Source organism: Grus americana, chromosome 4 (assembly GCF_028858705.1).
Source record: "Grus americana isolate bGruAme1 chromosome 4, bGruAme1.mat, whole genome shotgun sequence".
Taxonomy (NCBI): Eukaryota; Metazoa; Chordata; class Aves; order Gruiformes; family Gruidae; genus Grus; species Grus americana.
Window position 1 is genome coordinate 10,400,242 of NC_072855.1, and position 246,592 is coordinate 10,646,833.

At 38.7% G+C, this 246,592-nt stretch overlaps 5 protein-coding genes across 14 annotated transcripts in view; 3 read left to right on the top strand and 2 right to left on the bottom strand.

The window, feature by feature from the left end:
* MFSD10 (major facilitator superfamily domain containing 10) overlaps positions 1-12,972 on the bottom strand; it is a 24,671-nt gene extending 11,699 nt beyond the window's left edge. The window contains exons 1-7 of one of the 3 annotated variants that reach the window (XM_054825571.1): positions 12,719-12,950; positions 12,327-12,357; positions 9,926-10,115; positions 8,629-8,740; positions 4,407-4,510; positions 3,267-3,425; positions 1,274-1,462 (exon numbers count right to left, since the gene is read on the bottom strand). In XM_054825571.1, the coding sequence (XP_054681546.1) occupies positions 1,274-1,462; positions 3,267-3,425; positions 4,407-4,510; positions 8,629-8,740; positions 9,926-10,096 (735 nt within the window). In that variant the 5' untranslated portion in view covers positions 10,097-10,115; positions 12,327-12,357; positions 12,719-12,950. Of the gene's footprint in view, positions 1-1,273; positions 1,463-3,266; positions 3,426-4,406; positions 4,511-8,628; positions 8,741-9,925; positions 10,116-12,326; positions 12,358-12,718 lie in introns of all 3 variants that reach the window. The other 2 variants (XM_054825573.1, XM_054825572.1) reach the window with 2 other exon arrangements.
* A 5,248-nt stretch (positions 12,973-18,220) lies between these two features.
* Positions 18,221-42,467, bottom strand: NOP14 (NOP14 nucleolar protein). Its single transcript, XM_054824226.1, has 18 exons — positions 41,951-42,467; positions 39,741-39,875; positions 38,758-38,899; positions 38,057-38,202; positions 37,501-37,638; positions 35,858-35,980; positions 34,553-34,684; positions 33,008-33,305; positions 31,600-31,730; positions 31,279-31,364; positions 29,500-29,635; positions 27,547-27,648; positions 26,636-26,789; positions 22,281-22,440; positions 21,327-21,474; positions 20,245-20,363; positions 18,871-19,026; positions 18,221-18,526 (listed from the first exon to the last, which is right to left on the bottom strand). The coding sequence occupies exons 1-18, from the start codon at positions 42,146-42,148 to the stop codon at positions 18,427-18,429; spliced, it is 2,604 nt and encodes an 867-aa protein (XP_054680201.1). The 5' UTR covers positions 42,149-42,467; the 3' UTR covers positions 18,221-18,426.
* A 252-nt stretch (positions 42,468-42,719) lies between these two features.
* Positions 42,720-87,629, top strand: GRK4 (G protein-coupled receptor kinase 4). 2 transcript variants are annotated; one of them, XM_054825470.1, is made up of 16 exons: positions 42,720-43,004; positions 53,631-53,717; positions 54,262-54,374; positions 58,851-58,928; positions 60,148-60,248; positions 62,271-62,363; positions 63,746-63,809; positions 64,576-64,716; positions 67,423-67,613; positions 73,056-73,093; positions 75,276-75,365; positions 75,904-76,112; positions 76,935-77,072; positions 77,687-77,824; positions 80,012-80,134; positions 81,648-87,629. In XM_054825470.1, exons 1-16 carry the CDS (start codon positions 42,953-42,955, stop codon positions 81,699-81,701), a joined length of 1,710 nt encoding a protein of 569 aa, XP_054681445.1. In that variant the 5' UTR covers positions 42,720-42,952; the 3' UTR covers positions 81,702-87,629. The 2 variants fall into 2 exon arrangements, 1 of the variants encoding a protein (XP_054681445.1); XR_008577108.1 differs by lacking the exon at positions 81,648-87,629 and having other exon boundaries at positions 42,726-43,004; positions 76,935-77,080.
* Positions 87,630-89,117: 1,488 nt separating this feature from the next.
* HTT (huntingtin) lies at positions 89,118-176,450 on the top strand. Of its 6 annotated transcripts, none has more exons than XM_054825465.1 (67): positions 89,118-89,490; positions 97,671-97,754; positions 98,189-98,309; positions 101,911-101,970; positions 103,973-104,052; positions 104,499-104,637; positions 104,887-105,028; positions 106,507-106,685; positions 107,190-107,394; positions 108,259-108,306; positions 111,441-111,521; positions 112,021-112,385; positions 114,209-114,332; positions 114,611-114,729; positions 115,668-115,779; positions 117,159-117,299; positions 117,990-118,148; positions 118,239-118,336; positions 119,917-120,056; positions 120,903-120,966; positions 121,362-121,462; positions 122,470-122,616; positions 122,912-123,032; positions 123,250-123,326; positions 125,531-125,682; positions 126,095-126,297; positions 127,086-127,212; positions 127,897-128,024; positions 128,735-128,845; positions 129,424-129,501; positions 130,151-130,374; positions 130,956-131,034; positions 131,169-131,330; positions 132,250-132,305; positions 133,085-133,233; positions 133,884-134,020; positions 136,600-136,716; positions 138,535-138,657; positions 139,267-139,505; positions 140,805-140,947; positions 144,632-144,839; positions 146,237-146,378; positions 147,640-147,819; positions 149,277-149,453; positions 149,709-149,785; positions 151,013-151,151; positions 152,835-152,999; positions 153,774-153,987; positions 154,186-154,331; positions 154,802-154,979; positions 155,262-155,357; positions 156,031-156,218; positions 157,448-157,574; positions 158,773-158,873; positions 161,180-161,334; positions 161,686-161,825; positions 161,985-162,067; positions 163,670-163,800; positions 163,978-164,107; positions 164,887-165,042; positions 166,642-166,832; positions 167,409-167,523; positions 167,744-167,957; positions 168,098-168,203; positions 169,533-169,695; positions 170,365-170,525; positions 171,460-176,450. In XM_054825465.1, exons 1-67 carry the CDS (start codon positions 89,390-89,392, stop codon positions 171,671-171,673), a joined length of 9,333 nt encoding a protein of 3,110 aa, XP_054681440.1. In that variant the 5' UTR covers positions 89,118-89,389; the 3' UTR covers positions 171,674-176,450. The 6 variants fall into 6 exon arrangements, 5 of the variants coding, with proteins under 5 accessions (XP_054681440.1, XP_054681441.1, XP_054681442.1 ...); XM_054825466.1 differs by having other exon boundaries at positions 152,835-152,957; XR_008577107.1 differs by lacking the exon at positions 169,533-169,695 and having other exon boundaries at positions 171,460-171,599.
* Positions 176,451-189,953: 13,503 nt separating this feature from the next.
* Positions 189,954-235,089, top strand: MSANTD1 (Myb/SANT DNA binding domain containing 1). 2 transcript variants are annotated; one of them, XM_054824477.1, is made up of 5 exons: positions 189,954-189,992; positions 199,458-199,550; positions 213,273-213,537; positions 223,651-223,935; positions 234,054-235,089. In XM_054824477.1, exons 1-5 carry the CDS (start codon positions 189,977-189,979, stop codon positions 234,292-234,294), a joined length of 900 nt encoding a protein of 299 aa, XP_054680452.1. In that variant the 5' UTR covers positions 189,954-189,976; the 3' UTR covers positions 234,295-235,089. The 2 variants fall into 2 exon arrangements, with proteins under 2 accessions (XP_054680452.1, XP_054680454.1); XM_054824479.1 differs by lacking the exons at positions 189,954-189,992; positions 199,458-199,550 and adding an exon at positions 212,774-212,853.
* The last annotated feature ends 11,503 nt before the right edge of the window (positions 235,090-246,592 follow it).

Here is a 246,592-nt window from a genome sequence, read left to right on the forward strand (position 1 = left end):
TAAAAAGCAGGGACAGAACACTCATTTTCTTATCAAAATTCAGCCATGTTGGCTAACACAGACTAGCTTATCAGAAGAACTCTCAAGAGGGTACTAAAAGGGGGAGGTATTTAGTTATCATGCAGTCCTAAAAGGCACTGAAGCCATTTATCCCTCTGCAGCAAAGTGGAATTGTTTATAGAATATAGATTCGCTCTACAGCACTTCCCTACATGAACGTGTTGCCACCACTCCAGAGTGCGCAGCTCTAACCAAGAACAGGATTTTATCCAGAATGTTTAGATACAGCCAAATAGGAAAGGGGAACAAATGACACATGGAAGAGCTGTTAATAATATAAAATAAAATAGCTGTAGTGCTTGGAAAGATAACACGAGCAACCAATTTCACATGAGACACAACCTGCTGGGAAACACTCAGGGAAAGTCTAAAGTTTTGCCCTGGCAGGAGCATTGCAAACAAAAGTTTCCTGAACAATTCTCAGTGTCAAATGGGTCTGGCTATCCAGAGACCAAGCACGCTTCAACAGCTGAGTCCTGATTAGAAAAAAAGGGATGATAGGAAAGATCCAATCCGGCTGAAAGCCTCAAATCAACTGCTTCACCCAGATACCTAGGGCTGAATTCAGTCTCTCCCACAATACCAAAGGAGACTGCTCCAAGAGACTTTTAATCAGATATATCTTGGACTGATCACATGATATTAGATCAGAATGTTAATAAATGTTTGGCCCCACAAACCGAGTCACTGAATTTTAGCACATGTAGATATTTTGTATTTGTGGAAGGCAGCACAGCTCAGAGATAACAGTCATTTGCTACCTGAGTGTTCAAAATAATCAAGTAAAGACAAGATAATAGTTAAGAAAATTTCTAACATATACTGGCTAAATGAAAGAAAATCCAGTCTCTGATGCATTTACTTTTACAATTAGCTGAAATTCATCCCAGGGAGTCATTGTGATCATAGTTTAAAATTCACCCTCTTCCTCCTAGACTCCCATTAGTTTTTGAGAAATTTAAAGCTAACACACCAAAACCAGCAATTAAGCGGACATGTTAACTATAAAGAATTTCTCATATTACGCTTGGCTAGGAGGTGGGACCATCATGCAACCACTTTGACACCAGCCTGAATAATAATATTAAATCCCAGTCCCAGGAATGAGCTAAATTCTCATGATACTAGCTCAGCCCCTTCTTCATTGTTTCCAGTATTTCAGCAACACTGCTTTTGCAAGAAACATAGATCTTCAGACTGATAGTCCATTTACCCGTTTTTCCTTGGGAAGTGTCTCTGGAAGTAGGAAGAAGATGAAAATTAAATCAGCCACAGCAAACATGAGCGCTAATAACGCTGAACGAAGATAGAAAACTTCTCCTTTCTCTGGCTCCATGGCTAGGTAAGCTCCGATCATGGGACCCAGGGTAAAACCAAGGGAGAAAGCAACGCCGATCATTGCCTGCAGTGAAACAATGAACACAGACGTGTAGTTTCAGACACCAGTTTGTTCAGGTAGCTCAGTTCTAAAACAATTTGGATTTTCTGGCATTTACCTTAAAGAAATGCAACCAGAAACAGAATGAGGATGTGGGGAGTACACAGCAACAACCGTTGAGTGTGAAAAAACTGTTGTTTCCAAATAACTGATTTTATTTTCTGTCTAGTGAGGAAAGTAGCAGGAACAAACTGTAACATGGTTATGAGTAAAAGGAAGTTGGGAAGGGAAATAATGATTCTCACCTCAGGGACTGCTCAGCCAGCAGATCCTTCAGCCATAGAATAAACTTCTGCAGAGTAAAACTAGAGAAGGGAGGACAGCACCATGGTAGGAATTCATAACAATGTCTATAGCTTCTAAAACACTTTGGCATTTTCTGTATTTAGGAATTTATGTCTCATAGAGCAAAGAGGCTGAGATGCTTCCCAGAACAACCTGAATTTAGTACAAGTACTAAAGAGGATTGATGAACTCACTATGAAACCAGCACAGAGGTAGAATCTGTACACACTGATGGGATGAGAGCTTAAAAGAGGACTGATTTGAGTCATCAGCTTCAGGGAGATTGCTTAAGAATACATCAGTGCAGATCTGGCTCATTTTCTTTAAGACACATTCAGAGATGTCTACTGGCATATGTAGGACACAAACGTGTCATCCAGGACACAGTCCTCATGCTTTCCTGAGTCTATTTAACTATACCTAGAGTACTAAACGAAACAAGGCCAGAGTACACTCAGGTATCACGTCACAGTTTCCACTGCTGTTTGAGAGATTGCACTCTCCCAGGCAATGCCCCATCACAGTTTGGAAATAGCATCAGTCAAATGCTATTCTCTTCCCTGAAAGCAGAATGAACATGCCTACTCTGCTCTGAAAAACAAGAGCATAGCCATATAGATTTGAGCCATGCTGTACTAAGTGACTTGCTCTCAGGTGCTAAAAATAGGCCCTGACCTGTTTTATTTACTAGTGCTGTATGGCTATCCTGCTCCATAAATAAAAATATACTTTGGCTCACCAGGACTATAATAAATTGATTGGAAATTCATTAGCTATCACTGTGAAATACAAAGCTCTCCCCTCCCAAGAAGCAGCTGTCCCGCATAGCGGCTTATAACAATCTGTTAAGAGAAGTTTGGGCCCCTAAGGTTTTTATAAGATAAAAGATCTAACTGGTAATTCACAGGCAAAGTACAGCCTGCAGGGTGTTTCTGCATGTGGTCCACTGCCTTCTGGAAGAGGACAAGGCAGCTGTTCATATTACTTGCTGCTCAGTCAGCCAAATGCCACATCTTTTACCCACAGAGCTCAGATCCTGAAGCCAGCACAGCATCCAAGGAAGTCAGGAGGCACGCTGTGCTATGCAGTGCTGCTGTGCTTCCACAGTTTGGGAAGGTAAGAAGCATGGGTTGTCCTATAACTGGCTCCCAGCTACCAAACTTGGCCCATAAGACCTTTTGATTTCTCAGCGACTATAATGAGGATCACAGTTATCAGCAGCAGTAACAGTTATAACACTTACACAAGTAGTTTTCCCACCTCTAGGGCATCTGCCTTTCACTTGTAGGTGAAAGTCATTGACAAGTCAAGTCTGAGAGCTCACCAGCAAAATGATCTGACATCTTTTCAGGAGTAAGGTAGTATATAAGTCATGTTTTCACTTGATCACTGAATGCACACCTGAGGAAGAAATTCTGAGCACCTGAAATCAATTAAAAGTTATCCAGAAAACCCAAACATACACCCCACATGTGTAACTCACCATGCCTTTGCTCCGTGCTTTTGGAGAGTGTAAGTCAGCAATTATAGCTGTGGAGAGGCTGACATTCCCTTTGCTTATTCCACCTACGATCCTGGAGAGAAGAAAAACGCCGAAAGTCCTAGAGGCAGCCCATAGCGCGTATGATGTTATCAAACCCATCTGCAGAAGCAAGAAAGGGTTCTTTATAAAGCAGAGCAAAGTGGATATCATTTCTGCATATTTCCCAGCTAAACACGTGTTTTATTTATTTGTTTGTTTTCAACAGCTGCTCCAAAACCCAGGTAACAGAAATGTCTGAATATACTGATACTGCACTATTTCCTGGACAGTGATATAAAAGAAGTAGAAACAAATCCATACAAACTTCATATGGATGCGAGATTACTAATAAAATTAAAAGAGCAAAGAAAGTTCAAAGGAAGCTAAATCAGTCCTGGGCACAAAAGCACTTTTGTATATCCCTCTTCACTTGTTTCCAACTTCAAGAGAATTCTGATTTCAAAATAAGAAGAATTCAGAGTTCTAGCCCTTAAATTTCATAATCAATCATCAGCATGCATGTTTATGTAATTCATTCCTCACAAGCCTACAGGATAGGGGGATTTGTATATCATTTGCTGCCAAGTTCCTCCATATATGTACGCATTTGCTCTGCACTGCTGCTGTAATTAGAACCTCATACCAGCAACAGAGAAAACATTTTGGAGAATGTTCATGTTCATCAGAAATACATCTTACATCTACATAGCACTGCCTAACCAATAATCCCCAGGCTCTGTGAAATAGGTCATGAAGTGATCAGTCCTCATTAGTCACTTGGGTAACTAAAATATACAGGGATTAAATCTAACATTTGTAAACCAAGCATCTGAATGTACATCTTGTACACAAGGGAAAGGGATTCTGGAAAATCCCAGAAACAGATAGGTATTTTGGTACCTTCTACATATAATTCTGGATCTGGAAAACTCAGCTTAAAACTCAGATTTGGAAGTGGGGTCAAGTGGCTTGGCAAGAAGCAGTCAACAACCAACAGACCTAGAATGTTCAATTTCCCAATCCTTTGTGCTAACCACAACACCATAGTGCCTTCAACTGTGTATTGAGATGGCATGACTAACATCAGTATGAGACACATACCACCGTCATCAAGATGACAGGCCTTCTGCCCAAGCAGTCTGAGACAGCACCGGTGAGGGGAGAGGAGAAAAACTGTAGGATGGAAAAGATTGAGCCAATCAGACCTAAAAAAAACCCAAACACCAAAACATATATCATTAGACTTGTTGCCTTCATCTTAAATATAAAGACAGCCAACCTATTCCAGACCTGTCACTCCAGCATGTCCTCTAAAAGTGCGCAATTAAAACAACAGCTATAAAAACCAGCCTTATCTCTGAAACTAAGCCACCCTCAAAATACTGATCTTGCATTGTTATTTTACTAAGGTGGCAAATACAGACAGACCAGATACACAGACAGACCAGAGTAACAGGCATAAACTGGATGATTCACTGGCTATTTCACTGGCAAGAAGAGGTTTGAAACTCACTGGTTATAATGGAATGCTGATTCTCCGATGCTTCCCCAGTTGACTACATACATTTTCTGTTCTTAAAGCAGAGATGGTGCAGTCTTCAGTAGTCACAGTTCTTTTAAGACTTTTTTGATTGTTTGAATCTGATTCTGTCACACTTAATTAGCTTTTCTTTCCTTCTTATCATGGAAGGAAGGATATAAGCACTGCTGTTAGTGAGGCACCCTAAGAGGTAGGAGTAATTCCAACAGACTCCAGAGTCTTTTGAAATCTGCTTCTGTGATCTTTAATTCTTCTTTTCTCTTGCCATTTCTAGCTTCACACAGTAATTTGCACCATACTCTGAACAAGCAGGCAAAAAATGCCTTGCTGTCAGTTTTTCTCTTAAGGAAAAACTGGGTTATATGTCTCAGATCATTCAGCTATCAAAGCTTTAAATGCCAGAGGAGAGACGAGAAGTTCTGCTCCCATCAACTTTGAGGGAGGCAGAATATTGATACTGAACACCTTGTGGAGAACAGCTGCTTGTGATAGCTCAAAAGCTCAAAAAACTGTGTAAAAAAATCTTACATAGATTGGTACACTGGCAGTTTATGTTAATAACAGACAAGTTTTGTCCCTTGTATATCTAGCACTATAGAAGCACCCAGATGTGCCAAACACTTCACAGCCAGGGAGCAGCAAGAGCAGGGCTGTTCCACTCGGGGAACGAGCCAGGAGCTGAGTGTGACCACAGCACTGGCAGTGCCCTCACCAACCACGGCGCAGTCCGGATGGGTTGGGCAGAGCAGGGTGTTGTAGCAGGGTCCATGGCAGTCCCAGACAAGGCCAGGGTTATACATCAGGTCCATCCAGAGAGTCCAGTCAAGACCAGCAGGAGACAGGGTCAGAAAAAGGAGTGGAAACAAGACTATGATGTAGGTCCATTCAGGAGATAAGACACCTGCAACGTAAGTGCAAGGTCCATCCAAGAGACAGGGCCAGAGACAGCCCCAGAGACAAGACTATACTTGGGCAAGGCCCAGGCTGAAATACAGCTCCTGAATCACTGGGCAGAAAGTGTGTGGGTGAAGGCTGGTCACTGAAACTAACTATTGGTGCCCTCAGGGCCTTGACAAGGGCAGGGAAGGTTTCTGCCCTGAAGAGGTCACAGTCTAAGCAAAGATGAAAGAGAGCAGAATATATCCTGCACTGGGAGAAGCAAAAAGATGATCTTGCAAGTATCTTTCCAATCCTATGCTCCTTGTTGCAGATGAAGGCAATGAAGGCTGCAGGAAGACTGCAGTGGCCTCTGCGTAACATCATAAGTATAAGGAACCTTTCCACTATAACCATTTAAGGTGCAATCAGACAAGATGGACTGAGACAGGAGCTGACTACACCCAAGATAGCTTGTCTATCTTCTCCTACTTCTGCAGCCTTGGTCAACTCTCCAGTGAGCTAATTCAACTCAATCTGGCAGAAAACTAATGTGGGGAAAAAAGGGAAGAAAAAAAAAAAGAAAAAGAAAAGTTTTCTGCTGGTTTAGCAAATTAGATCACTCATTTAGAAAAGCTGTCATCGAAGCCAGCAGAAGAGATGGAGTCAAATATGACAGATACCAGGTTAACTCAGCTACCTTGTCAGCACCCTCACTGCCTGTGGCTGCCAGGTAATTAGTGAACATTCCCATCACTACTCAACACTGCTTCTAAATACTTTTCTCTCAATACTCCTCTCCTAGAGAGAAAACAGCAAGGGATGCCAGCTTCCTTTCTGAGACAAACAGTGTCTATTTTATTTGTGTGTTCCCAGTTAGATGCTATATTTTCTTCAAACGAGAAAAGAGTCAGTTGGACTCCTCTGGAAGGAGCAGGGAGATTTATCCTTCCCCTTGAAAGCAAATGAGCCAAGTCAAGGGAGACAGCACTCCCAAGAGTACGGGACACAGCAGGTAAAAGGAAAGGCAATGACTGTGAGCTCCCAGCCACTTGTTTAAACAGAGTCTGAGATTGAGAGAAGGAACAAGAGGCGGCATGCTGTCAGGCCTTAGAAGAGACAAAAAGCCGTTTCTGAGTGATTAAAGAAAAGCGTTTCCTACCATTCAAAGCCAGCAATCTGACTGAAAATGAGCACAGAAACAACAACATGCCTGCAAGGACACTGTGGGAAAGAGGAAAATTGTTTATAAACTTTCTAATTGCTGTTAACCCCCCAAAAAACTACTTTAAATAGTAACAATACATTCATACTTACATTCTAATAAAGTTTTGCCTTTTCTTTTTTTTTTTTTTTCATTTAAAAACCTTTTGCTTATTTTGGGGGAGGCCTCAGCTCACTAAAAGGAAAGGGTCTAGACATTTCCAAGTAAAATTAACCCAGACACCCTGACATCTTCATGCTCTGAAATCCCAGTTTCCTCACAACTCTGTAGATCACAAGGAGCCAAAAGGGCCTCTGATGTGTAACGTGACACATATGCTTTTGGATTTCCTGCACTACTCCTGGTGGAGCTCACTCGCACTAGTGTCCTAGTGACAGCAAATGCTTCTGGACCCTGCAAGTCAGCAGCTCTCCTGCTTTTAATAGCACTAATGAGATTTAGAAGCAGTGCTGCACTATAGCTGCTCAGCAGGGAGGTGAGATCTGAAGTCACAAGCTTCTAATTCCAGTGTTTCCTACTGATTGATCTCCGATCGTGTGCAGATCAATGGTTAAGGGAGAGTAATTTCTGTGATTGTGCAGGGTCTAGCCCAGCGGGCTCCTGACCTTTAGCTGGCAGTCTGACAATAAGGAACAGCAGGCCTGTATTTCTGTAGCAATCTGTAGAACAAATTGGGCAAGATCATAGGATAATTCAGGTTAAAAAGGACCCCTGGAGGTCACCTACTCCAACCACCTGCTCATAGGGTCAGCTATGAGGTCAGACCAGATTGTTCAGGGTTTCATCCAGTTAGGGTTTGACAGCCTCTGTGGATGGAGACTACCAAACTTCTCTGGGCAACCTGTTCCACTGGCCATCCTCACTGTGAAAAAGTTCCTCCTTATTTCCAGTCTGAGCCTCCCTTGCTTCTACTTATGCCTGTTGCCTCTCCTTCTCCCACCACGCACCACAGAAGTGCCTCACTCTCTTCTCGACAACCTTCCCATAGGTATTGGAAGGGTGCTAATAGCTCCAGGCTGAACAAGCCCAGGCTCCCCAGACCCTCTGTCTTCCTGGCCCTCTGCTGAACTCTCTGCAGTTTATTGATGTCTTTCTTGTACTGGGGTGCCAAAACTGGATACAATGTTCTAGACATGGTCTAACAAGTGCTGAGTAGAGGGGGACAATCGCTTCCTTCAATCTACTGGCTCTGCTTCTGTTCATACAGCCCAGGTGCTATTGGTGCTCTTGCTGCTAGGGCTGGCTCATGCTCAGCTTGCTGCTCACCAGGACCCCCAGGGCCTTTACAGAGGAGCAGAGCTGCTCCCCACTAGTCAGTATCATTGCAAGGGATGACTCCTTCCCAGGGGCAGGACTTCGCATGAGACAAAGCAGGGGCTTTGTCCTTACTGAATTTCATAAGGTTCCTGTTGGCCCATTCTTCCTGCCTTCCTAAGTGTCTCCAAACGACAGAATGGGGCTGTCCAACCCTTCATTGCTATCAGTGTGATGAAAACAAAATCATTTATAGCCTACTGTAAGAGAACATTTTCTGTGTTATTTAAATCTAAATCTAATAACCAGCAAGTATGTTTTTTGTATTTCTTGTAATTTTTCTCATTATTCCTCTTATCAACACTGCAAATAACTTGAAAACACTTTTTTTTTTTTTGTCTGTTAGCTTGGTCATTTAATTTCCATACCTCCAAACAACACACTGTTGTATTTCCGCCCTGGAGGCATCCCAACCATCACTGCAAACCAGTCCACACCATGTTGCAATGACAAATAGAATCCATCCTGCAAAACAGATAGCTGGGAAATAGAAGCAGGAAGACAGTTTCTCTGTTTCATTTTCAAAGACAGTATCAGAGCTTAGTGATCTAGATACAATGATGTCAGATGATTCCTTCCCTCCTCCTCCCCCCCAGGGAAAATTTCCTCGCTGATCAGTTGTCACAAGCTAAAAATAGCTTAAATTGTGAATGCTAACAGGCAGCAGATAATTGGGTGTATGGGTTTGGGTGGTGGAATGTCTGAATTTGAACTTTTTTAAACCATCAGGCCTGCTACTTGCTAAAACTTGAACAAAAGTGGCATGGATTTACCTTCAATTAATAAAGCAACATGAGACACATTCTATCCCTCTGCACATACACTATTTAGACTGGGAGAACCAGGGGCTTGTAGGTCCAGAAAGAAGTGGTGCAAAAAAGAATGGTTCCTGAAAAGAGGAGGAGGACCTGAAAAGAAGAAGGGGGCCCTGAAAAGAAGATGAAGATATTGGCTATAGGAAATACACTGGAAGTGGGGGAAGAGCCTGGAGATCAGAGCCCATGGTTAGGGTTAGAGATAGAGTTGTAAGAAAGACAAAGCCTACAGCCCAGTTGGAGTGGAGAAGGAAAAGGGCTATGATAGAGGTGTAGGCTGCAAAAATAATTCTCCCTGACAACATCTTCATCTTGTCCAGTAACACCTGAGAATGGAACTGTGAGCAGCTGCACAGCAGGGAACCAACACAACTTTCTGCCCTATATTCCCAGACCAGCAACCAGCTCCCTGCTAAGAATGGAAGTTGAGACCTAGTGAACGTGATGCTGGGGGTGGGAGCAAGTGAGTCTGTGAAATAGTCAAGTAGGGTAGAAGCCCGTATTTCTTTGATTCTTAGATAAAACCCAGTATGCAGATCCACTATGGATTGTTGCTTACTCTATCTCACCAGTGACAACAGTCTAAGTCACAAATGCACTGGTAATTACAAGGACTAGCCTCTAAGAAATACCCAAATTTTCCCCAAAACAAATCTCTCATTTTAATGAAAAAGCAACAGAGAAGTCTCATGCAGGTTCACAAACAAATTCAGTCCATTTAAATGTGCTGGGTATTATTGTTCTGCCTACAGCTATTTGGTTTGCTCCAAGGCAAGGGATTTTTCTTCCATCCTTCCCTAAAGATCTCATACCTAAAACTTTCAGCAGGCTGACTTTCTCTGTTACTTACCTCAGTCTGGCTGTAATAATCAAGGATGGAAGGAAACAGTGGCAAGATGAGAGCGAATCCCAACAAGTCGATGAAGAGTGCCAGGAAGACAATTGTAATAACACGACTAGAGTTCTGTTCTTGCTTGTCATTGATGGAGCTGCTGCTGATTTCTCTCTCTCGCAGGGCCATGTTCCCAGGTGCTCTGCTTCTAAAAAATTACATTTATAGCCAGTCAACAGGAAGCATTTTGCAGGCCTTTCATAAGAGTATCTTGCTGATTCATTCTCACTTTCTACAGACTTCACAAAAATAAATATAAGCTATGGCTATATTAAGCTACCTGGTTTTCAAGGGAACAGGAACCTCAACTCTCTAGTCCTGGTTGTTAGCTCAGCATCAAGTTTGCTCACATTACAAGGGTAATAAGATAACTCTATTGCAAGAGCATCCCAAACAAAACACAGAACTAAGGAGCATTTAAAGTTTGTTAACATGTAAGCAATGCTAATACAACTTTCCCAAATGTTTTCAACTCAGCATTACAGTAAAATAGACATGAAAGGGCACACTTGTTTTGAATATCCACATTCAAGTAACTAATAGATTTTTTTATACCTTCAAGATTATTTATGCCTTCAGTGTATACTAGAAATTACTAAAGCAATAACAACTTTAAAAAAGGGCAGACTTCCTAACTATTGCAGGAATGCTGTCTTCAAGAGAAATCCTGGAAAACAACAGCAACTTAAGAAACAACACAAGATTTTGAGACTTGATTTTTTTTTTTTTTCCTTCTCTGGATGACATCCACTGATAGGCTATATGAGTTGGGGCATCAAATGATTAAGGCACCATTTTATTTTGTCAGAAATATCAGAACTATCAATGTTCTTTGATAATACTCCAAAACTATCTTAAAAACCTAAACAAGGATGCAGGCCATATCCCATTTAGTATTTAACAAATAAAGAAGTCAGTCCATATCCCAAAAAAACCTCAATTCCAACATATATCAAAATCAAGGAGTAATACACAAACCATGAAACTGAAAACTTCATATTTGTAAAAAATTACAGTGCATCTGTCATAAAACAATCAAATTTGCAGTCCCTTCTACTGCAAAAATCCCTGAACGTTTGTTGCACAAAAAGAGTAAAAAAGGAGACAGAATTTCCTCCAACAAACTCAACCAATACCAAAATATCCATTGACTTTGATGAGTCAGGTTTGAAAACACCGAGCAATTCTTGATATAAATTCTATTCCAGACAAGACATACTGTATTACATACACAAGGCGCTGATGCATATCACATCATATTACACTAATTGAAGATTGTAACACTTTATTATGCTCAGCAATAATATTATTGTGACATTTCTTTAACTGTGGATTCAGTTTACTAGCACTGAAGCATTATTAAAGTTCAAATGCCATGAGGTGAACATGGAAGGGGGCCAACTGCAATCCATTTATTAAACTCTTGGCATAATGCTCATAAATCTGCTAGTGAATAGAGCAGTTTGGTTATGTTCAGGATCCTTCTATTTAAAATAGTCATCACCACTACAAATATTTAGCATTATTTGTTTACCCAAACGATATAAGAGCATCTGGAGCCAAAACAACCATTCCTTTACACAAATCCTCCCTGGCCCTAGGTCCATCTAGCCAACAGATGAGGGATGGGTTCATTGTGGCAGATTCTGTCTTGCTTTTCCTCACAATCTGTTTATTCATCCACTGAATTGTATGACCAAGCTGAACTTTATTCCAGGGTTATTTACACAGGATAACATCCTTTACACCTTACCCTCATGGCCATTTCAGCTAGCGTGCGGCTTGAACCCGTTGATGCTAGCACTGACCTTTCATTCAGCTCCAGTTTCGGCTACAAAGTGGTTGCAACTTCCCTTACGCAATATCCCAAGGTACAACACGTTTCTGCCTTTGTGCTCCATCAATTTTGTTGTTTGAACCTCTCCTTACTTTTTGCCAGGCAGGAAACCACTAAACATTTTACAGGCCCTGGCATTCCGTCAGCAAAAACAAAACACTTCACCTCTACCATGACGATTGATTTCTGTGAGACACATTCAAAGAGGGGGGGAAAGATTTTCAGTTGAGGAAAGTTGTTTCTCTGGACACTTGTGTCCCGGACGCTCACTCGGCTCTGTCTCGGCTCTCCCCAGCCATCCCCTCAGGACTCCCCATCTGTGTTTCATCGCTTCTGCCTTCGACCTCCGGCAGGGCCAGGGTTTGATGCTGTGCCTCTCAGAAGGGATCAGCTGCAAAGCCGGCCCTGCCCTAATGCACGGAGATTAGTCATCTACCAGCAGGAATAATTTCATCCTTCTGGTATTTTGGTGTTTTCTTACGACCCTTTCCTCCCTCTGAAATTTCCTAGGCCCAGCTTTACCTGCTATGCCTTGGGAAGGTTCCTCCGATTCCTTAACAAAGTCGTGATTCAGGTCAGGAGCAGGAGTTTCAATCGGGGGAAAGGAGAGAGAGAAACAAAAAAAAGAAAAAAAGAAAGAAAGGCAATTTCCCAAAGCAGCCAAAGAGCCCAGAAGATAGAGGGCCTGCCGAGCGGGAAAGGGACAGCCCTGGAGAGATGTGGTGTCAGCGGCGACGATGCGCTGTCCCCCCCCCGCACGGCAGCCCCGGCACGGCACCCTCCGCCGCCGCCCGGGCTGATCCCCAGGGACCCGCAGCCGCGCTGAGGCGAGCCGTAGGCAGCCCAGACCAGCTCCTCCGGCCGCCTTCCCTCGCATGCCGCCGGCAGAGCCTACCCCGCTCCGGGGCACCTACCGCTCCTCAAGGGGGCCGGACCCCCTCCGCCTGTCAAGAGCCCTCCCTTGGGGATGCTACGGGCAGGCGGCGGCGGCTCCTCCCTGACCCTCCGCAGCGCCCCGGCGGCCTTCCTCTTCCGGCCGAGGATGGAGCCGCTCCCGCGGCCCCGCACCGGGCGCCGCCGGGGAGAGAGCCCGCCCGCCGTGTGAGGGGGATGGCGGCGGCCCGGCGGGCTCCCCTCAGCGCGGCGGGAAACCGGCGCTGCTCGGGGCCGAGAGCCCGCAAGGCAGGGCCCGAGGGGAACTTAAGACCCAGACTGAGGGAAGTGCCTTGTCACGATAGCCTCAGTCCTCGTAAATTAACAGTTTAACGATTGAACTGAGTATCGTACCTCAAACCGCAGCTGTTCCTTCTTGCGCTAAAGCGTTGGGTTTTTTTAGTGAAAACACACTTGTTCCAAGAAGAGAGGGATTTTTTTTCGTTAGTTGCTACATAGCCATATTACAGCAGCAGATAGGTGTAATTTTGATAAATGAAAATTTCCTGGTATCTGACAAACAGAAAAAGGTAGTTGCAGAAGTCGTAACTCTATTCCTAAACAAACTGCTCCCTTAAAGCAGGTTTTTTAACACAGAGAACACAAATAGATTTGATATAGATAGCACTATCTAGCATTATTCTCTCCTCCAGCTGTGCCTGGTGTCCAAGCTGCCTAATTAACATGTGGGTATATGATTAAAAGTGGACAAAGCATAGTCTTAAATACATAAGCATCAGCCAACAAAGTGTTTAAAGCAAATTAATACAGGTGTGGAAACGACTTCTGGTTCCCATCAAGGTAATGTAGTCCCATTGGGGCATTATTAACACCCAGATGAGGAGCTTTCACACAACAGTGACATCTCTGTCACGGATTCCCCAACCAATTAGATTTGGAGCAGCTTATCTAAGCATAACATCAGGATTAACCTGCCATTTAGGTCAAACAGCAAGCTCCTACTCTCTTGTTTACCTGAGCATTTTATGTACTCAGTTTGGTGTGAGAAAAGGGATGTGGTAGATATGGTACATACTCCGAAAACCAAATGATTACGCAAGGATCACTGCTGACTTGGAGGCAAGCTTCTGCTTTGAGATGCTCCAGAGTAAGCATGAATAATCATTTAACGTCTGGAAAATGTAGATGTATTATTTTGGCTCAGAAACATTGCATATAACTGACCAGGCACCATCTGAACTCAGATGCGTTTAAAAAAAAGTAAAATCCAGCTCTTCCTGTTGTCAAATCTATCAGCCTAAAGCTTTCACAGATCACTGAGCCCAGTTGTGTTATTGCAGTCAACCATGTCATACCATCCTGCACGTGAACATATTGTGCTGTTTCTTGAACTAGATAGGTCATTGCCCACCCCTGTCCCAGTGGAAAGCCAGTCCAAAGCCTTGCAGGTCTGATAGATAACAACTTAAATTTGGGGTTTAACTACATTTATTAACGTCAATTTTCTTCTTATGTCAGTCTTGTAGTGTATCTTCCACTCTGGCTTTTACTTCCCTGTTCTATTGCTAAACAGCAATAGTATTAACCCAAACATTAATATGTTAAAGGATTTAATGCCATGCAAGGTCTTCATCTCAGTATTTTATACTCAGCCAGTGTTCAGACTGCATGGAAAATTTTAGTTATCTACTCCAGATGTAATTTATTGGGGAAAAACCCCAAACAAAACCAAAAACCAGCCAAACAAAAACCCCACCTTACAAATAACTAGCCATTTTATCTACGCAAGATAGCACAGCCAACACATTTAGGACTGAAAAACTTTGTTAGCTTTTTGTCTTAGAGCAACGGACAAAATGAGGAAGATCAGTAGACACACGATGATCATGTCAGTGAACACGCTGCAGTCTCGGGGGGCTGCTGAACGCCTTCACACTTTGCAATAAACAGAGAATGTACCTGTTTAGGTGACAAACTCACGTCAGAGACCAAAAGGAGCACATCTTGCTGGAAGGTTTTGGCCCCCTGAAGAAATAGCACCTCACAGTATCAGATTATGAATAATACCATTATGATAAAGCTGCTGAATGTTTTATGTCAGAGCTTTTGTCTATCTGTTCCAAACACCCAGAAGGCACATGAAGAGGAAAGCAGCCCCACCAGTTCCTATGGCTGAACAGCTGCACTACTGCCCAACAGAGCCATAGGAGCTCCATTTTTCTTTTGCAGTAATTCTACCTGCTGAGCTCAGGAGCAGCCTCAGTACCTCCATACAGCTAAAGCTGATGGCAAAAAGCTATGGCTTAAACAGAGTATGGTTACACCACAGTAGATGGTAACTTCTGCAATGCACAACTGAGAATATCCAACTGCATACCAGCTTTCAGCTGACAACCAAAAGACTAAATTGATGAGGAAGCTTTTCATGCTCTCATAAATAAGGTAATATATGCAATTTCTAGCTGAACAGTTTTGTTCTCACCCTATTCTTTACAGTGTTCATATTCAAGGTAGCTAGGACAGCTGATGTTGACTGATAAATTACCTGAACTAAAGGCAAAATGATAATTTTCCTTTTCTGTGTCTCATGACTTGATTGTAATTACAGAAGTTTCTTTTTTTGGCTAATTAACAACAGATTTTTAATTAATAACAGATGTGTCAGAAGGCCTGTTATAACAATTCCTGGTTTAACAGCAACACAGAGATGAGAGAATAATTGGTGAATATCATTGTGTTCAATACTGAGAAAGGGGTTGCTGACTCTCAAGCTTGTCCAAGCCCTTTGTAGTCCACATGCCCAGACCCTCCTACGACATCAGAGCACCACCACTGCATAGCTACCGTGGTAGCTAGACAATGGCAAAACTATTAGACCATATTGATTAGTAAGCTGAGGCAAGACTAGTTAGTCCTGCTTTCCTTGTCATGTAAAATACTGTGTTAAGCATGACCATTAATCCCAGGTTTGTAATATTAAATCTAATTCTAAATATTGACAATACAATTCGTAAAAATGCACACAGTGATTTTCATTCAGCATGATTTCAAACACAACTACTTTCAATCTGCCATTCCAAAACAGGCAGGCAAGTTTATCAACTTAGGTGTCCCTACCCTTTTTTCATCAGCATTGCAAAATATCCCTTCTCATTCTCTCATCCCAAAAAATACCATTTCCCACACTATCATCCCATCTTAGTTCTGTCTTTCCCTTATTTTTTCTTACCTCCCTTACTGAAGAGTAACAAGCTGCAAGTGGATCAAAAACCACTGCTCCAGAACCAAAGTGCAGCTGTCAACCTCTCTGTGATTCTAATACCCTGCTGGGTAAATCCTGAAGCTACTTGCTGTTGGAAAAATACAGTCAGATAAATAAACAGTAATATTTTTTTGACAGTTTATTTGTGCAAAGGAGAAAAAACCTGGAACTAAAACCCCAAACTGAAAGTGCTGATTTATAGCATGAAATAGGAAGTTATCTCCTTCCTCGTTGCTTCAGTCATAAGTTCTTGGCTTGAACTATACAAAAAGTTTTCATCTACTTTCCCCGCACCCAACCCCCCCCCAGGAAGGGAAAAAAAAATCCATATTGTGCCAAAAGGAAATAGAACAGGAGGTATACTAATCTTGTGAAATCCCTTTGAAGTTGCAGAAGATGGCTTTACTGATTTTGGAAAAGTTGACTGGGTTAAACTGGATTTGGACCCCTCACTACAAGACACTGAGGTGCTGGAGCGTGTCCAAAGAACAGGAACAAAGCTGGTGAAGGGTCTAGAGAACAGGTCTTATGAGGAGCAGCTGAGGGAACTGGAGTTGTTTAGCCTGGAGAAAAGGAGGCTGAGGGGAGACCTTCTCACTCTCTACAACTACCTGAAAGGAGGTTATAGCCAGGTGGGTGTTGGTCTCTTCTCCCAAGTAAACAAGCAATAGGACAAGAGGAAATGGCCTCAAGTTGCTCCAGGGGAGGTTTAGATTGGATACGAGGGAAAAAATTCTTCACCGAAAGGTTTGTCAAGCACTGGAACAGGCCACCCACGGAAGTGGTTGAGTCACCATCCATGGAGGTATTTAGGTGCTTAGGGACATGGTTTAGTGGTAGACTTGGCAGTGCTAGGTTAATGGTTGGACTTGATGATCTTCAAGGTCTAAGACCTAAACAATTTTATGATTCTAACTGAAAATATATTTGTTTTCAGAAGCAGGAATGGATTTCAAACAGAAATCTTACTAATTTTTATGTGACATGAATATCTCTCCTACGCTTACTTAGTATCCACCCTATTTTAACACTTAATACAACTGGTTTGGCAAGCCAAAAAAGTTGATGATAATCACACATTACTTGCATTGCTACAGTCACACCGAGATTCAATAAAAGTTCTTTTCTTCAAATAAAGTGCTTTTCTAAGAAACATACACAGAAAAACCTTTAACAAGACTTATCTTAAAGATAGTTTTGTCATTAGAGTTTAACGTAAAGCCTAAGTGTTTCAGCTCATCCTGTCCTAGTTTTAGCCCTGCTCCCATTACAAATCTCGCTTGAAACAAACAAAAAACCAGAACAAATACAACCTTCTAAGCCAGTCTGAAACAACTAGGCCTAACTATTAAATCAGATTGACTGCCAGCATTTAAATCTGTCTCATGTCTGAGTTACCTATTAGCCAAAACAAGATCAGATCTAAGCAGTGTTTGAAAATGGAAGAGGTTTTGGGGTTCTGTTTGTTTTTGTAAAGAACCACAACCATTAGTTCATTCTCTGTAGTTTGTTCTTTAGACTGAACTTGGAAGGTTGTTGTGAAAGGGCACTTAGATTTTCCTAACAGTTTTCCAAGAAAATATTACAATTTTCTTCAATGCAAAACAACTGTCACTGAACCTATCAAACAGGTAATTACAGTGAATACCTGAAGAGTGAACCTAGTTAAGACTAGCACCTGTAAAATAGCTGTGATGTTCTGTGTCTCACTGCAACCTTTCTTCACAGATATACTATAAAAAAAAAGTGTTAGAAGTATTTATTTGCTCTATTTGAAGACCAGGTGTTTTCCAAAGTCATGCTGGGCAGTTATCAGTAATTAGACATACAATAAAATAAGTGGAAGAGAGTTAAGGATTTCACTGTCCACTTAAATCACCATTATGAAAACACTGAGGAATTCTAGTTAGCCAGCCTTGATCATTAAAAATTTCAGAGTTGTGCTCAATTCAAAACTGACTGAAGAGATGAATGGAGGTACAGCTTAAACAATGGACTTCTACTTGTAAGTCGATTCCACTACTCCGCTCAATACATGAATTAGAATGTCCCAATGCTAGAGACTAATTAAAATGTTACTGCTTAAATTGCAAATATACCACTATGAGAGCTGCCTGCAATTATTCAATATTGAAAAAGATAAAAGTTTTCTGCTGCACAATTTTTGTGTGTGTAGTTCAACTAAAACCTGGTCACACACACCTAAGAATTCTCATTATTCATCCAAATATTCTCCATTATTAAAATAAACAGAAGTATATAGCATACAAAAGTGTTATTTTTATTTTCCTTATGAAAACCTGTGGATTTTTCCAATAACCAGGCTCACTTTTTCAGACAGATCTGATGATGTTGTTTCCTCTACAGGAATGCATCCAAAGAATGCAACTAAAATCTGTTCAAAAGCCATAGGATTGGGGTGTTTTATATGGCAGTAAACCCAAAGTTTCCTGTGTAGAGTCCCAATTAATTCTTCCCTTTTTTCCTTTTCATTGCTTTCCATTCACCTTCCTGTGTAGCAAGGCTACCAAGAAGCTCCTTCACTTTTCTTTTTCTGGCTGTATCTCTGTAAAACAAACAATCAACATATAAAATATTTCAGAAAGATTGTATTAGGCAAAATAAGTAAGTATATTCAGACAATAATTATTAATTTATAAAAAGCCTCCTAGCTCTTAAATTTCACCAACACACACTTTAAATAAAAACATTCTGCATATTCTTAAAATAGAGAAACTGCAAACACTAAAATTACCTCTATTGAAAATGTTTGTTTTTCCCAAAATTGTCCAAATTTATTTATTTAAGTTTAGTATGGTTGATCACTATTGTCAGTCTTGGCACGCAGCAAAGAAACAAACACACAGCAGAACCATCCCCAAACTGGTGCTGAAACAAAGGCTCTATTACCTCTCCATGATTTCAGAAAGTTGCAGTCTAGCCAGAAACTGGTTATCTTTCCGAATCTCACGAATGGCTCCTTTAAGTTCACGTTTATGCTTCTGAATCAACTGCTTTCTTTCTTGCTCCTTCTTGCTACCTCCTTGCTTTCTTCCAAACTCCAAACTGAAATGAGAATGCATGTGTGAGCACAGAACACCTTAACAAACTCAACTTTTTCATGCTTATAAGGAGTGAGTTTTTGTATGAATATTAACTCCGTATTTTAATTCCCGCATATCATGATTAACTTGTGAAATAAGAAGCCTCCCAATGAACATACTGGAAAAACACTCACCAGACCTTCTAACTGCATGTCATCATCATGCAAATGACAAGCATTTGCACTTCAATCCCCCGTACGTAGCCTGCATTTTGAACAGACTGAAAAAGCTAGAGTAGAAGAATGAAAGATGTCTGGAGAAAGATGGGATGTCCCAATATATTTTAAGTTTTTGCAGACCTTCTCTACAGAAGAATTCTACAAAAAAGTCTGATCAGTTACTTGGGGATAAATATGTACAGCAGAAGAAAGCTGTCCTCTTCAACTACAGGAATAAATAAGGCAGACAATTTATGCTGCTGTAGATAACCAACATGGCTAAATAAGTCAGCAGCAAATATGAGGCAGACTTCCTGAGTCAGAATAATGTTCTATTATCTACAAAACTGAAATAGTGTTATTAAAATTTAATTCCAAAACAGAATACAAAAATGCACATGGTCATTGCAAGCTCTGTAAAAAAAGGGGGGAGGAAACCCATGTTTTTTGTCATTGCTACTATTAGAAGGTAGAAAACTGCTTGGTTGGGGGAAAGAGTGGAATGGGGCAAGTAAGTATGCTTAAAGGAATGCTTAATCCGACTGATTATTTGTTATGATCTGTGATGCAGAGTGCAGGAGTAGTCTGCCTTTTTTTTGCACTGGTGAAGCACCCTCAGTACTTTCACCATCCATCCTTACCTTCACATAGTTCACATACATACAAACTACTCAGTGTTGTTGATCAGACTTGAGTGCTTGACAAGAGCATTCTGTAAGGTACCTGACTAGATAATAACAACAACCTCCTTTCATCTTGAAATTTATTAATTTACAATTGATTATATGGGCAGGAGTTGATTTCCAGTGCTACTTTTTCCACAAGATGATCTTTGCACTATTTCTTAAAATTCTTTTTTCTTTTCCTCCCTACCACCCAAGTAGCTTGTCCCTTGTGATTTGTGCACAAAATCTAGCACAAGAAGTTATCTGTTCTACGTCCTGTTTTCCAAATCCTTCTAGCTTGCTGAAAATCAACGTTTAAATGCACTTTTCCTTTGCATCAAGTGTTGCTTTACTTACACTTTCACAATTTTAGGTGTATACTGTTTCAATGGCACTGGCTTCTTTTTCTCACATATCAGTGGGGCATAGTGTTTTACTTTGTTCTCTAGCTCTTTCAGAGCACTATGATACCATTCCTGAAAATGCAAATCAAATCACAATTTTAAAAGCATATCAAAGACACCATAATTCACAAACTAGTGTAACTTGAATCAACAGTAATGTTCTCCCCATATGTTGTTTTTCTGAGTAAAATCACTGCTATTCATTAGGAGATTGTTAATACTGAATTGCTGTAAGCCTTCCAGGCTGGATAATTTTTAGACACTTTTGGAAGTCTATTAAGATGGTATTGTGGACCATAAGAAAGGTCTGCAGGTAGTTTCACCTAAACAGAGGAAGAAAACTGGCTTTAGTCTTGCTAACTCAGACTCTGCCTTCCAGGGTCATTTTAAGAATGATTGTTCATGTTGTTTATTTTGATGGTAAAAAATATAGACCATTTTGCATCATTTACATTACAAAATCTTGTTCTCTAAGGATATTTCACAATGCCTCTTTGAGAAAATGATAATTCTGTTACATTCAGAAGAAAGAGATTAAAAATTTGAACCTCGTTGCTAGAAAAATAAACAACTGCCCTGTTTTAGGTAAGGTAGCTAACCAGGCATATTTATGTTACTTTTACTTAGGCAGTTATAAATACTACCTCATCAATTTGGTACACATATTTAGTTGTACCAAGTTCTTACAGATTCATTACAGACGTACAAGAGCAACTGGATGACTGGACTACTATTCTTACAGATTAAGTCAATCATGGAATGTTACGTTATTACAAGCTAAGTGCTATTTTATTCATTAGAGAGACAAGGTAAGATACACAGTAAAAAAAAAAATTCTTTTCTAAACATTCTCCATTCTGATTTTTCCACAGAAACATCACTGTGAGTTTTGAAGATCTCAAAAGGCAAACACCTGACTCTTGAAAAAAAAATCTCACTGATGCTTATACTTGTTTTTTGTTTAAACACAGATGAAGATCACAGAATTTATTAATAAAACAATGATCAATTATTTCATTCTTGAGGAACACATACCTGCATTTGTTCAGGATGTTCATTCACTGGCATGTGTTGTGTAAGAAGTATTCTGACAGGATGCATTATTTCATGGAATGATGGTAAAGACTCGTACAGAGCTGCACATTTTTTAATAAGGTCAAAACACAGGGCTAGACATGATAACCTGTTAATGCACAAAAGCATTTAACAATTTTACTGGCAAAAACTGTAGTGGATTTTCAAACAAAATGAATCAAATTAATTACATTTGGGAGCATCAGCAGTGTCTACTATTAAGACTGCCTGACAGAACCAGTTACAACGCTGTTTCTAGTTGTTAATTCAGACGAAAAATTTTACTCTCCTACTATAAACACATACCCAAGAAATCCATTAGCAGCAAATATTTATGTCAGTGCACAGACCACAAGCAGTATTGTGGTTTTGCCACTTCTGTAGGGCAGGTAGTTTTTATACTGGTTCTGAAGTTCTAAAACTTTTTTTAAACAGTATTAGTTATTTTGGGTTTCTTTTTGAACAAAATGCTTACTCATTCCTGAAATAAGTTATACCATAACACATGCACAAGGTGAAAAATGAGGCTGAACATAGTGAATGAACATGTTTAATTGTGGTTTTTCCTAACTTCAGTGTTTTATTACTTAAGTGACACTTTCTAACGTAGTGTTTGTATGTAAATACAGTTATTTGCTTCTGAAGAGCTTGACAGTTCATAGTCAGCACCTCCTGTCTGTACATCCTCCTCTTCAGTTCACAGCTGTTCTGAAAGAATGGAAGGGCTGAGCACTCCAACAAGTGCTCTGCATAACATTCTGGCAAAAGATTAGCAATTTCATATGCTACAGAGTAGTACCATAAAAATAAAGCAGAACAACTCACTACTCAGTTTTACTCCTAAAGAGCACTGTCACTAAGATTACCCAAAATATGGTCTGTTTGAGATTTCTTCTGTTCATATTCCCTACGTACCTGATATGATTCATTTCAGTTCTGCTGGCTTCCTTTAATCTAGTCACAATACTCAATGGCAGATGTTGCTTCTGCCAACTTTCCAGATCCTTCTTATCACACACCAAAAGCAGTTCCAAATTTTTTCCCACTGGCGCAAATGGATGCACTACAGTATACCCTAAAACCCAAGAACAATAATCATTACACAAGATCAATTCTAAGCATTCTTTCTGAAAGCATAAAAACTAAGAACTCTTTATATTTTTAATCATGCTGCCTTAAAAATACTTTATCAGCATTACATTTTTCTAAAATAATGGAAAACACTGGAGCATGGGTACAATCACAGGTAAGTGCTCTAGCCACGCCACCCAATTTACAGAATCCAAAGGCGGGGACTGGGAGAATGAAGTACTGCCCACTGTAGGAGAAGATCAGGTTCAAGACCATCTATGGAACCTGATGAGATGCATCTGCAGGTCCTGAGGGAACTGGCAGATGAAGTTGCTAAGCCACTCCATTACATCTGAAAACTTGTGGCAGACTGGTAAAGTTCCTAGTGACTAGCAAAGGAGAAAAATAACTCCATTTTTAAAAAGGGAAAAAGGACGACCTGGGGAACTACAGGCTGGTCAGTCTCACCCCTTAGCCCAGCAAGATCATGGAGAAGATCCTCCTAGAAACTATGCTCAGGCACATGGAAAATAAGGAGGTGATTGGTGACAGCCAACATGGTTTGTGTGGTGCAGTCGACAGGCTGGAGGGAAGGGATGCCATCCAGAGGGACCTTGACAGGCTTGAGAGGTGGGCCTGTGCAAACTGCATGAAATTCAACAAGGCCAAGTGCAAGGTCCTGCACAGGGGTCAAGGCAATCCCAAACATGGATACAGGCTGGGCAATGAGTGGCTTGAGAGCAGCCCTGAGAAGGACTTGAGGGTACTGGTGGATGAAAAACTGAGTATGACCCAGCAATGTGCACTCACAGCCCAAAAAGCCAATCACCTGACTTAAGAGAGATGTGACCAGCAGGTCGAGGGAGGTGATTCTGCCCCTCTACTCCACTCTTGTGAGACCCCACCTGGAGGACTGTGTTCAGCTCTGGGGTCCCCAGTACAAGACAGACACGGGCCTCCTCAAGCAGGTACAAAGGAGGGCCACAAAGATTATCAGGGGGCTGGAACACCTTCCATAAAAAGACAGGTTGAGAAAGTTGGGGCTGTTTAGCATAGAGAAGGCTCCCAGGACAACTTATAGCAGCCTTCCAGTACCTAAAGGGGCCTACAAGAAAGATGGGGAGGGACTGGTTACAAGGGCATGGAGTGACAGGACAAGGGGTAATGGCCTTAAGATGAAAGAGGAGAGATTTAGGCATTAGGAGGAAATTCTTCCCTGTGAGGGTGGTGAGGCACTGTGACAGGATGCCCAGAGAAGCTGTGGATGCCCCACCCCTGGAAGTGTTCAAGGCCAGGTTGGATGGGGCTTTGGCCAACCTGGTCTAGTGCAGGGTGTCCCTGCCCATGGCAGAGGGGCTAGAACTAGATGATCTTTGAGGTCCTTTCCAACCTAAGCCATTCTAGGATTCTATGTATGGGGAGAGAGAAGACATGTAGGTACATGTCTGCCCTGTGGGGAACAGGATGCACAGTTAAACTACCAGTGAGGATGGAGTACTGGATACGCTTAAGAGGAAAAGGCAGGAATGGGGCTTTCCCCATGGAGTTACAAGTAAAACGCTTTGACCAGAGTGGTCAAGCAGCGAGGTGAGCTGGAGCAGGGAGAGCCCACTGTTGCAGTAAATCACCAAGCCTCTCCCATGACCTCTCAGCAGGGGCCCTCAGATACATGCTGTAAAGTCCTCTCCTACTCCAGCTAATTAGTTTCAAAACAAGAATAGCATGGAATACAGAATACATACTGGGACAGGGCATAAAGAAAATGCTTAAGAATCACTGTGCTTCTGATCATAATCTGATCTGTGAAATGGTACTAATAGAGCAACATGAGAGAAACATCTGAGGAATGTCATGGTAAGGGAGAAAATCTGCAACTTCTGTGCTAGACTTTTTTCTTTTTTGTTTTCCTTACATCCTGCAAGCTTGCAATGGAACTTATTTCAAAACTTTTTCAAACTGTAAGTTAAGATTATTTACTTGCTCTAGAATCTGTACATGGCACTCTACAGATAGGCCAGAAGACAGTATGTTTAAATAATAATTCATAAGTTTTGAAACCCAAAGTTGTCAGAGATTGACACACACAGACATATGCAAGATTAGGAACTAAGATATGCAAGTTTTATTATCTACTTTACTTGTGAAAAGATAACAGATCTCATTAACAATTCCACTAGCTAAGGCTATCAACAATGACAATTCCTTCCTACTCCTTCCACCTCCAGCTTTTTTTCTTTAAGGTAATAATTGTTTTTAAGTCTTAAGCAGGCTGTATTTCAGTCTTTTGTGAAGTTGTATTCCATATAATTTCATGTGAGAAATTCATGGATCAAGCTCATAAAATTACAACAATAAGAGTTCTAGTTGCCAATTCTACTTACTGTCAAAATTGAACCCCAAGAAGTATTTTGGTGTGACAGTATATCAACATTCCAGAGAACTGGATGTGTGCTCATTTTGAAATATTCTGTGTTGACAGCCTAACCATCACATTTATCAGCAATACTTCCACCACAAATATTTAAAAATATGAGTGGATACTTTAATAACTTCAAAACATCAATATTGACTGAAAAATTCTCAAAGAGAACACTGTGCCTCTAACATATCTTTTATTGAGCTTTTCCTCACTGCTAACAAAAACCAACACCATGCAAATTTAACTAGTGCAAAATCATTAACAGAAATACAAAGGAAATTAAAAAAAAGAGGTTGACACTTGATCATCAATTACCACTAAATGTTTTAAAATAATTTCTTATCTGATTTTGCAGAATCCTATCTTTTAACTGTACCAAAAACCTTTGTAGATCAAACATTCCTAAGCGATTACACAAAGGAGAAAATACAAAGGAGAAAACACTAAGTCCTACATAACCCACCCACTCTGTAACCTCTTCCCACCTCCTTCTAAGAGTTGAGCTGTGTTCTGAGAATCCAGGGCTTAGCTCTGATACAGCCCAGCTGTGTAACCTTGGCTCACACTTCAGAGGAAACTGTTAAGCTGTGAGAAGCAGCTGGGAGAAAGTCTGTAGGGTACAGCCATACAAGATAATAAAGGTGAAACTGTAGTGCTAAGCTTGTTGAGAGAGGGATCATTAGTAACTCAAGAATTCAAAAGAAAAAAATGCCAGCATGGAACAGCGTAAAAATCCTAAGGGGGGCAGGGAAGGGAGGCGGGGGGAGCTGCAAGTACTTTGGTACTACTGAAGATGTACTGGAATACTGCAGCAACAGAAGCTGAACCTTCCTCACCAGACAGATGACTATGCAGAGAACAGGGACTCTTCAGTTGTCTTACCAAGAGTGACAAGAATATTAATATGTAGCCTGTAATTCATTAAATCCCAGATGTCTTGTGAGTTTTCCAACAAACAATTCATTTTTTCACTTGATAATGTCCTGCCTGCAGTCTCTTCACACATGCTAAGTGACACTCAGTGGGCCAGAGAGAGATACTAACACATGAATTAGTTATCAGTGAATCTTAAGTCACTAAACTTGTCAACAAAAAAGCTCCATGTGTAGAATAACTTTAAAGCTAGTAATTAATCCAAAAGAAGTTGAAGAAAGAGGAAGACTGGCAAATACCAACTGTTTGCTAGTATATCAATCAAATTGAAAAGACAGTTTTCTTCTCCCCGTTGTCTATGTAAGTTGCTAAGTTTACACAGTTACATTACGGCACAGACTGATCCTGCTTGTGGGGATAGTTGCCGTCTGTTACGCTACAACAAATCCACGTGAAATAAATAAAAGGCAAAAATACCAACTTTGTAATATACTTATCTCACTTATCTCAGTGATACGGCTATTAGCTGAAGAGAAGAGTATCTGCAGCATTAGCTGCTACCTCACTGTGAAGATATAGGGTACTCATCAGGAATCTGCATTAGGGACTGAATTTCAGAGCACAGTCCAATCACACTGTCTATTTAGAACAACAATATTGCCAAAATACTGCACTGTGGGCAACATAACTTCATTTCCTTTAATAAGTTCAGTTTTTTCCTTCCTGCCAACAAAACTAGAGGACCTAGTTCGTAACAAGATTCCTAAGAATCACGGTTGTATATGGTTAACTTATCAGATGATTTTGGTCTTGTTCAAAACAAATTCAGTGTGAAATATTTTATTGAAATTTAAAAGATAAACCCTAATACTAGAATTTATTACTTATTTACTCTAAATTAACTCACCCTGGGCCTGTTTTTTGGGTAGAGATATGTGAAGTACTCCAAGAAGAAAATTGATGAGTTCAGGTACAAATCTTCTGGAGAGAGATACATATTCCAGGAACAAACAGCATATAAATAACCCTTTAATAACATCTTGCAATGTTGTGATGCGACACTAAAAGAAAAAAGCACAAAATATTCATGATTAAAAATCTATACATACCAAATACAGGATCTCCCAAAAAAGCAAAAATATTAAGTTGTACACATCTAAAATCTGTAAAATTACACCCTTTGGACTTACATGAAAAACATATTGGCCTTCCTTTGCCCTCACTGACGAGTATATGCAGAATTGAGTAAGAAATCTGTCAGAACTGGTTTAGCCACTAGAAGGTGCTAAACCACAAACAATAAGAAAATAAAAGGCTCAGAGCAACTTGGCTATCTGACAGCAAAAGAACTAGCTCAATACTTTCGAGACATATATCAGAATATCTGGATAGAAAAATAAGGACATATTTTAACTGCACTACAATGCATTGCATTAGGTATATTTTCCAGGAAAACAAATACTGCCAATTTTTAAGTACCTTTCTTAAGTAGGAACAAATGCAACATATGGAAGAGAAATCACTAATGAATGATTTCAGATGGTATTTGGTCTGTTGTATATAATTTGCCATATAAGGAATTCTTGTGTGACAGCTTGAAAAAGTAATTAGATATGGGTTTGTGAGTTGGACTGTACTCTGCAAGGGTTTTTTCCTCTTCACTTTTTCTTCCAATTGCTATCTGTGACTATACCAAACACAAAGCTGCCTTTTCAGTACATTTCTGATATATACATTAATGCTAACACATATATTTGGAGTCCTAGGAAGAAACAAGGAAATGAAGTTATATACTGAGATATAACATCATAAACATACCTTAGTAAGTAGCTGACTCATGTACATGAAAGCAGGTGTTACAACTGGATGCCAGAAGTCAGAAGTTGGAAACAGGAGAGATGTAATTTTCAAATAAATAAGCTGATAGCACATAAAACAAGAGTAAGGCAAAATATAGTAAGACATTATTCCCAGGATCTTGACTTTACACATATGTAACTAGTGAATAACTGCCATGTAATAGTCTAAAAATACTACAATATACATAATTTTGAGAATCTGATATGATACATCACTTATTTATTGAGATGATTAAGTTACATGAGAAAAATGGAATATCCATTATAAGTCTAACATTGCATTAATTCAAGGAAGCAGGTGAAAGAACAGCCAAGAAGGACCTATGTCCCCATCCCCTCTACTCTTTATAAAAAATCTGACCCCCTTCAGCCTACCACAATCACATACTCTTACAGCCCAAACAAGTGAGCAATAATTAAGTGACCAGGATCCTGAGGCACTAGCACACATCAACAAATAACGGTTGCAGCCAGAACTAAACAGTGATTAGGTACACTTTTACTAAAGGGGACTTGTTAAGAGAGCTACAAGTGACCTCCTGTCAAGGCCATAAGGATGTTAAACATTAGTTGCGAGGTAATTCTGAAAGTTATCTAGTATTTACAGAGTAAGCCAGATGCAAATAAAGTTTTATTGTTTCAACTCTGTTTCTCTCTATGAAGTTTCTGTTGTAAACAAATACTCTCCTGAACTGTTCTGGTTACTAAATACCACAATCCAAATTTCAGGTTAGATTAACTATAGGCACATATAAGGTCTACTAACACAACTGGTCTACGGAATGTTCATTCATACAAGTGGTTTGAGAATAGGAGAGTGATATAATTTCACCCTAAAAGATAATGATAGCTTGAAACCTGGAAAAGTTCACTGAAGGCAATGAAAGTCAGAAGTGCGATTGGTGTTATAAGGGTGACAGTGGCAAAATAAAAATAGAAGTTAAAAGCTCTCTGCAATACATCTCCTGCAAAATAAAGACTCCTCCTGAATAAAGACTCCTCAAAAGAACTCAAATATTTTCCAAGCTGTAAGAATCAAGTCTTCTAAGCAAATTCTTCAGTCTATTTTCTTTCAATAGTCTAATTACTCCATTAGGCAGCGCTGCTTCATCAAGCTGGGAGACAGAAAACAAGTAGCTCCCTTTGGATTACTGACTTATGGTTTGTCTTTGGAACTTTTTATTACAATAAACAAATACTCATTTTCCATACGCTCCATTCTTGAATTCCCTAACAGCCGTTTACCTAGACAATGAAAAAGGAGTCTGTTCACATTTAGCATGGCCACTGAAATTTTGAAACATTACTAATATAAGAAGGGAAGGTCAATTCTTTGAGTCATTAATTTAGCAATTATCATATATAAAGCCCTAAGAAAAGCTGTATTTTTATACCCATAATATTTCATTGTTTTTTTTGTTAACCTAGGAGATACTGCACTTCTATGGAGCACTTTTTTTTTTAAACGTTCACACTTAATACAATTAAAGAAATAAGGACATAACTTACAGTATCACTACTTCCTAGAACTACCCATCTAAGTTTCATCAGGAAAACAAAGAATGTTCTGCTATGAAAGCTGGAGTGGTAATTTAAAGATATTTTCCCCTTCATATTAGAGTCACACTTCTATTCTGAAGGGGGTGTGTGTGTCTGTGTGTGTGTGGGGGGGTGTTGTTTCTCTGAGGTTGTTTTTTGTTTCTCAGGATTGCTTTGTTGTTGTGGCTGTTTTTGTTACAACTTATCTCCAGAGAGGCAATTTAAAATATTAGGAACCTAATAAGTCATAGATGCTAATAATTCATTAGATACTTTGAAATATAAAATTAAATGTAATGTAATCTCACATTTACTGGCACTTCTGTACTAATGGAAAGAACAAGAGATTTTCCTAGCAGTATGCATTCATTACCGTGTCTAAACCTGGAAATGTTGCACGGCCTTTGACTTCAATTACTTCTTCCATATCATGTGCAGCGTCTCGAAGGATAAACTTAATACTGTCACTGGCTGCCTCAGGAAACATCTGGCAAAGATTATACAATGGCCTATTAACAAGAAATGTAAGTCATTATCAAGTTACACCATTGATGTTAATATAAAACCTGAATTTTAAGCACCTGTAGGAAGATGTCTTGTGTTCCACCTACATTATAACAATAAAAATTCCTTGAAACAAATTATTCTCTCTTAGAAATAGCCACTTAGTATATAGATTATTGTAATACTTTTAGTTTACAGAGACATGTATTTCATATCGAGCCTTGTGAGGTAATCCTTGATCTGGTAGCCTCTGAATCTTAAATAAAAAAAATAATTAAAAACTTTAAAATACACTCACAAATCATCTGCTATGATTAAAACATATCCTTCTGAATCTCCTAACTCTACATTTTACTGCACTGAGGCACGCTGACCTATACTAGGCAGCCCACTACTCTAAATACTCATGCAGTGTTGAACAACATGTGAGGCAGCAACGTCGTTAGCAAAATTATTACTTAAAACAAGAAAAAACTCCCACAAAGTTAGGTCAGCTCCCAGCCTATGGCTAGTGCCTACAGGGAGATGCAGTCAGGAGTCTGCATTTGTTTCATCAGAGTTTTTCCAGTATTTTCAGTTAAAAGCATCTGCAGCAATATTAATAAATCCTAGTTCTAGATGGGATCAAAATGTGTTTACACTTTTTTTTTTTACAGAGCCCCAGCATGCACGATAGCATCAAAGGGTCAGTACTCTTGCTGACGAATGCAACAGAGCAATGAATGCTAAAGCTACATGTAACAGATTTTTTAAAACTTATTTACTTTAGCATGAAATAAAAAACATATGCTGAAAACTACACACAAATAACCCACTGAAAGCAAGCTGTCTAGCCTGCAAAGTCAAGATAGGAATCACAGACTAATTTTGGTTGGAAGGGATCTTTGGAGATCATGTGATGCAACACCCTGCTCAAAGCATGGCGAACTTCAAAGCTGGATCCGGCTGCTTCCAGGTTTTTTTTTATATCTTCAAGGGTGGAGATTCCACAGCCTCCCTGGGAAACTTGTTTTAATGTTCAGCACCTTTGCTGTGAAGATTTTTTCTCCTAACATCTAATTGGAGTTTCCCTTGTTGCAGCCTGTGTCCATTGACTCTTGTCCTTTGCTGTGTCCCTCTGAGACAAATTTGGCATTCTTGTCACTATAAATGCCTGTTAGGTATTTGAAGACAACAATGCCAAATCGGCAACTTCCTGCAAAGTTATTATTTGGAACATTTGTATAAGCTTACTAAAATTTAATTCCATTTTCATCTAGTTCCCGAGTGGATTCACAGAATGGAAACCCATGGAAAAAACAAAGATTGCAAAGGGAACTACACACTGTCATTGCAAAGCTTAAAATCAGCAGTCTAAACTTCAGATACAGAAGTTTGTGTGTATATACAACATTATTTATCAACTACCCAGGAAAAGCATTTTGCAGATCAAAAATTACATTCTGAGGTTTTGAGAATGTCTTGGCATAACTAATAGCTCAAGCAATATATGACACAAAAGTTAAAACACTATAGAGCTGGAGAATTACCAGTTGCCTACGATCCCTACAGAAGTATTTGAAACAAACAACATGCTAAATGCTTTACCCTATGTAGCTTTTCTCTTTAAATCATAAAGGAGCAGAAGTCCATAGTATTTATTACTTACGGGACCAGTTTGTCAATTGTTTTGAGCTCTGGTAAATCCAGAGTTGCCAACTCCCCAATATATTCCAAAAGGAAGCCAAACAGTTTCTGCAAGAAACAAAATATGTTACAATTATTAGGTTTTTTCTTTATTTTACATATTCTTAAACAGCACAAAAGAACAGTGATACAGAAGTTAGAAAATGAAGAGTGGTATGTTGATTCTACTGCTATTTACAACATAGAAGCATGTATGTTTTATACTGCTTCCTGAATACCTACTAAAACTTACTCTGGAATTCAAAGTTAATTTTAAACTTAAAACAAAACAAAACCTCCATACTTCCAACTTTGCTTTGTTTCCCACTGCAAGGCTTGGATGATTGCATTTCTGAATTCTCTCCAGTATAATAAGCTGTTGTTCTATTGTTCTTCCAGCCAATAAAGACTTAAATATCTCATAGGACTCAGGAGCTAGAAAGTAAAAACAAAAATTGAACAGGAAAAAATCTCAAACTTAACATATTTAATTCAAGTGAACAGCTAACAAATTTCCAATGTGAAAATATTATTCAGAAAAAAGATACCATACAGCTTTTAAATAAGCACCTTTTAAACACTAATAACCTATCGGCATATATGTAACTTTACATATATGAGAACATAAGTCAGAAAAGAATGTAAATGTTTTTCAACAATTAACATTCAATTCATCCTATATTTGCTGCCTAAGCTAGGCACAACTATGTTGACACACACAAAGCAGAACTAAACTTAAGTACACAGTCAACCATAAATTACCATAATACAATTAGCTCTATGTTTAATTCACACCTAACTAGCTTTTGTATGAAGGATATTAAGAATATTAAGAATCTTGCCACTAAGAGAAAATAATTATTAAAAAAACCTGGCATATATTTAGTCTTCTGCATAAGTCCACAAGTCAGAAGACATCCTAACTGGTTAAGTTTTTTGAGTTATTTTGATGTCACTACTTTCTGGTTAAAGCAAAACCTGAATGCAATTTAAAAGGCTTTGTGTAGTAAGTTATCTCCTTTTGACAGAGAAATGCAAGCACTTAAGGAAGTTGTTTGAAAGGTTGTTTAATATTGTGACAGATACTTTTGCTAGAGAAATCTACACTAGCACAATAGTTAGATGCATTATGTAATTAATATTAATGAATGTTTTGGGTACTACTTGAAATGTGCCTCCTCCTTCCTCCAAGGCACAGACCCAAAAGGAGTCAAACTGAGTGTCTTAACACCACTGTGATGTTACATCACATTAAGCCTCAGAATCCTGCCTCTCTAAGCATCTTGTCTGATAAAAATAGTTCAAACACTAGAGAAAGTAGCCTTTTCTCATTTAAGTATAGATAATAGAATACTATTCTGGCTTCCCTTATGCAAAAAACATTAGTACTTTGGATTGGATGTGTTGGTGGCCTTCGGAAAGGAGTACAGATCTTTTCATTTTCCTCCCCAGTATTTATCTTTCAATTCTAGGGCTGCTCAGAGGAAAAGAAACAGCCCTGGGATGAAACAGATCTGGTTCTCACTGCTCATAGCATGACTAGGGCTGACCACGAAGAACAGCAGTTACTGGCTACTCTTGGAATAGAGGACAACAACTATGAGGCAAAACTTCATGGATGAACAGGAATACGTAAGATCCTACAAGGGAGAGACAGAGACCAGTTATAAAGCCCCTGACAACAGGGATCTCTGGATCAGTCCTTTACTTACCAGCAAATGTATAGGGAAGCTCTGATTTGGCAGCTTCCATTTTTGGATCTAGTTCCTCCACATTCTGTAATTCATTTTCATTTGTCTTGTATTTCTTCTGTTCTTTACTCCCTACAGCTTCTTCTTCACTTTCAACGTCAGATTCAAGATCAGAGTGGCTATCTGCAGCAACATCCTCCTCATCTTCATTAGCAGATTCTTCCTCGCTTTCTTCTTCATTCTCATTATCTTCCTTCCCACCTTCTTCTTCCTCCTCATCTTTTTCCTCCTCTTCATTTTCAATATTAATTTTTCCATCCTGTCAGCAGAGACAATTTCCCAGTTAAAACACTGATAAAGTGACAGCACCTCACCAGAATCACCATGCAAAGCTATCATTAAATACACATAAACAGGATCTGAGCCTTGCTACCCTGCCCAAGCAGTGAATGGCAGCAGTGCCAGCCAAGAAGGGATTTTAAGGAGCAAACATGCATACAGATATAAGAATAATAGGGTATTTCCAAGGGGCTGTAAGAAACTGGAAGAATAGAGGCAATAAGAGAGGAATAAAAGAATCAACACAAACACAGAATGTACTAGCAGACGATATGAAAAAAATATTCAACATCACCTACAGAAGTATTCTTGGTTGAAAAAGAAATTCCTTCTATGTATTAAAATAGCATATCAGATAAATATTTGTTCCCATCCTGATTTTATTAATCATCAATTTAAATTCACATTTGCAATTTGTACCCTCCCCTTCAAGGACAAGAGCAGTTCCCTTGCTACTTACATGTAAGAGGATGAGAGGATCAGTATGAGTATGTACACACATGCACCACAGTTAGGGTGACTCGCTACATCAGCTTTCAGATCACATTGCTCTGCCACCTTACTCAAAGCTACTTCATAGGGGAAGGGTTCTTTCAGAAATCTGCTCACCCTCAGGCTGAAATTTGGTGGAAGCTATATCAAATACAGCAGAAATTAAGACCATGACCAGAAGGGCTAAAGCCCTCTCTTCAGCCCACTAGACTAACAGCATAGAAGGCTACTATAATAGCAGGAGTATAGTCAGTAGATTGAGAGAAACAACTACTCCCCTCTACTCGACACTTGTAAGACCACATAGAATACACCTGCCCTATGAGGATGGGCAGATCTGGGCTTGTTCAGCTTCGACCTAAAAACCACCTTTCCCATACCTACACGGGAGACCATTGAGAAGGCAGAGCAACACTCTGCTCATGACAGTCCACAGCAGGAAAATGAGAAGCAACAGGTCTAAGTTGAAACAAGGTATGTTCAGACTGGATATGAAGAGAAACTGTTTCAAGGTATGGACACTCCGGGGGACAAGCTGCCCAGAGAGACATGCAGTCTCCATTCTTGGAGACTTTCCAAGAACAGACTGGATAAAGCCCTGAGCAAACTGCTGATTTCATAGTTGACCCTGCTTTGAGCACAGGCTAGATCAGAGGTCTCCACAGAGATCACTTCCAAACTGATTTTCCTACCCTTTTCTTAGAACTCTGAAAATTCTGAAATTCTAAGCCTTACCTTGTAAGACAATAAACATCTGTCATCTTTATCCAGGATAAAGCCATCAGCTAGATCATCAGCTGACATGTGGCTGGGTTTCTTTTTAGTCACCTGTTCATCCATTCCACGCATTCGACGTAGTCGATCTGCCTGTGTTTTAGAAGAAATACCACACACAGATGTGAGCCATCTAGATCAATCAGGTAACTACAACAGAATGGAAAATCCCTCAAATACTACAACTAAGAAAATCGAAGGAAAAAAGTTAACCGGGATTACTCAAGTTGATAAGAAAAAACAGCAACTTGAGAAATCAGGGGCAAAAGCTGATGACACCTTACATTTTGAGGTGAGTGCAATCTGGTAACAGCTCAGACAACAGGATTAGCTTACTTGGAAGGCTTTAAAACTGGTTTACCAGAAGCATTATGTTCTCTCATTTTGAAATTCATCTGTTTTGCTTATGAGACAATGCATCATTACTAGAAAAGGTAAGCTTCTAAAGAGTTTTATGATTCTGCAGTTTCCCATATGTGTAACAAGTCTGTAGTACACACAATCATATCCTATGACTTAAGATATAATAAATTTGTAAATAGACTCAATGGGCAATATCTGAACCAATCATTTACAGAAGGATTTCTACCTGGGCAACCAGACATAATGTCATCTTCTCTGATGCACAAGAACAGAACAGAAAAATATCCTTCTTTCTTTTCTGCTATTTGCTACTGAGCTGTTCTGAAGGTACTGAATCCCTGCGGTTCTAAATGCGTCCCTCATATACTAGAACAAAAAGCGGGGCGAGGGGGGAGAGAAACATTTACCAAATTATTCAATCTTTCCGTAAGACTTGGAGCTCCATGTAATAGGAACAGCATGCAACATTTCCCAAGAGAATCCTATTCCTCTGCAAAGCTATATACATGCTACCGCTGAAAGACTCTTACACTACTAGAACAATAAATGACTTGCCAGTGTATTAATTCAACTGCTGTGCAACAAGACACTCCCCGTTACCAACTTAGAAATACCTCTCAATTCTGAAGAATTTAAAACATTTAAAGGCAATTCAAAGTGATACTACATTTTTATTGTAGAAAGATCAACTCATTTCATAAACCTCACTAGTCACGTACTAAGCCTGTTTTTCTGTTGTAGTATCGGATTGCAAGCAAAACACAAACAGAAGATTTCCTGAATTCGCCCTCTGACGAATTGCAGTTCAGTACAGCCACTTTCAATCTAAGGTCAAGCAATGAATGTAAGTGGTCACTCCCAAAAGAGAGGCCACAAAACAATCTAAAACCATAAATGGTATACCTCCAGCTTCTGGAGTCGCGCCTGCTCCTCTTTGGCCAATTCTTCTTCTGTCTTCATCCTTTCTGAAGGTTTTGCTTTCATCTCGAATCCAAGTTCTCGAACAATCATATCATATTCATCAGGCTACAGAAATATTTATATAATTGTTTATTATCTTAAGTTTTATTATTCTGCTTTTTGGCCACTCCTCTGCCAGACTAACAGCTAAGAAATAAGACTGTTAAGATATAAGGAGGAGACTGTTTCCAAAGAAAGCTGCAAGAACATTCAACTCAGTATTAAGACAAGGAATGGAGTGAAGTGAACACTTGAATAGAAATTCTCCTGGAATTCCCCACCCTCCCCATTTAAGTTACTATTTGTTTTTCCAGTTTTAACTAGTTTATTTATTAATTGAAAAAAATTAAAATCTTGTTTATTAATAAAATACTATTTTCTCAAAAAGCAGCTAAAATTCATAAATTTATAGTTTACATTTCACTTTATACTGTCAGAAATGAGCTTTTATCTTAGTTACATAGATGCCTGTCTTTAAGAAAACAAAAAGTGATGCTGATATTCAGTGAATTTAAGCAGCATACTTGGGAAAACAGTCACTAGCAGAGATTACACTGGATTTGCAAATAGAGTTTTCTTGATACCTGTTGCAGTCACTAAACCATACAGCTTCTCTACAATTCAGTTCTAGGAATTTTTCTTACACATGGTTAGATAATTTTCTCCAATTCAACAATAATTTTATAGTGTTACTAATTAACACTTCGCATCCTTGATAATTCTTGAACTGGATCCACACACATGAAGCAAGGGAAACTAATCTTTCTTTTCAGCAAATTATGATGGCAAAATTTTTGACGTAAGATACCACATCACCAACATACTATTCAGCATATTACAAAACATCTTAAAAACAAAAATCAATACATCAAAAGATGAACTTTTGATCCAGTATCCTCTGTTCGTTATTTGAGATCAGTTTTACCATAAAATCAGTTCATTAGTTTGATCTTTCAAAAACTTTACTCCTTGGCAGTAGAATACATGGAAATTCATGGAAGTTCACAAACGTTCTGCAATATAATACAAAATTTCTACAAGAAAAAAAATTAGTGCAATGCATCACAATACCTAATCTTAAATCTAAGTGTTTATTTCCCTTAGTATAAAACACAAATGATAGAAAAAGCTTTGAGACCATAAGACATTTATTCAAAAGTTAAATATTTTCATTCCCTTTTTGTAGGGACAGTATCCAATTTACAACAAGGAAACATCTGTTGTCACATAAAAGTTGTTTTATCCAAGGAACACTGCAAAGGCATTCAATGGTCTCAATTTTAGTTCTTCAAGAAAATTTGTTTGTCATACAAATAAGCTGTAGCCAACAGTGTTGTTCAACAGGCTTATCATTAGTTATCAAATCTGAGAGAGGTTGCAATAGGTAATTACAATCAGATAAATCATATAAACCCCTATATTCCTTGAACTAACAAAACCATCCTAAAACTGTAGCATTCCTTCAGTGTGAATAGCAGGCAACATTTTATTTTACAAAGTGATGCACTTTGCCTTACACTTCAGTCACTACGAGTCAATACCACAAGTTATTAGAACAAAAGAGAGCAGTCTAGCCAAGAACTTACCTTGGGTTTTTCTACTTCTTTGTCCTTTCTCTCTGACTTTGGGGTTTTGCGGGCAATAAGGGTTTGGATTTCCTTCCAGTCCTTGTCAAGCTTTTCTGTGAGTTCTAGTGCACTTTCCCTACAACTCTGCCTCTCTTGCTAGAGAAAAAAAAAAAAAAAACCCAAACCAAAACCAGCAGTTATGTTCAGATGAACATGACACAGCATTTACAGCTTAAAATGAAAATGCTGTCTTTAGTAAATGAACAATTTAAAATATTTAACATTTTCAAGGCGTAAACACTGTTTGTGGAGCAAGCAATATAGAGTTATGCTGAATAGCATAAGGGTTGCATAGAGAAAACAAGTTAGGAGTCGACAGAAGGGGAGATTTGGGGATACAAAAGAATGGCAGATATTCAACGCATATCATAAAATGCCTACAAAGTCAGACAAACTTTATTCAAGGAGCTTTGACTCTTCTCCTAGACAGCTATCTCCTTTGTTTTCTATGCTACTACTATTTTATTCTGCAAAGACAGAAATGCTCATTTATACTTCAGGGCTAAAAACCCACCTTTTCTTGTTTAGATTTAGCTATCATCTCTTCTATGAGTTCCTTCCTAGATTTAGGTTTTTCCTCCTCTTCGTCTTGCTGCCCACTTGATGTTTTTTTACGAAGGAGGCCTCCACCCCCTCCAAAGTGAGCAGCAGTTAATTCAGCTAGGAAAAGAAAAGTAGATTGTGAATCTTTTTCAAATCCATACATGAGTGCTGGAGTTCTGCTGCTGTGACAGTATCTCCCTATTCTTTGAGAACAGGAGCAATTAAAACTATTGAATCAATCATGTGTTATTACCATCACATGGGAATGGCCATACCGAAAGAGATTGATGGTAGACACAAATTTACGCTGACAAACATTTTGTATAAGGTAGGAACATGCTTTTTATATTTTAGCTAGTATTTAGGTGCAGATGTGCAGGAAAGCAACCAGAAAACTCACACTTCATACTCTGCCCAGAGGGCTTGAAATACAGGTACCTATGCATGCTGAAAAGCCCACAGATTAAAGAAGCTTGCCAGGTAGGTAGTGCCAATTTAACATCTGCTAAAATCCAGAGCGCTGTTCTGTGTGTGGTTAAGAAGTAATAAAATCTGGCTTAAACATCCCAGCCAATTACAAAATACTCTTTGTCATTGAAAGAGAGTAATGAACAAATGATGTACATGTACCAACAATAAAACCAGCAGTGGGATCTACCTGACATGACTTACCTGACAGCGTTCCTCTTTCTTCTGTGTCACTGTCACTATCAATAATATCATTTAGTTTTTCAATTTCTGCCAAAGATTGGCCATAATGAGTCAATTCCTCATCTTCATTAAGATTATAGATATTCTTCTTTCCGTAATTTTGCTAAGAGTAGTAAAAGAAACCAATTAAATAACAAGATTTTTAGTTCCCAAGTAACAAATTAATAAAGCCTGTATTTTTAATGCTAGTTGAGGAGATTCTTATTCCAGTGTTCTGCTGGAACAGAACACTGGAATAAGAGCACTACGGGACCAATACTTTTGTTCCAATACATTAAATCTTAAGTGAGGGAATATAATGTCTCTCTTATACTAATGTACAAATTGAGTAACTCAGAAAAGCTAAGAAAGCTTAAGTTTTATCTATATATCAGTAATATAAATTCTTAATTTATATTTCAGGCCTAATGAAAAAGACTATAACCCATACAAATTATTAGTAGAATATGGTATTATACTACTAGACTGAGTATGATGAGGCAGAAAGAACAGTACTGCACACACAATTCACATTACAGAATGACAGCAAGTTACAGAGTTCTAATCAGCAAATGAAAAAGCTGCTGTTCAACAGCTGTACAGGAATCTCAAAGTGTACTTGATGGTGGTTGCCTTTTCCTAATTCAATTCCCAAATCATAGTAGTCAAAGCAGTCAAAGAAAACCAATCGATTAATGAATCTGCTTAAAACTGGCTGTCTTGCATATCAGTGATCAAAGAAAATTCTGCTTCAAGAAGTTGTCTTGCAAAACCAGAAAGTTTTCATGAAAAATTTTGGATTCCCACAAAAAATTGCATTTTCATAAAAGTTCCAAGCATATAAAATCAAAAAAGAAAGCATTACCCTGCAAACCCCTCTGATAAGGCGGACACTCCCAACCTAAAATGTTAAGTGTTTATTGTTTTTTGTTTGGCTTTTTTTTTTTAAAATTCCTATACTTTACCTGTCTTTCCAAAGTGAATCGTCTGATCATCTTTTCCTCTGGACTTATTTTGGTATTATATTCACCAAAACGTTTATCTTTAAACACATTTGTTTTTTCCCTTTCTTTATATTCTTTCAGTAATGTATGGGTACGCTAGAAGGGGAAAAAAAAAAAAAAGAGATAAAATTAAAAACTAAAGAGAATAACTACTGCCAAAGCCAAGGCAAAAAAGGCTCTATGTTATCCTGGCAACATAATCTAATTTATCAGAATGCAATGAAAGAGAAGAGAGATGGGAAGATCATACAATATATTCACAGTCTTTAAGTTCTCTTATAAGCTGCCCATACGAAGATAAAACATGGTACACTGTATCTCACCTTTATTTTATCACATATAAAACCTCTGCATTGCCACTGAAGAATTCTGATTTGTCTGAAGCTTAGCATGCAAGAATTAAAGAAAGCAAAAAAGCCCCAGTATCAGATGAACCTTTTTTGGTCTTGTCATCTAAGACATAAAAAACCTCAAGTGGGTACATACATTTATCTCTCTGTGTTAATGTTGAGCACAGGGAGGTTATGGATCAAAGCATTAAAAGGAAGTTTAGCAGATCTATATGAGGTCATATGTGCTGTATTTATGATAAAGGTAAGGAGACAGGTTTACTCTTCAAAGGCAGTGATCTAATTCATGACAAGCATCTGATTTACCTTACTATTAAATAAAGCCCAAAGACCTTAAAATGTGATACTAAACATTCATGAAGTTTTCTAAAATCTGGACAAATAGTAATGAAGACTAAAAGCTAATTTATAATTTCATATTGAAGATATTATATAGTTGTTAAAGGAAGAAAATGCTGGTCAAGTTTAAGCTGAAAAAAAATCCATGTTTATTTAAAATACATTAACTAAATCTTACAAAAGGTACTGTTGCTATTCATATTACCATGAACTCACAAACTGTTGCACTGAAGGAAAAGGCTGAGTTTCCTACAACAGGCTTCTGCAGCCTCACTGAGCACTCACAACTTTCAGACACCGCTGTAACTGGCATCAGAACTCAGGTTTCATCTACTACTGTGCCAGTTGCACCTTGTATTTACTTCTTGCACAGAATACATAAATTATCATGCAGCTTAAACACTGTGCATAAACTTTAATATCTCTTAGTGCCTTGAATACAGAAAAGCAATTTTGTCAATTATTTGATGTCCCCTCTGATCAAAATTTATTTAATGCATCAGCTCTCACGATGCATACAAAATGATAAACTATCCATTTCCTTTTGCCTATTTTTAAAAAGTTATTCTCTTTTCTATAAGTGCTTTAAATCCTGTTCAACAGTAGATTGCATGCAACATGTCAGACAGAATCTCAGGAGCATACTTCCAAATTATGCTTTTTTCCCCAGCTCTAACAGAAGCTACAGAGGTTTTAACTTCCTGGTTTGTTTGAAGGGACAGATCATAAAAAATTCCAGTGCTTCACTCAAGGATAGAGTAGGTTGCTGGAATCCCAGATCCATAGCATGACACAACCTTCTTTATGCGTTACAGATTTTGGTCAGGTAGCTAGTAATGTCAGTAGAGAAAGAAAAAGAGACAATTCTAAAACAGCGTAAGGGTGAAAGATAAAAGATTTACTCTTCTTAAGTTGTGTGGTCATTCTATGAGCACAGATCATTCTTTTGCATCCCAACACACTTCTACAACTCAAGTCTTTAACCAATGCACAAGTGAGCTGCATGTTTTCCAAATCAATGGTAGTTTCTTTGTATCTACACGTTTCTCGCTGTATTCAGACTTTAGTGCCCTTTCAAGCTTTCACTATTACAGCAATGTTGCACCATTATCAAGAAGCTTAACATCCTGCATTGGCCAAAACTTACTAAAAATGAACCCTGACAACCACCTGCACTCTGGTCCAGTATTTGCTTGCCAACATTGGCCCTGTATTCTGGACTTGGGTAACTTTAAAAGAATAATTCCCACACATGCAATAAAGGAGATTTGCGCTACCAAACCCTGTGGATTGCACTGGAGGGAGACATTTTCAGCAGGCTCTCCATCACCACCTGAGCACTGTGAGGTGACTAGCCACTCCCCCTGTGCACAACAGAGGCAGTCTCTTATCTCACCTGGGATAGCTCCAGGCTTATAACCTCTCCACCACAGCTACATCTACAGATGCCATCTTTCCTCCAAACTTTTGATGTCCTCTTACCTTCTTGATGGCCTTGGACCGTGACACACCAGGCAGCCCCACATCATTCTTGGTCTTCCTCCCCAAGATGTTAAACTTCTGCCTGTTGACCTTCACCTCAAAGGGGTTGCTCTTGACCATGGCCATAGCTGACTTCACAGAGCCCTTGGCTGTGGAGGACACTGAGGCCTTTCGTTTCCGCTTAGCTGCCTTCCCCATTTTTGGTTTGACTGCCTGCGCAGATGCGTGTGGAGAGCTCAGTACTCACTCAGCCTGAGGGGAGACCAGGACTGGAGGTGCAAACAGGCTGAACAAAATGGCGCCCGGGGGGCGGGGGTGGGCAAAACCTCCCGAACTACCCTCACCACTGCCCTCCGACGCGGTGCCGACTCGCATGAATTCCCCTCCCAAACCCCGTGAGAGCCGGCGGGGGGCGCGGAGCGCAGCAGAGGAGGGAACACAGCCCGTAACAACGTTCCCCTTAAACCAGCATGCCCCAGCGGTACCACATGCGCATCGGCAGCCTCACCCCTCTCGCGAGAACTTCGCCTAAATATCGCGAGATTTGCCTCTCCCCCTCCCGCTTTGGGACGAGCCGGGGGGGGAGGCCGGGAAAGGTTTAACGCACTGCATATCCCAGCAGGCAGAGCGCGGCCGGCGCCGGGGAAATGCGAGCGCTGTGGCGTGAGGCCTGTTGGGAGTTGTAGTCCCGGGAATAGCGAGGGGGAGGTGGCACAGGAGCGCAGAGGTGGAGCTGGCTGAGGCGGGTGGAGGAGGGCGGTAGAGTCATGGTCGGGGCGGGTGGTTGCTGCCTGCTCCTTGCCTCCGCCCTCGGGGAGGGGGAGGCCGGTGCCGGGGCGAGCAGCGGGTGATGGGGAAGAGGCGAGCGCAGCGCTGAGGTCCTGCGGGGCCGGATGAGCGGAGGCTTGGCGTCGCGGCGGTGGCGGGGCTGGAGGAGGGGGCGAAGGAGGCAGTAGGGGCGGCCTCCACTCCGGCTGCCCTGACGGGAAGGAGCCCCCGACCATGGAAATCGAGAACATCGTGGCCAACACGGTGCTGCTGAAAGCCCGGGAGGGTGAGAGCCGCGGGGCGAGGCGGCGGGGGAGGCGTGGGGGGAGGAGAAGCGAGAGGGCGAGGCGGGGCGGGCTGGGGACGTACCGAGGGGGAGGAAGAGGGTCTGAGGTGAGGGGAAAAGGGGCCAGCCAGAAGGGGGGAGAGGAAGTGATGGAGGAGGAGAGAGTGGGGAGGGAGGAGAGGCTGCCGGGCAGGGGGGTCCGGCCGGGGCGGTCGACCCCCTGAGGGGTGGTGGTAGGAGCTCTCCCCGCCGCACCGGGGCGGGCGGCGAGTCCCGGGCAGTGCCCTGAGGCACCTGCCCAGCTGCTACCGCGGGATGAACTTGGAGTTACTGCCTTGTGGCTTGCTTCTGAAAAAAACCCCTTTCCTCCTTCCCCCTTCGGACTCTTGATTCAAGTGGTGTTTTTACCGGATGTTTTGAGAAGATCGTTAATCTGTAGTTCTCAGTTTATTTACAAATTTATATACGTATGGATATAAAGGACGAAGTGACATAAATCTTCTCTGGAAGAACCTTGCACTCTGTCTTGCTGTGAAAAACACAGCTGATGAATGCTACCTGTATTTTGCAGTCGAATAGTTTGTATCAATCTAATATTAAAGTGTGCTGTTTTCCATTAGATTAATATTTACAGTTTGATTCCCCAGAACATCTTGACTGGAAGATTCCTCCCCCAACTAACAAACATTTTGGATAGGTAATGAAATTTAGTCGAGTACATGGTCACTGTTTAAAAAAAGTCCTGAAATAAGATTGTCCTACTGCTTTTTTTCCATGTATATAACTGTCCATTAAATGGCCACTTGAAAGACTCCCCAGATTACCACTGTACTCAGTGCAGAGTATGTTTTTCAACTATGAAGTGTGCATGTTCTTTTTGGATTGGATCCTGCTTTTCTTAATTGTGTTGAGAAGTCCCATTAGTTTAGCTGGAGCTGTTTAAAGTGAGTAAGAACAACAGAATCTGCCCCTGTATGTTTTGCAAGTTCCTCCAACTCTAAATGGGTTTGGCACTTACGCCATATGTGTATCCAGTTAAATTTGCCTTAAGCAGCAAGCGAGGAAAATCAGCTTTTTGACTTTGAAGTGGGGTTTAAAAAACAGAACAGTGATCACAATTTTGGGCCATTTCCCAACCTTAGTTGAAAAGACCACCTCAAACTAGAAGACATGTTTTGGCTGGTTTCACTGACAGTAACATGTCTCTGGTGGTGCTGCCTGAATTTGGAGTTTGCATTGAAGTGATCTGAGAAACTAAGGGAAAGTGGAATCATAGAATCATGGAATGGTTTGGGTTGGAAGGGACCTTAAAGATCATCTAGTTCCAAACCTCCTGCCATGGGCAGGGACACAATCTGGCTCAAAACTTTACTGTGTCCAAACCCTCACCACAAAGAGTGGAGTGGTAATCTGGAAAGGCTTTTAAGTGGCTGCTTAATGTCAGGTTGCCTCTTTAGTTAAGGTTTCACTATGTTTAAAATAAATTATAGTGGTAGAACTGACCAAACAAGATATTTTAATGAAGTAAATGGAAGTCTGACAGCAGCTGATGTGAAGAAGATCAGTTCTACCTAATGTGAAACTTATAAAAGTAGTGGTAATAAGCTGTTACTCTTTCGTACCTTCAATTGACCTGGTCTCTTTTGCGTAAGCATGCACAAAAATGTGATTTCTGGCTTTGAAACTCTGAAACTCCATTGATCAATTGGTAGAAGGTCTTTTACCTTTTCAGGTCTGAGTTTCTGTGCATGGGGTACTTTTTATATCACATTTTTTCAAAATGCTCCTTGAAATGAAAGTATTTTCTGTTTGATATATGCTCTGGATGGTCTGGAAATGTCTGATTTACTACATCTGTCAGAACCATTCCATAAAATCCCTGTCCCAGCTCTATTCTTATGTGCCAGGTAGACTCCAAGGGAATGGAGTTTGTAAAATTAGTATGTGAGGTAGATATTTTAATGAAATATTTTTTTTGCTAGAAGGGCCTCACAATTGGGACAGAAGAGCAGACTTTCACTTGACCTTTTCCTTCCCACATTTGTATTATCTTACTGTATAGTGTATGGACAGGTGGGATAGCATGGAAAAGTGCAGAATTACTCTTTTTCATGGAAGAAGGTGAAATCCTAAGCTAGTATAAAATAGCAGCTCTCTTTATTTTCATGTATAGGCTTGAGCCACATCAGTAATCCTTTTTCCAATTCCTCTGCATGTTAAAGATTAGATAAGAGAAGGTGTTGGCCTGGCTAAATATTTCAGTTGTAAAAGCAAAAGAAATAAGATGTAAACTACTGTGCTCTTATTTCATAGTTTTCAGTGGCATATTGAAAGAAATCAATGTAGGCTTAATTATGGCTTGCATGGGTCAGTCTCAGTCTGACTTGAGATTCCTTCATGATAAAGATGAGAGTAGGAAAAGATTGTATTCTTGAAAGCATCTCACAAAATCTTTTAACCCTAGAGATATGTCATCTTCATTTTGCAAATACAGAAACTGAATTAAAGATGTTGTGTGCTTGTCCTCATCTGGTGAAAAGGTATTGCAGAGGCTTAATGAGAATTCAGAAATGCCTGGTAAATAATACCAAGTCTAAACAAATCATACTTCAGCACATAAACCAGACCTATCAGTCAAAATTATGATCCCAGATTTGTACTCATAATTTTCCTCTATTTTTAGGTACTCTAATACTTCTGGATGTGAATACTGTTAGGATGTGAACATCATTTGGGTTTTACATTTGTAGGTGTGCAGAATTAGCACACCTTGAACAGCTAGGTTCATGTCTACTGTTTAAATCTGATTTGATATGTAGAAAGTAAATTTGATCTATGTAATTAGAGACCCAGGAACTAACTAGTGTGCTTAGACAAAATGCATCTTTTACTGCTACTTCCTTCTGCAGAATAAAACCAAAGTGGTATTGCTGTCTATTTCTAGACTAACTACCTTCTACCTTTTCACTAATAGTCTTACTGTTAATTTATTTCATTAAAGGTGTGAATCTTTTAATTCAATCTGCATGATGATAACATCAGTTTTATAAGAGTTTACTAGTCCCATTTTTCAGGCCAGATCAAACCCCAGCTTTCTCCCAGCCTCAAAACTTTAAATTTTGTCTTATGATCTATCCTCTAAGAGGATTTTCATAAAACAGATTATTTTAATAGAAGCCTGTCTCTTTCCAATAAAGACTTGTAATATCTCTGTAGCAACTACAACACTTCTTTATGTGTAGATGGAAAGCTATGAGGATTCCTTATCTTCTTTTAATGTAACTTTGTAAATAATAAAATGCCAGTTCTTCGCACATGTGGGTGTTAGTAATGGCTCATAATATATGAGCCTTGTATGTGCCTACTACTAGATAATAATGCATCCTGTGATACTTTATGGATGAAAGATTAAGTAATCAGGAGCTACCTACATTGGGCATTTTTTCTTTCCTCATCCACTTTTCCAGTTGACCTGCTCATGCTGAGGGCTAACCTGTCCAAAGAGGGATTTGCCTCTAGGTGAAAACTGTAGTGCAAAGTCTTCTGGGATTCCCATCCCAGTTTCCTGGGATAAGTGGCCTTCTATGCCAATCCAGCTCTTTCCTCTCATTCATGCATTACTTTTGAGGGAAATCTGTATGTGAGAAAGAAAAACAGAAAACTTCCTCTTAAGGTGAATGCAATGGTGGAACAAGCACAAGTGACTCAGTAGAAAAACAAGAGATTATAAAGCAAACTCAAAGTTGATCTTATGAGCACAGTAGTGAAGCAACCGAGATAGGAAAAACAGGTGAGTGTTAAGTGATACTGATGTATGAACTCTGAGATAGACAGTATGAAAGCTTGCAATTTCATGATCTCCTCGGATTTTCACATATAGGCATTTTTATGTGTAAAAGAATAATGTACAGCACCATGACTTCTAGTTTTATATAAGAGCAGAGAAATTAACACATTCATTTTTTCCTAGCAGAAATATCTTTAAAATTGGTATCTCTTGAAAGACATTGAAGAATTTATCCCATAAATGGGGACAAATAATGAATATAAACTAGGTTATTCTGAAAAAAATCTGAAAGTTGACAAAAATGTATTTTTATTTTTTATTCACTTTTTATTTATATTTGTGTCTTCTGGTTTTTGTAGTTATTTCAATCACTCTTCATAAATCCTTTGAGTATATGTAAGCCCCAAATTCATTTCAGCATCCCACACATAGTCTGTGATGTTTTGAAGGAAAGACACTAATCACTGTATGTTTTAAACTGCTTAGGAGCTTTCTTTTTTTAATTGCCTAAAGTAATAGTCTCCAAAAATACTTCCAAAGGGTAGATCTGTCGTTCCTTTGAAGTCAACAGCAGTTTACTCTGAGGCTTTATGCCAAGAGTGCATTTTAAACATACCTGGTCCGTTTGCATCCGCTTTAAAATTCATTTGTCCTGCTGTGGCAGGAGCAGTTTGTGAATGAGAATTTGGTCTGCTGTTAAGCATATAATATGCTCTATGTTGTGATTGATTTAGGCTAAATTAAGATCATGTCTCAAGCAAATTTTCCCCCAAGCTCTTGGTTGTATTGGTTCTAGCCTGTGGTTGCAGAATGGGTAAGATAGTTCTCAATTGTATCTATGAACCTATCTAGGGTGTGTGGGTTGTCATAGTGGTTTTTTTAATGTTGTTGGGTGTTTTGGGTTTGGGTTTTTTCCCCAAAATTACTTTTCAGATGGATCAGCAAGCTTCTGCAGATTTGATAACTGTTAGTTGCAGTCCAAGGATGGAGTTAGAAGGAACCTTTCAGTAACAGAATGTGATCACAGTTTGGATTAAGCAAATCCTGAGATACTTCTTTCAGAATTGAAATTGTATTAGTGTAACACTCTTCACAAAAAATAAGCAGTCCACTCAAATTGTGTATTTTATCTGCCTAGGTTTAAAAACAACTGGAATAATTCTGCAAGTGAAATATATCTGACCTTTGCTTGCAGTATAAGGTAATAATTCAGTATGATATTGGTGATGATACATAGGCAGATATCCTATAATGTGTGTATTTGTAACTAGGAAGAAAATTCTAAGGAGATTGCTCAGATCACTGCAGTTTAGCTATTGAACTGAACTAAAATCTTTAATTATTTAAAGAGTATAGAGAAGTGCGAAACCAAGGCGCACTCATACCTGGAAAGTCCATTCACCAGCAGCAAACACAAATTTTAACGTGAAAGCGCCGTGAGTTTTTGCAGTTGCTGCTATTTTTGCCTGTTCTTCCCTTATTTGCCTCCTATGTTCTATTGCACTCCCTTATTGCATTGTGCTTTAAATTGCTGTAAACTCATTGTGGCAGGAAACATGTCTTCCTGTGTTTGTACAGAATTATGCACAATGTCTGCCTTTTTGTCCTTTATTTAATGAACTGTAAGAAGAATGCATGTGGGCATGTTGGAATCTAAATAATTACATTTACTAAATAAACACAACATGAGAGGTCTAGTTATTGATACACACTGCTACTTTGGTTATTTTGAATGTGGCCATTATAACTAGACCTTTCACAATCTACTTAAAGGAATTTTACTTTTCTATCTGTTGCAGTCTTGATGTACCATCATGATAAAAAAATCCTTGTTTGTCAAGGAGTCATCTGTAAAATTGGAGTTTTCTTACTGTTTGTTTTCTAGTAAACCCTGTTCATTGAGTTGTTACAGACATATAAAAATGAAATGTATACACAGATGTTACATTGTTTGCAAGATTATGTTAATAAACTCTGGTTCAGATTAGTTACATTTACTTGAGTTGATATAAGAATTTCATACCTAATTTCTGAAGAAGGGCAGAAGCTGTTCAGCATGTATGCACTACCATTCTTAAATGTGCACGATTACTGAAATTGTACATAGAGCTGATGTGAAGAACCAGTTGTTCAAGTGGTTATAGCTGTGGGAACAATAAATGATTGTGCATATAAACAAGCTGCACAAATGTTCACATAGGTACCTGGGGCTTTTAACTGCTTACAGTGTTACTGCTCTAACAGTCAGATGAGCAAGAGGACTCAAGCATTACCTTGCTGAGGTCCAACTCTAGGCTCTTGAATCCAGGAGTGTGAGGAGTATTATCTTAAAAATGCCATACCAATCTGTAATCTATAGGTATCTTTTATGTGCTTATTTATTGAACTGCTTGCATTTTGCTTCTGTTTGTATTCAGAAGTGCCTTGGCCTTTATAATGCTGAAGAGTTAGGTGCCTACCTTGCGCTGAAACCTGAACTTTCAGCTAGGTGATTCTGGTAAGCTTGCTGAGAGCCAGCCAGATTATATGTATCATACTTCTGGAAAAAAAAATATTTCTCCGTATAAAAGAGATGCCACTCTGTTAAACCTAGTTGTTAAGCTGTGATGAGGCTTGTTTTTCAAGGAACTGAGATGTCGAAAAATACTTCTGACCTGCACAATGGAGAAGGTTGCAGAGACCCCACAAAGCAGTACTGGATGAGCTGTCTCTAGAACTGGCAGCATGACAGTCTTCCTCAAGTGATGGTATGTGTGAACTTGTCTCCTGGCCTGTAGTTAGTGGCACTTCAGTGTTGCTGTTCTGATCTGAGGACCTGAGGTATTAATTCTACAGTGTTTTGTGTCTTGAAGGTGGATCTTGCACGGTAAGGACATACCATCAAAATGCTAAGCACAGTTACTTAGTGGCCAGTGTTTACAAATGTCTTCGTAGCATAAGGCCATAGTTAAACAGGAATGTTTTGATTTTTCAGTGAAAGGTTTTAATCCTTATTGTGAGTGGTTTGAAGGAAAATGTGTCTCTAAGTAGGAGAAGATTTGAATTCATGTGAGTTTAAAATCTGTTAGGAAACTTGCTTGCAACTTCCTCTGCTGTAGGAAAGATGTGTTGTAAGACAGTGTAGGTACCTGGATTAGTCTCATGCATCTCAGTGTCGATGATGTAGAGTTTCTGCATCAATTCTTTCACATTTTTCATTGAACTAATTGATTGATTTATACAGTTAAAGGCATGCTGTAGGTTGTCATCTTGTTGCAGTTTTATGCTTTCAGAGCTTATCTGGGTGTGGTCTAGTATGAATTTCTCAGCTGGTATCTGACAATCTGGTTTGTGGAATCAGTTTTGCAAGAATGATGTTGTAGCAATCATGCACCCTTAGTGCTACATAGCCCTGTGCTTTTCAACCACAGAGATACGTTGCTTGCCCTTTACAGGCAGGAGAGCTGAAGCACAGAGGTCCCTGAACAGCTGGCAGAATCTCAGTGTCAGTGTAGCAGCCACCGAATCTTACCACATATAGTCTGTGGACATTTATTACCCAAAGATAGTATGATGCTTCTCACTTTTCATTCTGTCGGACAGAATCCAAGTTTTCTATCTCAAGGAAGACTGATTAATAATGTTCAGTCAACATGGTGCTCAGTGAAATGAGAGTCTTGCTACAAATCCTTGTCTGTAAGGAAGATCACTGTGGCAGTGGGAAGTCTGTCTGATGACTTGAAAAATATTCTTCTTTGTCTAAATCTATTTCTACACCAGATTGCTTTGTTTTACCACAGCAGTTCTTCTTTTGCAACTAGTTGTGTTTTTACTGATGAATAAGCCAACCACCTTGCCTTACATAAGTTTTTTCAAGTGTTTCTCTGAAGTTAAAATAATGCTGAAAACGGAAAACATCTAGAAACTTTCCTATACCATATTCTAATACAATGACCTAAGTGAATTTAGTACACATCTTTTTAATAAGCAAAAACATGTAAAGAGGTAAATGCTGAAATTCTAACTCTACAAATTAATTTGGGGAGGAGAAGAAGGTAAGGTTCTTATGTACCTGAAAATGTAATTGCAGTATTTCCTTACTGTAATGGTGTATTGCTGAATCCACCCTTCTCTTTGTAAAAGATGAGTCGCTTCAAGTTGGACATTGTTCTAGCCAGCAATTACATCTGAAAGAGGCAAAAGTGGTAATTCATCTGAACCACATAGGTCAACCATAAAGCAGATTAACTTAATGGCTTTGTTGCTGCTGTGTTGGAAAGTAAGCTGTTGGTCTTTCTGGATGAATTTTATCTGAAGTATTTTAGAAAGAGATCCAGAATAGAAGCTCTGAAATCAATATTTAAGACACTTACAAACCACAACTATTATAATTTGATTTGATACATCTTTTAAACTGCCTCAGAAACGGAAAAGGATTTCACAATTAGGGAATAATATCACAAACAAATTGGCCTCCTCCCATAACTTTTACCAGAAATGGCTAATTTATCTGTAAATTATGTAGGTCATGCATTCTCTTTACATTATTGGGACATACAGACTTTTTCTGTGCATTTGCTGTAAATGTAAGAACAGTCAGTTCAGAGAAAAGAGAGAGCATGTTGATTTAGTTGATACTCCTAAGCATTTGATTCTTGTACATCATTAATAAATTATATGTAGTTTTTATTGACTTTTATAGGATGGTAAATTTGATACATTATAGCATGTGGTCTCTTTTTGTAAAATTAAGTTCATAATGGTCACATCATAAGTAACTGGTGAAATATTTGGGGCAAAATACAGTAGACTTTCTTGTGTTGGACTTGAAGTATAATGCACCAGAGATCCTCTTTTTTTTGCTTTGGGGTTTTTGTTGGGGTTTTTTTTTTTTCCTTTGATTGTGCTTCAGAAGATGATATACTTGGTGTATATCACAGTTCAGTTTTACTTTTTCCAGACAGCATTGTTGTATGAATTTCTTTATCAGTTTATCATTCTTGGTCAATACTGATTGTACTGTGCCATGCACAAATGAGTCTTTCTGAGCAGTTTCTAACAGAAGAAATTTAACTTTGGTGGACCTTGCAGCTTACTGTATTTTTTCAGTTGCATGGTTAAAAATTAAGTTGATGCTTTTGTCCGGTTTTTTTCATGATCACATAATAATCTATACCCAGTCCTTTTCTATTCAATGTTATATGTTCAGACGATCTATGTTAGTATTCCTTGATTTTGCTTGTGTTCAGTTCTCTTAGAAATGCATCTCTTTGCTCTGTATGGTTTGATTTTCTTCAGCTTCTTTTTAACATCAAAAATACTTTGTTAAAACAGTTGGAGTTTCTTTTAATGATTCTGGTAATTACAGTTTCATGATTAGTTCTAGTACTGCATGAAGTATGAGGGGGGAAGTAGATTTGATATATTTGTGTTCTAAAATATTTTGGAAGGTGGATGACTTACAGACCAACATTAGGAAATAAAAAGAGAGTAGGTATCAGTTCAAAGAATCTCTGCAAGCCAACATTTTAAAGTTTTGTATTCTTTATTTGTTTACTTTTCTAGTGATACTAGAGTTGAGAATGTTTTGTTGCAGCAGCACAGTGAAACGGCAATGTTGCTGTTAGCAAAGATCATGTAAATTTGACATGAGCTAAGGTACGCTAAGCTGGAACTGCTCTGACTGCAACACTAGAACTGTTCAAGAAGCTGCATGTTTGAGCGAAGAGGGCTTTTTTTTAATATATATTTTATTGTTCTGAAGATGTTAGTTCCTTTCTCACTAACAATTTAATTCTGCAAGAGTTGAGCACTGTTTGCTGCTTGGTTTCTATTCAGGTTACATAGGGTAACTCCCTTCCTTTCTCTCCCATTGTGGTTAATGGTATGTACTGCTTTGGTACAGTCAGAAAGTTTCTGTGCAGTTTTGCTACTGTTCTGTCATGTGGAAACGCATCTGGCCATATCACTTAGTAAAATCTTCTTTTAAAATATTTTGCAGCACAAAAATTACTCTTCCGCTGAAATGTTTTGCAATTAAATATACATATTTTTTCCTGTATCTATCTGTCTGCTTTTTTGATAAGTATGCATATCTTCTGTAAATGGAATTGGCTTCTTCAGGTCAAAGTAATGTGCTAAAATCCCAATTAAACATAGAAAAATGGAGCACAGATATAGTTTTTGAGAAACATTGGAAAAAATACTGTAGTAGTTTTTTAAAATCAGTTTAATACTAGCGCTGTGAAATCTGAAGCATTGAAAAGTCTGAATTCTACAACAGCTAAGGTCTTCCTGATATCCTGTATCCCCCTTTAGTCTAGAATAAATGGTGTGTATTTGAGCAATGCCCACTCATTTATTAGTGGGGTCTACTCTTATTACTATTACTGCCTTTAAAAAAAGAGAATATTTATGTACAGTTTGATTATCCAAAAATGTGTTTTTATTCTATGTATTTTGCTACTCAACTTTAATGTCTTCCATTCTTCACCATGGTTTAGAGATAATTCCCATTTCTTTTTTTTAGTTTGTCTTTGATGTTTCAGTTCTGTGTGTAATTTTCAGAATACCTAGATATTTGCCTTGTCCCTGCAGAGATATTCTGTCTGCACAGCCAAAATGCAAAATAATTGTGTTGCAAAAGACTTTCTGAGGTTTTTTAGTGTTTCATATTAAAGTTCTTCTATATGAAGTTTGTTATTGGTTTGGATACCTTTGTAGATGGATTTCTTTCTAGGCATGAAAAGTGGTCTGACAGATCTGTGTGGAAGTGACCTAATTTTATGCTGTTAAATGTTATGTTTAATTTTATTCTGACATAGTATTGTGTTTTACACTACTCATATTTTTTCTTCTAGGCAAACGGAGTGGGCGTAGTAAAAAATGGAAAGAGATGCTGAAGTTGCCACCTGTTAGTCATTGTGAAGGTATTAGATGCTCAATCGGTAGGTGTCCTGTAGAATGGTCTGCTGATTATTTTGAGAAGGAGGGGCAAGAGTTTGGTGGTGTTAACTGAAAGGATTCTTTCTTGCTTCTGAATGCTAATTATCAAAAAAAGCTATTAGACTTTTAATGTGATGGAGAATTTATGAGAAAATAAATTTATGAGAAGATAAAAGCTGTATCACAGCTCCTTGTTTGTTAAAGGAAACTGCTCCTAAAGGATAATTTACAAAGCCATGAATTAGTAAAAGGAATCATATTGTAGTATTGTTGCTTTCCACCCCCCAACCCAAATGAAGCTTAACCATATCATTCAATGTGTTTTTAATAAATGTGATAGTTTATAAAAGACAAATATGGCTGGAAGTGAGTGTTTCACTATTCTTTGGGATCACTGTGTGGTTTTGATGCCTTTGCTAAATATGTTAATGTAAAATCTTCATGGTTTAGTGATGTTTTTCTGACCTATTCTCAAATGGGAGCAAGGATCGTGCTATGACAAAGATAAAAATAAATAAAGATATTTACTTACTATTTCTCTGTCAGAAAGAGACTATAACCAGCTTTGTGACAAACAGCCAATAGGAAGACTTCTCTTCAGACAGTTCTGTGATTCCAGACCAGATTTGAAAAGATGCATTGAATTTCTGGATGCAGTGGTAAGCAGTGAGAAATTGGACATCAGTAGCCTATAGATTATATTTTTGTGTTTATAAAAATTTTGATTTTTGTGCTGGTTTTGGCCAGAATAGAGTTAATTTTCTTCATTGTAGCTCACGCTGAGCTATGTTTTGGATTTTTGACCAAAACAGTGTTGATAACAAGGATGTTTTAGTTATTGCTGAACAGCGATTACACAGCGTCAAGGCCTTCTATGTTTCTCACGCTGCCCCATCAGCGAGTAGGCTGGGGATGCATAAGGAGTTGGGAGGGGACACAGCCGGGACAGCTGACCCCAACTGACTAAAGGAATATTCCATACCATATGATGTCATGCTCAGCAATAAAATTAAGGGGAAAGGAGGAGGAAGGGGGGAAGTTAGTTACGGTGTTTGTTTTGCCAAGTAGCCATTACACATGATGATGAAGCCCTGCTTTCCTGGAAATGGCTAACCATCTGCTGGTCTATGGGAAGAAGCAAATGAATTCCTTATTTTACTTTGCTTGTGCATGCAGCTTTCTTTATCTATTAAACTGTCTTTATCTTGACACACAAGTTTTCTCACTTCTACCCTTCTGACTATCACTGGGGGGAGTGGGTAAGCAAGTGTGTGGGGCTCAGTTGTGTACTAGGGTTAACACAACAATTTTATAAAATACTAATTTTCTCTAAAGGCATCTGGGTGCTAATGCTGCATATGTGGTGAGATTTACTCTTTGCCAATTGTAAAGCTGTAACTTTTCATGAATGTAAAAAAACTCTGGCTCTGTTAAAGGAAGATGTTTAATATTTGCTATAAAATCTCTGCCATCTTGATATGGTCAGAGCTACAAAAATAGGCATGATGGGAACAAAAGAAATTATTTTAGAAAGACATGTTGCTTTACTTCTTGAACCTAAAAAGGATGTGCATACAAGGAATATTACTTATGATACTCAGACTTGAAAGTGGTGTAAACATAGACTTGAAAATGTTGCAACTTGCATGGAAGCCCTAGGCTAGAGAGAAGGTGCTAATTAAAAAAAACACAATGGAGATGGAAATTTAGGGAACCATCTATGGAAGGAGAGAAACCAGATTTTAGAGACCAAGGGAAAAGGAGGTGTTTTGTCTTGATATATTTGCATCTTGGTATCTAACGCTAAAGAATGAGGGGAGGATGGAAATGTGCCTGCAGTCATGTTTTGTAAAAAATCCTCAGAGAAAACCCTCATGGGGAGGGGGAAAATAATGAGAAGAGTAGGCAGGCACACAACAGTCCTTAAGAGGAGAGAATAATAACTCAGAGCTTTTTATTCTTTGTCCCTCATAGTTAATCCAAGTGTGGTAAGATACAGTCTTAAACTGAGATTGCAGCCAAAAGAAGAGTTTTCCTCATCCCACCCATTTTTGTTCTTATATGCAGGGAACAAATGACCAAAAAACAAAAAGTAGGGTAGTGCTGCTGCTTACATGCATCCCAAAATAGTCTCAGAATGCAAGATGGCTCTGAGAGGTGCAGGGTGTAAGGAGCTACATGGGATTATTGCTGGGCTCCCCACTTCACTGTATCTTCCTTCCCTCTACAGGAATATAAACTGAGGCAGTTGATGAGCTGAAAAGGAACTTCAGTGTCAAATAAGTAGAATTGCCTTATATTTGTCAATGAATCTTTGTGCAGTTAGGTTTACTCTCCAGGTGCATTTCACCATACTTTTGTGACTCTTAGGAGCTGTTCTAGCACCAAATTCCAGAGACCACTTTGACAGTTGAGACATAGAATGGATTGAATGGAAATCCAGAACAGTGTAGCTAAATATCCTGAAGTGAATGTAGACTAGAGCTTTTAATGAGCATCCACAATGGATGTACAACTGTGGATGTACCCATAATGGTTACAACTTCTGTAGACATTTTAAATCCTTAAAAGCTTAGATAAGGAGTAGCAGAATTTTTGGCAGCACAAAGGAGAAAAAAATCTTAGGCATGACTGTAAGGCAGGCGTGTCTTTGCTCTACAGATGTAATTTTTGAGGTGAAATTGTCTCTAAGAAGTACCTGTTTTACACTAACTGAAAATTTTGAATTGTTTTGAAATATGCAATCTATAATGTCATGTGGATTGCAACACTTCTGTGAATTAACAAAGACTGTCAGAGTTGAGATAATCTGATGTAAGGGATGATTTTGCAATTCTTTTTTTATTTTTTAACTTCCATTTGAAAAATTATGGTGAAGTGATGCTTGGGCATCACTGAAACAGAAATCTCTTAAGAGCTGAGATAATTTCTAATGGATGACTGTCAGGATCTGAAAGCTAAGCATGCTTTCCTGATCAAGGAAGTGAGATAAAATACCTACTATCTCTTACAGATGGTTCCTGAGTTAGCCCGATTCCCTTTTCTGGACTGGATTTCAGCAAGCTTGTTCAATCTTGTTTTGGGGTAGGGGCATGGGATTGAGGGGGTTTTTTGTTGGTTTTGTTTGTAAGGCAGTAATGTGAAGGCAAAGGCTAAGGTTGTGGGGTTTTTGCCTCGGGCTTTGCCAATTTTTGATTTTTTTTATTTTAAATAAATTTTAATCTTTCTGAAAATAAACTTTATGGCATGAAATGCCATAGTCTCAAGAGCCTTGCATCTTAATTAAGAGAGTTTTATGACTCTCTTACATGGAGCAATGTGATTTCAGCAGCATGATTATTTCAGGAGGCCAAAATGGCAAAATCAAGGTAGTACAATGCTATGTTGTCTACCTGTACTGAGTACTAACACTGGTAAGCTTTAACTCTTGAGAAAGTGTGACCTTAAAGTCTGGAGTCAGCTTGGCTTTACAGAAAGAAGAATTGTGAAATAATTCAATAAAAGTGGCAGAAATTAAAGTGAGGAATTATAGTTATCCAATCATCTACTGACTCATTTCACTAGCTGAGGACAAGGTTACTCAAGTATGAAAAAGAATGGGTGACAGCTCAAACTTCCCTCTTAAGCTCTGTGAGTAACAGAAATTAGTTGACAAGGCTGTCTCTTAAACTTCCTTTTCAATTACAGTATCTGCTTAAAACAGTATGCCTAACCGTTTGTATTAAATTGGCGACTACTTTGGCATAATTGAAAATGTTAAAGGTTGTAAGTGCACTGCTGTGGTTGATTAACTTTTCTGACCTGCTCAGGTTGTTTGGCAGTTGCAGAAGAGTTCCTTACCATTAGACTGATTGTTGTGGAATTAAAGTAGCAAAAACAATGGCTCACAATTGTTTACGGGTTTGAGTACTGTGCTGGAGTGGAAGAAAAAGATGTTGATGACTTAGTAATGAGCCAGTGTGGGTTAGTTGCAATTGATTGCAGAACTGGAGTTCAGGGATTCTGTTACTTCAAGTATTGTGTGTGTGTGTGTTTGGTTCTTGAACTGTCATTTTTCAGTGTTCTAGTTTTCTTTATAGAGCTACATAACTTCTCTTCTGATTAGATCAATCACTTGGAACTTCCTATGAGGTTCTTAATGATTGTTGTCCCAATAGGCCAAACTGTTGTTTTGTATGATACGGTCCTCCATTCTGGAGGTCTGCTGTATACTCTTTCTTCCTAGATGCATGCATTTACATTGTGAAATATGAAATAAGCTTTGACTTGGCCCAGCTTACGAAGCTAATACAGGTGGCTGTTTGAGATTGCTCTTTTCTAATTCATCTTTCCCCAGGTTCTGTGTTGTCTTTAAATGTTGTAACTTCTGATGTCTGCTTCTAGATTATTCCTTAAAATTATTAATAGTGAGTAGTCCTTGGAGTTTTTCAACACTAGTATCTGTTTGATGGTTTGTTTGATTTTTCCATAAGTAGCTACCTGTGGAACTTTATTAAGCTGCCAGTTGTTTATCTGCAAAATGCACTGTATTGCATCATGGTCTTTTTCTACATCACAGTACCATATATTATTAAGTCAAAAACTTCACAAAATTTTGTATCTACTCAGTTTTATTTTCTCAAAGAATGAAGTAGGGTTTGTTTTGGATCTCACTTCCTGTTAACACAACCTTGTAGAAAGTAGTAGTTTTATCCTGGTTTTACCCAAGACTGTAGTAAAGAAAAATACATGAAGGAAAAAAAACTACAAGGAAGAAAAAACTGATTATTGTACTCTTATTTAATTATTTCCCATCTGGATCATTCTGTCCTCCAACACTACATAAATACTACTTAATTGTAATTGATCTAATTTAACCTCTAGGTTGCAGTTTCTGTAATTACATTTAGACTAATTGTTAGGTTTTTTATGTTTTCCAAAAGTTAAATCCCATGTGCTTTTTTTCTTAAGACTGTTCTTTGTATATGTTTGACTATGTAGCCTAAAAATCTTTAAATAGATTTTAAACAATGAGAGCCTTCAGTTCCTTTATTAAGAACATTGTGTTATTCATAAAATTTACCTAGCATCATGTAAAAAGATTGTAGTGCCAAATAGGTCTGAACATAATTTAATTTTCAATTCCATTCCCCTAGGCAGAATATGAGGTATCTTCAGATGAAAAGCGTATAGACTGTGGCCTGAAAGTTTTAGAGACGTACTTCACTAATGGGGTAAATATATTATTTTGCAAAATACTGTTTCAAGTGTTTTGTAAATATCAGATAAATAGAGATCTAAGTGGCTGTATTGTTTTTAGTAAATTGACTTTCAAACTTCATTAGTTCCATTTTTGTCTTTCTGAAAGGTATACTGCCTTCTAAAACTTTGAAACTTATCAACTTGAGCAGAAACCTTGACTGATCTCTGCTTTTAAGACTACTGCCATTATGATTTATTCTTCTATGTTTTCTAATTAAAATACCTGTCTCAAGTAAAGATATATTTTTAAACAAACTCATTTAGCATCTAAAGAGAACTTATTAATAAATGAACTCAGAGTTTTGTATTCTGAAGACATGAGAATGAGGAATTCTTGAAATGCTCAGGCTTCTTTCAGACTCCTGTGTGGTCTTGCTTGTTTTGCTGTAAATTTTCAGAATTGCTGCAGGTTTTCACAAAGTAAAATGCTGTTTTGTTTTGTTCTAGAGCATTCTGTTTCTCTATATCTTGCATGGAGATCATTAATAGCTGATCTTTTGCATATATTAGATCTCACTGCTTGATTTTTAAGAGTCTGTCTTTGGTATCTGATAGAAACTTTTCTGTGGATATATAATTAGACAATTGCTTTCTATGAATAGATGCTCCTTCTGCTCCTCTTACTTTGGTCATCTTGAGAAGGCTTTACTCCAAATGAAGGTCTTGCAAATGCAAAAGGAAATAGACTTCAAGTTTGCCACATCTCTGATGATAATTTCTTTGGGACTATTATAACTCACATGCAGGTTTTGAAAAAACAAACAAACAAACCAACCCAACAACAAAAAAAAACCCAACAGATTTTTTTTGGCTGGTTTGAAATAGTTTCCCAATTTTGTGTGTGTGTGTTTCCCCTACCTTCCGTCCTGCCAAACCAAATAGATAACTTGCTTTTGTGGTGGTAGACTTATGGAATGAAAATGAAATTTGACCTATTGCCAAGTTTATTTTCACAGATACCGAAATAGTAAATAACTGTAATAGCTGTCAATGCATTTTTCTATAATAGGGAACAAATAAAAATTTTGCCTGAATATGACTTCCTTGGTTTTCTCTTCAGCCAAACCATTCCTTTCCTTTTCCTCTTTCCAGGTTTCATTTCACTTTGAATACAGAACTTTTACTTGTTCTGTTGATTTACAGAATTGCTTTCATTGTTGCCTTTTTTTTTTTTTTTTAAATTATGTAAAGTCTGCAGCACACTTGCCAGAAATACCTCAGGAAACAGTAAATGAATGTAAAGCAAGACTGGAAAAGAACCCTTCTAAGGATCTTTTTATGGACTGTACTAGGTAAGTTAAAAATGCATAGTGCTAAGTTTGAGTATCACAAGAGAAATTCGTGTCTTTCTGAGAGAAATGAAAGCTGAAGTTACTATACCCAGGAGTATTTAGTCTCTGAAATGAGTGTAGGTAAGAAATTTGGAACAGATTTATTAAAAGACTAGGTTTCCTTCAGATGTGATGTAGATGTTTGCCTTTTGTGGAGCTTTTCACACTATTATCTGCTACCAAGTATTCTTTAAGTTTGAATAGTATTTCTCTTTTTTATATTCTTACCTTTTCAGTGACTTTTCTTCCATGATGAAGGTACTTGGAAAAGTAGGAAGTTATAAACTGGAGCTTGAAAGCTATCTGAATAATGTTACACAAGTTAACGGTTCTTGAAAATGGGTTGAACTGAGGCCAACAGTTACATGCCATTAAGATGGAATTGAGGGCCACAAAGATGATGAGAGGGCTGGAGCACCTCTCCTGTGAAGACAGGCTGAGAGAGTTGGGGTTGTTCAGCCTGGAGAAGAGAAGGCTTCAGGGAGACCTTATAGCAGCCTTCCAGTGCCTAAAGGGGCCTACAGGAAAGCTGGAGAGGGACTGGTTACAAGGGCGTGGAGTGACAGGACAAGGGGGAATGGCTTTAAACTAAAAGAGGGTAGGTTTAGCTAAGATATAAGGAAAAAATTCTTCACTGTGAGGGTGGCAAGCCACTAGAACAGGCTGCTCATAGAAGTTGTGGATGCCCCCTCCCTGTGTCTTGGTTTCAGCTAGGATAGAGTTAATTTTCACAAGGACCCAGGATAGGTGAGCCAAGCTGGCCAGGGGGCTATTCCATACCATGTGATGTCATGCTCACCATAAAAGGGAGCTAGTCGGGTAGGGGTGGCTCGGTGATGCTCCAGGACAGTCGGAGCGTGGGCTGAGCGTCAAACTGTCCTTATCCCAACCCACAGGGTTTGCCTTTGTCTTCCCATTCTCCTCCCCATCCCGCCAGGGAGGAGAGGGGTGAGTGAGCGGCTGCGTGGTGCACAGCTCGGGCTGGGGCTGAACCACCACACCCTGGAAGTGTTCAACGCCAGGTTGGATGGGGCTTTGGGCAACCTGGTGTAGTACAGGGTTGGAACCAGATGATCTTTAAGGTCCTTTCCAACCCAAACCATTCTAGGATTCTATGATAAGATGGCTGGTTAGAGGATCGATTGTGATAGTTAACACAAACAAATACGACTTGGTTTTGTTCTGAACTCACAAAGTGATATTTCACACAGCAGCAGCAGGGAGGGCTTTTCCTGGAGGGACAGTACATGTTTACCAGTGTTGCATGTCTTTCTAAAGCCTTTATGTTTCTAATATTACTGGTTCTTCAAGGCATGCTTGATCATGTCTGAAGGATTACAACATGTTTTGTCACTGCTTGGGTCATCTCCCTGGCAACAAAAATAAGCATACTTTATAACAACCTGAGATTATAAGATCGAAAGGGATGAGTAAAACAAGTCTCAAATGGAGGATCTGTAATGTAGGTCATCTCCTTTCCTCTGTCCCATAAATATCTGAATATAGTCTGAATGACTTGTTTCCTCCCCTCCCAAGTGTATTTAATTTAAGGGGAATGATAAGGCACCTGTTGTTCAGGTTTGGATATGGCCTAAATTTCAAATCTTAGAATAAAATTTTACTTACCAGTCTCTAAAGAATGTATGAAAGCTTATAGATACTTTCCTGTAAATATCTTTAAGAGGTCATATTTGTGGAGTCATACATGCATTGCATAGCTTCTGAGAGGCTGATGTTTAGGTGGACTTGCAGACACTTAATGAGAATGCAGAGGTCAAACTTTCTAGTTACTCTAAGTAACAGTAGTTTGGCATTCACTAGTGTTTTGACAGGAACAGTTTTCTCTAACAGGCAGTCACTTTGTGACACATCTAAGTCTACAACTCCATTGTTATGGTTAAGTATATTTTAATAGATTTATAGCACCTCCTGCTTCATCTTTTTTTTTTCAGTATAAGATTGATTTTATTTTCCTGTTGCTAGAATTGTCCATGAATACTTAAGCAGAAGACCTTTTGAAGCTTACCAAGAAAGTGTGTATTTTTCCCGTTTTTTACAGTGGAAATGGCTGGAAAAGTAAGTTTATTTATAATGTTTGCATTATAATTTTGCTTTGCTTTGTGGCCAGTTCTGCTTGTTATGCTAGAAATGCTATAGAGCCCTAATGAATGACACTGCCTGTGTAAGAAATTGTTATCTGAAAGACAATATATAAAGGCTGATGTTGATGAGACAGCAAGAGAGCCAATACTCCAACAGAAGTATCTGTCCAGGAGTCTTTAAGCGATAAATTTGTAAATGCAAATTTATTATCATATGGATATATGTTTGGCTGTCAAGTGTGCAGTGAGAAACCAATCTTTCTTGGGAATGCTATCAGCCTTTAGTTTCAAACTTGGTCTAATTAGTGGTTAATAAGCAGATTAATTTGGTTTTATAACCCACTGGGTGATAGGGTAACTAATCTGTTTTTCAGGGTGATACAGACACAGATCTAGTAATGACAAGACAGCAAGATTTGTATATATCAGAATCTAGTTTGGGCCTTTAAATCAATACTAAATGGGTGTCCAGACTTTTTCAGAAGGCTTAAATTGGTACAAACTGATTCTAATTCAGCACTGCTGGGTATCATGATGACATACATCAAACATTAAGGTGCCCGAGCAATAATTTTATGGTAAATTCCAATTATCTAATGTCTTTGAATTAGAGGCAAAACCCAGGAAGAGAACTAGGGAAGTTACTCAAACAATTAAACCAAATTCTCTACCAAATGAACCTCTTCTTGTTTTCCTCAGAACAAAGCTGCATTAACAGTAAATGCTCTTTTAAAACAAAACAAAATACCCCAGCTCACCACCATGAAATAGCTCTGCTCTGATACATGTTTGGGAGTATTTTGGCACAGAATGGCTGAGACCTTTACTGCCTCCAGTTCTCTCTTCCTCTTCCACTACAGCGATACCTTAACAATTTGGCTCTTGAACTGCTGTTGCATACCACATCTCTTTCTTTTTTGAAAACACCAAACAGCAAAGCAAAATCAGAAATAGTTTACCTTTTAAATGCTGTATTGTAAGCGTGATCTCATTGAAATGCAGCCTACGTGTCAGTGTACTGCAGCTAAGGGAGACAGCTGGAGGTGATAAATTGACCGTTGATGAGAACAAATAAGGGTCTACCCATAAACATCACAGGGCCTAATTGATCAGCTTTTCTTCCTGCTATTGTGAATGTCTGATGACCACATGAGGGAGCCAGTGTTTCTAATCAGAGCACCCCTTTCATTTGAAATTCAGCTAATTATGATACTGGTTTCATGAGGTCAAGGCAACTGTTGTTCAGTAAGATGTCATAGAACAGGAGGGAGAAAATGAAGACAGACTTCAGGGTGTGGAGGGGATTATTGACTCTTGTAATTCCTGTTACAGTAATTGTTTCTTTCTATTAATCAGGCAACCAGTAACCAAACACACATTCAGGCATTACCGAGTACTAGGCAAAGGTGGATTTGGAGAGGTGAGTACAGAAGTATCTTTCTGCGAGGCAATCCCTAAGGGGAAAAAAAACCCCTTAATACAGAGGAGGAGCAGTTTTTTAACTCTTGACTCTAACTGTCTACATTTGACGCATAACCTGGCAAACTGTCATCAATCCAAACTGTTTTCTTTTAATGCATTAGTTCCAGTATTGTAGGTCATGCACAAAGTTGGAGAAAACTTCCACTGACTAAAAACAGTTGCTCTGTTTAGAAATTTTATTTGGCAATGAAAGTGTAGTTTCTACTTAATAATTATGTAGAATAGTCATGAACCTGATAGGAAAATCTATAGATTTTATTCACTCTGTTTATAATTCCCTGGGTTTTTTCCCCCTACATGCTTTAACCAGAACCCTATATTGAAGAGGAAGGAGGGTTAACTAAATTATCATCATCTTTCTCACACTTGATTATGGTGTGGATGTTTGTCCTCTGTCTTGCTTGCCTAGACATACACTGTTACCAGTCAGGTGTTTCATCAACACAAGATCCTCAGTTTTACTGAACTATTCAACCCCAACAAAAATGGGTTTGCTCCTGTATAATCACTTTTTTTTTACTTGTGTTACAGCTTTTGTGACCCTTGAAGGTTGTTTCACGGGTGAAAGCTCTGTATTGATGCTTACAGACCTTCATTTTCTGATAGCATTCAAGAGTGTGAAAAAAGAAAATAAAATTTTGTCATCTTAAAAAAAATTCTAAAAAACCCCCTAGCATCTCTGACACACTTTCCTTCTTTTTTAGGTGTGTGCCTGTCAAGTACGGGCAACAGGAAAAATGTATGCTTGTAAAAAGCTAGAAAAAAAGAGAATAAAGAAGAGGAAAGGGGAATCAATGGCTTTAAATGAAAAAAGAATTCTGGAGAAAGTGAATAGTAGGTTTGTAGTAAGTATCTACTTCTGCTCTTATTCTCAGAAGTTTGTCTTGCTTTGTTTGCTTCACTCCTCTTCCAGGAGCTTGTGGGCATTTTTTAATTAATTTAGAGAATGCATGACTGCTGAGATAAATGATTGATACAGTAATATAGTGTGTGATTGTGAGTAGTTCTGTGCAGAGGGCTTTTGTAATCCGATATTGAAGTGGTTTTAGTGTGCCTACTTTATTTCTCGCTTACAACCAAAACATTAGGTTGTGCTTCAGCATGCTGATGCCACTGAATCTTTGCCCTCTGTTTAAAGGTGAATATATTATTCTGTAGTTCTCTTGAAGAATCACTTAAACTCTTTTTCTGCTGTAGCCTATGACTGAGTATGTTTGCCTATGTTTAATAAAGAGGATATTCCATATACTTTATTCCATCCTATTTTTTCCTTCTCTGTTTCTCTTTTCTGTCCCTTCTTCCAATGCATTGCTTTCTGTTTTCTTCTCTTACTCCCTTCTTCCCTCCCATACACCTATTTTCTTATAATTAATGCTGATTTCTAATTTCATTTTTGGAGATAATTCATAAATGCACTTACAAAGGGGTGACTTCATGAGTCTGCCATTTAATTGCCAGTAGAAGTTGCATATCCTGCATTTCTGTGACTTTTAATAGGAGAGTTTTTATGTCCTTGGGTATTTTCATAGCATTCATTACTATATTGCTTACACATTTCAAGATAAACATGAAATTTGACTAGAATATTGATTCAGATTAGTTATATTGCTTTGCTGTGTATTAAAGCTTAAAGAGGTACTGTTAATGTGAAACAACTAACACAACTTTTTAATAGAAATTCTACAGAATGAAAGTCTTAATACTTTAACCTGATACTATCACATAAATTATGGGTCTGTTACTACCTCTAATTACTAAGCAGTGAAATAACTTAGAATGATCAAAGATATACCAGTTAAACTTTCCCTCAGGTAGTTTTTATTTTGTCATTGAATCGTTGTCGTTTAAATATTAATTTTAAATTCAATTTACTTTGGTTTTAAATCCATTTACTGATAAATTTTGTATTGCTGTTCAGAGAGGATTTCAAAGTATGTGTGTTAGAGGGCAGTGGAAGTTATTTATAAACAAATACATACATGTGTGTGTGTAATATATGTATGTATTTTCTGATAAGCTTTATGTATTAAAAAAACCCTGTAGAATACTGCCAGCTAAAAGAAAAATTAAGAACCTGGTGGCCAGATACAGCAATGTATTTTAAATTATTATAAATGATGGGTTTGTATAAATATGCTAATGTTATTTTCTCACAAGGCTCATGGGCTTGAATTGATTGAAATTGAATCCAGATATCACCTGAATTAATCGATAAATTACTAGTTGTAAAGATACATGAGATAAGTGAAACTTCTATTTTGAGTAATATTTTTTCAAGATATGTAAATATTATAAATCAATAATTGTTCAAAGTTGAATTTGAAATCACTTCACAGGATTGAGCATGTTATTTTCCTCTTGCCATCCAGTGTGTTTTTGATATAACAGAGAAGATCTAGATCTAGGATCTGCAGTAATACTGGGTTGGAAGCGGGTAGATAATTTGTTATGCCTGTGTCAGAAGTGAAGTCATTAATAGATGGACAGATCAGTTTAAATCCACCAAATAGGAACCCTTGCCCTGAGTAGCTGATTTGTATATTTATTTCTTTTTATTATTTAGTACTGGATTTATGCTTCTGAAGGAAGAGTTTGGGCTTATTACTGAGTTATGACCTTTATGTACTTGTACTGCATTTAAAAATACATTTATTGAGTCAAATCCTACTGATTTTTACCTAACTTAAACATACTTACCTAAGGTAAGCTAAGTCTACATCCCATTGCTTTCAGTACAAGTTAGTTAATCTCTGTAGATAATTTTGAATATCCTGCCAGATGATCATCAGCATAGTATATTCTATTGAAATGGAGTTTGTAACTTAAATTACGTTAAATTTTGCAGTATATTACATTGTTTTAAAATTGTTTTTCTTTAAATTCACAAGTCTACTTTAAAACTTTAAATGCACTTTAAAAACATTTACCTAAAACCTGAAGGGAAGAAAAAAAAAAAAGGCATTTTTCCTTCCCTATCAGCACCTCATTCCAAATACAATGAGAAGAAAGACTGTAAAGAGCTATACTAAGTCTTTACTGCGGGCAAGTTCTAAGCCAGGGAAATATGCTGTTGTTTGGGGAGGCAAGAGGAGGAATAGAAACTATGCTTTTGATCTTAAATAACTTTTTTAGTTTCTCTAATGTAGGGCAACTTTGAGTCTTGCAGAAGTTAGGAAGATGGTTTGACAATGCATAATTCCTGAGATATTAATAAAATAAGGTATATGTGCACGTTATCTTTACAAAGAGCTTTACAGATAACATGCAGCTGAGGAGCGTCATCAGTAAGTCTGTCTGGATGGAGCTCTATGATATCTAAATAGATACGTCACTAAACTTTTACATGGTGATGTGGGGTTTGTGTATACATGCAAATTAGTCTGAATTCCTTTTTGTCCTCAAGTACTCTATGAGAGCGATTCACTGCTTGACTGTTTTGGTTTTTGTTTTAAGAAAGGATTCATATGTTGCTTGTATTAGAAAAGAGCTGTGAATTGTATTAGGGTTTATGAATGAATAATGGTCGTCTTCTCCCCCTGCCCCATTTTTAGGTTAGTTTATCCTATACATATGAGACGAAAGATGCCCTGTGTTTAGTATTAACCATAATGAATGGAGGGGATTTGAAGTTTCACATATATAATATGGGAAATCCTGGCTTTGATGAAGAAAGGGCTATTTTCTATGCTGCAGAACTGTGCTGCGGTCTGGAGGATTTGCAGAAGGAGAGAATTGTTTACAGGTGAGCGTCATCTACAGTCACTCATACCTTGAATTTTCCATGTCTGTTCAGCATTGAATGTATTAACTGTTTTCTACTAAAAACGTGTACTTCATAGTAAAAGAAGCAAAAAATGTTTAGTTGTCCTTTTCATGGCATGTCCTTCAGAATTAGTGATCTTATTTGTCTTCTCAGTTTTAATTTAGATTTAAATACTTGCTATATTCTAAAACATTATAAAGTTGATTGAAGGTTTGTTTGTAAAATGATAGTAAATTGTGATTTACAAAGCAAATTCATTAGTAATTCAAATAAATAAATAATTAAGTTTTAGGAACGTGGGATTGTATTCCTGCCCACTCTAAAGTGGAAGTTCACTGGAAGGCTATTGAAGTCCTGTGCTGCATCGCTTGTTATGACCAAGAGGGTAAAAAGTTGGTTACAATCTGTATTGCCCTCTTTCTTCTGTTTTTATTTCAAGTTCCTCCAATAACCACTTTATTGCTTTTGAATTAATGAAACTGTCGGAAGCCTCATGCATTGTAATTGAGATTGTATGATCTTACTTGTCTTTTCTGTCTCTGTATGTGCAGCATTTAACCCCTGGCATGCATTAATATTACAGAACAAGCGAAACAAACTTAGTGGTGGGCCAAGAACACTTTCTTTATCTTCCTGGTGTGTGACACCAAGTACCACTTGTTTTCAAAGATTTAAAGTATAATCCTGCATAACTTTAATATAATGAGTCTTAGTCTTTTCCCTCTCCAGTATAGAAGACTAACATACACACAGCAGAAAGTGGCAGAACCACAGAGTAAATCAGACTTATGCTGGTTGGTGTATGTGGTTCCCTAAAGAATTTGGGCAATCTTGCAATGTTACATAGCATGTTTTGGCATACATGTAGGAGGGAAGTAAGAATAAATGGTTTTGCTGATCATTCTCCTCATATGTATCAGCTACAAGTAGATCACTTTAAGTGAAAACAAAACTGAGTGTTTGAAATAGAAGACAACAACAAGAAAAACTCTCAAACAAAACCAACAAAACCCCAACATCCCTTCTGTTTAAGCCCAACTTGTTAGGCAAACTACAAGACAACCTTCAAACACATCTGTCAAATCCTAGTGTTCTCTGTCTGTAACTCCAGATCTTGGAGCGGTCCTGGTTTCTTCTGGTGCACTCTTGGTGTCTAGATCTCTGCCCTGCTTTCTGCTATTACATAACCAGTTTCCAGTTACTAAGAATTTGTATGGCCTTTAATTTATGAGCAAGGAAAAAAGTTTCAAAACTAACTCTGAGTAAATTGCCTCAGTTAAAAGAATGGGAATTACTTTTAGTCCTCTATTCCTAACAAAATGAAGGACCGAGAGACAGTTACCTGTACATGTGTTAGTAACTGAATAATTTGTATGCTTGGAGGAAAAAGAAGAGCTTAAATTTAATCATAATACCTGAAGGCGTTATTTAAACAATTCAGTAGGACACACTAAGGGAGTTCCTGCCTAGTATGTATGAAGAGAGACTCTAATTATACTGTGTCAGCCCAACTATGCTTGAGTACTAAAACTAGAAAATATTTGGATAATTTTATGCTCTCTGTAGAATCGCTTTCAGCCCTGAGCTTTTTAATATCAAATGAACAACTTTTGTAAAACAGTCTTGTTTCTTCTGTTTTGCTAACGGTGGTTTTTTTCCCTGATGGTCTTGATTTGTTTTTTCCCTATGTTTTTGTATCATTTAGGAGCGTAGTAGTAATTCTTTACATTTTTAAAGTCAAGAAGCCAAAACACGTGGTCATGGAAGTCTTCAGAATATCACCAATTACAGTGATATGTTACACAATCAAAATTCTCTATCAGGCATCTTAATGGAAATGCCTTTAAGCAGCAATACAGTGATTTTATACTATTAGTGAAACAGAAAGCTTGGGGAAATTTGCCATGATTGTTTTATTCTCATCAAAGAAGTTATGCTGGCAACCTCCAGTCTTAATGTTGTTGGGGGAGGGAGAACATAATGAAGCACATTTTAATTGATTCAATGATTTATTTTTCTGAATTATGGTAACTAATATTTTTCATTCTCCAGGGCAAGAAAATAAAGAAGGAATGTTTTTCTTATTTTGCTGTCATTTTGAAAGCATTTAATACTGGTAGGACCACTGAATTTCTGAAATTGGAGTTAGTTCTTGTTGCTATATGTCAAGATCTATTACTGCATTTGTTTCCTGCTTTAAAGGAGGAGTTCTAAACTCTGTTTTCACACAAATAGCTTAAACTGTTAAAGCATACTTTAATTCTGTAACATAATATTTTCTTGAGAACGTGTTTTTGTGGCTATCCATCTGTATATTCACAGTAAAGTCTACTGTAGAGGCAGTGGACGAAGGGAAATTCAGAACTTTGAAAATAGAAATCCTCTGTGCAGACAGGTGTTAGCAGATAGCAGTGAAATCAGTTGATCTCAGTTTGTTAAGTTCTAGAACAGCAGTTTTAATGTAAGTCAGTCGTGTTAAAATTTGTTATAAATTTATTATGTTTGGGATGTGTTGCCATCAGTAGCAAAATGCCTCATAAAGTGGAAAAACTAGGCCTAACTTTCCTCTCTGTTAACACCAGTTTTACTGTGTGTTTCATGTGTCTTTATACCAGTTATTACTGAATTTCAAGCAGTGGGGGTTAGTGCTGTCTGTAGGACCCTGGAGTCAGTTGTGCCATTTTGTTAGTGGGGTTCCCACTGGATTAAAAGAACAGGTGCAGAGCTGGAAGGAGGGCCCTGCACTGCCCTGTGATAGCGATTGAGCCAGTTTGCTTGTTCAGTGGTAGCTTGTGAAACTATCTGTAACTTGCCATATGTTGCTGACATCAGAAAAATAAGCAAACAGACAGGAATAGGCAGTAGTGGAGCTATTCATCCATCTGCTACATAAAAAGTCTGATAATACTTAGAGCAAAATCAAGATTTGCGTAAGACAGAGGGGGGGAAAAGTGCTTGCTTTCCAAAAGGGACTTAATTGCAGGAGTTTTCCTGCAGGAGTTACCTGACTCCTCAGGGATGGTAGTGTTTTTTATCAGATAAGCTGCTTGGATGCCTAGATTTTCCTCGCCAACTCACATAGGTGCCCATAGCGCCACTGAATATGCCTGGAAGGTCAAAGATCAGGCTGAAAGACCTGCCAGAGACGTTGTGGATAAACCAAGTAGCTCTTTGCCTGCCTCGTGCCTATGGTCAGAGTAGACATCTTTACAATGAAATCCCCTGGAGGATTTTTTTATCCAGAAATTTTCTCTGTAGGAAGGCTGGTGTAAGCTATAGCAAAAATAGACCAGTGCTTGTTTAGTCCAATTTAAAATAAAGATATAATTTTTATCTAACTCTTTTTAATGAACCTTTTAGTTTTGTGAGCTTTGCAGTCCTCGAGCCTTTCTTTGCTTCATAAGGGAAAATGGCTGCCTCTGTTGTGAGAATTGCATTGATAGCTCTCATTCTGAGCTTGGTTTTCAGCTCAAGTAGTCTGCTATCCAGTGCAGGACTAGCGTCTATGTATTCCAACAGAAACTGTGACTTTGGCCTCTGTCATGGTGGAGGAAGGGAACAGGGAGAAGGCTGATATCCCAAAGCTAGCATCTCAGAGCTAGCATCTCAGAGCTAGAATTCATAGCTCACTTCTTTGTGAACTACTAGGCATAGAAACTAATAGCATTAAAGACCTGAAATTTTGGCTAGAAATAAGTTTTACTATTGACTGACCAAAATCATGTCAGAACAGAATTGGCTTCTATTAAGCAGCAGATGTTGCAAGTAAGTATTAAGTTTTAGGTGAGGCTTTAATCAGCCTTCTTGGAGATGGAACTCTCACTCGTTTACTTGACTTAACCTGAGCATATATGATCTGCTTTGAGGTAGATGTGTTTCTACCTAAAGTTTGAGCTTAATTTTTTTTTTCTTTTTTTGATACTGGTACGGGGGGGGGGTTGTTTGGGTTTTTGTTTTGGTTTGGGTTTTTTTTTTTTTTTTTTTTTTTACTCTGATCTCTCCTGATTTCTCTGGTATTGTAATCTCATGTCTAATGTCAAATGATTAACATTATGGGGATTATCTTGACTTAAAAGTATTAAGAGGAAAGTATCTTGTTGAGTTCTTTATATAGTTAATCTCATGAAATAATGAAACTTTAACCTGAATACACATACTTCACAGCATCAATTTATCAGTATTTGGGAAAAAAAACCCATACAGATTTCTTGGTGAACAAATGTGTGTGTATATTCCTCTCATTTTGAACGTAAATTCTAGAGTTGTCCTTCCTAAAATTGCTTCATTGAGTCTTTTCTGCTTGTATATGAATAACTGTTCTTGTCACAACTGTGTATATACCCATATATGTACATCTTGGTTTTAATAATCTCTTCCATTAATAACTGAATTTTTAGCCAAGTACTGATTTTTGCTTGTCTGTTTCTCGACTTATGATATTTATGGAGGAATAAATCTAAGAGACTGTATTGCAGTCCATATACTTTCTGATGCATATCACAATTATATTTCATGTTTTATACATATATTCTATACTTGTATATATAAAAGTATGTATGTTCTCAGTAGAATCTACTAGAGGATGAGTCCTAGAAGTAACCTCTGAACAGCTTCTGATTCAGCTTCAATGACTCCCCAAATTTTCTCTGAGGGGGAAACCCAAATATCCCATTGGGTTTCTTCTTTTGTTCTTAAAGTAAAAATGTACAAGAAGATGCCTATAAAATGCAGCACTGAATTAATTGCCCCTTTTGCTATTTCCTGAGTCTTGCTAGCATTTAATAGCTAAAAAATGTTTCATGTGAAATTTTGTTTGCAGAAAAGTAGTAGAGACTTAGAAAATTGATTGCAAAGAATCCTAACTAGATACCAGTGTCTAGTAAGCTTTAGAAGCTGTATGTCCAAATTAAAGGAACGGAGATTGAATGGATGATGTAAAGCCTATGCTTAGTCTTGGGAATATTATTCTTTGTTGATATTCTGACACGCTGGGATGGAATACAGCAAGGGGTCCGCATCAAACTGCAGCAAGCACTGATGTGTTTTACTGTTGTGGAGTTGTATGGCTGATACTTTCAGGAGAAATGTGTCTCACTTATGAGTACAAATTTGGGTGTAAGTTGGTGGTTCTTCATATCATAATTTTAGTGTCGTGTAGAGGAAGTTTCTCATCTGTGAAATATTAATTGCTGTTGTTAATATAAATGGGTTAGAGAGTTGGGAAAAATGGATCTCGAGTTCTATGGTTAAACTATTTGTATTATAGATCCTCAACTTCACAACTTTTTTTGTATATAGGTGGAAACTGGAAAAATTGCTTTAATCAGAACCAAGGAGCCTTATGTTGCCTCAGTTGCACTTGATGATGGCTAATGATTTTGCCTTTGTATAATTGACATTTCTATTCTGTTTAATTTGTAGAGATTTGAAGCCTGAGAATATACTCCTGGATGACTGTGGTAAGTAAATCTTAAGTTTGAAATTAGGAATTGCAAATCTCATTAATACCATGCCAGAAATCAAAGAGACTTCTTCATAATAAAAGGAACCTGACTGACAAATGTTAACTTTAATTAGTAAAGAAAAAATTACCATTGCTTTTTAGAAAGTAGGGGAAGATACTGGATTTTGAGGTGATGACAATGTTTGAGGGGTCAATTTCCCACGACTACTTTTCCCCTCTTGCTCCTCTTCCTGCCCCACTCGGTTTAAGATGGCTAAAACTTTTATATAGATTTGTTCTCTGTTTGTCTTTTTTTTGACTATGGAAACATGATTTGTTAGATGTACGGCCAGATTTTTACTTAGTAAACTATAATTAAGCAACAAAGAAGAAGTCTGAAGCATCTCTCTTTAACGTTTCAACTAAAACAGGTCTGATGGTCACTGATGCATATGTGGCTGGAAGGAATCAAGGAAGTACAAACAATATGAAGAAGTGTTTGTAGTTTTTTGTTTTTCAAAATAAGAAAATTAATTTTCTTTAATGCCCTTGTATGAAATTTATCAGAATCTTTTGAATTCACTGTAGAACTTGTGCAGCAATTACCTTCTGAGCTGTGGATGAATATTACCAGTTTGTTCTTGTAATTGCTGAGTATTTTAGTTAAGGAAAAACTGGTTTTGAAGTCATTAGCACAATATTTTTTTTAAAGTCAGCATGTTCTGACTGATGAATTTCTAAAAAGGAGATGCTTGGGAGAAGTCACTTTCCAATAGCTAAAGCTTTGCTAGACATCAAATGCATTCTTTATTTTTTTCTCTCCAGCAATGTGTTGCAAAATTTGAAGGCTTCTTTGAGGAAAAATGTGGCCTTCCAGGACTGCACTAGAATGCTTTCTCTCTGCCAGGGATATTCTGATCTTGTTCCAGAGACCAGAGGGGACTAATTAGAAAATCGCTTCAGGAGCTCAGATCCTGCACTTGAAAAGGGCTTCATCAGATGTCAGGGAATAGAAGAGCATCTGAATGTATTTAAAATAGCATTTGCTGCTCAAGAGCATTTAGTTATTTCCAACCAGCATATAGAGTGGTACTTGACTTTCTCCACTCTCTCCCCACCCCTTGATTATCTTTCACACGTAAATAAGAAATTAATATGCTTTTAACTAACATTGATGCTGTAGAGCTTTTTGGGTGACAGAGGATATATGCACAAAGGGCACTTGGGTATTGGAACGGGCTACCCAGAGAGGTGATGCAGTGGCCACTCTTGGAGGCTTTCTAGACAAGAATTTACAAAGCCTTGAACACTTTGTGCTGACTGCTTGCTCAGAAGGTTGTACTAGAGACCTTCTCAAGTCCCTTCCAGCCTAAATTATTCTGTCAATCTGTGATGTTTCTGTAAATGACAGTGTCCCTGTCCTTATATCCAGAATTAGATATGTTTGGTTGGTTGGTTTTTCCTCTGAATTTTTCTACTACAGATGATTGACAATTTTCTGTTTCAAAATAGAGTTGAAAAGTTATGTCTAGCCTTTCATATTTTTATTAAGAAATAAATTCATGAGAAGGGGAAATCCTAACACTGAACTGACATGTTACAATATAAGTAATTCTAAGTAGATTATGGCTAGGCTGCTTTTCTTTTGGGATGGGAGTGGGGACAGTAATTCCAATTACTTGTGCTTACCATCATTAGGGTACTTAGAGGAAAACCTAATGTCTCAGTACAGGCTACAGTTTTCTCACATTTCGAATAAATGGAGTAAATTCTGGTGTTTTGTTAGGAAGTGAGAAAACTAAGTGTTTGTGGTGGGAATACAGAATGGAGTAATACAAGTGTCTGATGCACAGATACAGAATTTGAAATGAGCAGTCATCATTTCTATTCGTCCTACAGTAGCAACCTATGCCAAAGTTAGGAATTAGTGTACTTAACAGCATTTTTTTTTTTTTTGTATGACCTTCAGGAAATCAGTTAGATCTATGCCTCTCTTCCTTTACATTTTTAAGGGGAGGTTGAATGATGATAAATCACTGCTTTCTAGTTAAGTTAAATAAATTTAGTGCTCTGAGCATATGAATGTTTCGATGTTTTGGGGTGGTTTCTTATGAGGTACGCTACAGAAATTTTTTGTTTTAAAAGTAATGACATTTTATTATTTGCTGACTATGTATAATTTATTTTAACATAAATAGGGCATATCAGAATTTCAGATCTTGGATTAGCTGTGCAGATTCCAGAAGGAGAAACGGTCCGAGGACGGGTTGGGACTGTTGGTTACATGGGTATGTAAAGTATCTTTTGCTAGATATGTTTCATCAGAAAAATTGTTTCTGTGACTATATGAATAACTTGTCCAAAGAACTATATTGGGTCTGGATTAGTTACTAGACATTTTATGGGAAGAAAGGTTACAATATGCAGCGGTAGATGTTAGTAGTCAATTAATAAGCCTACTGATAAACTTAACTTTGGAAATGCTAGCTTTAGGTAGAACTTTAAGAAAGCACCTAATTTTTTTTTGACGTTCAAAGAAATTTAGGGTCACAGGTAAGCAGACCAATTACTGTGACAACACATTTCTTTCCATGCTTTGGAAAAACTTCATTCTTAATTTGTAAACAATAGTGATCTGAAGTCTTAAAGAACTTAAGTGCTTCTCTTGGATATAAACAGAGTCCTTGCTGTAGAAATTAACATTTCTTCAAAGTACACAGGAGTTATGCAAAGATCTCTGCGCAGAGCCAAAAGAGTACCTGACAGTTTTTTCAGTATTTCATTAAAGTGAATTGTCATGGGAGTTTCTTTGGGTTTGTTTTGCAGCTCCAGAAGTGCTCAAAAATGAAAAGTATACATTCAGCCCGGATTGGTGGGGTCTTGGGTGCTTGATTTATGAAATGATTGAAGGACAGTCTCCATTCAGGAAGCATAAGGAAAGGGTAAAACGGGATGAGATTGACCGGAGAGTAAAGGAAGACCAGGAAACATATTCAGACAAGTTCTCGGAGGAGGCGAAATCCATCTGCAGGATGGTGGGTGAAGAGACGTAGAGGTTTGAAAATTAAACTTCTAATCCTTTTTAAGAGATGAACTACTTTAATTTCTCCTACTGAAAATTTTTCAAAGCTAGAGTTCTTAAATCTTTCTTTGGTTCAGATGGAAGTTTGTGATTGTCCATGATTTGTTCAATTATCAAACTTTGAGAATTCAAAACTGTTTTCAAGATGAAGGAAGGCTGCATAAATTGATTTTTCATCACATGAATGAAAAGGTCCAGTACTCCTTGGACCACATGTAATTATAGATGGAGTACAATAGCATGCTCAACTTTGATACTGCATGGGGAGAAATGGCAGAGCAGTGTACTAGTTTCCTTGCCTAAAAGAGTCGGTATGAGACAACAGGGTTTTTTTATCTTGCATGTTCTTAAATTTAATAAGCATGTCTATGCAGAAATCTTCAAAAGTTTTCTTCACTCGTTTATGCAAAAATATGTGCATTACTTAAGCCTATTGTAAAAAAAGTAAGTCTGCCTTTCCCAAAAGTAAAGTTTGCTGCGAAGTTGTACTGTAAAATCTATTCAGCATGGCATCAATTAAAATGTTTTCATATCACTTTAGGTATAATCTTCAAATGGTCTGCTTCTGGGGATTCTTTTGTCTACTGAAAAGCTTTTCGTTCCCAGAGTGTCATAGTTTGGATTTCCAGTTAATTTTGATACCATGATAAATTTCATCTCATAAAAGGCCAAGTAACAAAATCAACTTATTGAAAGACATTGTATATAGATTTTTATTTTTTTTTAATTACGGGATTATATCACTGGATCAGCCTTTTTTTCCATATCTTTGCAGTTACTTGCTAAAAATCCAGAGGAACGACTGGGTTGCACTGAAGATGGAGCTGCTATTGTAAAGCAACATCCTATTTTCAAGAATATTAACTTCAAGAGGCTGGAAGCTAACATGTTAGAACCTCCATTCTTGCCAGATGTAAGTAGGTGAGACAGATTTGATTAGTATCTAAAAAGGCAAGAACTGTCATAATTCTGTGTCAGCAATCGTGAACTCCAGAGGAACCTTTACAGTTAGTTGAATTGGCAGGAGAGCGCTGTTGTAGCTATTGATGGCTAGTTGTTTTGTGGCATTTCATCTGAGATCACAAAACAATTTACAATAGTGGTATTGCTCTAGGGAGCTTCGTAGCTCATTTCTTAGCCCTTAAAAGTCTACTTCCCTAGCTCAGATGCTGAACAAATGCAGATTAGCTTTGAAGAAATTACTCTGGAGTCAAAAGGAGGGTGAGAGAAAATAAGTGAATTATGACAACCATTAAGAAATCCAGAGAAGTTGCATGCTGTTTCTGGTTTTGATATTTCTTTTCTGTTACTTGCAGGATGGATGGAATTGCTCAGGTGCCTTATGACAAAGACTCTTTTATATTTTTGCATTTCTATTTTGTAGTATGGTGTAATTTGGTGATAAGCAATGTGAAATATGAAATTGCAGACATTTTGCTGCCCCTTTGCTCATCTAGGAAAGAAAAAGAAAACAAAACCACAAAAACCTCCAAAACCTTAATGAAGCAATCTTGTATTGTACTGCAGCCTCGTGCCGTATATTGTAAAGATGTCCTGGACATAGAGCAGTTCTCAACAGTAAAAGGAGTGAACCTGGATACTACAGATGATGACTTCTATTCCAAATTTGTTACGGGTTGTGTCTCAATCCCCTGGCAAAATGAGGTATTGTATATTTCATAAAAAGATTATTTTCTTTAGCACAGCAATATCGAAGATTTAATAAGGGATATAATTATAGTATTAACTTTCTCTCTAAAGGAGTTTCTGCTGTAGACTTCTTTGCTGAGAGACTTCAGAGAAAAGTTTTTCCCAAAACATAAATAACTAGCTAAAAATTGAGATCTATAGTAAATTTGCATAAATAGAATCTGGCATCTTGTCATCATAGGTACAGCCTACAGAACAGCAGTTAGCATCAGTATGACCACATTTTCCTTGTTCTTCTATCATGTTACTCAATATTGCTGTTCATAGGAGAGGGATAGAATGCTATTCAAAGTATTCAAAAGCAAATAGGCGCAGTGCAAGCTGTTTGTGTATCATGCCTGTGTATCAATAGAGTAGCCAAGTGACATAGTAATACAGAACTGCAGATTCACTTTTTCTAAGGTTTCACAACAAACAATTGAACATCAGTTGAGTCAGACTTTCTCTTAAAGCTTTTTCATTTGCCTAGTAAATAAGCATTCCAGAATTCTGCGTAGAATACTAGAATTTTGCTACCTCTGTGTGCAGTTCAGTGGGTATTTAGGAAATTCAAATGTTCTTCATTATTTCAGGAAGAGCACTCCATAACAATTATTTAAAATTGTATTTCTTGTTAGGAATGCCTTCCCCCTATCATAAGATATTCATAACTTTCTGAAATTAGTCTCGTGTTGAAATCTGCTAGTGTAGGTTCTTTCCTGGTATGATTTTCTAATTTTATTTAAAGCTTGAACAGAAAAGATGAGCAATTTCTGAACAAGTCAGAGAAAAAAGTACATTCCCTTTTGTTGCCCTTTTGCTTTTTTTTTTTTTTTGCATTTCATTAAGAAGGAGATTTGAAAGGTGTCATTTGACATAGAAAGTTTTCACTAAGAACCAATGAACCTTAGGCTGTTGGAGAAATAAATATTTCCTATGCTATCTTGTAATACTGAACTTAAGAATATGATACAGTCATTAACAAATGCACTGCAGCTTAATAACTCTAACCCCACATAGAACGATAAAGTCGAAAGTAGTTGTGGAATTCTGATGATGGTAATTCCTTCTCTTCAAGGAATAACTGTAGACTTCATTTTGCAGGTGTGCTTATTTTTTCTTTTAATTCATGTTACTGAGCTGTCCCTCAAATCTTTGCTCTCAGTCTCTTAAGAATTCCTCCTCCCCTCCCATAATTTACCTAATGTCATGGTTTACAACAAAAGCAGACCGCATTTCTTCTTATTCCTCTTTATGCCCTCTGTCCCTCTACAAGGTATACTCATTTGGTTGCATGCCTATTATGATACATGTGCATCAGTGGCACTCACCAATAAATGCCAACTACATGTGGGCACTAGCCACTCTCCACCTTCTGACCATGCCTGTTTGTTACATTTTGGTATTTACTTTTTCTGCTGTCCTTTCTGCACCCAGTAATTGTGGTTTTAATTCTTTTGTTTTCTGTGTGTACAAACACAGATTATTTCAAAATCCCTTGCTTCTCTCCATAGACCTGTCTTCGTTACATTTTTTTTTTTAGTATCATGAAGTATTACCTTCTCTATTTCATTGCCTTATTTCTAATTATGGTATACGTTAGTTGTGGTTTGATAGACAGTTGCCCAAAACAGCAGAATGATGTTATAATTACTGTAGTCAGACATCAGCTGCTTTTTCCCCTGAGAGTGCAATTTGTCCCCTATCTAAAAAGTATCTCCCCTGATACTATGCAGGTACTAGTATTCTGCATAGAAGAATCATTTCTCCTACTTAATGTCATGTTTTATTAATAAAGTTCAGTCCAGGGTATAGAGATATTTTATTTGTTAGGCAGAATAGATTAAAAGAAAATCATTTTCTGGTTCTAAAAACTTCTGCTTAGTGCATCATGGGCAGAAGAAATGCCCTACCAAAGCAAGGGAGCATGTGAGTACCTACCTGCACGGTAGTGCTCTCATTGCTATTCTTTAACTCTCCTTGTGTGCTCAGCAAACTACTGTAGACTTCGTGCCTTCGTTCATGGAGCTCTGCGAGTGGTGTAGTTTGGCTGATGAATTTGTAAGTTGTTAGGAGTACATGGCCAAAGTAAATAGATAATACATGTTCCATGTATTGAGAGGCTTGTATGGATATTTCATTTATATTTTCTATGTTTCAAAGATGATTGAAACGGGATGCTTTGAAGATATCAATGCATATGAAACCGATGGTACTGTGTCACCAGACAGAGAGAGGTCTCCTAAACCAAAGAGAGGCTTCTTTCACAGACTTTTTAGTGGAGAGGTAAGGGTATTTCTTTTCTTTCATAAGAAAATAAACAGTAAGACCTTGACATCCATTCTATTTTTTACGTTATTTTGTGATAGGAAAAACAAGTTATTTGCTGAATACTGAAACTAATGTGATCTGGTTTATTATGGCTTTGTTCCTGCACTGCATTTCAGAAACCCTGTAACTCCAGGAGTTTTTCCTCCCTCAGCATTTTGTCTTCCTCTAGTGTCTGCTAGCTGTTACCTGGGGAAAAGGTAGTGTGTGCTAAAGATTAATTTGGGTCTTGCTCCTTACGTATTTTGGCAGTTTTTATAAAAAAACTTCTGGGGAGATGATGTCGGAGATAATTGAGGCCCCCTCTGTAACAACTTCAATAAAATTGACTTATGAACTCAGAAGTGAGTGTAGTGGAGCAATGCAACTCCTAGGACTCTCTCCTTTAGAAAGTTGGGATCCCAAGGAATCATTCTAATGTGTTAAGCAAATAAGTAAAACTATCCCCTAAATGAATGAGTGTAAAGAAATGTCAGGAAACAAATACTAAAATATCTTAGGAAGTTTAATGCCTTTACCAAAACAACAACATAATATATGTTTAAATAGCTTCTGATAACGCACAGCCTTTTCTTACAGACTTAACTTCTACTCTTTAGTAAACATTTAGAGGTATATGAATTGAGTAGTTACCAACTAAAGGACATGTGGCATATTGTGCTCATTTATAGGTTGTGAGAAATAGGCTATTTATAAAGGTTTTCAATTGAAGATGATGTACACAATTCTGCTTGCTCAGTATGCCTGCACTTAGAGTGGAATTATCTTGAGAAGCATGAGTGTATTCCAGTAGAGAACACTTCTGTAGAAATTACTTTTGCTTTCAAGCAGAAACGGAATTTTGAAATTGCTAGGAGCATATCATTAAGTAGCCACAACAGGGCCATGTATTAAAATTGCTTGATGATCTTTTTTGTCATCAGCTGGTAATTCACCTCTCTAAAATGGTACAGTGCTAATGGAATGTATAATAGTACTGTGATTGTTAGTTCACCTTTCCAAATTCACTTTTCCCCCACTTACAGTAATGGAATAGAAGGAATACTTAAGTGTACTAATAATCTCGCATAGCTAAAGTTAAAGCTTGTGTCTTACTGTAGTCTTTTCCCACCGAATCAACAGGGTTCATACTGTCCCAAGATATGGTTCTATGTATTGAGAAAGAGTCCTAAAAAAATTATACATGGCTTGAGAGCCTTTGGTTGGCCTTGAAATAATAAGGCTGCAGTTAATTGTCCTGTGAAGTTAAAAGAAGAAAAGATCTTAAGGTTAAATGAAACTTTAATGACTTCAGATTTGGGATTGCGTTGTGGTTTCCTTTGATATTCCCAAAGCATTTAGTTAGCATGGAGTAAAATGTGCTGGAAAAAGAGCCACCCCCCAACCGCCCAGCCTTTCTGTGCCCCATAAAACACAAACCAACAATAGTATCAGTTCTGCAGCTGAATTGTCTCTTTGTCTTCTTTTGCAGGTCTGCTTTAAGTCTGATTGCAGTGATGATGAGCAGGAGTCCTCCAGACTTTAAATCATTTTACTTTCATCAGAAATGATGAGCAAACTTTAAATGTTTTATATCTCTGTAGCAAAGTGTATTATATCTATTTTTTATCTGAGTTCAAGGATTTTTGTACATTTGTACTTCATTTGTTTTAAGATGTATATTTTCACTAAAGCTTAATTGTACAAAAAGCAATGAGTGCCATTTGAGTGAGTGTGTTTCTGTATGTATTTGATTTCTCTTGATTTTTTTTTCCCCCCCTCAGTGGAATAAATCTAGAAATTCAAAAAGGATTTTAAAGCACAGAGATAATATCTATGGCATCAATGTAACTTGACTTTGTATACTCCTGATAAAAGTCTTGTTCATTAGGATCTTTATTAGCAGTTTTCTCAATGGTAAAATTGCTGTACTGATAAGTTTCATAATTCCGGTATTATCTGGCAGCATGGCAGTGCCATTACCTAATGTATCTCTCGAGCAACTGCTAGGGAAAAAGGAATTCAGTGCACTGTGGCCAGCTATTATGAATTACTCTTTACTGTCTGGCTCTGTAGAATGTCTTTCTGTATTTCTATATATAGAGAATTCTGAACATTTAGCTTAATCTGTATCACTCCATTCTTCTCCTTTTTACCCATCTTACACATCCTCTACAGTTTCTTGGCATGGAGCATGCAAGTAAGCCTATGTCAAAATTTTATAACTATATTTTGAGTACTTTATTGTCTTTACTAAAAGAATTTCTTTTTACCTGTGGGGACACCTTTTTATTTTTTTCTGTAAATGAAATTGTTTACAACTCCATGTAGGAAGTTACAGTTTTATAATGGGTTAAAAAACAAAGCATGGCCTCTTCTTACTAACCTCCTCTCTGCTTATTATGTTGTAATATGCAATGTTGCAGGGTTGACATCGATCACTGCCACTGAGGGAGGGACAAGGTAGTATTAAGTATCAAATTTAATTATGTAAATAATCTTTCCTTATAAACTTTAAAAACGTAAACGTTAAAACCTGTCTTTAATGATTGCTTGACACAGATGTGGAGCTGGTATTGAAGTTTTAGTTACAATTACCTGATGTTCATTAGTAAAACTTGTTTCCAGCTGCTTGAAAGCTTGTCCAACTTCTGTTATTCTGTACTCAGAGTATGCCAGACTTTATTTTTAAAGTTTCCAGTAAAACTATTAGTCTGTGTATGAGAATTAATTTAGGGAACACATTTCATTAAAAGCGTCTTCCGTTTTCAAAATTTGAGTTAAGGACATGAAAGATAAAGGGAATGCTCTTGGAGACAAACTTTTGTTATGTATTTTGTTCTGTATTCTAACGATTTGTGTCCACTGAGCATGCATTTCTTTTCCCTTCAAATCTCTAGGGCACCCACCAGACCACACATGTATTATACACACAGCAACTGAATATCCCTCTACCTCAAATAGGTTTCTGCTTGTGATCTGCAGACTCAGTGGAAGAAACTTAAGCTGCTTCTGAGAAACTCACAAGATAACATTTGATACTCAAGCCTATCATCAGGTTTTAATTCACAGTATTTTGTTTCTAGTCACAAACGTTTTAATGGGTTAGAATTTGAAAAAAGTTGGAAAACCAGTGTGTTACAGAATCCTACTGGGACTGAGCCTGGTGTCTCCCTGTGCCACAGAAATGAGGAATGAGACTCTTTTCCTGCATTTTCCATGTGTTTTTCCTGATGTCTAAAAGAGCTCAGAGGACAGCAAAAAGTACAAAGGGAGAAACTGGCAGAGGGAGAGTTTGAATGAATTACTGGAAGATAGTCTGATGCAATAATGAAGGGATGGGAAGCTTGACAGAAAGAAATATCTAAAGTAAGGGTGTTGGCTGGAACCATATGTTGTGTGAGACAATGAGCTGGCATGGGCTGACCCGACCCTCTTTATTATGTGCCACATTAATAGAAGGACTCAAAAGATGGGAGTGGAGAAATAAGGAAGTAACAAAGTGTTTTATAAACAGCTACCTGGTTGGAGAAACGATCATGTTTCTCTGATTAAGGGGTCTTAATTTTTTAAGATCTTAGATTTGCTGTTCTGAGGCAAAGGTGACCATATTAACACTGGACATATGGGGTGACAGTCTGGAATTAATGCCTGCTTAAAGCAACTTGAAATTTGGGCAAGAATACCATGGACACAAGCTGAGTATTTTTAATGAAGAAAATACAGGAACTGGCTTTAACAAATTAAAAAAATAAATAATCTGAAAGTCTATTTATCATGTATTTCAAATTTTCTTTCCATATTGGAGGGGGAGGGATCTTAACTTAAAAAATAAGTAAGTAAAATCAACTCTTCTATTTTGAATGCCGAGACTTAACACTTTGCAGGGATCTGTGAAGAAAAAAAGGCTAGATGAAGAGAAAAGGGAAGCTGTTCTAAGAAGTGGTTATTTATACGTCCACTTCTTTGGACAAGGAACTCCAACCATGTGAGAAAATGGAGGATTTGTTCATTTTTATGAAGCTTTATTTAGTTTCATTTCAGAAGTTTTTTGTTATGTCCTGAATAATACTATTGAATTGTTTTTTAGTAACTACATGTTTGCAGGATTAGAACCTAAATTCTGTTGGTTTGGGGGGCTCTTTTTTGTTTTTTTTTCTCAGTAGTCTCCAGATGGCATTTTTCTACTATAAATTTGTCCCTTTTGGCTAGAAATGTAACCAGATAATAATAACTAGGTATTATCTAATGTGATTCACCTAATGAATTAGAAAAGGCAAGAAACTGGAAGGATCAGCATAACACTCCTTATACGGTACATGGAGATTAAAATGTTATGCTGTTTTATCCAAGGTGGAGTAGTAGTAGTGTGGAGATCATTTCTGAAAGCAGGGAAAAAGGTAAGGAGAGGGGAGAGCACCTGAAAGGAAAATACTGTGACGTGATACCAACTTTGCTCTTGATTTTCATAGGACACAACTGAGACAAAGAAGGGGGGAGGCAGCAGGTTGAGTATACTGATTATGTTGCCTTTTATTTCCATGAAGCTGGGTTGGTTTTTGTTTGTTTGTTTAAAAAAAAAAAAAGCTAACATAAATTCTTGTCATTCTGTATGACTGCATTATACCTCCATGAATTCAGATTCTAGATCCATGCGTTAGCAGGCTTTGATAGCAGTGAGACAATCCAACAGCCTTTGTTCTGCTTTGTTCTACTGGTGCAAGACATGGAAAGATCTATGGAATTCTGTGGAGTTACTTGCATGAGATCAACTCTCCTTTTTTCTGTGGCTTGTGTTTCCAAGCATTTGTGTGTGTAAGTCTTAACGTCTGCTTGTGCATACCTCATGAATCTATATATTTAGCTCAAAATTCAGAAACTCTGAAACAATGTGCCAGTGTGTTATTGGTTTACTTAATGCTTTTGAATGTTGTGACCAACAGAATAGAATCTTCATGCCTCAGGGTTGTTCTCTTTCTATAAAAAAATTGTCAGCTTGTTTGTTTTTTTTTTCTGGAGGTGTAGTGTTCAATAACAGAGATGGTGTTACGTTTCTGGATTATAACAACAACAAAACAGTCTCAGTTGAAAAAATGAGCACTTAAAAATAATGACTGTATAATAATAAATAGGAAAAATGTGGTATTTCTGTACAGAGAGCGCACTATTGACAAATCTTATCCTTTAGTAGAAGATGTTGTATGTCTTTTTTTCCCCAAATCATTCTTAAAACAATAACGTGAAGGTGTTTGATTATGAAAGAGAATTATCTCCATCTCAGAATAAAATGGTGTCTAATTTGAGAAATCAGTGATAGAAGCTATTAAAAACAAGTAAAATCCATTTTCAGAATTCAATTATTTTTCAAACAATACTGATGTAAGAAAATCTTCATTGCCATTTGTACAAACGAAGAATACTTGTTTACAAGTTACTAAAGTTAGTCAATAGAAGTAATATTATTTTGCTTTGGTTTACAATTTAGTATTACACTAATTTAACACTGGAATTATCACCTTCATTTTAGTATACATTTTCAGAAAATACTTCTCTTTAGGAAGTACTCAAAAAAACTGAATTAAAATTAGAAAATTAATGGAAAGCATCTTTAACCTAAATTTATGGTTACTTTGATTTGCATTACCTGCCTGGCTCATTCTGATGATGATGATGTCTCTTCTGCTGAATGTATAATTCTTTTTTTTCATAATTGTTCTTATGGTGTAACTTAAGTTTTGCACAGCAGATGTAGGTAACTTTTTCTCATGTTCCACGTGTCCAAACCACCAAGTATCCAAGTATAGCGTAGCTGACTGTTAAATTTAGTTCCAGTATCTCCAAACCACTGAACTGTTCTTGTATGAGCTGTTTTCTTGGATGTTCTAGCATTGTTATTCCTGAAATAAAAGCAAAACACTGCTGCATATCTCAACCACATGTATTACTGTCTAATGTGATTTATTTACCATGTCTATCATGGTTGGTAGCTGGGATAGATAAAATAAAAATTGTAATTTAAAAAAAAAAAATCACAATTCATTGAAGCAGAAAATGTGTATTACATGCTGTAAATTCTTTACCAATGTAAGATTGTCAGATCCAGGGAAAAATGCTAGTTCTGTTGTATTTGCTCAATTGATACCTTATCTCATGGTCTGAATCTTCATTTCTGCATAAATTTCTGTGTGAAAAGACAGAATTATTGGGATGGGCTATTTTTCATTAACCCATTTACTGTGATAACACTATGAATGTCAGTGCAAGATTGGTCAGTAGTAGCTGTAGCTCTACTTGTCATCAGCCTTATTGTCCATATTGAGTTTTGTACTATCGCTGAAGGAAACCAACCAGACTTCGCTCTCCTTAAGAGATTTTGTACCTTGATATTAGTTGGATTTGTAGGGGGGTTTTGTATCAAATACTTTGCAACAGCAGGCTGCTTGTATCTTCAATGTTTTGTCCTGTTTATGCAAAGGCTTTCACTGTAATTTTATGGCATGAGTTGAAGGGCTAAGCACTCAATTACTATACAAAACAGCTTCAAATTACGTGACTTTAACAATAATATAACTGTGCTATGGCATATTGCAGATTATCTGTGCATATGTTGAACTGCATGGGCCAGCAGTCTCGTGAAGTCTATTGGATGGAGAGGTAGCAATTACCTGCTGAATTGTTGGTGGAAATGCAGAAACACTGGCCTGAGCATGACTTCAGGGCAGGAACTCCAACTTGTCTGACCTGTTCTTAAAGACACTGAATCAAGAGGTAAGCTATGCCTAGGTAGCCTGTGCTTGGGAAACCCTTCCACGTTTATGATCTTCATGTCTGTCTTATAGACAAGGTAAAAGCATATTTATTCTGGTTTTTTTTTCTCCTGGAGGTTGAGATGAATTCGTCATCACCCACTAAATTACATATAACCTTTTAGGTATTTACTGTTACTCCATTGAGACTGTGACATTATTTTTCTTTGTGGTAACGATGGCTGTACAAAAATGCCTGTTCTCTAACCCCGCCTGCTTGTTCTTGCCCCTTGCCAGTTTTACATCACTTTGTTTTTGCCAGCGGGGCAGCTGTTTGACCATGTGACATGATACAGGCAAAACCGCGGATCAGTAAATTTGAATTGGGAGAATCTACTGATAAGGTACTTGCCAAAAACCCCACCTGATACCCCTGAGAGCTCTACCAGTTACCCCAACTCATGATTAATGAGCGAGAGGCAAAGAGAGGAGAACAAAGAGGAGCGTGCTTGTGGGCAGGCATTGCCTTGCCGGTGAGTCAGCAGCCCTTAGGGGCCTGGCACACATTTTGATGTAAAGCTTCAAAACAGTTTTGCGAAGACTTGACTCGGTTGGTGGCTTGTTTAATCTTTGTTAAGAGCTTACGCTCTTTTTAATGTGCTTAAATTTATTTCAAAGTGTGGAGTGGCGCATGCAATTATCACATAGTGTATGTGGCATTCCAGCTACGCTGGTTTTTTTCATGTATCATTTGCTAAATAAAAAATTCATGATCATCCATATGTTCCAGAGAAAACTCTCTGCAAGCTTTATCATAAAATAATCAGGAAAAAATATTATTTTTACCTTAAAAGCTCACATTTTGTTAGACATTTATAATGAAATAAGGGGTTTGCTGTAAGTTGAATTGCTTTCAGTACTGTAGATAGGTTTGCTTTCAAAGGAATGTTTCAAATGGTTCATCTTCATTAACATGCTAATGAGGTTAACTGGCAGAGCAATGTTTTACCGAGTATTTGGCAAGAGCGTGATCAGTAAGGTGGTTCTGTCATGACTTATGTTGGCCTGAATATCCAAAGACAGGAGCTTTGCTTTTGTCCGTCCCTGCTAGCAATAACCAAGCTGCACGCTAAGTCCTTACTGGGAATTTCTTTTCTTGAAAGTTCCGGGAGACGTTCTCCATTTCCATTGCTGGAACCAATTGTGTGTGTTTGAGATAAGAACTGGCAAGTCAACTTCTATCGGCTGTCATTTAAAATATGTATCAGCAACTAATTACATGAAAATCAGTGGTTGTAATTGGAAAGTTCACAATACCGATTTTTTTTAATTAAGGGCTCAGTAATAGAATCGACGATTTAAATATGGTATTCTCTCTCTTGTAGACTGAATATTTAATATGTGCTTTAAGAGTGCAGAAAGTATCCTCTGCTAAAGCAAGCCCAGAACCACGAGGGGAGCACTGAAAGGCTCGCGGGTACGTTGCCAAGTGTCCGGTTCCTGGAAGAGTTTTCTGCGCGGAGCCAAAAATAGCACTGCCCTGCCGGCAGCGCCTCGGGCAGTACCTGCGCGCTAAGAGAGCTTGCTGGAAACGCGAGGGGCGAGCTGCAGGGGTCACCTGATGTAGAGGCATATGGAGCGTGCGCGTTTGCGTGGTTGGGGATGTTAGTGGGTTACAACGAGAGTTTTACGGGTCCTTGCTGGGCGCGCTGGAGGGGCAGCGGGAGGTGGAGGAAAGGGGAGAGCTGGCACAGCCGCTGCCAGGTAGGGAGCCGAGGCGGGGAGAGGGGCTGCTGTTAGGGCCAGGCTGGTCTCCGGGCGGACACAAACGCGAACCACCACCGCTCCGGGCTGGAGGCAGTTGGAACCGTCCGGGCACCGCGGTGGACTCTAGGACCCAGCGCGCGCCCCCCTCCCCCGCGGCGGGAGCGGTCTTGCTTCTCGTCACGCACTAGTGCCCGCCTGTTCCACTGCGCTGCGATATTCGGGAAGTCCTCGTCTGATTGGGCAGGGAGCTTGTCGTTCTCCCTGCTGCCCCGCCCCTTACCTCGTCCCCGTGCCTGTGTGTGTCGGTACGTAAGGGTGCGCGTGACACCAGGCCGCGCGTGCGCATCCCCTGTGGCTGAGCCCAGGGCCGGGACTTTGCTCCGGGGTGGGCGGGGCTAGCTCGGGAAGGGGGTGGGGCAGCGGCGTGGGGACTGATGGGAGGGATTCAAGATGGCGGCGAGGCAGCTGGGGAGTGCTTGTGGCCCCCTGCGGTGTTTCCCTCATTCATTGCGGCAGTGACGGGCGGCGCGGCTTGAGCTGGTGGCGGCGCCTCGGCTGGTTTGAGCGCGCTGGGCGAGCGGGAGAGAGCGAGTCCGGGAGGAGGAGGAGAAGAATAAGAAGAAGAGTCGGGCCCGCGAGGAGGAAGGCGGCCGCCGTCAGGCGCCTGTGAGAAGGCGGGTCGGAGCGGCGGGTCGGTGCCGCCGGCGCGAGCGGAGCGGCCATGGCCACTATGGAGAAGCTGATGAAGGCCTTCGAGTCGTTGCGCTCCTTCCAGCAGCAGCAGGGTCCGGCTGCCATCCCTGAGGAACCGCTCCAGAGACCGTGAGTGACCCGCACTCGGGGACTGGGAGGGCTCCTGAAACGCTTCGGCGACATCCTTCCCTGCCCCGGGAGGAGGCCGCCCCGCCGAGCCGCTGCCGCTCGGGAACTGCGGACAGCCTGAGAGGCAGCTGGCGGTCCCCGGAGGAGTTAGTCTCTGGGTGATTGCCTGTCCTTGACAGGAGGCTGTTCCTGTGGACGTGCCTGGGAGTGCTGCTGGCTCTCTGTTTAAGTTTAAGCAAGGAGTAACTTTCTGGGCAAGCATGTTGGAAATACACAGCAGTGTGGGTAACGAACGGGAGATACCGGATTGCTGTATGGGTTTCACAGACTGGTTCTAGGAAGTAAGATCTTTTCCAGCAGTGTATTAGCTGAAGATAAAAGGCAAAACCCCCTAAGCATAACTTAAAGCCTGATGCATCTGGGAGGGAGTTGATCTGGGTGTTTGTTTATGACAAACTTCACTTAAAGTCTTGTGCTGTGACTTGCTGTGCAGAGACCTAAGAGGAATTAGTTTAAATATTTCTGGTACCCGTTTGCTTTCTTAAAGTTAGGGGCGAGTGCATTACATCCATGTGATGTTCAGGTTTCCCGAGGAGCTGTTCTGTACCATAGTGCTGCCCCTTACATTTGCATCCTCTAAAACTAACTTTAGACCTTGGTGAAAAGACACCAAGATTTTTATGGGATAAGTACATGAGTCACGTTATTGCTTTTTCTCCAGCTATTGGGGAGACAGGAGAAGCCGAAGGATTGAGGAGCAGGTAGCTTCTAAATTGGCAGTGGTGTAACTGTTTTGGCAGAGGATGCTGAGCAGTGGAGCTGGGCTCTTGGCCACCTGCTCCCACAGTACATTCTGATACGGATGCCAACTAAATTATCATGGTTGATACTGTTTGGAGAATGTTGCCTCAAACAATCTCAATGCATTTTCACACTTTTGGGGCACAATAGATGGAAAAACTTATCTTCTTCATGAGCTAATTGTTTTTAGATGCCTTACTAGTCTGCAGGGACTAATTGGTCGGTTATGTGCTTTTTTTGTGCTAGTACTGTGTGTGACGTAGAGGATAGATGGCCATCTATGTCCAGTCTTTCCTATATGTAGTTGAAAAAAAATCTGTGAAGTTACTGATGAGAGAGATCATGGTATTTCAAGAGAAAGTCCTTAAAATTATTTGTGATGCTTGCTGAGGGATGTTATGCTTGGTTGGGGCGTCTAAATTTAGGCATGCTCTACTCAAAACAAAAAATTAGGGTTGTAGTTGTCCTTGTTGACTTTGCTTTGTGTTTAAAAATAGGCTGTATGTTTTCAGAAAGCTGATGGTATTGTATGCCCCCAGGAGCTATAGAAATTCAGTAACAGCACTAAGCCTCATAAAAGCCTATGAAGGGATATTGTCGCAGTCCTTGCTTAAGTTTCACAGACTTTTAGTGAAATACCATTGTATCTTAAATATAATTCACAATACTGTCTGCATGACTTTTTTTTTGGGGGGGGGGAATGGACTGGAAAGGAAAATTGCCTCTGTTTTCCTTGCGTTTGGGGAGAGGTGTTCCTTGTGGTTCCGTACAAATAGCACTTAAATATTTTGTAGTTCTCTGTGGTAATTTCTATTGTTCTGTTCACTGTCAAAAGGATGTAAGCTTACCTGTCAGAAATGAAAGAATAAATTAATTGGTGAATGTCATAGCATAAACCCTACTTGTTTGCTCTTTAATTGTTTCATTAGATCAAAGTTGTCCTGTTGCCTAAACTAGACAAGTGAGAAGTTGTCATTCCTTGAGTTATAGAGTAATCTCATTACTACAGGTGGTGGTAGACATTTTTTGTTGTTGGACTTTTTTGCTGCAATAAAAGTAAAACCAGCTACCCACCTCTACTTTTTTTGTTCCTTCCAAAATAAACTACCTTGAATTACAACACAATGTTATCTCTATATGATTAAAAATAACTAAAAAAATTAAATAAATTCTTTCCTGTTGGAATAAGCAAAAATGGCCTTTTAAATGTTTTGGTAGAAACTGAGCATTCTACATCTGGCTAGTGAATGAGTCTGCCTAGGGACTGTCTGTCTCCTGCTAAGAAATGTTTTAAGATCACAGAGATTGAGGTAGAGAAGACTTAATTTTTTGCACAACATGTATTGAAATTTTTCTTCACTTTATTGTAAGACAATGATTTCTGAACTCATGATAAAACTGATATCTTGGCTTTACTTTTTTTTTAATTAAAATATTAATTGAATTCAGGCTTTTACCAAGAAGGTAAGAGCTTTTTCTGTTTTGAGAGATTTTAATCAGCATTAATCATGTGTTATGCTTTTATTATGCATTACAGATGTCAGTTTCTGGCGCCCTCTCTTATCTCTTGCTTTTTTTTTTACCTTCTATGAAAACTTAGATTGAGATCTCTGTCATCATATTGCTTCTATACACTTCTGCTGAGGCACCTTATGTTCTTGCATATCTATTTTTAGCTTTTTCAGACCCTCAAACTTTGGAGTTAGGTATTTTGTTTTGGATTACAAAGCTCCCACTAACTTAAAATTTGATTAGTATGATGTAAAAATTCAGAGTTTACTCAGTGAAACTAAAAAGCAGATGGACTGTCACACAACATCCTATATTTTTATGTTTTGTTCATTTTTACCTCTTACCAGTGAGCTGAGAGAATGACTTGCTAATGTTTCTTTTGGAAAAGTATTTAGTTTTGATTTGATTAATCCAAAGGTGGATTCTTTACTTTTTCTCTTCTTAACTTGTTCTAATAGTTAATTATTGTAATTGTTTTTAATAGAGTTCTATTTCTGACTTTTTTCCTACATTTGATTCTAGCCATTACCTTTACAGCAAAAGGTGCTGCAAGAGCCAGAGTGCTCTCCAGCAATATGCATTTTTCTATGCTCACTAATTTTTCTAGATTTTTTTTATGTTTGACTGAAGCTGAGGTTGTAGATTGGTTTCAGTGCTATATGTAGAGGTATCATGAATTTTTTTGCTTCACTGACAACCACATGGACTACGTGGATAATACCTATTGCCCTACTTGTCAGTGGTGGTTCCTAGATGGTTTTTTTGAGTTACCATTTCTAGGATGTGTTGTAGATCTGTTATAGTTTATTTGACTATCTATCATTGACTGCGTTACTACACATTGTTTGAAGTGCCCACCATGTTTGGGCTTAGTTTATTTCTTGATCCACTCATATTTCTGTTTGTTACTAATAGAATCTTTTTTGAGTTTCCCATTACTTTTCTCAAGATCAATGTCAGGCTCTTTGGCTTGGCCCTTTTTCTTAATGCTGGTTCAGCTTCAGAGCTTCTGTACTTTTTTTACACATCCTTAATTCCAAGACCTAATAAAAATTAGTATCAGTGAGCTGCATCTCTTTGTAGCCAGCTCATCAGGACTCAGAATGCGAAATTATCTGGGCTCGCTGGTTTTCTTATATTGTTTATTAATCTTCTTGGCTAGAGATTGTCTGTAGAAGCATGCAGGAGATTAAACTCCTCTGCCTGTGAGATGAAGCTTTCTCGTAGAGAATTGCTACTTCCAACATCTCCTGCCTTCTGAAATGACCTTACACTTGAGGCTTGCTCCTTCAGGTCTCTTCTAAGAAATATGTGATGCTGCTGTTATCCCCCTGGGTATGCTCATCAGCAGTTTGCTTGAAGACCTCATAATACTTCTGAATAGAACTTCTTTAATACAAAAATCATGTGGTCTATTTCCACATACTGTTCTGTTACCCTTCTCCCTCTGTAGGCACAGGAAATATGTGTGTGTGCATGATGTAAGTGTTTGTCTTACACCTTTTCTTTCATTCCTTCAAAGGCTGATTTTTTGCAAGTTGAAAAACCAAATGGCAGATGACAGATTCAGTACAGCAAACTCAGTTGAATGTTCTTTCCCTTTGGATAGTAACTGATAGTCTTCACCTCTGGTTTGTGTTAGTTCAGTTTAAATGGTTACTCGTTAACTAGATGCATTCCTTATAAGTTTTCACGTTATTTTCTCTATCAGGTCTCCTTAAATTTTTTAAATTATTTATTTCTCTATTCTGAGTAGTATTGAATGCTACTGCCTGCCTTGCTCAGAGCTATATTATGTGTAGATAATAAAGAACTTATCGCTGAATGAGACTGCTTTCAGAATAATCTTTAATGTGTTTTGTATCGGAAATAGTGAGCTTATGGGCAAGTCCAGATGTGCCTGTTCTGTTCTTGGGTTGAATGTGTACTGAAAATGGTGCTCACGAGATGTGGGCAGTGCTAAGTAAGATTATCATAAAAGTTGAAATGACTTATTCAGTTTCTTAGGTGCCCATTCACATCAACGGCACTGCAGTTGCAAAATCCGTTGGACATTTTAGAAAGTATTTGTTGGTTACAGGTGATCTGAAAGTGCTGTTAAAGACTCTGTGGTGTTTTTTCAAGACAGAGAAAGACATTGTATATCTTGATCAAATTCAGATTGGCTACTGGTATGGATGAACAAGGAGCTCCTGGGCAAAATCAAACAAAAAAAGGAAGCCTACAGAGGGTGGAAGCAAGGGCAGGTAGCCTGGGAAGAATACAGAGATACTCTCCGAGCAGCCAGGGAGCAGGTTAGGAAAGCCAAAGCCCTGATAGAAATTAGTCTGGCCAGGGATGTCAAGTACAACAAGAAAAGCTTCTATAGGTATGTCAGTCATAAGAGGAGAACAAGGGAAAATGTGGGTCCCCTCCGGAATGAAATGGGTGACCTGGTTACCCAGGATATGGAGAAGGCTGAGGTACTCAACGACTTCTTTGCCTCAGTCTTCGCTGGCAAATCCTTGAGCCACACTGCCCAGGTCACAGAAGGCAGGGACTGGGAGATTGCAGAACAGCCCACTGTAGGAGAAGATCAGGTTTGAGAATATCTAAGGAACCTGAAGGTGCACAAGTCCATGGGACCTGATGAGTTGAATCCGTGGGTCTTGAGGGAACTGGCGGATGAAGTGGCCAGGCCACTCACCATCATATTTGAGAAGTCCTGGGAGTCTGGCAAAGTTCCTGCTGACTGGAAGAGGGGGAATATAACCCCCATTTTTAAGAAGGGTAAAAAGGAAGACCCAGGGAACTACAGGCCAGTCAGTCTCACCTCCGTGCCTGGCAAGATTATGGAGCAGACCCTCCTGGAGACTGCGCTCAGGCAGATGGAAAACAAGGAGGTGATTGGTAACAGCCAACATGGCTTCACTAAGGGCAAATCGTGCCTGACAAACTTGGTGACCTTCTATCATGGGGTTACAGCGTCTGTGGATAAGGGAAGGGCAACTGACGTCACCTGCCTGGATTTGTGCAAGGCATTTGACACTGTCCCGCATGACATCCTTGTCTCTAAATTGGAGAGACATGGATCCGATGGATGCACCACATGGTGGATAAGGAATTGGCTGGATGGTCGCACTCAAAGAGTTGTGGTCAACGGCTCAATGTCCAAGTGGAGAACGGTGACGAGTGGTGTTCCTCAGGGGTTGGTACTGGGACCAGCACTGTTCAACATCTTTGTCGGCGACATGGACAGTGGGATCGAGCACACCCTCAGCAAGTTTGCCGACAACACCAAGCTGTGTGGTGTGTTCGACACACTGGAGGGGGAAGGAATACCATCCAGAGGGACCTTGAGAGGCTGGAGAGGTGGGCCGTGCGAACTGCATGAAGTTCAACAAGGCCAAGTGCAAGGTCCTGCATGTGGGCTGGCGCAATCCCAAGCACAACTGTAGGCTGGGTGAGGAATGGATTGAAAGCAGCCCTGAGGAGAAGGGCTTGGGGGCATTGATTGATGAGAAGCTCAACATGAGCTGGCAGTGTGCGCTTTCAGCCCAGAAAGCCAACCGTGTCCTGGGCTGCATCAAAAGCAGCGTGACCAGCAGGTTGAGGGAGGTGATCCTGCCCCTCTACTTGGCTCTTGTGAGACCCCACCTGGAGTACTGTGTCCAGCTCTGGGGGCCCCAGTACAGGAGAGACATGGAGCTGTTGGAGCGAGTCCAGAGAAGGGCCACAAAGCTGATCAGAGGGCTGGAGCACCTCTCCTATGAGGACAGGCTGAGAGAGTTGGGGTTGTTCAGCCTGGAGAAAAGGCGGCTCCAGGGAGATCTAATTGCGGCTTACCAGTTTCTGAAGGGGGCCTACAGGAAAGATGGTGAGGGACTGTTTATCAGGGAGTGTAGTGACAGGACAAAGGGTAATGAGTCTAAGCTGAAGGAGGGTCGATTTAGATTAGATGTTAGGAAGAAATTCTTTACTGTGAGAGTGGTGAGGCACTGGAACAGGTTGCCCAGAGAGGCTGTGGATGCCCCATCCCTGGAAGTGTTTAAGACCAGGTTGGATGGGGCTTTGGGCAACCTGGTCTGGTGGAGGGTGTCCCTGCCCGCAGCCAGGGGGTTGGAACTAGATGTTCTTTAAGGTCCATTCCAACCCTAACCATTCTATGATTCTGCCAGTTGCTTAAGAAGACAAGCCAAATGAGAGATCCTCTCTGAGGAATGCTGAAGCTTACCTAAGCAAAATACTGCCAAATTGTAATGGAATAAATTGTTTTGTTCAGAACTATTTCTTTAACTTTTAAAAAGGGAAAGCATTTCTGGAGTGAAACGAGGGGATCCTTGGGATGAAAACTGAAGTCTTGGGAGCAAACACTTTTCAACCCCCCACTTCCAACCTGACAGGAGGAGGAGGAGGACAGGGATACTTGCAGAGACTGATTTTTTTTCCAAAAACTGTGCTATTATTGGAGCTGAAGCTCCTAATATTACAGCTTAATTCTTCAAAATTTTTGTCTAACAATGTATTTTGAGTTAGTTTAATGTGCTTATTGGCTACTTGCAGCTAGTCCTTAATGTTGTGTTAACTATATTAATGTATCTCAAGGCTGTTGACATAGTTTTCCAACTTCTAATTCAGAAACACTGTTTTGCTATTTGCTGTTTTTTCTGGTTTTGCTAAGATAGAAAATTAAATGCTAAAAATACAGATGATCAATTTTTACTTGGCAAACAAAAGGGAAGATTCTCTGTGAACATGAGTGAAGAAGCTGGTACCTCCTTGTTGTGAAACAGACCTGGGAAAGGGTATGCAGTTTGGCTCCAGTATTGCTACTGGTTTATTATTTAAAAGTAACATTTGCTTTCCTAGAAGTGATTCTGTGTCAGTGAAGTTAAGAGTAGGAGACACTGCGTACAATGAAATAAAATTTCAGTCATAGCTGTGAATTTCTCGCTTTTTTTTTTCCCCCCAGTTCCTTCACTGGGGGTGGAGCAGGGAAGAAGCTTCTGTTCTAGACTCAGCTGTAAAGGCTTGTAGGAGCTTAGATCATGTTGAAATTAATGTTAAACAAATTTTGCAAAGTTGAAGGTTTACATATTGTGCTCTGCATCGCTTGTAGATATGCATTCTTTGATCTTGTGAATTTTATTCTCTTTGTTTTACACACATTTGCTGTGAGTTGACTAAGCTTGGTCTTCCTGGACTATACCAAGTGTTACTATAGGGATGTTAATCTTGATGGGCTTAGACTGTGCCTAGAGCTTTGCTATTTTTGTAATTACAAAACCATTTGGAGAAATGTGGTGTATGTGAAAGGATTGCCTTGGCATCCCTTCCAGTTCAAATACAAAATGGTCGATTCAATAGAACTATAAGTTTCAAGAATTTGCCAGACAAAAAAGGTCTAATGTGATGTTATGTGTGAGGAAGGTCTTTTTAAAAGTGGTATTTTTAGGTCTGCAAGACTTGTTCTCATGGCTTATTTTCCCCAGCCTTTTTCTATCAGCTTCTTTATTTCAGCTTTGTTCTAGATGTGCTCCATTTTTTCCTTCCTTTTCCTTTACTCCTCTTCATTCTTCAGTTTTGTGTCCCAAATATTTTCTCAGTGAAAGTTAGAGAATTAATATGATATTCTCTGTTAAATGGTTCATTCTTTTTTCTAGGTTTGTATCCTTCCCTTTGCTCGTGTGCCTGCATGCTCTCAGCAGCAGTTAGTATGTGAAGTCCTGAGACTACATGTAGTTGGCATACAGCTGTTTTATACAATGACCAGAAGAGTGCATCTTTTTCTTGTATAATCATTAGACACTACTCTAGCAAGAGTGTTTAAATGGTCACTGCTCAGTTTATAATGAGTCTGAGATAAGACTTCTCTGTTCTTCTTTTAGAAAGAAAGAACTTTCAACTACTAAGAAAGATCGAGTGAATCATTGCCTAACAATATGTGAGAACATTGTTGCTCAGTCTTTAAGGTAAGACAATGTCTTTAATTTATTGCATTAATATGACTAGCTACTTTGGAGTGTTAGTTATTTGGAGGCTTCCTGATAATTGCTGATTTTAAATGCTCAACTTCTGTTTAAAACTGAAATGGCACTTTTTTTTTTTACCAACCCAAAATCTAAGAAGTAATTTTAAGCATTGGTAGAGTTAGGCATTATCCTTCTACTTCAAACAGAGAAACTGAGGCACAGAGGTCAAATACCTTGTCAGATTATGTAGGAAAGAGCAGGGAAATGATCTCCCAACTCCTAATGAAGTGCTTTAATCCACTGAATGTCGTCTTTCTCCTCTTGTATAACTGTTGTAATACATGTGTAGTTGGATTCTGAAACCCCTTCAAAAATAGCATTAATGTTTGCTTTTCATAGTGCGCATTGTAATTTTCTTATGTCTGTTTATTTAGAAATTCTCCAGAATTTCAGAAACTGCTGGGGATTGCTATGGAACTCTTTCTTCTCTGCAGTGAGGATGCAGAATCGGATGTCCGGATGGTTGCTGATGAATGCCTTAATAAAGTTATTAAAGTAAGAATGTTTATATAGCGTACTACCAGATTTTACCTCTTCTTGATGCAGTGTCCTGTATGAATTCACGATGATGTTATTTTAGTTGCTTTTCTTATTATTGATAATATCTCATAATGCAAGAGGTTAAATAAGCTGCTTTACTAAATTCTGTATGTGCTGTTAGGAGAGCTGTTTATGTCTGGATCAAGATAGTTAACTTGTCGTCTGTCATTCATCGTTCTAATCTATTCTTTTCTTCAGTCATTCATTAACTTTGGTCTCTTCAAGTTAACCAAAACAAGAATGTGGCCTTTTCTAAAATCATCTTCTTGTATGGGAGGAATACTTGTATAATAAGATACATAAAGATACTTAACATGAGGAAAGGTAAAAATTTTATTAAAAAGCTGACTGAAAGATGAAGTGGCTTTTCATTCCAAACTAGTAGTATGCTGTAGTTCAGGTAGTGTGACTAGCTGAGATTTGGAGGAGGAGCTTTTAGGCAATAATTAGGGTAAATATGGTGTTCTGGACATTGTTTATTACCCTACTGTGATCCAGAATGAAGGGCTTGTTGGAGAACAGCAGGTGGGCATTCATATGAGGTCAGGCACGGTCTAAATCTTGACTCAAAGTGTCTTAAAATGAACCTCTTCAGTAATTGCTGTGAGCTGCTGCTTCCAGGACAGGTTCACCTTCATCTGCCCCTTTCTTTTCTTTTTTTCCCTTTTTTTTTCCCTGTTTTGTGAAATACTTTTGAGTCAATGTAATGTACCTGCATAATTAATCTAGTTGATGCAAAGTTTAAGCGCTTTAGAAATGTGCAAATAATAACTGTCTGTAGCATGAAGGGTTGCGTAGAAGTAGACAAACAGAAGGTCCCTATTTCTGTAGGGATTTCTCTCAGTTAAGTTCTCTTTGTTTGATATCTAAGTTTTGGGGGTTGGGTTTGTGGCTGAAAGTTGTATGGAGAAAGCTTACTGATTATGTAGTGTATTCCATAATGATAGGGAATGAGCGCAAGTGTCTTTTGCTTGTTTTGCTTTGCCCTGTAGCACTTTGCCCTCTTCATTCTGATTTAAATGTTTTTCCATTTGCAGGAGTTTAGCACTCTGTGAAATACATACACCGTTATTTAACTTAATTTGCTTTAAAAGATGCTCTGAAACAGTTCTAAAGAATGCAAACGTAATTACTTCTTTACACCAAATTCTTCTGTAAGCTAGATATAAAATTGACCTCTAATTCACCGATTTATTTAATATTGTTGCTTTCTGGCACATTTCAAGGTAACTTGAAAAACTTTAATGTTTTTTTGTTTTTTTCAAATCTTTGTATTGGTAATTTTTGTTTTAAAGTGACTTTAAATGATGGAGTCTTCTATCAATTGTTAAGCTTGCCAGTTGGTCACAGCTATGAAATCATAATAGTTGTGATATTCCAACCACGTGGATGTATCAGGCTCTTATCAAAGCTGGTCGTAGTTTGTATTCTGTTTCTATGTTTTATGCCATGTGGAAGCAACTTAGTCTTTAGGCATATGTGTTCTCGTGTATAAATGCAGAGACAAAAAGATCTGCAATTTTATTTTTGGTCATGCAAGTAGCAGTGATGCTTGTGATGAGTGGAACAGAGGCTCCTAAGCTTGCATATTAGTCAACGTTCAGCTTTTTTAGTACCTCAGGCGTTTTAGAGACTAATTCTGTTGCTAGAAAGATGCTTTATATTTTCTCTCTTTAAATGTAAAAATATAGATGTAAGTAGTACTTGCGTAACTATGCGTCTGGAGTTTATGCTCGTTAGTATAATTAAAATTCTAATGCTTCTGTGTAGATAAGGCTGTAAACTGAAACAGCAAATAAGTTTAGATAAACACTCTGTAGGTCATCTTTAAGTATCACTATACTTACCTGTTGGAGCTTCACAGACAGCATAAATGGCTTAACATTTAAATAGCTTTGGTGATGCCTTTATTTAAAAGGAAAAAAAGACCAAGCTGGGAGTTACCAGCTTTCTGTGGGTAAAGTGTTACTGAAGCTGTCTTGTTTCTGAAGCTGTTGTACAATATTGTAGTATTCTCTATGCTAATGATACTCGGGGGGCTGTTCACACAGATTGGAGTACAGTTGGTCTCAGTAATTGGGATTTATAATTTGTAGTAATTTAGAGTTGACTGTGCTTATAATTTTTTTTTTCTGAGTGGGATGACTTTTTAGATTCTAGCCTAATAAAAATATTAGTAAAAAGAGTTGCTCCAGTTGACAGTATTGTAAGGACAACTTACTCTTGAAGCCAGAATAGTATCTGATGCCTTTTTGTGTTGCTTGGTAATACTTATATACACGGGCAACAACCTTCTCACCTCACAAAACTTAATTTTTATGGGATTTATCCCTACTTACTGTCATCTCAGCACCTGTGGTTAATAGTTGGGTGTTTATATAAGATACCAGCCAGGTAAGATTTTTCTGGGGAAGGTAATACCTTTTTATTATAATGACTGGTATAACTGGGAAAATGAGGCATACAGTTTTAGTCTAGGGGAATCATGCTCTGGAGCAACCACACTTCACTGACCATGCTTAAGCAGCATGTGCCATGTAAGAGTAATCCTGTGAAGAAGTGAGCTTAATGGTTGGAGGTCAAGAAGGCAGATAGAAAATCAGAAATTATCTAATTATTGGGCAAGGAATAAAGAATAAAATACTAAACATTATAGCGCTGTCTAAATCCATAATGTAGGCACTTTCACATTGTATGAAACTCTAGTTTCATCTGAGGAAATGGTGGTGGAAATGTTCATAATTAGTATTATGCAGTAGGAAAAAAAAATGGAAGGAAAGAATAATTGTATGTATGTAAAATATTCCATAGGAAGAGATTTTATATAGTGGAATTATTTTCTTCTCTGCCATTTGCAAGATGGAGGGAGAATGGTCAAGTTGAGGTGAACAGAAAATTACTCCTCGGTGCTTACTTTCATTTCACGTACCCTAGTTCTTAGTCAGACTGCAGGTTCAAAATACAATGTATGCTCTGTCACGCTATGCTTGATTTTGATTAGATCCTGAGATGCGATACTTCTGGTGTCCAGAACACCTTGTAATAAATGGATACAGAAAATTAATGAAAGAAGGGTTTTTCAAGGGCTGTTAAAGGCAATGGTACAAATACAACCTCAGTTTGAGGTAGAATAGACTACTTGACAGTGGGGATGTACAGCAGGGAATACCTCTCGCTGCTTGTGAATACTATTTTTGTGTTTTATTATTCTATTCACAAGTATCTATTCCTGGTGATTGCCAAAAAGCATGTTAGGCTGGCTCTGCTTGTAGTCTGATCCCATATGGCCTTTTTTGGGTAGAATGGGTAAAGCAGTCAATACTAACTGCAAATAACTGTTAGAGTTTGGGGAATTTGTACACATGTCTGTTTTGTGTTTGTGTGAAAAATGAAGGTTCCTCTCTTCAGTTTTTAGCATTTTCCTGGTTATACATCAAATACAGGGGCAGTTAGATAGTTCTGTGCCTTTTTTGAAGCTGTTTTATTGCAAGTATAACTTTATTCCTGTAAAGTGCTTCCCCTCTCATACAGTACGTTCTCAATGCATTTTTTGCAGGCTTTGATGGATTCCAATCTTCCTAGGTTACAATTAGAACTGTATAAAGAGATTAAAAAGGTGAGTTTCTTACTTTTGTGTCATTTTGAAGTATGTTATTTGTTGTTTTATTATATTGGAATGTGACATTAGTATAAATAAATAGTGTATCTTTTAAGATCAAGGTCAAAGCTTTACCTTGGAAGGATCTGTGACTGTTTAAAGTATTACTCTACCCAGTTCCTCACTATTGGCTCCATTGTTTAGATTTAACCATTCCTGAAAGCTTATCTGGCAGAAAATGTTGTGAGCATTTGGTGTGAACAGCAGTCTGAATTAACCTTGGTGACTATGTACCCAAATGAATAAGGCATATTCATGATATTTGCTCCACTAACTGAGCTAGAAAGAATAACTTAAAGCAAAAGGGTGGTGAAAAGTAGGTGGAGGACAGTGACATTCTTAATTTGACATAACTTCTTGGAGGAATTGTTTGATCAAGGCCTGAAGTGCCTGATATAAGTTTTAACTACTTTGTTTTGTGAATGTGTGATGTGCTATAAGAAGCATGGGTAAAAATACTGAACCATCTCTCTCTGCACCAAAAGTCACAATTTAATTATGTCCATGGGAAGAATTTTAGTAATAGCCTTTTTTAAGTATATGACTACAAAAGAAAAATCCTGTGTTCAGGACAGTATCACTGAAGTCACGTCTCCTTGCATCTATAAACATACAGCAAAGCTTGTACAGAGAGAAAATACAGGTGGTGTTTGTCAGACAGTAATGCTATTGCTTTCTGTTACATTTATTTGGGAGTGATAGGACTCTAGAAAATAAAATAAATAACAAAAGCAATGGAGATAGCTTTTTTTTTTTTTCTCCTGTCAGATGTGGACTACTTGTAGGACCTGTATGAATGTCTTACTGTATTGTTATCCTTAATGTCATGCAAAATTTTTGAGGGTATAGAAGTGGAAGTCTACCTAATTGACAAAAACCAACCAGCATAAACAAAAATCTCTCTGAAGTTTCTGCGCATTATGACTGGGTACAGGAGGAAATATTTTGTTGTTCAGGTGGCATGTGCTTCTTGAATAGTTGCTCTCAGATTCATAGCAGAGGCAAGAGAGGGAGGTAGCAGGCATAACAGAAGCACCCAGCAGACTGAATTTTGTTTGTGTATCAGTTGGATCACTTCAAGAGCTGTGCCAGAATCTGTTGTTTGGCTCTAAACCTGAGAAATGCACGTTTTGTAACTCAGATGCAAGTTTGGTTTTTTTTTTTACTTGTCATGCTAACAAGACAGTGAACCTTTGAGGTACTAGCTAAAGAAAATAAGAAGGAAATGACGGTTTCTAAACAGTTCAGGTCTGTCTTCAGAGCGACTTGATTTGAGAAGCATTCTTGTTAGGTTCGAACTACATTAGGTACACAATTCCTCCTAGACTGACTTCCGTAGTTTTCTGTGTTTCCAACAATACTAAGGAGCTTTTCTATATCCTTAGACACTGGATCTAAAGGCATTCTGGCTCAAGTCAGGTGCTCGATTGAAGGTGTCAGTTCAGACGAATAGATACTGAACTTCAGTATGCAAGCCATTATGAAGTGATACAGATCAATATGTGGGTTTTTTGTGTGTTTGCACTCAGGAGCTGAACATTACTTATTTGCATATCTCCACTGCTGTCAATTTTATGCTGCATTTATATCTCTGCAAGTGTTCCAGTGATTTTCAGACTCTCATATCATCAGTGTTTCTTTGTTGGTTGATGACTTTCTCTGGTATTTTAAGCCGATTTCAGCAGAGTGGAGATCTCAGACATTTCCTTCTCTTTCTTTGTGTTCCTTATTATTTGTTTTGGGTCACTTGGAAAATTCCTAATATCAGCTAGAAAAACAAAGGCAGTCATGGAGCTCACTTGACTTCCTTTTGGCTAAATAAAATTTATGGCTTCCAGACACCTTACATTTCTATCTGATTAAGTAAAATGGTATAAAATAGCATACTATTGTATATAATAGTTATTTTTTAGGAAGTGGTTTTGCTTGATGAAGTGTAACAACTACATACTCTGTCTAGAATGGTGCTTCCAGAAGTCTACGTGCTGCACTCTGGAGATTTGCTGAGCTTGCCCATCTAGTTCGGCCTCAAAAGTGCAGGTAAACACATCCTAGTAAAGAACTTTCCAAAGAACATTTAACAAAATATAGACGTTAACAAAATGTTACTGTTCTCAAGTTTTAAATATATTATTGGGAGATTGGAAGAATTCCTATTATATTATTCTCTCTGAAATAGCTTTATTTGACTAGTAGGAGTTCTTTTAGTGCAATTTTAGTTCTGTGCTGTACATGACTCTGGGGGAGAGAGGGAAAAACTTTTGATGACTTGTATTTTTTTTTTGGTGTATTCTTCTCTTTGGTTCTATCTAATGTGTGCAAATTGCATTCAGAAGACTATTGTCTTTTTTCTATGTTCTATGTAGCTAACAGGTGCATTTTTTTATGATGTAGTAATACCACAGAATTTGATTATAACTTAAAAATGTTTAGATGGGTACAGTTGTTATGATCTCAAATTAGTTTTTCTCCTTTGCCATGCTTAGGCCGTACTTAGTGAACCTTTTGCCCTGTCTAACACGAATAAGTAAGAGACCCGAAGAATCTGTACAAGAGACACTAGCTGCAGCAATACCAAAAATCATGGCAGCGTTTGGCAATTTTGCAAACGACAATGAGATTAAGGTATCTTTATTTAACCTATTAGTGCTCCCTGTTATATCTCAAAGCACAGTATGCTATCAGCATTATCAATCAGATGTTACAAAAAGCAGTGTTACAGCTGCATGCCTGAACTAAGGCAAAAGTTGCCCTTGCTTAATGTACGTTAAGTAATGCTTTGAATGAATGAAAACTACATTTGCTGACTTCTTAATTCACTTCTGTCTCCTTTTCTTTCTCATAAAAAGTTAAGTAAGATATGTTTGGTTTTAGGTTTTATTGAAGGCTTTCATAGCTAATCTTAAATCCAGCTCCCCTACTATCCGTCGAACAGCGGCAGGATCAGCAGTGAGCATCTGTCAACATTCGCGAAGAATGCAGTATTTTTATGCCTGGTTATTGAATGTACTTTTAGGTAAGATTCAGGGGGAAAAAGATTGCTTCTGGCATAAGTCATATGAAATTTTTTTCCATGTAAGACACTTTTCGTATGTGAGAGGTTTTCAGGCAAAGCAAGCATACTTAGGCTAACCAGTTATACTGCTAATACTTTCTCTGTTTTGTATTAAGTTAAGTGAAGATATGACTAAAGCTATTTGTATCTCTGTGTGCTGCAATGCTAATTCAGTAATGTTGAAAAGAAACAGCCAAAGCTAGGGGAGCAAGTAGCCTGCTGGAAAATGAGGAGGTCTAGGGATTGTGGAAGAACTTGCTCAGGAGTCTGTGAAGACTTGCATTGTTCAGGAGCTTGGTTGTTAGCGCAGCAGGCCTGAGGAAGGAGGATATGACTGCTACTCTCTGGGTTGTGAACACATACCTTGTACCTTTTTTAGAAGTAACGCCATGTACATTCTTTGTTGAAAACCTAACTTAGACCAGAAATGAATTTTATTTTTCTTTTAAATAAAAGTACACAACTGTGTCAGGTGTTGCTTCTGTATTTCTTTAGCTGGGAAGTTTGCATGGTCTTGGGGTGTTCTGCAACTCATGATGAGACACTTGTCTGGATTGTAGTGGAAATTTTTGCCTCAGTTTTGTTACTGATGAGGGGTTCTTTACTACGTAGATTATATTGTAAGAGGAGAAGTAAGAAGACCAACAGATACATAAAGCATTATACTGTTAGCCTTGCTGCTTTTACGAATGGGTGAAAAATTCAAATGCCACACAGTGATTTTTCTCACTCTGTGTGACTTGAAAATGGTGTACTTCTTTGCATGTGTTGTTCTTTCCTGCCTCAAAGGTGATGTTTTATAATGTCCTGGCAATGATACTAAATTCAGACAGGAGCACTAATAAGAACTCCACTAATTGATTTTTTTAAATATTATTTGTACTAGAAGGTTGTGTTTTCTTATGTAACTTACATTTGTTCTTAATATGTTTTGGTTTGACTCTGTGATTAGCATGTAGGTGTATGGAACAAGGCTCCCAATAATGGAGGGAGGAGGCAAAAATGTAAATGTCATTCATTAGCATAGTGTGTGTGAAGGAATTATGTTTGGCCTTTAATTAAACTGCCAAGTGGAGAGAGGAAGCAGGTGAGGGGAGCAAAAGAGTCTAGATCACTTGCTGAAAGCATGAGGTGTTACAAAACAGAAATTTTTTTTGGTTTTTTGAGTGAAGAGAGATAGGGAACAGGGAAGGTAAGACAGGTTCCTTTGACCATTCTCCCACATTACTTAAATCATTGTCAGGAATATTAAATAATGCATATTTTCAACTGTTTCTACAGTTAGAAAGCATTCTTAAGTTGCTGCTAGGGTTTTGGTGGGGTTTATTTGTTTTGGGGTTTTTTTTGAAGAAGCTATTATATGGACTACATGAAATAACATTTGTGTTGAAACTAACCACGGTCATTAAGCGATTTGGCTGCTTCTTTTCTACCCCCAGGCTTGTTGGTTCCTGTAGAAGATGATCATCCTACTCTTTTAATTCTGGGTGTTTTACTTACACTAAGGTATCTCATACCTTTATTGCAACAACAAGTAAAGGATACCAGCCTGAAAGGCAGTTTTGGCGTAACGAGAAAAGAAACAGAGATTTCACCTTCACCAGAACAACTTACACAGGTAAAATATGAATAATAACCCTAACCTGAAGAGTACTAACTGGAAGGAAAAGAAATAAGTTTTGCATATAGTATGATACAGCACTAGTTTGATGTTGAACATTCTGACTTCTTTTTCTCAAATTCCTGTTCATCTCAGTAAATGGTCTTTGGTCCAGTGACTGGAATTATTGATAAATAATGACCAGAAATCCCAGAAAAATGCATCAGCAGTACTTGTTAGGTGTTCCCTAAAGAGCTAAGGAACTTCATCATCATTATGGTATTCTTTGATGTGATTCTTCCTTCTATAACAATAAACAGAAACAACAGAATTCTGCTAAAAAGGCAATTGAGTGGCTACAATTAACTGACATTTTCCCCTTGGAAGAGTGTGGTGAAGATTAGATATAGCAAAAGTCAGTCTTTTTTTAATGCATCACTGAAATTTAATGTGGTATATGAGAAGAAATACAGTACGTTGTGTCTTCCTAGAGACTTACTCCAGTACTTTGTTGGGTTTTAGGTTTATGAATTGACTCTGCATTACACCCAGCATCAGGACCATAATGTTGTGACTGGAGCTTTAGAGTTATTACAACAGCTCTTTAGAACGCCACCACCTGAACTTCTCCATGCCCTGACCACTTCAGGGGGCATTGCACAGGTCAGTGTATCCAAAGATGAATCTGCCAGCAGGAACCGCAGTGGGAGCATAGTGGAACTTATAGGTAAGCTATATTTTTTGGTAATTTGCGTAAAAGGAGACGAACATACATCACCAACTCTATTTCTTAGTGTTAATCAAAAGTATGAGAGAGAAAATGAAACATATAAAGTTATGCATGACTTTCCCCTCCCTGCCCCCAGGTACTGCAAAGGTTTTTTCCCTCCTTTCTTTAAGTGGTTATACATTCATTACATTCATTGAATAATGAGTATTTTCTTACAGTTTGTGCTGATGGGTTTTTTGGTTACACAAAGCAAGTAAAGTATGGTGATAGATGTTTCTCCCCACCCCCCCAAAATTAATGTTCTTCTCACCAAGCATCTGACAACTGTGATTAATAAAAAGCTGACCTAATCAGAATTTGTATTAACTGATAGCTCCTTGCTGACTATCAAAACCAGCATGAAATTAAAGCATGACGTAAGTTTATCCATAACTTTTAAAATCAGCTATCAGTGTTCTTGTCTGTGAAGTGCCTGTTCTTAAAATTATCTCTTATCTGCTACTTACCTGTTTCAAAGAATCAATCTCTGATTGGATTTCTATAGGGACGACTTCTGTGTTGAACTAACAGATCATTCTAATATTGCTGCTATTAGAAGGTAATTCACTAGCCAGAAGCAATCATAGCAGTGAAATTTAGAGCATTTTTTTTTAAAAGCCAACTTTGCACAAGTGGCATAGAAAAATAAAACGTTTGATGGCAAATGATCCAAAAAACTTGGCCTTCAAGAGCAACAAGTTTGCTATTTCTTCCCGGCTTTGGGCTTTTTTTTTTTTCCTTACCATTTGTGGCTATTAGAATTCCTTCATGATTTCAGCAGCTCTGTCTCTGCCCTGATGTGTTACTTTCTGTGATTTGCAGCTGGAGGGGGGTCTTCATGCAGCCCTGTTCTTGCGAGAAAGCATAAAGGTGATTATTTTCAAAAACAAGTCTTTAATTCCATTCCTTTCTGATCTTTTTTCAGTTTTGTGGTTTTTTCTTCCCCCTCCCCACTTCATTGTCTTGCTGAACTTTAGGTCTTCATTCACAATTGCCTGTTATCAGCTGAGCTTAATCACTGTAAATCTTACAAGAATTCTGACACAATTTCTGATATTGCAATCAACATATTCTAAAATTATTCAAAGCAGTATAATTCTTATTTTTGCTGTAGTTCAGTGGCAAAATTATGGTGATGAATATTGATGCAATTTTCACTTTTAAAGAGCACATCTAAAAATAATCTCTGTGAACAGGGCATTCTTCCTTTTGGTGGTAATACTTAACCTTTAATGTAACTCAAAATAGTTAACTGTCCTGGTTTTGGTAGGCCTGGTTTTTCTTTCACTAATGCATGTGTATGTTTGCATGCTTTGATATGATGCTTTTTCATTTCTTTTTCTGTTCTTGATGATTAATGCTATTCATTTTGTGTCTTACTGTGTATATTTTCATTTCTTTCTTCAATAGGTAATTCATTTAGTAGGATTTTAAATAATACAATTTGCTTTGAGGTATTTTTTCCCAGTTTGTGCATGAAAGTACTTCATATCTAGTTATATGTTTACACTTTGCTTAAAACCTTTCATATCAGTACTGGAATCACTCTAGATACAGCTGTGTAACAGTTTCATGGCCTGTTTTAGGTGAGCAAAATGTTGCTGCTACAGTAGCATATTTCCGAATATGTCCTCCCATTTTTGTGTGCAAGGAATCTTACAATGTTTAAAGAATATACCTGTATGCTTTAAGAATATACCTAAATGTGAAATAGTGGGTAGAGCTGGATGAAATGGTGCTTATGAGTGCAGTGATAATAAATAGATTAGAAATGATAGCATGAAAGAAAGGGTGTTCTGAAAGTAGATACTGCTGCAGCCTTCAAAGGTGAGACAATGCAACAAATCAGAGTAACAATGCACAACACTTTGAAATGAAAAATGGTAAATCATCATTTCGATACTTTGAATTGTTAGTAGTCTTCACTGTAACTTTGAAGTATGAATAATAGTGTAAATTCAATTAAAGTACTTGTTAAAAAACTAATGTTTCCTTCGCCCAGTGGGAAAACATGTATGAGTCATCAGCTTCTATCCTCTTTCAAGGTCACAGTATGAAGATTTTGTGGTTTACAAATTTGGCACAAGCGAATTTGAAGAAATCTGTTCACAATTTTGTGTTTTGTACAGGTTTAATTTCAAATTGTGAATTGTTTATTTCCTGCTGCTCTCCATTGTAGAAAGGAGAGAAAAATCGAGCCCATTTCCAGTTCCTACTTGTTTTGCAGTCTACTACCATATAAAGTAATAGGCTTCTGCTGTTGGCTGTGGGTGAAACTTCTCTAGCTGTAATACTCCTTTGTGTGTAGGGGTGTAAAATGAGGCTGAATTACAGAAATCTGTGACCCTAATCTCAGAATGTGGATATTCTCTGTCTTTTCAGTCTTACTGCTTCAGACCAACTTTATTTTTGAGCAGCTAGCCTGTGTTGGTTTGTTTATGTTTCAGCTTCAGAAAATTATTTGCAAATAAGGCTGAAAACTCATTTCAAAATGAAAGCTTATGTTCTGCGTCTTAACTGATTTTTTTTTTCCAAATAGTCAGAAAGTATCCTGCAGCTTGTTTTATATACTCACTTAAACGTAGAAAGCCTGATATGCCTAATAAGTGTTTTTCAGTGTCCTTCTTCTTTCACTTACTTTTAAAGGTGATGAGCTGTCAAAAGCAAAAGAATATCCTGGTTTGTTTCAGTGAAATGGATATAAATGTGAGAAAGAAAAGAGAAGAATATGCTATCTTTCATGCTTTTTGTTGGGAAGTCTTAGCAGGATTTTACTCATTCTTTCATAGGAGTATGTAGTTCTCAGTTACTGTCATTTTACACAGAACATACACAGAAATGCCATGGTTACTTTTCTGCCTTACAGGTTTGAATAGCATAAAGCGTACTTTTCGGAGTAAGACCATTCTACAGTGTTACTGCTATGTATGAAAGCAGTTGTGATCAAGAAATTAATACAAAAGTCTGTTAATGATTTTTTCCCCCCTCGTAACTTAAATAAGATGCAAAAGAATTCACCTAGAATTATCAAAACATTGGTATCTTGCGTGGTGAATCTTAGACTACCAGAGAAGCTTATTCTAAATGGCAAACTAGGCTTATCTCAAAGCAGTTATCATGAATCCCTCTGTCTCAGCAAGTGACTTGCAAGATCCAGAAGGATGGGCTCAGTAGCTCCCTCTGCACTCTGTACAGACTTTCCAGTGCGGTTACGTCCTTGGTTTGCCCCCAGGCAGTGTGCATCTGCAGGTATCTCTCTCCTTCCACTGCCTCTATTTAAAATAGACGTTAGTCTGTAAGAGAACTCTATCATGATTGTGTTAGGAAAAATGAGAACCACTTCTAACCTATGGCAAAAGCCTCCCTGAAGATTTTTGCCTGCTTTAGTAGTCCCTGGATCTTAATGGCTGTTGTCCGTGGTTCATCACTGACCCACTTATGTTGTCTTGTACTTCTAGTCTGTGCTGCTCTTCCCCCAGGCATTTTCCATTTTGTTGTCATTGGACTTCCAAGCCCCAAACTGCAACTAGCCTTTGATAATTTTCATAGCTTGTAGGAGGGAGAAGTTAGTTATTCTGTTACTTGTGGCGCTTTAATGTCCTTCCGAGTTGACAGCAGACATCCAGATACCAGGTGTCCAGTCCTTAGTTACAGGACATACTCAGTGAAGTTAGTGGGATCTTCAACACAGTCCACAAAAATAAACTAGAACGAATAAGGTCATAGGTAGTTTCCTGAATGGTTACGCTGTTAAATAAAACTATTTAACTGTGTGTTTCCTTGTCACTGCTGTTTGGTTTTCTCCCAATCAGATAGTGAGGGACTGGATATTCACTTTCTTCTTTCCTTTCTCTGTTCTATCTGTTGCCTGTCATAGCTTTGAAAAATGATTTGGGTAAACTTTTTAAAAAAGATTTCACATCTAACTGACTTCAACTGTTCAGCCTTTCAAGTTGAGTGTAATTTTGGGAAACTGCAAAGGTTTTTCTTATATCACCTCTCAGGTAAAATACTTCTTGGCGAAGAAGAAGGTTTGGAGGATGATCCTGAAACCCGATCAGACGTCAGTGCTGCATCGTTTGCAGGTAGCTGACTTTCCCTTTAGCAGTGCAATCAACCTGCGTTACTATACGTTACAAATATGTTTTACGTAGAGCAATAAAAGAATGTAAAAAGTGTAAAAGTGACGTGTTATGGTGACTAGGAAGTGGATGGGCAGTCAAAAGACATGCTAACAAAACTGAAACTGTAAATACTCTTGGGTATAAAACTTACACTTAACCTAATGAAGTTGACTGCCTCTTGTGTGGGTTTTTTTTGGTGGTGGTGGTTCTGGGGGTTTGTTTTGGTTTTGGGTTTGTTCTTGGGTTTGGTTTTTTTTTTTTTTAAATGGATAGGCTGTCATATTGAGCTACTGTTATAGATGGAATGGCATCTTACAGATGCTTATTTCCCTACCTGTAGTTTAACTGTTTAGTTACACACTTTCCTTAGCCTAGTGTTACATGTGGCTTAGTATGTGGTGTTCGTATCAAGAGTGAAATGCAAGTTTAAACACTGGACTCAAATGTCTGTGTTTTGCAGCTTCCATGAAGGGTGAGATAACCAGTGAACTAGCTTCTTCATCAGGAGTATCAACAGCTGGGTCAGTAGGGAGTTCAGCTGCCGATTCTACTGGACATGATATTATTACTGAGCAGCCACGTTCTCAACATACGTTGCAGTCGGATTCTGTAGAACTGTCAAGCTGTGATTTGACCAGTACAGCTACTGAAGGGGAAGAAGATGATGTGCTTAGTCGAAGCTCCAGCCAGATCAGTGCTGTCCAGTCTGATCCCACTATGGACTTGAATGATGGTACACAGGCTTCCTCACCAATTAGTGATAGTTCTCAGACTACTACAGAAGGTCCAGACTCTGCTGTAACCCCTTCGGACAGTTCTGAAATTGTAAGTGTGCAGCAGGCAGAGGGGGGATCCCCTTCTACTGGGGGGCCCGACATATCTCAGAGCTCTTCCCTGGAGGGCCCAGACTTGGAATCATCTACTTACTCGTCTTCTACTTTTCCATCCTCAGCTAGTAACAATGGAAAGGTCAGCAGCTCACACCTCTATTGGAGAGCTTGACCTCCTTTTAACACTTTCACTTCAGCAGTAATTAAAAACTACAAAGCTATAATCAGTGTGTTCCCTGGGTAGGTCATCTGAAGGCATTAACAGATTGTCACTCACTGGAAAAATGTTAATATCAAAGGCTTGACATAAATACATCCTCTTTGTAGCATATCCTTAATTTTGTATGGATAAGTTAATTGTTTTGATGCAGGAAGACTAATGGAAGTGTTAAAGGGTGAACAGTCTATTTGGAATAATAGAGGAATACTTTTGAAATCTAATGCTTCGCATTGTTTTCTGCCTGTGCTTTTTCACTTGGCAATACAACTAATTTTTTTCCTTTTTATTTCATTTTAAGGATTTCTCCTATATTGAAGAAATACTGCATGATTTACTAATATAGCAGTTACATATAAACACCTGAAATGTGCATACAATACACCTATTTTAAGAAATTTGTCTCTCTTAGGCAAGTGTATTGTAAGGTTGTAATAAAACCAGCAAAAATATAATTACTGGGAGCAAGAGCAGAAAATGCAAAAAGGGGAAAACTTAGAATTTCTTAAGTTCTTTTTTTCAGACATTATCAAACTTTTGACTTGGGTCTGCTGATAGTAACTTTGGAAGAGCAATAATATGTTACCACTACAAAAAATGGTAAATTTATAATTATGATGAGCAAATACCGCAAGTGTGAGGATTCAGGAACCAAAGGAGTGCGCTATCTCTGAATTAAATGTCGGCAGTGCAGAGCCCAGAGTTAACAGGCGCTTATTGACAAGTTGTGTTTATTGACAAGATGCATTTCTTGCAAATTCTTGTCAGGCTGTTGCATATGTCATTTCGCATACTGCTTACAAGTAGTAATTACAAGTAAAATAATTTTTTCCTGATTGACAGGCTAATTGTATGTCCCACTTACCCACACATGGACTTTTTAATGAACAATTTCTGGATGCTTATAAGGCCAGGGAGTAACTGAAGGAGTATCTTGTGTCTTCTGATAAACTTACAATGAAATGTGTTTTACTGTTGTTTATTTACATTATCTTTTTTTTGTCTTCTATAATTATTTTTCCATATACCTACTGCCTATATGTTGCCTTGGTACTAAGGATCAAACTCTCTTCTAGAAGTGTCCATTTTAGTAGTCTCTGGTTTAGAATGAAGAAATTAAGATATGTTCAAACTTATTTGCCCTTTTTTGTCCTACACATTGTGTTCTTGGTTTGACTTTACATATCCAGGACAAGTGAGAGACAGGAGAGTGAGACAGCAAGGGACAAGATCAGTTTGTGACAGTAAGGCTGTTGGTTGTGATTTGTAACTGCTGAGATAGAGGGACAGTTGTGTTTGGAGTAAGGGAGCAAGGAGACCTGCAGGGGAGGCAACGCACCAAGTGTTCAATTTTTCTTACTGTTAAAGTCCAAGTTCATGGCTCAGTTGGGAAACTGTCAGATGTAACTACGGCCTGTAATAGCCCAAGTGCTGGAGGAGGAGGGGAACTGCTTTGGGGCCTGCACGCAGCTGTACACTAGTATTTATCAGACTCACATTTGCTTTCACATTATTTCTAGATTACTAACACTGCATGTTTGAGATTTAATACTGCATGTTAAGCTAAGTTTTATTTTAAGTCCTGTCCTTGCACTGTGTAGGTTTTGGAGGGTGCTGAAGGACAGTATTCTGGAATGCAAATTGGGCAGCTGCAGGATGAGGAAGATGAAGCTACAAATATTCTTCAAGATGATTCATCGGAGTCTTTCAGAAATTCTTCTACTGGTATGTTGATAAATGGGGGAGAAGGGAAGAGAACTGATGACACCTTTAAGGCAGGTGTTACAGGTGCATCTGCTGTTTAACTTCCAAGGGACTGAAGATTCACGTAATGGATATGAAAAACAAATAACTGAATTGAAATGTAAAATAAGGAATATATTTCAACACCTTCTAATGAATCACTTGTTTTGATCACTGCTAATGTTTGTATAATTAAGTTCAATTAAAGTGCTTTTAATTTGCATCTGAAATGGTATTTAATGAATTGCCTTTTTCCAAAGCTCTTCCACAGCCTCACCTGTTGAAAACCATGAGCCATAGTAGGCAGCCTTCTGATAGCAGCGTAGATAGATTTACATCAAAAGAAGATGCAGCAGATCCTGGTGATCATGAAAATAAGGTGAGAAGTAGTGACAGTGGTCTGGTTTGAAGTTTAAAACAACTAAGTTTAAAAAAAAATAAATAATTACAGTTATGATCATGTGAACTAGTAGTAAATGTGTGTAGTCTATATATGTGGTGTGCTTCATTATAGGTCAAAATAGCTAAGATTGAATAGTAAATTGACTTATAGCCTGAATTTCATTTCACATAAGGTGAGTACACAAGTGTTGATATCTTGAATGCAATCACCAGCAAAATCATAACAGAACACAGACCCCTTTTGTTTGTGCCTTAGTGGGGTACACTGATACTTTATTACCCGAAGTACTTTTGTGCTGGTTGCTAGCTGTGTAGGTAACTTTATGATCTCCTCAGAAACTATTATGTCTTACTCGCAGAATCTCTTTCTGTGGAGATGCTCGTGCCATTCTAACCACAGGTTACCGATTTCTTCTTACAGTTTTTTTTTTACTTTAGCTTTGGACCTCATTCTAAGCTGGGGCAAGAGGAATTTGGTTTGTGGCAGGCAGAGTTAGATCAGCTTGGGCTACTGAGGAGCTCTAAATATGACACTAGAGAAGATTGTCAGCCTTCTTTGGAAACAACTTAGGAATTAATTGCTTCTCAGACAAAGTTTCCAAAGACCCTTGTTTGCTGACAAAAAGTGGTTTATCAGATTCCTTCAGATGCAAACAGCAAGTCTGGGTAATTCAGAAAAGCTACAGAATGATTGTTTTTGTGATAGAATGAAACCAATTCTGATACTGGATATAAGCTTCCTGAAAGCATTATGTTTTAAGGCCTTTTTTTGGAATATGTATTAAACACATTTCATATTACAACCTTTATACATTTGGGGATGTGCAGTATTTCTAAGTCTTGTTGTGCTTAATATTTAATTTAAATTGAAGATTAATTTTTGTCTATATAAAAACTGTGATTTGCCTTCAATAGCCCTCCAGGGTAAAGGGAGACATAGGTCACTATACCGATGGAAATTCTGCTCCTTTAGTGCACTGTGTTAGACTTCTGTCAGCCTCTTTTCTACTTACTGGGGAGAAAGGAGGTAAGTTTCTGTCCAAGACTCATTGGTTTGTTGTGTGTCTCAATGTACAAAGTTGGAAATGTGATCAGTTTACTTTGATTTTTAATCTCGCTTTATTGGAGACTTTGGGCATGGGGTTTTTCTATGACAGTCCTGATTTAAGTGATCACACCAGCGTACAGAAAAACCTAAAAACACTTAAAAACTTATGACATTTTACAATTCTGTTTTGAACTATTGGGCATCTAAAGAAGTGTTATGGTAACTTAAACTGTAAGTCAAATACTTCATTACATTTGCAATTTGTAAATTTACAATTTGTAAAGACTTAACCTGTGGGGCCATGACAGTTTATAGATTGTATGAAGCTGCACAGACAATCTAATATCATATTTCTTTTCATCAGTGTTGGGTGCCCAGTTTGTCCACTGTAAAATGCCAACACTTCAGTAAGGAAACAATTTTCTGAATTGCAGTCCATTCTTTGGAAACTCCTAAAAACAAGTTCAGAAGAATATATTTTTTTCAAGTACTTGTCTTAACATCAATTGTAAAAATATTACAATGCCTGATTTTGTTTTAATTAAAACAAGATTAAAAGTAACTATTTTAGCTTTATCACTCAGTTGTGTTTTGAATTCTGTGTTAACTTGTTTGAATGTACTTCAGGTAGAAGAAGTGCTGTTTCGGAAATGTTAGTTCAGATTTTAAATGATTCAGCCGTAGTAAAGCAGAGAATTGACCTAAGAGTTTCACAGACATAACTGAAATCTCTAGTTGAACTTTTTTTCTCCACTTTTAACATCTTACAGCATTTGCATAAGTTAGTGTAGCCATTTTCTGTGTGTTTTTTCATGCGACTATCAAAGAGAAGCTTTTTGACAATAAGTGGTTGTTAGAGGAGGCTGTTAGGGCTCAAAAGAGGAGTTATTTACCTTTTCAGCATAGTAATAAAATATCAGTAGGGATTTTACAGAAAGCCTTTATGGCATACACTGTTGCTTTCATTTTGTTCAGTGGGAAGTCCATGTCACAGGCATGTATGTATGTGTCATTATATATATGACTGAAGTGAACATTTAAGATGTTTGTTCTTTTTCCCTTCTCTAAACTGTTATTTGTTCATGTGTTCTGCTACTGTAGTGTTCTTGGAAAGTGTAGTAGCTGTATTCTCAGCAATGAAGGAAGTGAGTTGGAAGTGTATGGGGTTATTATTTTTAAAAAAAAAAGAAAAAAGCCACATATAACTGCTGCCTCTGATAAACTGGAGCTACTTGCCCTGTCTTCATATTTTTTGTCCAGGCTAAGCTATTTATATCATAGAGAATTATTAATTAACTTAAAAACAATTCAGAAAGCTTTTAAATACCGCCTTTTTTTTTTTTTTTTCTTCTCCCCAGCTTTAGTTCCTGATCGAGATGTGAGAGTCAGTGTAAAAGCCCTGGCAGTAAGTTGTGTTGGAGCAGCTGTTGCGCTTCACCCTGAGTCTTTCTTCAGCAAACTGTATAGAACACCCCTTGAAGCACTGGGAGAAGAGTATGGTATGTTGCAGTTCACATAGTACATTTTAACAGTGTGTTTGGGTTTTCTAACAAGTGAGGTAGCATCTATACTGCAAACTCTAAATCCAGTTTAGTATTTGCAAACAAGTATTGCACCAATTGGAAAGAATATGCTGTCTGCACTACGGGCATATATGGAGAGATTTTTTTTTTTGTAGTAAGAGTCAAGTTTCAGAGGACAAGCTTGTACAGCTTCTGACAAGTTGAAGCTGTTTTAGCACAACTGCTATATACAAGTGGTTTGTTTATCTTATGGTTCTCATTTATTTCAGGCCATCTTTATAGATGATTTCTAAGCCATTAGGTTCACTTTTATGAATGCTGCAATATGGTCAGCAGGGACCTGGAGTATTCAATTGGTTTGATACTGACAGTGGCGAAGGTGTAATGTTGACGAAAACTCTTAGATTTTCCCAGAGCATTTTGGGTACAATTGGAAAAAAAAAAAAATCACTAGTCTTTTTATACATGATCATTTGTCTGGATGGTGTGAATGATCTGTAGATAACCTGCAAGGGATCTCTTAAACGTAAAACTAAGGCGGGTGTACTGTGAATATGCTGACATTGATTGTACAATAATTTGTACCTCCATTGTGACACTTTTAGGCATCAGTTAAGTCTAAGACTAGTATTTTTAAAATAAAGTAGTTGTAACTTACTTTCTTAGAGGAGCAGTATGTATCAGATGTTCTGAACTACATTGACCATGGAGATCCCCAGATTAGAGGAGCTACTGCCATTCTGTGTGGAACAATTGTCAACTCCATTCTAATTAAATCCCGCTTTGATGTGGAAAAATGGCTAATAAATGTCAGAAGCTCAACAGGTAACAATTTATTTTAAGGGTGGGTTGTGTTTTTTTTAATGTAAAGAAAATTTTCTTTTGTTTCATTGCTCTAAATTCTTTTTTGTTTAGGAAATCTCTTTTCCTTGGTAGACTGCATACCTCTGTTACAGAAAACACTGAAGGATGAGTCCTCTGTTACATGCAAACTGGCTTGTACAGCTGTGAGGGTAAGCAGAAGTAGTGGTTTATTTGCACCACCACAGATTACGAGGTGTTTTATTCATTGACTGGGATCCTGCTGTGCTCAGGTGTATAAACATGGAGCAAAAAATGACTTCTTCCCCCAAGAACTGTATTGTAGAAAACATGGATTCAAGCACAGAAGTGGGGGAACAAACGGCTGGGAAATAGATAATATTGGTTAGATCGTGTGCTAGTGTAATCTAGTCGTGATATTTCTAGTGATAAATGTACTGGTATGAGGTGTAATGTTACGTTAACCAACACTAGGACAAGTGCAGTAGATAAAAAAAGGATATCTAGCCTTAACAGGCAAGTGTGAACATGTAACACCTGGTTGTAGCCTGTATTTGGAAGGCAAAAATTAAATGTGAGAAATACCAAGTAAAATAGTGATTGTTTTCTGAAATAATAACTTTTAAAAGTGAGGAAAGTCTTGGGAAAGCATTTCAAATTGGGTGAAGGATCTTTCAGGCAATTGTTAAAATAGAGACAGTAGCTGAATTTGTGAGTGGAACTTAGAGTGTGTGAATTTTATTTAATAAAATCTGTGGAAGGTTTTCTGTGAAAAAAGCAAAGGGATGAAGGAGGGAGCTTTTCCTTGAGGAATTTTCCAAAAAACTAGAACAACAAGAACAAATTGGAGGCTGAGGGGAAATAATTCATCAGGGAGGAGGCACAGGGTGGCCGACTGTATTGCAGCTTATGGGTCAGTGGGACAAAGCGTAGCTTTTAGTAAAATGCAGATAGTTAATGTATGGAAAGTATGATTTCATGTGCTAAGAGGAGGGGTCTGATACAGCTGAGGGAAGGAAATACAGTCAGTTAAATGATGCTATCTTTTTAACTGTCTGCTCTATAATCTTATTATTTGTATGTAGTGGTTTCATGTATGATTACACATACGATCATGGCATTTTAGAAGGCTTCACTGGAATTGTTCACTTCAGGCCACTTATACCAGTAAATTTTGACTTTTTCTTTCTCTTAGTATATAACATAGCCTGACTTCATACCTTTTGTCAGAAATGTTTGGAAGCATTTTACGTTGCTAATCCCCAAACAAGAAAGTATGTTTTCCTATAGTTAAATAAGACATAGAAGCGTAGAGTTCTATAAATTTTTCCAAACACCACACATTCTCCATATAGTTGAACAGTCACTAAAATGAGGAGAATTTTTTTTTCCTCATAAACTTCTGGAAATCAGAACCAGGTGTCTAAAAATACCCTGTGGAAATCAGGAGACACTGGTTTTGAACACATAAGAATATAGTGCTTGTGGTGTTTAAGCCCTGCAAGTCTTTGACCTTACTCTTCGGAGGATTGTTTTCTGATCTCATAGGCTTGTCTTCCTCTCCAGAACTTAAATTCAGCAGCAGGTTTTAGCAGTTCATGTGGAGCTAATGTCCTAGCCTTGTAAACTACCTACCTCTCGTACTTTCTCCTAGCTCTTAAGCAATAACTTTTTTAGTACGCTAAATAAAACAGATTTTTGTGATCACTTACATACTTTGATTCTGAGAACATCTTCTGTAATATAACTGAAAGTTGTTTTTTCTTCTCAGCATTGCATCATGAGCTTATGTAGTAGCAGTTACAGTGAACTAGGCTTACAATTAATTGTTGACCTCCTTACGCTGAAGAATAGCTCATATTGGCTAGTAAGGACCGAACTTCTGGAAACACTTGCAGAGGTAGATTTTCGGTAAGTGTTAACATTTTTCTATAGGTGTTGCAGCTGCAGTGCAAAGATGCTTTTTATAGGAAACTGGAACCAAAATGGAGGAGTTTCTTCTGAAATGTTAACGAGTTTCATAAAACTAATTCAGACCAATCATTTGTGTGAGGAATGTATGAATTCCTTTGCCAAGTTACCCTTGACTTCGCTACTAAGCCCAATCCTAGTAACGCTGTATAGGAGTTTCTAGTTCAGTGGTCTGTTTCATCAAGTCTTCTGTAAATCTGTGATTAGATAGAGACTGTATAATCTGGAAACTAACTTGGATTTCATGTCCAGTTGTGTGTGTTTTTAAAGAAAAAGTCCCTGACTTGTTCTCCATTATTGTCAACTGTCTTCTGTTGCTCCGTTTCTGTTACATGGAAATGAATGACTTGACTTCCTTTTCTTGCATTCCCTCATTTTCTACAGATTCTTCCAAGCTGAAAGGCAAAAGGTTTTTATGTGAAAATTCTTCAAGTTATCCTTAGTCATACAAAATTGAACTCTTTCTGAATAGTGATATCTGGAATGTGTTACCATCTTTTCAAAACAGTCTGATTTTTATGTGCATGGGAAAAAAAAATACAAGTGAAATCACAATTTGTAAATGGCATTTTTTAACTAAGAAAAATAATTCTTCTGTTACACTAGCCAGTTTAGCAAATAGCTTACCTCTTCTAAAGGTAGCCAAAAGTGTGCTTACTTCTTACGTTTTCCCTGCAGTGTTTTTTTTTTTAAAAAGTTAAGAAACAAAAAGAACCCTCAGAGCACTGAAGGGAGAAACAACCTTTAATGCTAACTAATATACTCAAAATTTGTATTTTACCATAGGCTAGTCAGCTTCTTGGAAGCAAAAACTGGCAGCTTGCACAGAGGTGTTCATCATTATACTGGTGTAAGTAAATTATTCAATCAGCATATTGTGCTTCAAGATTAAAGGTACCAGTGCCATTTTAGCACTTAATGTTTAAATTCTATCAATACTGAATGTAGTTGTAAACGTGTTTTGTATAAGTAGACTCATATTCTGAGACTTGTTACAATTGGAAAGATACTTTACTACTGAGATTCAAATATCTTGGCGTTCTCTGTGGGGGGTGTGTGTGGTGTTTGTTGTGGTTTTTTTTTTAAACTTCAAAACATTTTTAGCATTTATGTATTTAAATAGTGTATTTAGCAATGTTAAGGTAAAGTATGACAGATGAAATCTCATTTGTTAACTACCTTGTAACAATCTAGTCAAATGATGAAAATGTTCAATGAACTTTACTGTGTTAACTTATTTTCTAGCTACTAAAACTTCAGGAGAGAGTGCTCAGTAATGTTGTAATATGTCTGCTTGGAGATGAAGATCCTAGAGTGAGACATGTAGCTGCAGCTTCATTAATGAGGTATATGTATTTGTTTTATTTAAAAAAAAAGAAAAAAAAGGAGTTCAGAAAGTTACTGACATTTTACTGTGTACCTATAATTAAAATAATCCCTTAGTGGGTTTTTTATCTTTTAAATGAGGGATGGGAGACAAATGCAACTTTATGGTACCTGGAGCATGCATCATTCTGAATCATCAGGCAATTGTGCTTTGCTTCTGATTAGTATTCCAATTACATTTAACTGTACTACATTCCGAGGGTCACTTTCAGTTGCAACTTCCTCAAGTTGGTTTTCTGCCTTTGTTACTTTTATTCAGGTACTTGATTTTGAAATGGGATTATTTTGTTAACAGAGTGGTAGCAAGTTTGAGTTTTCTTTACCTTCATGTTGCCTTAATGACAGCATGTACATTAAGGTTGGAAAAGACTTAACTGCCCGAGAATTCTGCTACAAGCTTGCACAACTTGAAACATCCAGTATGGGCATTCATTGGAAGTACTGTCAGTGAACTTAGGAGAAAAAAGAAAAAGGTGTACTGTAGTTTTTCACTGTTGTCCAAGTTGAAAATGTTGTTCAAGAAGGCTGGATCTTATCATATGTTTATGTTTTGCGCTATAGAAATCAGATGGCAAAAAATTATCCTTTTCAGGTAGAAATTAGTCTTCAGTTGACACAGATATCCATGGGGAAAATTCCTGGGGAGATAGGGAAACACTGAAAGAGAGATACTCTGTAGCGAAGTGGTCATTGTAGTGTGTATAGGTAGGTATCTGTAGAAAAGATTTTTTTAACTACCATGTGTCTAGAGCAGCTCCTTTGTCCAGATTTGAGCTCCTTGATTCTATAAAGATGAATTCAGCTTAACAATGTGAGTTTTAGTAACCATTTTTATTTACAACTTGTTATGTGTAATTAGTGTATGTAGCTTTCTGAATTGTATATTAAATGTATTTTAAATGTACTTTAAATTGTATATTAAATAATTTCTGAATAATCCTTTTCCTTTTTGATGATTTTCATTAAGGCTTGTTCCAAAGCTGTTTTATAACTGTGATCAAGGACAGGCTGATCCAGTTGTGGCAGTAGCAAGAGACCAAAGCAGTGTCTACCTGAAACTACTAATGCATGAAACACAGCCTCCGTCTCACTTTGCAGTGAGCACTATCACCAGGTATGTTATGTGACTTGTCTTGCTTTAAAAGGAAAGTGGACCTGAGTTTCAATTCACAATGCCTAAAATTGTACTTAAATCCTGCAAATCCATGTGCTTATGAATTCTTTTTCCAATCTGTAGGAGCATCTGTGGTAGTTTTAGGCTCCACAGAAACAGACTTGTTATAAAGGATAAAGTGGTGTGTGTGTTACTAGTGATGTGCTCACATGTTGATCGTAGGGAATCACATTTTGGAATGAGGTCTTTCTTTTTTTAAGTACATGTTCTAGTGGTATAAATATTTTTGTTTCAGAACATATAGAGGTTACAATATGCTGCAAAGTCCAACAGATGTTACTATGGAAAACAATCTCTCAAGGGTTATTGCAGCAATTTCCCATGCATTGACGATATCCACTACAAGAGCACTTACGGTGAGTTTTCTTAGTTGCTATAGTGACTGACTTCTTATTTTCTCTTTTACGCTTGCTTTATTTTTAATTATTTCCTGGCTATATTGGTACCTGCTACTTTGGTACTGTGGCAATGGCAATAGTAATGTATTTAATTCTCACTCTTAAGATACCTTGTTGTTGTTGCTAACTCATCCAGTGATGCAACTGATTCAATTCTTGGTGTTAACTTTTTCAGTTTGGCTGTTGTGAAGCTTTGTGTCTTCTCTCCACAACATTTCCTGTCTGCACCTGGAGCGTGGGATGGCACTGTGGGTATGTTCCCTCATCTGTTGTTCAAGCTTCTAAAAGCCATGTTTTCAAAATGAAAGTGCACTTATTTATTTAGTTATTAGGAGTTCTGGTTTAAATATACGCTGTTAAGCTTAATCTTAGCAGTTATTTAGGAACTTTCTACAGCAGTGGGTAACGTTAGGTTGTCGTGATACTGTCAGCACTTTGTCATCTCTGGAATCACAGCGTATATCACAGAGATTGGCGGTAACTGCTGTAATAGAAAGATACACATGGTCAGTGTCTATCAAAATAAGTAATTTTCCATGCTTTTGATAGAATGTTTATCTTCAGGATATTCTGTCTTGTAGTATCGCTTTAAAATCAGAACAGCATCATTTTCACCTTGATCTCATGTTTATGTTGAAAAGCAGTGGGTAAACTGATTCAGTTTTTAAACTATAAAAATGTCAGGTGCATTTAAATTGTTCTCATTTGGCACACTGAATGGGAACAATAAATGAGATATCTATAATATTATAAGTGTTATGTAGGTAATATATGATAGCCCCAAAGTACTTACATTCTGAACAGCTTCTTCAGAATGTAACTGTACAGTTGGCAACTCTAAAGCTTTGATCTTGCTTCTGATTATCAATGTTCTGTGCCACATGAGCTGTCAAACTAGCTACCTAAGATGTGTACATTTAGAGCTGTTTGGTTTTTAGATAGATTTAACATAATTTGTGTTGATTTTCTTCATTGCTGTCGTTGTGTCTCTACTCTTATTTTACTCTTCTGTTATCCTGAACTCTATTGCAAAATTTTACCTTATTTTAAAAACAAAACAAAACCCCAAAACCCAACAATGACAAAAAAGCAACCCTCCCCCAGCTGCTTTTCTTGTCAGTGTGCCCTTTCTTCCCTTGCCAGTCATAACTGTGGTTTGCTTTGCATATGCCTTCTAAAAGATGTCTTCTGAGCTACAGGTCCAGTGTTAACAAATGAAGTATGTTAGGATGTGAGCAGTACTTAGCTGGAAAATAAAATCAATGCAGAATTACAACAATGTGTCTTCTGCTCTACCCAGCTTAAAAAATGCTATTTTTAAAATGCATCTAATGTTCATCAGTGATGCAATGACATGGCCTTTGCCCTTGGCCTATGTTCATATTAATTGGGATTGTAATTTTATTTTTGCGGATTGATACGAACGTTTATTCTGGGTAAGAAGAATATAATAACATGGATAATAACATAAGAATTTTGCCCAAAATTCTTTTCTGTCTTAAGTATTGTTGTTATTGTGATTAAAAAGCTATTGGAATTGCTGCATTCCAACTGTGTACCCTCAACATGGATTAATTAATGGGTTTCTAACTGTATGTGTAGTAAGCAACACTTGCATATGAAAATACTTTTTTTAAAAATAAAAAAGGAAGGTACTGTAACTACCTGTGTAGCTGTGTCAAAATAATAGCTATACTTAATGTAAATTTATTTTCTGAAATTGCTCTAGTTGTATTAGACTAGAGTGACTACATAATATGATTATTTATTTTTTTAATTAAAAAAAAAATATCCTGAAAGAAGCCCTTTATTTAGAGGTTGCATAAAGTCTTTTCCGGAAAGAAAGTTAGTAATATTGTGCAGGTCTTACGGCTTTGAAATGATGTGCGTAATTCACACAGTATTCTGACAAACATCTTTTAGTAATCTGCCTGCTCGTTCTGAAACTTGAGTTGTGGGGGAAAATCTGATTTTAAAATTACTGTAAATTTAGCAAATTACAATCTTGGATAGTGTCTACCCGTAAATCTAGATGATTTGATGGATTACAATTAAATTCGTGTCACTTTAAAATGATATCTTGTTACATTGCAATACTACAGTTTATGTCTACCATCCCTACTCTGCATATGCACGAGACTTTTAACTGGAGATAGTTCAGGAACGTACTGGTTAGCAATTAAATACAGAATTCTGCAGTTATCAGTAGATGTCACTAGCAGCTTTGATATTTGCTATTTGGGGAAAAAAAAAAGTAATGACTCTTCAAGAATACCAAGTATTTTCAGATCTCTGCTGCAAATGTTTGAAGTCCTACTTGAGTGTTAAATGTGTATTTCTGTAGTACTGATATTTATTTATTTTTTTAATTAGCAGTCAACTGTTAGTTTTCTTAAGACTTTAAACTTACCAAAAGTGGGGGACAAAGTCATGACATTCCAAAATTGAACTTCCAGTGTTTCCCAGCCAAGTCCTTCAGATGAAGCTCAGAAGGGCTGCACCATTGGAATGGCTGGCATGATCCTGTCTCTCCTTTCATCAGCATGGTTCCCACTGGACCTCTCTGCACATCAGGATGCTTTGATTTTGACTGGAAACTTGCTTGCAGGTAGGTAGGGCAGAGGAAGAAAAGTAGGTTTGTCCTGTTATTTTTACCATTAGCATCAGAAGGCCCGTATCTCACCCTGTTCTGACTGCATGCAACAAAATACTTGCAAGATTAAGCAGAAGAAATTAAGAAGGAACTTCTTGCACCTAGGTGGTTTGAAAAGATACTGCCTCCAAGTTGTGAATTTCCTCTAGTTGCCAGAGGGAATGCGCAGTATGATTAGTACAGGATGGGTACAAGGAACTAACACTTGTTGTTGTTCAAAACCATGCACCTACTGCTGGTTTTGAAAATACAGGCTTATTTTTCCCTGTTTGAGTTTCTGTTCATGTAAAGGTGATATGCCTCTAAAATTTTATGATACTTAATTCCAAGTTTTTATCATCTCTAAATAATGTGCTCCCTGTTGCAGCATGTGCTCCCAAATGCTTAAAGAATCCCTGGAGTGCTGAAGAAGATTCAAACCAAGGTGCTGCAAAGCAGGAGGAACCCTGGCCGGCTCTGGCAGATCGAACTCTTGTTACTTTAGTAGAACAGCTCTTTTCTCATCTGCTGAAGGTCATTAATATTTGTGCACATGTAATGGATGATGTTGCTCCTGGCCCAGCAGTAAAGGTATGTATTATAAATAAAAAAAAAAAAAATTGTGTGACTTGAATGTTGTTGTGATAGAGGTGTCTTCAAGGCTCCAGATTTTTGAGTTGATATAGGTAACTATGTAATACCTTGATAATATGACAGGTTTTTGTTTAGTTCTGCGGTGTTTGTAATATTACCTTAAATTTTGCACCTTTTATTCCTAGTGACTTCACTTGAAACATCAATTCAGTGAGTAGAGTATATAGTAAATGGAGTATTGGATTGCATACTCTGGCAAACATCTGTTGACTTTTGGGTTGGTTGGCTGGCTGTAACACACTGAGCTCCTTTGGGGGCTTAAAATAACTCTTCTATCTTTTGAATATCCTGCAAAATATTTTGACGGCTAATGTACTTTGAGGTACTTCTGGGTTTGGGGTTTTGTTTTGAGGCATCTACATTTTGAGACTGCTTTAGTGACTGTGAGGCGATGTTATTAGGATTAGTGATTTATACATATTTTTAAAATGTGAAAATATTTTTAGACACTCGTTTGTCTGGAATTAAAAGAAACTTTAGTCATTGAGCTCTAAATCCCTCTCATTGGCATATGCTGAAGTTGAGAAGGAAACTAGGGAATATATTAAACTTCTTCCTTTTCACTCAGGAAATTCATGTCCTGAACCTGAGAGTTGAGATGTTTTAATTAACTGACAGTCAAATAAAGGCGAGTTTAAACAAAAGATGAATATGCTTGTATTTCTGTAGAAGAAGAAAAGCTACTTGTGCATACAAAATTAACAAAAAGTGTCTTTTAAATCTAGGCAGCATTACCTTCTCTCACAAACCCACCTTCTCTTAGTCCAATTCGGAGGAAGGGGAAAGAGAGGGAGTCTGTTGAACAGGCCTCTGTGCCAATGAGCCCTAAAAAGGGTGGTGAAGCGAGTCCAGGTAAGCATGCTTACTCCTATTAACCCTCCCACCTAACTATGGTTATGGCGCAGAGAGAAGCAATAAAACCAAGTAACTTGTTTTTTGAAGTTTTAGTTCAAAGGGCTGGCAGACCTACTGTCAGAAGTTCTCTTCAGTACTGCATTGCAGGAAAGGCAGCTGTGGGTGGGGGCTTCTTCACTGTTTTGGTTTTTATGAAAATTAACTGTACTTTTTAGAAGCAAGGTACTTCTGAATCTTTTTCCTTGCTGTTTTTTCTGAATCTAATCAGCTATTAACTAAAATTGCTTCTTAATTTTTGCATGTATTTTACTTAAAAGAAGTGTGAAAGTTGCTTTGCAGCTTTTGGCAGGAGTAGCTTACACTGCTCTTAGAAACAAGATTCTGAATCTTAAACTTTTCTTTTTCTTATTAATGAATGGAGAAAATGGGCATTAATTCTGTTTTGTAAATTGTACTTGCACTTCAGTAATAAGCCCTCTGTTAATTTATCTTATCTCAGAGGGCTAGTTTCTTGGAATGCTAGTTCATTTTCTACTTGTACAGCGTGTGTTTTTGCAGTTTAAAAATATGCATGTGGATCAAAAAATGCATGCTGTCTAATTGAGATATGGTAAATTGAGTATATATGTCTTGAGTACCCTAGAAAAAGTATGCTGTTCTAATCTATAATATATTTTTAAGCTACTAGGCAAACTGATGCTACTGGGCCTGTTCCAACAAGTAAATCATCTTCAGTAGGAAGCTTTTATCATCTTCCATCATATCTGAAGTTATATGATGTCTTGAAAGCAACCCATGCTAATTATAAGGTACTGCATGATATCGTTTGATTGAATTAGAATGTGGTTGGGCAATTATTTTGTGTTTCTTTTAAACATGGCTCTGCTGGTATTGAGACTCGCTTGTTGGCCTGTTTAAACAGTTTATCCACAAAAAAAAATTATTAAAAAAAATTACAACCACCACCAATAACACCAAAAAACAACCAGACAAAACCTCCTGATAGGCATTGCCACCCTATTGCTTGTTCCTCTGCTGTCCCTAATGCTGGTACCAAATGATGCTGCGCTGGCTTGGCAATGCTGAACGGATTCCAATGTCTGTTCTCTCCACAGTTTATTGAAGAATGGTTAAGCTTTTTCCTCATTAGTTCAGGTTATAGAAGATGCATTCTCTAGGGGCTTGGTGAGCTGATTTGTACACTTCAGAGGGTATATTCTTACTGCACCTGTGTTTGAGAAATACGTTATCCCTTCTCCATTACTTGTCAACATCCTAGGCCTTCCCGGATGCTATAAATTTCTCAAAATAGAAGATCCCTTTCTTTTTCTTCATCAAAATGAAGTCCTACCTTTCCAGCAATTCATAAGAGAGTCTAAGTTGTCGGTGGTGTTGATTGAACTATGCTGAAATTTTAGGCAAAAGATCATTTTGTGTCAATACCGACTTCTTTCTGTAATTTTTATCTCATTGTCAAGTAATTATTAAGAACAAATGTGGTTTTACTTTTTGGGACCAGGTTACTTTGGATCTCCAGAACAGTAATGAGAAGTTTGGATGTTTCTTACGGTCTGCCTTAGATGTTCTTTCTCAAATCTTGGAACTTGCTACTCTCCAAGACATTGGAAAGGTATATGATTTGTATGTGTTTTCTTTTGTAGTTAAGTTGTCTGGTATCTGTGGTCCTTACTGGGGAAAAAACAAATACCATTGATTTTAAAATTGATGTTATTGAGAGAGACAGCAGTTCTAGAAGCGTGCTGCCACAATGTTGGGTAAAGTGCTAAAGCAGATTTCCAGGGTTAAATTGCTGCTGTTGAAAACTGGAGTAGTTTTTTTACTGTTTAAATTTCATATGGAGATTTTTCTTTCCAGCAAAATGGTTTGCCTTCAGTCATTCTTACTATGTTAATATGTTTAAATATACTTGTGTTAAATAGACAAAATGTCAGAAGGCATATTGCTCTTCCTCTCCTGTGACTTGATATTTTTTCTCCTTAACTGCAGTGTTAGGCATTGTGGTATTTTAAGAGTAGGAGGCAGATCTTGCATTTTTATTCCTTTACATACTTCCATGATTTCCCTTAAATTAGTGTAGTTTTACTTAGTAAAAAACCCAAAAACTGTGCGACTGTCTAGTTTTCATAGTAACACTTTATATAATGAAGAAAAATACAATTAGGTCCACTTGTTTTTCTGCTTTTCTAGTGTGTAGAAGAAATTTTGGGATACCTAAAATCATGTTTCAACAGAGAACCAACAATGGCAACAGTGTGTGTACAGCAGGTAAGGAGGTAACTTTTTGTATGCTACTGGAAGGTTAATCCCAGTGTCCTGTGGTTATCACTTGGATACTAAGACTGGCCATTCTTTTAAGGGAAGCGGTGTGAGGAAACTGTAGCCCAGGTGGAGCAAACAGAGCATGTTTTCTTTAATTTTCATTACTTGTTCTGAAACTTGATACCATCTGAATAATAGTTTCTCTTGAACTGCTTCCAATTCAGAGAACTGGCTTAGCTAATGCTTGGAAAACAAGTTTGTTTCCTACCTTCCCAAATGTGTTCTGTAGCCAATTAACTACATCAAAAACCTGGAAAGCAGAGGACTGCCTTACTGATGGATTTCTTGCAGGCTTCCAGTTAAACATTTAGATTCAAGTCACCAAAGCTTAATCTTGGTGGGAGGTGAGCTTTAGTAGACTATTTTGAGTTACCATATGGAAATAGCTTCAGTTACAAAACCAATCATATCTTTTTGGGTGAGGGTGTGGATTGTTTCTTTTTTCCACCTTTCTTCTGTTGTCTTGTATTTGACTACATGATCAACAGTTTGCACCTTGACTTTTCCTCTTAAGCCCTTTGGGAGGATGAGGAGTCAAGGGGGCTTTTTTCCCCCTGAAATGTTAACTTTTTTTCCTTCCAATTTTCTTCTCTAGCTATTGAAAACGTTGTTTGGGACAAATCTGGCTTCTCAGTACGATGGCTTGTCTTCAAACCCCAACAAAGCTCAAGGCAAAGCTCAACGCTTGGGTTCTTCCAATTTGAGACCTGGTCTCTATCATTATTGCTTCATGGCACCATACACACATTTTACACAGGCCCTTGCTGATGCGAGTCTAAGGAACATGGTTCAGGCTGAGCAGGAACACGATACTTCAGGGTAACTTTCTTCCCTTATGATATAATGTTAACTTGAACTAGAATATCTTTTTATTGTTTTTCATAAATGCAAGTATCACAAGGGAGCTAAGTAACTTGAAATTACAGTATTGTGTATTATTTCTTGTAGACTTAAGCAGAGTAATTTGTCTTGGAGCGAGATCCTGAATGCAACACTGTGTTGATTATCACTAATGTGTTTTCCAAATCAAAGCTAAATCGTTAAAATGGATATCACTTAAGTTTATTTTAAAAGCATAATAGTTTTAAATGCTTGTATTCAAAACTATTTCATTAATTTGCTAATTATAGTGAATAGTCAGTAGTCTTAAAGGAAAGGCAGAGGGATGACTAAGCAAAGACCAGAAATTCTTTTTCTGCTAGAGGTTTGTTGTGCACAAATTTGTGTGATATGATCAAAGTGTGCTGTAGGTTGTCTCTGTTGCTCTTTTATTTTACTTGACTTGAAGCAGTGAAGTAGAGAAAGAAAAGTTGGCATTGGTAAAACAATATGCGTCTAAGGAGAGTGTGTTTGTCCCTCTTTTTTTTAATGTGTATGGGGTTTTTTTGGTTTTATCACAGGTGGTTTGATGTGCTGCAAAAAGTTTCTACACAACTGAAAACTGGCATTACCAGTGCAGCAAAACATCGTGCTGACAAGGTACTTGTATCTGTGTACTCCTGAAAGATCTGTACCTTAGACTTAAAACTTTTTTCCTTCTTTTAAAATGTAATTTAGTTTTGAATCAGAGACCTGTTCAGATATTAGATTACTTTAAAATCTCTCTATTACAGAATGCTATTCACAATCACATTCGTTTATTTGAACCCCTTGTCATAAAAGCATTGAAACAATATACCACAACAACATCGGTACAGCTGCAGAGACAAGTTCTAGACTTGCTTGCTCAACTGGTTCAGCTACGAGTTAACTACTGTCTTCTGGATTCGGATCAGGTTGGTATCTCGTCATGATACGTGGATATTAACAGCAGGCTTAATATTTACAGCAAAAATACTTGCAACAATCCATCCATTGTACTATAGGTGAAAACAAAGACTTAAAGGAGGGTGAGACTCAACCCTCTCCTCCAACCACAAAGAGCTTCAGATTTCTGGTCTTCTGTTATGTATAAATTACTGTCTGAGCTCTGCAACAACTATTTAAGAACTGTTCATCAGATTGACTTTAGGCAGAAGATGATGTGGACAGTACAATCACTGTTGTTAAATTAAACTTCATTTACAAATAAAATATCTCTCTATACTGAGAGTATGGATTTCCACATGACTGATAGTGGTGAGCATCATGGTTGACAACCATTATTTGATTTTAATGACTGGGAAAGCTAGTGGCATAATACAGTAGTCTGTGTAGTTGTCCGTATAAGCAGTAAATTTGTAACATAAAATTGAAATGTTTTATTCACTACAATATTTTTAGGTTTATAAATTAGTATGAGTTGCAGTACGTAACTTTTCTGTAAGTTTCTACACAGATAAATCTTTCCAATGCACGAATACTTTGGATTTTATCTTGATTTAGAGTTAGATTTTTGGTTGATTCTTAACTTGACTGTAATGCCTCAAATAGTGTGTCACATGAGTGAGAAAGTTAAAAATACATAGAGTATCGGTAAAATGTGGCATAAGTTCATGCAAACTTTAATAAACTCTGTCATCAACAAGATTCTCAATATCTTCTGTAACTGTAGAGGGAACACTTCATTACATATTAAGAATGAACTGTAAGTGTAAATGATTCTCAGTATTTGTCTTTCCTTTCTCCTTCCAAAACACACACTTTTATAACTATCAAAATGATTTCAAATGGGAATTAATGTCTCTGTATCTGTACACTTTATTCTTTCTTCAGGTGTTTATTGGATTTGTGCTAAAGCAGTTTGAATACATTGAAGTAGGACAGTTCAGGTATGAAATTGGCAAAGATCTTTTGAACAGTGTGGGTTTACAACTGTCTTATTCTTAAGCACGTGGTGATTAGTTTTGCTGGTTATTTCTGCCTTATGAAAAAAGGGAGAGTTATATTCTGGGCAATATGCTTGCTTGTTTTCTGGCTCCAGTGGTAGCCCTTTCAGATGATTTAGGCTCCATGTGGCTGAAGAAATTGGGAAGTAGTATGGAAAAAAACCCAACCTGAAGCTATGTTGTGCTGTTTCTGCATTTGGTATTGTAAAACCATTCCTTTGGACCTCCTCCCTAAAGCTATGCTTCAGGACTCAGCACTTGGTAGGATTCAGTTGCTGAAGGGAGAGCAACTTCTTCCTGTTGTGGACTCAGTGTGAATCTGTGTGTGTTTTGATCACCTGCTCCATTTTGTAAAGTACCTAATAGGTCATAAGCAGTGCAGTGGAATTTTTATTGTCATCTATTTCTGTTTTTTCTCACACTTGAGTTTGTATGAAGAGATAAGTGGGGTTTTTGCTCTGTGGGTCTCCTACAGAAATACTCCACTGTATGTCATGTGCCTTAGGTAGTATGTTGGTAATATTAGTAACTGCGATAGTCAAAGCTTGAAAGAAATCCCCTGGGGAAAAAAAACATAGTGAAGCACAGGGCATGAAACTTCTAGAAATATTGTATGAAAGTAGTGTGACACATTATAAAAAAAATCTTACTGTAAAAAGATTCAATTTTACTGAACAGAGTTGTGCAAGTCAAACGTGACACTCTTAATTTTTTGTTTTCAGGGAGTCTGAAGCAATTATTCCTAATATCTTTTTTTTCCTGGTGTTGCTGTCTTATGAGCGGTATCATTCCAAACAGATAATCGGAATTCCTAAGATCATTCAGCTGTGTGATGGTATCATGGCCAGTGGGAGGAAAGCTGTTACACATGGTAATTAAAAAAAAGCGGGGGGGGGGGGAAGACATCAACACTTAATATTAGTAATAGTTCAGTAATAAAAACACTATTGAATGCTAAGCTATAGAAAACTGTAATCGTACTGATTTGTTCCAGAAAACACTAGCTTTTAAATTTTTAATACATGAAATAAGTCTCAATTCCTTCAGGAAGTTTATTGTACCCTACTAACACTGCTACCCCATATTTTACATTGTATATAGTAGCCACAAAGTTTTTATTTGAAACTTTATTAGGTAATAAGTTCATAACATAGCAGTACTTTAAAGGCTTTGACTTCAATTTTTAGTCCCCTTTCTTTTCTCTCCACTTTCAGCCTTTAAGTAGAAGCATCTCTCATACTTTCCAGTGATTCTACTGAGAAATATTTTATGAAAATATCCATTTTAGCTCTATGAGAGTGGGCAAATTTTCTACTAGAAGTAAAAAGGTAGACATTATTATACATGATAAGTTTGGGGTTTGGTTTTGTGGTGAGTTTTTGTTCTCTTTTTTCTCTTAGGGATGGATAAAACATTTAATAAACTGAAGCACAGTTTACTTTTAATAGCTGAACTGTTAGACAAGAAAATACTGTTCAGGAGTGACTTGTCTTATGCTAAAACCCCCAAATTTCATTTCAGCAATACCAGCTCTGCAACCCATCGTTCATGATCTCTTTGTGTTAAGAGGCACAAATAAAGCTGATGCTGGAAAAGAGTTGGAAACACAAAAGGAGGTGGTAGTGTCAATGCTGCTGAGACTTATTCAGTACCACCAGGTAAGAGGGGAGGACAAAGTGTCCCCGTTTATGGTCTGTAAAAGGGTACCATTGCTTTGCTAAAAATGCTTCAAGCAATATTAATGATTTTCTATACAAAACTTGAATAGCTGGACACTGTGTATGATCTTTCCTTAGAGAGTATGCAAAAATTTTTTGGGGTAGGGGAAAGGTTCTGCACTACAAATCAGTATTTCAAGTCAAATAACGTCTGTGGGATTTTATAGTCAAGCCTAGGTAACAAAGCACTGAAAACCTCCAGTTAAGCTCATGATCTTGATTGTGTTGCAGATTGAATAAACAGAAGGTTAGTAGAAGGAGTTGTAATAAATTAGGATTCAAGAAACTTAAAAGGATGGGGGTAAAAGTGGAAGAGAGGACAGGATTAAAAGTAGGAAACATGTTGCATAGAGGTGATTTAGGTATTGCTATACAGTAGCAATATCTTCAATAATATTTTAAATTACAGATAATTTGGATAAGGTAATGAAACTCGTAATTAAACACTTGTTAGCACTTATTACTTTGCCCCAGACCCCATGGGTCTGGAAAACATGTTTCTGCCTTGTAGGTGTATAAGAATGACTTTCTTCAATGCACTTTGTTTAAAAGGAAAACATAAAAGTAATTTTAAGAGAAGTGACATAATTAACATGGGATCTTATTGCTTATTCAGGTGCTTCACAAACTTAATGTGCTTTGCCTTTCATCATGTGAAAATGCGATTCTAGTGTATGCTAATGTAAGAAATGTATTTTCTGAGAATAGTTGGGAAAAAAGTCAGTACATCTTGTCAAAATAATTTGTTAGAACTGCATGTTCAGATTGGGGTAATTTTGTGTATCCACATTTTCTTTTGAATTTGTAGCTTTATAATCATGAAATGACTAATATAAGTATATGAAATGACACTCTGTAGATGCATGATGTGAAATAGTGAATAACTTTGTGTTACATAAAGTACTGCAATTGCCAGCAGATCTCCTTCTGACACACTTAACCTATTAAAGACCACCCATGCACTGCTCTTCCCACACCATCCCATTTGTAGTTCTTATTCTGTCCTGGTTTTTTGGTGCAGTATGGGGTTTTTCTTGGTTTTTTTTATTTTGGTAGGGGTTGGAAGGGACCTCTGGAGATCATCTAGTCTAACCCCCCTGCTAAAGCAGGATCACATAGAGCATGTTGCACAGGATCATTTCCAGGCAGGTTTTGAATATCTCTAGAGAAGGAGATTCCACAACCTCTCTGGAGAGCCTGTTCAGTGCTCTATCACCCTCAAAGTGAAGAAGTTTTTCCTCATGTTGAGATGGAACTTCCTGTGTTCCAGTTTGTGCCTGTTGCCCCTTGTTCTGTCACTGGGCACCATTGAGAAGAGTTTGGCCCCTTCTCTTGACATCTGCCCTTTAGATATTTATAGGCATTAACAAGATCCCCTCCCAGTCTTCTCTCCTCCAGACTAAACAGCCCCAGCTCTCTCAGCCTTTCCTCATACAGGAGATGCTCTAGTCCCTTAATCATCTTTGTAGGCCTCCACTGGACTCTCTCCAGTAGTTCCCTGTCTTTCTTAAACTGGGGAGCCCAGAACTGGACACAGAACTCCAGATGTGGCTTCACCAGGGCAGAGCAGAGGGGGAGGACAAACTAACCCCTGGGCAGTTCTGTTGGTCCTTGACTGTGGCTGGGGTGTTCTGCAGTGGTGTCCCAGTTATTTGAGAGACTCCAAGAACTGCAACTTTTCTGTTACACAACTGTAGCTACCATCCATGGAGCTGCACAGTTCAAGTCATTCAGCCCAGAATGGCTCCTATCGCATGAGAAATATCATCAGATGACTTCTCAAAAATCTGGGTTTTTTTGGCTGTGTTTCTGAATCTAACTACTTGAATTTCTTTTACATGTACTCTAACTGATTTTCTGAACCAAATTCTTCTGTCCTGCTTCCTAGTCCGTATATTAACGTTCCTGCTTGGTCTTTGGTCTGTTTGTCCTTCAGAGTGTGGTCTTCTATAACCCTCAAACCAATAACTTATTCAGCTACTAGAAGTGATCCTTGCTGGTTGTGTGCTCCATTATACGCTGTCCTATAAACTTTTTATAAAAGTGATATATCTCAGGTGAATGAGCTCCATAAAAATGTCTGTTCTGTTTCCTTGACCAAATTTCAACTTTATTTGAGCTAGAATAAAGAAAGAGTATATATGGGGGAAGTAGCTCTTTTCCTTCCTTCTCTTTTTGTTGAGTATGCAATGCAACATTTAGATTTACTATCCTTTTTCCAGTTGTTTGAGTAGTCTTTTGACAAATGTGCTTTAAAAAGGACAAAGAAAGCATTTTTTTCTGGTTTATAAAAATAACTGGAAGAGTCATATTAAAAAAAAAAAAGTCATACCTACAAACAAGCTTTTAACCTGAAAACGGGGTTTTAAAAACGTTGTGTGATTTGTCCTGTGGGTTTTCTTTTCTTTTTGCTTTTTGGCAGATGAATGAAATAGTAAATATTTTTTCCACTACGGTATTACTTAAATGTTTCTTGTTAGTGTGGGTGTTTACTTGCATTCTTTTGGACTTTTCCTCAGGTGCTAGAAATGTTCATCTTAGTATTGCAACAGTGTCATAAAGAAAATGAAGACAAATGGAAAAGATTGTCCCGGCAAATAGCTGACATTGTTCTCCCAATGCTTGCAAAACAACAGGTTATTACATGAATTTTTAATCTATAAACATCTAAAATAATCGTTATAATGTATGTATCAATAATGGCTTTGGGTATTTGATTTTCTTATATGAAGACAGATTTTCTTGAAAGTGTGGTTACCGTATCTGAAAAACAATTACTGCAAGGTAGACTAAGTCTTTGAAGTCAAAGGTCATATTTAAATGCATGAACTCTGCAGCATCTTTGAGGCTGTTTCCAGGGGAAGCTCATTCTATTTCTCTTACATGATTATATCATAGCACTTATTAAATGATGTGAAGATTCTCCCATGTTTATAGAATGTCTAAATTATTTTCTCGTAACTGCAGTGGGTCTAATGTCTTTTCATTCTCCTCACTAAAAAAAAGTAAGTGTCTGAAACTGCATTAATAAATCACAGAATCATGGAATAGTTGAGGTTGAAATGGACTTCTAGGTATTGTCGTCTTCTCAAAGCAGCATCTACTGGAGCAGGTTGCTTAGGACCATGTTCAGTCAAGCTTTGACAGTCTCCAAGGATGGAGCCTCCATAACCTCTCTAAGCAACCTCTTCCAGTGTCCGAGCATCCTCACAGGCAGAAAACAAACAAGTAAAATCTGTATTTAAGCGGAATTTCCTGTATTTCAACTTGTGCCTATTGCCTTTCACCCTTGTACTGGATACCACTGAGAAAATGCTGGCCTTTTCTGTGCTTCTGTCGTCTCCTCCTGGAGATATTTCTCCTCCCCTGGTCAGATATTTCTACACATTGATAAAGATCCTCCTGAGCCTTCTCCAGGCTGAACAATCTCAGCCGCTCCTTGTACACCAGATGCTGCAAGCCTGTAGCCATCCGTGTGGCTTTCTGCTGGGACTCCCTCCATTGCATGTCCCTTACTGGACTGCACCCTGGGGAAGGAGAGTTGGCCCTTTGTATCTGGGAAGAAAAGACTCCTCTTAGGAGAAAGACTTTCAGTGCTGCTCCCTAAGCAACAGAGGACTTGTCTTCGATACAGCTTTTCTGGAATTAGAAACGCTTACTTCAAGGCTAAAAAATAAACATAGTGAAATTGTGCCCTTAATGATCTTAACTCCGTGATGGCAGATCTCCACTCCCATGAGGAGATCTCATGGTTGGGGAGAGCAGGCAGTATTGTGGATTAGACAGCTGGTTTTGAGCAAAGCTAAAATGCTAGCAATTTGAAATTGCCTTTTTTTTGTATAAATCTGTGCACATGCTCAACTATCAGATTACTTAGGCAAGATAGTCATTTAGATTTTGAGTCCAGTCCTTTTGCTTTTTGCAGTTGATTGTTTTATAATTTAACTTAAAAACTGATCAGTAAGGTGTCCTATCGCTGCTGCTGCTGTGTAATACTGTTGTAGCTTTTCACTTATCTGATGATAATTTTTTACCATCAATATTTTTTTCTCCTAGTTATCTGCTTAATTTTATTCACAACCAGTGTTGCACTATAAATGTGCCTAGTAGGATGTGCAGGGAGGAGGAAAGTTTTTAGATTTTTATGACAAGTCAGTCTTTTGGTCTCATTCTCTGAATATGGCATATTTCTCCTAATAAAATATGTGGTATGTATATTGAATTTCATATGATGGATTTTTGTCCATGTTCTCAAACCTCCTGTGTAGGAAGGCCTGCAAGAAACTTAAATTTACCTTTCATAGATTTTGGTGGCTCTGAATTTTGTACTGTAAAGGACAGTTTTATTACACACAGGTTGTCACAAAAATGTTTAAAACATGAAATGGTAATTTTGTGTTGCAGTTGCCTTTAGTGGATAGTTGCAAATTAATTTTGTGTTTTTTCTTTTATAGATGCATATAGACTCCCACGATGCTCTGGGAGTACTAAACACTTTGTTTGAAATTTTAGCTCCTTCATCCCTTCGCCCTGTGGACATGCTTTTAAGGAGCATGTTTGTTACTCCTAAAACAATGGTAAGCAAGTGGGAACCTGCTAAAGCAGGTGAAGTGTTTCTAGGCAAGTAGTAAAAGTGATTGTTTCCAGGCAAGAGAGAATCTGGTCTCTTTCGGGCAGAACAAAGGAGCATGTGTTTCTCTTCCATATTTTGCAATGTGATGTTAAAGTAACTGCAGCAGATTTTAGGGAAGAATTCATCAGAACTAGTAAGATTTACCAGCAAGGAGCACTTTATACACGAACATTCTGCTTATGGATTACTTGCCTTCATTTTGTATTTTGAGGATCAGGAAGGTAGAGAAACATATTGTTATTAAATTGCATTCTAGAATTTATTATAGGAAAATCACACTTTTTTTCTTATGCAAGTATTTGTACTATTTTTATAGTTGAGATTATGTTAATTTTTTCGAAGACTTGCTTTAGAAAAGTTGAATGCATTCCTATGTTGTGTTGAATACTTTTAAAGTTAAACACTTCGATTAACTGTTGCATAAAATCATACCTATTTGAGAACAGAGCAAGCAGGAAATAACTTCTGTGTTCAGGTCTTCCAAAACACTATTCTCATGGTAACTGTCAACCTTATTCACTGTGTTAATAATCTGCTTTTTTGTGTTTGTCAGGCATCGGTGAGCACTGTCCAGCTATGGATTTCTGGAATTTTAGCTATCCTTAGAGTTCTGATTTCACAGTCAACAGAAGATATTGTTCTATCTCGTATACAAGAGCTTTCCTTCTCACCATACTTGATTTCGTGTCAAGCAATTAACAGACTGAGATGTGGAGAAGATAACATAGCTGCACCAGAGGATCACACTGAGCTTAAACAGGCTAAATATCTGCCTGAAGAGACATTTTCTAGGTATGTTGTCTTCTGAATAACTTAGAGGAAAGATTAAGATTTCTGAGAAATCACAAATGTATTATGCAATATATAGACATGTATAGAACTGTTATCTGATAGGAATAAACTCTGCTAATAAGTTGATATGGGAGGAGTGTGTATGGAGGAAGGAATAACGATATGGACAGTAGAGGGTGAGCAGATGAGCAGTTTGTAGTAGGGACTTCGAACTGTTCTGATACTTCTTCTCAAGCCAAGTGAAGGACCTGATGGAGCTGTTAAAATGAGTGAATCTTGGATGTATTAAAATTGGATCCAAAAATTTAACTGCTTAACCTTTTCCTCCCTCCCTATGTTGAATCTGAAAAATGAGTCATCCCCTCAGTAGAAGCCCAGGTTCTGTACTAGAATCTTGGCAGTAGATGGATTCAAATCTATTAAGTTAGTCCTGCTCTTTATTTCTTATTGTTAAAGAGCTAGTTTTGTCTAGTTAGCTTCCCATGCTGATGTCCTCAGGGTGTGACAAACTTCAGGCAAAAGAAGTGTGGAGAGATGGCAATGGTATTATGTTGACATAATGTTTGTCGTTAAGGCATTATGTTTTAATGTGGTGGGAAGCATTTAAAATAGCTATTTGTTTACGAAAAGAAGAACTTTTTGCTCAACTACGAAACTTCAGAGAGAAATAAAATGCTGTTCCTTATCATTCAGCTCACTGAGTGTGATGGGTAGAGGGAAGAGGGGCTTCTGGACTCCCTTAATGTGACTTTATGTCTGACAGGAGTGAGTTGAGGACAGTTATGGCCAGGAGCAAGGATGGCTTTCCTCAAATGCTCTTTTTTGGTGTTTCTTTTGATTATTTTTTTTTTTCCCCCTGGCTGGAGATTTGATATGGAACCCGTGTAGTAGAGTGTGGATAGATGAGGCTGTAAACAGCTAGTTACTGTGACTTGCTGAGTTGCACCTCCTCAGCTGAGCTGCAGTAACTGTCATGGTGTGTTTTTCGTTCATTGCAGATCACCATAAAGGCACCATAGCATTTTCAGTGTTTGCTGTGTAAGCGAGGTGGGCTGGTGTATGTATGCTATCACGACTGTAACTGATGAGTAAATAACCCAGAGCCACTATGTAATTATTGAAGTGCTTGTGATTCATCTTTCCATACCTATAGCATCATATATGTTTTAGGTCAACCTGTTCTGTAGCGTTTAATTTTATTTTTCAAACTTACTGAGTTTCACAGGCAAACCTCATCTTATTCTGCAAGATGTTGCATTGATAGTTTCTCTGTTGATTGTATACATGTTTTCTTTTAAGGTTCTTATTACAGCTGGTTGGCATTTTACTGGAAGATATTGTTACCAAACAATTGAAAGTGGACATGAATGAGCAGCAACATACTTTCTACTGCCAGGAGCTGGGCACGCTGCTTATGTGCTTAATACATATCTTCAAATCAGGTAATACTTTAAGCAATGCCTTGTGTTGTAGCATGCAGTGGCAGGGTGGCTTTTCAGTTCTGAGACAATTGTTGAATGTGGTGAACTACCGAAAAGGAATATGTAGATGCTGAAGACATTCTGTCCTACTCACTATAAGGAACCTCCCAAACTTTGTGCTTCAGGCATGCAGGGCACATTTTTCACATTTCTTCTATCTATGTGGAACAAAGTGTAACTAGTGACTTTTCATCTGTCTAAAATTTTTCCAGTCCAAAAATGCAAAGCATTCCAAATTTGTGGCTATATTTCTCATGCTTTTTCTCAAATTGGAGGTTGGTAGGAATGTCCAGGCTTAAAATACAGAGTTACAGACCACTGGTTCAGACTCAGGACAAGGTAGGTTCCTGGTCTTTGTCATAATTAGTAAAATCATACAAAAAGACACCAACCAACGAACCAAAACCAGAAGACTAGGAAAGGCAGTACTGTTCCAGCTAGCTGGTCTTCACCTCCTGTCTTCAGGTTTGGGAGTTCTGCCTTAGATGTCTTCTGCTAGATATCCAGTTACTGGGACTTCAGTAACTCCTTAGCCTGATTTCTTAGTCTTATTTTCCTAATAGTGGCACTATCTTCCCTTTCTTTTATTCTTTCTTTACTATGACTGTCCTTTTTGCCTTCTGATTTTCACCCTGAAGCTGAAATCCAACGTTGGATTACAGTAGTTGGCTGCTATTTAAAAGGTCTTGGCATAAGTCCCTGGATCTTCATAAACTTCCTTACAGATATGGGTCAAGGAACTCTGCATTCCATGGCCTCACCTGTAAAATGAGACTTACAGCACTTCACTACTTAGCAGATGCAAATAACAAAAAAAAGTGCGTACAGAATACTGTTAGACATTTAACATGATTCTGTGCTCCATTCTGTCCCAGCAGCCTCTAATCTTTTTCCTTTTTAAGTTCTGCCTAGAAAGTTCAGTTATAAAGCCCTTTCTTCAGGGGAAAAAAAAGTAGTTCTGTTACTGTCATTGCTACCAGCTGCTTCTCACAAACATAAGTATCGTAGGTGTAGACTTAAAATAAGTGACTAAAGTGCTGATGGAAGTGTTCTGGGTCTTCAGCTGGTTCTCTATCAAAGCGCAAAGCTTCTGCATTGTCTTGATTTAACTTTCAGTAGCTTTACTCCTCCTAGACTTCAGTGACAGTAAGCCTCAGCCGGCAGCTAAGCACCACACAGAAAAGTGAATGGGAAACCAATTGAATTATGTTGTGAGAGTTTGTGCAGCCATGGTGGATGATGATTTGTCTTTTGACTTGTCAGAAGAGCGCTTTGTTTTAAGAAACTGAGCCCTCCAAACCTAGGTTCTTGCCACAAAGACCCCGGGATTGTGAGTGAAGAGGCACAAAATATGGTGATGGTTACCAGAACCTTCCTTGATCTTTGTTTTAAGCCTGCTGTAGGGCACAGGACTCTGATGTAGTGAGTGATAGTTCTCTTTTCCCATGTGTCTGTTTACAATAATAACTGAAGTGTGTACACTGTTAATTGCTGTCATGGAGAAACATTTGAAATGAATATTACAATAACTAACTTATGCCAAGGTGATTTTGAGTAAGTGTTTAAACGGTGTCAAGCTATGACCAATGAAATCAGAAAATCAAGCTGGTGATTGAAATCCGGGAAGTGGGTTCTTCCACAGTGAGAGCTGAGAATAAGTGAAAGGGAAGACTCAGCTAGTTCTGCTACTGTGACTGGCTTCCAAGCTGCACTGTGAGTCTTGCCAGGAACTACATAGAGATTTTCACGTAAAATTAAATATATCAGATAGGCAGAGCACTGGGATATGTGTGCAGTTTTGGGTGCCACAGTACGAAAAGGACATAAAACTATTGGAGAGTGTCCAAAAGAGGGCAACAAAGATGGTGAGGGGTCTAGAGGGGAAGACATATGAGGAGAGGCTGAAGTCTCTTGGTTTGTTCAGCCTAGACAAGAGGAGACTGAGGGGAAACCTCAGTGCAGCCTACAGCTTCCTCACGAGGGGGAGCGAAGGGGCAGGCGCTGATCTCCTCCCTCTGGTGACCAGTGATAGAACCCGAGGGAACAGAATGAGGCTGTGACGGGGGAGGTTTAGGATGGATATCAGGAAAAGGTTCTTCGCTGAGAGGGTGGTCAGGCACTGGAACAGGCTCCCCAGGGAAGTGGTCACAGCACCGAGCTTGACTGAGTTCAAGAAGCGTCTGGATAACGCCCTCAGTCACATGCTCTGATTCGGCTGGTCCTGTGTGGAGCCAGGAGTTGGACTCGATGATCCTTATGGGTCCCTTCCAACTCAGCATATTCTATGATTCTATGCGTATTGCATGATGTCTAGAAATTATTTAATCTAAGACTACAAATTAACTCTAAGTACTAACAGTAATGTGGTTGCTGATATGGTGTAACAGTAGAAGGAAAGTTGTTTAGACGTTTGGGCTGTGTTTTCATGTCGTAGCATTTTCTTTCAGATTTAGGCTTAGGGTTAACTAAGTGCCTGGTTTTGTAATACTTTTGTTCAGTTACAACCTCTATAATTTTTTTCTCTTTAAGTTATATTCCCCTATAGCGACTTGTGTCTGGGAACATAGACTAAGATCTTCTGTCATTTTTAACCACTATTCCACTTGGATGTTTTGTCTTCTCACCCATTATAGTTTTTTTCCAAAATGTGAGCATTGCTGACTCCTATGTGTTCAACTGTACGAAGCTACCAGATTAGAAACGAACATTTTCAGTATGCTACTTTGAAGTTAGTAGGAATAAAAGGCATAGACAAAGTAAAAGATTAGCACGTAGTGGCTTTCATGACTGTGGAAAGTCAGTAGATGGTGCAATTACTGCAAATGCAGGAAGCTGGAATGGGTATAGCACTGGTTTGCAATGCAAGCAAGCAACAGATCTACTTCATTATTCTGATCAGCTTTTGGTTTCTAATTGGTTCTGAAGAAACCCTTTTTTTCCCCGATCTCATAAAATTCAAAGTCCTGTATCTTTAGACAACGTTGTCAGTTGTCCTTGTTTTCCTTCCCTTTGTTTTGGCATATGAATAGCAAATCAGCAAGTCAGAAAGCAAAATTCCGCTTTCGTGCTGAGTGTTCAGTATGCACGGTAATGACTTTTCTCCACTTAAAACCATTTACTTTTTGCACTTTAGAAATTGGATGGAAGGGTATCAGTTTTGTTTCAACTAAATGTATTTAGGAAGCCCTTATCTGAAGTAGGAGACTTGTAATTGATCTTCCTTAGCATGTAGAATAGTACTTATGGCATGGTTCTTAATTAAAACTTCTGTCTTACTCTGTAAACAAAACAAACTCCCCAAATCCTGGTCTATAATTAACAATTTAAATTTGGTAAGGTTTTCATGTATCAGATAAACTTTTTGATGCATGATAGAGAAAAAGTTAGGTTTTATTACAATTCTAGTCTGATCTAAAGCATTATTTATTGAGTCTGGGAGCTGGTCATTACTGGTTTACACACTGCCCTTTGGCAAACTCCGTGTTTTGCCTTACATTTGTAAAACCACTTAGGATATATCTTTCTTCCAGGAATGGTAGTGGCTTATGAAACAAGATTTGTAATCTCACGGTGCCCTGGATAACTTTAAAACCTCAGAATTCAGACTAGAACATAGTTACTCTAACATGATTTTATTATTTTCAGGAATGTTTAGAAGAATCACAGCTGCTGCCACCAGACTTTTTACAGGAGATGGATCTGATGGTAGTTTCTATACTCTTGAAAGTTTGAGTGATCTTGTTCAGTCTATGATTCCCACGCATCCTTCTTTAGTTCTCCTCTGGTGTCAAATCCTGCTTCTTGTCAATTATACCAACTACAACTGGTGGTCAGAAGTGCATCAAACCCCGAAGTAAGATTTGTTTTGGATCCTTAGTATTAGCAGTGTGTCTCCATAGTTGTATTTGCTAAAATTATATTTTAAAAATCTAGCTTTTTATCTGCTAAGCCTGTCAGTCTGTTGAATAGTACTGTTTGGATTCTGAAATAGGTAGCTAGTTCTGCATTTACTTTACGTGTATACCTATTGTCTGTTCTGGTATCAGTATGTAATTCAAACTAAGGAACAGTGTCCTGTGCTCAGTTGTTCTTCAAAAGAACTGCCAGGTAATCTTTCCACTTTTAAGCCAAAAAAGCTTCATCTCTGTACTACATTTAATTAAAATTATGGAAATACTGAAAATTTTGTTATAGTTATTTCAGATTTCATGTTCCTAGGGAGGCTTCGTATTTCACCTTCTAGCAAATAACCAGCCATGCAGATGATATACACTGTTGTGTTTATGAAAATACAAAATCTGATCAGTATAACTGTAATTAGAGTTGTTTCTGTTCTGTCCTCAGTGTGACTGTTACTAAATGCTATCAAAACATAGTATCAGTACCATGCTGATTCATTAGCATCAAGCACCATAGTAACCTCACTTAACATTAGTTTTCTGAAATGAGTGTTCTCTTGGTCTGAAGTTAGTTCATCCCACCTGTCAGGCATCGGGGTGATTGATCCTCTGGGGGTAAGGAAGATAAATCCCCTATGTCGGTCGATGTCCCTCTGTCTTAACTGTGGAGGGAGATTAACAGCTGACTTGAGACATGCCTGATGCCTTTGCAGTGAATGTTATGGAAGAATAATCTTGCTCTGCAACATGAGTGGATCAATACTTGCTCACATGTGAGATTCTTGCCTCAGTTCAACTTCATGATGTGAAAAAATATTTTTCTAATTTGAGGAAACATAAAATTACCAGGCTTATGGGGAAAGTAAGGCAACTAGAATAGCTAAGGTGATGCCTGCTATTTATTGCCCGTTATCTTTTTTGATTTACCAATATTACCTCTGTTTTGTTTTTTTTTCTGGGTAGGGCATCACTTTCAATCTGACCCTAGACTAAGAGCTCAAAAACACTGGTTTGGCTTGAGAAAAAAATACAGAATTAGGTTCTGTTATCCTACCAGACATGCAATAGCTCGTGTTTTTCTTTTAAATAATCTATTTAGTTCTTCAGACTGTCCAAGGAAGTAATAAGCATGGAACAAAAAAGTGATACTACAATTGTTAGAAAGTCGAGAGCTGATGGAAAGCTGTCTACTTCAAAGCAGTATAATGTTTGAATGAAGTTTCTAGGAAAAGAAATACTATGTAAGGACATTGGTAGGATATTCCAAGCGATTTGATCATTAATGTTTCAGCAGCCATCGTAATGAAATATAATAATAAAATAGTAACAAAATATAATGTGCTTCTTGCAGGCGACACAGTCTTTCTACAACTAAATTGCTTAGCCCTCAGATATCTGGAGACAGCGATGAATCAAATTCAGAATCTAAACGTGGCATGTGCAATCGAGAGATAGTGAGAAGAGGAGCGCTCATTCTTTTTTGTGACTATGTTGTAAGTTTTGAATTATGAATTTTATAACTAGAGTTTTGAGTTACTTTGTTATGCTTGACAGTCTTTTATAACTGATGTGCATTAACTGAATCTGTTCACAAGTGAAAAAGAAGACTTGTGAAACTAGTAATTTTATTTTTCAAGTGGTGCTTCTGTAAGCTTAGGTACATCCTCATTTGGCTTTTTTTTCTTTCTGTTCTGAACTGAGAATTCTCTTGACTTGTCAAGGATACCTGGTGCGTAATAGAATTATCTGCTGGGTATCACATCCCTTACTTGTGAGATGCTAGGAGCACACTAAGCAGTGTTAGGCTTCCCGACATCAGTAGCAGTGCACAGTGTCTATAGATGACAAATTTCTGTCTTTATACCTTAAGAGGAGTGTTTTTAAATTAACATTTAACTTCCATTTTGGCTCTCTAATGAGAGCAGTTCCTGTGGCTTTGGCCTCTTGCTGCCTCAATATTAGGATTTTAGTTCATTGGGAACTTTTAAAGTGAATCTTCCCATGATATCTAGTATTGCACTTTGGTTTGCATTGCAGAGCAGTTTTGAGGTAAGCAAACTGCATTCCTTTCAGATTCAACTAAACCAAAAGCTATGTTTTAAGAAGCACTTCAAGTACTAATGGATGTTCAGTCACCAGAGTCAGATTAGAGGTAGTCCAAGGTAAAACCTTCCATAAACCTCTTTACTGGGGAGCGTCAGCCTCTCAGCATCACCTGGCTAGCTCTACAGATCTTTTCATCTTGCATTGCACTGCTTGCTGATATACACATAGCCTCCATAGGTTTAAAACTAGTTATTGACAGATCTCTCTGGGTTTGTTTTCCAGAAATTATTCATCTTGTGTTTAAGGCCAGTAGTAATAAGAAATCTTTAAAAAGAAGCCTAAATGAAAACCACATTTTACAAGACAACTGTGCATGTGCATGTTTAAAGTAGCATTTCATTCAAAGCAGCATCTTTTGAATCGACCTTCTCAATTTACTTATTTCTAACATGGATTTTTAGTGTTTTAAAAAAATAATTTACAAATTCATTATAAATCTCTTAATTTGCAACAAGATCAAAAGTATTTGGGAAATTTATCATATATAAATAATGATGGTGATATTAAAATAGAGACACTTTATGCATAATTTTAAAATAGCTACCAGAATTATATATGAAAAACTTCATGTTGTGTCAGAAAGTTTTTAGTAATTAAACACTTAATATGGGTATTACTGGAATCAGATTTTATTTTTTTCCCCTTTAGTGTCAAAACCTACATGATTCGGAACACTTGACCTGGCTTATTGTGAATCATGTTCAAGACTTGATTAATCTGTCTCATGAGCCTCCAGTACAAGACTTCATTAGTGCTGTCCACAGGAATTCAGCAGCCAGTGGTCTCTTCATCCAGGCCATTCAATCACGGTGTGAGAATCTTGCAGCTGTAAGTTAACTTTTCACTTTTTTTTTTTAAAGAGTAAAGTCACTTATATTTCAGCACAAGTTTAATTGATAAGTTTGCAAATTCTGATGTTTCTGGGTCACTTATCAACTTTTAGCTTTATTTTTAAAGTCACTTCTTTAAAAATGTGAACAATGAACCTTATATTAGCAACTTCAGTATCAGATGTGTTCTGATCCATCAAATCTATGAATTCAAGTAGAGTTGGTTAAGCTGCTTTTCTTCCTTCCTTTCCCTGCATAATAAATATCTGAAGGGTAAATTAAAGCTGTAAATTTCACCTTTGATTTCAGTAGCTTGGTAGCATAAATAACAGAACTACTTAACTACAGTAGCAGGAATAGGAACTAGTCCATCTTCATAGGCCCTAACAACATGAAAATGATTTGCCAGCTCATGCCTTCCCCATTGATCTGCCCCACAAGTTGTAGCCTCTTGGCGAGGGAAATACTGCTTCAGAAATTCCGCATATGATTTCTGTTGATTTCCGCCCCCTTCCCCTCCCCCCCATTAAAAGGAGTGGATGATGTTTTATAGGGATGTAATGTTGTATACATCCTCTTAATCTTGGGAACTCACTAGATGGGAAATGTAATTTCCTGGGCTTCCTCTAGTGCTAATGAGGGGAAATGCTACTGCACCCTGAGTAGCCTGGTAAGGTTTCCTGTCTCTTCCGATTGTCTCTCTGCAAATCTAGTGCAACTGCAGTAGTGCTTTAACACTTTAAAGTTAGGTGAGGTGAATGTAGGCTTTAGTGTTTGAGAATCGGTAGAATGAACTGAACTAAACGTGTTTGAATGGAAGATGTGGTCATTCCATGAAATGTTTGGTGATTATTAGAAAAGTCAGTAAAATTAAAATAGCTGATATTTATAGTCTGCTCTAAAACAAGATTGGTTCCACAACTAAAACTAGTTTGTGTTTCTCCTTTTAGATTATTGGTGCTGAATTGGTACTCATATTTAAAAAAAAAATTAAAAAAAAATTAAAAAAAAAATATTATTTGCACCCCCTTTTAATCCTGAGTAGCCATCGCTGTTTCTTTGATTAAACGTGCTCAAAAAAATCTCTAATGCTTATCTGGATTTCTGTACTGTCTTGACGACTATGCTCATGTTCTTCCAGCAAGAGTTCAAGCTTCTTACTGTTTTCAAAGCTTTCTACAAGTCCACTTAAGTCTCTGTAGCTTTTTTCCCAAAAGTTTTGCTCCCTAGTTTTTGCTTACTCTTTGTAAAAGTAAGCTTTTACAGTTAAACATCAAACAACTTAATGTTCATATTAATTAAATAAGCCAGTAACTCAAACCTATTTGTATATAGATGATTATATTGATCAGCTAGTTCTAAATGCTTTTCCCTCTAGCTTTAAGATCTTTGTATTCTCACTGATTGCTTTTTTTGGGGGTCTGTTTTTCTCTTTTGTTTCGTTTCAACATCTAGCCCACAACTCTGAAGAAGACTTTACAGTGCTTAGAGGGAATACATCTCAGCCAGTCTGGGGCTGTTTTAACATTATATGTTGATAAGCTTCTGTGTACTCCGTTCCGTGTGCTTGCTCGCATGGTTGACACGCTGGCTTGCCGTCGGGTAGAAATGCTTTTGGCTGCAACTTTGCAGGTAAAGATAAATATATTCATTTGTAAATAAGATTGGGCAGTGCTAGCAATATAATCAAGTGTAGTGATTTTAAGTGCATCAAAATATGATGTTTAAGTGATTTCATTGGAAAGAAATTTTTTTTACTTTAATATATAGATACATGAATGTTTACATTTCACGTTATCTGCCTATTATTTTCCTAATCTGTTCAGAGTACCTATGGGTATTTTACTTATTTTTATCCTATAAAATTCTTGTGACTCATTCCTATAGAACAGCATTACTCAGTTACCAGTTGAAGAACTGGATAGAATTCAGGAATATCTTCAAAACAGTGGATTAGCAACAAGGTAAGTAATATCAATATGTCTTAAAATGCCAAACAAAGTAATGTTCTGGTACTAATTGTGTTAACTCTTTTCCTACGTTTGGTTTTTTTCTTAAGATAGTGGGTTGTTTTTGGAGGCAAAACAGGAGTAAAGCCTCTCTTATGAGATGCAGGCATATTCTGGCACAAGGACGGTTGCGTTAGCTGAGCTGAATTTGCAATATACTTAAGAATTAACGCAAGCTAAAGGGTCGAAGGCATCAAATTCTGTCTCCCACATCTCATTCAGTATTTAAATTTTGAGAGACTGCAACTGCAAATAGTGTCCTTGACCAAAAACTGCATTACTGGAGACAACTTTATTTTCCTCAAACTTTTGCAGAATTTTGTAAGTCCAAGCTGGATGGGCTCATTTTTTGGGTGGCTTTATTTTTTCCCCAGACAACTGTGTTAAAAGTTTTAACTGTTTAGTCTCCCAGCTGTTTAAAAGTAAACCGCTGTTATAAAAAGGAGCAACTTATTCAGTTTTTGAAAAAGCTTTATTTAATGTTGGAAGGAGCCTAATTTACTCCTCTTGGTGTCATTACTCTTCGAGATTAATATCAAGCAGAGGGAAAGAATCTAACGCCCAAGACTGCAGTGAATTGATAGTAATGTGCCTTCATAGGTAATGTTATATTTGAATTTTTAAAAAAAACTCCAAAATCTCCAAATGACTTCATACAAGTTCTTGATAGCAGTAATGGAATAAAAAAATCCCCAATCAAACAAAAAACCCTGAAATCCCTGACACTGACATAAATCCACAAACTGGAATTCTTAATATATTTACCAAGAAAAAAAAAGAAAAGTTCTGTTTCAGTGGATTCTTGTTTGGTATCTGTTAGAATGTATTTGTCTGCAATCACATGATCTGTACACAAACTTTGATCTTTCTTACTCATTAAAAAGATTTACTGCATAAAGAAAACTGAACAGCTTGCATTTTATGCTTAAACATATACCGATTTTAAATCTAAATTAAATTTAAATCTTTGTTGATGGTGCTGAGTTGATTTGTTTTGGCTACCGATAGCTGGTGAAATTTGCAGTTTTGCATCTCATGACTGCATATATCCAACAAAGAACTTAAGACCCTACTGCTCTTCTCTCACAGGATTAGAATTGGCTCTGGATGTCTTTCTATTTTTAAATGATTTAAAAAAACTGAGTAAGTTAGCTCTCTATTGATGTGTTGTTCTATTTTCAGGCACCAAAGACTTTACTCGCTCTTGGATAGGTTTCGTCTTATGGTAGCACCAGACACGACTAGTCCTTCACCTCTGGTTACCTCACACCCACTAGATGGAGAAGATGAACCAGCTTTAGAGAATGTAATTCTAGACAAAGTAAGATTATGTTTAGAAAAAGTCACTAAAAGTGCCTTGGCTGTAAACAAGCTTTTGCTCATTACAAAATATTTAGATACAGCTTTTTTTTACAATGCAGTTAAAGTTCTCAGAATTGTCAATGAATCTCAAATATCAGTGAATGATTTCATATATGTTGGCTGACTATTGAACTTAGGATGAATAATTAGCACATGCATAGATGTTTTATGTTGACAGTGCTGTGAAAAACTATCAAGTTTTGTTTCTTTGCATAACTGAAACTGAAAGATTTATATAAGGTTCAGTAGAGACAGATATATATATTCTTACTTGCTTTCTTGATGTGTTTAGTGCAGTGATCAGTTCATTTGCTGAAAACTGTTGATTGTCTCTTGGAAATTAAGCATTACTACTTGGTTTCCACTTCTCAGCTTTAAATTACTTTCAGACAACAATCATGACTACTTAACGGTTTCTGTCTTTCACGTACTTAGATGTGTGTATTTCAAAGCGGGGTGGGAGGCTAAGAGCAAGTCTTTGGGGGTCTGTGTCTTCCTAGTTTGTCCCATGGCACAGATAATTTCTCCTTTTCATTCCTTTGTGTCCTACAGTGATACACAATAATAGGAAACGTATGTAACTGAGATAGCAAAAATTATTTGATAAGCTCACAGTTAGGAGGAGACTGATAAGCAGTTGAGGAGCGCCTTGACTTAGGAGAGAGATTGAGAGCTACTTAGACAGCAGGAAGAAACACTGTTTGTGCCCAGAAACCCTTTACCCATAGTTTTCTGTCTTCAAATTAACCAAAAAAACTCCTTCCTCTGTAACTGTAAATCCTGCACAAAGGAAGTAGTTTTTGTATGCTTCCTCCACAACCCCTACATAGTTCATAGAATATCTCCGGTTGGAAGGGACCCATAAAGATCATCCAGTCCAACTGCCTGGTTCTCACAGGGCTGCCTAAAACTAAATTGTATGACTAAGAGACTTGTCCAGATGCTCCTTGAACTCTGACAGGCTTAGTTTCTTTGTAATTAATATCAGCAAATTCTAATTAAAATCAGCAACTGGAGTCCACAGTCCAGTTATGAGAAAGAAAACAGAGAAAAGGGGTAAGTGAGCCTCTCTATATTCCTTAGTTTAGTTATGTCATTCACTAATTATTGTAGGCTCATCACTGATAATTTAAGGAGTAAATTTGCAGTGGTGTGTGATGGCCTTCATTTATTTCAGTGAGTGTTAAAAGTAATCCTCATCTGCTGGTTTATTTGAATCTGAAGACTTTTCCTTGGTGTTAGTATTGGGGTTTTTGCTATTACTGTTATGTTTGTGCGACTAGTCAGTATTCCAGGGTTGTTTTTTCTAGATATTCTCCTCAGCTTTAGGATCCTAATACCTACATTTATGCTGTATTTTAAGCTTCTTTTTCCTCGTTTCCTGTCCAGACTTGGAAATAGACAACTTGCCAGTGAAGATCTATTGGTCTAGTTTAAGATGGTCCATTCGTCAGTTGTCTGTTTTGTCCTGCTTTTTTCTTTGAGTTGTTTTTGACATTAATGTGGCCTAGTGATCTCTTAAATGGACCACAGTTCAATGCCAATGAGCCATTCTCCCCCTGCTCCCATGAACCGTATTATTTTCTGAAAACAAGTATGTAATAGAGTGTGTTGTTTTTTTTGTTTTTTTTAATTATTAAAGGATTGGTATGTGTCACTAGTGAGATCGCAGTGTTGCATCAAGTCTGACTCAGCGCTGCTAGAAGGTGCGGAGTTGGTGAATAGGATTCCTCAGCCTGACCTGAACTCCTTCATGACCAGCAAGGTAACTTCATTGTCAGATGGAACAGAGTCAGCTGAAGAGGATGTAATTATTTCTTGTGTTCTTATTGGTAATATTAATAGATTAGATTCTTAAATGTAAACACTTCAAATTTATATAATGCTGGTAGTTCCCTTCTTGAATTTCACTTCATTTTGGAAACTAAATGTTTCATTTCTGTGTCTAGCAATGCTGCTAATAATAGCTTTCCAGTAGTACAGGTTGGGTGTATAGAGGAAGTGAAGGTTATTGCAATTACAAAAATCCAGTTTTACCGTTTTACGTGATCTTCTTGTTTTACCATACAGTCTCTTACAAGGCCAGATGTTTCCGTAACCTTTTAAATATCTGTGCTAGATGACTTGCAATATGCCACCAACAGGCCACAGATAGTAAATCTGGTATTAAGGACAACTTATATCAATTGCTTTGTTTTCTAAGAACACATTTTGTTCAATTTCTCTACATTATGTTTGCCGCTGGTATGTGGAAATAATAGTGGGAAATTGTTTTTTAAAAAGATTTTTGACCGACTTGTTTGAAAGCATATTACTTGAAGATTCCTTGCATATAGGTCATCCTTAAGCTTTTTTCACGTATTATTCTGAAAATTTGGAATAAGCATATTGATTTTTTTTCTTTCCCCTACAGTAGTGTTTGGAATTTAAAGGTGGAACAAATATGGGCTTAATTATAGTATTTTTACACCACAGTAGAGCAGAGGTCGTAATAACAAATTAGTTAATTAACTAATCCGCCACCATATTAGCTTGTCTTTAAAAGCAATTTCTTTACTTTTTATTTACTACTTGATTTCAGGAATTCAACCTAAGCTTGTTAGCACCTTGTTTAAGCCTTGGCATGAATGAAATCTCAAGAGACCAGAAGAGTAGCTTCTTTGAAACAACTCGGAGGGTAACTCTGGATCATGTGTCTGCCACTGTACAAAACCTTCCTGCCAACCACCAGGTTTTTCAACCACTATTGCCAACTGAGCCATCAGCCTACTGGAAAAAAATAAGCGATATCTTTGGTAATAGAAATAATGGTCTTTTTAAGTATATTCTCTCCTCTGCAAAGGCAATTTACAGATGTCTTGTGAATATGTGAACTTACTATTTAAAAAAATCAAGATACTTGGTGTAAAAGTGCTTATGAAATAATTCTGAAAAACGTTTATTGAGGGGGAAACAATTCAAACTGTTAGATTTCATCCAGTCTTATTTTATAGGAGATGAGGTGATGTATCAGTCTATGATGACGCTTTGTCGTGCACTGGCTCAGTATTTGTTGTTACTCTCAAAACTACCAGCTGGTCTCCGTGTTCCTCCTGACAAAGAGGATGATATCCTGAAATTTGTAGTTATGTCAGTAGAGGTAAGAAACTACAGCATAATTAAAGATGTGATGAAATGTTGGGAGAGGAAATAACTTTGGCTTAAACTGATCACCATTGAGTAACTTTTGATCTGGGCAATTTTCTGAACTGTAGAAATTTCTTCAGTGGTTATGTGATATGTGCTAGTAAATCAGATGGGCTTATGGGACAAGGGCAGCTTTTTACAAGGAGGGGTTGATTGAATGATGGAATGATCTTGGCATTTGGGAAAACGGCCCTGCACTGATTATTTTTGGGGGGGGGGGGGGAACGACACACTGAATAGACAGTATATAATACTCATAATTTTCTTGTACTTAAATTCTGTTCTCTCAAAAAAAAAAATATAACTTGCTAATAAAACTTCACATATTGCTGAGTTAAAGAAGAAGAAAACAAAATGTCTTTGGTTATAAGTTCTTCTGTTGTGAGTCTTTGCTGTTAATGGGAGATTTTTATTTTTGCACAGGCACTATCATGGCACTTAATGCATGACCAGATTCCATTAAGTATAGATCTTCAAGCTGCTCTGGATTGTTGCTGTCTTACATTGCAGCAGCCTAGTCTCTGGAATTTGCTGGCTTCTGCAGTTCATGTGACATATGCTTGCTCCTTAATTAATTGCATTAGATTTATCATAGAAGCAGGTGAGTCCACTTTGAACAGCTATGAGAATTTTCTCTAATAAATCATCAGTCATCATTGTTGAAATGCTAGGTGATTGGAATATTTCCTCTGAGTACTTTTTAATTATTTTCTGACAAATCTATTTTTACTATTTCAATTTCTCATGTAAAATTTTGTGTTTACTTTTGAACTTGGCAGATGCCTTGGAGATGTAAATACTTGACTCTATGTGGTTTTGAGGAGAAAAATGGAATATGAGATATGTAATAGCTGTATCTTTTAAATATTTTTGTCTAATACAGTTGCAGTTGAACCTGGTAATCAACTACTTAGTCCTGAAAGAAAGAAGAATACTTCAAAAGGCTTAAGTGAGGATGAAGTTGATTCAAACACACAGAGTAAGTAAACTGTGAATTCCACGTTTGCCTTAAACTTTCACTAAAGAATTAAATGCTGCAGACTGAGCTTTTTAAAGCATTGTGTGATTTTTAAATTTCATGTGGGAGAGGTAGAAGTGTTAATATTTCTTCTGATGAATGGCAGATTCATTGTCCTTCTACAGTGTGGGTACAGTGTGTTGAGGTGAAGGTCAAGTGTAGTCCACGAGTGTGGACAGCGTTGTTTGCCATATCTAGCTATGCTGGTACAGTAAGATACCACTTCCATCTGTAGAAATTACCTGCTTGTCAGATTTAGCATAGAGCCAGCTATGAGACTGTTTTCTTATAGAACAGATGAGTTTGTTCACTTTAAATTCTAACACATGCTGTACTCTGTGGCCTGTTCTTGCTGGGCTTAACATGTGAGCTGCTCTGCTGATAGATCTCAGGTACTGGTAATGTCCAGCACTGAGACTGGCAAAGTGCAAGCCATTGCAGGGAAGGTGGTAGTAATGTTCTTCAATTAGCTGAAATATTGTAGAGTATTTCTTTGTCTACATCTTTATTGTGGTTTTATCCTTTTTAGTCAACATACTCTTTCATTAAGTGCTTTTTGGTTTTCTGTATCTTTTTAAATTATGTGTCTTTTGAATAGATTCATAAAACTGAATTTCTTTTTCTCCCAATGAAGAAACTAAACACATTACTGCAGCTTGTGAGATGGTAGCTGAGATGGTGGAATGCTTACAGACTGTCTTGGCACTGGGACATAAAAGAAACAGCAGTATTCCAGCGTTTCTTACTCCTGTTCTCAAGAACATCATCATCAGTTTAGCAAGGCTGCCTCTAGTGAACAGTTACACAAGAGTACCTCCCTTGGTATGTTCATTATCCATTTTTTTCAAGACTTTAAAGGCTATTAAACAACTCTTTGAAAACCAAGTATGGTGTTGCATCTTAAGTTTTATGTCAGTCAGACTTCAACCTTTAGCTAGTTCAATCAGACAACTTGTCTTTTTAAACACTGAGTAGCAAAACACTATAAAGATATCAAATAAAAGTTCACTTTGGCATCAGAGATTTGATTAGAAAAGCGTGTAGTTGCTCCTTACATTCTTATGTGAAAGAAGGTCCAGGTGGTAGCTAAAGAAAGGAGAAGCAAGCAGTGACTTGGATGCTTTGCTGGGGCTAATATTTCCTCCTCTCAGTGGGATTGCTTACCCTGGACAGAGTGCAAAATCTACACTGCTACTTTCTTTGACATCCGAATTGACAAAATCATTTTTTTGTCATGCTGAGTACCACAATGATGCAGTGGTACTGAGGTGTCTGCAGTAGTGTCTGAACTAGCTCAGTTATTTGTGCGTGGTACCATACCATGGTACACCAGGCAGATACTCCTGGACTGTATCTCACTATTCTTTCCTAACTCATCTTGGATCCTTTGGACAAGGTATTTCAACCTTTTCTTTTCAGACACTGTAACATGGATTTAAGAACGCCTCATGATTATCTCCATGTATCATTAGTACTGTGAAATTACTTTGGTTTGATAAACTTCAAAACCATTATCAGAAACATTTGTAGATGCTTATTAGGTAGAGCAAAAAGTGGTTTCCTGATAGGTGCAAGGCCGTTTCTCTTGCCTTTCTCTGTTTTTCAGCACTCTATTTTTGATGGAATGTCAAAAGATAGTAACTTTTTGGATTGAGACTTTTTTGCCCACTCTCAGATGTATCTTCATGCTCTTTCAGCCATCAATAGTATGTGAACTATTTTCCCCTGAATTACCTTTTAGCATCATTTCTGCACAATCTAGGAGTCACCTGGCACTTAAAATTTAAACTAAAACATATGACAGAACTTACTTTCATGTCCAAACTTGGACAGTAGGACTGAATAATTTAATTCATAGTGAGAAATATGCCAAAAAACCCCCCAAGATTAGAAATACAGTGTAAAATGTCTATTAGCTGTGTTAGATATTTAAATTTTCTCTAAGTTCTTTATATTTGGAGAATTACTGATGTCTTAACAGCTATAAATATTCAAAACCAGTATGTTAATGCTATTTCTGTTTCGGACAAGTAGTCTTTATATTTCTTCAGGTCTGGAAATTAGGCTGGTCACCAAAGCCTGCAGGTGACTTCGGCACCGTTTTTCCTGAAATCCCAGTAGAATTTCTTCAAGAAAAAGAAATTTTTAAGGAGTTCATCTATCGCATTAATACACTTGGTATGTACAAAACTAAAAATTAAAATAGTTGGCTCTTATTGGGCATTTACCTGTGTTGTGAAGTTACCGGATAACTCAATCTGGTACCATTTGTTTACTGTTGCTTGTGTGGAAGAGAGAGAATATTTCAGAGCAGGTTAGTAATTGTGTTGCAATAATTCTTAAATTTTGCTCAATGCAGAGAAAGAAATTGTAAATTTTAGAAGTAAAGCCAAAAACTATTCTAATTCAGGGAAGTGATTGCAGTGTGCTCTATAGAATGGCCACTTGTTTTCTGGAGCATACACTTGACAGTATGTTTGAGAATATTTTGCTTCCCTGCATTTTTTTTTATTCATGCATAGTATATAAATAGAATTTAGTGCCACACTCTCAATATTTTAAATGAGATGCTGTCACTTTAAAGCTGCTGGATGTGTCACGGTTTACTGAACGAGAACAGTAGGGCTTAAGAGTTCAAGTCTTTGTCAACAGATGAGACTGTCAAGGGTAATGCATCGAATTTTCTGTGTGCTTACAGAAGTTTGTTAGTTTTCAGGGTGATTTTTTTGTTGTTTGGTTTTTTTTCCCCCTCTGATCTGCAGGTTGATATTTGACTGACTTGTGGTGTAGCACTGATTTCCGTTTGATCACTGTAATGCCTAAGATGACATTCTTATTTTTGATTCTTTAGATATCATTAGTATAAACTGCAAGGTATTATTCACGAATCCTCTGAAGTCTTTTATAGGTAAAAATAGGTTTGGAAAAACTTTGAGGAGTGCTTGAATCTTAATGGCCTATTTCTAGGCAAATTCAGTCATTTTGCTTTTAGGGCATGAAGATTTCTTGGCTCATTATGGGATTCTCCACGACTTTTCTTTCCTGTGAAAACTGGCCGATGTTCTGGATGATTTTCTGTGTTGTGCAAACCTGATGGGTCTCAAAGTTTCAAAAGCTGAACAATCAACATATTTAAATATATATAAGAAACAACCCAAACAGGACCATTTAAATAATAATAATGTGCAGAACCCTTCTACAGAGTTCATCACTTCCTAAAACAGAACTCTTTAAGCTGTAGTGATTACAAAAATGCCAAATTGAATAGGAAATGGTATGAAACTAAATCTATGGAAACAATGTACCATTTTTTAATGCCATCCCATGTTTAAGTTTGTATTAAGACATAAATGGCTATTTCTGAGTGTTTCCATAGGATGGATCAGCCGTACTCAGTTTGAAGAGACTTGGGCTACTTTGCTTGGTGTGCTTGTAACTCAGCCTATTGTAATGGACCAAGAGGAGAACCAACAAGAGGTAATGTCATTCACTGAATTTTTTTAATTAAATTTTAAGTAAACTAAGAAAAATGTTTCTATTAATAAACCTGTACAGCAGAAAACTAGTGTTTTAAAACTAAGAAATTATTTCTGGTTTATATTTCCTTGTCTTCATATCCCTGTGAGTTCAGAGACATCCATCTTCTGACTTAAAGCTTCTGCAAGCATGTAAATAGTACGGAAAAATCTTAGTGAAGCTGTTTCAACTTTATATTAACACTCAACATGTACACAGTGCGTCACTCAACGTGCACACAGTTCAAAGTTTGCTTCATTACATGTTTGGCTTTAGGCACAATAGGGATTCCAAAAACTTGAGAGGAATAGTGTGTGAGAACACTGTGCCTTTAGGAAATACACTGGTTAACTACAGTAATACATACTAGTTACAGTTATCTGTGCTATCTAATAATCAAACTTCAAGGGGAGTTTCTTTGATAAAGATTTTCTGTAAGATTCTTGACTAGAAACAAATTGACCTGGATATGCATGCCCATGTCTCTCGCTCCCAGTTGTAGACTGTGTATTGGATATTGGCTTCTAACTTGGATGCCTTGGGTAGATGTTCAGAATTCAGTGGAAGGCATTTGGGGATCAGAGCCAAAGAAATTTATCTATACCACAAGCAAAGACGACAGGAAACTTAGCTATCATGAAAGAGGCTTTCCCTCTTCAGATGTCTTAACCTACTAGCAACTGCATTTACTATGTTCTAGGTCTGAACTGAAAGGGGTTTTTTCCTAGACTGATATAGCATTCACTCCCAAATTGCGAACAGTCCTGATAATAGGTGCAGAGCCTAAAGCATTTGAAAGAATTTGGAGGGTAGATGCCTATGAATAGTGGATTCTGGGTAGCAAAGGGGTTTGTTTCTCTTGCTCCCTAGGTGTCAGACTCCAAAAAGGAGTAGGGCATCACCATCCCTCTTCCCTGGGTTAGCATCTCCTGTTAGCTAGACTGACTTGGAGACTTGTTGCACAGCCTGCAGAATTTTTTACTTACTGTTTTCTACATAATGGCCGTGTTGGATCAGACTTAAAGCAACCTAGCCTTTGGTAGTTCCGTATTTGTCACATAGAGAGCATTTATTTGTAGACCAGGAGTAATATTGCTCCTTTACTTTCCAAGGAAAACTAATATGTTCAACACTGCAAATACTTTAAATGCTGTTCTAAATTTCAGAATGTTAATATTTCCTGAAATAAAAATACAAGATTCTGTTTTTTAAAAAAAAAGTTGAAAATTTGTTACCATCTTACATTTTCTAAAAAGGTTCAGACTCTCTTGTGGTCTGATACTTTCAAGATGGAATCAGAATCTATACAACCAAAGCAAAAACTGAGAAGCATCCTTCCATTTCAGAATCTGCAAGTGTTTGTGGTGTTTTTCTAATTTAAGTTTGTAAAAAACCCCTGATTTAGTCAAAGTACTGATGATAAACAATTCTGAGCAAAAAGTTAAATGCACTGTGAAGGTTCTTGCTACCATCAACACAGGAAGGATGAGTTACAGCCCACAGTGTCAGAAGTTTGTTTGAAGAGATTTTTTTTTTTTAAAGGGAAAGAAACAGTGGTGATGATTTATAGTGGCAAAGTACTTGATGCAATATCTGTAGTTCCAAATACTTCTATTGGTGAAAAATGTCAGTGCCTCAAGTATGAATAATAGATCGGATCTAACCAAATATTTTAAGAAAGTTGCGTTACATTTTTCTCACACTTTTACAGTGGTGCTAGGTACTGAATGTTGTAGCGTGTTGGTTTAGAAGAAACATTAGCTGCATCTGGATAGTGATGCCCAGGAAAATGCAGCTGAAAATTAATGATGAGTTTGAGTTTTGTTCCTAAAGGGGCAGTTACTAAGAACAATTAACATGGATCCTTCTCTGAAGAGTTTCCAGCTCAGATTTGTTTTTATTTGATGCTTTGTTTCAATGGGTAACTAATGGGTAGATGCAAACAAAGAAACTAAGCACTTTGAAAGCTCCGAAATGGACACCTTGAGGTTTTAATGCTGTTGGGATAAGAGAGGATGCATGCAGAATGGCTGATGAGATGGAACAGTGTGTTGCTGCTACGGTCACAGTGCTTTCTGTGCATTGCTTATGTCAGCTAGATTTCTGGATGGGAAGAAGTCTAGATGTCAGGCTTATTAATGATAATTTAGTGCAAAGTGATAAACCGATATTCAGGGCTTTCTGAGTATCAGGATTCTTTTTTTGTGGGGTTTTTTTTTGTTTGTTTGTTTTTTTACAATTCAAATTACAGTAAATTCATTTTACAGGAAGATACAGAGAGGACCCAAATTAATGTTCTTGCAGTACAAGCCATAACTTCCTTGGTGCTGAGTGCAATGACGATACCTGTTGCAGGCAATCCAGCAGTTAGCTGTTTAGAACAGCAGCCCCGCAACAAAGCTTTAAAAGCTCTGGACACAAGGTATTTTTCACTTGCTCTCGAATGCATAACAGTTACACTTGTGATTAATACATAATTGCAATTGCTTAATCTAACTGTAGCAAAAATGTGTATAGCTGGATCTGTTTACATAGAATTTACATGGACTTAGCATCACAAACCTGCTGAGTTAAAAGACGGTAACTGAAAAAGACAGTATCTTATTAAAATCTAGTAAACAGTGTGCAGAGTGTATTACTCAACATTTCAGTTTTAGCATTCCTGATAATGAAAATAAGCATAGAAACATAACATTGTAGAGTAAGCTAGTCAGACTTGTGCAGAAATGTTAAAGGAAAAATCTGCTTAAATTAATTCCTGTTGGTCTTTCAGGTTTGGGAGGAAGCTAAGCGTTATCAGGGGAATTGTTGAACAGGAAATCCAGGCAATGGTATCTAAGAGAGATAATATTGCTACTCATCACTTATACCAAGCTTGGGACCCTGTCCCGTCACTTTCTGCTGCTACTACAGGTAAGTGCCTGGGGGCGGGGGGGGGAGTGCAGAGTGAATTTTTTACATTTAAAAAGTAGAAAAGATAGAAAAGTAGAAGGATGCAGTTTGCAGGAAATTAAGCCATTTTCATATCTACTTTATGTGTGTTTTAAAAACTTGTCTTCTGCTTTGTTATAGGTGCTCTTATCAGCCATGAAAAACTCTTACTGCAGATCAATACTGAACGAGAAATAGGAGATATGGATTATAAACTGGGACAGGTTTGTTAAAACCTTAACTTTGAACTTGACTTTTATTACATTTCTTCCAGTTTGTGAAAATTCAGTTCAGAGACATTGCTTAACATCAAATGTAAACTAAAAGCTCTGAGTAGTGCAGAGTAGACCATAACTGGGTGACTCCTCTCAGCCAGCCATCCCACCTCTCATGGAATTTTTGCTTGTGTGTGTGAGGTCCACCTGTGAGCCAGATATTGAGTTGTACATTTCAGCCTTGTGTGTTAAAGAGCCCTTGTAGGGCTGTTTGCATTTACTTTAACTATTGGATTTTAATTTGCTATTGCATGCTTCCAGTAGTCCTTAGGAAAAGAAAAATCATTGGACATAAAATAAGCAATGCTGTTTTAAATAAACCCAGTATGGGGACATAAATTTCACTAGATGATGTTAGTTGGAAAATTAGCACTACATACAGTGAGTAAAAAATAGTCCTTATCCAGTTATTTATCTCCTTGAAAAATAAGTCTTTACGTAAAGTTACGTATGTTTAAAATGTAATATTTGTTTCACTATTCGAATAGTATGTATTAGTGAAAAAAACTTCAATTCTAAGCTCAGATGACATTATTTTTCATGAGGAATCTTTTGCATAGGCAAGATTAAAGGATCGCTTGTCTGTCTCTAGGTATCTGTATGTTCTCTTGAGATTCTAAAATGCCTTCAACGTTCAGTGTTTGCAGGTTTACAGACCCTATGTGTTATTTACAAAAACTGTGAAGTCTTTAACATTACTAGGCATTAGACATCCTGCTTGAAAAATAAATAAATAATTGTGTGTATATTTTTGCTTAACATGAAAAAGAATTCGATGTAACAGTGAATTTTTGTCTAAGAAAAAGAAGTTTTGAGCTAGGTAAGAAGTAATTTTAGAGGAAAAAGTAGTATCTGTATTGAAACATAGGAAGTGCTGATTTTGGTTTGGAATCTTCAGGCAGATCATTTATGAAGTACCATCAGCAGGTCTTATTGTTCTGAAATTTTAATTTTATAAAGAAAACTTAAAGAACAACCAAGAAGTTTTATTTGCTGATAACTGTTTATCTAGCCTGAGTCCAAGGACTTGAAACCTTAGTCTTGTCTGGTTTCAGAAGAAAGATTATATTGCAATCAGATAATACTGAGTTATGGTTTGAGTAGAGTTAGGAATGTGTTTTCTTTTGAACTGCAGTCATTACAGTTCTTCCTGAATTTTTTTCTTGCTTGATAAGAACTGTAAATTTTTATACTTTGCTTTAGATTTTAAATCTGGTACATTGACTCTGGGATGATGCATGAACATTGTTAGTGCGTGCATACAGGTTATAGCCAGATGCTACTTTCAGCATCACCTGTATTGCTGGCCTAAGTACATGGTGTTGCTGGTTTTGCTGTGGTATACAGTTTAAAGTGAGTTAAACTAAAATGTTGAAAAAGGTTAAAAAAAATAAAAAATTAAGTGATGTAACTTCATGTAAATGTTATTTGAGGCTGTGTATCTGTTGCTTGTCATTTAAATGAAAAATGTATTGGACTTCTAAGATTTTTCTAATCTTACTACGAGGTGATAAATTGTGCTGCTTTTTTTTTTTTTTTCCATGTTGCAAGGTCTCTATACACTCCATATGGTTAGGAAATAATATCACTCCATTGAGAGAAGAAGAGTGGGGTGAGGATGAAGAAGATGAGAATGACATACCTGCTCCTTCCTCACCTCCAACCTCTCCTGTTAACACCAGGTATCTTGTTTCTTCTTGTCTCTCCTTTGACTTTGATAAGCTTTTATCTCTTCATGCTGAGTTCGATAAGCTGGCTTTATAAATCGGACGCTGGTAAATAACTGTATTATTTCAAACCAAGTGTTTTAGCAGAGCTTAGGAATGGCCATTTTAACACATGCTTATTGTGCCTTGCAGGAAACACCGGGCTGGTGTAGATATACATTCTTGTTCTCAGTTCTTGCTTGAACTGTATAGTCAGTGGATATTGCCATCAAACCCTAGCAAGAGAACGCCAGTCATTTTGATTAGCGAAGTGGTGCGATCAGTAAGTCTAAACTATTATTCGGAGTCGTAACTGAGTATATGTTACCAAATGTTCAGAGCGAAGCAGCATTTGTAAAGCATCTTTTAATATATGGGAAATACTGATATTTCTTTTTCTTGGCAGTGCTTTTATATGGGCAGTGCAGAAATATAACTTGAGCAGCTATAACATTAAACTATTTTAAACTGTATAAGCATCTGGATTGCATATTCTGCTACTACACTACAAACACTTTATTGTCACTTAATGATAGTCAGCATTTTACTTGACTACTTGCTAAAAATAGATTTCAGAATTTTGCTTATCGTGTCTCTTTTTCTAAGAAAATTAAGATAGAACAACAATGTATTAAGAGGATTAAATTGACTGATGAAGTGTGGAACCAAATGTAAAGAACACAGGTGTGGAATATGTCTGGCTAGCCATTATTCACTACCATAAGAGACTTAAAATGAAACTATCTTTGCAAGAGAATGTATTGTGTGTTGTGGGGTGTTTTAGTACATTGTTAATGGCAACATTTGTTCATTTTCCAGAATTACTATAGTGGAAATGGGTTTGTAAACCTTTTGGAAAAAAGGACCATTTGGAGGTAATTGTCATCTGAGATGGACAGTGGCATTAATTCTGGACAAGTTAACAATAGTTACTCCAGACACTTAATGTTTAAACATTTAATAGATCAATCGAGGAATCTTTTGCTGACAGTTAGAAGGGAGAGTCAGTTTTTGGCTGTCTGCTAATGGGCTTTTTAATATTGAATTTTAATTTGTGTACAGCTTCTGGCAGTATCAGACTTATTTACAGAAAGGAATCAGTTTGAGATGATGTATACAACACTGACAGAATTGCGAAAGGTGCATCCATCAGAAGATGAGATTCTTGTACAATATTTGATACCAGCCACTTGTAAAGCTGCTGCTGTTCTCGGAATGGTAAGAAATTCTCATGGAAGTTTATTGCAAATTCATGAGTGTCTAGTTTAACTCATCCTTAGCTTCTGCTGCAAAATCTGATGTACTAGGTAAGAGTGGTTTGTCTCTAAGAAAATTCCTTAGCTGATCTGCATGGCTATAAGAAATAATAGGATATGTATTCTGGGCTTTCAGAGGTTGAAAACACCATCTCCACTTGCCCCATATTCAAACAAAAAGGTTGTTTGGTTTGGGGTTTTTCTGAGGTTTGAGCTTAATTTAATGTGCTTTTTGGTTTATCTTACTCAGTTGAGTGTTACCTTTGCCCTGGGCTCATTTGTTCCATTTCAGGCCACAAATGAGGACTGTGGAACAGCTGTTGCTAGATTTGTGTTATAGGTAAATGGCTGTAATCTCATGAGAGGCTGGGACAGTTCAGGTATCCCTTTTCTTTCCCTCTTCCCTCCATTGCATCATTCTGCACTTTAGGGAACGAACATTATTAATGCAGGTTATTTAATGAAATGTACTGCTGTCTTTAAATCTGTAGACCAGAGAGCAGTAGTATTTTCCAATGGACATTTCAGAGTGGGATTATTTAGGGAGAAAAAATGACAAATCCTTTTGGAAGAAGTTAGCATTTCTAAAAAGTCTCTCTGAGACTAATATAAAACTATATGGTAATAGTGATAAGGACAGTTTTGAAAGACTTTGGGGTAGGGTTTCCAGTAGCTATTGTAGCAGCAACTGTGCAAGAGAAGGCTGTGAAAGTGACGCTAAACATGCAGAAGCAGTTTTAGAGATCAGCTTGTTCTGACAAGGCTGTAATTTCCCACTCGGTGAACTAATAACACCTTTTCACAAGCAAATAGCTGAATATAACAGATTAGTGGGAGGTAAAAAAAAAAAAAAAGTTGATTCCATCAAGAGTTGCTTGTTGTCCTGTGCTCAGTTATGAAGAAAATCTGCTGAAAAAAGAGCAACTAGAGAGCATGCACTGTAAAACTGGCCTGTATCTTAGATACTTCATGAATACAGGGACAAGGTAAAACAAATCATTTCTACTAAACACTGAAAATATATTGTAAGTAAAAGACTTTTCAGATCTAACAGTTTAGAATAGATTTTGCATATTCTGATAAGTTGTTGTACTTTGATAATAGGGAGTGAAGTATCTGATACCAGTTTGATGCTTGAAGAGTAAACATAGAATCGCAGAATCATTTTGGTTGGCATCTACCAGTAAATTTCAGACAGAAGCATCCTTTGTGGTTAGCTGGAAGGCCAGAAAATTCCAATCATACAAGTTCTAGATGTAGAGGATTCTTAATAGCATGTTATTTACTGAACTAATGTTTATTTTGTTTTTTTGGCTTTAAATCATGTAATAACTTTTTACAGGTAAAATGAATTAGCATCAATTTACTAGTTTATCTGTAAGTCATGTCTTACCCGATTATATTAATCTTGTGACATTTGATTCAAAGTAATTTTAAGACAGGGTCTGGTTCAAGCCATATTTTCTGCTCTTTAGTTTGTTCTAAGTATTTCTAGATGACAAGAGGCACCGGTATTGAACAAGAGTTGACTCCTAATGAATACTCTTGTTGGATGTATTAGGATAAAGCTGTGGCTGAACCAGTAAGTCGACTGCTGGAATCAACCCTAAGAAGCACCCATATGCCAAGTCGGATTGGAGCTCTGCATGGAATTCTTTACATCCTTGAGTGTGACTTGCTTGATGAGACAGCGAAGCAACTCATTCCAATTATCAGCGAGTATCTGCTCTCCAATTTGAGAGGAGTAGCACAGTAAGACTCTTCCCCTCCCTGCCCCCTGAATTGTTGCATGCTTATGTGTGAACAAAAGGACTCTTTATGGTTTGCTGTTGTCAGTACGTTTTAGAGCAGGCTGTTGTATCAAGCACGTTTTGGCATTTTCATTGAAATCTTACAAATCAATATTATCAGCTAATTTTAGGTTTGATTTACAGAAGTGAAAGGATATTTGAGGGTGAGAAAACTGTTTGATAGCTCAGACTTTTGTCTCTTTGGTAAACTGTGTTCCCTAAACCTTATTTTTCTGTCAAAAAGAATACTCTTTGAGTAAGACTTGCAGGATCAGTAATGACATTTATTTCTCCTAAACAAGTCAGGCAATGATAGCTTGTAATTATATTGCTGAAAAGTTTCTTGTGTTGCACTGGATTTCCATGACCACCAGCACTCTCTTATGGCATCTTGGTGATACTCTGTGTGATTTTTAAGAATTGCATAAATTCCATGTGAAAAAATACTTAGTGTTTCTAAGGGTTGTTTATATTGTCTCTCTTTGTGACCTAGACAATTTTGATGTAAATGACCACTAGTGTTTTTGCTTATTTACAGTTGTGTGAATATCCATAACCAACAGCACATCTTAGTAATGTGTGCAGCTGCTTTCTACTTGATCGAGAATTACCCACTTGATGTAGGGCCTGAATTCTCTGCAGGAATTATACAGGTATGCTGTGATGCCTCCAGTCACAAGTGGTCATATAACCTGGGATCACCATGTAACTATCTATAACACTTAACTTGATTGTTGTGGTTTAAGTATGCTTTTGGGTTTAGTTTCATCAGCTTTTCTTAATACCTGATGCAGTTCCATACAAACTGCAGTGGTGCTAGAAGATGACCTAAATACACCTCAAAACCAGGTAGTTGGCTCTTTTTTATTTCAGATGTGTGGAGTCATGGTGTCTGGAAGTGATGAATCAACACCATCCATTATTTATCATTGCGTCCTGAGAGGATTAGAACGACTCCTTCTTTCAGAGCAACTTTCTAGACTGGATAGTGAATCGCTAGTTAAACTGAGTGTTGACAGAGTGAATGTGCAGAGCCCCCACAGAGCAATGGCAGCACTTGGATTAATGCTGACTTGCATGTACACAGGTATTTACTTTTTTTTTAACACCTTTGTGCTGAGAGACTAGCTTACTAACAGTGCTACTTTTCTTTATTTGTGTTACCAAGGATAAAAAGGCCATATTTTAGCATTCACAGTAAACTTGTAACAAATTATTTTGGTTTAGGAAAAGAAAAAATCAGCCCCAGTCGTACCACAGATGCAAATCCTGCTGCTCCTGACAGTGAATCTGTGATCGTAGCTATGGAACGAGTATCTGTCCTTTTTGATAGGTAAGAGGATAAAATGTGTAATGGGGCACTGGGAGGGAAATTATCCTGTTTGGCACTGTGTGGTCACTTCTCTTTGACAGTTCTAATATTTAATTAATGATGTTTCTTTTCTTACTATTGCTTAAAATTGATACTTCTAGTATACACAGTAACACTGATGGAATTGCTGAAGGCAACGTGAATGTACAGGAATGTAAATGGAAAACAGACATGTCCTAACTGATACTGTGTGTTTCACAAACCATAATACTTTATAAATGTATTTCCAGCTCCCTTCAGGTCAAACTCCTAAGTGCTTTTCAGGATGTCTTCTGCATAATCAAGGATATAAATCTCGTTTACTGGGAAATAATCTTTCAAACCACCATAAGAGTTTTAAACCTTTTTCCCTTTCCCCCACCCAATTGTTGCTCTTTCCAAGGCTGTTAAGTAATTGCAGTGGACGCGTACAGGAAAACTTCTGTATTCACATGGAACTCATTTAATGGAAAAATTTCAAACCCCCTGTTTTGATCTGACAATCTCAAGCTGTCTTAAGTGAGCATAGCATGTTAGATTTTTGCATAGTAGTTTGTGGGATGATGGTTTACATTTTTTTGAAGTGTTCACTGTTTTTTCCATAAAACTGGATGAGGGTGCACTCAGTGAGAATAGAACTAGAGCAGTGCTTGAGTGCGTTTGAAAATACCACTCATAAGAGTTAGCAAAACAAACGTGTATACAAGCAGAAAATAACTCTTGCAGGGAATAATCACGCGATTGTAACTTGATCTTGACACATCAACAGATGCAGCCTTTATTAGGAAGACTTTCCAATCAGTGTTATTTAAATAAAATTGTCTGTAAGTTGGAGTATCTTTTCCCCTCTTTACAGTGCAGCACAACTTGCTTTTCCTGTTCAATATATTGGTCATCCAACATGCAAATATCTTACGAATGGAAATGAGTGTTCTGCTTATAAATGGTCTTTTCTCTGATAACTAGGAGTAGTGATCTCCCTGTCCTCTTTTGTTCTTGTTTAGTTTTTTCAGCATGCCTATTATTAAATTCCAGAGTTTCAAAAAATGTTGACTGTTTAAAAAAAAGCCGGGGGGGGATGACACGACACAGACATGACACCTGTAACAACTTCTGATAGCTTTGATAGACCTCTTTGGGTAGACTGTTAGAGTAAGATTATATGAAAACTTTGATTCCTCAGTGTTGAAGACTTTTTTGCCTATCTAGAGATGACAGTAAAATGTTCTTTCTATTGGCAATTAAAGTGGAAAAGAATGAGATATTTACTGGAATTCAGTCATAAAATATGTTCTTTTTTATTATTTTCAGGATCAGGAAGGGATTTCCCTTTGAAGCTAGAGTAGTGGCTCGGATCCTTCCACAGTTCCTTGATGATTTTTTCCCCCCACAAGACGTAATGAATAAAGTTATTGGAGAATTTTTATCCAATCAGCAGCCTTACCCGCAATTCATGGCAACAGTAGTTTATAAGGTAGTGTTGTATGTTGTGCTTTTTTTCTTAAATGTTTCAGAAGATTTTTAAATAACCAACAGCTCAATTGGAGGGGCAAATATCAATTTTGTCAGTTTTGTTGTTATCGATCTAACAAACCAGTTAGAGGGCTAGAATCACCACGTTGCCCGGAAGACAAAGCTCACAGCAGTACAGTTTAGTCACTGATAATAGGAAAATAAAGAGAAAATTAATAGTTGTGGTCCTGGTGCTCAGACTCTTTAGATCTCAGGGAGCCAGCCCAGGTCATCTGGCTTTGTGAACTCTACCGTCGAGCTCCTGTGGACCCAGGGCTTCTGGGTATTTTCCTCTTCAGCACCTACTGGACTCGTGCAGCACTTGAGTGTGCACGTTTGCACCACATTTGGTCTATAAAAATAGACGCACCAGACAAGTCTTGCATTTCTGTATGCTTACTTCAGTTTGGCACAGATGTCATGAGTCCAGTTGGATCCTGGCTGACTCTTTTGCAGAATCTCTTTGTCTAGGCGTTGTGTTCATTAATTATTAAGACTCAGAGTTGTCTCCAGAAATCCAATTTGTGAACCTCAGAGCTTTGTAGCTGGGAAGAACCTTTACATGAGAAACTAAACTCTTTCCCATGTCCATCTACCATGTCTTTATTCCTGTGTAAAATCTTTTTTGCAGGTATTCCAGACGCTACATAGCACTGGACAGTCCTCCATGGTCCGTGACTGGGTGATGCTGTCTCTCTCTAATTTCACCCAAAGAACACCTGTGGCAATGGCAATGTGGAGTCTTTCCTGTTTCTTTGTCAGCGCTTCCACCAGTCAATGGATTTCAGCAATGTATCCTAAAAAGACTGAACGTGTGCTATTTCTTGGTAATTATAGTGATTCTGTAAAGCACATTGATAGCCTTGAAGGATAAGAGTACAAGTTGAACACACACAAAAAATGCAGATTTACTGCAGTTAGTAGTAGTTTATATCACTTTGTGCTATTGATGCCTCAGGTTGGCAGGGGGAGAGAACTTCTAAACAGATTCTGAGAACGAAGTTACCTAAAACTGCTGTTTTAAGATCTGTTCCTTGTGACTATGAAAGATGATTGGGAAAGTCCTTACTCTGAAGGACTTTTTAAAAGCTTCACCAGATAGCTTTGCAGTGATGTTTAAAAGCTTTGCTCTATATTCCTTCTGCAAGATAAAATATATTATTTAAAAAAGAAAGAGAACAAACTCAAATTAAAGTATCCTCCACATACAAACAGTGTTTTGCAAGTGTTCCCCTGGAGGTGCACGCAGTAATAGTGAGCTTTGGCAACGGAATGGTATCAGCCAGATAAGTTGGAACAGCCAAAAGACATAGGTGGTATCAGTGCTGGATTTATTTAAAACCAAACAAACAAACAGAAAAATAACTGCTGCATTTCATGACTGGGCAAAAAAGTGGCCATATGTCATGTTTGAAACTTCCTAATGATTCTTAACCTCAGCAGTGCTCTCTGGCTGTCGGCAGTTGTGACCGTGCTGCTGATCGCACTGTTTGCTCCAGTGGATAAAGAAAACTATTGCTGGGTTTAAATGAATTTCTGGGGATAAGAAATTAATGAAGAAATAGGATTTCTGTAGTAGCAGTTTAATTGATACATGACAGTATTTTGCACTTCGACATTGTTGGTGAACTCAGAAATATACCATTTTATTAGAGAACAGAGTTTAAAGTGCTGTACCAAAAGATGAGCAACTTCTGTCATATTATGACCTTAACTTATATTTTAGTCTTCCACATATTATCAGCAGAATGGGAAAATCTGAGCAAGTGGACGTTAACATCTTCTGTTTGGTGGCCATAGACTTTTACCGACATCAGATAGATGAAGAATTAGATCGGAGGGCCTTTCAGTCTGTCTTTGAGGTGGTAGCATCTCCAGGAACCCCTTATCATCGCCTGCTAACTTGTTTGCAAAATGCCCACAAGGTCACAGCATGTTGAACATCCTGATGTGTAACTGAACTGCATGACTAGTGTTGGAATCAGATAGGAATTATGGGGAATGCAAGATCAAGAAAGTATCTGGGGTTGCATTTGTGATAAATATGGACCTGCCAGTTTTACTTCCAGATTGGATGGACAAGTGCTCTGCAGCACTGGAAATCACCTAAAAAGTCTAGTGTAGTTCTTGTTGTTGACACCAGGCACCTGTGAGGGGAAAAGAATTTGTCAGCATTTTTCAAATGTGTTTGGGACTAACGTGAGATGCATTTACTAACTGTAAAATATGAGCAAGTACTACAATGCAAGGTAACTGGTATTACTTTTCTTCCTAATGTTCAGCTGAAGTCACTGTATTGCAGCTGGTAAGAAAGCGACAGTAAGACTGTTATTGCAAGCTGCAGTCATTAGAAAATGTCATTGTTTTAAGCACCTGTATATACTGTTGTGTAGTACAGAATAGAAATTGTTTCCTAAGGTCTCTCCCAAACAAGGACAAGAGAAAATGGCTTTCACGAGTTACACTTCCAGCATGTAATTCCTCTCTCTGGACTTTCTGATATCCTGTGGTGTATGTGTTGGTGATATCAGAGATATAGTGCACATACATAACCACACATTTTTTCTTTTTTCTTCTCAGGATTTAAAATTTGAGTACAGTATATCAGTAAAAGAAATTTTAACTTAAATATTTCTATATCATGTACAGTATGTAAAATTGTAAGATTTGTGGTGCATGAGCTGTGCTGTAATTTGAGATGAACAGAAGCCACGCTACTGAATGTCTTGACATCTGTGTTGTCCTCACTTTTTTTTCTTGTGCTTGAATTCATGTTCCTTTTGGAAATCCATCTTAATGTACAGATTACATCTTGTTTTGCATCTCACTTTTTCTTAAAGTGCTTTAAAACTGGATTATGTTGGTTAACTTGTCTTGAGAGACTGTACTAAGGAGGCATTCTTGTGATCCACTTTACTGTAGCTTCTTTTGAATTCCTTTATTTTGAGACATAACAGTAAAAGAGAGGACTAGTTACTCTGGATCAGCCTTTTGTATACTTAAGAAATTTCTCTTATTTGCTGCACAGCATTTTAAGAGACAAAATGGTGCAAGCTCCCCAGTAGTCAATAACCATTTGAACTTTTCTATCTGAGACCATGGAGTCATCTGGATTCAAACCACTCTCATTTTTAAAAAAATTATGCTAGCAGTTAAGAATCAGAAGGCTGCTGTGGTCTACTTTGGGACTGGCTAAGGTGTTAAATTACACAACCTCTTTTATTACCTGTTGTATACATAATGGTTTAGACAAAACACAGTACAAATATCCATGAATTGTAGGACACTACACAGGGCCAGATTTAGCTTTTACTCACCACCCAGGGAATTCCGTTGATTCCTAAGCATTACATGGGGAAATCTAGCACAGCATTTGTCTTTAGTTGTATTTCTTATAATTCTTTAATTATAGAGAAATGATACCTTGGTTCTCAGTCACATCCTATATTTAACCTCTCTTCATTTTCTTATCACACCTTTTGGTGACACTTGGCAAAATGGGATAGTGTTGTCAGGAGGAGCATGTACTGTATGTATTTCTGTATATAATGTATATGTTGAAATTATACACATGACAACATTTAATGTATACAGATGTGTATATTTGTATTTATTAAACCCATGTATTTAAACTAATTCCAATCTAGACCAAAAATTGTTGCTTCTGCCCATAAATTGATTACAAAGGAATTGTCCACTGGTGTCTCTTCCTCTTGTGGTAGACGAAACCAATAGTATGGGCAGTAGAAACAACTGTAGATGTTGCTGTATTTAGCACTCTACAGATCTTAGTATCTAGAGCAATTATTTCTGCCCTTAGTTGGGTTACTCTTCTTTCTTGGGCCACGGCACTGTGGTGATTTTTAAAGAAACTGAACAGGAGTTCAGAAAAAGGTTTAATAAAATAGATACTGTTTGAAAGATTTTGAGTTATATTGGAAATTATTTTAATTCTGATAAGAGACTAATTCAAGGTAGTGAGATATAATGCCCTGTACTTTCATTAAGGGTAGTATAGATCACTCTTCCCTTTTGTAACCACCAATAATCGTTTTGTACTGTAAACCCACACACCAGTCAGTTTTGTATGATATATAGTTTAAGTGAAAATATTTTTGTAAGCTATTTTCCAAAATTTAAAATAGATTTTAATATATTTTTTAAGCATCAGGTTAGTCATATTCTCACCATATAACAGGATATGTTGTGTTTACAAACTGTTAAATTCTTCATCATTTTAAGCTCCTCATGTTTAACACAGAATACTGGTTACTTTATCTTCCGATAACAGGAGCAAGCCCCTTTATGAAACATTACAAACCAATTTGGAACTGGCCATAGAGTCTCTCCAACCAGTGAAGGAATACATAGAACAAAGCAGTCAGCATGGCTGGATGAAAAACATCAGATGTGACAGACCCCCTTCTCTCAAATGCCCGTTGCTGGCCTTCAAGTGAATATTGGCATTATCTATTTCTCGTCAAGCTTTAGAGCCGACATGGTCAGTTCTACCCTCACACAGATTCACTGGTAGTAATAACTCCATCTGTTTTAACCTCTCTTGGAGATTTGTCATAGTATACCTCCTGAAACATGTGTCCGATGTGTCTAAAGAAGGGCACCTCCTCTTAGGAAATAGTGACCTGAAGGGAATGTAACTTAAGGGTCTTCCTAGTGTGGATACACACACTGGTAGTGCTTCAAATCTAACACTTCACCTGCAGCATGCTTTTCTGTCTACTTTCTAGACACGCTTTCCCCACCCTCACTTCTTTTGGAGTGAAATCATATTTAAAATCACTCCTGCCTGCTTCTAGTAACAGCAACGCAGTGGCCACTAAGAAATGCTGATGTTGGATTTCAAACAAAAAATACATCACTTGTCCCTTGAGATTGACTTAAGGCAAATTTTTGTTTCCCAGAATGTTTTTAACTTGCTGTAGACAGAAAGGTAACTCTGAAAATCAGGCTGTTCAGTTTTTCATTGAGAACAGGTAGAAATATGTTTTGGCTTAAGATTTACATTTGGTGTCCTGGCTAACCAAAGCAAACAGTTTCTTTAATGTGCTCTGCAGTGGAACTGGCTTCTTTACAACCTTGCAAGATTAGAAGTATGGCATGATTGGGAGCATACTTAAGACAGATTAAAACTTCATTTACAATTCAGTTGTCAAAGAACCTACTTTACTAAACCTATAACATGGCCCTCCTCTAAGAACACTGTATGCTAGCCAACTTTTTATAAACAGTTTTTGGGCCGGCTACCCACTGGCCCAGTAAATAATGTTTGATTGCATTTTCAGCATGCCCACTCCCTTGCACTGAGTGCAAGAGTGAGATGGAAACTACAACCCATTGTAAAACGGTTCTTATTTGTGGGATTCAAAGTATTCTCTTTACTATTTATGCTCTTTGCCAGTTGAAATTTAATGTGAGTTTATTTAAATCTTCTCCAAAGTGTATACTCAGATGTCATTTCTTGCCTAAAGCATCAAGTAAGTGATTGTGTATTACTTTTGCTTTGGTAGGACTGCCTTCTCAGCACCAAGACATTGCTCGTTTCTTAACCACCAGCAGCATTCCTAAAGCACTACGTAATGAATGAACAGATTTAGATCAAAGTGGGGAACAAGTGGAACCTTTTGGGTTAAAAGTAATTTGTTGATATTTAGTAGATTTGCCTTAAGAGCATTCTGTCTCGCCATTTTCCTTTTTAAATGGCTATTAACTTTATATAGCAGATAAGGAGGTTGTGTCAAAAACACTGCAAAGACAGTTCTCCAAGAGCAGCAGACCTGGTTTGTCTTAAGATTTTGTGGAGCTGTCACAGCTAAGCATTTATGTTTCCTAAATAAAAGAAATTCTATGGTATAATGAGCAATAAATATAGCAATAAGCAGTTTAATTAAATTTGGTCATTCAGGATCTTACCCAGTGGTTGAAAAGGATGGGGTGGGAGAAAAAGGGGAACTGTTTCAAGTATATTCATTGCATAAAGCAGACTTTTTCCATGTACAATCCGAACTAAACTTTCTCCTAAAGGTAGAAAATAACTAGGTGACAATGGTAAGTGCTTTGCTCTTACTTTTAAAATTATTTTGGTTAGAAGGATACATTTGATGAAAGTTATGAGAGAGCAAAGTACTTTGGTAGTTTTTACGTAGTTTAATTATTTTAAAATGAAAGCAAGCTGCTGTAAGAACTAGAGTAAGCAATGTAGCAAAATTTTGGGGAAGTCCAACATGCTGATTTTACCTAATACTGAGGTGAACTCTTTGTGCATGCTACCTTAAAGTATCCATTGAAAATCTTGAGAATCCCACAGTTGTACCCAGGAGAGCTTCTATCCTATGTCAGGTTTAAGCTGTATTCAAGTAAACTGGGTGTAAATGCTGCAGAGCGTTTGTGAAGCATGTGCTGCTTTTTGTCACGTGCATTTTGTGTGAGCTTATCATTCCCATCAGTCTGTGTACGCATACCATCAAGTTGGATCAACCTGACGAAGGATAAGGTGAACGGCATGTGACACGCACCCCATGGTGTTGTCTTGTATAGTTTGAGGGCAATGATGAGCAAAAGCTTGGAGCCCCAACCCCAAAAGCAACTGTACTCAAAGGAAAAGGAAAGTGTATAATTTTAGATGTATGTTTAAGTTTAAAAAACAAAAAAATGTTGAAAATACTGCACATTGAAACTAAAAGAGAAAATAAAATATAACTATGACTGTAAGTGATTTTTCTCTGGTTATTTAAAAAAGGTCTTGATGCATTCTTACTATAGTTTTTCCCCAGTATCTTTTCTTTTCAGCAGCTATTAAATATGGAGCATTTTAAAAATATGCAAGAATACTTGAACTGTCTGCAAATGTTGGTATGCTTCACAATCACAGTGCCGTTTGCAATTAACAAAGTATCACAGTTGAGCTTTTAATTGTATTTAATAGTCATGCTTGCCAAAACTTCTTTGGGATTCTAGATGAGATCAGAAAACGCACAATTGAAGCATGCAGCTGTATTTGTGAATGAGGGTGTATTTATCTGCAGTGGTCCTGGGGGGGGATAATGTTAACACAGGAGAAGAAATGGTTTAGCTTGCCTAAGCTTGGTTTCCCAGCTGTTAGGCTTGCATCTTAGAAGAAATTTCTGGGTGGTCCTGCTGCTGAACACTGGAGGATCTCTTGCAGTACTCAACTGCTCTGAGACATCTTGTTTTGATTAACTTTGCAGTGCTTGGCTGTTCTCTGGAAATTCTGGAATAAGCTTTAAAGTAGTAGCTTAATGTACAAAGCACGTGCTGGTTTCATTCTCAGTCAAAATAATTTTTGTACATCTTGTTTTTCCTTGTCAGTGGTAGTAGCGAATGATCAGCCACTCTTGTCACCTTTTGGTTTAGCCGTGGAGCCAGGGAACAGAATTGTTTTGTGGTAAGTTTGTCTTTAGAGTCGACGACTTATTTGGAATAATAAAGCCTTCATCTTTTTGTCACTCAGAGAAGAATACCCATTTAATTTTTTGAAAGATTATCCCTAAAGAAGAATTGCCAGGCACAGGGAGATGAAGTGTGGCACTTAGAAGACCAGAACTTTTTAACTTACTCTAATTTTTCTACTTTTCCCTGCTGCCTCTCCTGTCCTGGATAGGTATTGTTTTGTTTCTTCTTTTTAGTGCAGCTGTAAGAGTATTGCAGTCATCATTTTGGAATTGGCGTGGCTCCACCCCTGTTACAAGACAAAAAGCTTTGATTGCTTGTAGAATTATACCATAATTATACCATAAGTTTTGCATAACTGTTTGAAGAGATGAAAAGATTTGTAACTTGTAGGTTTGTTAAAAAGTTGGAAGTAAGAACATGAAAAAGTTTATGTAGTGTATATAGAATGATATTTTCTGAGCCAAACCTCCTGCTCTTCTATTGCAGCCGTAATTCTGCCTTAATTTTGTTTCTCTTCTTTCCCATGGCATATACATCCAAGTATGGCAGAGTAATCCTCCCCCCAGGTGCTGTTTTCATATCCTTCAAACTGCAAATGTCATGGGTAGATTTTGATCGAGTGCAACCTGATTGTTTTACCTCATTATTTACATTTTGGAGTTCTTTCAGCCAGGCTACAGTGTTTGGGCTCCAAGCAAAATGCATCCCTGAGGGCTGGCTTTGACCATGCCCCAGATGCCTACAGAGTTGCGAGCCAGGTTAAGTCAGACGATTTAAATAGTATGGTTTTGCTAATCTAGCTCATCTGGAATTACGTGCACTGTAAAACTTTGAGTCAATGTTCCCCAAACTTGAAATAACATCCCCAAATCAGAATCTTAAATACATCTTTTCTACCCCTTTCTCCCCTTGAGGAAGAGGCACTAAGTGTGTTTTATCTGGCTGTTAAATGGCTCTGGGATTGAAGTTTCTGTCTTGTCATCCAGTGGAAATGGAAGTGTAAAGCTTGCTGACTTAACTTTTTTTTTTCTTGATATGTCTTGTTAATGTTGACATTTCAAATACTGTCTCTGGCATTTCATTTATCATCTATGAAAATAACACAATTCATCTCTTTATTTCAGGCAAGTTTGAGCAGATATTCTTTTAATTATACTTTGTTCATACTCATTTTTCTTTGCATTCATAACTGCTTCAAACTAACACTTTTAAATGAAGACTGGATACTGGAGAGCTGGGAGGTATTTTTAAGTGCTTTCAAGGCATCTGATCATTACATCTCTTGGCAACGTGGCTTAACCTCATTCCTCCTCCTCCTGCCTTCTTTCCTCTGCCCTGACCCCTAGAATAAATAAATTTTACATGGGTAATGCTTTGCAATAAAAGTTGTATGTCATCAATAGATTGGTACATGACTAAGTAACAGATGATAAGACTGATCCAAAGTACGTGGAGTTCATGAATGAATTTGCAGGTCCTGAAGAAGTGAATCTTAAGGCGACTGAATAAATCTGCAACTTTCTGATACTTAATGTAATAACCTAAGAAGATTGTTCAGATATTTATCTTCATTAGTACCAAAATCAAATGCTTTCACAAATGGCATTTCTGTCTGTATTTATGCTTCTTTACTGCTTCTGTTGTTCTACCTATGCTCGCTTAAGCAACATATTTATATACTGCAGAGTTACTTAAATGTGAGCCCATTTCCATTGCAGTGTGATCTGGTAATGTTAAAAAATGTGAGAAACATGATCTGGCAGCTGGGAAACCTGCAGGCAGCATTAATAGTAAAAGTGAAAGGAACCTGCTGTTTCAGAAAACATGATCTGGGACCAAGTTACATTATCAATGGTAAAACCGAGGCTTATATTATGCTGACAGGTTAATTTTCCAATTCTACCATTGGTCTGCTGTGGGGGTTGAGAGCATCCCTGCATGGGAAAAATACAGCAAACTTGGTCTGATTTCAGCTGAGTTGTCTCAGATGACTGGATTAAGCAAATGTACGTTTCTTAGATCCATAAAAATCCAAACTGCATATTATACCTTTGAAATTAATGATGAATCTAGTGGTGATGATGGAGTGTTGTAAGAAGTCATGTTGAATTATCGTGTTGCACTTGAAAAGATTGCTAGACCATATGTACTGGTGAAAATATGAGGAACTCAATTTGTTGCAGTAAGATTTATAGTGCTTAAAGTTCTTTTGCATTTTTGCTGATGGGTAAAATATCATCAAAGTGGTTATTAATTATTAACTCCTTAGTGAGGTCTGGCTCTCCCTTGTATATGCTGCTTTTGTTCTCAGTTTGTCTGCCTTAACTCTAGATGAAACATAAATGCCAATCCCAAATTAATGATGATTAAACTAGATTGCTCTCTATAGCTTGATTACATGAAAAAAATTTCAGAACAGGAGAGCAAATTTGATTATTATTTCACGTGTACTCAGTTATCCTTTACTGGCTATAAAAATCTCATGTAGACAGAATAACTGATAACTGGAAGCTGAGTGCTGTAAACAAGAATTTAGCCCTAAATGACATATCTTGAAGAAAGTTTCAAAGCCTGTCACAAAAGGTGGGCATTGATTCAAAAGATAATGATCAAGACATGACATTTTAGCAGGACCCAAAAAGAGGTGGTGATGAGGGTTGTCTGACATGCAGTTTTTTCTTTTTCTGCTCTAAAGCTCCAGGACATGATGGAAGAAGCAACGATAGGATCTGTGCAGCAGCCCGGTGTGTGCTGTGTATGAGAAAAGGACCTTTTTGTCTGCTGATGGCCAGTTATGGACAGAGAAAAGTATCAATGTTTGTTTAAAAAAAAAATCAAAAAATAATCCCAACCCCAAGCAATTGGATGTCTCATTGCTTTCTGTTGCCCATCATTACTTTTTCTTTCTGCAGCCTTCACGTGGATATATATGGTCAAGGCAGTTTGTGGACCTTGAAGATGCTGTCTTCTCCCTTGAGACCAAACAGCTGTGGTGCACCCCAGGTCAGAGAGACACCTATGACACTTTGAGGACACTGTAGGACAGAGCTAGGCTGACAGCTGCTGAGAAAGGGCCTGAGTGCCTTTGAGATGAAGAGAGGGTGGGAAATGGCTTCCTATAACGTGGCTGCAAGGTACAGCCCAGGGACAAAGCAATGATAGGAAGCATCATCTTATTCTTCATCTTCACTGGCTGTGCCCACTTCACCACATTATGCCTGAAAATGTTTCCTGCCTGTTGTTAAAGGTTCGAGAGTATTTTTCCAGCTTTTGCGTTTAATTTTCTCTGGCTCCATGAGCAGCAAGGAACAGAAACGCATTTTTAGTGAGCTGTGATGGCAAGATGAAGGGAGGTTGCAGAACTTGAAACTGCTTCTTAGTAGCGTTTCTTACCCTTATAATTAGACTTTAACTCAAGTGTTCCTTTATATTGGATTATAAAAAGAATAAATACTTTATTTGTTCTTTGAACTACCATTTTCCCTGTAAATTACTACTCCGCAGTCAGCCAGCACTATCTTTCTTTTTTATATACTGGTGCCTTTCATCTAGCTGAGGAAAGTGTGTGTTTTTTCTCTCCTGACAATCAAAAAAGTAAAAGTTTTTCTGCTTTTCCTTGTTACAATTGCACCTACTCGTATTGCAGGTTTTTCCCCTTAGTGACAACCTGATGTTTTGAATTTTCACAGGTAATATTCTTGCATTATTTTGTTTCTTAATCACATTCCAGAAAGTTACTTCTCTGAAAAGACATTATTTTTAAGTTACACAGTTGTAGTGTACCAGAGTTCAACACATGCAACATTAAGATTGATCAGACACTGGTTGTTTCTGGCTTTGTAAACAGACCTCTTGTTATAATTTAAAAAAAAACCAAACCAAACACAATCCAACAAAAGCTTGACTGGAGATAAATTGTCGAAGTCTTGGTATTGCACAGCTTATTGCTAAATATTTAGCAATGGCAGGTAGCGCTTAGCAGTCCTGCTGTCGGGGAAATCATTAGGAAACGGGTTTTGGTAGGATGAAGATGGCTCCTGCCCAAAATCCTTTTTGGGAAAGGGATAGTTTCTTATTTCTGTGATATGATTTGGTCTTGTCCAATCCTTGAGCTTTTCTCTCAGCCTTATGTACATGCAGTCATATTGGGGCTGAATACAGCCCTGAGAATTGCTTTACCCATGCAGTGCACTTTGTTCTTTCCTCGCAGGGTGCAGCTCAATTAGAGCAGGTTGCTGGCTCGTGTTTCATTTGTCCCCCAGGTCTTTTTCTACTTTCCAGCTGGTCTACCCCAGCATATACTGGTGCAGGGGATTATTCCTCCTCTTTCAGTTCCATTAGTTGAACTTTGGGAGGTACCTGTTGACCCATTTCTCCAGCCTGTTGAGGTCCCACTGGATGGCAGCACACCCATCTGGTGCATCAGCCACCCTTCCCAGTTTTGTATCCTCTGCACACTTGCTGAGGTGTGCTCTGCCCCATCATCGAGGTCATTGATGATGACGTTGATCAATACTGGGCACAGTATTAACCCCTGGGTTATTCCCTGAGCAACTGCAATCCACTTTGGGCCACTGATCGCAACCTTTGGAGCCCAACAGTTTATCCAGCTTCCAGTCCACCTCACTGCCCACTTACCTAGCCCATACTTGATCAGTTTGTCTGTGAGGCTGTTGGGGGCACAGTGTCTCAAGCCTTGCTAAAGTCAAGATAAACAAGTTGCACATCCCTCCCTTTGTCCACTGACCTAGTCATTTCATTAAAGAAAGTTCTCGGCTTGGTCAGGTATGATTACCCTTTCCTGAATCTGCGCTGATTACTGCCAATCACCTTCTTGTCCTTAATATGTTTGGAAATGACTTCAGAATTATTTGCTCCATCACCTTCCCAGGGACTGAGGTAAGGCTAAGCCTGTAGTTCCCCAGATCCTCCTCCTTGAAGACAGAAGTGATGCTTGCTTCCAGTCCTCAGGAGCCTCCCCAATCAGTGACATCAGCCAGCTCCCTCAGCACCCACGAATGCATCCCTTCACATCCTGTGGACTCATGGATGTCCATTTTGTTTAAATGTTCCCCAATTTGATCCCCCTCCGTTGAGGGTGAGCCTTCATGGCTCCAGACCTTCCCACAGGTGGGACCAGGATTCCTGGAAGCAAGTTTTACCAGTGACAGCCAAGGTGGTGAAGGCATAGAATGCCACAGCCATTTCCATGTCCTTTGTCACTTCACCCCATGTCAGCAGTGAGCCCACGTTTTCCCTTGTCTGCCTTTTGCTGCTGATATACTTCTTAGAAACCCTTCAGGTCCCTCACCAGGTTCAACTCCAGGTGAGGATTAGCTTTCCTCAGCCCATCCATGCATGCTCAGACAGGATGGCTGCAACTGGCATCCAAAACGATGTTGGTGAATTTGAAGGAAGTATGCTATGAAGTTAGAGGGAACCATGCTGAAAGCAAGCAAAAGGAGATGCTTTTTCACTTAGCAAGTAGTTAAGCTGAAGAACTTGCCAAAATTTTGGATGTTTAGATGCAAAAGGTTTAGATGGCTTCAAAAGGAGACTGGAAACATATCTGCCTTGGGAAGTCCCTGAGCTGTGAACACTCGAAGGCTGAGAGAATGCTTTGGGAAATTCTCCTACATACTTGTTCTGCTCTTGTACGCATCTCCAGTGACCACTCACAGCCTTTGCTGGAGACAGGACAATGGTCCTCAACTCCTCAAATATGCGGAGCTGAACTTAAATTTAGCCAGTTCAGCTTTGTCAGCTGGAAGAGGAGAGGGCGGGAGAATCACACATCTAATCAATGTATAGCTGTGCCTACCAGAATGCTTCTTTGTACATGTAAGACTTTTGGGTTTTGCTGATCTAGCTTATTCCAGAAACATAAATGCTAAACTGCTGTGAGGGGATCGTTCTAGGAGGGAATGTTTGCTGGCATGTCTAGATCTCCGAGCTCTTTTTATTATGGGCAAAGAACGACACAAGGCTACAGCATTAGTGAAAGGGAATTTAAAGAATTACTTTTTCAGGTGAATGTTCTGGTATAAGACTCCTTCTGGAACTTGTGTAAAGGAAAAAGGAAAATATATGAAATTTTTATGGCTACACCTAGATTCATGCCTGAGTTGAAAATTTTGCTATTTGTCCCACGAACAAAAGCTATCAAGGATCCAGAAGGCAATGTAAGCATTCACGTGTGTGCCGATGTCCAGGAGCATTAGGTCAGCACACACAATGCGATGAGACAACTTTTTTCTCTGGTCACAATCACCTTTTCCTCTGGTCTTCTGTCATGGGAGAACTTTGGATCTGTAGAAAGATTCCAGAGACTAACTGCAATGCAAATCAGGGTATGTAAGAACTAAATAAATAAAAGTAAGGCTATTATCACCAGCCTTCAAATACATTTTTACATCAACTGAACAAAGTGATGTTTGAATAATTTTGCAGAGTCATCCCTTCTCCACCAATATTGGACAGGAGCTTTGCTTCTCACTTTCCTTTCAAAAATGTGCTGCTTAGTATACTTTCAGTACCTAAGAAGGATGTTGAAACCAGGCTTTTTTTACAGCAATGTGAAATGAAACCCAGCGCCCTGGCACAGTCGGAGCACGGCCCCCTCAGTGAACTGCGCGCGGTGTGTCCTGCCGCTCCCCCGGCACCCACCAGCCCCGCGGGATCCCCATCGGAGGAGAGGTCTGCTCCTCGCCGGGGCTCGTTCCAGCGGCGCAGCCGCTGCCTTTCAGGCGTGGGGAGGGAGAGGCTGTGGGGGGGGACTACTGGTGGCAGGTAAAAACCTGAATTCACAGCCAGGTTCTGAAGCAATCTCTTCCCGAGGTAAAGGCTTTTGTAGCTTTTTCACTTAACTTTGAGGACTCCTGCCTTTCCTCTCACACGGTTTAGCTTTGACTTTCTTCTCCTTATCTGTCACTAGAGAGTAATTGTCCCTTTCATAAGGACCTTGCTTTAACCTTGAACAGCAGTTCCTGTGGCACCTGATGCGCATTATGTACTATATATACTGATGAAAGAGCGAGGTACAGTCCTAATGTCTTCCTTGATGTTTTCTTTTTTAATCTGTTTCAAGGAGCCCTTTCAGATGGGACATGAAAGCTTTCCCAATTATTATAAAACTCCTTGCGAAATGTTTTTATTCGAAATATAGACTTAAATTTAGAATAGTAGGGAAAAAACACAGTCTTAGTGGGCTGAAGCAGCAATATTCGAGCTGTTATCTATTCTTTCATCTGGGTCTAAATGTGAAGTGGGTCTTTCGCTATTAAATGCGTACAGAGCCTTTCATTTTGGGGGATACCCATGCACATACTTCACTGGGGGTTTTTTTTGCAATATGTGGTATCTTCCAGGCGAAAGGCAGACGTTTTTATGAGAATACTCTGACAGGATTATATACTGGAAAGGGAGAACTCTCCTTCCGGGAGGTGGGTGAGGAAAGTCGAAGGAATAAAAACAAGGAGTTGTTCTGCAGCAGGTGCCATCTCGTGCTTACACCTGGTGGCAGATGTGAGCTGGCTGTGGCAAGTGGATGCAACCAGAAATTAAGAATTGCTTTGTGAAGGGAGGGCCTGGTGAGGGCTCCTAGGCTTTCTGCCTCAGCTGGACTTGTAGGAAAAAAAATGGCTGCAGAAACAGAGCTTTATTCAGCTCACAGGAGGAAAGCTGCAAAACTGCCAGACACGCAGAAAAAGGAAAAGCAAAAAGAGAGTAGATGTGTTATTAAGGGTAATGAGCAATGTACATTCTCTAGCAGGATTAGGATGGGAACAGGAACAGACTTGCCAGGCTAAGGTAAAATCCTATTTCTGAAAAATGAAAGGGAAAAAAAAGAAATCCTCTAATGAGGTTCGATCGGAAAAGTATTGACAAGTGTTAGCAAGAATTAGGAAAAATAAGTTATGTGGCCAAGCTATGCAAGATGGCCGATGTTCACAAATCTTCCAAGATGAACTTAGCAGTGATTAACAAGAATAAAAACCTGAGCAAAAATGCTGGAGGGTACTTGAACTTGTTAGCTCACTAGCCTCTGTGGTCCTTGCTGGCGGTGTTTGTACAAGCATAACTGGGGCAGATGTGAGCCCAGCGATCGCTGCAAGTGCTGCCCTTCTTGGTAGGATCAAGCCCAGGGTAAGAAGTCCCAGTGTGGAACAGGATGTGTTAGCTCTGCCCCAGCATTGTGCTAATGCAGTTGTTTGTTGGTTTGGTGGGGTATGGGCAAGGTAAACTTTCTTCTGCCCAGCACACAACTCAGAGATGTTCCTGTCCATCTCCCACAGCCTGCAGGACATATGTGAAACTTCTGGAAAGGAAGTATGTGAACAATGAAAATTTATGAACTAGCTCAGAGACATAATGAAATGCGCTTTGAAAAGTGCACCTATGTCTGTGGAAAAGCAAGACTCAAAGATGCAAAGAGGAGGAGATAAAATGCAATGAGAAGTCAGCAGACGAGAAATGCTGGGAGATGGAAAGCACTGGGCTGAGACACAAGTGGTGACTCAGAGAATGAGATTTTGCAGGTATGACTAGTGCAAAGCAGCAAAAAATGATTTGTGAAGTGCAGAGGAGCACTGCGTGCTTGGGGAAAGCAGCACTGCTCCCACAAACAGGGATGTGGTGAGGAGCACGTGGGGCTACAGAGACTTCCTCACTCAACCTGATGTGAGAAGAGAACAGACTTGCAGCAAGCCAAGCCAAATGACGGTGTGATTGTAGTACGGTAAGGACAAAGTAAATGGCACACGGAGTGTTTTGGAAAAGCAAGCATGCTGGGATTACAGGTCATGCAGAAAATGCAGGACTACTTAATGTAAGCGAAACTAGAAACCTACCCATATTAAACTGTGGACAAATTGTCTTAATACATATCCAAACAAAACAAACCCAAATAATTCATAGAATAGGGAAAATAGCATCATGGATTCACTAGTTCCTTTAGGCTGAAAGTTCCTTTAGTCATCTCCCATGCGATGCGATAGCTGTACTTGGTTACCAAAACATAAGTGCGGAGGGAAGGAAGCCGCGCAGGAGAATGGAGATACAGCTGCTGCCTTTGGAGGGCACAGAGGTGAAGGTGGCAGCAGAGAAAAGGGTTTTATGCAAGTCCTCCAGGGAACCGCAGGGCTTTCCCATGAAAACCCTGCTTGGCCCGAGGCCAAAGGCTTCAACTTCTGCTCCTGATACTACCTTTTTTTTCCCCCCTTTTTTATTTCCTGAAGAAAAAGAGGACTGGTGAGTGATCTAAGATTAAAGGTGCAGTGTTGCAATTTTGAGGCATTATGTCAGTTGTGAGAGAGCAGACTGTGAATTGGGGGGGGGGGGGGAGTAAATTCAGAGGCATTACTAGAAACCCTGTTATTAGAAACCCCAGAAATAATCCTTGATAAACGCATGAACATTTGCCAAGCAAAGGAAATTCCCTGGTGCACGTGAAAACTTGAGAAGAGACAGCAGGCATTGCTCTGAGCATGATAAAAAATTAAAACCATTACAAGATGGAGACCTGGGGTAGTATGTCCTGCAGAGCTAAAACGCTGACCCCCAGGGAGCTTCAGTGCAAGCTAAGCAGCAGCCTAGTTCTGGGGGGAGAAAAAGAGGTAAAAATCTGCAACAGATTGTGTCATTTTGCTGCAGGTGTGCAGCGTGGGCCGGGAGAGGAGGGCCGGCGCGGAGGACTCCTTTGCAGGGGGAGCTGATGCCGCTGCAGCGGGAGATCATCAGCCTGAAAGGAAAATTGGGCTCTTGTGGAGTTGGATGCTGCGTGCAAACCAGTGTGAAGCTAGCAATACTGAGAGAGATTTGCTGTCAGGAGAAGGTAAATAGATGAAATTCAGGGTTAGAGTTGTGCATTTATCCCTGCAGAGGGAAGATGGGAACCAAGCACACAGAACAAATGGGGAGAGTTGCAGTTCGTAGCATATGCTTGCTAGGATGTTAAAAGACTGCGTGTCACCCTCCTGAATCGATGGGAGCAAAATGATTGCTGCACTTGGGGGTGTCTGAGGAGAAAGGAGACTGCTCAGCAAGGCAGCAAAAGGTATTCAGAGAACCCAGTTTTGCTGTGGTTTCCCCAGAGGCTGAAACACATGGTCAGAAGACTCCCCGCTCTGGAGGCGAAGTGTTCAGAGCTGAGGGAGTATGGTGGGGCAAATATGGCACTTTGATCTGTGGTTCCAGCCAGAAGATTTTCTGATAAAATAAATATATATATATGCCCCACTACCATTGGATTATTGCTATAAACATACCTATACGTATCCTACCATTGGCTCATGCCTATATATGCATCGGCTTGAGCCAATGATAGTTTTAGTCCAACATCTTTGATTTTTTTTTTTTTTTTCCAAAATAAATACAATACAGTGAGGTGTCAGCACAGCATGCTCAAGGTGCTCACCACACTGCCTCACCGAAATGTCTGTCTGAGAGACAGGAGGGATAGAGAAACTGGCACACTGAGCTACGCTGGGAACTGCTTGCCTAGCTTAACTTGTGCCTGGCCAACTGCAGAGCTCTGCTGTCCACGGGTGTCTATTGGCCGTGAGGTATTAGTCCTGATAAAGAGCTGAGAAACCAAAGAAGAGTTCGAGAAAAGTGCAGAAACCAAAGGCCAAAGGTAATCTGGTGAAAGCCAAGTTCAGCGAACATTTTCAGGTAGCTGTCATTTCACAGAAGTGGGTGACGCTTGCGTTCCCTTATAGACTCTGATGGCGTACAATGAGCCAACACGCAGCGGCAGACAGAGAGGCTCGAGTGGCACTCGAGACTGATGAAGGCAGCCCCTAGCAGCACAGCCTTCTGATCCCGGCTTTAGGGCTGAGCCTGCCTAGGCTGATGATAAGGCTTTGGGGCCAGGGTACGTTCGCCCAATTGCAGCGCTGCAAGGGCAGGCACTGCTGTGGTCCTCTGCTGCATCAGTAAAGGCACTAGCTCAAAGCGAGCTCAGCATCAATATGCTCAAGCAGAGAAAACACAACATGGCCTGCCAACTGTGAGAAAGGCTCAGTCTTAGCTAAACTGACCTCTTAAGTACAGGTACGTACTTTTCTTTGTCAACTCGGGCACTGGAATTACTGTTCAGCACCGCTTGGAGATACCATGTCCTGCAGACAATGCTGTGTCTGATACCAGCATCCCGCAGCCTTCCACTACCAGGCACTGTGGTCACGGAGGGAGGACGAACACAAATGTGTCTATGGCCAAATCTGAGCTCTGCCCGCCTGGGCCTATGGCTGTGCCTGCTTGCTGCCAGCAACGCTAACCCTGGCAGCACCTACAGCCTTGTCCTGGTTTGCTTCCAGTTGGGGCTGCAGCTCTGGGAAGGTTGCTTCCATAAAGTTCTTTGATATGGGGGAAAACCTACCAGAAGTATGAAGCGATGGGAGGGTGGAGGGAATAATCCCTGGGAAGGAGAGGAAGGCAGCTGCCTTTCATTTCTGTGCTGTGCTGTGCTGGCTAGATCGTGGCTAGGACCTGCGCCAGCTTGGGAGCAGTTTGGTAGGGCTGTCTGAGAGGTATCGCTATCTATACCCTCAGTTCCCCACTAGTAAATCTTCCCTGCAGCATTAATACAAGTTACTTGCATTTAAATATTTTCTGGTTCTTTTATTCACCCCGATTTGAGTTGCCAAGCGGCTTATTACACTCTGCACTGAGCACAGAGCGGCTCCGCAAGCTGCTGAGCGAGGGGACGCCCAGCCGGTGCTTCCAGCCAGCTCGGGGACTGCAGGCACCGGCCGCAGGGGAGTTTGGATTTGTGAAATGGCTTTGTCAAACCCACGATCGTGTCCTGGTCACCAGTGGACCGCCGTCTGCTGAGCCGAGGCGTAGGGCTCGTGGCTGGGAGGATTCTCCAGGGAGCTGCAGCGTGGTCAAGCCCAGAGCTACATCACTTTGGTGTTTGGGGAATTTTGCCTCTAGCTTCAGTCAGCGTTTACAAGTCCTGTTAAACCTGAATAACCACAATCCGAGGCTCTTGCTTCAAAAACATCAGGTGAAAATGATGGTTCCCAAAGCTTTAGTGAAATAAATTTGTCTCCTCAGAATATTCTTTATGCACTGGGAAATTTTTTTTTTTTTTGCTTTAAGAAGCAGATGGATTTATGGATTATAGTTGCCAGTGTTAGTGTCTCCTCTTAATTCTTTGTGCTTTCACACGCTTTCCACTGCAGATACTGAAAAGCTTGCGTGAAGGGTGTATTTACACATACTTGCTCCCGGGACTCTTGCAGGGAGGTTTCAGTATGCAAAGTTCCCTGTCCTCTCACACACCATCAGGTCACATCTGCATTAAAAGTCACATTTGTTTAGCTAAAGTTAAACTTTGAAACCTATTTAATTACACTGGTGTAAAACCGTTTGTGGGTGCTCTTCTGCGTGCTTTAATTGAAATCTGCATTGCATTGGTTTTCTTTTGGAAAGCTGAATCTGTTTAAGAGTATCCACATGGGTTTGCAAGTGGTTTCAATAAATAAAATTAAAACCAGATTTTGCTTAAATCGCTGCAAGTTTTAATGCAAACAGGGCCTTGGCGAAACTGAAAATCCCCTTGATTCTTCCGGAGCGTTTCTCTCCCTTGTGACACACGTTTTTCATGTGTTCAAATGTGCTGCGAACCAGTCTGCAGGTTCTCCAGTATCCAATCTTTTCCTGAAACAAGCAACCTACTTTGAGTTTAGCAGCCTCTCCCCTGCCCCTGACTGGCTCTTGCGCTTCCAATCAGGCACAGAGGAAACATTTAAACACGCAGCCCCTCTGCTTTGCCTCCCTGGCTCTGCTCAGAGCAGGAATCAGCCATGCAACTCAGCCCAGGTAAGGCCACACTTCACGGTCCCCATTGCGGCGATGTTACGTTTAACAGATTTTTCCCCTCGAAGCGCCTCGATTTGCTCTTTGCCTCCTCACTGCACAAAGAGGGGGAGAGACTAAAACCCTCCCGTGCCCCGGGCAGGCAGAGCCATGGTGAGAGCAACTTGCACACAGCTGCTGCTTCGCCCAGCTGAACACCAGCAGCTTTCCCCGGCTGAGGGCTGGGATGGGAGAGGCTGGTGGGGGGGATAGGAAGGCTCTCAGGGGCTGCTGGACCAGCCCAGCTCCTTGTCCCGCTTCTGCACAAGCCTGGTGTCGATGTTTGGGGCGTGCGGCAGCCCTCCAGCTCACCCTCTTGTGCAAGTGGGTGCTGTTCTGGCCGGGCAGTGTAAATGGCAGCATCAGCTTTGCCACCGATGAACAGAACCGTCGCAGAAAATCCAGGAGGGCATGCGCCTCCTAAAAACCTCCTCTCTACCTTTTGCACATGCTGTGAAATTACCCTGATGCCTGAGCGTAATTTTCTGGCTGTTCCCCGTGCCCATGAATTACCCAACGTGGCATGCTGGATCCTTAGCTGCAGGACAGTTTTTCCAGTTGTTTGTTTTGAAAGCTCTTAAGAGCAATATACTATCAGCTGAGGTTTCTAATTAACTCTGAATAGCTAGTCTGCTGCCACTCAAGTATAATTCTCATTAGCATCTCAGCTAACAAGCTTCAGTGTTTGCCCTCCTAATTAGCTTCTAGTTAGAAGTCTTTCCCTATCCTAAGATGTGCTGTTGTTAATTGCAGTTCCAATTGCTTTTACAGCAAACTCCAGAGAGACTGCTAAAACTGCTGGTTTATATAGTCTGATAGAGATCAATATCTGGGATACTTACAACTGCGGGTTCTTTATTCTCCTGTAAGTGCGTGTCTATACGGCATGTTTATGCAAAGAGGAGGGGGGGGGCAGAGCCACAGCTTTTAAAATGAACGAGGAAATATTTTGCCTTTTAAACAGGTGGTACGATCTCGAAGTGAGCCTGCTTAAAGCAAAGTACAACTTTCACAGCTAATGCTGCATGAACTACTTTCCAGGGTGGTGTTTGGGTTTTGGTTTTTTTTTCTTTTTCATGCAGCTGTCCATACAACGGCTGATTTTCTATGCCCACGGGTTTCCAAGCGTTCCTGAGTGCCCCGCAAAGTGCCCTATTGATGCTGAGTTTAAAAAGCAAGCGTATTTGTCTGTTGCCCGGACAGAGCGTGTGTCAGGTTAGCTATTCCTTCTAGGCTGCGAGCTCGGGATGGTATTTCTGTGGAATGCTCTTAGCACAGTTTAATGTATGCCTGCGAGTTGGGTTAACCCCTTAGTCCCTACAGCCTGGGAGTAGTAACAGCACATTTAGTACTAGTGGGCTCCAACAGCTGTGACTGTGTAGAAGAGGCCAAGGGATTCAGCGGAGCAGGGGTTGTGGTTGTGCGAGGTTCCGCTAGAGCAGAATGAAGGATGGAGATGGGGAAAGGTAAGTCTGACGAGTTTCACAAAATACCTTAAATTGTCAAGCGCTTGTCCCATGGAAGTAAATCCGTTCTGCGCAGACTTTCAAATCACACGTTTACTTCTCAAAGAGGGGGAAAAGTATTGCTCAGCTTGTGACCGCTTACTAGTGGACTTTTCACTCCAGACGTGCCCAGACGCCTCCTGGTACCGCTTTCTAAACGGAAACCCACTTTTTGCTGAGGGTTCTGAAATTGGTTTAATTAATCTCATGTATCTCGGATAGGATAAGAAGAGGGCCACACTGAAACCAAATACTGAATTTTATTGATAACTGCTTCCTGCTTCTCTTTTTCTAAATTGAGGGGTAAGATCTTGATGTTACCAATGCAAACGAACTTAGAAGATGAGTCTTTTCTGTTTGTCTTAGGAAAACTAAGATCCTGTAATGCTTGATCATGCTGCGACTGAAGGCTCTGGTTCTAGAGGACCCATGCACCTGAGCAGAATCCCCTTAAAGCAACATATAGATGTAGGGAGGTGCCCAATCAGATCCAGTTGTAGTATCGGGCTTTTAGAAAGGGAGAAATTCTGGTAGTGAAGTCGCTTTGGTTCATAACCCATTGAAAACTGGAATTTAAATATGGCCTGCTCACACTAATAGCAGTAGATTTAATTATGCATAGAACTTTCAAATCCGATTGCTTTAGAAAAATGCGTAAGCACTTAGATGGACTTAAGGTAACTGGGCAAGTTGAAAGGGTGGGAGTATGTTTACACAGTGTTGCATATATGTCTGGTTTTGTTCATATAAGATTTAATCTTTTCGTCGTGAATTATTCATTAGCATTTTTCAGCTGTACAAAAAAATCAGAATTTAGAACACAGCCCTTGATGAGAAGCTGATTTTCTTGATTTGACTACATATATCCAATTAATGTGTTGGAAAATAGGAGTAATGATGGTGAGCAAATCTCAGTGTTTGAATCTTTTTGAGTTGCGTATCAGAGAGGCATATTTAAATGAACTGTTTAACCTCTTTTTATCTGCAAAACTGGATTCCAGATCACAAATATGCCACTTACTGTGCTGTACTTTAGTTACAGATGACAGCGTAAAGTGAAGCACACTCAAGTGATAAAACTTTTTTTAGAAGCTTTAAAACAAAACTTGAGTTCAGGTTTGGGGAAAGAAAAAAAAAGATTTCAAGTGTGGGATCTGTAGTGTAAGTATTAAATACAGATGAAGGCAGGGAATTAATCAAAGGTAGGGGAAAGAAGAATTCAGAACAGAGGGTTCTGATGGTAAAACAGAGAAAGAAACAAAGCACTTAAGTGAAAGTCCAGCTTCTGAGGGACTTTGCCCTCAGGGGAAAAAAAAAAAAACCAACAACAAACCAACATAAAACCAAAATAACCCTTTCAGATCAGAATCGTGCAGATGCTATCAACATGTTAGTGTGCACCATCAGACACAAATTCGCATGTCCTTCAATGCAAGAGAGGTGTTGATTATTTTATCCATTTGTAATAATAATATATTTCCTCCTTCTTAGAAGGTCCAATTTGTGAGGACTTCAGTGCTCTTAGTGTCTGAGGGAAAACCTCCAAAGACCGGAGTTTGGGCTGTAACAATTATACTGCCTTTGCAAATTGTTGAATAGATAAACCCAAGTATGGAGGGCTTCACGTGAGCTCTGTCCTCTTTAACATGGTTTGCCCTAAATATTTTTGCCATCCAACCAGTTTATATAGTGCTGGCTTATTGCCAAATTTGTCACATTAAGTATTTTTCTTGATGTGATTGCAAGCTAAATTGGTGTCATGATCTTTTTGTTAAGGCAAGCAATAAATTATATTCTTGGATAGAAAAATGGTGGTAAAGTACCATCTATGCTGACAGCGTAGAAAGAATAATGTTGAAATGACTCATAAATGTACTGATTGAGTAGGTTCCTCTATAGATCAGGTAGAGCCTTGACACCATCTGGTTCAGTAAATGTTCATGAGGTTTTTTGAATCTGAAAATGGAGACGATCTCGTAACCCTAATTCTTTCTTCCAATAAGACTATGATCCAGGCCACTTCTTACAGCAGAACAGCCTTTCTGCATAGATCGTTAGAGAGGGCATCCCCTTAATTATTTATACTACACATACCAGGTGTGCTGATTATGAAATTTCCCTTGAGGCTCCAGAAGGAAATGAAATCCTAATAAATGCATGAGATAGTGGAACAATGCTAAAATCTCCTGGATGAAAATCAGTCATCTGTGCCAGTGATCCTCCTTACAGTGGTTTTCAGAAAACATTACAGAAGCTAATCTTCTTAGACTTGTCATCCAAACTATCCTGGAGGTGTGAAGAAACTGCTCTTCCAGGGAACTTCAGTGCTTTTGTGAGAAACAAAGAAAGAAAAAGGGTAGAGGAATACATTTCTTATCTCAGAGATGCAGGTAGGTGGCTGTGTTGATACCGGTGTTGACTGTGTTCATAATTAGTATTATTGCGCACAATGACTGAGACATGGTCCTGAAACAGCCTAGAAAATTCTCCATATCAAAATGTTGGCTGAGAAAATCAGAGGACTCTGTTTTGGAAATACGGGCTGCTCTTGTCTCGGCAAATGGAGCAATTTCAATGTTTGAGACACTTGTTATCAAGAGAATATTCAGTGGAGTACAGGGGAAGAAAGGGCCTTTCTCTGCAGAAGTAAATGGAGAAATACCAATGATACTACACACAGGATCAGAAAAGGAGGAGGAGGAAGACCTTGATGTGAGACACAACCGGGAAGGCAATCTGTGGATGTGAAACAACTTAATGTAATAGGAAAAAGACAACACTGGTTTTAACCCAGGGCAATGTGCGATGACCACAACAAACTCCATTTTCTTGTCCCTGTGCAGACAAAAACAAATCTCAGTGAGGTGGAATACATAAATATAAGAAAGATTCTTACAATTTTGTGGTTCAAAGGAACAGCTAAAAGAGTAAGATGCTTGCAGAGAACATGCGGCTGGTGAGAAGACATTATAATATGCGCTCAAGGAAGTGTGTGTGTCTCTTCTATCAAAAGGCTTGAGCAGAACTCTCTGAAAAGCCGGTATTGTTCAATGGAAGAGCAGAGACATGTTAGAAGTAAAAAGACATCTTTCAGCAAGTGGAGGTCATGTTTGAGCAGAGAAAATAGAAAAGAGCATACATTCAAGTTAAATAAGGCAAGTTAAACAAGGCAGGTAAAACCAATTTCTAGGAACAACTTGCTAAACTCACAGAAACAATGAGAAAACCCCTTCAAACGCATGACGAGTAGGAAGCCTGTCCATCAGCACACTTGACAGGGGATTGCAGTTTAATACGAACACTCGAAGTACATAGGGCTGCTACAGAAAGGCTAAATAAATCTTTGCCTTGCTGTTCATTATAAAGGATCTCAGGGAGCTTTCTCTTCTGGAGCGTTGTGGTATCCGAAAGAGTGTAAAGAGCTGTTTTAAATTGAAGCGTCGACAGAACAGGTTTAGAACAATTGGATAAAATGCATAATGCTGTTGATAAAAATAGGTGGTAGCCATGGTAGCCATCCAAGAGTGCCAAATGTGGGGTTGTTGAATTCATGGTTTTGTTTGATATGAATTAAATAATTGCTGTGGCAAATGTAATTGATGTTTAAAGGGCTATGTACACTGGTAAATCTAGCCTTCCTTTGGCACACTTATGGAAACTAAAATGAAGACTTGAATTCGTAGAGTAAATATGATATATTGGGTAAATGTCAAAATGGATTTTGTAGAAGGAAGCTGTCGAAAATCTGTGTGCTTTGAAACCCTGCAGCCCATGGGTAGAGGTGATTCAGTTGATAAGGTCTGGCTGGACTTCCAAGGTCCCTTACTAATGGTCATCAACCCCTCTAAATTCTCAAGAAATAAAAGGGAAAGCACTTCTGCAGTTTTGAACTGTTATGACTCTAATTGGTTAAAGGTAATAACACAGAATCATCAGTTTTCTTATTGCAGGAAAGTCACCAGGCGACAGGAGTCTCTGTTGGTATCTCTACTGTTAAATTATCTACTAATGTTTCAGGAAAAAAGAAGAGATGACAAACTTTACGTATAAGAAATTGTCAAGGTAGTCAAAATTAAAACTGGCTGTGAATATTCTTCTCCATTTTCTCACCCAGTCTAGACAATTGCAAAGTAATGCATAAGGGAAAAGAACTGTACCTATGCATCCACAGGGCTGTAACTATTTGGGAAAAATATCTTGGTGAAATTTTGAATAGTTCTTGGAAAATATCAGCTCAATCCTTAGTAGCGCTCAAGAAGATAAACAGGATTTTAAAGACTTTACAGACAACTTAAAATTTAGATATGTGTGTAAATCCACAGTATGCCCAAGTGTTGCACAGCGTGATAACTGTGTCTTCAATACAGTAGAAGTAGAAATGGTATGCAGAAAAGCTGCCATAATGATGATATATACCGAATGGTTTCTGTGCCAAGAGAACTTAAACATAGGCTTGGGAAAGACCCCTGGAGTCACCGCGTTCAGTCCTCTACTACTGCTGGCCCCATGGCATACAGCTTTTTCATGTATTTCTCAAAAGCTGCCAGAGAATTGTCTGGTCTCTGATTTTGAATGCATTAATCCTGTTCGGTGCTGCTTATGCTGCAGCAGATAGCTGCCCTACTCTTGTTCGTTCCACCTTCTCCCCCACCCCATGCAGCAGCATCATTTGTGCAGAAAACTGAGCTAGGTTCTAAGCCTGAAACTGGTAAGACTGCCCTGTGTATTAGCATGCGGTAAAATTATTTTTTGGATATTTAATTAAATAATGTGACAGTGCAAGCAGGTTTGGCCAGCATTGTTCTCCAAATGACAAAAGCAATGATAAATGTCGTAATGCTCCCACACCGTTGCAAACGTTGCAAAAATGGCCATGGCAAGTTGGTGAGACACAACTGTACGGTATTTCTTCTGTAGCCAACAGGTGCTTGGCTGAAAGGATCATAAGCCGTGTTTGTGTCCTTACAGTCAGGACTTCTAAAAATGTAGGATCCTCTCTTATTTTTTCTTAGAATAAAAAAGAACTCCAAAGAATTTAATCTCTGTACAATTGCGTACTTTTTCCCAACACAAGTCTCCCGAACATTTTCTGATGCTCTGGGTACAGGATGTCAGATTCTACCAGCAGGTATCTTCAGAGATGTGGGGGTCCAACAAGGAGGTTTTATTCTTTGGCAGAGATTTTTTAAATTATCACCTTGTTAAGGTGAGTGGGAAATTCTGTCTAAAAATCATCAGCATGGAATGATGCAGAATTTTGGGTCTCATTTTCTTATTTTGTGGGAGGAGGTTTAGGGGCACTTGCTGTTCACTTTTAATGCTGTTGGATAAACTAATGACAGTGCTGAGATGAGTCTGCATTCTAACTCAAAATCTTGTGCCAGGCTTTTTCTCAGTAGACCTGAAAAAAATTCTGCAGCTCTTGAACAAACCTACCTACAAAATCATCTTGACAAATGTCTAAAATTAATTGCAAATATTACCATTTACTCAGCCTACTCACCTATCCCTATTTAGAGGAATACCTCCTCTAAATACCTCCTGTTTTGTCAAAAACCATCACTTTTCTACCACACAGCTCCTATTTTTATGGTTAGTATATTTCAGTGAGATTAAAATGTACTTATTTTCTCAAAAGACTTATTTGTAACTTCCATATAGTGCTACTTGTCCTTTGATTTCAAATACATATTTCAAGAATTGGAAGAAACAACAATATTGAAGAAAATCAGGTCCACAGTATTTAAAAACATATGTACAGACTTGCTCTTTAATTACAAACATATTCTTTTCTAACAATTAAATGTAGATCTAGCTGTTACTTTATTGCGTTGGTTTGTGATAAAAACAAGTCGGCTTAACAGCTACTTTTAAAATTCCTGTAAGAAACTCCTTTAGTTAAATTTTTGCAGCTAACCGCTTTGAGGATGAAGAAGGTGCAGGAAGCTAGTCTAGACTCACAATAGTTAGTAAAGCTATAGAAACTTTCTGTAGCCTGTTGGACTACAGAGAGTTTTATGATCTGCTTAACAGTCGAGAAGGCCAGACTATTTTTAACCTCAGCTTAAACAAAGACTTAAAAATTCAAGGTAAAAGCACTTTGGTGGTGATAAAAGAGATTTTAGTTTGACATTTTAACCCTAAAGTAATAGGTTAGGACTTCGAATGGTGGGAACTGATGTATCTCTGGTGTTTTCAAGAGGGCTTGTTCGTAGGGTCTTTTCCCCCCACACACTTGTCCCCTGAATTCTCAGCACTGATACCTGCTTAGGCTCCCGGGATCCCTTTCCCGTCCCTGTGCCAGCTCTCACGCTGGATCCCACGAGTGGCTCCCACACTCTGCGAGCTCCAAACCCGGCCAGGGGAGTCAAACCTGCCCCCGCTGCTGAGGCCTCAGCTCACAGCCTTGTGCTTGCTGCTTAAGATACAAATGATTGGTGTGGTGGTTTTCATATAATAACTTAATGGTTATAATACTCGTCTCAGAAGTGGTCGAACTTGGGTTTGGGTCCTCCTTCTCCCAAGGGATATTCAAATTCGCCTGTCCCTTCCCAGGCTGTAGGCAACCTCTCAAGCCCTTCCTATTGATGTTGTGCCACGGTGTGGAGAAGGATTCACAGAGCCGGAGAAGAGAAGCAAGTGGGAGCCTGACTGTGGCCTACTGGTTGGGACCTCCCCTGAAGGGAGGTGGGGAGCAGGTATCTGGCGGCATTCCCAAGGCTGCTAACTACACGCTTTGCATGAAAACATCACTGCATAAAAACCAAAACTGGCCCTGGAGGCAGAGTCCAAACCCAGCACCTCTCTCCATCAGGGAGAGGTTGCAACCACCTTGCCCTGGCGGCGGGTGCTATCTTCGGGCCACCCCAACCACACCCTCTTCCTCCAGCCATGTCTTTAAATGAAAGTGGGAGCGGCTGCTCCCTCGTACCAGAGCCACCACGCTGAGGAGCGTTAGCCGTGCTCACGACTTCCCAGCCCCAAGTGGGCTTTCACAGGTGTAAGTGCTAAGAGGTTCAGCTCAGCCAAAATGGTGGGATCGCAGCATGGAGGAAGAAAAACTTGAGGTACCCAAATACCTTCTTCTGGTGAAAAAAATGCATTCCTGTGGACTGTTAGGCACCTAATCAGTTATTTTCTTGGAGGAGGGAAGAAGTCATGGCTAATTTAGCTCTGAGTCTTGGAAATTGTTTCCCATTGAGATACTCGTTAGGTACCTCTGTGGCTTTGAGGACCTTGCCTTAAGTAAATTGAGAGCATATTTCATTTTGAGATGTGACTGAAGGACGCGCAAGGTTGACTTCAGCTCTGGAGTGTCCAATTCTCTTAAAATTACTTCAGTTTCACAGTCATTTAGAAGCTTTTGAATTTTTTTCCTTTGCTATCTCTGGCTTTTCCTTGTGTAAAATAGAGATAACAATACCTTTAGGACCCACCATGTTTTAAAAAAGATTTGCAGTCCTCTGAACTACAGCATGCTGAGCATTGAGCATTAACTCACTAATGGAACAGTTTGGCAGATGAGAGAGAAGTCGGGAAAAATTACATCCGCTGGTGGCCTGGACGAGGCTGGGATCTCTTTTAAAGAGACACCTTTTGCTGGCAGTGTAAGATGTGTAGATGAGGATGTTTGTCATATTCTTTTGGCTTAAAGTGAGTAGCTTTCAGCACATAAGAATGAGGTTGTTGAAGGCTTACGGGCCAATTCAAGTCATTTATGATGGGACTGTATAGCATGGGGAATGTATTTGTCTGTGTTGTTTGAAAGGCTAGAGATGGCAAACTAAACTAAACCCACCTCATCTAGACCTTTACAAGATAACCTTGGCTAAGCACGGCTGACCTTCCTCTGTGATTGCTCTGAAAAGTTTCCTTGCTCCTCTCCCCACACGATGCGTTGTTCTGCCAACTCTTTCTCCTCCAGACACGAAGTTCTGCTCCGGGTCAGTGATCTGCTGCGAGGACTCCTGCGTTGACTTCAAGGCTCATGGAGGATCTTCTGTTCCTAGGACAGCAGGTACCGAAAGTTTTCTTCCACACCATAAAACCCCCAAAGCTATAAAAGTGTGGGTTTGTGCGTTGAGCCTCCCTTCTGCTCCACCTCTGAAAAGCAGGGCAAGGAAATGAGGCCGAGTGTTTCGGGGCTGCAATTTCTGAGTGTGGAGAAGTTGCTGTGTTGTCTACAGCCAGAGGAGGTCAAGCTGGTCACTGTTTCAATCCCTTGTAAGGAGTCGCTTCAAAGCTTGTACCTGGTGGATGGAGGCGTCCGCGTTATAATACCTGCTTTCTGTGATTGCTGATTTGGGTTTTTATAGGGTTTAACTGATCAGTACTTTGTCCTTCAACCCGTTTGCTTTCTCCTGATGCACTGGCTCTGAGGTTGCTGTGTGACTGGGCCATTTCAGAGATGTTAGCTAGTAGGCTGGGAGGGGTGTATTTTAAAAACTGTTGACTTTTAACATTTCTTTATGGTTTTGAGAGTCCAACAACTTTTTGTGTCTCATGGTGGACACGCCTTCTTACAATCCCACGTCGGACTGGCAGTCGGTCTCATTGTCTCCCCAAGCTTTTACATGCAGAATTTTCTGATGAGAATATTGCTCAAAGACAGACAAAATAATTTCTCTTTTTGGTGATTCTTATGTAAAACTACAACACACAGAAAAACAGCTTGTGGTATCCAAGCATGTTTTTGATTTCTAGCAGTCTCGGATTTGTCCTGAGATGGCGCAGAGTCTGTAGGAACATGCAATGCATTTCTGAATTTTTGGAGGGAAAGTACAATGCTCTCCCACTTCCTGAGGGTTATTCTGCACGTAGTGAGGTTTCCCTGGGCTCTGCTGTGAGGCGACGGGCTGGTCTTCCTTCAGGTCTCCCTTTCTCTCCTCTTCCAAGACTTATGTTGGAATAGTTGCTATTAGAAATCAGCCAGATAAAATAATGTGTGCGCGTGCGTGTGTATATATATTTATAAAGATATAAATAGTGTGCATGTGTATAAATAAAATAGGCAGCGGCACAAATGTTGGCTCTCTGACAGTAATTAACAGTCAAATGTAAACGAAAACCTTATTCACAAGATTTACTTACTGTTTTGCTGTGGTTTCATACAGAATTGAGTATTTGGGAATGAATGAGAGTTGATTTTTTACCATTTCTGAGTGCACTGCAATCACATCATGTTAATCTTAAAACAAAGCTGATCTTGCTTTCCCATATTGTAGCATGTCAAAAGTAGTGGGAAGCATCTAAATGATCCTAAAAGCGAGAGTGGTTCCAGAAAATTTGACTGATAACTCACACCACCTGTAATATTTTAAATGCTTAGATGGGAACTTGCATGTGATGCCTGCCTGAAGGAGTTTGCATTTGTAAGATAAAAACGACATAGGGCAGCAGAGTAGAATAGAGCACAATAATGTTTCTAAAACATTTACAGTAATGAGATGTATAAAATGCTCTCAAAATATTCCCAATAGTTGTGGTGACCAGTGTTCAGGATTTTCTTCTGCCTTTACAGCAGAATAAACCTGAAAATGTATATTTCTGTCAAAGCAAACACTGGTAAGGATGTATCTGATCCTGCTTTTGGGACCATGAGTTTTATTACAGAGTGAAGCGTCTGGTTCTGACATTCCAGGGGGCGTTTTCTGTTGCTTCAAAACCTTTTTGGACCTGTCTTTCAGCTTTCATCTCTGGTTAAATGAATCCTTAACCCTGCAAGGCACTGCAGAAAAAGCACATTCATTTTTTTTTGTCTGGGGGTCTGCCATGACCCAGCATTACAGCTTTTACCCAGCGGCTGGTGGAAGTCTGGATGTCAGTTGTCATTATCTGACAGCCATGTACGATACCCAGAGAGGCGCTGTGCGGATCAGAGGTCAGGGATGGAGCTGCAGATGGGTCAATGAAAGAATTTGGTTATGGAGGAAGCAGGTTAAAGCAGGGATCAACACAAGTTATGGTAGCTGGGTTTTGCCTGGGCGTCGTGGTATTCCTCGCGTTTCAGGAGGCAGAGAAGATCAGAGAGTTGGTCAGGAATATTTCATGTAATGTCAAACAGCTCCTGTCAGACTTGCTCCTTTGTTTTCAGAAAGACAGGATGATATTTTGGAAAACATTTACTATCGTAGTTTTGCTAGACTGATTTTTACAGCCAGAAGAAATGGATAAGGGTTTGTCTTGTCCCATTTATTAGGGACGTCCCAAGTTCTCACTTCTCAGATGTGTGTTGGGTTGTCCAGCCACTCCAGCTCGTGCGTTCAGTGATCCTGCCGGATCAGCACTTCACTGAGGTTCTCCATAATGTATTCACAAAAAGTGATAAAACACTGCGTAAGAAGCCTCAAGGAATGATTAATTTAATCTTCAATTAGTTCCCGCTGAGACTTGATGAGAAATCATTTGAAAAGGTATGCATGAGCTTTAACATAATCTGCCTGTCCAGTTGTCATGAAGCATAGTGTGCAGAGAGGAAAGATGTTGGAGAAAACCGTGGCATTAGGATTGAATATTTTAGGCTGCTGCCTGTGTTCCGTTCTTGGTCTGCTTGAGTGGCTTCAGCCACTGGGATATTGCTACGGGGCATTAAAGACAGCGCAGGGGAAGAATTGGTGCAAACAGTATGTTCAAGTGTGTAAGCCATCACTGTTGGGTTAGAGTTGCAGTATGTTAGCAGAGAAGAATATTTTCATTTATATGGCTAGTGAGATGCTGACGAGCAGCAGTCATGCTTGTTCTGCCCTTGGTTGGGAAGGTTTGTGGATCAGGCTGTTCAGCTCTTTTTAAATCCACAGCAAAATGGGAGCTAAAGCCAGTCCAAGTAGTTTTTACAATACCCTTTTACAGTAAGGTGAGTGAGGTGGGGGGAGAAGAGGACTGACTTCCTAAGTCCTTTGGAGTTGGCCGATTGCCTCTAGTAAAGAGTTGCACAAGAGTGCCTCCCTTGGGAAATGCGCTATTGCTTTCTGTTTGCACAGCAAATGAAAAACACTGGCCACTTTTATTAAAGAGAATGAGATACTGCGTTGTGAACTGGCTTGTTTTTTTGTAAATTGTTTAGTCTTGCATCTCTGCAATCAGATGGTGGTTCCTTGTTGCTTTGTTTAGAAGGTCTCTGGTCCTACAAGTCATAAAAGCTGTTCTGTATAACCAAAAAAAATCTCGATCTTCTGAGCAATTGAAGATTTGCTTAGAACGTGGGGATCCAAAAGTACTCCTTCTGGTTATGCAGAAATCTGTCAATGGAATGTTTAGGGATGAAACAAAACAAGAATTCCCTTGTGCCATTCACATCTGCCACGGACTCCCTTCAGACAGCTTGTCTGTACTTGCTCCATGCTGGATGTCTCCTACATCTCTGTGGTTTTAGGTTCCATACATTTCCTGTCCAAATTCCCCCTCGAACATCTGGATTAGGTTTCTTATTTATGCTGGCTATGCCCAGCCCCCTGTGGAGTTTGGCTGGAAATAGGTAGGGTCTGTGGTACTGGAAATCAGGTCTGTAGCTCTTCAGTTTTGTTACTATTCAGAATAATCTTTACTCACCTACTGGAGGCAGCTTTGCTGCCAAAAAAAGTCATTTGAGTGCTTGCTACGGGTGAACTGAGTCCCGTTAATCCATAATTTAAACTAATCTTGTTTGCACTTGCATGATCGACTCAGCAGAGGAGTGGATGGTGGCAGGTACTCTGTCGCTCCTTTTGGTAGTATTAGCTTTGCTTGCCTCCAAATCTGTGTCAGGGGAAGTTCAGATTGGACATTAGGAAAAGGTTCTTCACTGAGCGGGTGGTCGGTGACTGGAGCAGGCTCCCCAGGGCTGTGATCATGGCACCGAGCCTGTCGGAGTTCAAGGAGTGCCTGGACAACTCTCTTGATCACATGGCTTAGTTTTAGGCAGTCCTGTGAGGAGCAGGGAGCTGGACTCAGTGATCCCTATGGGTCCCTTCCAACTTGAGATATTCTATGATTCTATGAACACCTACGTTGTGGTGAGTATTTGTAGGCAAGCAAATCATGCTGCTTTTCCCCACACAGCCCTACACTTATTCGGGGCACATCCTCTGGTTTACAACACTGAATGCCACGTTGAATGAAAAGCACCAGGGAGGATTTTAAAATCACTGGTGGTATTGGACAGCTGGCATTGGATGTGGAAAAGTTTGCATCCAGCAGTGGTTTGTAGGTGTGCATTAGTCCTGATGAAAGGAAGCAGACAGACTTCCTTGGGCTGGCCAGAATGCTCCTGTATGCGACGGATGGAAAAGGTTTCTTTGATCTGTAGGCTGATGGGTTTGCTGGCAGCATTTCACTGAGGCCAAGAGAGGAAGCAAATACACACTCCTTGGTTTAGTGATAGCCGAAACAATAGAAGCTAATGCCCAGATCGGGGGAGCACGCTCAGGCTAGAATATAAACTGAACTCTGGTGGCTGGAGAGCAGTTGGAGTGGAGCCGTGTCTGATAAACAGCAGAGTGCCACAGAGAGGGGAAAAAACAGCTGGAAAAAGCCAGGAATCAATGAGGAACATAAAAGCAATTGCAGTACGGGCTTACGGTGAAGGCAGCGAGAGGAGATGCGGTATCCCTGGGCAGAAGGCTGGGTGGAGAGGCACACCTGGATGTGGGAGGGGGAGATGACCCCTCCTGGCTATCCCTGGGATGTCCAAGGAGCAAGGCTGTGCATGCTGTGAACCAAGAGGCATCACAAGACCCCAAATACCGGCAACCCACTCTGTGTTAAAAGGGGTAACAGTATATGCGTATCACAGTAAACCTTCCTATGTTGAGATAGGTTGTCCTCCTGCCTATCATGAGATGTGAGAGCTAACGCTGAAGTTCCCAATACTGTGTTTGTCTTGGAGCTGCAACTCAGTGTCCTGGTAGATTGCTACTTGCGTAGATCATCTGCACAAAGGCAGAAGTCCTTCCGGGGGGAAGCATTTGGAAACACAGACCACGCAGGACTTCAGAGGCCATATGGCTGCACTGTCTCCGTGGGACGACATGGAAACCCATGCTTCTACTGGAAACCCCGTGTTCACCAGGGACAGCAGTTTTTTCATGTAGCTCTCTTACGGGGTACTGTACACCCCTGAAACACTTTGAACAGAGCATTGGGAATAAAGTCAGGACCAAGCACAACCTGCAGTGTGATGCTTCCAGTTTGGTTCCTTGAAAGCCGTAGCTGTTTCCCATGGAAGGACAGGGAGGTGCTGTGGCATGGCCAACTTCACTGGCAGCCTGTCCCAGAACTGGCAGCTGCCTCTTGTACATTCTCAACTTCCATTATCACCACTTAAGCAGATAAGCTCTTTGGCTATTGCAGCAGTGCTGGTGAATTTAGTTTTACTTATCTTTTTGGCAGCTCTCAGATCAGGCAGTCTTTTACGAGTATCATCTGAACTTTATAGGTTGCAACATTTTTTCTCAAATTTCCATTCCCGAGGCTGCCTCGCAATAATGCACAAAACCCCATTTACATTTTAGTATTTAAATCTTTTATGGACTGATACGAAAATCTCCTGTGCCCTAAATATTTTATCTGAAATATAGTTTTTTAAATCTTGTAAATTTTCCTCTATGGGGCTGGAAAGCTGAGCACACCCTTGCGAGGGGAAAACCTTGCAGCTGGGGGTAGTCCAGGGTCTCCGAGCAGAACCCCAGAAGCAGAGTTGGAGAAGCTCCTGCCTTTCACACTTGGCAGACATATTTGATTTTTTTTAATGCTTTTTATGTCCAAAACCTGCGGCTGATTAAACTGCAGAACAGCAGGACCTAATTCCACCGCCGTCCCACACCGAGATGAGCGGGTGCGAGGTGTTCCCCGGCCACGTTGGGGTAATTGCTGGGCTCGCCTGGATCGTGGCTGCGGCCGGCGGGCAGGGTGCGGCGAGGCAGCGGGAATCTCTCCGTGTCCTTCGCAGGCCTTGGCAGGGCGTCAGGGAGAGGCAGCGTGGGGATGCAAACAGCTGCTAGGTGGATGCAGCAGGCTGCCAAGCTAGTAGCGAGCTCTGAGCGGCAAGGCTGGGCTTCTGGCAGGGAATTGCCAGCGACTTACACTGCAGTTTCTCTGAGGTTGCTGGAAAAGGGCCCAAACCACTCTCTTTTCTGGAAAAACAGCAAGCTAGAACCCATTTATTCAACACAGCTCTAATGCTTGCTACCACAATGGTGCGAAAACTTGCTTAGCTGGAGTCCCGCGCCGGTGCCAAGCTCCCTGCGCTTGGCTCGCTCTGAATCCGGGGGATGGCTCCCCGCTAATGGATCAATGGAGCAATAACCTCCTTCAAGCATTTATGTAAATCTCACTACCTTTTACGCTGCTGATAGCAAGGGATGACATCAGCAGCATTAATTCCTGCTGGGGCAGAAACGATGTTGCACGCAGCCACAGCACCACCACGGTCAAGCCAGCTGCCGTCATCTGGTTTTTCGTGACATGGCGTTTTTCTCCTGCCCTGCTGAGTTGGGGGAATGTTGCTCAGGCATGGGGCGGACTTCTGCGCAATAGGGATTATTTTTCTTCTTTTGTGATACATCTCAAATCCAAATTGGATTAAATCACGATCTATGTCTAAAGTGAACTGTTTAGAACAGATTCTCAGAGGAATTTACTTCTGAAACAGGAATATTTGCATAGCATTTTAGGAGCAGTTTTTAATGAACTAGACATTTTCCAGCATGTAGCTTGCTAAAAAGTGCTAAAACCCAAACATGGACAGGAGGGCTTATTGACTAACCCCTGTAAGTAAGCAGGGCCAAAATAACTTCTTTCAAGGGGGATTTGGGAAACCATTCTTTGGGAACTGAACGATTTTCATTGCAATCTGATTTGTTGCTTGCTTACCAGAAAAGGAGTATGTCTGTCTGTCTACTGCGTACTGCAGGGTTGTTCCATAGGCAAAGGACCTCCAAATGATTTCTTAAGAGTAAGCAAATCTCAGAAGCGCTTTGTTTGCTATAAATTGAACTGGGAGTGTGACATGTGTAGAACTGATGTCTTTGCTCTCTATACTATGTAACTAAACTTTTAAGAATATTGTCTGTCTTTCCCTGTATGCCTGAAAATTTAGGAACACGTGTGACTGAAAGTCCATCTAGTCTGGCATCCTGCCTCCATACAATGCAAGTGCCAGATGTTTTGGGAGTGGGTATTTGTAACTTCTGGACATAAGAGATTTTTTTCCCCCCCCTTCCAGTATGCTAAACTAGGGTCTGTAGCATGAGTATTTGTGTTTCAGCTAAACTTAAAAAAAATACAAAGTAATTAAAAAAAAAAAATTCTTAGTACTATAATTTTTAATCTAATTGCTACCATCATGCCAGTCTATACCTGGTTTCTCCAAACAGTGAATTCCTTGGGTTCCCTGAGCTCCTTCTTCTAAAGCCCTGCACAATTCCAGTTCTCCCCCTTGTCTATGCTAATGCTTCCTGCTCCGTCCATGAAAACTGCTGAAGCCCCGTTTCCCAGCTTGTCCGTGTTCACCTCGCTGTCTCTTGCCATCCGTCTCTCTCCAACTGAATGTCTGTGCAGAGCTGGCTTCCATGGTTACTACTAAAATAGGCAAAGGAGATATTTTTGGTCGGAATCTGCCAGTTCAGCAAGATCAGAATGCTTTTGGGAAATGTTCTGATTACAGTGAAATTCAAGCAGGATGTGGTCTAGCAAAATGAAACGAAAAATCTCTCCAGCTTCCTCCAGCTCACCTGCATCTTCTCAGACCACTGATCTCCTGGGCCGCCCGGTGCCTTGCTCTGCCATCAGGGAAACCTGCCACAGACAGCCCCGTGGCAGGGCATTTGTGTGGAAATGTTGATTTTTCTTGTTCTTTTGTTCTAAGTGTTCACATATCAAAATCTTCTCTGCCCCGTGTCAGCCAGGATGCCTTCCCCTCAGCCAGCTTCCTCCAGAGCATCCATTTCTGTTGTCAGACATCTCTGCAGGTATTATTTATTTTGGATGTAGAGAAAAGCTGTTCAGCCACGCGATGGCCTTTGCTCAGTAACACATTGCTGTCACTTGTCCCTCCTGGTCTATCCTGTCTGTTTCCCTTGTGGCATGTCCCAGTTAGGTTGTAGACCTTCTGACGAAAGGGACTGTCCTTTTTTTTTTATGTACCATGAGACACATCCTATACTTCCTCAGCCTGAAGAACTTTTTCTTTTTGTCTTTGAAATAGGACCTCCTGCAGTTTAGATAGCTGCTTTTTTTTTTCCTTTTCCTTCCCCTCCCCTTACAAACAGCGTTATACTGTTCCCCCGTTAAACTTCCCTCACAGGTAGTAGGACAGGATGAGCAGTTCATGTGCAGTTTTACACCTCACAGCTCTGTGTTCACACCCGTAATGGTTTCATAAAGCTTCTGAGCCTTTACAAGCCCCTGCAACTCCATCACCCAAGGAGACCATGACCAGACCGAAGGGTGTGTGGACCTTATCTGAGTTCTGAAACCAGCTCTGCTGTCCGCAAGTCACTTCGCTACCTTAGGGTGAGCTCCTGGTTTCCAGTGCTCTCCTGAGCACAACCGCTTTGCTGCTGTGGACCTGTCGTTTCCATGGAGGTGAAACTCCTCTGGCCAAGCTTTTCAAAAGCACTGGAAGAGCACTTCTCTCGTTGCACTTATCCCTCTTTGCAAATTGCAGTGTGCAGCGATGAGAGACACTAAACACATCATTTTTAGTAAGTCTTCAGAAAGTGGGATTTTTAGCCCAGTGGACAGCAAAATGTGGGGCAGGAGACAGCCTCCCAACATGTGCAGACGGCTTTTTTTGAACGTAAAACATTGCATCCCACTGCAATGCAAAACCCACATGCCTTTGTTTTTAAACAGACACATACATACTCTTACACTCTTTTTAACAGAGTTATCAAGGTGTGCCTGCACTGAAATAACCAGAGGACGAACATGTGCTCTGCAGCCACTATCCTGTTTCAAGATTTGTTATTACCCACACATGTTACGCTCCCGGTGGGCCAGACTGGAGGGTTGCAAGGAGCAGTGATGAGCCTGTGCTTTGGATGACCTTGCTTTCAACAGCTTGCCCGGAACACGAAAAAGGTGCAAGCAGTTTGTCCATAATCAAGACATTACAGGAAGCCCTTCTGAAATACTCGTGTTTTAGCGAGTTGAACCTGCGTCTTTGAGTGGTGATGCATACTTTTGATGGCCCTCCGGCGGGGACCTCCTCCTCCCAGTGCCACTGCTCAGTCGCTGCCTAAAATGGTGTTTGTTGCCAGTGGTGCTAAAACTGGGGCCAGACCAGTTGATCTCAAGACTTACCTGAACCAAAACTAATGTAGTTCCATTTCTGAAATCCAAATAGGCAGTGACCCGTGTGCCAGCACCTCTCTATAGGCAGCTGTCCATTTGGGTTTCAGGAACAGAAGTACCTTTAGGAGAAGTTGCAGAAATTTCTTGTGTTCCAATAGAATTAAATTCCAATTTGCCAGGGAGGTGCTGCCTGACTTCTCCTACCACAATCCCCATCAGCAGGATCAGACATGCTCTTCTGTAATCAGAGTTTAATGGCTTTACAGTTCGTGGGTTGAGCTCCGGTAATTGACTGTCTAGAGCCGTTATCTCCCTGCAAACGCAAGGGAAAACCCCTTTCCCTAAAACTTGGCTAAAGGAAGTTTTATTTGGCACGCGTTAGCCCACACTTGCAAAGCTGAAGGCTGTATATGCAGTTGGTTAACACAGATCACTTGAAGTACAGTCAGCAGATATGTTAGGATTAATGGAACTCTCTGATGGAAACATCTATAGGTGAACCTCATTAGATCCACATCTGCAAATTTGAAACCCTTCTACCCTGTTTGGGGTTTGTTATCTTTACAGATCACCATGAAAAGTGGAACAGCTGTGAGAGCTATTATTCAAGCTGATATATAATGACTGCAAAAAAAGGTAGGGTGTTTAGACAGATGATATAAAGAACAGATTTGCAAGAGGATCATTAAATTCACACTCCTCTGAAAGGAAGGGCATGAGTGAGATCCTCAAGCCCACTGAGGTCAGTGTTCCTAGGGATATTTTCTAGACTTGTCATTCCATTGCCCATCAGAGGAGGGACTGGGGTGAGCAGGAAAGCGGAGGAGGAGAACAGCCTTCTCCTGCAGAAGGAAGTCACCTACATAGGTGTCCTCAGAAGCTCCATTATGTCTTTCAGTTGTTTCAAAGAGAAGTAACATCCTTATCGAGTCCATCCAGGAGTGGGACTCGAGGATCCTTATGGGTCCCTTCCAACTCAGGACATTCTATGATTCTGTTGACAAAAACAGTAAGAGCTTCAGTTGCTTGCGAGGCACTTGGTACCAGGCTGGGCCTCAGTCTAGAGGAGGCTGACGCTGGAGGACTCTGCTGTCAGCAGAGACGTCAGAGCGGAGCACGTGAGGGATGTCAGCACCAGGTGCATCAGTGCCTTGGGTCTGGCAGAGGCGCAGCTTGGCATGCCAGCAGTTATTCTGGGTTTGGTGACCAGCCAGTCTTGAGGCAGATGACGAATCTTGTCTGGTCTCTAGCTTGAGAGGGGCGAGAAGCAGCTGAGTGCTACTGGAGTTCCTCCTCCAAATGTCCTGGTCCTGAGGAGAGAGAGCTCTCTGCCATTGCAGGGCTGCTCTTCCCCCAGTCCTGTCTTAGCTGTTCCTCCTGCCTCGGGGCTGGGACAAGGGGTGAGTGACTCCAGGGACTGTGCAGATCTGCAGAACGTCAGCAGAGAGGGGCACAGACTGGAGACCTGGTTTTTCCTCCCCTGGCTCTGGTGAAGACTGCAGGCATTATTTGGGGGTAAAAAAGCTTTCCTTGCTTTCAGCTCTGTGTAGGAAAACAGTCACTTTATCAACCACTTGGCATGTGTGCTTCAGCGAGGCAGAGGAGGCATGCGGAGTCTCCATAATTAATATCAACGACTTTCTCAGAGGAGGGGATAAAACCCGAGGCCTGAAAACTTAGATTCCCTTCTGGTGCTGAGGGGAGGAGAATAAGGGAGGTATTATTAGAAAGCATTTCTTTTATTTAACAGATGTTAAATAGCACTATACCACTATATCAATCTGTCAATTAGACTAATAGGAAACAGCATATAGAAAAGTTAAGCGAATTGTACGGGGAAACAACTGCCCCTCTTCTGCAGGGTCCCGGGTTTGGGGCCCGGGGCCGACATGGCCCCAGCAGCCGGCGTGGAGCATGAGGAGCAGCCGCACGTACGCCAGGCGCGTGTGGATGAACAGGGGAAGGAAGAGTTGTGGACCATCACGGAAAGAACTTGTTGCAGCTGGCCAGGTTCTCTCCCACCCTGTCCTGGTTGTCACGCTTGAAACTGGGTTAATAAAACCTTTAAAGCGGAGACCACCTTTGGGGTTTTTTTACAATGTATATGTATCATGCTGTACGTGTCAGTGGTGTTAATCGGCATTTTCAGAACCTAGGTGGATTAAAGTGTGGAGGGGAAAAACAAACCTCTAATGGATGATTAAAGGTTGAAAAGCGAGCTTGGCTTTGCAGTAGCGTGCGTTGGTCCTCAGTCAGACCCAGCACCGCGACAGGAGAGACGGGTGGTGTTTTTCTCTCGGACACTGTGTTGCTTCCTTAAACTTGTCCTGGTGATCCCCAGCCCCTGCAGCCAGCCGAGTTTGGTATGGTTTTACTAACATAGCTGCGTGGAGCCCAAGGTTAAGTGATGGGAATTTCGAAACAAAACAAAACAATAAATTAATAAAATGAACGTGTCACCAGCTGATCCTCTTCTGACCACCATCTGTCCCCTGATCATGTGATGTCTCCCAGCTGGCCACCCAAGAGACAAACCATGCAAGATCATCATCACAACATATGCTGCTATTTACACATTTTTAAAGGTAATAGTTGCTAGGCTGTCATATTAGTAGTTAAAAGTAGTTATATGGAAGCTATGGGATTTTTTTTTCTTTTTTTTTCTTTTTTTTTTTTTTTTTTGAGGAAGCCAGTGACTCAGCAGGTATATTTCTGACAGAGGCATGTTCAGGGTTGGATCAGTGGAAGTTCCTATGTACAGTATATGTGATTCTCCCCCCCTCCCCCTTGTTCTATGGTATGCTGTCGTGCCTTTTGTAATAAACAATAGAATAAATAAAATAGAAAGAAGGCAACGATGCTACAGTTTTTACTGGTGTACCTTTTAGGAACGTTATGTGCTCTCTTTGCCATCTCCAGGATGCAAACCAAGCTGTGCATTTTTAAACTATTGTTAAGATCAAGGATGTGGTTATGAGAAGACTTACAATTTATAGGATACTTAAGCATTAAGGATTGAGGCACAGAACATTTCCTGGGGATTAACGACTGACTGGGTGAGCCTCAGGCCATTAACCCCTGCCTGTCATTAATAGTCAGGAAATGCCCTGCAGTGAGGTCGTTATTGCTGTTATATGCTGAAACAAAATAAGAAAGGTCCAGTGGCTTATTTATTTGTATTTTACAGAACAGGGTTATACTGGGAGTGTAGGAAATTAACAGCTTTCTCCTTAACTGGTCGTACTGCTTGAATTAATGCAGTTCTTGCATCTCACCGTTTTGTGGAAGATTATTGTCAGATTGCACGAGTGTAAGCGGGGGCAGAATTTGGCCCACTGCTTGTCTTGCATGATATTTAATACGACGAATAAGCGCTGCTTCTCTGGTATAACTGCTGGCAGAATTTAGCCTTGTATAGAAACCAGCTCAAAATGCTTGTTTTACAGCAAAGCAATTTATTCACAGTTCTAAGTATCTTGCAGCCTTTTTTTAACTCATTGAATAATCCTTTTAGGTTCCCCATAAAGCAGGTGAAATGCTTCTGCTGCAGTCCTAAGGCAGAACACAGGCTGCAGAAATAGCATCTAAATTACTGGGAATACAAAATACACATACTGTAATACATACCTACAAAGGCAAATTCATACTGACAGGACTGCAGTGTGTGCTTATCAGCAGCAAAACATCTCAGGGAAAAAAAAAAGTGGCTTTATATTGAAATTGTATATGCATTTCTCTCTATATTTAAACACTTAAATACTATTTTGTGCATGTTCTTAAACCCAGATGCAGGCTCCTTTTTAATGAGCCTCCCTGCTTAAACATTTATTAGCTTAGAGATGTATAGTTTTCATAAAGCTGGCTGAAGCTTTTTGCAGAATATCTGCAAAAAAAGGGTCTTTTTTTTCTTTTCCTTTTTTTTTTTTTTTTTTTTTTTTTTGTGTACGTGGCCTCAGTCCTTGCAACCTCCTAGAGAGTCTGTCAAGGCGCAACTTAAAAGCTCGTTCAGGCGACCATGACCCCCTGCTAGCAGATTGTCTGCCTAAAAGGTAAGGGAAAGCTAAAAAAGAAGTAGAAACTTAAAAGTAGCTTCTCAAAGGCTGCATAGATCTTTTTTTTGTTAAACCTAAAGTGTTTAAAAGCTTTAATATTGATGGCCTGTCAACTTTGTCCTGATTCTTTGGCTTTCAGTTAAAAGGTTTTTGTTGTTGTAGCTTATGCAGTTGCTCTGTTGCTATGGAAACGTGACATCAAAATGACGTTTCTCTGTTTAAAAGCTTTTAACTAAATTCCTGCCTGTCAGATGTAGGCCCCATTTTGTGCACTCAAGCTTCAAGCTGTTGCAAAAAGGTTTCATATGTTCTGTTGTCATTCAAATTCTTTATCCACATATGCATGTCTTGCACTACAAAAAACCTAAACTAAAAACTCAATCTATATTAAGTGTCCTCTTTTAAAACCCTTTTAGGTCAGTCAGCAATGGCTGCAGCAGAAATTCCCAGTTACATTGTCTCTTCTCAGACTGAGAAACACAGGAGGGCCAGAAACTGGACTGATGCAGAAATGAGAGGTTTAATGCTGGTTTGGGAAGAATTTTTTGATGAGCTGAAACAAACTAAAAGGAATGCCAAAGTTTATGAGAAAATGGCTAACAAACTCTTTGAAATGACTGGAGAAATTCGCCACGGAGAGGAAATAAAGATAAAAATTACAAATATGACATTCCAGTACAGGTAAGCTTCAGTTAATTCTTTTTATTTTAAGAGATTTTAGCAGGGACAACGCAGTGATTTTTGCCTTTCAGAAAGAAGTCTCCTACAGGAAATCTGTTGATAAAAGATTAAAGATTGTTCATATCGCTTTTAAAATTCTCTCTTGCCAGTGCTGTTACGTCATTGTTAATTTTTTCCCCCATTTCATGTCAAACTCTGGGACAACTTTGTTTCTTTATAATTAGCTAGTGTTGTTATGATGCAGAGAGATGGAAATGTGTTTAGTGGGAAAAGAGATTTATTTTTTTTTTTTTCCTCTTTGCTGAGGGGACTGATTGTGTTAGCCTGGCAGCAGTTCCTTGCAGTGAAACTCCTGCAGTTTGAAGTGGCCAGTGAGAATCAGTATTGCAAGGCAAAGTTTAAAAAAAAAAAATAAAAAATACAGAATAATGTTTTGGGGGGCTGAAGCTCCTAGATTTTGTTCTCGTGAGTTGAAGGGTTACACTTCACGGGGCCAAGAATAATTGAATGTCTTATTACTGAGTGACACACATTGCTATAATTATAAGCAGCAGCAGCGAAAGAACTATTATATCTGCAGAGAGAGAATCGATGTGCACCGTCAATACTGCTCCAAAGGAGTCGGGGGGAGGGCGGAGGTGTCTACAAGGGGATGATAAAGAACAGGCAGTGTCAGTCAGGAGGGGAAGTTGGCTTTGGAAAATGCGAGGCGTTTGTGCATTTGTTGTTTGCGGGGAAAAAAATAATTAGAACTTAACAGAAATATTTGCATATCTTCCCCCCCCCCTTTTTTTTTGTTAATTCTTATCTCTGTGAGGCACAAACTGCCTCATACTGGAAATCCTGAGTGGTGATTTTAGCTATGTGCTTGTAATGCAAGAAAATCAAATATGTGACTCTTTTATTTAATCTCTCCTCAAAGCTCGTATTAATAATAAAAAAGGTTATTACAGCAGGCAACCATGTTAAAACTGCTCGCTTTTCTGTAGGGCAACCTCACTGTATTTAATGCAGAGAGTACTCATCAAATAGAAAACTAGGGAAATCCTGTAAACCCCTTAACTTTGAATGTCCTTCTTCTACGTTTGTATCAGCCATAAGCATAATGTTTAACATAATTTCCCATAATATTAAACTTGATGTTTTGTAGCAAATGCTAATGTCTCTAAAATGTTTTACTAACCCTGCTGTAATCCTTGCAATTCTCTTCACCCAGACTGTGGGTGAGAAAGCTGGAAGTATGATAAATTTTTGCCCAGCATCATCCAGCAATTCACACTCGGATGCAGATTTAGAAGTCGGGAGTTGTTGGCTACCAGGCCTTTGCTTAGTCTGCTAAATCTGCAGTCCTCCCTGCTGAGAAATACATCTCGTGGCACCGAGATTTTACAGGTGTCTAGCAACGCTGCACGATATTTAAGTGCCGTAATTGCCAAGTGGAGTAGGTTATTTCTGTCAGCCTTTGTTCTAAATTTTCAGTGTTGTCATCAATCAAGCCCATCTCAGCTTTTCTAATTAATGTTTTTACTTTAAAGTTGCATTTGGGGAAGGGAAGAAATAAAATCAGTCACGTACATACACTCTGTGTGTGTGTGTAACACAGCACTTTTTAAAAAATTCTTATTATGTTTCTGTGAACTTCTAAGATTGCTTCTCTTGCATGTTGTCATGCTGCTTTTCTATTTTGCAGTGCATTGCAGCTCCCTGCTTATTGATTAAGATGCTAATTTAGGAGAGTTAGAAAACTGCCTTGCACTGTCACGGTGCTGTTTCATTTTGTACTCCCGAATATGAAATGCATCTTTCTTATTGTTTGTTCTTATCCAAAGCACGCCTGTGTGCTTTGCTTTCAGGGCGAGGTGGTAGAGAGAACAGGGACAAACAAAAGCTATGACTTACAATTTCTAGTTTTCTGGGTACTTTTTGTTGCTGTGTGAGGATAGGAAACGTTGTGAAGAAACTGTAAATGATGTGAGTTGCCACCGGCTGCTGCTTTGCTGTGAGGCAGCTGAGTTTTAACCCACATTTTGGTGCCTGCAGGATACTTGAGGAAGATGCTTTACCTCACTGTGTTTCTGGGCATCATCACTGCACAGTGGCATAAACTGAAAAAGATGATCCTGAGAGTGGGAAAAAAGCTCTATTTTGAGATAACACATTGTCATGATTACGTAGGGTTAGTAAGCGTGTGACATGGGAGAACATAGCACCAGCAGCAGGAACGAGGCGGGTGTTCTGCACCCCAGCGGTTATTTCTTCCCACCGCTTCAGGACTACTCTTTTAGGCAACTGTTTACAGTATTGCAAAGATGCTATGGTCTATAGCCTTACTTTGATAGTCAGAAATTAACTGGATTAGAATATTTAATCAGATAATAGTATTATTTAGTGATGTGCCACAATTTCATAACAGAAAATAAAATTTCTGTCCTACAAATTGCTATACTTACATATATGCATGTATACCTTTTTTTTTTTCTTCAATAAAAGAAAAAGCAGTACTTGAATATTTCTGCTGGTCCTTTTAACCAAGTTCAGTGTTGAAAGTGGCGTGTCTTATCTTGGGACATCTCTTGAAACAAATCTTAATGATATGAAACATTGAAGGATCTAAAATAGAAAGCAGTGAACACATTTGTAATGGTGTTTTCCAGGCTGAGGATCCCATAGCATTTTAAGATGCAGACCTGTAAATACTGTTTCGCTTCTTTTGCTCAGTGAAAGCCATTACTCATTGTGCAGAAGGAGTCAAAGTCAGACAAATGTATACCCAGGTAGGGGAGGAATGTCTCTTAGCCAGTAATTATTGCAGTTGCTGCAGCTAATGTAACTACGCGCATGCTTACGGGGGCACCGAGCTTGGTACATGCTCACAGCCCAAGTATTCACCCTGGTTCTAGGTATGTTTGGATCCTACGTGGAATTTTCTGCTGCCAGATAAAGTTAGTTCAGGTGTAGTTCGGTGCATGTAAGCATCCATTATAAAAGCAATTTTAGGGTGATCGTATCCCATTCCTCCACGTCTGAGGTAAAAATGTTATTCAAACGTTAAAATGCCATTATAGAAATCTATTTTATGTCATTATTTCCTCCTTGAATTCTTGTGTTTATTTCTGACTGCCCTATATTTCAACAAGGTGACAAGAGAATGAGATGATGTTTAGAAAACACAATTAGGCTGAGATGTGGAAAGCTTTCTTTATTAAGAGAAATGGAAAAGTTTGTGACTTGCTTGGAAAGAAGGCAAAGAAATACAAAGGAGTTCTAGAGGTGCATAAAAATATACAGTACTATTTTTCAGAATATAAAGCAGATATTTCTTTTGCCATAATACAATAAGTTATTTATTGGAATTGCAAGGCAAGAAACATAAAACTATTTAAAGTCATATAAATTTGTATTATACTGTATAATAAGCATGTGGAACTTGTTACCACTGAAAATCATTGACACCAAGAGAGCGTGGTAGGTTATTGTACTATTATTATTTTTACTAAAGATTAGGTTTATTAAACAAAAATGCAGACATTCTTTGTCTCAAATTAGTGTTATAAAAGACAACGGGTTTCAGGATATTACTAGCTGTCAATGGAAAAGTAAGCAAGGGTCTTTAGGGGTGAATGTCCCCCCAAAACCTGTCCACCAAAATGACTCTTGAAATATTTAGCACTGACCTTTGTCAGAAGTGAGGCAGCGGGACGATGGGCTGATCTGGGAGCGGTTCCTGTATTCCTCTGCATTACCGTAGTCCAAGTGCATTTCGAGGAAACTATTCAGGCAAAAATATACCATGACCTGAAGTAATTCTTACTGGAGTCTCAGTATATTAAAGGACCGTTTCATCCACTGTGGGAATTGGCTGAGTGGAAATTTTCGCACAGCACCATAGGTGGAGGGAAAAATTTTTTTGCAGGGGCATTTGAGTAAAATTCTGCTTTTAGGAATTGCAGTAGAATCTGTAATATCTGCTGTGGATAGATCAGCCACCAGGTTTTTAATATTCGGTTTTAAAGACACCTGTGCGGTGAGCTGCGTGAACCTCCCTATTTCTCTCTCTTGGAAGGAGGAAAGGCTGAGTCAAACCTGCTGGAATTTGAAGTTAAGCTTTCTGATGTGCTGGTCATCAAAAGTTTTGCTGAGATTAGCATGCCAGCTCTTGCCGTTTAGCATCACTTGGAATATGTGCTGAATTCTTTCTATTATGTAGGCTATTTGGGGCATTCAGCACATATAAACCCGTAATTAGTCCTTCTAAAAGAAAGCACTGTCCTGTCATGGCTCATATGCTGATCTTAATGTGTAGCAGTGCGCTGCATCTGTTGTTATAATATTTCCACTGACATAATACACACGGGCTTATGAAAAAGAAGCAGGGTTTGTATAGCTTGCACAGTGGTCCACAGTTTTGACTAATTCCCTCAGATGTTTAAAAATAAGAACTGAGTGAATGCAAATTTATTATTTTCAAAAACATCACCCTCCCCAAAGCCTAGGAATCAGGATGCAGCTGTTGCTTTTTGATTTGAATCACAGTCAATTAATGTTAATGATTGGTAAATTTGAATCAGTCTCATGATTTGAATAAAAGATTAGTCTAATTTTTTATTTTCATGTGTACATGATAGCAATTAAATATTGTTGCTTGTGTAATACATTGCTATACTCTATGAGATTAAGCAACTGGAATATTTGACCTCTGCTACAGCAAATGATAAAATAAAAGTGTGGCCAAATTACTGCAGAAAGTTAAATTTGAATATTTTAACATCTTTCTCTTTAATTTCAATAATTTATGGCAGATGCACAACTTAGTTCTGTACTTTCATACCTCTCTCATTTCCTCACCATTGATTGGTTCGTGAACAGTTGCTATTATTTATTTCAAGAGCTTTTCTCAGAAACCCCAGGAGATGGATCTTGTATCCATTCCTTAAGGCAAGTAGTAATATCAAATACTGTAATAATAATAAAAAAGCAATAGTATTTTGAGCAAAGAGTAAAAAAAAAAAAGCAAGTTACAGATTGCTTACTTTTTTACTGACTAAATATTGATGATTTAAAAAAACTATCTAGAGCATAATATTGTAATAATTTTATTTTAGAAGGTGGATTAATAGGCACAGAGAATAAAGTCTGAGGAAAGGTCAACGGCAGCACGAATTACTCAACTGGTGTCTCAGTCCATGCAGTGGAGCATTTTGGTGGTAGGATCTCAAAGCCCATTAATTTATTCACTTCTCTGCAATAAGACAAGCAACCACCTTTCAGATTATCTGGGTTGACAGTGTTTTTCATACTTCAGATATTTGTCTACTGGAAACTCGACTTTGATCCCTGAATTTTTGGAGTTCTCAGTTGCCTCCACTCTCAGCTGGATTTTAATAGAGACTCATGAAACAGCAACAGGTCTACATAAACTCAGCATGAATTTATTTTCCAAGCTCTGCTGACTTTCTCACTTACCCCTGTTTCTTACCTATTTCTTCTGCCTGGCTTGCTCACTCAGGCAGTGATTTGCCCAATTTGAAAGTGTTGAATGTTTGGCTCATCTTAGTCTCTCATTACTGGACTTTTACATGCCAGCCTTGCTACTGTCCTGTTTCTTTTTAACTTCTTCATTTTTCATTAAAACAAACAAACAAACTAAACCCACAGAGAAACAAAACAAACAAACAAATACAACTTTACATTTTGGATGTAACTAAGACCTGATGTGATGAGTTATGGTAATGACTGACTTAGAGCAGTAAATTCATCTTTCCTTTATATTTCAGTTCTGCCAGGGTTAGGCTTACCTCAATGTAGGCAAAAACTCTTAGCTGTCTCACTAGGTTTTCTGGACTTCTGACAGTTGTAGGAAAAAATATTTGAAGTGAATCCTGAAACTTGATATTAATATCCCAAGCACAACTACAGGCTGGGTAGAGAATGGATTGAAAGCAGCCCTGAGGAGAAGGACTTGGGGGTGTTGGTGGATGAGAAGCTCCACGTGAGCCAGGAACGTGCGATTGCAGCCCAGAATGCCAACCATGTCCTGAGCTGCATCAAAACTAGTGTGACAGGCAGGTCAAGGGAGGGGATTCTCCCCCTCTACTCTGCTCTCGTGAGACCCCACCTGGAGCACTGCATCCAGCTCTGGGGTTCCCAGTACAAGAAGGACATGGAGCTGTTGGAGCAAGTCCAGTGGAGGCCATGAAGATGATGAGAGGGCTGGAGCACCTCTCCTATGAGGACAGGCTGAGGGAGTTGGGGTTGTTCAGCATGGAGAAGAGAAGGCTCCAGGGAGACCTTACAGCAGCCTTCCAGTGCCTAAAGGGGTCTAGAGGAAAGGTGGGGAAAGACTGTTTACAAGGGCATGGAGTGACAGGACAAGGAGTAATGGGTTTAAACTGAAAGAGGGTAGATTTAGATTAGATGTTAGGAAGAAATTCTTTGCTGTGAGGGTGGTGAGGCACTGGGACAGGTTGCCCAGAGAAGCTGTGGATGCCCCATCCCTGGAAGTGTTCAAGGCCAGGCTGGATGGGGCTTTGGGCAACGTGGTCTAGTGGAGGGTGTCCCTGCCCATGGCAGGGGGGTTGGAACTGGATGATCTTTGAGGTCCCTTCCAACCCAAATCATTCTAGGATTCTACGATAATGTTACTAAGTCCGCTATTTGATTTGTTTTTACCACAAAGCTTAACCATCGCCACTATTCCAGTGAATGCTCTCCTGTTTGCCTCCACCTGCAGTATTCTTACTTCTTTCCAAACGACTGACACTCCCTTCCTCCTTATCTTCTCATCTCTCCATCTATTTAATCCTTTTTTTCTTTATGTATGAGCCAAACTCCATACAGGTAAATGCTTGCTGTTGGTGCTGCTTTTAAGCTAACAAAGTTTTCTCTGCCTGGCAGTGATCCCTTTTCTTAGCCCAGAGCTATGGTAAGCAGTCAGAAGTGGAAGAATTAGTATCCATTCAATGCATTCAAGCCAGAGAAATACCTGGGTTTATATAGCTGCAACCCTACAGCTGTGCAGGCAGATAATAAACTACAGCTCTTTCTTCAAAATCATGATAGTTTTGTCAAAAATGGGGTCCAGGTACACAGCTGACCTCAGAAATAAAACCCAAGGTACTGACCTACTCGGGCAAAATACCCACTCATGAAAACTTCTGCTAAGTAGTAAAAGAATAAACATAGAAGATGTAGGCCTGCTGGTGAATGGGGTAGATGGTTTAGTGATAGCAGATGCAAGTAATAAGGCTGAGGATACTTGGTACCTTCTTTATCTCAGTCTTCATTGCCCAGGTCTCAGTCTGCTGTGCCTGGAGCACGGTTAGAGGAAGTACCAGTAGTGGAAAAGGACTGAGTCAGTAATCATCTCTGAAAGTCTGTGAATATTGAGGGAGGTCCCTGGTGACTGAAGAAAGGCTGCTGTTGAACACATCTTCAGAAAGGGCAAGAAGAGGAATTAAAAGTTGATCAGCTTCCCTTCAACTCCTGGGAAGATCACAGAGCAAGCCACCTTGGAAGCAATTTCAAGTCACGTGAAGGAGAAGACGGTGACTGGAAATAGTCAGAATCATATCTGACCAACCAGCTTGCTTTCTGTGATTACATGACTACATCTGTGGATGAGGGTAGAGCAATGTACGTTGTCTAGCTTGACAGTAGAAACCCTTTTGACACGGCTCCAAGAACATCCTTGTAGCCAAGTTGAAATGTTATACTCCAAATGGATGGATTACCAGCTGGGTGAAAAACTGGCTTGATCATTGGCTTCAAAGAGTGGTAGTTAATGGCTTGTGCTCTACCTAGAGGCTCATTCCAAGTGGAGGATGGAGGGGGTTGTACTGGGACATGCCCTGTTTAATATCAACAACCCGAAGGAGGAGATGGTGGAGTGCATGCTCACTATTTTGCAAATGTCGCCAAACTGGGGGTCTGCAGCCTGCGCACGCGAGGGCAGGGCTGCCATTCAGAGGGACCTGGGCAGGCTGGAGGGATGGGCTGACAGGGACCTCATGAAATTCAACACGGACAAATGCGAAGTCCTACCCCTGGGATGGTCAAATCCTCTGCGCTGATACAGACTGGGGACGGACTGGCTGGGCAGCAGCTGTGCTGATGAGGACTTGGGGGTCCTGGCTAACGCTAGGCTAAACTCAAGTTTGCCCCCAGAGCAGAGTCAGCAGAATAGCAGCTCTGAGGTTTCCCCATCCTTTTTGGGACAGTGTTTTGCTGTCCTCAAGGCTCAAACCCTGTCCCGTGAAGTCATAATGCAGCTGCTGGACCTTGCACTGGCATGGCGGAGATGTGCTCATGCACGGCTTTTTGCTGTCTCGCCCGTGGGGATGACCGACCATGGGGAATGCATTGCAGTGAGCAGCTGAGGGTGGTAATGTTTTAAACCCCATTGCTTGAATATACTGGGGCTTTCAACATGGGCAAACAAATGTGGAATGTGGACTTGGCTAGTAGCTTATAGTGGTTTAATTGTTATGTTTTTCATGCAAATAGCCTAAACAATTGAACTAAAAATAATCAATATCAAATGATGGTTGCTGTCAGCCCTGTATTTAGCTATTTTGTATCTGTGCTTGATGGTTATGCATGTATTTGTAGGTTGTGCTAGATATTCTCTGACTATGAAATCGCAGCAGCAGGTTGTGAAACATGTATGAAATTAAAATTTTGAATGCATAGAGGGCATAAAAATATGGACGGCTGTGGAGGCTTTGCTATGCAGGACTATGATGTGCATTTCTAAGTAGATGGAAAAGCTCATCAGACCTTGTAAGGACAAGAGAAAAAAAGGAGAATCCTTAAATGGCTTTAAAATCTAAGCAAATCTTTCTGCTTTCTTTCCTCACTGGTGGATTTCCCCTTACTCTAGGCTGAGAGCTGTTTAAAAGGAAGAATTTCAAGTTCCCACTTTTAAGTTTGGCACTGTTTTTATCATGTTTACATGTTATTTAATTCTATCCTTTGCAGGACCGGTGTGGGCAGGATGGATTCTCAGGAGGAAAAACCTGAAAGGCTTCAAGAAAAGGGGGTGGGCCAGGTGTCCAGGAATAGTTTTTTATCCTTTTTTCTGCTAGCTGGAAGAATTAGATTTGGTTCAGCTTTTTGTTCATTTGAATGAAATCTGGTTTATGAAAATGCAGCATTTGTCATTGGTCTTGCCTTTCCTGTTGTGTTCCCTTGCTGCATTTTTGATTTAAAGTAACAACTGGAAAAGGCAAATAAAAAGAAAGTTTGGGACTCTAACTGGGCACTAGCATTTCTTTGAGATGTATAATTCATCTATGCACCACAGTTTTGTGTTTCTCAGTAAAAGTAAATAAAATAACAATGGGTACCAAGTGGGATAGCAGTGAACTTTGTGTTAGGAGTGAATAATAGATCTCATAATAAGATGCATGTGAAAGACAAGGTCATGGTTGATAGTCCTTTCACTGTAATGTTTTTGGGCATGCTATTTATAATGCCTTATTAACTGTCTTTGTTGGTTTGGGGTTTTTTTTGGTATATTAATGAAATTCTATACTTCTTCCTGCACTGATCTTTATTCTCTAACAGATGAGCAAACATCTGCATCTCATGGTTGTTACTAGGATGTTTACCTGGGCAATTCAGAGCTTTTAGGCAACATTAGGAAAAGGATATGAATTATCTTTATAGCCATTTGTATTTATCATGGAAAATAAATATTCATTCTTCAAAGCATGGAAGGACAGGGCTGCCTGTAGTTTGGTAAAGGCTGTGGTGTGTTGCCTACTGTTGTCAGGGACCACTGTCAGACTGGTTAGTCTGGCCCTCTGTAAGGGGGAGAAAAATTACTCTACAACCACCATAGTACTGTTTCCATTGGAAGTTGTAATGTTCTTTATTTGTATTGAATTTCATTTGGGGTTTACATGCAACTTTTAATCACAGGTCAAAACTAGGAAAAGAAACTGAAAGGCTTCGTTGGAGATTAAAAGAAAAAAGTGTCTAATTTTATTCTCATTAAAAGCATTCAGTTCGACTCCTAAATGTGACCAGAACAAGTGTTTTGAGATAGAAGATCTGTATGAAAAGTACTTTTATAGGAAAACAAGCTTTAATGTTGTATGCCTTTTCTTACAGGAAATTAAAATGCATGACTGACAGTGAAACTGTTGCACCTGACTGGCCTTACTACAAAACCATTGATAGGATCTTATCCAAAGTGACAGACCACAGTGATGTGAAAATGCATGAAAATCAGCAACCAGGTCCTTCTACATCACAGACGGAGGCCTCGCAGTCTCCATCAGCTAAGTCTACACCTCTCTATTTGCCATATAACCAGTTTACATATGAAGGAAGGGAAGAGTGCTTTGAAGATGAACATTCGGAGAGCTCGTCAAGCTTACTTTCTTACAAGCTGAGGTAGCATCTATTTTTTCCCCCCTTTCTTGTATTTCACAGAGTGAACCGGATCTGCTATGTGAAGGGGACACCCTAGCACGTTTTTCTCTAACAGCTGTTTTATCTTTTATGTAAATTACAAATGAGATCTGTTCCCCAATCTCAGTCACTTTGCTGAATTAGGGCATTTTCTTTATTCCTTTAAGAGAGACTGGAAGGGAGTAGGAGGACTAGGCAAAAAGTTGTGTAGTATTGCCAAAACTCAGCATGCATGTCACTGCTCACATGAGGCAGAGTGTTTACAATAGGAGTATAGGCATGTTCAAGAGAGTCCTGCAGTGCAGTCAGAGATTTAACATACTGCTTAGGTGATTTTTGGCTTGCTCGAGTTTTGCTTTTGGTACGAGTATGAAATTTCTCTGGCTTCAGCTATATTAAAATGGTGAAAAGATGCAAACTAAATATTTCTGCGGACACTGAAATGTTACTCATGCAGTTTGAAGGTCCATTGCAACATTTTAAATACAATTGAGAATGTCACTTTTTCAAAGTAAATGCTAGTTTGAGAATGCAAACATGTGTTTCCGTTTCTGATAAGATTGGAGTTCTCTGGAAAGCAGTGCTTTAACAAAAGGCAGGGTTGTACACTTGATATAAGTTTTAGATTTTACTGGTCTCATTTTTCATCCAGAGTGGTGTGAAATAAGAGTTGATTACAGTTTTCTGGCAGGAAAAAAAGTTGATTCTAGAGATCCTTATCATGAGTCTGTGAGGCTCTAACTATAACAGTAAAATTATCTGCCAGTCATGCAACTGAGAAGGTGTTGAGCTGGGAGAAGAACCAACCCAACAAGTTTGGATTATTGTTTCCAGGCTTGCACTTGGATTAATAAAACTAGGGTAAATTCATTCAATTATTCAAGCAAATAGCCCTTGAATAGCTGATTATTTTTAAAAACTTTTTTTGGCAACTGAATATATATTAGAGTGTATCTTTCTTGAACTGTAGCAACCTTTTTGTTGACAAGCAACATTTTTTTTCATCCCAGTTCATTGTAAGTAGTTGATATCCCTGATACACAATCTTTCTTGATTTTAGGATTTGAAAACTCCAAGATCACGTTTCTTATGCAATGACTTTTTTTCCCAGTTCACAATTTGATTCCCAATAATGTTATTTAATATTTAATTAGAAGGTCACTTTTCCACAAATATGAGGTGGAGTTTATTCACTAGACTCTTTGATAATATCAGACTTTTAAAAAATACCAGATGTTAAGTTTCTTCATCTTAAGGACAACTGCAGGACAACAAAGATTTTGTACAGTAGGTGACTGGTAGGGGAGGACAGAGGTCACCATGCCAGGTTTCATTATTTTAGAGTGTAGACAAGCCATCACAGAGGTCAAGCTAATCAACCATAAACGTGTATCTATTGTGCTTACAGTCTGCACATGGACTCCCACTCTCATGTAGCTGCTTTCATTTACAGCTAAAGTGGACTTAAACCACTCTAATGGAATTATTTCCATAGTGATAAGGTCTGGAAAATTTAGGCTATAATGCATTTTAGCCAGCTTCAGGTTCAGTAATTACCTTTGTCCAAGGTAATTACCTAATCTCTTTTAGTAAAAAATATTTTAACTTTACTTGGCCAATTCAGCTGGCTGCAAGTCTGTATGGCAGGTAACGATGCTTTGTCCTTGCAGTCGGTCAGGCTGCAGCGCTGCTGTTGCCTGCTAAGGATGGCTGTGCAACAGGGTTTGGAGCTGGAGGGAAGGGTAGCTCAGCTGTCAGTGTGGTAGGACCTCCGTAATACGTCGCTCCCTAACTTACTAATGCAGCCGTGCTCTGACAGTATGCACTATAAAAGAATGTTGTGCAATATAGTATGGTGCGTGTCACTTAACAGCAAGGTATGTACATATTAACAAGCTAAAATACAGTTCTGCTGTGTTTCAGAAAAGAAAAAGTTGAGTGGTAGATAACATTTGAGAGATTAGTATGACTTTTCAGGTGCGCATTGCGATCGGAATAAAAATTGGAAGGCACTTGTGCATGTGGGGCATGTATCTGGAAGGAGGAAGAGTGGTATTGCAATAGACATAGGGGGTTTTGAAAAGCTTGTACAGCTTTGACCTGTTTGGTATAGCCTGGTGAATGAGAGAAGAGTAGGAAACCCTTTTTTGGCCAGCAGAAAATGCAGCGCTTGCTAATGATATCAGATGGGTTAAAATCACTTACAGCTGCCATGGCAAGACAAGGAAGATAGTTCTATTAGAGTTACTAATGGAAAATTATGAACTGAGAAGCACTTTTCAGCTTAAGCAATTAGTATGTAATCCTGTATTTGAAAAACACTTTGAAATAGCCAACAAGAGAGGAAGGAATTAGCATACAAAATTTGGGTCCATCTTGGCTTTTTTTGTAAATGCCCTTGCCTCTAAATGGTACACAGCTGATCTAACAGATTCAAAAAAGGAACTGAAGGCAATACTGGGATTCGAAATTGAAAGAATGTTTCAGGTCCTCAATTTCCCTCTCAGTTCTTGTACTTTATGGCTATGCAAACCAATTATTTTGAAACATATTTTGAAAAATATACACACAGATCTGTATGTAAAACATAGATGCATTTTACAGCTGTATATTTTACAACTGTATATTGCTTATTTTTCTGTAAAGCAGACTATACACAGGTCAGTCAAGTGTGCAAAGTAAGCTTATGCTATGGGATTTTTTTCTTCAGTATCTTTTTTAAGTCAACTTATAAACTTCTGAAAACTTTACTCTCAAATACAGCTTTTGAGTGTCAGCTATGTATTTTCTACTATATCCTTGAACATAGCAGGAGGCTACTTAGCTTTTTAAATTAAACTTAAAAAAATTACTGAATTTAATGCTTAGCTTTCATGATGGAGAAAAATGTCAAGATTTATACTTCAATCAATACATACATACTCTCAGGCTAAAAATTCTTTGCATTTTATTTGAAATTCTTTCAGTTTGGGACCTTCTTACAAAAAATCCAGTTTTGCTAGTTAGCGATATACAATTAACGTGGGATGAAATGAATTTTTCTTTTGTTGCAATTTGCAGATGAGAAAAACATTTGGAATCCCTATTTCCCTTTAATGGGGTGCCTGCTATTTGTTTGGTATTGTTCTAGCACTGCTCTTGGGCATCAACAAAGCTTGTATTATACTGCAATGTCCATCAAACATCTGACCATAATAGAATTATTCTATTATGGTCAGATAATATAATGCAATGTGGTGGAGTCTTGTACTGCAGCTTAAACTTTTAAATCTGAATTCCTGATATCACTATACATAACTTTTTATCTAATTGAAAACAGTGCTTTTTTCACCCTATGGATTAATTTATAGTCTTTATTTTCACTGTTATGGTAATGACAGAAAATAATTATACAGACAGTGAATGTCGTTCAGACTTCATCTGTTGTGCCATATCTATCGTACTGAAAATGGGGGTGAAAGAGTTACTTTCGTAGATTAATAGACCGTAATAAACCCACCAAGTCATCTAGTCTGACTTCCTGTTAAACACCATCCATGTGTTTGAATTCAGTTCTTCTGGTGTGGAGCCCAGGAATGTTATGGAGGGGGTTCTGTGACATGCTCCCTTCAGCAGAGGACTACTGCACTCAGGAGCCCCATGTCTCTGTTGTCCTCCACTTCTTTGTTCCTATGGTTCATTTGACTCTTGGAACTTTTTTACTAGATATCCAGTCTAGATCTGATATATTCAGAAGATGGAGAATTCATCTGTTCCAGTGATTAATCCCTTGCTTAAACGAGTGCTTTGTTTCTAATGTGAATCTAGTGAATTAAACTTTCGGATGTTACTTCTATTTATCTTTCTTTTCACTATAATGGAGACCCTTTCAGTATTTTTCACTTTTTGCCTCAAGGTAGTTGTGTACCATGATCATACCATCTTTGGTATTCTTTAATTTTTAGGTGTAGATTAAATAATTTGGTACAGAAGGTTTACACATGGAGATAGAGCAAGACTTGGTAACGTGAATTAACCAAGATATGAATTGTTTAATAGAAGTGCATTAAAACTTGGTGAGGATGCTAATTCAGGAAATAACAGTTTTGGCAAAGGCTTTAATCTTTCTAAAATTATGCCATGGCTATTTAAAATCTGAATGGGCAATGTCTACAAAGCAGTTCGAGCTTTAGGCTATGCGCATTATGTAGTGCATCTTAACTCCTTATGCAGACTTGTTATCATAGCAAGATGCTTTGCCCAGGCTCCAAGCCATTTTTGTGGTTCTTTTCTACACTTCAAGGATGAGTCTCATTAATTCCTGAATGCATTTAGCTGCATTTGAATGAGCCTAGTTTACCAGAAGATCCAGGTTGCTTGATTCTCAGTCCTCAAACTCTGAAGATCTTTGTGCCATTTCTAATATTAATATTAATATTATTTCCAGATAATTGTTAATTATTTTCCATAAAGATGTCTCAGATTTGTACATAACTAAAAAAGCACAACCAAGCCAGAAACAGCTGTTTGTAGTTGAAAGTCATAAATTCCAGAAACTGATGGTACCAGAGACCCATTTGCCATGAAGTAGTCATAAAGGAAGATTTGTTTTTATGTTTTTGTGGAGGTAACACATTTTGATAGATAGACTACTCTTTGTATTCAACTCCTGCTTCATTAATTATTCACACACATCCCTGAAATGGGCCTTATTGGGTGAGTGTAGGCAATCAATCAAGGAACTTTTAATTGAACAGTGAATTAAATTGATATTAGACAAGTGGACAGCAAATGCATTTGAGACTTGCCTAATATCTTGCCTAATTTTATCTGGAGGTTTTGCTTTGTTCTTCCTGGTCCCCAGTACATACTGTCATTTCTCCTCAGCCTAGATGAGAGGGAACGTTTTCTTTCCCTTGGTTTGCTTCATGTGAACCCCGCCTGTCTGTTTTAGAGCACAGTGTGGAAATAGCTTTGCAAGGTTCTGCTTGAAACATGGTCCCCATGCCAGAGCTCTTCCACACTTCGTTTGTGTGTTCAGAGGAATACCAGTGCCAGTTCTCTTGGAGGATCCCTGTGGTAGACACTGGAGGCCCAAGAGTATCAGCAGATTGTATTTGAGGTCCTGGATTTCCTAGACCCCTCTTACCTCCAGATTTCAAAATCTACCTTCAGAGACTAGGCTTGGCAAAGAATGGAGGTGCTTCTTTGGCAGAGGCTGTGGATGCTGTCAGGATCTGTTGCACCCCTACTGTCACAGAGGTGTTGGCTGCCCAGGAATGCAACATGGAGAATCAGCAACAGGAACCGATTGGTGTTTGCTACAGCAAACATTGATAATTTCTTATGCTCATGCCTATAGATTGCGAAACTAGACTCACTCCTAGCTGAAACTATCTGAGGATACTGGTACTGGTGGATTATTCAGTGCTGAACCCATGTTCCTATCTCTGCTTCCCTCTTGACTTTCTTTTAGAAAAAGTTACTGACACTGGAGAGGTCTGTCTGGCGTGCTACTTAGGAGACCTAGAACTTCTCAAGAAAGATGGCTCAGTATCTGAGGAAACACTTCAGTATTTAAATAACTCCTTCAGACATCACTGGACATTTTACATTGTTTCATGTTGCTGAGGGTTCTTTACTCATAAATTAGATTCTTTAGATCCTTCTTTTGTAGACCCCTTCTCAAGAGCTCTCCTTCAAGAGCTATTCTGCAAGAAGAGAGCATTGTAAATTCCAAGTTCTTACTATGGACTTGTGATCATAAAACCCTCTCCAGACGTTTTGCCTCTCTTTCCTCTCTGGACCTAAGACAGTTATTGGACATATGGTTATATGTCCTGCAGGTTCCTGATGGACCACATTTGTTTAACTGAAAAACAGATAAAATCCTGTACAGACTCTAGGACAACACTTCAAAATTTTTTTTCTTCTCTTAAAAATAAGGCTTATTTTAGATCTTTCAATCAAAATCACTCCATTTCCTTTTATCATGGTGGTTTTCTTGTAATTTTTTTTTTTTGTTGGTCCCAATTGAAATTAAAAACCATATAGCAGCCACAATTGCCAAGAAAGTCACACAATACTCAGTGCAGCACAGTACTGTTGACATGCCTCAGAATTTCTCTCATTCCTTATTAAGGACTGTTCTCACCAGGGCTTATTTTGACAAGACACAAGCCCTCTTGTGGCTCTAGGAGACAGTTCTTGTTTCAGACAAGAGGTCTTACTATAGCTACTTTCTAGTAGAATAATAGAGTCACAGAATTGTTTAGGTAGGAAAAGACCTTTAAGATCATCAAGTCCAACCATTGACTAGCACTGCCAAGTCCACCACTAAACCATGTCCCGAAGCACCACATCTACACGTCTTTTAAATACCTCAGGGATGGTGACTCAACCCCTTCCCTGGGCAGCCTGTTCTAATGATTGACAACACTTTCAGTGAAGAAATTTTTCCTAATATCCAATCTAAACCTCCCCTGGCATAACTTGAGGCCATTTGCTCTTGTCCTATTGCTTGTTCCTTGGGAGAAGAGACCAACACCCACGTGGCTACAACCTCCTTTCAGGTAGTTGTAGAGAGTGAGAAGGTCTCCCCTCAGCCTCCTTTTCTCCAGGCTAAACAACCCCAGTTCCCTCAGCCGCTCCTCACAGGACTTGTTCTCTAGATCCTTCACCAGCTTTGTTGCCCTTCTTTAGATACACTCCAGCACCTCAATGTCCTTCTTGCAATGAGGGGCCCAAAACTGTACACAGTACTCAAGTGTGGCCTCACCAGTGCTGAGTACAGGGGGACGATCACTTCCCTAGTCCTGCTGGCCACACTGTTTCTGATCCAAGCCAGGATGCTGTTGGCCTTCTTGGCCACCTGGGCACACTGCTGGCTCTTATTCAGTTGGCTGTTGACCGACACTCCCAGGTCCTTTTCCATGAGGCAGCTTTCCAGCCACTCTTCCCCAAGCCTGTAGCATTGCCTGGGGTGGTTGTGACCCAAGTGCAGGATCCAGCACTGAGCCTTGTTGAATGTTACGTAACTGGCCTTGGTCCATCGATCCAGCCTGTCCAGATCTGTCTGTAGAGCCTTCCTGCCCTCCAGCAGATCAACACTCCTGCCCAACTTGGCATCGTCTGCAGAATTACTGAGGGTGCACTTGATCCCCTCATCCAGATCATTGATAATGGGATTGACAGTGGGATGCCTCTCCTTCCTTGTCTATTCCTCCTAAAGGGTTTATAGCCATCCATCGCAGCACTCCAGTTGTGCGAATCATCCCACCATGTTTCTTTGATGGCAACTATATCATATTTTTCCTGCTGCACAATGGCTTCCAGCTCCTCCTGTTTAGTACTCTATAGGGAACAGGATAGAGATCCATTGAGTTTTCAATAATTAAATCTTTGGTGAAGACAAGTTTAAACTGAAAAGGTGACTTTGGCTAAAATAATACCATCGTTTCAGAAAGTTTCTTGCTCTGCCTACCAGAAAGCAAGCATGTATTCTTTGTGAATATGAGGGCAGTGATGGGAACCTTGGAATAACAGATTCAGTGTTGTCCTTTGGCTGCTGTAGACCTTTTCCACTTGCTTGACCTCTTTGAGAACCACACTTCAAATCATTCTGGCCCTTAGAGTTAATGGGGGCAATCAGAATTTGCTGTCAGCCAAGACCCATTCTTGCAGGATTGTCTGGCTGTGATTATCTCAGTGATCAGCTACAAGCTTGACCCACAGTTTGAGCAGAGCAGCATGTATTTATTTTACGTACATTTATTTGATGTCCAAAACAAAATATGACATCTAGAATCTGCAAAGGTGGCTTTATTTTGTATACCTTCTAAGTTTTGTTTAGCATAAAGATGACTTCTCTTGTCCCTTAGCATCATCATAGCAGTGTAATGGTGATAAAGCCCTTTGAATTGTAGAAGTAACTTTAAATTCTTTTATAACCTGAAAGCCAGTGGTCTTTGTTCACCATGTTAGTGTACATTTATAAAGGAGGATTGTTGTTCTTTCTTACCTATGCACAGGGGGACAGCACATTTAAATGACTAAACAGTACTCAAACAGTTTCCCTCAAGACCAATTCTAAAGTTTTTCTCTAAGATTTTAATAGCATTTAATTTAATCCACTTGTTTCTTTTCATAGACCTCACCGGTTTTGGGTCATTGCACTCTTAAATGTCAAGAGGCTTGTGTCTTTTTGTTATATTTGCATTAAGTCTTTCAGGTGCTTAGGGTTGTTTATTTCTCTTGCTGAGAGATTTGAATGTCACAGTCACTGTTGCACAAAGCCTGTCAAGTAGGATAAGGACATGAATGAAATTATGATACAAATCTGCCACAGCTAAGTGACCTCCCTCCCCACTCCCCTTCTTCACTTTAATAAAAACACATTCCTCAAGAGTTCAAGTTATCTTTATTCAAGGATGCCTTGAAATCTGCAAGGTGTTGACATGGTATACTGCTCAGAACTGTGCTCTCTCATTATTGCATTTCATTCAGAAAGGATGCTGCATTTGGCAGAACACGACTGAGATCGCTTTTTGTGTGAAGGGACTTCAAGACCCATCAGCAGATAACTTTGATGTTGGGGACTCTACTCTGGAGTTACAAAAAGTGTAAATGAACGTGTGAACTGTTGCTTTAAGTTAGAAAAGTTTTTCAGCTGTGACTGGAGGTTTTTAAGATGTGCAGTACACTTGCACATTTGCCTTCTACTTGCCTTTCTCCTCCTTCACACTTCAGCTTGCTTCTTTCTTAGATTACAGGTTAAGAGAAACAGATCTCTGTGTGTGTGTGTTCTGACTTGTATGCTGTCTAGGCTGGTTTTGAATTCATGAGTTGCACTGTCACCCCAAGTTAGGATGGCCACATGAACTACGTATCTTGAGAGTGCTGTCTGTATTGCTAGGTTTATCTTTCTTCTAAAACAGAAACTCAGCATGATGCAGCGTAGAGGAAATTCTTAAAATATTACCCCAATTGCACATGGCAGTTCTACAGATTTCAGATGAGGATATACAATTTGATATGTGTTTGTCTAACTTTTATACCCTGAGAGCCTAGGGACATTTGGCTGCAGGAACATCAACATGACTGGATACATAGACAGCCTTTAGATTCTGCAGTCTGGTGTTCTCCAAGCGCTACAAATACTCTTTTTGAATTTCAGAAGAACATTTTTTTTTTAATCCAAATAGCAATGAATTACTATACTGAAAACAGAGTCTTTTCTTTATATTATGGTGAAAACAAAACTATAGGCAGAGGGTTATAGTGTGCTTGAAATTTTTGTTAAAATATTAGGAGTTTGAAGGGAAGTATGGTTTGTTTTGTTAGTTATCATACTTGATAAAACTTGTCGTTAACCTAAATATGAGAAGAAAGTAGCCATAGTATCCTGTGTTTGTGACAAATACATTTAATTTTAAAAAATATCTTATGCAACTGGCAAATGTTTCTAAAAGCAAATAGGAAATGTGATCAATCCATGACCTGTAAGAAAAGAGGGAATCTTGTAAGCTGTATCCTGCTAAGCTTTTATGTTGCTTATAATGTTTTGAGATGCAATTTATAAATAAGTGGTCAGTGCAAGTGCTGTGTCTCAGTGCAAGGGCAAATTCTGAGACTAGTATGCTGTAGTGGGATCAGCCTTACTGATGCGATGCTTTAAAAAACGAGCTGTAAGTTACCACCACACATAACAGTGCAGCGCTTTCTCCGGATGGGATGGTTATTGCAGCTTTAGAATTGGAGTTTTAATGGCCAGATGAGCAAAATGTCTCTCCCAATACAGTTTATAAATTCAATATGTAAAAATATCAAGATAAAAAAAAATATGCCTGGTATTCTGCATGGAAAATTCTTCTTAAAAACAATGAGATTTAAAAACTTGTTTTTGATTTTTTTTTTTAACAGTCTGTAATACTATGCAATTACACAGTAAATACTTATGTTTTGCTATGAACTTGAGAGGGAATTTATCGGAGAACACAGCGGGGGTTAAAAATAGGAGTATGTTGTAGCTTGGTCAAGAATGTAGTATAGAATTTTAGGTTCTAACATAGTTTTTTTTTTATAAATGTGAGTTTAATTGTTAACAAATATTCACATTTCAGAGCTGAAGAAAGACCAGTTAAGAAAAGAAAAATGCAAAGCTGCAGCTTCCAAAAGAAGAAGCTAAAATTAATGGAGGCCATGTTGGAAGAACAAAAGAAGTTGAGTAGAGCTATGGAAGAAACCTGTAGAGAAGTGCGCAGGATTCTGGATCAGCAAAACATCATTCAAGTTCAAAGCTTACAGTTACAGGAGAGAATGATGAATCTACTGGAGAAGATGATTTCCAAATCTAATGTGTAGTTTCCTTTGTGAATGCCTCTGAGATTACTATTGATATGATAGATATCCCTTTATTGCACACCATATGTGTGTCTGTTGCCCTATTCCCAGGTTTTCCATGGAAATTAAAAGCTTAGTGTAATCTTAGTTAAGCAAAGAGAACAGATAATGCAAAGTGAGAGCTATCCAGTATGATAAAATTAGTGCAATATATGCCTAAGTTGACTTATTTTTATACAGAAAGGTTAAGAGATGAATAGCTCTGGGAACTTCAGTACTATTTATGCCTAGGTCAGGTATTGTTTTACAAACAGTGGTGTTGTATATTGCTTCACACCACAGACTATAGCTTGACCTCTTTTAGGAGAATGAAATAGTGCATTTCTAAACATGGTAATTGCATCTTGACTTTGCTGATGATTAAACCCTGTTTTGAAACATACGCTGTGATTGTACAAGTGACCTATGGTTCTTGTGAAGAGCTAGTTGGGACCATGAGATACATCATTTTAAACTCCATGCCTGATATGAATAGTACTCTAAAGTATTAGAGTAAAAATCGTTTATTCAAATACACTTTTGATATAAAAAGGAAACCTCCAAACCACCTTACTATATACCGAATACTAAACTGTATAGAAGATACTTGAAGTTGCTTTTGATATTAAATGTTTAATTTTTTTCATTATTAACTGGAATCTGTTGACTTAATGAACAACCAGCAATGAAAACTCTCATTTATTCTCTATCACAAAAGAAAAATATTGTACTGTGTGTATATACATATATATATATAATCTATCAAATGAAATAAAGAAAAAGAAGAAACTTATTTATTATTGCTGGGTAGATAGTATGCTTTGGTAGTGAAAAATACTGGGAGAGATAACCATGGCCAAAGGTTTTTCAGTCTTAATTGCAGAGTAAAGATCTCCTATACTGATGCCCAAAATACAGAGATGGAAGTCATGAAGAACATTTGACATCTCTACAGAAGCGTTTGCTGGTGGCACGACGTCAGTGTGCAATTAGATGTTTTAAGGTGTGGTCTGTAAGGCAGATCAACATTGATACACCACAAGAGGGAGCTGGAGGCATAAGGGATTGCATTTAAGTCGTTAACATGCAAAGGTTTGGTTCTTCAATGAAATATGACATTGAAATAACCTTTAACATAAATTCAAAAATTCATCAGCTGAATTTCCTATATACCACTTCTTTTTGTGTTCTCCTTGAAAAACATCTTTCTGCTGCTTTCACTGTATTTGCAAGGCTGGAGGTTGGGTTCAGATACAGAAGCATAGAAGTCTAGAATTAATGTTACTACTAGGAACTCAGGTCATTTTCCATTCCCACTATCAAATAATGTCCCCTTGTTTTTGAGGGTGTTTGCATTTTTCTATATAATTTAACACATTGTTGCTTATGTTAATGATAACTAAACTATTTTAAAACCCAGACCCACTGATTAATCTGTAATTATACTTGGTGAACAGGATAAAGGTTATACTCACCAAGCAAATTAATAATATGTGGAAATATTTTTAGAAGATCCTGCAGACATGAAATTGAGAATGATTAAGTATGTAAATGTGGCCCATTCCTACAGAGTTTAATTCATGATAACAGGATAATGCAAATGTAGCAGAAGACTGAACCTGCAGAAAATGGTGGCTGCTGAAGTGTAAATGAAATAACTTTCCTTCACTCCACCTTTATTACAGGGTGATTGGAAAAAGGGCGGGTGTGTGGTGTGATTCTGCAAAGAAAGGATAATAGCTGACATTTAGCAAAAGTGAATCATAGAACCATAGAATGGTTTGGGTTGGGAGGGACCTTGAAGACCATCTAGTTCCAACCCCCCTGCCATGGGCAGGGACACCCTCCACTAGACCACGTTGCCCAAAGCCTCATCCAGCCTGGCCTTGAACACTGCCAGGGATGGGGCATCCACAGCCTCTCTGTTCCAGTGCCTCACCACCCTCACAGCAAAGAATTTCTTCCTAACATCTAATCTAAATCTCCCCTCCTTCAGCTTAAGGCCATTCGTCCTTGTCCTATCACTCCACGCCCTTGTAACCAGTGCCTCTCCAGCTTTCAATTCAAAATACTTTTATGTATGTAAATTGAATTAGTCATATCTGAAAGAGAATCATGAAACCTTATTATATCTGTGCCTGCAGAACTACTAGTAAAAGCAGGACTGTTCCTAATGTCATGCAGGTGATCAGAATACTTGCAACAGCATTGTCATACAGACAGGCATATAAGAGAGAGGGAATATATGTTCTGTGCTTTGTGATGGTTTTGTACATTCCACATGTAGATCTGTCACAGATTCAGGTAGGTTGATGTATCCATGTTGTAGCACTTCCTGACACTTTAACTTGTTTACAGGAAGATATAAAGAAACTGTCCCCTGACTCCACGGGAATTAATAATATTTACTGATATTATCTACTTGAACCTTATGCAATTAAATCCAATTAATGAGCAATAACAATGGCAGCATATTTGAACCTTGTACCATAGAGTAGGTAGCCCCTCTTCTTACATGCTATGAAAGTTGTAACTCCATAGCTGTAGGAACACAGGAATGGAGGAAATCCACTGATTCTTTGTCTGCTACTACAAGCAGCCATGTCATAGAATCCCTTTTGTAAAAGTGTGGACCTGTATCTTAAAATGAATTAGGAGTTTTGTCCCTGTAATTATAAGAAGAGCTGCATTACAGGTGGGTAAGCTGCAGTTTAGAAGATTGCTTCTAGAATTACTTCTGGTCAATTTATACCAATTTCTTCTTGCATCAACACTGTGATTTTGCCGCTTTCTATAGCATTTGCTCTTGAGAGCCAGATACCATGTCCCGTGCAGCCCTTCTTCAAAAGAATAACACTATTTTATAAGGTAGGGATCATTGTGATGACTGTTTTGCTAATTTTGCTCTTTGAGTTCATCCTTTTTAAAGATGAATGATCAGAATGATATACAGCATTCTAGATGAGAGACTGAACTTTCTCTTACGTAACTGCATTAAAAGAAGTGGTGTTTTCTGGAGGCTGTGAGATTTTATTTCGATGTGAAACATGATTTTTTTAGTAGCTAAATTTAGAAGTTCAGTTTTAAAACCTCATCTCTTTAACAAAAGGCTTTATTCCCATCTTTCCAGATTATCTGTGTTCTAGCCCTGTTTTTGTCCAGAGAACGAACACAGCACTGCTGTAGACAGATACAACTAGTTTCATGTATGACAGAATTTTTCTAATGCTCTTTTTGACAACAGGCTGACAATTCCCTACCTACCCCGAGTTTCTTTTTGCTGCTGTGTTTTAGTAAAGACTGAACATTTACTTGAAAAAAATATGTTGAGTGATTTTTCTGGGGGTTTTTTGGTGTTGGTTTTTTTTTTTTTTTTTAAGGTATGCACAGATTTCTCATCTATACAGGACAGTTAGCTGCAGGTAAAGATATCTGAATGTTTGAGATATTCAGACTAATTATAACTTGAAAGATCTGCCTAGAACTAAAACGCTTGGTAGAATTTCAGGTTTTGCAAAACTGAGACACTGCTGCTGTATCTGTGTGAGTAGCGAGTTTAGAGTGTAATAAGTATTCAAGGAGAGCACATCAAGGGTTACTCGAGTTTGTCATTGTAACTATGACATTAAAGGGACTCCCTCATGGCTACTAGAAGTGTGATCAACAAATAAACTGTAGCACAGGAAAACAAATTTCTTATTTTCAGGGCAGTAAGGGGGGTCATCACAGTATGATATCGCTTTCACTAAATGAAGTGCCTGTATTACATATATACACACAGATGGTGCAAATGGAAAAAATAAACGGGAGGAAATACGCTGCCTGGAGGTAGGTGACTTTGAAAGTGATGTAAAAATAGAATGAAAAGGAACCTGAGGAGGCAGATGAGAAAATGAGACATTAGGAAACATGCAAGCAACTGAGGAGAAGTGGATTGTGATGAAAGATGGGAAAAAAATATGTTGGGCAAAGGGGCAAAGTAAATGCCTCCAAACAAAGCTAGTAATTACAGGGAAGAGAAGGAACGCAACATTTAAAAAGACAGGAAAGTGAAAATGGAAGAAAAACCATTATGTCAAAAGAGAAAAGTTACAGTATGAATACAAAGAGCTATCACACATGAAATTCTGTATATTTTGAATAGACAGCTCCTACAGATAACTTAGACAAGTTATAAATAGCGTACGGCAATTAGTGACAATTTTTTCCCCATCAGAAAAAAATAAGTCTCTGGACAAATATTTGGAAGCAAAAATATTTTTCACAAACTAGAGAGGTTAATTAATTTGTAGGAGGATCCTATTATAATTAAATAGCATTTTCTCATGTTGATATTAATAATTTGCTGGTTTAAATAGTTTGGAACTATTTTTTTTTACTCCTTGACTTCAAATTGGAGAAGCATTTTAAGATTTCAGTTTATTTCAGGCCTTGCCAAGTTTAACAGATATCCACACAACCAGGCAATATATTAGTGGACATGGAATGTCTTTTATGATTTTCTCCATAAATGGCTATCACTTTTGCAAAGTACAAAACCAGCAGAAAAGCACATGTACAGAACTCTAAAATTATTTTTCCAGACTTAATCTGCCCAATTCAGTATAGGCAAAAAAGAGTTTACAACTCTGCAGACTTACCCCGACAGCCTGGTTCTGTGAACAGTCTCTTGTACTAAAATCAAGGGGACTACTCAAATGAATAAATTTATTGAACTCTGTATGTATATGTTTGCAGGATCAGTTTCTATGCTGATAATGTAATGTGAAAGGCAAATTTGAAAAAGAAATTTAGGAACATTTGGTGGTGTTATGTCAGCAAGTAAATACTAACCATCTGGTCTCTAGATTGCTAATCTGTTTTCCCTGATTTCATGAGTAGCATACTTCCTGTGTGTGCAAGCTTGAGACTACATCATTAAACTTTTGTGTTGATCTTTTTTAGTGTTTTAACAGAAATATTTAAATTACTTTGCTATTTTGGGGGTTGAAATTTTGTTCCTATGCATAATTTTTCTGCTCGGATATTTTTCATTCTTCTACAGCTTATTTTAAGGTGTTTTATTGAAATATATTTCTAATAAGGATGAATAATTTCAGGTATTTTCTTTGAAAACCAGACCAGTCATCTGCAGTGAATGACATCCAGTTATCTAGAGCTGACTAATTACTACAGATAAGATCAGTTTGATGCTGGTTGAAAGTTATGTCTGTAAAATATTTGCAGTGTAGTGAAGGGTGTTGCTTGTATTCCACATCTCTTGTTCAGTACTAAAATATTTTTTAAAGAAAGTAGCTCATATAAAAATATCTTTCACAGTAGCTGCCTTCAGTCATCTGAAAATGAATCTTTTTAGAATTCTGTTTTCTTAAACTGTGCTTCTTCCATCAGGTTCTAAGAATTTGGCAAACAATAACTCTTAAAATATTTAAGATGTTAAACTATATATATCTGAATTTGGATTAGTAAATGTGCTGGTAACATTTTCAATGAAAGTCTAACTTCCTGACTGTATGTTGTTATCTTAGGGGTAAGTTCTGGATTGCTATGTATTGTAAGAAAAAAAATGAATTGGTGCATACCATTAAAGCTATAAAATTTGCTGCATACTTAAATGTTGAGAAGTACTTATCACAGCTTGAGGAAGGCTTGTTTCACTGAGGGAAGCTATAGGAATATCAATTTTCTATGAACTGCGAAGTAAACATATTTAGAAAATTAATTAAAACTACTTTAAAAACTCTCTATGATCCTCATTCTTCCCCCTACAGGTTTAACTATAATTTATCTTTAATTCAATATAATTAGATCAAATGCAGTCTCCTTTATGGATGCATAAAACCTTGCCCACATGAACTTGTGTGGTGTTAACTGTAGCAGTATACTTTCTTTAGCCTTATATGAATAAGATTTTACATAGTTATTTTTCAGTTAGCTTAACTTGTAACTTCACTAGATGAAGATGAAATACACCACTGTTAAATCTTTCATAAAAATAAAACTGTCCACATAGGGTTTAACTACATCTCATCTGTATTCAAGGATTTAAGCCTATTTAGAGCTGGTTCACATTGGTTAACATTCAGTAAAAACTATGACTGAATTTCACACAGCTGAAATGGCACAATGCAGATTACACCAGAAATTATGCACTTGTTTCATGTCTCCTTGCTGGCAAGAACTTCTTCTGATTTGATTTATGCATTCTGGTGTGAATAAGCCATGACCTTATTTTAGAAAGGCGGCTAATATACGTTGAAGAATTTTATTCTTAAGCAGACTTTCTTTCTGTGTGACTATCTGACTGTGTGTGTTCATTTGTGCAATGAGCAACTCCATGCAGCATCCCACACGCATCATAGTTTGCTTATGGAAGGGTACCAGTATCTTCAGTTGAAGGCAGTTAGCCCACATGCCGAAACATCAGGAATGGCATGGTGCCTACTGAAAGTTTAAGTTGCCTGAACACTGGTGCAGCATTCTTCAGTGCTAGAAGAAAATTCCTCTCTGATAGTCTTTATAGTCGGTCCTCTGTCTCCAGATACAGCTATGCCTCTGAACCTCTTAGCTGCAGACACAGCTAAGTCTTGTGATCTTGTCTTGCTCACTCCAAATAAAAAGAAAATATACTTGACATGTTAAGGTTCAGCCTTAAGAATAATATGGCTTATGAAAAAAAGCATAGGCTAATTTTCTATTTCAGATGAGATTGGGATGTAATGCTAGTTAATAATTCAGATTAAGCCAATTATCAAAGAAAGGATGTTTATGGAGCATCAGCCATAATCACCAGGATTTCAGCAGGAACCTGGATCATCTTGTTCATGAAACGGCCACCACAAATGTTGTATCCTTAAAAAGGTGAAAGAGGAAGTTGGCTGCCACAGGTCCAAAGAAATAATCCATCAATATTCAACTTTTACCATGGAATACAAATTTTAGTAGGAGGCAAGTCCTTAACCTAGTTCTGAGAGGAACCCTAAGCGATGGTGAGGGCACTGAGAAGACTTACACACATGCTGTCAAGGCCAAAATGACTCCTAAAAAATGCACTTAATGGAGAAATCCATTTCTTTTCATTCCAAAAGGTCATCTAGAATAACTGCATGGCTAGTCTTAAATGAAACCAAAGTTTTGGTGGAGCACAAAGAAATTATTCTACTTTATGTAGGTATATCTTAATGAGTTTTTGTAGTAATAATCATGATGATGTTTACCTAGAATGAGCAGGTATCTTCTAATCTTAAAAGCTATTCAGAATCTAGTTATGAGGTGGAGGAAGATAAAGTCAGCCTGAGTTAAATCAAATTTGAGAGCCAGGGCAGAATCCTATCATTCTGCGTTATTAGGCATGGAAGCTGTCAGCACTAGAAATGCCTCTGCCAAGGTGGACCTAAGTGTCACTGCAGTCATGTCATGCCTTTTCAGCTGAACTTCGGGAGAAGAGATTACCATAAGCAGAGCAGTGCCTCTGGCAGGGATCCTAAAGACAGATGGAACTTGGTCCAGAAGGACCTTCTGTTTTCTCCAAAGTTTGGAGATAAAAAGCTTGGATGAGGAAATGGGAAAATGCTTGGACTTGACTTTGTCACATCCCAAGTGGAGAGGTAGTAAAATGCATTCTCTGATTCCAGGGTTAACTACTGGGAGTACAGGATCCCTCCTCCTCGCTTTAATGCTGCGTACTTTGTCCTGGAGCCAGGGTCTTTTATCTGGGGAATTATGTTAAACAGGAATATGCAAACACTTTCTCTATTACTCATGTCACCTCTTCTGTGCCTCGGGCTCTCATTTTCACTCAGTTTCTTTTCATGGAATCATGCGTGAATTTGGAGACCCCTTAGCATGTTTTTCCTGAGGTTTAGGGATATGAGTGGCACTTTTATGCTGACATTTGTGCCTCATCACTTGGGAAATGTGCTTAGCAATAAACTTAGCCAACAGTCCTGGTATGTCACCCTTGTATGGTGGGTGAAATGGAGAGTCACACTGAAAATGGCTTCAAAGAGGAAAAAAAAGGGAGACAGAAGTGGAGTGCTGGGAGATGTCATTCACAATCCTAATTCAGCTTGCTGTTTAGATGCAAGGACGGAGCTGTGTGAGAAGCTATTGCTGAATACGATGAGAACGACTTTTTTGACATGGTACTTAAGAGCCATGAGGAGTGCCTCCCTGAGATACCCCTTTTCCTTACAGCACCAAAAATAGACAGTGCTTCTTCAGAACATGTAAATTCAGCTGCTAGATGGTACATATTTTTAAGCCCAATGGGACTGAAGACACAGCTTGAATGGAGCAGCAAGGCCATGGCAGGTTAATCAGCCAGGCAATTTTGAATTACAAGATGAAAGCTTCAAGGCTTAAAGAAAAAAAAAACCCAAACAAAACCAACAAACCTTTCAGTAATGTCTCAGAGATTTTCCTTCAGAGCAAAAAAATTAGAATGTAATACACTAGAAAATTATTTTCTTTTTTTGTTTTTTGTGCATGTGTTTTAACAATATTAGAAGGTGTCGAGAACACAATGTGGAATTAAGGGTTTAAAATCATTCTGGCTCAGCAAGCTATTCCTCAGGAACTGAGGAATTTAGGGTATACACTATTTGCCCACAAGAAATGGTGGGGTAGCGGTTTCTGTGCTTCCACTGACACCAGTAAGGCCAAATCCAATTCTTGGGTCTCCACTTCTTGGCAGAAGTGTATTAGGTATGCTTACGTACTCCAAGTAGGTGTTTTGGTTATATATATTAGGGTTGCTCATTAGCATTTGAGGTTTAACGTGACACCAACTTTAATCACACACAGTCATAGGTAAGGGAAAAAAAATATGGGAGATTAATAAGCAATAATTTCTGTTTTCAATTTTTGTATACAACAAAATGCTTAATTTGATTTATGTTAGTGAATTTGGGAAAATCAATATAGCACGTTCTATTTAGGGAAATATATTTTCTTAAGATACTAAATAATTGTATTTATATTGCAGTGCTATCCAAAGGAGCAGTCAAGGACCATGGCCTAGCTGTGCCTGTTTTCACACAGAGGAAGATGTTCCAGACTGTTTACCTTGTCAACTTTCAATTTTGCAAATGGTACCATTCACATATTTAAGAGTAAGGGCACACAGGAATCTTTCAACAAAAAAACTATTTAACTATATTTTAATGTTTAATTAAATAACATCTTAGGTAAGGACACAATTACAAAGCCAAGTAGATGCACAAGGCATATAGATCAATCCTTTTATGTCTAAATAGGATTTGAGAGGATACATCCTCTATTGGCCAGTCAGGATTTAACAAGATCAGCATCCCTGTTTAGTTCTATTACTTCACAGCTCCTTGTAAAGACTTTTTTTTTTTTTTTTACATTGGTGCACTAGGGTACGAAACACCATCATCCAAACCAAAATGCAATTATATCAAAGTATTTTTTTCCTTTTCCCACTGCCAAGAGGTCTCCCACCAGGCAGAAGACTATATTTAAAAGAAATGAGGAATTATTTGTAAAGATTAGACTAACTAGTAAATCAAGGCAGATATTGATGGCTGTGTGTTCACTTTAGTGTGGAAAACATGGTCTTCACTGATCCTTTCGATTGGACTCTGACGGTTAACTGAAGAAGGACGAGCTTTTGGGATTTAGGAGGCAAGTTCCTAAATAACGAGGATTTTGCTTCCAACTACATATTGACTGGCCAACACAAGCTAACTACAATGTATATGATATATATAATTTTCCCTGATGTTCAGAACAAAACTAAGCTAGGAAAATCGGAATGAAGTTTGTACACTGAAGAAGCATTTAATGCTGACAATTATAAACAATTCTATTATTTTGAACATGTTGAAAGCATTAAATGAGAAAACTGACATTTATGTGAGGATATTTCTGTATACCTAAAATAAAACCTTTTTGGAGCAACCAACACTTTCATTCCTTCAACCAAGGTAATTAAACAATGGTAAATAAAACCATAGACTTTGCATCAGATGCTGGACTAAGTTTATTTTCTGACTTCTCATCTGGTGTTTCATTACAGTATGCATTGCAAACCTCTCCAGATCAAATCTGATAAGCTGTTTTGTGACAACCACCCTCAGTGTGCTTGAGATGGCAGTATACCCAACATTGTTACTTAGCTTGTAAGCCAAAGCTTTTACAGCCCAAAAGCCACAAAGCCTTATCACTTTGTTTCACACCCTTTCTTCCTTTATTGTCTCCAACAGTGGTGAAAACAGTAAGGAAAGTTACAGCTGAGACCTTGGATGGATTTTTGAGGGGCCATTCATCACCTTGTTCCAGATTCTAACATAAAGTTGTAATCACCATTTCCAAAAACGCTGAAGAAAAAGCACTACATTTATTCACGATGAGTTGGATATTTCTGACTGCAGGTAGGCTGTGTGAGCACACCTGTTTCCATGTCAGTCTGGGCGTTCACTTCTTCCTTGCTGAGCAATCCTCACGCAGGAAGTTCTGCTCTGCTACTGAGAAGTCTTCTGTGCTATTACAAAAGTCCTGTCAGTTCTGTTGGCTATCATGAATAGAACAGCTTCAGTATCTGTGGAAAAGGAATTCTGACACTGACGTGGAGTAATTATTTATGCCACTTCTAGTATCTCTTCTCTTCGAAACAAAATGAAGCACAATTTCTTTGTATTAACTTCATACAGGCTCTATAGGACACCTGCAGATACCTCTGTGGAAGAGTTCCAATTTCCCTTTACTTGTCACTTTCAAAGAGATTTGTTTCTGTTACAGTTATTTACAAGGTCAGACTGTTCGAAATACATGGTTGACCAATCTTCCCTTCTGTAGGCAAGTCAAAGCTACATCTGTTGAGGTAGCATGGGCAACAGAAATAGTGGTAAAAGACATACTGTCTTGATAACCTCATATGGAAGCTGGAAACAACGGGGCTGTTAAGGGATGGCAAACCCAAACCACCACCTTTTGTTTGTGGAACATTATTCTTGTCCCTGTGAAATCTCCCCAGTCAAAGGGATAAATAACTATTGCTTGTTTGGGCAAATTTAGATCTCTAGAGTATTTTTAAAAATTATTGTACCACACCTGAAAGAGTCAATCACATGTGAAGTTTAAAATCAATCAGTCAATTTCCTTTTTAATGGTTTGAATTTTTAGCCTCTCTAAAGCATCAGTAATTACTTTTATAGGACACACCATGTCTGGAGAAGTTAGGAAGTCTATAATTTTGTAATTTTACACTGATCTGCCAAGATGTCTTCTGTGATGGTGAGGAAAAGAAATAACGCTTATTTTGTTCAGTTATCTTCCCCTTCAGAAGTTTTTCCCATAAACCCTCATGAGACAGAAAACAAAATTGGGATTTAACTTGATCTGAAATGTTTCATGTTGGTAGCAGAAGAAGGTGGTGGAGGTAGGACTGGAGGAGCTGGATCCTCTATTTTTCCAAACAGCTTTTTTTTTTGGCCTGTGTTTTTGGTTTTCCTGAGGACTCCAGTATACTGTAAACATTTCAGAAAGGGAAGGAGATATTAAGAAAAAGTTTCCTAGACTGGATAAAAATTAAACAAATTACTTTAGTTAAACCATCAAGTTTTAAAATCTAGAAGTTTTTTTTACAGACATGATCACAGCAGTGAGTCGTGGGATATATATCCTCCTCTGGAGACTGAAAAAACCCCAAACTTAAAAGATAAGCATTCTGCTACACCTTGTGACTGGTGGGTTCAGTTCTTTTCAGGTTCCAGTGCACAGATAGACTGAAATGAAGAAATCCCCTCCATACAAAGGACTTCTGCCAGTCCTTGTTCACAATTAAAGATCACAATCTCTTTTACAGGTTCTGTAGGAAAGTCAGATACATTTGGTTAATTTTTCCCTTGTTCTGGACCCTATATTCCTTGGGAATCTCTTAACTGATGTCCACTTTTATGTGTACCATCTTCCCCTCTTCCTATTTCTGCTATTTAAAATAAGGTTTTCCAGTATTGCCCTGTTGAAATAAAGCTGTTCCCAAGGTATTTTGAGAAATCGTTGCCTGTGCCCTGCTCCATCCGAGTGGGAAAACTTCCCCTTTACATATACTCTTGCCCTTTGGATGCTTTATTACTACGAAGTGCCTCACCTACCTCCTCACCCTCATCTGACAGCTTAATGGTTGAACCTAGTGCCACCCTGCTCCCTCCCACTTTTATCTTTACCTTGTAAGGTCTGTCTCAGTTTCTTCCTGGGCTTCAAAGGCATGGCATACCCGTTTGATGCACCTCTGAACGCCTCCCGGCCTGTCCTC

What these genes read in the sequence shown, in the direction of transcription:
- NOP14 (XM_054824226.1), bottom strand. Translation starts at nt 42,148, where the DNA reads ATGGGGAAGGCAGCTAAGCGGAAACGAAAGGCCTCAGTGTCCTCCACA. An exon ending in AAGAAGTAGAAAAACCCAAG is followed by an intron (nt 35,981 to 37,500) that starts GTAAGTTCTTGG and finishes ATATTTCTGTAG; the next exon opens with CCTGATGAATATGATATGAT. An exon ending in ACCCAAAAAACAGGCCCAGG is followed by an intron (nt 22,441 to 26,635) that starts GTGAGTTAATTT and finishes CTTGGGTTTTAG; the next exon opens with GGTATACTGTAGTGCATCCA.
- MSANTD1 (XM_054824477.1), top strand. An exon ending in AATATGACATTCCAGTACAG is followed by an intron (nt 213,538 to 223,650) that starts GTAAGCTTCAGT and finishes CTTTTCTTACAG; the next exon opens with GAAATTAAAATGCATGACTG. An exon ending in TTACTTTCTTACAAGCTGAG is followed by an intron (nt 223,936 to 234,053) that starts GTAGCATCTATT and finishes TTCACATTTCAG; the next exon opens with AGCTGAAGAAAGACCAGTTA.
- HTT (XM_054825465.1), top strand. Translation starts at nt 89,390, where the DNA reads ATGGCCACTATGGAGAAGCTGATGAAGGCCTTCGAGTCGTTGCGCTCC. An exon ending in AAGAGGAGAACCAACAAGAG is followed by an intron (nt 158,874 to 161,179) that starts GTAATGTCATTC and finishes TTCATTTTACAG; the next exon opens with GAAGATACAGAGAGGACCCA. An exon ending in AGTCAATGGATTTCAGCAAT is followed by an intron (nt 170,526 to 171,459) that starts GTATCCTAAAAA and finishes CTTATATTTTAG; the next exon opens with TCTTCCACATATTATCAGCA.
- GRK4 (XM_054825470.1), top strand. Translation starts at nt 42,953, where the DNA reads ATGGAAATCGAGAACATCGTGGCCAACACGGTGCTGCTGAAAGCCCGG. An exon ending in CAGTGGAAATGGCTGGAAAA is followed by an intron (nt 62,364 to 63,745) that starts GTAAGTTTATTT and finishes TCTATTAATCAG; the next exon opens with GCAACCAGTAACCAAACACA. An exon ending in CGAAATCCATCTGCAGGATG is followed by an intron (nt 76,113 to 76,934) that starts GTGGGTGAAGAG and finishes ATATCTTTGCAG; the next exon opens with TTACTTGCTAAAAATCCAGA.